The following is a 269,161-nucleotide window of genomic DNA, read 5'->3' as shown; positions in this document are numbered from 1 at the left end:
CCTCTCACTAAATGAGCAGAAAGACCTGCTAAGAGAGGCCTGGAGCAAGGGGGCCCCAGGGAGCTCCACAGCGGGAAGATGAGGAGGGCTGGCAGAGGGAGGGGGACTCGTCAGGAGGGAACTTCACGGAGGAGAGAGAGGCCACTGCCGAGAAAGGGCCCCAAATGCTCATCAAGGCCGGTGCCAAGACATCAGAGCGAACATCCGAACTGCACGTACACCTCAACAAAAAATTCCATCCTCTCACTTTTGCTTATAGAAATACATCATTATTGTAAAATCAATCGCACGTAGCCCAGGGTGGTGGGGCTGAGACTTTTAGGTTTGGTGACCTTTTGAACAATTATGGGAGGGACCCAAAACTCATTCAGGTAATCCCTAGTACAAATCCTTTCACAACCTGAAGCCAAGACTAGGAACCACTGTCAAGAGAAAATGAATCACAGGCACCCAAGAAAAAGTGTCCAAGAAAAACAATAGCCAGGAACCATTTATCCTGACTATTTCTCCGTAAAAGTGTGAGGTCTTCATCTATGAGAATCAGTGCATGTTTCCCTTCAAATTCAACTAGAGCAGCTGCACTTTCATTGGGTACCAGGCGCTGAGCTACTGGCCCTTGGCCTCTTGGCTTCGTGCCCCTGCATTACCAGGTATTAACAGGGCAGCCCCATAAAGAATGTGACACACGGTCCCACCTACACTGGTGGACAGAGATATGAGACGTGAAACAATAACAGTGACTAATATTTTCAAGCCAGGCATGGACACTGCATGACTGTCGGCTCTTACATCATTCACAGTCATGTTCTGAGCTATATTTTGTTATGAGGAAGGCCAACCTCAGCCTTGACTAAGGTCACAGAATGGGTGAGGAAGAAAGGCAAGGATCTAAAAAAGCGTGGTGCCTGCTGGCATCCCTCCATGGTGGGTGGGGGACATGGTGGGTAGGGAGATGGACGCCAGGTCATGGAAGGCAATGGGGAGCCAGCGCAGGCTCCAGGGAGAGGATGGCTGGGTTGGTGGGAGAGTAGCTGGCTGCGCAGAGCAGACCCCTTCAGGGGGAGGGGCTGCTGGCGGGACCTCCACTCATGTGGCTCCTTTCATAGCGGCTCCAGCCTGGGCCACAGAGGGCTGACCTTTCAGGTGGACAATGGACACAGGAAGTCCTTTGCCCTCTAAGTCTCAAATCATTTTCTAATGATAAAAGGTGGTGTACTTCAAACAATGTTTAAAGCTATTATAAATGCACGTTGAAAGTAACGGAAAAGGGGCGGTGTAAAGTGAAAAGTAAAAGGTACCCAACTCCCATTTCTACTCACTGTACTACAAGAGCTTCTTGTGTAGCCTTCCAGAACGTTTCAATGTAAACACATCTGCCCCTTAAGATTCACTTTCAATTGTTCTTCATTCGTTAAATATATATATGTTTCATCATCAACTAAATTCAAAGGGGAAACACCTACAAATGACACCTTAGCTCAGACCACCTGACAGCCCTGGTCCCCACTGCCCTGTCCTCGTCCCCACACGCACACTGTCTGCTCCAGGCATCCTGAGCTGCTCAGGGTCCCACACACACACTGGGCTGCTTCCCATCCCCCCGCCTTCGCAATGCTTGTTTCCCCAGCCTAGAGCTCCCGCTGTGCTTCATTTCCATCCGGCCAGCATTTCCTCCAGGAACTTCCCATTTCTTCTTCACGAGCATCATCTCAGAATCACCTGCCCTGAGACTGACTCGCCCAGAGTCAGGGGCCGCTCTCACCGTGCACGTGTGTCCATCACAGCAGATCCTGGTGTGAAGTGTTGCACACTTGCCAGTTTCCCCTGAACAGGAGCCGTCAGGCTGTGCTTCACCCACCTCTGCATCCTCAGCCTGGTCTCCCACCTCCCACCGAGCTGGGCTCAGTACATACTTGTCCAAGGAACACACAAAGAAAAGCCTCCATAAGGGACTGATGTGTGAGCCACACTCCAGCAATGCATGAAATCCTGTGCCCGGATGCTGTGGTTTCCTGGGGCTGCCATAACCAACTACCACTAACTGGATGGCTTAAAACAACAGAAGTTTATTCTCTCATAGTTCCGGAGGCCAGAAGTCTGAAATCAGCCTTACTAGACCAAAATTAAGGTGTGGGCAGGGCTTAGTTCCCTCTGGAGGTTCTGGGGAGAATCTGTTCTTGCCTCTTCCAGCCTCTTCTGGTGGCTGATGGCTTCCTTAGCTTGTGGCCGCATCAGTCCAATCTCTGCCAGTGGTCACATGGCTTCCTCCTCTTCTGTGTCAAATGTCCCCCTCCCTCCCTCTTGTAGGGACACTTGTGACTGCATAATTCCCCTCCCTCAAGATCTTAACTTAGATCACAACTTCAAAGACCGACCCGTTTTTTTGCCATATAAGGTAGCATTCACAGGCCCCAAGGATTAGGACCCAGATATCCTTTGGGAGAGACCATTTCTCAGCTGCCCGCACCAAATGAGGGTGATTATTTTAAAACCACATCCCCCTGCCCCCCCAGCGAATACTTACGTCAATTGCTGAGAAGTCAAGGCCCTCGCTCTCAAATTCACATCCTAGTGTACCTGTTCCTGATGGAGAAAAAAACAGCATCATTTTACAAAGCATCTGTCTCAGAAAAGGCCTCAGCCTTATTGCACAAGCATCAACACAAGGGTCAGAAGCGCCTTCTGAGGCTGAAAAGATTTATCCTAAGAGGTCTCCATGCTTCCTGCTGGAGGATCAGTGCTTGACTTCAGCTGCTCAATTTCAATAGAGGTCTGAAAATCCCTTATTATAAACCAAGAGGAAAAACCGGATACCTCTGACTTCAGTTTATAAACACCTGGCCAGGTACGGAATGAAGATGAGAGAGAAACAAGGAAAAACATAAACAATTCATTTTTTATTAGCATGGCAGAATCCAGTGGTATTTTTTTTAATTATTATAATTATTATATTTTTATATAGTAAACTTTTAAAATTTACTGTGTTTTAAATAAGACAGAAATACATCTTATTTAAAAACCAAGCTCTCTTGGAGCGGCCTTTCTTTGTAACACGCCAGCTTGTCATGTGATGACAATCTACAAATAATCACAAAAATAAGAAGGCAGCAGAACTCCAGCATGGCTGAAGGATTAAGCACGATGTGGTGTTCTCTGCGAAGCCTGACGTAGCATTCTTAGGGAGAAAAGTATGAACGGGGAATGACAGCTGCTCATGGGGAGACCCTTAGCCAGAGGTCTCAGGGCACAATCGGCTTAGCTTTGACATTCAAATGAGGACCAGAGGCCTCACAGCTCCCTCAGAACCATCCGACATCCCACTCTGCTAATACTAATTATATGCTAGACCAGTGGTTTTCAATGGATTATTTTCATCTGCAGGTGCTTGATTGAAAACAAATGTTAAGTGGAAACCCAAGAAATACAATGGGCTGGAGTGGAGCTGCCTGTGGACCAACTCAGCCCTCTGCTTGTTTTTGTAATTAAGTTTTATTGGCATGCGGCCTCACCCATTCATTAACATATTGTTTACGATGCTTTCCTGCTACAACCATAGAGTTGAGGGGTTGCAACACAGACTACAGGGTCCACAGAGAGTAAAGTATTATCTAGTCCTTTACAGAAGTTTGCAGATACTCTCTCTGGATGAAGCTGTGGCGGAGGGGGGAGGCTCGTGCCCCAGTGCCAAGGGTATGAAGCACGAATACTTACTGAACTCGCTGTGTGCCAGGCACTGAGCACCAAGCTCCTATGGTTTAACTCGTTTGATCAGCACCAGGCCCTGTGCAGGAGGTCCTATTACAGCCCGACTTTCTATATGAGGAAACGGAGGCACTAAATGCTTTAGTGATTTGTGCAAGGTGGCACAGCCAGGATTTGGATCCAGGCATTTGGACCGCTGAGCCCACACCTGACCACTATGGAGGCAGCACTCAGCCAGGCCCAGGCGGGAGTGAGAAGCGGCAAAGTGGAGAGCTGATGGGCTCTGGCGGGATGCCGGTCAGCCCCCAGCATGGGGAGTGCAGGAAGAACCCTCAGGACGGACAGTGACGGACCCCGCACCACTGGTGAGGACACCCCAGCTGCCCTGAGGCCATGTGCCCCTTGGAGGGGAATGTGCCACGGGTGGGGTGGCAGCCCTGAGTCTGAATGTAAAATGGGCCTCTGGTGGGCACTGCAGTTGATACAGCTTCCAATAAGGATGGCAAAGATGGTGAACGAGAAGCCACCTCCATGGTGAAGGCAGGGTCAGCAGACAATAAATGGAGTTCACCTCTCTGCCTTAGGCCTGCACCCCCAGAGGCACACTCTGAGACAAGGATTTTGGTGCAAGTGGGGGTTTTTTGGGACAGTGATCCCAGGAAATGCTGGTAGAGGAGTGGGGAAGTGGGTCGGGAAGGGGAGAAAGCCAGTATGGGGGGCCTTGCTGAGCAGAGGCCACTACAGTCAATAGGGCGCAGTCCCATCAGGAGCCTCGAGGGGGCGCACGGGACACATCTCAGCATGGCGGGTTGCGGGAGTTGCGGTGTTTACCTGCCATTCTTGCCATTCCTGTGCGCACTGGTTTAGGGATGCTCAGTGTGTTGATTCCTGACACATCAGGCCTGACTCCAGTTGGGCAATGCCGGGGTCTGCAGTAGGATGCTGTTGGCACGTGGGGACGGTAGATGCTATGGGGACATGGACCCCCAGCGTAATCAGAGTGTGGTCCCTGCACCAGCAGCCTCGGCAGCCCCAGGGGCGTGTTGGAAATGCAGACCCCAGACCTGCTGGGTCAGAACCTGCATTTTAACAAGACTCCTGGTGATCCAGGGTACTTTCGAGTTTGAGAAGCAGTGAGTTCCATAACTGCGGGTTCCTTTCCTCTTTCTAAGGACTAAAATGTAATCACTGGCCCAGCACTACCTGACCGTTCTCTGACGTTCCCGAGAAGGAGGGAATGAGATGCCTCCTCTTTAATCAGGTACTAGATGCGTCTCAACCCGGCCAGAAGAGCCGCAAAGGGAGACCATGATGCTGGCTGCTTTGTTCGGGGCGTGGCTCTTCCCCCAGCTTTGCGGAGGTATAATTGACACGTTTAAAAATGTATATACTTAAAGTGTTCAAAGAGGATCTACTCTCAGTGAATTCAATACACAATGGGGAAAGGATAGTCTCTTCAATAAATGATGTTGGGAAAACTGGATAACCACATGCAAAAGAATGAAGTTGAACACATTTTACACCATACACAAAAATGAACTTGAAATGGATTAAAGACTTAAATGTAAGACCTGAAACTGAAGAAACTCCTAGAAGAAAATGTAAGGAAAAAGCTCCTAGACACCAGTTTTGGCAATAGTGCTTTGGATATGACTCCAAAAGCACAGCAACAAAAGCAAAAATAAACAAGTGGGACTACATCAAACTAAAAAGCTTCTGCGCAGCAGTCAGCAAAATGAAAAGGCAACCTACAAAACGGGAGGAGATACCTGCAAACAGTATATCTGACAAGGGGTTAATATCCATAATATATAAGGATGTGAATGCTGACCAAGGCCGAGACTAACACAGAGCATTTTTCGAATGTCACTTCTGCCGTAAAACATCCCATAGCCTCAGGCCTGGGAGGCAGAAGCTGCAGCCCACCCCAGCCAGGCCCCACTCACCGCACAGCGCCTGCACTTTGTGCGCTGCCCGCCTCCGCAGGAAGGCTCGGTAGGCCTTGGAGCTCTGGTAGGCCTGCAGCTCTCGGATGTAGCGCTGCTTGTCCTCAACTGCCTCATAAACATACCTCTGGAAGAAAGAGCACAGAGATTCTGAGACTCTCCTAATCTGGGGGAGGGGGGACGCGGCTGGAGGTGTCCTCTTGTCCAACTTGCCTCAGTCTTTCTAGGATGGTCCCAAGAAGCTATTGCTCATCTTCTACTTGCATACCTGCTGGGATGGGAACCTCACTACCTAACAGCAAGTTCATTCCTTACTTGAATGATGCAGACCACAGAAAGTTTCCCTTCCAATCAGTTGGAATCTGCCTCCCTGTGGCTTTTACCATCCTGCTAGGTGTGGTCTGATGACTGCAGAGGAGGGTAGCACTCAGCTCCCCTCCCCTCCTTGAGGGACCTTACACTTCTATTCAATTATCACACAAGCAAACATCAGTGCTTAACTCTGTGCAGGGTCCTGGGTGGGGCTCTAGGGATAGAGACGAATCAGACCCAGCCCCAAGCTACCCCATCTGCTACTGTTTTCCCTCCATCAGTAACACGTGTCTCAACCTTCCTCCCCTGGCCAGATCTTAATAATCCTTCAAGATCTATCACAGAACATTTACCTCCTTGAGCATCTTTCTCTGATGCCCCCAGGTTGACTCAGGGCACTCCCACACTGGTTTAGGTGCCTCCTGGCGACCCCCTGCCCCTGGTACAGACCTCTGTACCCCTCACCATGGATTGTATGCGTCCACTTCGGGGGTCCCGACAGCCTAGACTGTGAGTTCCTTGAAGGCAGGGACTTGGACTCATCTCCAGCCACAGAGGCTGGCACCAGCTGGTGTAACCCAGGGACAACTACTGTGTGTGTGTGTGTATGTGTGTGTGTGTGTGTGTGTGTGTATGTGTGCGTGTGTCTGTGTCGCCAAAGGTCACTCTAAGAATACTCGTCAAGTAATTATTATTCACAGTGATTATTTACTTTATGCACTTGGTAATTTGAAATAAATTATCACGTTAAGTAAAAAACTTTTAAAGCATTGATGTGTTGAACTGGTCCTAATAAAGTATGGAGCTGACAGTCCCTTAGATGGCCTCTTTCCTCAGGCTTCTGGACCCTCTTTCCACCTGGCATGTGGTGCACGGCCTCTGTCTCATTCCTGCAGGGACTTGAGTCTCACTGAGGGGACAACTGACAACGCTGTAAGGCAGGGCTTTTAAAAGATTTGAAGGAGCTCCAGGCATGGCAGCTGGGGTGCAGAGAGAGTAAAGAATTTCTGAAATTATGAAAATAGCTTAGAGACTCCCTAAAACCTTGGATCAGAGGTTCTGCCCCTCGCTGCCCCATAAGAGCTACCCTATGCTTTGCAATCACTATGCTTATTTCAAAGCCAATTGTAATTTTTGCTCAGCCCCTCAGACTGGCATGTTAGCGGTTTAAGCCGTTGTAGCAGGTGGGGACTAAACCTAACCATCCTCACCCAAGTAAACCAAGGTAGTTTTGCTTTGACCTCTTTTACATTTTAGCAGGTATGTGTGGTGGGAACATTTCTTGCCCACTCCCGATGTTTCCTTCTGTAAGGCGGAAGCGTAATCCTTCTGGCCTCTCCTGCACTGCCCTCTCCTCCATGTGGGAGGAGGGGTTTATCTAAGGGTAAATTGGGAGCCAGAACCAGAGATGCTTGGTGGAGCCCCGCCTCTCTCCTCCCCCGAGACCTGCCTCCAGCAGAGAGCCAGGGCCCCAGTCTGCTCTTAGCCAGAGTCGGGGGGCCTGCCCAGACTGGGACAGCCAGGGCTCTTCCAGTTGTCTCACTGGCTACTGGATCTACTTCCTGAGTGGTTGCAAACCTGAGTAGCAAGGAGAGGAATGTTATTAGTTGACACCACGCCCCCAACTTAGGATTTCACGGGGTTGGCCAAAAAGTTCGTTCGTGTTTTTCTGTAAGCTGTTATGGAAAAACCGAAATGAACTTTTTGGCCAACCCAATAGTTAATTTGAAGCAAGGGTTTTCTACAGCAAAAAAGTTGCAAGTGCAGGGGTTTAAAGAAGCTCATCTCAGAGTCTTTGCATTTAACCCAAAGAAATGACACTCCAGAGGCAGTGGGCAGTTCTGGGAAAAGTATGGGCTCTGGGGTCAGACATACTTAGAAGGAGTTTGGGAGGGATTTTGTAGGAAGGGATGCTGAAGCAGGCGTGACTTGATCCGTGTGACTGGAATGTGGGGTGGGGTGGTGGCAGAAGTTGACATTGGACATGAATGCCATGGTAAAGGCATGACTGTATCCCGTACGTTAGTGTTTCTTCCCCTGTGACCCCAGAACGTACTTCCCTAGGAGGCTAACAGGTGCTCTGTGTATAAGGGGTTCCATAGTGGAATTAGTTTGAGAAAGCCTCACAGGAGAGATGACAGAGATTCTCACACCCCTGGAGTGCTCTGCCCGTCTCTCCTTCCACACCTCCTTCCAGCAGAGCACGGACCTCACCTGAAATATTTTTAAGTGAATAAAATTATATTAAAATGCTCCAACAAGAATTCCTGCAGGGGGAAAAAAGATCTGTTTCACTTGATTTACTCCAGAATTTCCTAAACTTATTGGACCATTTAGCCATGTTTCATGGATTCGCCCTTCCTCCTGACACAGTTTGGGAGATGGTGGACGCCAAAGCCACAGAGACCAGTAATTGCTTTCAAGGGGTGGGGTGAGAGGCACCTCCCACCTGCCTTCTGGCAAGTTCCCTCTGGCTCCAGTGTGAAAAGACGGACCAGGAGGGAACAGCCCCTAATCAAGGCCGCAGACAGCTAGGCCCACTCCTCTGCTCATTCCACGCAGAAAAGGACTTACTTGCTTTTTCTCTTGGGGCAGCTGAGCCCACTGAGCGGCCAGCATCTTCGTGATTTCCGTGAAAGGCAGATCTGGGTGCCTGGCCCTCAGGGGGCTCCTCTGCTCATTGAGGAATATCACGTACCTGCACCAGGAATGGAACAAACACAACAGCTCTGAGCTACCGGCTGGAGGGGAGGCCGCAGGGCCTGCTGCAGCCACTTCCACTTTCAGGTTTTCATAAAAATAAACAGTCATGGGTTTGCCCATATTTTTCAATCTAACCAGTGAAATGGAGGTTAATGGAAAAGGGGAAAATATTTGAATGGCTGGCTTATCCAGAGACTGATGGAAGACCTAAGGGGGCCCCCCCCCAATGGGAGGGGCATGAAGACTGAGTGGGAAACTCACTCAACCCACCTGAGCCTCAGTTTTCCCCTCTGTGTAATGGATATAACACTGCTCATGAGGTTGTTGTGCAGCCCAAATGCTCCAGGTACAGGCCCTCTAACCCTCCCGATCAGGTTCGGGTTGAGGGAGAGGGAGAGAGGCTGTGGGCATTGGGGTGAGACAAACCAGTCTTTGGAACAAAAGCCACGTCCACAGGAATTACAGGGAAACTGAGAAAAGACCTTCACCCTTAGAAATGTGCGGACCCTGAGGATAAAAGAGAAAAGCGCACAAGCTTCCAGAGGAGCAAAGTGACCCTCAGAGCAGTGGGAAGTGACTGGCCTGGGGCCTCTCTTCTGCAGCCTCCGATGGCAGGGGACAAGGGACGGACGGTCTCAGTGCACTTGGTTTGGGGGGGGGGGCGTTTTGAGCCTTGATGAAGGTTAACTAGCTCGCCTGAGGCCATGGAGCATGCACACCTGCAAGCCTGAAAGGGAAACCAGACCTGCTGGCCTCACAGCCACCCCCTTTCCTGTCTGTGAGCCAAGCCCAGCTCTCCTTTGGGCATCAGAACCTTATTCTAGCTTAAAGAACTAAACAACCCTCCCTCACTCCCTGGGGTGTGAGGCCCCATAACGATCAAGGGCCCTGAAAAACAGATAAAGGCTGAGATGGGATAAGAGGCCATCCAGGCCTGGCACACAGCAGAGGCCACATGGTGAGCCCAAAATGTTACCTGAACATCCGTCAGGTAATCTCCCCATCTTACCCTGTCCTAGGAGCGCGGGGAACAGGAGGCTCCCTCGGGGGTTTCCTTTTCTTGCCTTTAGGCCAGCCCCCTTTCCTTTTCTGAAAGAGTAATACACAGAGGAGAACCTCAGGATTGTCAACAATGATTTACCATATTCGAATCACAGCCTACAATACGGCAACATACTAAAGTGTCCTCGTCACACTTTACCCACGTGGCCTCTGACCTCCTGGCAGCTCTGCGGCGTAGCAATAATCGTGCCCTGAAGATGAGAGAACCGAGGCTTGGAGGACATCATCACTGCCCTGGTGTCCCCAGAAGGTGGGGGAGCCGGGGACATTCCCTCCCATTGTGTTATGACTGCATGCGGACATTGGGCGCAATCAAGAAAGCAACATGAGGTTTCAGTAACTCGGTTCACAGCGGGTGGGGCCCGGCCTCAGCACTGGGGACAGGGCGTAAACATCTGAGCTTGCCTGGTGCTCAGCCTGGGTTCCCATCTCAGCTCTGCCACTTACCTGTTATGCGGCCTCAGGTAAATTAGTAACATCCCCGTGCCTCCGTTTCCCCACTTGTAAAATGGGGATCATAAAAGTCTGAACCTTGTGGGTTGCAGTGAGGATTAAATGTGGAAATATTCATGTATTTCTTAGAACAGAGCCAGGCACCTAGTAAGTGCTCACTAAACGCAGGCTGCCACAATCGAATGCAGACCCCTCCTGTGGCAGCCAGCTCTCGGCAGGGAGACCCAAGCTGCCCCTCTCTCTTCCGTTCACTGCGTTTCTTGGTTCATCAACAGTGCCTGTGCCCTTGCTGCCACTGAGGCCCTGTGCCATGTTTGGAGGCTAGAGGGCTGAGTAAGACGCAGACCTGGCCCTCAAGCAGCCCAGTCTGATGCAGGAGGTCTGATGCATGTAAATAATGGCAACAATTCATTACAGGGATAACAGTTACAGAACGACAGCCTGGACACCCTTCCATTCACATCTCAGTTTCAAATTTTCCTAAACCAAACACACACACACACACATGCCACTAATGGTGGAGAGTAATCAAAATGTGGCCTTAAAAACCTCTGTTTCAGCTGTTTCAGCTTTCCAGTTTTCAAAACTCCCTCCCAGACATGCCCATTGTTGCCTTTCCAGGGCCAGGAGACACAAAGTCGGTCAGTGGCCCAGCAGGCTGGCTGGGTGAGGATCTGGCGCTGCCACAGCCAGGCCACATGTGCTGGGGACCAAAGGACGGAGGAGGTCAGGGCAGCAGCTGGCATGGGCACTTGAGGAACAGGAGGGTGGAGCTCGGGCCAGGCAGAGGCAAAGAGCCAGGCTAGTAGCCACGTGTGTGAGAGAGAGAGAATGCTGCAGAGCACCTAGCAAGCTGCCGGGCAGGCTGTAGGTGCATGACAGAAATGACACTCAGAAATGACAAGAAATGATACTCTCCCTTCTTCACTTCCTTGCTGATCCCTGGAGTCTGAAAGTGAAGGACAAGCCTTTCAGAACCCTGGAGAGCTCCCGGGTCCTGCGGTCAGCTCTGATTCCGTGTAAGAAAAACTGAAACCATTTCTACAGTCCAGGTCACTGGGAGCTTTCCAACACACATGTTCCTGAATTTGAGTCTCACATTCCCCACCAAAAGCAAATATTTCAATCATCCCACGCCACAGGAAGACACTCAGAAAGAGGAATGACTTGGCCACTTGGCCACTTAGCGGCCTCTGTTAGAGCCGTGCCTTCCGAGGGAGACCCCACAGCTGCCTGGAGGCACGTGGGATGTGGACCGGCTCACCCAGCCCTGCCTCACAGCAGCCACCTCCTGTCTGCCTGCTCAGCTCCTCTGCCGTAGCACACGGGGGAAGTTGTTTGTTTGTTTCTAATTGGAGGAAACACTTTCATTTATTGGTATTTATTGTACTTCTCTATATTTTAGTTTCATAAGTCAAAACTAAAAATAAAAATGCTTATCATTTTACTGCCATCTTTGGTCCTTTGTCTCAGGTTCTTTATTAAAAGAAAATCCTTCCTGAGTGTTTTCTTCGTTTGCCTGGAAACCATAGTTACAGAGACAAAGGCACTTGGGAAGGCTGCAGGGATACTTTTCTCTGAAGCTTTTTGTTCTCGCTGAATTTCTCACACAAGATTTATACCAAATTGACTCTGCCCTAAATAGAGCCACGTACACAGTGAGCTGGTCATTAGCACAAGGTGTTACTACATGGAGAGCATCTCCCACACACTCGAGTACATTAGTTTAAAAGGAAAAGCAGAAGTAGAACATGATTGAGCAAGGAAAGACTGATTACAAAAAAGTGCAGTCAGCAGGAGAGCAGAAAATCAGTGGATTGGCAAAATTCAAGGGGAAAAGATCCATTTCAATTGGATTCTTGACCAGCACAGAACTTTCATGTTCAGACTGTAACAGACAGTGAATTTTGGATATTTGGTTTTATACACAGAATTTTCTTTTACAAAGAAAATGTCCTTTGGGAGTCAGCAGGGTGTAGCAGAAGGTATGAGGGGCTTGAGGGACAGATATGGGCTCATTCCCTGGCTCTGACACACTGTAAGTCTGAGCCCCCCTTACCTCTGCAGCTCCTAACTGTGACACAACAAAAGGCAGCACTGGGGTGGGTTTGTAGAGGGCCAGAACAGTCCCAGCACATAGCAAGGCTCAATGCATGTATGTTCCTTCTCTTTATTGATAAGGTAAAAAAAACTCAAGAACATACCAATGAACAGGATTCTACAAGGCAACTGAGCAGATCTCAAGGAGAAAAATATTTCAGTTTACACAACTAATCACGTCAATCATTTGGGAACCAGATCAAAGCTCAGATGATGATTATAATCATGGTTGGGAAAAGGATCTTGGCCCCAGTGGTTTTACGATCAACTCCCCCAGCAAAGTCCAGGTCCAGTCCAGGTCCTGGTTATTTTCTCACTTAGCCACACTGTGCACTCCACTCCACTCCTCACCAGCTGCTTTTCCTGCACAGAGGATGAATGGGGGTCATCTCCCAGGTGAGAATGGCTCACCTCACCCCAGAACCTTCACCAGAAACCCCACGTTTCCTGGAATAGTTAGGCTCAGGAGCCAAGCTCTTTGAGATCGAATCCTGCTCTGCCATTTACTGTGTGACCCTGGGCAAGTTCCTTGACTTCTCTGTGCCTCACAGGGTTGAGAGGGTTTGAAGAGACAATGCCCAGGAGTGCCAGCCTAGAGCTCGGAGCACAGAACACACTAAACATGCGGGTGTTATCACTCGTGTTACGATGCCAACGCAGCACGTGAGGCCCTCTGTGCCTGCCCTGGACCGCACTTGCCTTTGGCTCCTCTGAGCCCTGCTCCTTCGGGTCCCCCGGTTCAGGCAGCACAATGTGCTGAGTGGGCAGAGACACCAGGTCCCGGCAGCGCGTCTGGATCACGGAGCTCCCAGGTAGTAGGCTGCCTGTCCCATTTGGAGATGGGAGAAGGAACTCTATGGGCACTAAAATAGCAAGAAACGGCCGCATAAGGTCAGAGACATTGAAATCACCACCACCCCTAGAGTCAGTCCATCCAACACAGGCACTCTGCGATATGCCATTTGCGTTTTCAAATGCCCACAAGTGACAGCAAATGCCTAAAACCTGGGTTGGTGGTCATTTCTCCGGGGCACAGATGGTAAGGACAGGGGAGGTGCCACACAGAAACAAGTCACTCCCTGGGAGCAGGACAACCAAGCTGGCCCTCAGGTCCTGCTCTGTTGGACCTGCCTCACGGACCCTCGCCCAGGGGAGCATCACGGTTAGAAGTGTGGGCTCTGGACCCAGACCGTTGGGGTTCAGCCCCCAGGTCCCATGAGTCAGCTTCACGCCAGCGGCAACACACTTCACGTGCCGGGACCGTGGCTTCCTCTTCACAATGTTAGGGCAAACTTCAGACCAACTTCATGGAGTTGTTGAAACGCCTATTCACACCCCAGGTATTTACAGGACGCCTGCTATATGCTGAGCACGGCAGACAACAGCGCATAGAACAGACAGATATCCAGTCCCCCTGGAGTTTACATTCTGAGGGTGGGGGATTAAACTAAAACGTGTAGGGTCCTCAGAGCAGCACACAACCCTCAGTAGGTTCTCAGTAATGTCACTGCTATTTTAGTGGCATTTTAAATTGGTGCATTTACAGAAAACTATCCTTTGAGAATGTCAAGAATGTTATCTGCGGTCAAGTTATCCCCTGATCCCCTGTGAAGTAGGCAGGATGGTAATTATGATCCCATTTTACAGATGGGAGAGAGGTGGGAATGGGACACTACATAGCTCAGATCTATTAGATGTATGCACGACCTACACACACACACACACACACACACACACACACAACCTGTTTGTAGATGGAGAAACTGAGGTGCCTGGAAGCAAAGTGATTCCAGAGAGAAGCCTAGAATCACACAGGTGGGAAAAGTCAGGTGAGATCTTGAACCCAGGTCTCCCAGTTGCCAGCCCAGCGGTCTGTCCTCCTCCTCCAACCTGCACCCCCTATGGTTCCTCGTGCGGAGGGGAAGGTAATAACTTTCAAGTGACCATGCTCAAGAGTGACCCCATCAGTATCCCATTAAGTACTACTTAACAACCACAATGCAGGCCCCCTGCCAAACAGCTCCAGACGCTGACTTGTCTTAGAGTGAGGAAAGACAGGAAGGAATCCACTGACTTCCCCCTCAGCTTCCTGGGAAGGGGAAGTGCGGCAAATAGTGATGACAAAACCCAGCATTCTGGAATTTTCTTTGGCTTGTATCCACATGGCCAAGCCTGGTCCAGGCCTTGTAATCCATCACTAGGACTGTTCTTGTTTTTTTAAATGGTATTTCTGTTTTGTATCATAACTCATGGGTATGGCTCAGAAATGGGGGGGGGGGTACCCGCGGGTGATGGTAAAGGGTAGACAGTGCCCCTCCCTGGTCCTCCAGCACCGAGTCCCCTCCCTGGAGGCTACCGGTTAGGGGGCTCTTCACATGACCTTCCAGAGCTAGTCTGTTCATTTACAAACACTTCTGTCCCCCACACAATGGCAAACTAGTTGCACTGCACTAAATTTACTTCTTTCATTTACTATGTCTTTGAGTTCTTTCTGTACCAGCCCATTTACAGCCGCTGCATTTTCTGGTGAATGGGCCACAGAGCAGTTAGCGGCCCCTAGTAACAGATGCAGGTTACTCCTGGTCTTGCACACATAGCATTTCATGCATGCAGTGGGCTCTCTAGAAATCCGGTTGCTGGGTCAAAGGGCATATGAGTTTGTAATTTAGATGGACCCTGGCTGGCACATACCCCTCCACAGGCTGGACCCACTTCACGCCCACCAGCAGCGTAGGACCTGGCTTCCTCCTGAGGATCCCTGCCTCTGGGTCCACAGGTGAAAATCTCACCACTTCCCTCTCTGCTCATATCACTCTATGGCTCCCCCTGACTTCGGCATGGAGTCCAGGCCCCCTAGTCTGGTATCTGAAGCTCCAGGAGGCTGGGCCCTAATGACTCATCCAGCTGCATTCTCATCCAACTGATATAACTGACTCCAAAAGGTGGTGATGAAAATGTATGATCATCAGACCCTTTATGCATATTATCCCGTTTAATCTTCAGCATGACTCTGATTACCATGGCAATACCCACAGATGGAGAAAGAAGTTCAGAGAGGTCAGTGACCTTCCCAAGTGTCCACAGCAGGGCAGGGCAGATGGGGCCCTCCACACTGGGTTGCCTACTCTTCCCATCTCCCCAGCCATCTCACCAACAAGCAGAAATCCTCTCCCATCTAGTACAGCCCGACTTCTGATGCCCTGATCCCACTGAGCGCAGCCCCAAATCTCCCCTGCCTTGCCTTCACCCTTTTCCAAGGATCCAGGAACAGCAGGAAGGAACCCATTTGGAGGACAGCTCCCAGTCGATTCATTCATTCAGTGGACAGACATTAGGACCAGTGCCAGGCCGCAGGCAGCGGCTGCAGAAACAGCAGTGGCTGACAATGCAGACTGCAGGGAGCTCTAGGTCAATACCAAGTCCTAGTTCCTTGGAGGGCAAAAGCCATGGTGATTACTTTGCCTAATGCTGAGACTGTGGAATAGTCTATGACTTGCTCAGGCTCTTCAACCCAGAGACAAGTGGTGCCTGCCCTGGGGCACTGGCCTCCCCACTTACTGGACAGTGCAGTGGTCACCCCTATGCCTCAGCCAAAACGTCTGGCCTCAGAGCCAGCTCTGCCACCTATTAGGCACATCATCTCTCGTTCCTCAGTTTTCTCAACTGTAAGATGGGACTACTAAGAGGTGGCATGGTTATTACAGCGCCTGGCTCCCAGAGAGCAGGCTATAGCCAAGAACTGGTGGTATTCTAACGTCGTCAGAGTCTGCGTTGGAACGTGAGAATACAGTCTTCAGAGTTCAACTTTAGGCTCGAATGTCACCTGCCCGCAGGTGACAGAAACATATCAGCCAGGAGCAAATTACGGGATTTTCACTAAATTATCATACAAGGTCGGGAAACGGGATTTTCTGCATAAAGGGAAGGTTCTGGACAGAGACCTGAATCTTTCCAGCGTCAGTTTCAACATTTGCACGGTAGACGCTGAAGCTCTGACACCCACCGACCTGGGCTCGAATCCTGGTTACTCCCCTAACGACCCGAGGGGCTCGTTCAAGTCACTGAAAGCCCTCTGTTTCTCACTGTGGAGCACAGTCCCCGCCCCCAGGTCGCCAGGGCGTTACACGGGACAGGTGAGTCCAGATTCTTTGAGCCGAGCGCGCGGCCCGAGCGCCGCACAACGCAACAGCTCTCCTGACCAGAGTCGCCCGCTGACGCGCACGCGTCCGCCCCCAGCAGCGACTGGTGACCGTGGCGGCGGGCCGGGACCGCAGGCCGGTTCCGGAGCCAGGGCCGCCCCTGCTTCAGCACTGGCGGCCGCGGACGGCGCCGGACCCGCTCTCGGGCGGCTCAGGGGCGGGGAGGAGGTCACCGGAGCGCGGACGGGGGCGGCGGGGGAACAGACGGGCACCTGCGCCGAGGGACGCGCGGGGAACGGACCGGCCCGGCGCAGGCCCCAGTCACGTGTCAGGGCCTGGGCACCGCCCCGGGCATTCACACCCGCGCCGCGGGGCTGGGCTGCACCGGGACGCGCCCACCCCGTCCCGGGGACGACCCCCACACACACACACTCCCGGGGAGCGGGGCGCGCGCGACAGAGGGGAGGGGCCGCAAGTCCAGCCACTGACCCGCAGCCTGGCCGCTGTCCCGCTGCATGTCGCCCGCCCGCCGGGGCCACCACCCCGCGCCGGCGGCTCCGGGCTCGGCCCACCCGGTGCGCCAGCCCAGCGCCTGCCGCTCCGCCCCGCGCCCTCGGCTCCGTTTCCGCCCCGCCCCGCACGCCGTGGGCGGGCTCTCTGGAGCCGTCGTTCCCCACGCTGCTGCCCGTCCCAGGCGCGCGGGCTTTGTCCGCCTTGGACCGCGTCTGACCGCTGAGACGTGGGCGGGCGCGTGGGTCGAGAGTCCCAGCCGCGCGGGGGAGCTCCGGGCTCCAGGCTTTCGGAGTAACCGGGGTCTGGGCGGGGCCAGAGCGGGAGGGGCGGAGGACAGGGCAGCCCCGCCCCGCGGCCGAAACCCCGCTTTGGAGCTGCGGGTCCCTCCACCCGCCCCTTCAGTTACGTAAGTGCCCCCATTTAAACGTCTCAGTATTTTCAAGGCACACAAGAATGCATAATACATTAGCACTGTGGCGAAATTAGAAAATCCATAGCAGCCAGCCCCTCTCGCGGAATCCAGCACCTCAAAGCCAACCACCTGTAAACCCATTGGAGGGCCTCCCTTACGTTAAAAAAAATTTCAAAATACACTTTCAAAGATAATTCTAAACATTTAGAGATAGCCACGAGCTCCACCCGCCTTCCAGTGGCAACACTTCTACGTTTGCATATCTCCTTCCGGTTTGTGGCAGGTGACCCGAAGGCAGTCATGGGCTCCACACACTCTCTGTGTGTAATTTAGAGGTTTCCTATAGGAAGGAACGGTCCCTGGAGCCACACGGTCTGAGTCCACCAGCCTACCTCTGCTGGATGACCTTGGGCTGGTTACTTCACCTCTCTGGGCCTCACTCTCTTCATCTGAGCAGTGGGGATAATACTAGTGCCCATTAGATAGGACGGTTGTAGGATCAGTGACTTAATACTCCTAAAGTGCATCAGAGGCAGTCCAGAAATGTGTCAGTTATTGTTTCTGAGGTTTTCTGCATGTATCAAGGGTAATGAGCAATAATTGTGTAAATACATAATTTGGTCTTTTCATACTCCCCACAGCTCCCCACTCCATTCCCTTGTTTTTATTTTTAACCAACCAATGGCTTCAACAAATTAGCCACTAAAGGTCTCTGTTCCTCAGTTTCTTCCTCTATAGAATAAAGATAGTATTAATAGCATCACAGGGATGTTTGAGGATTAAATGAGATGCTGTGAGAGGTGAATGTGTAGAATTGTTGAGTACCACGCCTGGTGCCTGGTGTGTATTTTACGGCTAATGACATAAATAGCTGCTCTTACCGCTGGTGGTGTCCATGCCCACAGGGAAGCCCCAGGGCTGAGTCAACCTGGACTGGGACTCCAGAGAAGGCAAGGAGCCCAGGAATCCTGAGTCCCAGCCCTTTTTTTTTGCCAGTGGAGGAAACTGAGTCCTGGAGAGGGAGAGTGGCTTGCCCAAATGAAGCTCCTTCTACCTCCCCATGCAGCTTCTCAATTCAGTCTAATTAAGTGCAGCAAATACAGGAGGAGATCCCCTCCTTGCAAAACTGAGTAAAAAATATTCTCTTAAAATAAATCCTTGAGATTAGCTAGGAAAATTGTGAAAGAGAAGAATATTCAAGTGAGACTTGTATTTTCATACATCAGCCTGTACATAAAGCCACTGGAATCTAATCAGTAAGGTGTTGATAGAGGAATGGATGAATATGTGAGTGTAACAGAAGATGGAACCAAAATTAAATCCCAGAATATGTGTTAGTTAATTTATGACAAACATAATAGCTTAATTCAGAAAAAAAAGGGAATGAATTATTAATCAATACTGCTAACTGGCTAGCCACCTGAGAAGAAAAAGGCTGGACTCCAATCTAATTTCAAATACAAAAGTAAATTCTAGATGGATTACAGACCTAAACTAATAAAGGAAACAATAAAAATAATACAAGACATTGGGATCCCAATATCATGCTCAGCTAGATACTCAACTGGAACACCCTCTCAGATCAAAGTACAGAGATGGGGGATTGTTTACAACAAACTTAAAATGCCCTGCTGAACCCACGGGGAAATATCCCACACATAAAAAGAATAATCACACCTCCCACATAAAAAAAAGACTAATCAGCCCAAAATAGAGTGGGTATTAACACAGAAATCTGAGCTCCACAGGATACAACCGCCTATAACATGAACTTCAAGTTTTAGGGACTCATGCTGGTTCAGTGGACCAATGAAAAAAACCTGCTCATACCTGCTGCCTCTGGGTGGAAAAACCACAAACGATATAAATAAATAGTCTCTCCTGAGAATTTGTAGCCAGAGGACTACTCCCATGTGTGTCTGAGGTTCAAATTTGCACTGCCCCCAAAGTAAACTCACCCATCAAACTGAATTAAAATAGTTGCAGGTTAGTATCGCCCCCTGGAGCCCAGAATAAGCAGATGCAAATGCTCTCTGGAGAAAAAGCATCTTCAATCCAGGCCCATCACCGTATACCATATATGAGCTCATAATAAAAATTACCACAGGCACGAAGAAATAATGCAATATAAGTGAGATTCTGAAGAGTAACATTAATTTAAATACTGAAGTATTTCTGATAGTAGACACATAATCCACAGACTAAAATTAATCATGTATAAACAAAAAATGTTAAAAGAAATAAAAATGGAATAAAAAGAGTTCAGAGAACAAAGGTCAAACAAAAGAACCAGGAACATTTGAAAAAGAATCAACTAAAACATCTTGAAATAAGAAATATAATCACTGAAATAAAAACCTCAATTGATGGGTCATATAGCAGATCAATTGTCTGAAGAGAAAATTAGTTAACTGAAGGACAGATTTGAGGATATTACCCAAAAGCAACTCAAAGTGACAAGGAAATGACAAATAGGAGAGAGAGCTTTGGAGACACACATGATAGAATATGAAAGTCTAACGTCTGTCTAGTTAGAGTTCCACAAGATGAAAATAGAGAAAGTGGAGAAGAAGCAATACTTAGATGATGACTGAGAATTTTTCACAATAGTTCGAAGTTGCCAAATTTCAGATCTAGGAAAAACAATGTATAGTAAGCAGCATAAATAGAAAGAATCACACGTAAACATATCAGATGAAACAAGAAGACATCAAAGATAAATCAGAGAAGTAAAAGACAGATATTCAACAAAGTTACCATATTTCATCAATTCTAAGTTGCATATTTTCTCACCATTTAACATGCATGACATTGGGACCAATCTTATTGATAAAGTATTACAATTCTAATTGACAGAGTATTTCTTAATGGTAATAAAATATTGGTGGATCATATACTCAGTGATGTCTTAGAGTGAGTGAAATATGGTAGACTGACCACAGACATGTCAACAGCAACAGTGGAAACCCAAAGACAGAGACATGGTAAATTCAAGGTTCTGAAAGAAAATAAAAATGAAAACAGAGCATTTAGATTGCTGTTTCTGTCCCTGGGGAAAACTGGACAAACTATATGAAAAAATTGTTTTCAGATATTGGACAACAGACAGAGCAGAACTCTGATCCCTGAAGGAAAAGAAGCAAATAAGGAAACTCTGTAACCTGGCTTCCTGTCTGGAGGCACTTACTCAAGTGCAGTGCAAGGAAGAGGAATCAAAGCAGAGCACACATTTGCTGAGTTGAGGAGAGAGAGAGAGAAGGGAGGGAAGCCAAGGCAGCTGGGACTTCAGAGGCAGAGAACCAGACATGAGAGGACTATGGGGAGAAAGATCTAGGACTCTACAGAGGGCTTCTCTTGTGTCTATGGATGAATACTAAGCCAAGAATATATCAGATGAAACTTCTTGAGCTAAAAATCGAATAACTACTAGATCTCTCAAAGGGCTGGGAGACATTTGAGGTTTAATCAGTCAGAGTGGAAAGACTTTGTTGAATACCCCAGGGCATTCAGTAGAGACCCCAGAATGGCCATGCCTTAGGAATAGGGCCCATCTAGCGCTAATGTGAAAGCAAGCCTAGGACCCAATCTAACAGACAGTAAAACTAAACTTCAAAAGTATCAGACTGATCTGCAAGTAAATTAACTGTCTGACAGAAGAAAGCCAAACATTCTTTAAAGGAAGAAAACAAAAACTAAACACTCAGCAACATGACATTCACAATGTTCAGCATCCAGTCAAAAATTACTAGACAAATGAAGAACCATGAAGATGTCAACATAACTAGAAAAAAAAAAGTCAATAGAAAAAGATCCAGATATGACAGATGATGGAACTGGCATTCAAGGGCTTACAAGAAGCTATTATTAATATGCTTAAGGATGTAGAGAAAAACGTGAAACCAATTAAGAGATAAAGTAAGATAAAACAGAGAACCAAATGAAACTTCTAGAACTGAAACATGCAATGTCAGAAATAAAAATTCATTGGATAAGTTTCAGAGAAGATTAGACCCTACAGAAAACGAATAGTGAACATGGAAATATAGTAATAGAAGCGATTCAAACTAAAGTACAGAAAAAAAAGCTGAAAAATGAATAATCCTAAGTGACTTGTGGGATATCAAATGGCTATATAATTAGAGTATTGGAAGAAGTATAGCAGGAACTAATATTTAAAGAAATAATGACCAAAAAATCTAAATTTGATGAAAATTATAAACGCAAAAATCCAAAAAGCTCAACAAATCCCAAGCAGCATACACACACACACACACACACACACACACACACCCCAATGCACGTCTGAAATTGCTGAAATACAGTAATAAAAGAGAGAATCTTAAGAGCAGCCAGAGAAAATAGTACATCAAAAGAAGAGCAAAGGTCTAAGACCTACACTACCTGGCTTTTCAAGATTCAGTATGAAGTCTTTTTTTTTTTAGACAAATTACTTTTTTTTTTAAAATTAATTAATTTATTTATGGCTGTGTTGGGTCTTCGTTTCTGTGCGAGGGCTTTCTCTAGTTTCGGCAAGCGGGGGCCACTCTTCATCACGGTGCGCGAGCCTCTCACTATCGCGGCCTCTCTTGTTGCGGAGCACAGGCTCCAGACGCGCAGGCTCAGTAATTGTGGCTCACGGGCCCAGTTGCTCCGCGGCATGTGGGATCTTCCCAGACCAGGGCTCGAACCCATGTGCCCTGCATTGGCAGGCAGATTCTCAACCACTGCGCCACCAGGGAAGCCCCAGTATGAAGTCTTATAACTGTGGTATTGGCATCAAAGATAGACAAATAGGTCAATGGAACAGAATAGACTCCAGAGATAGACCCACACATTATGTGGTCAATTGAGTTTTGACAAAGGTGTAAAGAAAATTATGTAGAGAAAGGACAGTCTTTTCAACAAATGGTGCTAGAACAATTGGATATCTATATAAAAATGAATTTTGATCCATACCTTGAACCATATATGGCAATTATCTCAAAATGGGTCATAGACCTAAATAAAAATAAAAATAATAAAAATTCCAGGAGAAAATTGTTGTGATTTTGGGTTGGACATAGATCTTAGATACAGTACCAAAAGCATAAGACATTGATAAAACAGTGAAAAGGCAAACTATGGACTGGGAGAAATTATATGATTACATAAATAATGTGAATGTGTGTGTGTGTATCAACTCCCACAATAAAACAAACAAACCCATTTAAAATTGTCAAAAGAGGGCTTCCTTGGTGGCGCAGTGGTTGAGAATCTGCCTGCCATTGCGGGGGACACGGGTTCGAGCCCTGGTCTGGGAAGATCCCACATGCCGCGGAGCAACTAGGCCCGTGAGCCACAGCTACTGAGCCTGCGCGTCTGGAGCCTGTGCTCCGCAACAAGAGAGGCCGCTACAGTGAGAGGCCCGCGCACCGCGATGAGGAGTGGCCCCCACTTGCCGCAGCTACAGAGGGCCCTCACACAGAAACGAAGACCCAACACAGCCATAAATGAATGAATAAATAAATAAATGAATAAATAAAAATTAAAAAAAAAAAGAAGAATAACTAGCATCACAGGCCCACATGACAATACCAGAAAAAAAAATTTTTTTTTTAAATAAATAAATAAAATAAAATTGTCAAAAGATTTGAATAGACACTTTACTAAGAAGATATACAGATAGCAAATAGGTACATGAAAAGATGTCAGAGCATTAATCATGTAAATATGAAAATTAGAAGTACAATGACCTACCACTACACACTTACGAGAATGTCTAAAATTAAAAAGACAGACCATACGAGGTTTTGGTGAGGATGTGCAGGAACTGGAGCTCTCATATGCACTGCTGGTGGGAATGTAAAATGGTACGACCACTTTGGAAAAGTTTGTCAGTTCTTAAAAAGTTAAACATACATTTGCTACCTGACCTGAATTTTACACTCTTAGATATATACCCAAAAGAAATGAGGGTATATGTCCACACAAAGACTTATATACAAGTGTTTATAGCAGCTTTATTTGTAATAGCTGAAAACTGGAAGCAATCCAAATGTCCATTAACATGTGAACGGACAAGCAAATGGTGGTATATCCATCCAACAGGATACTTTTAAGCAAGAAAAGGAGTGAACTATTGACCGGTGCAACAACCTGGATGAATCTCAAAGTAACTGTCTAGTGAAACAAGACCAGGAAAGCGCCAGGGATGAGAGGTGGGTGTTGGGGAAGGGGAGAGGCAAGAAGGAGGCCTCACAAAGCAGCTCCAGGAAGCCTTCGAAGGATGAATAGGTTCATTGTCTTGATTTGTGGTGATGGCTACACAGGTGTCTACACGTGTCAAGACTTATCTTCACTTTATATACGTGCAGCTTATTCTGTACTAATTTCCCTTCAATAAAGTTGTTACAAAAAGAAAAATTATAATTGACAGTTTTAAGCAAAAATAATTACACCACACTTTTCAATTTATAAGAAGTATAGAAGTAAAATAATGGACAATAGCACAAAGGAAAGGATGGGAGAAGATTGAAGTATAAGGTTAAAAGTTCACACATTACATGGGAAGTGGTATGTGTTATTTGAACTAGACTGTGATAAAGATGCATATTATAAATCCTAAAATCAGCCAGTAAAAAAATAAAATAGAGGTATGGCTAATAAGTTAATAGAGGATAGAAAATGGAATACTAAAAACACTTAATTTAAAATAAAGAAGCAAAAGGGGAAAGGGGAATAAATAACAAGTGGGAAAAATATAAAGCAAATACCAAGATGGCAGACTTCAGCCCACCTGTATTAAGAATTACATTAAAAATGGATGGATTAACAACTCCATAGAAGAGGCAGATTGTCAACTAAATAAATAAGAAGACCCAGTGATATTCTGTTTATAAGAAACCCTCTTTAAACATGAAGAAAGACGGGCTGAAAGTAAAAGGCTGGAAAACAATAGACCATTCAATATTCTTAAGGATAAGGAATTTCACAAGGCTATATAAGTAACAGAAAAAAACCGGACTTTACAACAAGGAATGTTACCAGAGAAGTTTCATAATGATAGAAGGGTTAGTTCATGAAGAAGACATGACAACCTTAATTATGGATATATGTAATAATAAAGCTTCAAAAAATAAATGAATCAGAAAGTGAAAGAACTGAAAGGAGAAATGGACAAATTCACAATTATAGTTGTAGATTTTTTTGACCCCACTCACTCTCTTGATAATTGACAAAAATCAGTTGATACATAAGAAGATCTGAACAGCCCTATCAACCAACTTGACCTCACTCATGTTCATAGAATCCTCTATCCAATAAAAGCAGATATTGCCTCTCTCCAAGTGCAAATGGAAAATTCACCAAGATAGATCCTGTGCTAGACCATAAAATACGTCTCAATAAATTTAAAAGGGCCAAAACCATACAGAGTATCATCTTCGACAACAGTAGTATTAAAGCAGAATTCAGTAGCAAGAAGATGTATATAAAATCCCCCAAATATTAAGAAATTAAGCAACACAGTTCTAATTAATACACAGGTCAAAAAAGAAATCAAGGGATTGACTGGAAACCAGGGGAAACAGAAAGTATTTAAAACTGGATGATAATACATACTGTGTATATAAAATTAGTGATCTACTTAACAGGGTTAAAAAAATAGAAGCCAGAATTAAAATACTGGACAAAAACTGTGTAACCTGAGAGAGAAGTGACTGAGGTTAAAGTACTTATTGTTTGAGATGATGATTAAGATTTTGATTAATTTAGGCTTCGCAAAGTAAATATGGTAAAACTTCCAGGTTAATCACTGAAAAGATGGAAATAAATGATAACTTTCAAACAGAGGAAAATGGAATAAGAAAAAAGCTCATGTAATCTAAAGAAGAAACAAAGAGAGAAAAGGGAGAAGAAAAAAAAAAAAGCAAGACAAAATCAGATGGGTAGAAATAGCTGCAAAGAGACCTATACTCACGGTCTGCCTAGATGAAGAAGCTGGCTGGGTAAGGATGGAGCGTTATGTTGTAAAAATTCAAAACCCAAGTATACAAGACACACCTAAAGTGTGAGAAGGACACAGGAAGGTTGGAAGTCAAAGGATGAAATAAAATCCATGAAGTAAAAGAAAGCTGCAGTAGCTTTTACTATTGGACAAAATAAACATTAGATTAAATCACCATTAGGATAAAGAGGATTACTACCAAATAATTAATTCGCCAGCAAGAGATCACAATCTAGAATTGCATGCATGGTATATGAAACAAAAATATATGAAAAAAGACAGAGAGAACTGGAAGGAGATATTGACAATTACACTATCTTAGTGGGGCAGTTCAACATACCACTTTTTAAAATTTAATTTATTGTGGTGAAATATACATAACATAAAGTTTACCATTTTAACAGTACAGCTCAGTGATATTAAGAACATTCACATTGACATTGTACAGCCATCACCACCATCCATGTCCAGAACTTTTTCATCACCCCAAACTGAAGCTTTGTCCCCATTAAACAATAACTTCCCATTTTTCATTCTCCCCCAGTCCCTGATAACCACCATTCTACTTTCCGTCTCTGTGAATTTGACTACTGTAGGGACCGCATATAAGTGCAATCACACGGTATTTGTCCTTTCATGACTGGCTTACCTCACTTAGCATAATGTCATCCACGTTGTAGCATATGTCAAAATTTCCTTCTTTTACTGAGAGTCAATACTATTCTGGGGGGGGGGTGTGTGTGTATGTGTGTATATCACACATTATTTAACCATTTATCTGTTGATGGATACTGGGGTTGCTTCCACTATTTGGCTATTGTGATTAATGCTGCTATGAACATGAGTGTACAAATATCTGTTCAAGGTCCTGCTTTCACTTCTTTCGGGTATATACCCAAATGTGAAGTTACTGAATTATGTGGTAGTTCTGTGTTTAATTTTTTGAGGAATCACCATACCATTTCCCACATGGCTGCACCATTTTACATTCCCACCAACAGTGCACAAGGGTTCCAGTTTCTTCACATCTTCTCCAACACCTGTTATTTTCTGTTTTTTTGATAGTAGCCATCCAAATGAGTGTGAAGTGTCAACATACCACTTAATAATTTATAAGCCAAAGAGTTAAAAGCTGATAAGGATAGAGAAGATCTGAACAACACAACTATAGTCAGCTTTATTTAATGAACACATAGAGAATCCTCAACTTATATAAAGAACATTTATCATTTTAAGATACCATTTACAAGGACTTCGCTGGTTATCCAGTGGATAAGACTGCACACTCCCAATGCAGGGGGCCTGGGTTCGATCCCTGGGTGGGGAACTAGATCCCACATGCATGCCGCAAGTAAGAGTCAGCATGCTGCAACTAAGAGCACGCATGCCACAACTAAACATGTCGCAACGAAGATCCCACGCGCCGCAACTAAGACCCAGCGCAGCCAAAATAAATAAATAATTTTTTTAAAAAAGATACCATTTACAATAGCAAAACAAAATGAGAAGTACATTTATTGACAGATATGCAAGACTTTAACAGAGCAAATTACAATTCCATATTGAAAGATGTTTAAGAAGACCCAAATAAATAGTGGGATTCATCAATAGAAGGACTTGATATAAGATGTCATATCTCTCCAAATTGTGTGATAGATTTAATGCAGTTCCGAATAAAATCCCCATAAGGTTCTTCGCAAAATTTGCAAAGCTAATTCCAAAATGTATATGGAAGAGCAAAGGGCTAAGAATAGCTTAAATGCTCCTGAAAAAGATGAACAAGTGAGGGGGGGAAGTGACAGATATTAAGACAGAACAAGTGACAGATATTAAGACTTACTATAAAGTTAAAGTAATTATGACTGTGTGATATTGACACAGAGTTAGACAGATAGACAAATGGGACAAAATAAGCAGACCATGAATACATGGAAACTTGATATATATCACAGGTGGCATTGCAGTTCACTGTGAGGAAGGATGGAGTTTTAAATAAGTGATGATGGGACAATTGGCTCTTCCCATGAGAGAAGAAAATGAAATAGGACCTCTACCTCACAGTGCACACAAAACCCAATTCCAGGGGCATTAATTCTTAAAACTAAAAAGTAAAACTTTAAAACATTTAGAAGGGAATATGGGAGAATATTTTTAGTGCTTCAAGATATGGAAGAACTTCTTAAACAAAATGGAAAAAGCAGAAATCGTAAATGAAAATATTGAAAAAACAACTATATTAAAATTAATATTTTTATTCACCCAAAGGAAACCAAAGTAATAAGAAATGACAAGCCCTTAACTGAAAGAAGGTATGTGCAAAACACAGGCCCAGCAAAACATTAGTATATAGAAAATATAAACAATCCCTGAAAATAATATGAAAAAGACAACCCAATAGAAAAATAGGCAAGATACATGGAAAGGCACGTTCATTGATACAAAATATGAGTAGCCAGAAATACACAAAGAGTTGCTGTCAGAGAAATTCACAGTTCATTGACTCTGAGACACCACTTTACTCTCACCAGGTTGGCAACAACTTAACATCCAGCCAATAGTACATGTTGGCAAAGATGAGGAGGAACTGGATTTCTTGCAGACTGTTGGTTGGAAAATTAATTAGCATGAACATTTTGGAAAACTATTTGGCAGTTATCTTGTTAAGGTGAAGATATTCATGACCTAGCAATTCCGTTCCTATGGTATATACTCTGGAATAGAGGTTCTGTCTGTGAAACCAAGTTTTTTGTACATGCAAGAAAATCTAGGAAACTGCCTGTGCAGTCTAGGTGTCTTGGAGACTTTCTCACCACAAAAAAAAAACTCAGAAACTATGTAAAGAAAGAAAAAGAAAGTGAGAGACGTTTACATATTTGACTGTATAAAAAGTTCGTTGTTGTGTGGCAAAGATGCCACACGTGAAGAACTTGAGAGATGAAGGCTGGATCTGGAAAAAGTGCCTGAACAGTCATGACAGGCAGAGAGGTAACTGCTCTACTGAGCAATCTTAAAAACTGACAAAGGAAAAAACCCCAACTAAAAATGGGCAAAGAGTATGAACAGTTATCAAAAGAGCAAATCTAAAGTTATGTATATATTCAAATTCTGCCAAATTTCCCAATGGACAGAGAAACGCAAACTAGGATAACAAGGACATATCACTTTACATCCATCAGACTGGCAACAATTACAGCACGCTGTAGCATCAGCATTGGTTGATGATGGGAAGTAAACACATTGAGGTAGAAGGGTGAGGTGTCACAGACTCTTGGGAAGTTGACCTCTCAACATCTACTAAAATAAAAGTTCAAACCAGCAATTCCATGCCTGGGAATCCATTTGTAGAATGATATGTGAGGACATGCGTGCAAGAGTATTTACCGTCCACTGTCCTTAGCTGACAAGGACAAAGAGGATGCCTACATCATGGAAGCCATCAGCCTTTCAACCTTTCAAAAGGATGAATCTAGTTCCCTCTAGATGCTAGTAGGGATTTTCGCCAGGTGTTGATGAGCATGAAAAGTAAGAAGCAGATAAATGTGATTAGGATGGATTCATTTTGTAAAACAATGACCCCCCCAAACCCCTGTATGTGTGTGTGTATGTAGGCGTGTATGTGTGTATGTATATAGTATATACTTTCAAGCACCCATAATAAAAATGTGGTGCATAAAAGGAGTCCATTCATGTAAATCATTTGTATGTATCTGCACACGAGGAGATGCATGAAGGCCTGGTCACCCGAGGGCCCATGGGGGTTACCCTGTGCAGCAAGATTCAAGGTGACCTTTGTTTTCCTTTTTATATCTGCCTGTACTGTTTGAATTCTTTACAATGAGCATGTATTATTCATAGAACCAGAAATAGCCCACAGAAAACCGTTTTCATCGGAAGGTGGACGGGAGATGAAAGAAGCCTGTCCTGGCACAGGGACCTTGCTGCTGAGGAGGCTGGCTGCCTCCACGCTGGAGGTGGTAGAGAACTTGGGCGTTCTGCCTGCCCCACCCGCGTCAAGGCTGCTCCACCCTGTTTCTGGAGGACAATCCGCCCCCCCACCCCCCCACCCCCGTGCCATCTCCCTGCCCCAGGGAAGAACGCTGTCCGGTGCAAGAGCCTTGGTCAGCTATCTTAAAGGTCACCACTGTCTTTTAAAAAAGCTTTTTATTTTGAGATAATTGTATCACATGCAGTTGTAAGAAAAAATACCCAGCGACTCATTATACTCGTCACCCAATTACCCGCACTGGTAACACTTTGCAAAACTATAGCACAACATCACAAACCAGACAATCAATGTTGATACCAGCCATCCACCTTATTCAGATTTCCCTGGGTTTATATGAACTTGTGTGTGTGCGTGTGCATGTGCGTGTGCGTGTTTAGTCCTATGCAACTTTATCACATGTGTAGCTCTGTGTGCCACCACCACGGTCAAGATACAGAACAGTTCCAGACGAGGACCCCTCCTGCTAACCCTTTATACTCACAGCCACCTCCCCGACTCCTGGCAACCACTAATCAGTTCCCTATTTCTAGAGTTTTGTCATTTTGATAAAGTTATATAAATGGAATCATACAGCTGTTCTCACTCCCCATCATCCCCATCCTTTGCATTTGAAAGTGAACTGATGGAGAGCATGGCCTTGGGGCCAGAGAGACCTGGCTGTAATTTCCAGATCCTTTTTGTCAGAGTGACTTGGCCTCTTTGAGTTTCCACTGTCTCATCTAGAAAATGGGAATCACAGCACCTGCCCTGCAGGGATGGAAGGAGGTAAGCTTTTCAGCTATGTTTACCAGCAGTGTTACCAAGTACATTTAATAGCCCCAACCCTGTTTTAGGTGTGTCTTGATCGGAATCCATTTAAATAGCCAAAGCAGCCTGTGAAGTAGGTTCTGTTCTTCCCATTACTCAGATGAGGGAACTGAGGTTCAAGGTAACCTAGAGACCAGATGGTGGACCCAGGATTCACATCCCAGACCATCTGGCAGGTGTGTGGTATGGCAGCCCTAGGAAACCAATAGAGATTCATATATATTAACTCATTTAATCCCCACCCAAAGCTCGGAGGTTATTACCATTATAAGCTCCACTTTACAGATGGGGAAACTGAGGAAAGTAAAAGGGCAATAACTTGCCTAAGGTCACCAGCTAGTAAGTGACAGAGTCGGGATCCAATGCAGGCAGCCAGGCTCCTGCAGTGGTGGGCACGAGCCTCAGGTTCACTCTGGCAGAATCCCCTCTCCAACGCTCTCATAAGTTCACGGCCTTCACAGCCAAGGGAGCTACAACTTCTCAGAGCAGCATCTCTGATGAGAGCCTTTGTCCTCATGATGCTGAGCTGAAACCTACCTCCCTGTGATGTCCAGGCCTGGGTCACACACCACAAGTCCCATATGCCAGGGAGGCCGCTTTGGAGGAGAGGGATGGGCTCTTGGCCCCCACGCTACTGCTTCCTGTGTCTGGGCCCTGGGGCCCCCTCATCCCTAGTGAGGAAGTAGTGATGGTACCTGACTTGTAGGCTTGTCCTGAGGGTGTGCAGTGAGCACACAGTGGCAGTAGGCATGGATTCCCTGCAAAGTAAGGAGGGTAAAGCTGCAGGCTCCTCCAAGACTGGGGAGGGCCTGAGCTATGGGTTCAGGTGGTCACATAGTTTTGACAATTTTGCAAATGTGAGATATTTTAGCCACAGTTGGTCAAGCCCACTGCTAGGGCTGCCATAACAAAGTACCATAGACTATATGGCACAGAACTTATTTTCTCACGATTCTGGAGGCTATAAGTCCATGATCAAGGTGTGGGCAAGGTTGGTTTCCTCTGAGGCCTCTCTCCTTGGCTTGCAGATGGCCGTCTCCTCCCTGTGTCCTCACGTGGCCTTCCTGTTGTGTGTGTCTGTGTCTTAATCTCCTCTTCTTACAAGGACACCAGTCATGTCGGATTAGGAAACACCCTAAAGACCTCATTTACCTTAATTAGCTCATTAAAGACCTTGTCTTTAAATACAGCCAGAGTTTGAGGTGCTGGGGGCTAGGTCTACAACATATGAATTTGGGGGACACAGTTCAGCCCATAACACCCACTGTCTCTTTCCCACTGGTTTCCCATCATCATAGTCCTCATGTTGGGAGGTGCTGGGGTGGCTGAAGGCATCTTGGGGATGTAGCTGAAGGGAAGTTGAGTGGAGGATGTCTTGATGTGAGTTTAGTGGGCTATGTATATATGGTCCTCAGCCAATCTGTGTAGGTCAAGTTATTGCTCCCTGAGCAGGTACAATGGCTTCCAGGTGTGCCCTTCCCCACACTGTGCCAATCCAGGGCCACCTGATGCCTGAGTAAATGGGTAGAGGAGGAACGAGGTTTAAAAGGTAATTTTTCCAACGGGGAGACCTGGATTTGCAAACCTTCAGAATCAGAAAGCAACCTCGGAATCACCTAATCCAGGGCCTCTCAGGCCTCAGCAGACATTGGAATCATGGGGGCACTTAGTAAAATACCGATTCCTGGGCCCTGCTATTCCAAGGCCCCACTTCAGTGAGATGCAGAGGAGCCTGGGCATCTGCATTTTTATATGTTTCCGCATGTGCCTGTGAGGGGCACCAAGGTTTTGGAACTGCTGGCAGAGTCATCTTCTGGAAGATCTGTACAATTTCCAGAAGACTTATTTGAATCTGTACAATTGCCTTTTGTCCCCAAAATTAATAAAATCACAATGAGGAAACTGAAAAAAAAAGCAAGTCTTCCAAATCCTACTGTTCATTTATGAAACTATGATAGAGGTCTTCCCAAATTTGACAACAATCCCAACAATGCACATGACTACTAATAACGAGTTATGAAGCTGAAAGAAAGTTTTCTAATTAACGTTTTATAAAAATCCATCATCAAGGACTTCCCTGGTGGTCCAGTGGTTAAGACTCCGTGCTCCCAGTGCAGGGGGCCTGGGTTCAATCCCTGGTCAGGGAACTAGATCCTGCATGCCGCAACTAAAAGATCCCACATGCTGCAACGAAGATCCCATGTGCTGCAACTAAGACCCGGAGCAGCCAAATAAATAAATAAGTAAATAAATATTTTTTTAAAAAATCCATCATTAGAGGAGCACTCTGAATTACTTTCTATTTTCTCTATAGAAAAAAATATTGCGAAATTATTGTCCTATGAAGAGACAATCCAAAAAGATGAAAAAGCCAAAAAAATGTAGAGAAAGATATTATAAAGGTGGATATCAGTTAATTAAAAGTTATTATATTATTTTAATGGATTTTTTAAATGCTTGTGATATCTGACAACTTGAAACGTTTAAACATTTGTTGTGATGTTTAAAATTATTCTAAATACATATTCACTTTAATTTACTTAATTTTGTATTGTAATTTTAAAATTTCTTTTTCTTAAAGAGGACCTCCCAAATTGTGGAAGCTCCAGGTCCTGTGAAACCTGGTCCACCCCTGCTAGTTGCCCGCTCAAAATCCATTCTCCCCTCTTCCTCGCCAACAGAACCCTGATTTTGTTTCAGGCAACAATGAACCCTCCTTACTTTTTTGTTTTTTAAATTTCTATGAAGCCAGGGGTGGCCATGTGACACTGACCTGGTTCAAGAACAGAGGTCTCTGGGAAGACTTTCCAGGAAAGTGGTTAAAGGGAGCCAACTCAGTTGAGTTATGCCTTTTGCCCTTCCCTTTCTTTTTTTTCCTTAAAGATTATTTATTTATTTATTTATTTTTGGCTGCATCAGGTCTTCGTTGCGGCATGCAGGATCTTTTGTTGTGGCGCGCGGGCTCTTCCTTGCAGCGTGCAGACTTCTCTCTAGTTGTGGCATGTGGTTTTTCTCTTCTCTAGTTGTGGCATGTAGGCTCCAGGGCGGGTGGGCTCTGTGGTTGTGGCTCACGGGTTCCAGAGTGCGTGGGCTCTGTAGTTTGTGGCACACAGGCTCTCTTGTTGAGGCACGTGAGCTCAGTAGTTGTGGCACACGGGCTTAGTTGCCTCCTGGCATATGGGATCTTAGTTCCCTGACCAGGGATCGAATCCATGTCCCCTGAATTAGAAGGTGGATTCTTTACCACTGGACCCCCAGGGAAGTCCCTTCCCTTTCTTCTTGACTGGAATAGTGATGAGATGCTGCGGTAAGGGCGACCATCTTGCCACCATGAGGATATAATGAGGAAGAAAATTGTATGCTGAGGATGAAGCAGTGAAAACGGATAAAAGAAGGGATGGCTTACCTTTGGGTTTCTCATTGAGTGAGAAAAAAATAATTTGTTTAGGCCACTGTATAGTTGGCACTTTGATTACTCACAGCCAAATATAATCCCTAACTATTGAAATATGCATGTATCAATGTACCCCAAACTGAGTGGCTTAAACAAGAGAAATTTATTATTTTTCAGTTCTGGGAGCTAGAAATCTGAGATCAAGGTATCAGCATGGCCATGCACCCTCTGAAGGTGCCAGGGAAAGGTCTGTTCCAGGGCTCTCTCCTAGCTTCTGGGGGTTTGCTGGCAATCTTTGGCATTCATTGGCTTACTGATGCATCACTCTGATTTCTGCCTTCATGTTCACATAGCATTCTCCCTGTGTGTGTCTCTGTGTCTAAATCTCCCCTTTTTATAAGGACACCAGTCATATTAGATTAAGGCCCACCTCACTCCAGTACAACCTCATCTTAACTAATTAATATGCAATGACCCTATTTCCAAAAAAGGTCACATTCTGAGATATGGGAGTTAAGACCTCAATGTTTGATTTTTTTTGGAATGCAAGTCAACCCATAACACCAGGGCCATCCCTGATGCCTCTTCTCTCTGGGTGTCTCCTGTCTAAGCCTTGAGCAAGTCTTGCCAATTTGATGCTTGACCCTCTCTGATGCTCCTCTTCCCTTGCCACCAAAGCCACGCTCACCCACCTCTTTGATCCACACTTGCCTTCTTCTTCAGTCCACAGTCCATAGGCAGCCAGTGCATCTGTTAATGAGAGTCTCAGATCTGTTCACAGATATTCCAGTTCTTCCCATCTACTGGGAACACGGGAGGTCTGCACTTCTCACCCTGATTCAAGTCAGGAATGGCCACGTGACTTGCTTTGGCCAATGAGCCATGAGGGGAAGTGATGTGTCTCTTCCAAGTGGGAACTTTAAAAGCCGGTACAATTTGCCACCTTTCATTCAAACTGCCAAAAATATTGTGGGTACAATACACAGTTTCAGATAGAGCCTCCATCAGCTTGGGCTCCTGATTCACTAGAGCGACCAGAGCCCCCTGTTGGCCCAGGTGGGATATGTAGCATGAGCAAGATGGTGAGATTTGGGTTTGTTTGTTACTGGGGCTTCACATAGCTTATCCTGACACGTACATTTTAAAAATGTGAATCTGACAGTGCTCCTACAGACCACCTTCCCTGGTGAGACAGTCTCAGGATAAATTCTAAATTCTTTCCCATAGCCTATGAGAGCTTACATGTTCTGGCCTCTGGCCACCTTCCCATCTTCAGCTTTCCCCACTCTCCCGCTTACCTCTTTGTGGCACAGAGACACCCACTTTTTTTTTTAGATTCTCAAATATGCCACATTTTCCTCCAGTCAAGGGGTTTATACGTGCTGTTCCCTTTATGTGGATGCGCTTTCCTCCCTTCTCTTTGCTAGAATGTAAGCTTCAGGAGGGCAGCTGTTTGCTTTCTGTTTTTTCACTGTGGTATCTCTAGACCTTAATGGCTATCTGGTACATAGGACACATAACGGTACATAGGATATGTACCTGGTACAATAAATATTTATGAAACGAAACTGAATGAATGAATCTTTGCCTAGCTAAATGCTACCCTTCCTTCAAGCCTCAGCTGGACATCACATCGTTCATTTTACTATTGTTCGGTGATGCTGTTTTGCCTAGTAGTGAAGCCTCTGGGCTCAGGAGTAAGACTCCTGGCTCTGCCACTTGCTGGTTGTGTTACCTTCAACATTTTCCTTTAACCTCTGACTTTCAGATTGTTATCTATACACAGGGGGAAACATAGTACCATTGTGGTTGTGTCTTCTGGACCACGGATGGCCCAGGATGGCCGCAGTCTCAGGTTATAAATATCAATACACTCTCTCCAAACTGGGTGTGAGCCCCCTGAGGGCAGAAACGAGCTTCCTGGGGCCCTTAGCTCTAGATGGACCGCCAGAGTCAGCTTCTACCCAGCACTGGGCAGACCGGCTAGGCTGGTGGAGCTCAGCAGCAGGTTCCCCAGCCCCTCCCTGGCACGAGCCGCTGGGCCCACTGCGCACGCTCAGGCCTCCCCTAAACTCCTCTCGCAGCGGCAGAACAGCTCCCGGCCTCTGCCCCTGGCGGGGGCGGGGCAAACGCTGGGCCCGCCCCTCTGACTGGCAGGAGGACGGACCAACCGGAGGGGCGCCCCGGGTGAGGGGCGGGGCCGCGCTGCGAGCCGGGCGCCGGGCTGCCGCGGGAGCTGCAGCCGGGAGTGTGCGGCACGCGCCGACCGGCTGCCCTAAGCACGGTCACCCGCGTCGCTGCATCTCAACCCCCGCCCCGCCGGGCCGCGCGCACACATCAGCCCGTCTTCCTCATTTGCTTCTTACGATTTTTTTTTTTTTTGCATGCATCCTTTTTCTGTTCCGTTTTGTCCTTTTTAAGGCGGGGGCGGCGGCAGCGTAAGCTCTGGGCGGGGAGGGGGGCGGCCGGAGGATGCGGTGCGGGGCTGCGCTCGCTACGCCCGCTGCTGCTGCTGCCCGGCTCGGGCCTGAGCACCGAGCAGGTGGGTACAGGTGCGCCGGGGGGCGGGAGGCGCGCGATGGCCAAAGGGGAGCCGCGGACTCCACGACCGATGGGCTGACCCATTGGCAAGGGACGCAGTGACCAGTGCCGCCCCGCCCCATCTCCCACCTTCCCCGCCCCTCCTCCAGCCTTCGCGCCCCCATTTGATCCCACTGCCACTCTTGCATCTCACCTCCGAGGTCCTGCACCTTTCCGCTCCCATCCCCCAATCCCCTCCAAATCCCCCTGAAGTCTCCCAGCCGGAGGACTCTGCGTCGCCTTCCTACATACACCCTCTCCTTCTCCCGCCCCCAGCCCTCTCTTTCTTATGCCACCCCCATTTCCACTCCTCTCCCCATTCCGTCTCCAAGCTAAGGAGGGGGAGGGGGATCCACCGGGTGCCTCCCGGGAGTGGCGCGGGGGGCGTGGCCGGCCGGTTCTCCCTGGATCCCACCCACTGAGTAGGTCTGGGTCCCACGGATCTCTGCCGAGGTGGTACAGAGGAGATGGAGCCCCGGGCCGCGCCGTGGAGGCAGTCGGCGGGGAGGGCGAGGCCGCCCCACCCCACGCACAGCACACGCTGCCGCGGCCCTTGCCACGCACACCCCCACGCTGCTCCGCCCACGTGGGCACCGGGGAGGAGGCTGGAGAAATGCGAAGAAAGGCTGGTACCCGCCCTCCTGCCTGGCCGGCGCGCCCTGGGCGTACTCTGCCTCCGGAGATGGCGCACAGAGATTGGCTCCCGCGGGGCCGGGCACCTTGCCGGACGCCCTGCGTTCAGGCTAGCGGCCGCTCGGGCCTGCCGCGCCTTCGCCCCCAGCCGCCTGACTCCATCGCTCCATCACTCCACCCTCCTTGCTTCGGGCTCCTGAGCCGGCCTCGTCATCCCTGATAGAGGCTGCTTCCCAGGCTGGAGCCTTTCGCCTAAAGACACCCCCCTCGCCCCCGCACACACATACACCACCACCACCACCTCCCTTCGCCACACACTCTAGTCTACCCTTCTGAAGTCTTGGCCGGCCTGGGCTCTCCGCCAGCGTCTGCCCAGCTCTCTAAGCTCCAGAGATACTGTATCTAACCCTGGTCCTCCTCCGCCCCCCACACCCCTTCCATGCACACTCACAGGCACACTCTCCTTGGCATTTGCTCTTGCTCTTCCCTCTGCGGGAACTCCCCTCCTTTAACTGGACAGCTCCTTCTAGAGCAAGGCAGGGAGAGCCCCGTGCCACGCCTGAGCTTTCCTGTATGGCAGAGCTGGACATACTGCCGCCCTATCAGATGGCCTCCGCCTCCCAGACCAGACTAAGAGGTTCTGGCGGAGGGCGGGGGAGCCTAAGCCCCTCGCAGAGGGATCCACCCAGAGTAAATATCCGGCCTAAGTGGGGGGGCCTTCCCCCAACTCAGGGTGACCTGGTATGGGGCGAGGCTGTGGATGGAGTTGGCTTCTTCTCCAGGGCCTTGGGCAGGTGGCTGGCTCTTCCATGAGCCCGGATGTACGAAGAAGAGGGACAGGTTTGGGGATGGGGTGGGATGGTCAGGACCCCCCCACTTCCCGCCCCAGGATGCTTGCCCAGCAGGGCATTGTCAACTCCCAGAGACCTGCTGGTCTGAGCAAACTTTTCGTTTTGTACAACTCAATGGAGGTTTATGGATGGCTGCACAGTTTTTGTTGTTGAGACGCCTGCATGTGGTCTGTAATGCTGAACATCTCTGCTCAGAGTCTGGGGGCAACTCTTGCCTTGAGTCTTATCACAGCAAGAAGCCCCTCAAAGGGTCAGAGTGTGGGTCCCACAAATGAGCTCATTGACATTTTCGTCCTTCACAAACCATCCATGGCTCCCACTGCCTCCATGACCTCACAAGTTCCTCACATCCCGGCTTCCCTGGCCCACCTCTTCCTCTCCCCACCACAATCTCAGCCACACATGCCAACTCTGTGTCCCCAGATGCATCTTCCCACTTAGGTTTTCCCCACGTGCTGTGTTTTCTCCCAGAAATGATCCCCTCCTTTGTCTGTCTGGAGAACTCCTATTCATATGACAAGGCCCAACTCTCAAGTTACTTCTCTGCGGTGTTCCTTGACTCTGCCAAACAGATTGTGTAGTTCTCTCCCAGAACCTTATATCTGTACGTGGTATAGTATTTGTGTCATTTTTCCTTAAGCAGACCTTGCCCACTAGAGACTAGGGGCACAGTGAAGTCTGAGAGGCAGCCCCTCTTTGGTGGGGCTCCATTTTCCTGGGGAGGCCTTCACACTGGCACTGGTACTGCCAGCGCTGGAAGAGAGACAGGCACAGAGGGAGAGAGCATGACAGCTCCCTTCCCCCGACCTGAAGGCTTCATGAGGAGGAGGCACGATGGAGCCCGCTGTCTTAGCACAGAGCAAGTTGGGGCTGGAGAGGAGCGGCAGAAGGAACAGTTTCTGAGGAAGGCATAAACCAGCAGTGATTGCCGCTGTGTGCTATGGCTATTTGTTTACCTCCCCGAGGACGGTCTCTCCCTCTCTCCAGGCTGTAGAGCCAGACTGCCTGGGTTCCCCTTTGGGCCCTGCCCCTTACTCATCTGTGACTGGGCAAGTGCTTCCCACCTGGGCTTTCTAACTAAAATGGGGTGCCTTCCTCAGAGAGATTGGGGGTGACTGCGGTGTATCCTGGTTCTTCTCTGTCAGCCTCCTTCCCCACTGTGGTTGGGTCAACCTGCAGGGCTTCTGAAGCTGGACTCACCTGTGCTTGTTCCTTATGGCTGTGTGATCTTGGGCAAGAGGATTAGCCTCTCTGAACCTCCATATCCTGTACAAATGAGGGCAGTGGTCTGTCTTTGGCTGAGTTGGTGTGAGATCAGAATTGTGGTCTCTGGGCATTGGAGGCACTTAAATAAGTGGTCATGACAAGGAAAGAGGGTGTCATAAGTGATTTGAAAAAAATAAATCCTTTAGCTTTGTCACAGAGCAATTGGCCTCGTTAGAGGCCCTCTTTGTCCTTCGCAAGCTAACAGCGTCACGCCAATAAGCTAAATATTCAATAAGCAGGAATGAAAGATGAAAGGGGTGGGTGCCATGTTGACTAATCCCAACTGTGCAGACTTGTGTGAGAAGGTGCTGGGAGCTACATGCAGCAATCCTGAACTCAGAGTCCACTGGTCCCAGAACAGTTCCTTCGATGCCTCCTTCATCTAGACTTTCTCCCTGCTCAGTGTTGGGGTGTAGCAGTTACAATAATTTCCACCCAATTCTTAGGAAAACTCGTTAAAAAATTTTTTGTTTTTATTGAAAGATAGTTGATTTACAGTGTTGTGTTAGTTTCAGGTGTACAGCAAAGTGAATCAGTTACATATATATTTCAGATTCTTTTCCATTATAGGTTATTACGTATTATTGACTATAGTTCCCTGTGCTATGCAGTAGGTCCTTGTTGGTTATCTATTTTAAGGAAAACTCTTAATGGAACTAATTATCATGAGCAGTGGCCACCAGCTAGGTGTGGTGGGCTGTGAGGGAACAGGGCTGGGTTAGAGGAGCTGCATTGAGAACCACCTCACACCTACTGGCTGTGTGACTTTGGGCAAGTCACTTAACCTCTCTGCGCCCAGTTCCTTTTCCTGTGATGTTCACATAGGGAAAATAGCTCTCTATTGTTGCTTGAACTCCCACTCCTGCCATGAATTATCTCATTTAAACTGCACAGCACCAGGCAGGGTAAAGATTACGTGAGCCCCTGACAAGCAGGGGCTGCGTCTGGATGTGGAGGTGGAGGTGGAATTAAGCAGTGTGTGTGTGTGTGTGTGTGTGTGGGTGTGGGTGGGTGGGTGGGCGGTGGTTTCTCTCGCTCCAGAGCTTACATGTTGCTCCATGAAGCACGCTGATTCCAGTAATGGAAAGAAAACCTTCCTACAGGGCTAGTGAGAGAAATCAATCAGAGGAGCCTTCTCAGTGCTTTTAATAGAAACATGTTACCTTAAAGCCAGTAGTAGCTATTGGTGTTGCTGTAGCCTGAGGCTCAGAAAAAAACCCCAAGGCTGGCCAGCAGTGGGACCTTGGCTTGTCACTCTAGCCCTGAATGCCTTCTGAAAATGTTTTCTTTGCTTATGCCTTTCCAAAGCCAGATGGACAGCCCAGGGACCATGGACCAGCAGGGAGGGGCAAGGACAAGGAAGGGGGTCCTGGGGGCCTCATGGTGTGAAGGGCAGGGGGCAGGGGCCCCTCCTGTGGGAGGTGGGAAGGGCAAGAGTGTTTGCAGAGAGTAGCCCAGGAGGTAATTAACATGCTGGTTCTGAATCAACCTGAAAGCAGTAGAGAGAGGGCGCAGGGGTGCTCAGAGTGAGGGAGGCGCCAGCTCCGCAGTGGGGACAGCGGCTCTGTTCTCGTCTTTGGTGATAGTGTTTATTTTCAGAACCGCAACAAGGAGTACAGTGCCTCTCATTGGTCTACGGAAGTGAATTGAGATAAATGTTGTTTTTCTTAATTGTAACAATTAACATTGGCTGAGCACTTACCAAGTGCCTGGGTGTCCGCAAGCTACTGCTCATTGGCCCCCCGCTTGATTTTGTAAAGAAAGTTTTACTGGTACACAGCCATGTCCATTTGTGTACCTACTGTCTATGGCTGCTTCTGCCCTGTATTGGCAGAGTCGGGCAGTTGGAGAAGACACCAGTAAAGCCAGAAACATTTACTACCTGGCCCTTTACAGAAGTTTGCCACCCTCTGGTCTGTGCTCTCTCCCTGGTTTGAGTTCATTCAATCCTGAACACAACCCCAGAGGGAGAAGCCCTGCATTTCCCATTCTACAGGTGGGCACAGAGAGGCTGTGAAGCCTACCCAGGGTCACAGAACTGGTAACTGGGGAAGCAGGGATTTTTTCCAGCAGGGGAAGAATTTATGTTTTTTATTAGCCTCTAACAGAATCTTACCATGTTCAGAGAATGTGGTCTGTATGATATCTATTTTTAAAAATTTGTTGATAATTTCTTAATGTCCTAGTATCTGACCAATTCTTAAAATATCTTTGTTTCAAATATATATAATATTTAATATTAACCATTTCTAAGGGTATAGTTCAGTGGCATTAAGTACATTTGCATTGTTGTGCAACAATCATCGCCATCCGTCTCCAGAACTTTTCCGTCATCCCAACCTGGCGGCCCATGTTCTTAACCGTGACTCCATCCTGCCTTGTGGGAGTTTGGTAGAAAAAAGCAAACATCAGCAGCATCATAATTTAACACAGGAGGCGTTGATGGCGGCCTTGGGTTTGAACGCCAGCTCTGCCGTATGCTGACCGTGGATGATCGTCTATGCTGACCGTGGATGATTGTCTGTACCCTTTGAACCCTCCACTGCTCAGTGTCCTCATTTGCGAAATGGGAATAACCCCAATCCCCATCCTTGCCGTCCACGTGGGTGTAAGGATGAAATAAAGAACAGAGGTGAAGGCCCAGCCTTGTGCGGTGGACAGTCGCTGTGATGCCATTCCCTGGAACAGCCGCACCCTTAATCAGTCGTTAGGTCAGTCTGTCCTCTCTGTGTGGCTCGTGGTGTCCCCTTTATCCTTTCCAGGTCTTGGAATCATCCTCAGGACCCGTCATGTGTCCCAAAGTCCCCAACTGGACCTCAGAGGACCCATGTGCTGTGTGGAGGCAGGTTTCCTGCTGTACTTTCTCCCCTGTGACCCAGACTTGGCTGAAGGGCCACTTTAGGGAATGAAAGGAGGTTCTGTTGTGGCCATCCCGGGGCTGCCAAGGGCTGCCCATTGTGGCAGTAATGCCCTTGTGTGTGCCAGGTCAGGGGATGCGCTGGCTCAGCCTGCTGGCCCCCAAGCCTCCATCTCGGCTGCATTTTGATTCAGGAGCCCTGGACTGGCCCCTCGTCCCTTCCTTAGGGCTGATAGGGGTGGGACACACCACTGAGGAGTGTCCTGCTTCCTATGGAGGATGGGAAGACCGTGAGGATCACAGGCGTCGATAGTGGAGGTGAGAGTGATCTGGTGAAGTATCAATAGCTTTCTGCTTCTTTTAACATTGGAAAGTCCGTCTTCTCTCTTTTCCTTTTCTATTCTGGTACTTCTGGAGGCTGATCACTCCTATCTGCTTTCTGAGACATGGGGTTTTATTTTATTTAACAGGATCATGACCTGACCCTTCTGTTGAAACAATTCTTTTTTCCTCCCCTTCCCCTTTTTTTTTAAATTGAGCTGAAATTCACACAATGTAAGATTAACCATTTTAAAGTATACAATTCAGTGGCATTTAGTACATTCACAGTGTTGTACAGCCAACACCTCTGTCTAGCTTTAAAACACTTTCATCATCCCCAAGGAAAACTCCCTCCTCGTGGAACACTCACTCCCCCTCCCCCTCCCTCAGCCCCTGGCAACCACCCATCTGCCTTCTGTCTGTATGATTTCCCTATTCTGGAATTTCGTATACATGGGCTTATATAATATGTGGCCTTTTGTTTCTGGCTTCTTTCATTCAGCATAACATCCTCAAGGTTCATCCAGGTTGTAGCATGTATCCGTACTTCAGTTCTTTTTGAGGCTGAATAATATTCCATTGTAAGGATGGACCACATTTTGTTATCCATTCATTTGTTGATGGACTCTTGGGTGGTTTCTACCTTTTGGCTATTGTGCAGAGTGTTTGAAGCATAGCTTAAAGTGTTAAAGCTTTCTTCTTGGGGCCTTGGCTACCAGGCTTCTGTTGTGGTGCTTCCACTCTCTCCTCCCACTGCTCACTGATTCATCCGTTCAGCCACTCATCAGATGGCTATGAATGTGCCCTCCTTGCCAGGCTCTGTGCTGGGAACCTCCAGCCTTGACTTGCTCTTGACATCCGGAGAATGGTTTGTAGATTTCTCATTTTCCAAGCCAGGGTGTGGGAGCACCCTGAGGCAGGAGGGCCGGCCAGGGGCCAACCCAGTGGCCCAGAGAGGCAGCTGGCACAGCATAGGGAGCCTTTCTGATGGTTCCTGGAATGTACTGGACTCTCCTGCCCAGAGTGTTGTGTCTGCTGCTTGCTGCCTGGCCTGTTCATCTCCTGCCCTCGCCAGAACTGGCTTCTTCTCACCCTTCATGTCTCAGCTTAAATTTCCCCTCTTTGTAGAGGTCTTCCCTGCCCTTCTCAGGTAGATGCCTGCCTTCCCCCTCCACTGTTATTCTCCCCTTTGGCACCCCGTTTCTTCTGAAATCATCATGATCTGAAATGCGTTTTGTTTCCCCATTTGTGATCATTCCTCCTGAGCTAGAATGAAAGCACCGTGAGGGCAGGAACCTCGACTGGCATGTTTTCTATCTCTCAGCACAGGATGTTGGCATGCAGTAGGTGCCCAAGAAATAATTGTTGTTATTGCTTAGAGTCAGATGTGAGTTAATTTCCTGACTCCACCTTGGTAGCTCGGTGATCTGGAGCGTGTTACTTAATCTTTCCAAGCTTCACTTTTTCCTTCTGTTCAGTATGGAGAAAGTTCAGTGTCCCTAGCTCTTGGGGTTGGTGTGAAGGTCAGAAATAACTGTGCAGACGGCCCAGAGCATGTTGGTGTACAGTAGGTATTTGTCAGCTGGCACTGCTGACACTGGTGGTTCCAGAAGTAGTGGTCATAATGATTGTGAATGGGCCTCCTAAGTCATATGCTCACTTGCCCTGGGGAATGGAAAGCACGCACTGGATTTCAAAGACTCTGTAGGAAAAAGAGAATGAGAAAGATCTCAGTAATAACTTTAACATTGATGACTTGTTGAAACAAAACTGTTGTGGATATGTCCGGCTAAATGAAATGTATCATTGAAATTAGTTTCTCTTGTTTCTTTTTACTTTTTTTTAATGTGGCTGCTGGAAAATTTTAAATTGTACCTGGGGTTCACATTGTATTTTGGGGGGCAGTGCTGCTCTAGACACTATGCTCCTCAGGGGCAGGGACCAGGCCCAGAGGATGATGGCTCTGCCTTCTGTGAAGTGTGTGGCCCTGGACCAGTGAGTTACGTTTTTTCCATGCTTCAGTTTCCTCCTCTGTAAACAAGGCGCTCAGTCTGGTAACAAAGAGTGACAGTGCACATTTGAGGGCCTCCTGTGTGCCCCCGGAAGGAACTAGAGCCCCAGGAAGACCAGGCGCGGCAAGGTCCCTGCCCATGGCAGCTTTCATTCTGAGAGAGGGGAGACCCACAAATAAAACACAAATCCCATCACTAAGACTGTGACTGTCACCTGGAGAATATGAGTAAGGAGACTTGGTGAACAATCACAGGGCGATGAGAGCTGGGTCTCTAGCTGGGAGCCCTGAGGGCAGACCCTGTGAGGGGAACAGGCGTGGATCCACGTATAGCCAGGTGCGTGGTAGGCTCTCTGTAACTGGCGGCAACATGATTAGGATGAAGAGCGTTGGGACACTCTTCTGAGTCGCCTCCACTCAGTGGCTCTAGCCTTTTTACTCCCTCTGCATAGAATAACCGCACCAGAATTTTTCTGTCCTCTGAAGAGTTTGCATGTTCATTTCCCATGGCCTCTGAAGGCGGAGATCTCTCCATGCTTCTCAGAGCGGTGGGCAGGGCTGCCCAATGGCCAGAGCTGATTGGTCGAGGGAAGCTGATTCTCAGGGCGTGGCAAGGCCACCTCCCTGTTTTGCGCATCTCCTCTGCCCCGGACCATATCCCCACTGCTTTCTGCCAGACCTGGGAGGGAGTCTGGGTTGAACTCCACTCCCCACCCAGCCAGGAGCCACGAGGGAGACAGAGCACATCACCCCTGGGAGTTCTGGTGTCCAGGGGGGGTCACACCCCTCTCCCCAACCCAGGGTGCCGTGTGTTCCACGTGGAGAGATGCCTGTGAAGGGCTTTGTCCAGGTTTTGCAGGGGTCGGCGAATGTTGCCCTCCTCATCTTCCACCTGCCTGCGAGTTGCTGGCCTTCCGCTGCTGCTCGGGTGGGGACTGAGGAGTGGATCGTGCTGACATGTACGTGGAAGTGGGTTATTGAGGGCAACAGCAAGTCTTCCTCTCCAGCCCCTGTTGGGCCCGTACCACCTCACTGGTGAAGAATGAGTGACTTACCTGAGATTGCCCAGGTAGAAATGACAGTGATGGGGGTCAGACCTCTGGCTACTCCAGTTGCTGATTACTTATGAAAAGAGTGCAGCCAGCTTAGCCTGTGTTCAGGGCCCCATGGCCTGCTCCCAACTCAATTCCCATATTTCCCTTGGTGAATTGTACCCCCCTCCTAAGCACTGTCCCTTCTTCCAGACCCTTGCTTGCCAGCTCCCTCTGCCTGGAATACCTCCCTCACTCACCCCCCACCTGTGAAACCCTGCAGGTTCCATGGCCCAGCTTGGATGGTGGAGCTCTAGGAGAGACCTGTTTGCTTACTCTACAAGTGAAGATGCAGTGCATGAAGTCACCAGGGCTGGATTAAGATAGGAACAGCCTGGAGGCAGAGAGGCGGGCTAAAGAGGCTTCCGGTGCTCTCTGATCTTGCCAGGGTGGCGTGCCCTGCTCCTGCCTCTCTCCTCCCAGGCCTTCAGTAGAGCATGCTTCCAGCCGTACCATCTGCCTGCCATTCCTGGCTGAGCCAGGCCTTTGCACATGCTGTTCCCTCTGGCAGATCTGCCCATTAGCCTTTCCTGCCCCCATTCACTCAGTGAACATCTTCCACGGGTGCTTAAGATCCATCATCAGCCTTATTTCCTCCAGAAAACCTTCCTTGACAATCCTTCCGCGTCGCAGGCCAGCTCAGCTATGTCCCCAGGGCTCCCGTTGCTCCGAGCATCCCTCTGCCACTGCCCTGGATTCTGTATTCCAGCTGCCAGTGACTTGTCCGACTCTCCCACTCGACAGAAGGTTCCGGAAAAGTAGGGATGCCACCTGATTCACGGTGGGATTCCCAGAACCCAGCACAGGGTGAGGGGCTCAGTAGGTGGTCAGTCGCTTTTGGCCTTTATCCTTAATATTTGCTGTTTGTAGTATTATGACTGAATTGTTTTCACTTCTGGGCCAAGAAAGGAAAAATGAACATGTTTCATATCCCTATAATGTCAGTGTTGGGAGGGACCGTAACCGGGTGCCGTAGGTTCTTCTCTCTGTTGTTTGCATCAGGTCCACTCTGCCCTCAATGAGCCCCACTCCTTTCTCTGTAGCAGCCTCCTCTAGTGACATCAATTCTCCAAACCTCCGACCCCTCAGTACTCGTGGTTGAAACACCCCTGGTGGTTCTATCAGCCCAGAGATGACATTTGTGAAGCTTCTGTAGAACTCAGTAAAGCTACCCTTCCCCTGCACACGGGGATTTCACGGCCTTGCAGTGCAGCCTGCTTTTAGTTAAGGGCAAAAAAAAAAAAAGTTAGACAGCTGTTCTTCAGAATCCAAACCATGCTCTTGTGTTCACAGGTCGTATTTCTTGTTAAAGTGGTCTGATCTTTCCATTTCTCCCAAGCTGCACCTCAGAATACGCTTTGGAAGACACATCTTCTTTTTGGAAGTTGGCGGGGCTGCTTTGTGGGCCAGGGCAGCTGGGTGAGTGAGCTCATTAAGCCTGGCGGTAATTGAGTTTCTGCGGCAAGTCTTGGAGCCTTTCAGGATCAGGGCTGGAAGAGGTTCTTTTGCCAACCAGACACCTTATTTTAAACAAGGGCCCGGATGCCCCCAAATTGTGCCTAATCTGTTTAAACTGTTGGGCAAATGCGCACTTTACTTTTAGGATCCATCTCTCCCTGTAAGTGTACCAGATACCCAGGATGAGCCCAGTTTATGAGCGCCTGGGCATTACAGATCCCCTGAGTTTTCTATAGGCATGGCTAAAGGTGAATGCAAGACACTTCATACCAAATACGCAAACAAGTCCTGTTGCTGGATAGGATATCGGAAATTGGGAGTGCTCCAGTCAGAAGATGGGGGAGGGGTGCTGAGTGCCCCAAACCTCAGGTGTTCACAACATAAATTGTGAATTTGAGATTTCACAATTCACAAGCTCCCGGATTGTAGTTTCCCTTCATATTTGTTGATGAACAGAGGGCTTTGTAGGTAAACTAAGAGGTCAAGTGACAAGGACATTGGGGGCGGGTATTAAATCACTCCCTGGAAGGGATGTGGGCTGATCAGTTTGTGGTGTCTCACCTGTTCATTGTAGCTGGTATAGAAAGGCCCTCCGCTCACCAGATCTTTGTTAGCATCTGTGCCAGGTGTCTGTGAAAGCAGTGCCACAGCACTTGAAAATATCCATGCTATGGACTCTGTTGTGAATTCCAACCATCCTTTCCCACCTTGGTCTGAAGCACTGAACTGTTATGACACTTCTTATCATCACGTGTCATGAAGGTGATCCTCAAAACACACTGCGAGTGGCCCCATGCCTCCTCTTTGTGGGAAGGTCAAATTCTAGCCTCAAATTCTCCAACCCAGGAATCTGGTAATCGACATTATTATAGATGATGTTCTATGACTATTGGGTGAATAATTCATTTGCTCCTGTTTACTGGAACCAGAGAGAAAAAGATCATGATTGATTAGAAAAAGAACCATTTAAGAAACCAAAAATTGCTGGAGAGGTGATTTTGTTATCTGAATTAAAAAGAATAAGCTCTTTGAAGTTCTTGCTGTGACATATGCCTGATTCATTTAATGCAAAATAACACAGTAAAGGAGGAATAGAGGAAGTAAACTGACATGAGACATGTAGAAAACAAAAAGTAAAATGGCAGATGTAAACTCAACTATATCAATAATAACATTAAATGTGAATGGATTAAACAACCCAATCAGGGACTTCCCTGGTCGTCCAGTGGTTAAGAACCTGCCTCCCAATGCAGGGGATGCAGGTTCGACCCCTGGACAGGGAAGTGAGATCCCACATGCCGTGGGGCAACTAAGCCTGCATGCCACAACTACTGAGCCTGCACGCCGCAACTACAGAGCCCACGTGCTCTGGAGCCCGTGCACTACAACTAAAGAGAAGCCTGCGTACCGCAACGAAGATCCCGCGTACCGCAACTAAGACACAATGCAGCCCTAAATAAATAAATAAATAAATAAATAAATATTTTTAAAAACCCCAACCCAATCAAAAGGCAGTAGCGTATATTAAAAATGATCTAACTATATGCTGTCTACAGGTGACATACTTCTTTAGGCTCAAAGATACAAATAGATTGAAAGTAAAAGGATGGAAAAAGATACATCATGCAAAGACCAACCATAAGAAAGCTAGAGTGACTATACTGATATCATACCAGATAGATTTAAAATAAAAAATAGAGATAAAGAAGGACATTCTATAATGACATTTAATAACATTTTACAATGATAAAAGGGTCAATCCATTAGGAAGATATAACAATTATAAACACACATGCATCTAACAACAGAACACCAAAATATCAATATTTGAAGCAAAAACTGATCTAAAAGAAGGAAGAAGTAAATAATTCAGCAATAATATTTGGATACTTCAGTACCCTACTTTCAATAATGGATAGAACAATTAGACAGAAGATCAACAAGGAAATAGAAAACTTGAAGGACACTGTAAACCAACCAGACTTAACAGACACCTATGGAATACTCCACCAACATAAGAATATATATATACATATAAATATGTAGAATTGAGGTATAATTGATATAAACCATTATATTAGTTTCAGGTGTATAACATAATAATTTGATATTTGTATACGTTGTGAAATGATCACCAAAATAAGTCTAGTTAACATCCATTGCCACATATAGTTACCAAAAATTTTTTCTTGTGATGAAAACTTTTAAGATCTACTCTCTTAGCAAGTTTCAAATATACAATATGGTATTATTAACTATAGTCACCATGTTGTATATTGCATCCCCATGAACTGTGTATTTTATAACTGGAAGTTTGCGCTTGGTGACCTCCTTAACCCATTTTGCCCACTCTCCTGTCCCCCACCTCTGGCAGCCACCAATCTGTTCTCTGTATCTATGAGTTTGGTTTTTGTTGTTGTTTTTTAAGATTCCACATATAAGTGAGATCATGTGGTATTTTTCTTTCTCTGTCTGATTTATTTCACTTGGCATAATGCCCTCAAGGTCCATCCATGCCTCATGAATAGCAAGATTTCATTCTTTTTTTGTGGCTGAATAATACTCCATTTTATATCTATCTATTTCATATTTTCTTTATCCATTCATCCACTGATGGACACTTAGGTTCTTTTAATTTCTTGGCCATTGTAAATAATGCTGCAATGAACATGGGGGTGTGTTTATCTTTTCAAGTTAGTGTTTTCATTTTCTCTGGGTAAATACCCAGAAGTGGAAATGCTGGATCATGTGGTAGTTCTATTTTTAATTTTTTGAGGACCCTCCATACTATTTTCCATAGTGGCTGCACCAATTTACATTCCCACCCAACAGTGCACAGAGGTTCCCTTTTCTCCATGTCCTCACCAAGAATATATATTCTTCTCAAGGGCACGTGGATCGTTCTCCAGGATAGACCATATGCTCAGCCATAAAACAACCTCGATAAACTTGAAAGGATAGAAATAATACAAAGTATATTTTCTGACCACAATGCAATGAAATGAGAAATCAATAGCAGCAAAGACAGGGCCTGGTCCATAGCTGATGTTCAGTTCCACCCTTGTAAGCCTGATATCTACAGCCCCCGCTTTTCCCTCCCACCTCATCCTGCACCTCATTACTCCTAGCCACCCCTTTGACCCCAGTGAACTACTGACTTCCTTACCCACTGTTTCCAGATTCCATGTGTTTGCGTATGCTGCCCCACTCCCTGGAATGCCTGTTCCTCTGCCTTCCCCATCCTTGCTGTCTTAGGAGGACCTACCTATCTGGGCTTATGGGACCACCTGCCCTAATGAGTCACAATAAGCAGAGTTTGTAACGAGCAGATTAGAGCAGTGGTTCTCCAAGTAGGGTCCCGGACCAGCAGCATCAACGTCACCTGGGAACATTTTAGTAGTGCACATTCTCAGGCCCCACCCTGAGCTGCTGAGTCAGAAATACGGGGTCGGGGTGTAGCCGTCTGGCAATAGTTTATTGTCACATTTATTTTATGACTCTAAACTTACAGTGCTTCATGTCACGTCAGTCCATGAGAACAGTGAGGTTGCTTTGATGAATGTAACTTTCAAAATGAAAAGTTTGGGGTGACAGCAGTATTCTTAATAGCCATGGCACCCTGAGTGTTAATTGGGCTTTGTTGTGGTTGTGAAAATATTCTGTTCTGGGAATCTTTACCTACCACATTTGCAATCGGTAAGGTTTTTGTCAACAACTTGTCTTCTAGTTTCAGGATCCATTTTGCTGGAGATGACAGGAGAGTCTCAACCCCAAGACCTGTATAAAGCTGAGTATTCACCTGGCAATCCAGGTCCATGCAGTGGCGTCTACAGAGGGTTGACATTTGGTGTGCAGCTCATTTGAGCTTGTATGCCGTGTTTGTAGTTTAAAATGATTCTACCTATAAAAAATAGAACCAAACATTTGTTGCTCCAGAACCCTGATCTCTGATACCCCTGAGCATCTTCAGGGAGGACCAGGGCTCCATGGAATGTGCTTTGAAGTCCAGGCCTGGTCACCATCTCCCAGTGCCCCAGAGTTCTGAGGGTTCTGCTCTGTTTTAGGTACTGGCCACCATCCCTTCGCAGACACCTGTGTCTCTGTGTTGTCATCTGCCCATCAGTATCACATTGGTTCTGTCTCAACCTCCAAGTGTCCTCATGTTCCTAAGACTGGGCCCTGGGAAGTAGGAGCCTCCAGGACTGTCACTGACTGAGCTGAGCCGGGCTGGAGAAAGAGCTGCGTTAGGACCAGCACTTGCTTCACCCCAGTTCTCTGTGAACAGACCTGGAGGGTCCGGTGCTCTCCGAGGACAGTCTGAAGGTTCTGCCTACCCACTCCTTCCTCAGGATGGCTCTTGAGTTATTGGGAGTATTTGGGAAGACAAACAGTCATACCAAGGAAGGCTGATATCTTACCACAGAAACCACACCTGGCTGTGTCACCCCTCTGCTCGATGGGCTCCGCCTGTCCTGGGATGAAGCACACACTCCTTGTCACCACATCTGTGACCTCATCTCTCGATGCTCTTGCTTTTACCAATTATCTTAGTCTGCTTTGGCTGCTATAACAAAAAATACCATAGACTGGGCAGATTACACAACAGAAATTTATTTCTCACGGTTCTAGAGCTGGGAAGTATAAGATCCAGGTGGTGGCTGATTCTGTTTCTGGTGAGAGTTGTCTTCCTGGCTTGCAGATGGCTGCCTTCTCACTGTGTGCTCATGAGGTGAACAGAGAGAGGAAGTAAGCTCTCTTGTGTGTCTTCTTATAAGGACGCTAATCCCGTCATGAGGGTGTAATCACCTCCCGAAAGCCTCATCTCCAAATACCATCACATTGGGGATTGGGGTTTCAGCATATGAATTTGGGGGGGGCGGGCACAGACATTCAGTCCATAACACTGTCCCCTACCGTATGGAAGAGTCTGCCTTCCTTGAACTTGCCCTCCGTTCCTCCTGTCTTTGCACATCTGTACCCTCTCTCTAGCACACCCTTTCTGCTGCCTCTAGAGGTGGCTCAGGCTCATATCCTCGGGTACTTCCCTGACTCCCCAGGCCTTGCACATCTTTCTGTCCCAGCTTTGGCCATACTGCGGGGCTGTTGTCTGTCACAGTTTTTCTTCCCGCCTGGCTGGGATTCGTGTCTGAAGTCCCTGTGCACAGCACAGGGCCTGGTATGGGCAGGCACCGGGATGTTGATTGAATGTGCTTCTGCTGCTCTCCCTGCCTAAACGCCATTCAACCTTCCTTAGACCCCTATTCCCTTGTCTGCATGTTCACATTTCACCCCTGCCAGGGCCCACTTCAGATGTCTCTTTTTTCACACTCTACTGGGACCCACAGCCCTGGTCTGCACTTATCACCTGGGTTTGCTGCACTCTGTTTCCTTGCCTGCCTCCCTGACTTGACGGGAACTCCTCACGCATGTGGGGGAACCATTGGGACACCCAGCGCTGGGCCAGCACATTCGAGGGATTCGGCAAATGTCTGCACCTGATGAAGTCATCCTTAACCATCTTCCTTCCCGATGGTGGTAGTAACCTGGTAGTGAATAACCTGGCAGTAAGTTCATCTTGGTCCGAGCACCCGAGCCCTGTAATTAGTGTTCCGATTTGAGCCCCTTGTCTCTCCCTGCTTGCTTCAGCCTTGCCACCCTTTCCCCTGTCCTCCAGTTCTGGAGTCATTCGTTAAGTGTCTGTTGAGGAGTGCCCCAGGCATATCAGACGACATTGAGTGTCAGGTGTAGAAAGGATGTGGAAACCACAAAAGAAGTTGCTCTTGGCTTGAAAGTCACGAGTCACACTGCTTGTTCTCAGTGGTGTGATTATGTGACTCATCTCAGGAAAGGTGGGACAGATACAGCCTAATGGCTGAGGCCTTTTCTGGGACTTCTTAAGGGGCCCTTGCACATCAGTAAAGGGGAGATTACAAAATGGTGGAGGGGGTTTGCGAAGAGTCAGCACGTAGTAGCAGAAAGCAAAGGCTTTGTATTCAGATGGGGACTCGAGCAAGTCCTTTACTTACTTTCAACTGAAATTTTGTCCCTATAAGATGAGGAAAATAACATGTGCCTCTCCAGGACCTCGTGAGCACCAGGATTACGTGTGTAAGGACCTGATGCGTTTTGGCTGCCTAAGGGGTAGCAGCCATCTACCCCCAGGTATGCAGAATGGCTGAGGCTTAGTTAGTCTTATAATAAATGTATTTACTGTAGCATTTTGTGGATGAGGCAGTGCCTGGGCCACCCTAGTGGCTCTATCTTCACATCCTAGCATAATAGCTGGCACCTGGAAGCTACATAGCACAGCAGGTAAGAACATGGACATTGAAGCCAGACCACCTGGTGGGAGCCAGACAACCTCCCACCCCTACTTGCTATCTGGGTCACCTTGGCCAAGGTACTCTTTCCTGCCTGAACACTAAAATGGGGCACTAGTAACACCCATGTCATAGGGCTGTGGAATAATGAAGAATCTGGAAAGTTTGGAACAGTTTCTAGTACAGAGAGCCTGCTCTATAAGCAGGGGCTGTTATTACTGTTAACTTGGTGCATGTTTGTTGAATTGTATTGAATTCTGTCTGATGGAAGAGGAGTATGGGTGCTGCCACGATGCTTTGTTTTTCTTGCAGCACAGTTATTGTTCCCATTGCTCATCCCCTCCTCAAAGTTTCTCTCCTGTTCAGCACCTGGTAAGATTTTACAGTGAAAAGCTACAGAAAAAAGAAGACTTCACATGCACAGAATATTCTAAAGGAAGTTTCATCATGTTTTTGTAACTATTGATAAACAACTATCTTTCCTCTATTTGATGAGAATTTTGTTATGTGGGTCCTGCACACGAGTAGCAATTTTATCAGATTGTGTTTGTGGGTGTGTTTGGTGGGGAATTGAAGTAGGTGGTTTTCTGATGATATTGGAAGTTTTTCATGATTGAGAAAGTTTTACTGTTTTATATGTTTTAGTGTTTTATAAATGTCACTCATTCAGTGACATTTGATTTGCTGTCAATATGCTTTGTTCTTGGAAGGTGATGGCATGATGTGCAGGAAGGAGCCTGGCTGTTCATTCCTAAAAATGTTCTTGGGTGCCTTCTAAGAGCATTCCAGGCATGGTGCTGGGTCCTGAGGTTAGAAAACAAAATTGACAGTTCTTTGGGCACCTGGGAAGTGGCCTTAGAGTCAGACATACCTAGGTTCAGTCCTGGCTTTGCCACTTACAAGCCATGGACCTTGGGCAGGTGACTTCACCTTTTTGAGCCTCAGTTTCCTTATCTGTCAAATGGGGATAATACTGTTACTTGTTTCACAAGGACGTTTTGAGGATGGATTGAGATGGGTAGGCCCAGCACATTGCCTGGTATAGAGTAGGCTCTTATGAGTGGCAGCTCTTGGTTTAGCTGCTGCTTTTAGGGCCCAGAGGAAGGAGTCCTGCCCCAAGAGTCCCATGCAGCCTGACTCGGGGCCACCCTGGGCCACTTCCTTTCTCTTGTTCTCTGGCTGGCAGAATGGGTAGGGTCACCTTTTGCAGAGGAGGTGGCTGTGTGTGTGGGTGAGAGGCCTGCTTTCCTGTGGGTTTGCGGCATTATCCCATTGATGGCACCTGAGGGTTTCTGGAAGGTGGAGGAGGCAGGTGGTGGTAGATGGGGCAGGGTCTCCCAGGAGAGCACAGCCAGCGACCCCCCCCTCCCCCTTGGCCTCTGCCTTCCCGTCCAGCTCTATCCAGTCTGCCTCTCAGCAGTGGTATTTACTGAGTGCCCCCTGGGCAGGTGCTTTCTGCTCCTCTCTGGGCCCCTCAACCACCATGTAAGAAGGTAAGAGGGCACAGGAGGCCCTGGGAGGTTACACAGTCATTGAACAGTCAGAGTTAGTGAGCGGTGGAGCCTCAGGACGAGAGCCTTGCCCTCTCTCCACCCACGCTGGCGCTTTCTGGGTGGGCTCAGCAAAGGTGGCATAAGAGGCTGAGGTTTGGCTGTGGGTCCTTCCAAGAGCGGCTTCATGTGGACTGTCCAACAAGATTTCATTTCATGAAAAAAAGCAAAAACTGTTTGAAAGGCACCTCTAATCTTTTTTTTTTTTTTTTGCCCTCTGAACATATATGCTAGTTTTGTATTTTACTGGGGTCATACTGAACCAACTTTGTAGCCTGCCCTTCTTTTTAAAAGGAGCAATCCACGCTGAAGACTTCCCCACGGCGTGGTTCCTCTGGGGCGGAGACAGGAAGCAGGCTGTGGGCGTGGCTAAGGAGGTGGGCTGGGGACCAGAAGCGGAAGGGGAAGAGTCAGGCCCCACTTTAAAAGTCCGTGGCAGGAAGTGACGCAGGACTGGCCAGAAGTGGAAGGGGCGGGAGTCAGAGTTGGCGGCTTCGGGTTGACGTCAGGGCTTTACTGTACAAACTTGCCTCTGGAGTTGAGGAGGCTTGGCAGGGGGGAGAGGAGAGGAGACCAGGCAGAGGGACGAGGGATGGCCTGCAGCGTGTGAGAGGCCCGGCGGCAGGACGGGGTCAGGTGCTTCCCAAGCCGCAGAGAAGATGGTGGCTCTGACGTAGGTAGTGGCATTGAAGGGGAGCAGAGTCTGTGGCACTGACGTTAAGGGGAACGCAGCTGTTATTGTATGGCTGTTCTCTGGGCCCATCCATGGAAGTCTAGATTCTGCAGGGGTCTTCCTAATTCATGTAATCCTTACAACATTCTCAGGAGGCAGGATTTTCTTTCGTTCAGGTGACATGACTTGATTTAGGTCCTACAGGAAATAAGGGATGGAGCCAGAATTCGACTCTGGGTCTGACAGTGAAGTCCAGGCATTTTTGGGAGGCCCAGGTTTTCAGGGGCAGGAGCCTTGGCAGTCATGGAGGACTTCCTGGAGCAGGTGGTGATGTGGCTTATACACCTTTGCCAGGCTAAGTATGAGGTCAGGGTAAGGAGAGCAGAGGATTGGGTTCAAATGCTGCCTCCCTGTGTACATTTGCATTAGACACACTTTCTCTGGGCTCTATGTCCCATCTGTACAATGGGGAGGGGGGACCAGATGGCCTTTCTCAACATCCCTTCTAAGTCTGGGGCTCACTCCTTCTCTACATCAATGTTTGCTAAATATTTTTCTCTTGGGGAAGCCTGACATCTGACTACCAACACTGTCTCTCTTCCTGAGCTCCCTTCCTGGTTTCAGGATGCCAGGTAGGTGTCCCTGTTCACGACAACAAGGGCTGTGCCCTGCCCGCCATTTTGAAAGACTCCAACTCTTTCTGGCCACCCAGGCTATCAGTGCTGCTAGGAGGTTCACCTGCTGGGTGATGCCGTGAAGCAAGCCCTGGGGCCTGACAGACCTGTGTTCAAATCCCAGTCTTCTTGCATGTTCGGTGGAACCTTAGGCCAGTCCATCTGCCTCTGAGAGCCTCCATTTCCCTATTTGTAAACATGGAGGTATTATCTCCCTTAATCTCCTGACCTCCCTCCCCCATCCGCCGCCTTGGTTTTCACCCTGAGGGCAGTGGGGAGCCAAGGGTGAGGTGAAACAGTGCTGCTTCACATTTCTGCAGAAAAGCAGCCCTGTGGTAGGAATAAGGAGCTTGGTAAACGTTTGAAGAGATTTAAAAATAGATTAAAATGTAAAATACAGCTTAATTCAAGCTTTAGGAAGTCTTCTTTGTCCCGTTCACTTGGACTATAAATCCTATCGGTTTTGCCTCCTGAAATATTCACATCCATGGCTCACCTCAGGCTTCTTCGTCCCCTACCAGGTGAGGACACAGCCTCAGCACTGTGCCTCCAGGGGCCCCCTCTAGGCAGCCCTCCGTGTTGACCCTGAGCAAGTGGTCTGAAATGCATGGGTGTCTGATCTTGTCCTCCCAGGCATAAACCTTAACCAGTGGCTCCCTGCTGTGCTCAAGGTCAAGTACTAGCCCTTTAGGGATTTATTGTGCTTCCTCCTACACGAAAGGCCTGTAGTCACTCCAGGGCAGCACTGTGTCTTGTTCATCTCTGTACCTTTAGTGCCTGGGAAAGTATCTGGCACTTAGTAGATTCTCAGTAAGTGGTAATGGTGCTGCCTGTCTACTGAGCAGGGTACCTCCTCCACTGTTAGGAGTTTCAGTTACAGCCCTGTGGATGCCAGTATTATTATCTCTTATATGGATGAAGAAGCTGAAGTGCAGAGAGGATAATGGGTCTTGATGGGATTCAAAATGATCATTAAATAAATATATGGTTACTCTCTTAAGCTCTTTAAAGGGAGCCATGAGGCGTCTATTACTTCAATTGGAAAAAAAAACCTGAAGTCTTTTCCAGGTGCAGAGAGAGCCCAGGATAGGCAGGCATGCTGCAGATGTGGGTAGGGTCATGGGCTAGGGCAGCGTCCACCTGCCTGGGCAGAGCTCAGGGGGAAATCCTACCTGTGCCAGCCACACTGGGGTGAGTTCCCGGCTGAAATCAGGCCACCAGTTTTATCTCCTGTGCATAGCATATCAGCGATAGTGACAGTGAGATGCTTGTGGAATTCTTCATCACTTAGTGCCTGCCGATTTCTAGTCACTTTTATTTTTCCACTGAGAAAATTTTAAACTATACAAAATTAATGGAAGTATTGCATAAAGAAAAAAAAACCACCAGCATCCGCCTATATTCCCAGCACCCTCTGAACCACTGTTTTAATGTCCTTTCCAGCATTGTCCAGAGGCAGTGTGCATGTAGAGACCTGTATCGATGAAACATTTTGCCTTTCATGTGGGATAAAGGGATCTGGCTTGGAGCTCACTTCTTTGTGCCTTGGTTCTGTCACTCCTGAGCTGTTGAACTAGGGCAGGTTTGTCAACCTCTCTGGGACTCCATGGCCTTAGCAGTCCGTCCCCTAGAGAATGCCATTGCTGGTCAGGGCTGCTGCTTTCTGACGTTGGTTGGGATGGCGGGTGAGGGGAGTCCGAGGGGATCTGTGGTAAGGGGGAGGTGGGGAACAGATGAGGAAGGGCTTTATCCAAGCCAAGGAGTTTGGTTTTCCACCTGAGGCCAGTGGAGAGCCAAGGGCAGTCTACGAATGTATTTTACTATTTCTGACTCTCAGAAAAGTAGTGGTAGATTCCCGGCTCAAGAGGCCCTGGATCAGAACTCCGCGGCGCTCAGGGTGGCCATGGACGTGGGGCAGTTGGGGCTGCATGGAGTGGGGCAGGGGGGGGAGGAAGTGGCCAGATCCCATCCCTACAGATGGGGAAACTGAGGCCCACAGCGGCCGTGTGACTTCTCCAGAGTGACTCAGCAGTTGAGAGGTGGGAGCCCAGGTCCCCTGCTTTTCTGCACCATGGCCCACGGGCCCACGCTGCCAGAGCCCAAGGACAGAAGGACCCCACTGTCCTGCCTGAGAGCATGTGGTTTGTGTTTTCTTAGACACAGAGCTAAGGACCAGGGCTGGCATCAGCTGAGGGGTGATTTGAGACTGATCCTCCTTTATCACTGTGCCCAGAACCCCTTCCAGCTGCCCTGCCCTATTGTCAAAGATTATTCTGTACCTAATGATGTTTATTATTCTTGATTGTTAACGTTTTACTTTTCCACTTGATTGTTTGGGAAAGTTTGTTTGTGGTTTGGAGTACCTCTGACAGAGACACAAATGCATCCTGCAAACAAGTGCTCTTTAATAAGTGCTGGGTGAAGAAAAATAATCATTTTACTACATAGGACATCATTGCAACAGTTGGTGACATTGGAATATGAAATGTATCAATGATAAAATTTCCTGGTTTTGATAATTGTGTTATGATTTCATGATGTCTTTGGCGGTAAGGGATGAAAGCCACAGCATTGAGTGTGAGATGTCATGATGTCTGCAATATACTTTCAAATGATTCATAAAAATAGACATTTATATATAGAAATGTATCTTTATAAAGTAGCTGTGGGAAAATGTGAACAATTGGTGAGTCTAGGTGAAGGTATGAGGAGTTCATTACAGTATTCTTGGGACTTTTCTGTAGTTTCGAAACTTTGCAAATTGAAAAGTTTGTGAAAAATACTCCTAGCGGGAGAGGCATGGTGAGGCTCGGCTGTGTCCGCCTGTCCTGCCTGGTGTCTCTGACCTCTTCTGTGTCTCAGTTGCCTCTAGGTGGAGAGAACTGCTCACCCCACAGTTCGAGTCTGATCAGACCCTTGGGGGCCAGTCTTGAAATAGAGGCACAGCCTTTTGACAAAATTCATTCTTCCCTCTACAGAGAATTCATTAGATTTTCAGAATCTTTGCTTTTGGGTCAACTTTCCCTAAAATTTTCATTTCCCTCCTTCCCTTACATTTTTTAAAAAGTTGTGTTGCCTTCCAAAATTACTAAAGTAGTATTTGTTATTTTAATTATTCAAACAGAGAAGAGAATAAAGAAATGAATAGACTCTATTTTTCTCCATCCAGTGTGGGGTAACCAGTGGTAGGTGGAACCCCCAGAACTTTCTCCTGTGCTCGTGGGAACACATAGAAATGCGCACACACATCTAGTAGGGCTTGGTGTCTTCCTTTCATTTTTTATCCTTTGTTAACCTGGGCTTCCTGCCTCTCCTTGAAGACATGACTTAGGGGCCACCTCCTCCAGAAAGACCCCCAGACTCTGAGCGCTGACCTTACTTCATTGCAGTCATCTGATTAACGGCCGCCTCCCCTGCCAGATCGTGGGTAATGCAAAGGCAACAGCTGTTTCCATTTCATCGTCTGCACTCGAGCCAGGAGCCCAGGAGATGTACAGTCAGTGTTTGTAGAGTGAACAGATGGGCAGGGCGAGGAAGCCACATGAGGAGAGCCTTGCAGGTAAGAGAAGCCTTCTCGTTCAAACATTCCTAGCTCCTGGGAAGAGAGTCCCAGGCCCCTGGGCATCTGGGGTTGGAAAGTCACTTTGGGGAACATGGTCACTGCTGCCCTGAGGCTCCCATGCCCTGGCTGATTCTGTCCTGGCATTAATGCCCTATGTGGGCCAGGCTGGTGGGATGGCCATGAGCGACCAAGGGTGGGACCAGGGCTGGGTCCTCTCTTCCACCCCAAGCCCCGTACAGGCTTGGCCCACTGGGAGTCTCGGGGGCAACAAGAAGAAGCCCAGGCCAGGGCTGGAGCAGCACAGGATTTAGACGTGAGCCTGGCCTGGTCTTGTTATCTTGCCATGATCCCGACTGCTTCCTCATTAGAGGCACTGCTTTCTGCAGCTGGGATTTATTAATCTTATCTGCAGATCGTCCAATTGGTGCCAAAGGACCAGGTCACTGCAAGCTGGAGGATGTTAAAAATTTCAGCCGGATGTAAAGCTGAGGGGCTGGCTTCTCAGCCAGTGTGCTTGGGCAGTGCAGAGAAGAGCACCCCTTGCTCTGGGCAGCTGTCCCAAGCTTGCCTGCCAGTTCAGGCTGGAGGGGCCCTGGCTCATCTGATGGCGGAACTGTAGACATTAGAGCACTGGACCAAGATTTTAGACAATTTAGGTTACCGGAAGAGAGTGTGCTGGGAATTCCGTGGTGGAATGGTGTGGGATGTGTCCTGGGAAGAGTGGTCATGGTCAGTGTCAATTGGGGAGCTTGTTAGAAATGAGAAATTCGGCTTTTCTGTTAGTTTTGATTATTAAATTATTAAATAGTTATTCAATATTAATAGTGCTTGACTGTTAAATGTCTTCATAGCTTTGTAGGAATATACACTTCAGCAGCTTTGAAATTAGCATTTTCCCTGTTTAATGGAGGCATAAGCTGAGTGGGAAAGTGACTTTGGAAAAGTCAGGTCTTGTGGACTCATTCCTGATGACATGCCAGGCGCCGTACTGGGAGTCGACAGTTGGAGAAGAAAGAAGCACAGTCCTAACCTCACCTAGTCTAGGTGGTTTTTGAGGTTTATCCAACAACGTGCAGAGCATGTAAAGATTCCTCTTCTGTCTTCCCACACCCGTCACTATTTTGTATTCATTCCCATGGCATTTGGTTCTGAACAAGTGCTGAAGTGAATTGAGTTGGTCTACATGACAGCAGGTTCTATATCCTTCTCTCTCTCTCTCAGTTTCTTGTCTGCCTGTCCACATAGGCTGACATTCTTTGATGGCTGAGACTGTACTGTGAATACCCAGTGGTGGTGCTGGTGGGGTGGTGGGGAGGGTGGTGATGGTGATGTTGATGGTGACAGTATTGGTGGTGGTGGTGGCAGTGGTGGTACTGACTGATAATGGTGTTGGTGGTAATTGTGGTGATGGTGATGGAGGTGGTGGTGAGGATGGTAATGGTGATGATGGTGCTGGTGGTGGCGATGGTGACGGTATTGGCGGTGGGGAGGGTGGTGATGGTGACAGTATTGGTGGTGGTGGTGGCGGTGGTGGTACTGATAATGGTGTTGGTGGTAATTGCGGTGATGGTGATGGAGGTGGTGGTGGTAAGGATGGTATTGGTGATGATGGTGCTGGTGGTGGCGATGGTGACGGTATTGGCTGTGGGGAGGGTGGTGATGGTGATAGGATGGTGCGGTGGTAGGGGAGGGTGGTGATGCTGATGATATTGGTGATGGTGGTGGTATTGGTGGTGGTGGTGGTGTGAGGGTGGTTGTGGTGATGGGCGTTGGTGGTAGTGGTGCTGGTGGTGTTGAGGGTGATGGTGGTGTTGTGTTGGTGGTGGTGAACAATGGTGATGGTGATGGTGGTGGCGGCAGTGGTGGTGGTTTTGATGGTGGTGGTAGTGAGGATGGTGGTGAACGATGGTGATGGTGATGGTGGTGGCGGCAGTGGTGGTGGTTTTGATGGTGGTGGTGGGGAAGGTGATGGTGGTGGTGAAGCTGATGTGGTAGTAGGGATGGTGGTGGAGGGGCCGATGGCAGGGATGGTGGTGGCTGCGGTGTTGGTGGTGGTGTAGTAAAACTTAAAATTATGGGCCTGTCCGTACTAGGCACTTTTGTAAGCACTTTAGTTGTCTGAATCTATTGCCTGCTCATAACAATCTATGAGGTTGTAACCATCGCTAGGCCCATTTGCCAGGTGAGACGATTGAGGCACAGGGCCACACAGTGCATGCTGAAGTTGGATTCAAACCCTGATAGATTGGCTTCAGAGCCCACACTAAATCAGGGTTACCCAAGTATGATCCTGGGATCTCCAGCATCACATCACCCGGGAGCTCTGTGGAAATGCTGACTCATGGGCCCCAACTCATGGGATCAGCATTACTGGGGAGGGGCCAGCTAAGGGGCATTCAAGGAGCTTGTCATTCTCATGCACGTTAAAGTTTGAGAAGCACTGCATTAAACTGTCACCCAGTCCTGTTCTCAGTGGCTGAGTCAGCTTGTAACCCAGGCTCATGTGACTCTGACCTTGTTACTTAGAGTAGCCTGTGTGCAGCACAGTATCAACTTAAACAGGACCTGGGCCTCACCCCTGGTGAGATGAGAGCTTCTAATCCAAAGTGGGGGGAGGGGCAGGGAGAGGAGAAGAAGGGAGGGTCTTCTCACTCTTTACTGTGTGCTTAAATCACCTGGGCATCTTGTTAAAATGCAGGTTCTGATTCAGTGGGTCTGGTGGGGGGCGGGGAGAGCTGAGACTCTGTCTTTCACAAGATCCAGTGACCCTGACACTGCCAGCCTGTGGACCCACTTTGAGTTGCAAGGCGCCACGCAAGAGATTCTCACACTTGAACTAGCATCAACGGCACCTGGAGGACCAGCTAAACTCACCCCCAAGTTTCAGATTCAGCAGGTCTGAGGTGGGCCTGAAATCTTGCATTTCTAACAAGCTACTTGGTGGAGCCAGTGCTCTGGACCTGGAGGCCACACCTGGAGCAAGCAGGGCCCGAAGCCACCGACTTCAACTTGGGCTGCACGTTGGAATTACCTGAGGACCTTAAAAAACCACTGAGGGCCGAACCCCACTCCAAGATGCTGAGTCACTGGTACTGAGAGGGGCCTGCGCGCTGGGAACTCTCAGCCAATGTTGAGAACCACGGCTCAAGCCTTTTTTTTTTTTTTTTTTAACCCTCGTTTCCTGGGGAGGTGAGAATATAATACCATCTTGCCCCTGGAGAGTTCTGATTCTGTGGCCAGGTGGAGCCAGGCAGGGGCATGAACAATAAATTCTCCAGACTTTTCCGGTGGGCAGTGGGGCTGAGAACAGCTGCCCCGGACCTAGAGCTTGTGCCTGGCCCCTCGAGGCTCCTGTGCTGCCGGCAATAGGTCCTGAGGGCCAGCCTTGCATTCCTAGCCTCTAATTCCTGACCTTGGTGAGGTGAAGCACCTTGAAGTCAGAGACCTACGCAGAGACTCCGCTTCTCCTGCTCCCCGCTGGGCTATGTGACCTCTCGGAACTTACTTAACCTCTCTTGAACTCTGTCTTCATCTATAAAATGGGGGAAATAAATTATTTGCTCCAAAGAGTAGCCTGAGAAATAAAGTTTATAAGCAGCTTGCACAGCACCCGACACCCGGGAGTCCCCCTCAACATCAGTAGCTGCATATATGTAGGTATAACTGTTTATCAAGTACAGTGGCTCTCCAACGTGGGGGGCAGGAGAATCACAGGGGGACTTTAGGAGCTGGGCCTCTGTGACCTTCATTAGCCCTCCAGGGCTTTTGGTGCACAGCAGTTTGAAAACCACCGATGTTATAATAATCTGGTGGCTATTATTAGCTAGTAGCTAAGAAGCACACCCAGATTTCTGGCCTGGGGGCCTGGTGGGGTCTTCTCTGGGCCGAGGAACATGGTAGAAGCACAGATGTGAAGGAGGGAGATGGGGAGCCCAGTTCTGGGCTGCTTAGTATGAGGCATCTGGGCGTCAGCCAGGGGAGGTACAGATGGCAGTTGGGGACATGGGTCTGAAATGCATGAGACAGTCCTATGCTGTATTCCTACCATCTCTAAGGAAAGGCTCTGGTTCTTCAGGACCTAGAGCTTCTTGTATTGCACTGTGACATTAGCAGCCGGTCACACAAGCGAGATCCATTTGCGGGATCTGTGGGGATGCTCTATGCCATGAACTGGCTCTGGGTCTCGCTCACTGTCTGCTTTGTCCCTCAGGCTGTGGCTCTCAGCACTCTGACCACTGCCTCCCATGTGCTTTGTCAACCCCTGGCCTCACTTTCTTTGCCCTTCCTCCCCTGACACCCCCTCTGAGGCTGCCTCTCTGAGGCCATGGCTAATGGTTTAATGTCTCTGGTCAGATCTGGTCACAGCTGTCCTTTGCAGGCTCTGGGCATCGACATGGCTCCTCTCAGCCTTGAGAGTTTTGTTTGGTTCACTTGCCTAATGGCTAAAAGTCAGTTTAAAAATAAATCATATATGCTCAAAAATGCTAATTGTTAGAGAAGTGCAAATCAAAACTACAATGAGGTACCACCTCACACTGGTCAGAATGGCCATCATCAAAAAGTCTACAAATAGGGACTTCCCTGGTGGTCCAGTGGTTAAGACTCCAAGCTTCCAATGCAGGGGGCGTGGATTCAATCCCTGGTCGGGGAATTAAGATCCCATATGCTGTGCGGCATGGCCAAAAAAAAAAAAAAAAATCTACAAATAAATGCTGGAGAAGGTATAGAGAAAAGGAGACCCTCCTACACTGTTGATGGGAATGTAAATTGGTGCTGCCACTGTGGAGAACAGTATGGAGGTTCCTTAAAAAACTGAAAATAGAGTTACCATATGATCCAGCAATCCCACTCCTGGGCATATATCTGGAGAAAACCATAATTCAAAAAAGATACATGCACCCCAATGTTCATTGCAGCACTATTTACAGTAGCCAAGACATGGAAGCAACCTAAATGTCCATCAACAGATGAATGGATAAAGAAGATGTGGTACATATATACAATGGAATACTACTCAGCCATAAAAAAGAATGAAATATTGCCATTTGCAGCAATGTGGAAGGACCTAGAGATTGTCATACTGAGTGAAGTAAGTCAGACAGAGAAAGGCAAATGTCATGGTATCACTTGTATGTGGAATCTAAAAAATGAATTTACTTACAAAACAGAAATAGATTCACAGACATAGAAAACATATTTATGGTTACCAAAGGAGAAAGCGGGGAGGGATAAGTTAGGAGTATGGAATTAATAGATACACACTACTGTATATAAAACAGATAACAGGATTTACTGTATAGCACAGGGAACTATGTTCAATATCTTGTAATAACCTGTAATGGAAAAGAATCTGAAATATATATATATATATATAACTGAATCACTTTTCTGTACACCTGAAACTAACGCAATATTGTAAATCAACTATACTTAAATTAAAAAAAAAAGGAAAACATCATGTATATATGTGTGCACACATACACAGAGTTTCCCAGGGCTGCTGTAACAAAGTACCACAAGCTGGGTAGCTTAAAACAGATATTTATTCTCTAGTGGGTTTAAAGTGCTGTCTCATTGTGGTTTTGATTTTCCTTAATGACTAGTGATGTTGTGCATCTTTTCATCTGCCTATTGGCCATTTGTATATATTTTCTTTGGAAAAATATCTATTTAAATCCTTTGCCTATTTAAAAATGAGGTTGTTTGTCTTTTCATTGTTGAATTATAAGAGTTCTTTATATATTCTGGATATAGGCCCCTTATTGGATATATGACTCTCAGATATTTTCTACTGTGGGTTTTCTTTTCATTTTCTTTGTGCTATCTGTATTAGTTTCCTGGGGCTGCTGTATAACCACAAACTGGGTGGTATTGTCTTAAAACAACAGAAATCTATCCTCTCACAGTTCTGGAGGCCAGAAGTCTGAAATCAAGGTGTCAGAAGGGTCATGTTCTCTCTGAAGGCTCTTCCAGCTTCTGGTGGCCCCAGGCATTCCTTGGCTTGTGGCCACATCACTCCAATCTCTACCACTGTTTTCACACGGCCTTCTTCCCTGCTTGCCTTTCTGGTGGCCTCTTCTCTTCTTATAAAGACACCAGATCCAGAATGATCTCATCTTGAGATCCTTAACTAATTATGTCTGCACATACCCTATTACCAAATAAGGACACATTCTGAGGTTCTGGTGGGCAAGAATTTTTGAAGGACACTATTCAAACCACTAAAGTATCCTTCGAATTTAAAAATTTTGGTCAAGTCCAATTTATCTATTTTTTCTTTGCCATTTGTGCTTTGGGTATCTTATCTAAGAAACCATTGCCTGATCCAAGGTCATGAAGATTTATTCCTATGTTTTCTTCTAAGAGTTTTATAGTTTTAGTTATTGCATTTAGGTTTTTGATCCATTTTGAGTTAATTTTTGTATATGGTGTGAAGTAGGTGTGCAGCTTCGTTCTTTTGCTTGTGGATATCTAATTGCCCAAGCACCATTAGCTGAAAAAACTATTCTTTCTTCATCAACTTGGCTTGGTACTCTTGTTAAAAATCAAATGACCATAATGTAAACATTTATTTTTGAATTCTCAATGCCGTTCCATTTATTTATACGTCTGTCCTTATGCCAGTATCATACTATCTTGATCACTGTGGCTTTGTGGTGAGTTTTGAAATCAGGAAGTCTGTGTCCTCAAACTTTTTGTTTGTTTGTTTTCAAGGTTGTTCATGTTGAAATGTGAACTTCAATATGAATTTTAGGATCAGCTTCTTAAAGAAGTCAGCTGGAATTTTGATAAGAATTGTGTCGAATCAGTAGGTAAATTTGGTCTTAACTATATTAACTCTTCTGATCCATGAACATAGGATGCCTTTCCATTTATTAAGGTCATCTTTAATTTCTTTCAACAATATTTTGTATTTTTCAGTTTTTTACTTCTTTTGCTAAATTTATTCCTGAGCATTTTATTCTTTTACATCTTGTTTATTTTTAAAAGTTGTCCTAAAAGCAAAATTCCTCAATGGAAAAGACTCCTCCAGTTTGAGAAATGATTGTTTCCCTCCTTTGAGTGGTGTTTCTTCTGAGAATTTTCCTTCTAAGCCAAGCCCAAGAATTGAGGCCAGCCCCAGGCATCAGGGGACTGTTCCATAAAGTCCTAGAAGCTCAGGTTGGAAGGAATCTTATGGACCCCCTGGACCAAACTCTGCTTGGGCTCTAAATCCTCTATTGAAGTTCTGAGTTGAACTGAGCAGTTTTTCTTTATTCCTCTGTTTATCCATGCATCCATGCATCCATCCATCCATCCACTCTCCCACCCCTTTAACCCCGCCACCGGGGTATCCCACGTGCACCCCGTGCTGAGGGATAGAGACTAAGATGACTTAGACCAAGTCCCTGCCCTCAAGAAGCTCACAGTCTGTAGGAAGTGAGGAGGCAATCCAGATGACAGCCTCAGTGACTGTGGCAAAGCAGAAAGAGGCAGAGGTTAGGGGTGGTGGGGACAGAGAGAAGTCTGTTTATTTTAATGGGAATGACCCGAGTATATAAAGCTGACAGTGAGGAGCCCTGGAGGGAGGTGACTCTGCAGCAGCTGGGAGAAAAGAGGGAGGTTTGGGAAAAGATGGGGATGATAAGGGGTCCAGGGCCAGAGAAGAAGGGGGTGTTGATTTGGGGGTGCGGGCTTGAGGATGGCCCTGTCTGATTCTCAGTTCAGCTTGCTCTCTCCTTTATAGAAAAATACCGTTTTCTTTTCTCTCCTGAACAGTCTGTGCTGTTCATTCCTAACTCCTTTTGTTTCGGTTATAAATGGAATCATCTTCCAGTTTTATCCATGAATTGGTTATTGCTGGTATATAGGAAAGAAAGCTATTTTTTTGGTCACTTAGCCCTATCCAACTACTTTGGGGAATCCTAAAAGTCCCATTAGTATATTTCAGACTGGACGTTTGACTTTCATCTTCTCAGTGCCATTGTGGCTTCTCTCCAGCCTAATTTCTTCTCCCTCTCTTTTTCTTGGCCTAAACCTAGCCCACCCCCACTCCATTTCCTGGTTCTTTTCTCCCTCCCCGCCCCTGATAGGAGCCTTCCACCTTCTCTTTCTAAGAATCCTCTTTGTTCACACAGCCTCCTTCCCTTGCCCCTAAATGGAAATACTTTCTTGGCTTATCCTACTCGTTAGGGCTGTGATGTCAGCGAGTGTCTCAATGTGGGGTTTTTCCCCTGAGAAACGGGGTCACCCCATTTGTGACCAGCTTTTCACACACACGGGTATGCAGAAATCTTTCCATGGCCTCTGCGGCTTGGACGTATTATGATTTATTTAACGAGTCCCTTATTATTCCCATCTTTATGGATTATTCCCATCCCTTGTCTGATTGTTCCCTTAGGAAAGGTTCTAGAAGTGAAGCAACTGAGTGAAATCAATCCATATTTAAAATTTTGACAGAAATTGCCAAATGGCACTCCAGAAGAGTTGCGTCAATTTGCACCCACCAGGAATGAATGAGAATAGCAGTTTCCCAGAACCTTGCCAACAATGGATATTGCAAATCTTTGCCAGTGTGATAAATGAGAGTTCTCACCCCTATTCTCATTCCTCTGATTACAGTGAGGCTGAGCATCTTGCGGTCTGTGTACTGGCCACGTGCTTTTCTTCTCTGGAGAATTGCTTCTTCATTATTTATACTAATTTTTCTATTGATGTGTTGCTTAAAGCAATTTTGATTTGTAAAGTCTCTTCGCTAAAAGGGATATTAACCTGTGGTCTTTGATATGTTACAAATATTTTTTCCCAACTTTTGGTCTGATGTTTTCGCTCTGTGATGTTTTTCCCCTCCAGAAGTTTAACATTGGTGCCTTCCATGGATGCTTAGACTGTTTGCCTCCTTTAATGCTTGTTTTTAGGAGATTTCTTTGTTTTGTGTTTCTTTGTTTTTTTTTAAACAAATGTATTTTTAAATTGAAGTATAGTTGATTTACAATGTTTCAGGTGTACATCAAAGTGATTCAGTTACATATGTATATGTATATATATATGTGTGTATATATATATATATATATATATATATATATACACACACACACACACACACACATACCTATTCTTTCAGATTCTTTACCATTATAGGTTATTACAAGATACTGAATATAGTTCCCTGTACTGTACAGTAGGACCTAGCTGTTTATCTGTTTTATATTTAGTAGTGTGTATCTGTTAATCCCAAATTCCTAACTTATACGCCCCTTTCCCCTTTGGTAACCATAAGTTTGTTTTCTATGTCTGTGAGTCTGTTCCTGTTTTGTAAATAAGCTCATTTGTATCATTTTGTTAGATTCCACATATAAGTGATATCATATGATAGTTGTCTTTCTCTGTCCAACTTACTTCACTTAGTATGATAATCTCTAGGTCCATCATCTCTAGGTCCATGTTGCTGCAAATGACATTATTTCATTCTTTTTTAAGGCTGAGTAGTATTCCATTGTGTGTGTGTGTGTGTGTGTGTGTGTGTGTGTGTGTGTGTATATATACCACATCTTCTTTATCATGCATCTGTTAATGGATCTTTGTCTTTATTTCAATTTGTAATCCACTTGAAAGTTGTTTTACTTTAAGGATCTAGGTAGGTATCCAGTTTTATTTGTTCCCAAATGGCTAGTCCTCTATCCCAATCTGGTTGTAGTGGACGAGCTGCTCTCTGTCCCCATTTTTGTGTGTTAAATTCCTGTGTCCGTCCTTGGATCTGTTTTTGGACTGTCTCTCCCACCTCACTGATCTGTTGAGCAGCCCACGTTTTACCCCTAAGGAGAGAGACACAAACTCCCAGCTTGAAGTTTTCAAACCAGATTTTTCTTTGCTAACTGAAAAAGGTGGACTTCCTGTCTGAGAATGACAACTATTATCTGAAGGAGCCCAAAAGATCCTCTGCGGGTGATCACCCGTATACCGCAGCCCCTCTGCAATGTTCTTATACCTTCTTTCTCCCTAATCATATCTCACCCGGGGCTCCAACGCTAAACCTTTACTTCCCCTACAGACATTCGCTTGCCACCTCCTCTGCCAGGCCCTGTGCCGGGGCAGCCACACGAGATAGGCAGGGGCTTCAGAAACCACGACCCCTGGTGCCTTTCTTCACCCACCACGAAGCCTTTGTGGACCTGCGTTCATTCGCAGCATCTCTGGCATTCCTACTTGGAAGCAGGCGGGCAGGCAGACACCACCACCCCGCTGCTGTCCCCATGCTGGAAGGCTCTTGGCCTTCACGTGCTTCGTGTTGGAGGCTGTGGGAAGCTGGAACGTGCATGGGGAAAGCTGGGATGTCTGGAGCGCTCGCTCTGTGCTGGCCGTTATCTGTCCGCTGTTCGACAGCATCCCTGTGAGGTGGTCCATTCTTATCATCCTCACTCTGTTGAGGCTTGGAGACAGTGAGAAGAGGGCAGAATAGCCTGGCCAGGGTCCCACACAGGGGAAGGGGCGGAGCCAGCCTACAGCGGGGGCTCTGCCGTGTTGCACTGTTCTCTGTTCCTCTAGCCCTGGAAATGGGGCCCAAATAACTCTTCTGAGGCTGTGGAAGCTTAGTTAGCTCTAGCGCTTTGGGGGAATAAAACGCTCCATAGAAGGAAAGCTGAGCTAACCCAGTGCTGTTACTCTAAATGAAGACATCATGGGAATTGCTCTCCTCACCAGAGGCACTGCGGGAGGGAGGCTCTGTGCCTGGTGCTTTACAGAGAGGCGGATCTAACTGTACAGGGAATGGGGAAACTAGACAGTCAGCCCCAGTTTACACACGAGGAGATGGAGGCTCAGAGAGCTTAGGTGACGCGTCCAAGGCAGCACAGGGAGAGGGTGCTGGGATTCTGGCCCCAGTTCCTGGCTCTTAGCTGCTGTGATGGTTTGTGCCACTGACTCACGAAAAGGTCTGGGCAATGATGGATTTTAATCAAAAAAAAGGCAAGTGTTACGATGGAAAGTAGGTGCTGAAGTTTTCCTGAAAGTTTGAGGATTTCTACTCATTTGTGTCTCCTAAATGTCACAAATTACCTTGTATAGAAATTGCTGCTATTCAGAGAATTTTCAAATGAATCTCATTTGGTTCTCAGAACAACCCTGTGTAGTGGGCCGGATTCCCATCCCCAACCCCTTCTTGCAGATGAGAATAACCTGCCTAGGGTGTCCGACTGTCATCTAGCCATGGGACCTGTTAAAGGAAATGCAGGGCTGTAGAGCACTGGCCAAAGGGTGCCGGTCCTCTGAGTGCTGAGAAGTCACAAGAGGACCAACAGCTGTTGTGGACAGACCACGTGCCAGGCTGAACATCCAGGGGCGATGGGGCTGGGATAAACCCGAGTCTGGGCCAGAAGCACCCTCTGGCACATCCTGCGGCCTCCAAGAATGTAGAGAAACCCTCCAGCCGATGCTCTCAGAAGTTTCCCAGGTGAAGACAGGTGAAAAAGCCTGTCATTTGCATCAGATCTTGGTTTTGCATCTCAGCAGCAAAGGGTTGAATGACCAGGACTACTGGGGGCTGCAGCCAAAAGCTTAGGACAGATGGCATTGGATTAATTTTTGCAAATCATGAGAAAGGGAATGCACGGCAATCTGTTAGCTGTGTTGGCATCTGACTTTAATTTTTTAAAATCAGAATTATGTACTCAGTTCCTGTATTTTAATCTAAGATGACAGCAATTGAGACATGGCATCATTATCTTTGTACCACTAAGGAAAGGGAAGAAACAACGCTGCCAGCTAAACCATGACAGGGTTAGGTTGTAAGACACAGTCTGATTTCAGAAATGTTAAGAAGTGAAAGAACATGCAGCTCAGAATCAATGCAAACGGCAGTGTTCATGTGTTTATGTGTTCATGTGCTGGTGGACCGCGTCCGAGGGCTGGTTCTGTGCTGGGCACAGCAGGGTAACAAGATGTTCACAGGCCCTGCTCCTCAGAGGCACACAGACTGGTCAGTTATTTAGACCTGCCAACAGAGCATTGCAGAATAGTTTGTTGATTGATGTGTTCATTCAGTCACCAAATATTTCTTGAGCACCTGCCGTGTGCCAGGCACTGTTCTAGGCACTGGGGACCCTGTGGCGAACAGAACTACTCGCGGAGCTGACCCTTTCCATGGCATAAATATTCATCCCCAGCAGTGGTTCTCAAACATTACCGTGCAGAAAACTCTACATGCAAAGATTCTGATTACCAGGTCCCACTTCCAGGCATTGTCTTTCATGAGGTCTAGGAGGGACCCAGGAATCCACATTTTCACACACACCCTGGGAGCTCCAGGGGCAGGAGGACTTCAAACCGAAATGTGAGAGAGAGAGTTTACGACTCTATTAGCGTGTTAACGACTTCATAGCATCCCACTGCGTAAATGCTCCACAGTAGTTCAGGACGTTTGCTAATATTTGGATGTTTAGCAAATACTTAGTCGTTTCTTCTTTTCCTGTTGTAAACAACACATCCATGAATATCCCTGCAGCTAAATCCTTGCGCAACTCTCCCGTGGTTTCTTTAGGGTAAATTGGGCAGCGGTACTTGGGCTGACTTTTTAAGGGTGAGGTATGGGTCTGCCGTAGTTCTCCCAGCCTGCCCACCTGGGTTCCTTTGCCACTTGTTAGCTGGGCGCTTTTGAGCAACTTCCTGAACCTTGCCATATTTTCTCATCCCTAAAACGGGACAATAATAGTACCTACGTTTTAGGGCTATTGTAGGGATTCGATGTAGGTGCTTAGAGCGGGACTGATAAATGGTAACCAGGCTGTGTTATGTGCATGTTAGCTGCGGTGCTGGTTGTGATACTGCCTGGCAGGTAGGGGAGGGACCCTTCTTTCTCTGCACGGTGTCTGGGCACAGCAGTGACTCTGGAGGGAAGCTCTGGATACAAGCAGTCAAGCATATACGATTTGATGCTGGAGACTCACTTCGTCATCACGGATCCAGTTTCAGCCTGTCTCCCACATTGTCACCAGAAATTTTCTACCACGCTCGTCTGGAAGTGTTTCTCTGCTCATGTCTCCTCCCTGACTTCCCACACTGCCTGAGGATGAACTGTAAATTCCTTACACACTGGACAAGGAAGGAAGGCCCTTTAGAATTTGGCCCCAACCCCATGGAACACCCCCCCACCACCACCCTGCCCTGTCCCGTGTGCTCTGTGCTGCTCTGTGGAGGGAGAGATTCTATGAGGGGAGACTTCTGTGGGAGGTGATGGTTGAACTTGGCCATCATTCCTGGGCCTTTGAGGAATGAATAGGAGTTTTCCAGGTGGAGAAGGAAGGAAGGGCTGTCCTGGCTGATGAACCGGCACATGCAAAGGTGTAGCTGAATGTTTGGGGTGATGTCAGTAGATCATTGCGGCTGGGTATGGGGTGTTGGGATGGGGCTCATAATCAGTAAATTGAGAAGGAGGCAGCTGGGGGCTGAGTTGGAAGGGGCTCCAGTTGCCGGGCTGCAGAGTCGGGCAGTGGTTCCTGCACGCGATGGACCCGGCATGGCAGGGCTCTTGAAGTCATGCTAAGGTTCCCCGTCTACCTTTTCAATAGGGCCTTTTTCTAGGCTGCAATCCACCTCCCCATTCATTTTCTATTTCTATTTTTTAAAGGGCTGTAAACATTTGACAAACTCCTTGCCTAGTTGCTAAGGGCACAGAAGGCTTCCCTTCAATTATTTAGCTCGTCGCAGTACTGGGACTTGGAAGGCTACCAGTCTCTCTTTGCACTCTTTGTGGTAAATCCCTTCTGCGAATGCGGATGCGACATCTTGGAGGGCTTTTCTTGCAAAAGGTTTTGATGTGAAAGCGACCGAGTTATTAAAATAACTTAGTGGGCTAAAAAAATGCAGGCAGAGGACAGAGAATTAGGAGTAGCTCTCCCAAACGTAGCCTTTGCACTTTCACTGCTTTGCTTCTCTTCTGCATCCACCTGGTTTCCTGCTTGGCTCTGCTTCTGGTCCCCTCTCCCTCTGGGGTGGCCGTTTCTCTGAATGCAGCATTTTTTTTTTTTTTTTTTTTAGATTTTTGTAATATTTATTTTTAGTATTTGACAGTTTTTTTGTTTTTTAACTTTGGGTTTATTTATTTATTTATTTATGGCTGTGTAGGGTCTTCGTTTCTGTGCGAGGGCTTTCTCCAGTTGTGGCAAGTGGGGGCTACTCTTCATCGCGGTGCGCAGGCCTCTCATTATCGCGGCCTCTCTTGTTGCGGAGCACGGGCTTCAGATGCGCAGGCTCAGTAATTGTGGCTCATGGGCCTAGTTGCTCCGCGGCATGTGGGATCTTCCCAGACCAGGGCTCGAACCCGTGTCCCCTGCATTGGCAGGCAGATCTTCAACCACTGCACCACCAGGGAAGCCCATAAGTGATTTTTAATCTCACCTTTATCTGTCTTGTTCACATTTTCCATAATGAACATGTAATACTTATTAATTAATTATATGTACTCATTAATATTAATAACATTAATTAATAATTAAATTATGACTTAACAAGTTAATGCAACTCATGCTGTACTCACGACAACCCAACCCTGTGAGGTAAGTGTTATTACTTTTGTCATTTTCCCAGGTGGAGAAACTGAAGGCCAGAGAGGACAGGTAACCTGCCCAGAGACACACAGCTAATGAGGGGTAGTTAGCTCAGTCTGATGCCAGAGTCAGCCCCTGAGAACCCTCCACTCCACTGCCATTTCTGAGCTTCTGGAATGAGAAATTCCATCAGTGGAGTGTAGGTGAGGTAGGGTCTGTTTGTGCTGAGCATGAACAAAGTATTGGGTTTTGTGCTGTGTGATTTAACATTGTGTGTCCCCCCTTTCATTTCAACTCAGGTTTCTGGGGCACCCCCATTTTAATCTGTGTTCAGTTGCAGATAACAGAAGCCACTCTCTTGGGTTCCTTTAAACAGAGGGGTGTTGCACAGGGAAGCAGGTGCTGACAGCATGCTTGGAAGGTGGAGGAGTGGGGTTTGGGCTGGGCCTCAGGGTACCACCCCAGAGTTGCCCTCTGGGGAGCTGGGGGGTTGGAAGCCACTGTCCCAGGGCTACAGCTGCAAGCAGAGAGGTGGCCAGACCCCAGGAGCACCAGAGCATCCCATGTCCACCAGGCCCACGCCAGCAGATGGGCGCCTGGCACCAGCACCTGGTTGCCCATTTATCCTGGAGTCAAACCTTGTGTTTATGAACGATTGAATGAATTGAATGAAGGATGGAGTGTGAGTCCCACGTGAAACGCTAGCCCCGTTGGAGCTGAGAAGTGTAGATTTCAGCTTGCCAGCCTCCGCAGTTGACGGGGGCACGTTTCTCCCCCTGTGGGGTCATTTCCTCAGGGTATGAGAGAGTATGGCCAGACCTCTGAAGAGAGTTTTGAAGAGCTTCTGCCTCTAATCTTTGAATGAATCACTGATGTCCTGGAGCAAAGGACCTGGAGGGTTCGTACTTGACATGCAGCATGTGCTGTTTCCCGGAGTGTGAGTCAACTTTGCAGGAACTGGAGCAGGTGTGTGGCAGTGATGGCTCCACAGGGCAGAGCCTTGTGCATTTCCTGAATCCCAGCGAAGTCTCAAGAAGTGCAGCCTAAAGCTGCTCTGGGTCCTGTTAGGAGAACAGCAACAACACGCTGTCTCTCAGCAGAGATGGGTGAGCCCGCGGGACAGGCACTGAGAACACATGCAAAGCACCTGTCTGTTCACATGGAGGAGCGTGGAAGAGGCGGGGCTGCACGGGCTGTGTTCTGGGGCATAAGATGGGGAGTGCCACCAGGCAAGGCGACAAACAGCCCCTTACTCTGAAAGTGTGGAGTCAGGTGGGAGGTGGGGGGAGAAGCAGTTATCCCTCCTTTGGGAGAGGAGAAGGGCCACAGAGTGGAGCAGAGGAGGCCGGAGGGGGCAGGCTGTGGAGTCAGGCCCAGTGGGATCGAGGCTCCCATTTCACCTCCTTGAGCCTCAGTTTCCTCAGCTGTAAAATGGGTAGTCAACTGAATTCCATGAGCTTGTTATGGAGTTTCAATACAAAACTGTTTAAATGCTGAGTGGCTACATGGTTTGTCACTGTTGTTTGGTTTCTGCAGGCTGTTCACAGAACAGAGCTTTCTGGGTGCAGAGGACCTGCTGCCATGTGGGTTCTGGTCAGCTGACCAGAGTGGAGGGAGAGCAGACCTGACTTGTTTGTTTTTTCCTGGGCTGGCCATTTCTTAGAAATCTAGATGCTTTACCTTAGCTTGGCTCTTAACTAGTACTAAGTTTCATCAAAAGTAAGAAAAGCAAGCAAGAAAGGGCTAAGAGTAGGGGTGGGGTGGGGACGGCAGGGGCCCTTTCTGGCTGTGTGAGCATGGGCAGTGGCTCAGCCTCTCTGTGCCTCAGTTGTCTAATGTGCAAAGTATGCCAGGTGAGCCTCCCTGTCAGGAACTCGAGAGGGTTAGTGAGATGACTCTGTGCAGACACTTAGCACGTTCTAATAGGTCCCTAATTGGTGCTTCCCTCATTCCTGCTCCTGGAGGGAGATATTATCACTGGGGTGCTGAAATAGGATCTTTCCAAAAGTGCTTAAATATTCTCACGGTTATTTGGGTTTAAACAGACCAAAATATGGATTCATAGATGCCTGCAGGAAACCAGAGCACTTCCATAAGCATTGAAGGAATGGTCCATTCACTGTGGAATTTTCCCCCTCCCACTATTTCTTAATTCCCAGGACACCAGTCTCTATCACGGTGTTAGGTGATGATTTGAAAACGTTTGTAAGAATTTCTGTGAGAGCTAGCAGTTCTACTGGGCAGTGCTTTGTGAAGGAACCCATGGACTGGGCTTTCAAAGGTTTGGGTTCAAGTCCAGGCAGGAGTGGGACTTCAAACATTCAATTATTGCTTGAAATATTTCTTGCGTTCCTTTCTCTCTTTCTTCTCTCTTCTCCTCTCATTATGCATATGTTACAGCTTTTGTAATTATCCCACAGTTCTGGGATATTCTATTCTGTTTATCTCAGAGTTTTTTCTTTTAATTTGCTGTTCACTTTGGAAAGTTTGTATTGATGTATCTTCAAACTCACTGATTCTTCAGCCATGTCCAGTCTACTAATGAGCCCATCAAAGGCATTCTTCATTTCTGTTACAGTGTTTTTGATCTCCAGCATTTTTTGGTCCTTTCTTAGAACTTCCATGTCTGCTGACATTAGCCATCTGTTCTTGCATGTTGTCTACTTCTTCCATTAGTGCCCTTAGCATATTGATCAGAGTTATTTAAGGTTTCAGTCTTATAATTCCAATGTCACTGCTATATCTTAGTCTGGTTCTGATGCTTGTTCTGTCTTTTCAAACTGTTTTTCTGTTTGGTTGTTTTTTGTTTGTCTGTTTGTTTTTGCCTTTTAGTATACCTTGTAACTTGTTGTTGTTGAAAGCTGGCCAGGAAGTATTTGGTAAAAGGAATCTGAACCGGTTCCCACAGAGGTTTCTACTCCTGGGTTTCTGCTGTGGTATGTTGTTCTCTGTATCTGCCTGTCTGCAGTGGTTTGCCTCATGACCTCGGTTCTCTGACGGATATAAGAAAAGTTACTGATTTTCAGTTTGTTCAGCTCTTGTCTTGTATGAATGAGAGTGATGACTCCCAAGTTCCTTACACACCAGACCAGAAACTAGAAGTTTGATTCCATTCTTTCTGTGTTCTCCCTCCCTCCCTCCTTCCTTCCCTTTTTCCTTCCCTCCCTCCCTTGTTTTTTTCTTCCATTTTTCCTCCCTTCCTTCCTCCTGTGTAGGGATCCCCTCCTTTTCACTGGGCAGAACTTTGCCAAAGTGGCCACGGGGCAGGTAACTGCACAGTATTGCCCTATTTGGGTTTCTCTGGTTTTTTTGGCAGGGGAGGGGAGCTGGCATCCATGAGTTCAGGTGTGGCCTCTGTGGGTCCTTGACCATGAGTCCTGGTGTTTCAGAGTCTGCAAGTTCAGAGAGGCCTCCTGTCCCTGAACTTGGCTGTACTTTACTTCTTTGGGACATATCAAGATGGACATGCTAGGACCAGGTGATGGAGGTTGTCCGGAGATCCCTGGGCTCTCCTGCTCCTGTTGAAGGGGTGTCCTCAGTGTCCAGCTGTTGCTTATGTCAGCTCCAGCCATTCATATGGTCTTGACCTCAGAGGTGACAATGCTGATTCTGTGACTGGGGTGACAATGGCAGGGGACGATGGCAGGTGATGCTGCCATCAAAAGGAGGGGGTGTTCTGACCTCCTAATATTTTTCTAGGGATTGAAGAGTGGTGGTCCTTGGAGAAATCTCACTACACCCTTGTTACAGCAGTTTTAAGGTGCAAAGGGCAGGTCTCCTTCTCAGCTGCATATGGAGATACTGAAAAGAGCAAGGGAGCAGGAGTCTGAGAGGAGGGAGCGTTGGGCTGGAGAGGCCGTCAGCATCCCGAGGTGGAGGTGGGGCGGGGCGGGGCTACTTGGTACCGTGGTCTGGTGCCCAGCATGGGGCCTGCATACAGGAAGTGAGTGGTGAGCTTGCGCTGAACAAATGAGGGAATGACGTGTTCATTCGGCTGAGCTCCTCTCTGCAACCAGCTACCCAAGGGCAAGGCCAAAGTCTTTGATGCTCATATCTTGTCATTTTGCTGAGGGCCATATTTGACTATGGGGTACCCATCTGGCACAGCAAGAGGGCCAGCTTGCAAGTGAGCCAGACCCACTATCCCGGGTACTCGCATCTCTGTCCACACAGAAGTCAGTTCTCATGTAGTGATGCTCGGCGTCATGGTTGGGGGATTATTTTTACCAAGGACTCAGGAATCCTGCGTCCCTTGAAGGATCTCTTGTGTCCTTCTGCCTGAACTTTGTAATTGTAAAGACACCCATGGGCTGGGTATGAAAGAAGTGTATGTGATGCTTTTACAGGTCAGCAGACGTCCGGGAGGGGTCCTGATGTCACCAGGTAACTGCTCTGGGCAGGCACTTTGCTTGATACTGGAGAGTCAAGTGAGTAAGATGGTTTCAAAGTAGCTGAGAATCCAGCAGGGCAAGCAGACAAGGAGACGCGGCAATGGGGCGAGATGGCAGGGGCCTCGCAAGGCATCCTCGGTGATGTGCGGACTTTCCCCTGAGGCAGTGGGACCACAGCAGGTTGACATGTTGTTTGATTATTACTGTTGTTGTGTTGATTATTCTCTAGGCAGGGGTGCAATGTGGGCTGACTTCTGCTTCAGGAGGCTTCCTCTTGGTGGCTGTAGGTGGGTGACTGGAGTAGGGGGGCCAGGGAGACTGCTTGGTGGTCCACCAGGCTGCAGGTGGCAGGTGCGGGGAAAGGGAAGGACGCTAGAGGGAATCTGACAGGTGGCACCGTGGGTTTGGGTGTTGCCCGTGAGGGGCAGGCAGCAAAGTCAATGGTGGGAGGAGCGGCCCATGCCTGTGTGTCCGCCTGAGCTGGGGTTTGTCCAGTAGATGAGTCCATTCTTTTCTCTCCACTTGAGGAAGCAAGTTTGCCACCAGCTGGGTTCCCCACTGTGGGGACAAACTCCCAGGCCCCGGGCTTCCCTTCACCCACTCCTCTTTCTCTGTCCCTCTGAGCTCCATCCACCACACCAGCCGCAGTGCCTGGCTCCGGGGTGTAGAGTGCTATGTCCACACGTTTGGAAAAACACACCCACAGGAAACCGGTGCCGGCCGGCCCTGCCCCCATGGAGAGATGTCCCTTGCTGAGTACCTACTGTCTAGGACCTTCTCAATAGTGACAGCTCCACTTCACAGATGGGAAGATCGAGGCCCAGGGACCTCAGATCACAGACCGCAGACCAGAGTGACACTGGGATTTGCATCCATGTCTGCCTGCCTCTTTTCTAACTGAGCGACCGCAGGCAACTTACTTACTGTTTTGGGCCTCGATTCCTCCATCCACAAGATGGGGGTAACAATGGCACCTGCATCATAGTCATTGGGAGGCTTAGCTGGATTTTTCCTGTAGAAGGTTGACCGTGGTGCCTGATGAGGGCATGTGCCTCGCTCTTCTTATGCCTCGTCCCCTGGAGGAGAGGAAGGTGGGGGAGTGTGATGGGCATCTTCAGTCTCTAAGGGGCCTTCTGTGTGGCGGGGGAGTGGGCTTGTTTGGGGCAGCTTCCAGGTGCTGGAAGGCACTAACAGCAGAAGTCCTAAGGAGGCCCTTTTTATTTGTGTGTCTGTGTGTTTTTGGCTTGAAAATAGGAAGTGCTTTCTAAAGTAGGGATGCCCTGGAGAGCAGACGTTCCCATTGTGGTGACGTCTTCCTGTCCCTGGAAGGACTTTCAAGAGAGGCTGGAAGGCCACGTGTGGCGGCTCCTGCAGGGGAATGGCCGGGAGGAGGTGACCTGTGGGGCCTCTGGGTCCCAGGGTCCCTGCCCACTGACCTTGTCTTTGTTTGCGTTATTTTTTCATCACACAGTGAAGAGCCCTGTTTCTGGGCCACTTCATGGCCTTCCAAGTACTGTCATAGCCATTGTCCCAGTTGGCCCTTACCAGTGTGCCGGTGGGGTCATGCTAGTGACCTGGCCGGTGGGAGTCCGAGGCTGGCCACCGAGCTTCCCCTGCCAGGGCCCGCAGTCTCTGCCCTGCTACCCCCAGGGCACAGCCCACACCCCCTTTCTCCTCTGCTTACCCCCTTCCTTCCAGAAGAACCAGCTTTTCAGCAAACCCAGATGTGTAGCTTTTTAGTGTGTGTGTGTGTGTGTGTGTGTGTGCACCTCAATTTCCTCATCTCTTAATCGGGAGAGCAACCTTTGCCCTGCCTGCCCCTGGGGTCACTCTGTGGTTTGGCCGGGGTGAGGTGGGTCATGGCGGGCAGCTGGTAAACCAGACTCGGGTGGGGCTCGCCTGCAGTGACTTGGGCGGCTCTGAACCCCTCTGAGCCCAGTTCCCTCCGTGGAACGATGATCCCGTCAGCCTGTGGGCCTGCTGTGAGCCCACCTGCTCAGAGCCTGCCGATTCTGTGCTTCCCTTTGTTGTTGATAACAGGAATTCTGAAGCACCCAGGCCTTCCCGAGTCATTGGAGGCTCCAAGGAGCCTTCACAAGATGCTCAGGACCCCTTTTTGGGAATTCCGACATGGAGGCTGGAGAGGCAGTTCTGCGCATCTCAGAAATGCTTTCCTTGGACATTCGGGGTTTCCCCATCCTTGTTGGAAATGCTGAACTAGTGTGTGTGTTGTGTATGGGATGTGTGTTGTGTTTGGAGGGTATGTGTGTGGTGAGTTTGTGGTGTTTGGTGTGCATCTGTGTGTGTGGTGTGTATGTGTCTTCGTCAGCTTGGGCTGCTAACCGAACTCCATAGACTGCATGGTTTAAACAACAGGCATTTATTTCTCACAGTTGCAGAGGCTAGAAGTCCAAGATCAAGGTGCCAGGATGCTCAGGTTCTTATGAGAGCCCTCTTCCTGGCTTGTAGGCAGCTGCCTTCTTACTGAATCCTCACAAGGCAGAGACTATAAAGGCACTAATCCCATTCATGAGGACTCCACCCTCACGATCTAACTTTTTCCCAAAGGCACAGCTCCTAATACCATTGCATTGGACATTAGAATTTTGACATACGAATTTTGGAGAGAGACATTCAGTCCTTAGCAGTGCGTATGTGTACTCGCTTCTCTGTGGTGTATATGTGTGGTGTGTGCATTCTGTGTGTGCTTCTGTATGATGTGTGCATTGTGGTGTGCTTCTGTATGACGTGTGCATTGTGGTGTGTGTGTGTTTGTGTGGTGTGTGGTGTATGTAGAACATTAACAGAAGCCACCCCTCCCTGTCACTAGACGGACCCTCAGATGTTTGTTGGGTGCAAAATTTATAACCTGAACTAGAAAAGGAGGTCAGCACAGCGCAGGCCCCGTGGTTGCCAGTCCGCGGCTGGGAGACTTGGCAGCAAGTGGCTTGAGTCCCAGCTCAGTGGGAACAGGTGGCCCTCAGTGTAGGGAGGAGCTTGTCAGGGTCTTGGCTCCGGTGGCCCCTGGGATGAGAGGGTCCTAGGTGAGGGGTTAGCCAGCCCAGGTGGGGGAGCCTAGCTGCTGTGATGAATGACATCATTGGCCCGGCGGTGGGGGCCGCGGGAGCCAAGGGCACCTCAGTGAGCTGGGGCCGGGCCCGTGGGGTCCGTGTGGGGTGGTGCCCACCCCACAGCCTCTGCAGCTCAAGGCAAGCTCTGCCGACTGCCAGGTGGGCTCAGGGGAGTGGTGAGTTCTCCTCTCCCCACTGGGCGCCCCCCTCCCTGTGACCCCAGGCAGGCCTCTGATCGGTCTGGGCCTCAGTTTCCCCATCGGTAAAATGATGCTGTCTCCTGTGGTGGCCCCAGCCCTGCTGGACTCATGGTCCTGGATGGTGGCTGAGAGTCAATCTGGTGGGGCTTGGGCTGCAAGGACACCCTGACCCTGCCTGTGGGGCGGAGAGGGCTGCCGGAGGAGGTGTGGCCGGAGTCGAGTGCTGGGCACAGTTAGGAGGTGGCCCTGTCAGGCAAGGAGAGGCACGGGCTGAGGACCGCAGGGGACGGCAGATGTGGCGCACGGGGACCACCACTGGCTCAGGCCGGGCAGTGGATCAGGGCCCAGCACAGAGGGCTGCTTTCTGTGGCCATGGGCACTGTCCCCTGCAGGTTGTCAGCAGGGAGAGGCGGGGAGGGTCATCCCACTGCCCCTGGAGCCTGTGGGGGCAGACAGTGTGCAGGCCAGGAGACGGGGGAGGCCACAGTCAGGCCGGAGGGATGGCCAGAGCCTTGGGAGGAGGGGACACCTCTGACAACTGGTGGCAACAAGGCTTGGTGGCCGGACACTGATGGTCAGGAGCCCCGAGGTCAAGGTGAGGACCGAGCCGCCACACAGAGAGCTTGGAACAGGGCCCAGGGAGCCGAGCGCTGCCAGATGTGCTGTTCTGTCATCATTTCTAAGACGTGCCAGCTCGGGCTGCTGGGGTCTGTCACGGGACGCAGAGGCCCCGGCCCCGTGGTTGCGGGCAACCTGCTCTGGGGTTAGCCCTGGTGCCAGCCCTGTCGCCCACACCAGCCCTGCGCGGCCCGCTCCACTTCATGGCTCGAAAGTCCTGGGTGAGGAGAGCACAGAGGTTGGTGGCAGCGCTGGGCTGAGCGACTGAGCCCTGCTGCTCCTTCTGGGTCCTCTTTATAGCCCTGAGCCCCGGAGCCTAGAATGTGTGTTAGGAAAACTCGACTCAGTTGACTTTGTTACATCTCATGAACGTTTTTTTTTAACTCCCACTGACTGTCTTGCACCAACACTGTATAAGAAGAGTCTGGACAGCGAGCACCTTATTGATTTGCTGTAATTGGAGAATGAGGTGTCCTAAGAATGTTAATATTTTAGGCCTTGCAGGCTTTTCAAGTATTAAAGGTAATACTGAAGGTAATAAAGGTAATTATTATTTTACTCTCTTATTTTTTGGGGCGGAAGGTATGGTAGAAAAATCTTTGCTTTCTAGAAAAATCTTTGCTCTCTTTTCATTCTCCTGTCTGTGTGTTTGCCTTTTGCAGAACACCGTCTGCCAGTTTCTGGCTTCCCTCTGCTCTGGGCTGGGAGAACAGACAGCTCAGCTTGCTAGCACTGTGTGTAAATCATGAGATAGTAGGCTCTGAGTGAGGGACAGGAGATTTGCCTGTGGTGTGGTGTGAGCTGGCTTATTACTGATGTGAAAGGAAGCAGGGAAAGAAGCAGGGCTCAGTGCTGAGAAGCTGGCTATCTTAAGTCATTAAACAAAGTGCTGAATGTGTCCCATGAGCGTTTTTCCCTTCATGCCCAGTGTATTCCTTTCCGGTGTCTGCCATAAAGAATTTCCACAAGGGCTTCCCTGGTGGCGCAGTGGTTGAGAATCTGCCTGCCAATGCAGGAGACGCGGGTTCAAGCCCTGGTCTGGGAAGATCCCACATGCCGCGGAGCGACTAGGCCCGTGAGCCACAACTACTGAGCCTGTGCGTCTGGAGCCTGTGCTCCGCAACAAGAGAGGCCGCTATAGTGAGAGGCCGGCGCACCGCGATGAAGAGTGGCCCCCACTTGCCGCAACTAGAGAAAGCCCTCGCACAGAAACGAAGACCCAACACAGCCAAAAATAAATGAATAAATAAATAAATAAAAATTAAAAAAAAAAAAAGAAAAGAATTTCCACAAATGGAGTGGCTTAAAACAACAGAAATTTACTTTCTTACAGTTTTGGAGGGCAGAGTCCAAAATCTGGCGGTGTCAGTAGTGTCGGCGGGGAGCTGCTCACTCTGGAGGCTCTGGGAGAAGACGCCCCCGCCCCGACCTCTTCCAGCTGCATCACTCCAGTCCCCCCTCTCTCTTCACATGGCCTTCCCTTCTGCGTGTTCTCTCCTCTGTGTCTCTTTCAAGGGCACATGTCATTGAATTTAAGACTCACCTCATCGTGGATGATCTCATCTTGGGATCTTTAACTTGATTACATCTGCAAAGACCCTTTTTCCAAATAAGGGCATATTCCCAGGTTCCGGGGAATAGGATGTGAACATGTCTTTTGGGGACCACCATTCAGCCCACTGTAGTCCTCATCAGCCAGAAGCTGACCCCTGTTGCTTGGGACCTGCTGCCCAACCAAGCATCCTCGGAGTTGCGTTTAAGTTCTGTCCAGGACCAGCGTCACCGGTGCCTGGTGTGGTTGTAGAGGCCGTCAGAGGGCTTCAGTCTTGGTTTAATGCTCAGTGTCATGGTCATGAAATGCTGAATAGTTTTTGAAACAAGACCCTTGCATTTCCATTTTGCACTGGGCTGCACATTCTGTACCTGGCCTTGACTCTGTCCATGGTCTCCAGGCCCCATGTGGTCTGGCAGTTTACTCCCCTTGTCTCCCTCTGCCAGTGACTTGGGTAATATTTGATAGAGGTCTCAAATACCCTGTTTACTATTTCTTTCCAACGCCAGTCACAATCCAGAGTTACTTTATGTATTCATTTCCGTAGTTGTCTCCCTGGCTAGAAAGTTCTGTGATGGCTGGGACCCTGTCTGGTCCTCTGTCGCATCCCAGGGCTAGCGTAGGGCCAGTGCTGAGTATGGCTTCTGGAATGCACCTTCTCGGCTCTGCTCTCCCCGTGGTGTGGCATTGAGCAGTCACATCTCCTTGCTGAGGCTCTTGGGCTTCTTTGTCAACACTGTGCTGTGCCGTGTTCTGTGGGGTGACAGAGGTGTAGCATCCAGTACACAGTGCTACTAGCTGTCACTCGGGCCTGATTTTAATGGCTTTGGCTTTGACACCGTGTGGGCTGTGAGGGCAGCCCTACCAAATGGAAGGTCTGGGGTCCCCCAGGGAAATGTGAGTGCTGGAGGGGCCGTTAGCTTATCAGGGCATCCCGTTGGCCGCGTGACCAGCTCAGGCCTGGCCAGGCAGGCACAGAGGCCTGGAGGACTGCAGAGCACCATGCTTGGCTGTCACCTCCTCCAGGGGCTGTGCTACTCCCCCAGGCTGGCTTGGGCATCAAAACTGGGCCCAGAGCTAGCAGTTCTGGGCAACCAGTGCTGTGCTAGTCCTTGGGGTGGGGAGGGAACCACTAACCTTTAGGGAGTCTGAAAGCCCAGTTTTCAGAGTGTGGTCCTTAGACCCTGCTCCTGAATCACCTGGGTGTGTGGATGAGACATCCAGGTCCCCTGGCCCCCTCCCCACAGGCCTCAAGCTTTGAGCTCTGTGCTCCCCCAGAATCCTGCCTTTGAATCAAGCACCAGGGTGACTGAGGCTCAGTCACATTTGCAGACCGAGGTCTATAGTTGCTTAGGTGGTGTAGTCTCACCTTGATGAGGCCAGGACTGGACCAGACAGAGCTACTCAATGAGGGGTGGTCACCTGGGAGCCTCACCTGGGAGCTTGGGAGACATGCAAATCAGATTCCTGGGGGTGGGCCCAGGACTCCGTCTTAACAAGCTTGCAAGTGATTCTGATGCAGCCCCTGTTGGAGAAGCCCTAGGTCAGTGTTGTGAATGGTGGGGCATCTTCGGGGTGAGCAGGTGCCCGGATCAGGGAGGGAGGCATCAGCAAACGCTGGCTACCATCATGTTTGAGTGCCCCAGGCAAGGGGGCACCAGCCCCTCTCTCTCTGCTGACCTGGCTTCCTTCCTCCCCCAGGATCCCAAGTGATGGTGGTTTACGCAGAGGAGGAGCTGAGCCCTGTGAGACTGATTAGCACGGCGGAGCTGGGAGCGGCGCCTGCTGGCTGGCGGGAGTGAACACAGGATCTCAGCATCTCAACCTGAGAGGAAGCATGTCTAAGAAAGGCCGGAGCAAGGGCGAGAAGCCTGAGGTGGAGATGGACGCGGTGCAGATGGCCAATGAGGAGCTGCGGGCCAAGTTGACCAGCATTCAGATCGAGTTCCAGCAGGAAAAGAGCAAGGTGGGAGGGACAAGGGCCTCCTGGCTCAAGTGAGGGGTGGGCTGTGAATTCCCGGTGGACAAATTGCCCCTGAGGTAAGTGTGAAGTGTGTGTCCCAGGACTGGGGTGGGGTTGGGCACTCCACCTTTCTGAGCCTCAGCTTGCCTCTCTTTAAAATGGGTGTAACATCAGTGGTGGTACAGAGACCACCTGGATGCGAATCCTGTCCGCTACCCCACCCCCCCCCCACCCTCCCCGACATTTGGCTCTGATCTCGGACAAGTTACTTCACTCTCCATACCGTAATTTCCCTCACCTGCAAGATGGGATCATAACAGTACCACCTGATGGGCCGGTGGGCAGGAGTAAGGATGTAAATACATATATCAGTACGTCAAACAGTGGTCCCCAACCTTTCTGGCACCAGGGACCCGTTTCGTGGAAGACAGTTTTTGCATGGATAGGGTCGGGGGATGGTTCAGGTGGTAACGCGAGCGGTGGGGAGCAACGGGGAGCGACAGGTGAAGCTTCGCTCGCCCGCCGCTCACCTCCTGCTGTGCGGCCCGGTTCCTAACAGGCTTCGGACCGGTACCGGTCCACGGCCTGGGGGTTGGGGACCCCTGACATAAAGGGCTTGATTTGGAGCCTGGCTCTGTGATGGGAGCTGTTTTGCTCTCGTAAGGCAGGTATGAGCTTTGGAGCCAGTCAGTACGATGCCCCGTTGGGTGCCAATCAGAGTGTTGGCGTGATTGGCAGCCAGCCACAGTGGGAGGACCCCAGGCTTTCTAATCATGCAGACCTGGCTTCAGACCTCACCTTGACCCCTGACTGGCTTCACGATCTTAGATGAGTGACATAAAGTCTCTGAACCTCCGTTTTCTCACGTGTAACATGGCATCATGATAACCACCCAGTTTAAGGTTGTCTTAAAGATCTTAGGTAGGTAATGTAAGCAAGAAAAGCCCATCCGGTGCCTGGGCGCTGCCCCAGTCCTCTTTGTTGGTGTGGTTCTGACCTGGGTGGTTTGAGGGCAAAAGCAGGCGGGGTGGAGGTGCTCTGCTAGCAGGGTGGAGCCGCCATTCGTGTGAGAAGAGAAGGAGGATGGTGTTTGGGCTTGCTCGTGGGGGGCCCGACTGAGGGGCTGGCCTTATACCCCAAGCCGTGAAGGTACCCTCCGGCCCTGCCCATAGCACCTGAGGGAGGGGAGGGACTGCTTGGGGGATGGCAGCAGGTGTCTGGTTGAGAGCTGGGACTCTGGCAGCAGCTGCAGGGCTGAGCGGGGTCCAGCTCCTGGGTGGGGAGGGGGCTGGGGCTTGGTCCTTGGCTCTGACCCCAGCTCAAGACAGCTACATGGAGAGCAGAGGCAGAGTCCCCGACCTGGGGCGATGAAGACTGGGCTCCTGGAGCCTGGGGACACACGTGCTGCCTCCCATCCCCAGACGCTCAGAGTTCCGGAGCCAGTGCAGCCAGGGTCTTTCAGCACAGTTGCTGGTGGTGCCGGCCTGTCCACATCCTGTCCCGCTCAGGAAGGATTTGCCTGCCAGGATCCCCTGGGTGGTCAGCTGCACAGCTGGGCCTGGAGGGGCTGACCAGGAAGTAGCAGCAGCAGCTGTGGTTATGGGGAAAGCCGCACAGCCAACGTCATTTGGCCAGGTCTCCGTCCCACCTGCACCACCTAACTCACCTTGAGGCCTTGGGGCAAGCCAGGTAGCTGCCTTATGCCTCAGTCTCCCTATCTGTTAAAGGGGGACATCTGATGTGTCTGCTTCCCTGGGTTGTTTAAGGAATGAATGAGAGAGTCATATCCGGGGCCTGGGCACTGCCTGTCACATGTAGTTACTCAGCGGTTGGCAGATACTTATGCGTCTGCTACACAGGCCACACCAGGTACCTTAGAGGGCCTCCTGACCCTCATAGTGACCTGTGAGGTCAGATGTGGCTTTCCCCACTTTATAGGTGAGCAAACTGAGGGTTGGAGAGGAGAGGTGGCTGGGCTGCCGTAACAAAGTACCACAGACTGGGGTAGGGGTTCAACAACAGAGATTTATTTCCTCATAGTCCTGGAGGCTGGGAGTCTGAGGTGTGGGCAGGGTTGGTTTTTCCTGAGGCCTCTCTCCTTGGCTTGTAGACGGCCACCCTCTCCCTGTGTCCTCACATGCTCTTCTCTGTGTGCATCTGTGTCCTAATCTCTTCTTGTCAGGGCACCAGTTGTATTGAATCAGGACCCACCCCCATGACCTCATTCAACTTAGTAACCTCTTTTAAGACTGTCTCCAAATACAGTCACATTCTGAGGGTCTGGGGGTTAGGACGGCCATTCAGGAATTTGGGGGGACACAGTTCAGCCCATCACAGCAGGTCCGCACAGTCACAGGTGTTGGCACTGGGTTGGAAGCCAGGCCTACAAGAAACCCAGTCTGTGCCTCCCCAGGCACCTCCGGCCTCTACGTGCCCTGGCTGCCCGTTGGCTCAGTCCAGCCACCTCGTGGCCCTGCCGGGGGGCTTATCCAGGCCGCCACTGGGAGAGTTTCTGCTCTGAAGAGAATTCAGCAATGTGCTTACTGGCTGGTATGAGAAACATAAGTATAAACTTTATGACTGCGCTTAACTGCTGTTTCTGTATGCTCTCATGTAACTGTTGCTGGTGTTGCATTTACAGCGTTGTTACTTTAGCAGAGGAGTCCCCACTGAACACCGCAGGGCGAGGGCATGTGGGGAACGTACCTGTGGGTTCATCCACACATTCATCAAGCCCCCAGCCCCCCGCCCCGTGCCTGTGCTCTGGGCCTGGGCTGGGCGTTTGGAAGTGACTCAGAAACCGCCCGCCCTCAGGCAGGCTGGGTGCTCAGATCCTCAGGGAGCTAGCCGGATGACAGTACTTGGCATGTTGCACCAGAGATTTTAGGAAACCATGCAATGGTCAGAGTGGCCTGAGAAAGCTTTGCAGAGGTGGTCTGGAGCTGGCTCTGAAGGGCTTTGCTAGCTGGCACAAAAGGGAGCAGCGTTCACACCATCCCAAGTGTCCGGCATCACCTGGAAGCATCCTCAGCGCCAATCAGGGTGCCAAGGCCACTGGGGCAGAGTCCCTGACTTGTTGAGGCCCATGGCCTGGAGTGGGTGGGGGCAGAGAGGGCAGTGGTCAGCACATGGGCCCAAGCCAGGCCATGGAGGTTCCGGCTGCTGCCCAGCACTCACCAGCTGGCGATTCATTCGTTCTTGCAGTGAGCAGCCCACCCTGGTCTGGATCTACACTGGGCCAGGGACTAGTCCAGCTACAGAAGTGAATCGGGCTTCATCTTGCCCTCCAGGGGCTGCTGGCTGCAGTGGGTAGGCTGGGAGAGTTGGAATTCGGGTGTGATTTGTGTGGTGATGGAGGGAATAATGCAGGGCTCTGGGAGCCCAGCAGAGGCCCTCACCCAGTCGGGGAAGCCTTCCGGGTCTCCTGGAGAATGGAGGGAAGGTGAAGGCACAGGGACCAGGCAGAGGGACCAGCTAGCCTAGGAGCCAGGACCCATCTGGGGAAAGGCCAGTGCCCCAGAACCACCGCCACCCTCATGCCCCAGGGAGTGGATGCTGTCATTCATTATTTATAAAACTGCCAGGCCCATCATCCTTTCGTTCTTTCCTGTGCTCAGTCCGTGACTAGTTATTGAGCACCTACTGTGTGCCATGCTCTGTCCCAGAAGCTGGGTTGCCCTGGAGATCCTCTCCTGGAGCTAGTATCTAATGGGGGAGGTAGGGAACGAAGGCCAGGAGATTAACATGTAATATTTATTCCCTAGTGAAAAGTGCCAAGAAAGTAAAGCAGGAGAAGCAGGTGGAGAGTCGTGGGGTTGCAGCAGGGGTGGCTTTTTTGGGAGGTGGTCAGCAAAGGGGTGCTGCAGGGGATGGGAGGGCAGGTCCTGCAGAGGCCTGGCTGGGCGCATTCCAGGCAGAAGGGCTGGCTTGGGAAAAGGCCGCAGGCGGGAAGGTGCCTGCATGTCTGAGGTGCAGCAGCTGGGGACGTGGCTTGAGCTGGGTAGTCAGGGAGGAGGACCGGAGAGCCATCAGCCGGGGTCAGTCCTGTGGGCCGGGGAGGACTTGGGCTTGTATGCTGGATGCCACAGAGCCCTCGAGGGTTTTTTTGTTTTCTTTCGTATTTTTACATGTATCAATTCAGTCATTTATATCACTATGAACACTTACTTTACACTTTGGCTTATAATCCAATACTACTTTATTTTGTTGCTCAAACTGTTCTAGCTTTGGCCACAGGGATCTCTTTCACTTGACCCCTGTGTTCCTTTGCACCCCATCATCGTGGCATTTATTTATTAATTTATTCTTGGGTGCACCCTTACCTTCCAGTCCTGTAAGGTGCTCCAGGTTCGTCTTGTATATTCCCTGCCCCAGTCCTAGAGCCACTCATTTCTCCAAGGAGCCCTGGTCCCACTTATTAGAGAATGGCATGAGAAACCAAGATCTGGGCACTGGGTGTGCTCACCACTGCTGACATGTCATTGCTTCTAGGCTTAGCTGACAGAGCAAGGAAGTGTGTGTGTGTATACTAACCGTGTATGTATACATATCTAAAATATTTCTAAAATGTAACATCTATATGTATATTAAGTTAAACATGAGTTCTTACTGATGTCCCCAGTCTAATGCACTACCTCCTGGATCCTCTGGCCTCCTCCCCTTGGTCATCTGTCCTCCCTCCAGCAGGGAGGGCCTGACCCCACCACCCATTTACTTAGTTATTCAGCACTCTACTGGTTTCAGAACGGTTAACCTGCACCCCGTGGATTCAGAAGGCAGTAGAGGGAAACCTTCTAACGTGTGTGTTCAGAGGCCTGTGCTGGCCACTGGGAAGGACTAAAGGGCGAGTGTGCGGGGGCAGAGGCAGGGCGACGGGTGAGAAGGTGACTGCCATGCTGCCGCTGGCTTGGACCAGGGTGGTCGCAGGGAACGGGGAAAAGTGGTCGAGGCCTGGAAGTGGAGACCCAGCGCTGACAGATGGGATGAGGAGTGGGGGAAGGAGCCAAGTGGAGGCTGACTTCACTGTGCCCACTGGGGCGCTGGCGGTGCTGGCTCAGGGTTCTCCAGGCCAGCTCCTCCCACCTAGATGCCTGCCCTTTCTTGGTCACTTTGCTCTTGCCACATTTAGAGCCCAGATGCTGAGGCAAGGCTGGTAAGGGCCCCTCTCTCCTGCTGCACCTCTGGACTTGGGGGCGGGGCGCAGCTTGGTGGCATCTGGCGGCGAGTCAAGTGGCACATGACTTTCGTAGACCTGCTCAACTCAGTGGAGTAAGGAGGGCGTGCTCTGTGCCCACCGGGTGCCACCCCCGCCTCACTGTGCCACACCTGGGTCATGGCGCCTGGGCTTGGCCCTCAGCTTTTCTAGGCAGAGCTGGTGGGACCCAGCAGGGCCTTCTCCCGCAGCCCATCCACTGTTAGCGTCCCTGCCCTACACACGGGTGTCACCTGGCCCATCTCAGCTGGCCCCCTCTGCCCCTCCCAGGGACAGGCCCGGCTTCCCCCAGGCTGCCCTGCACACACCTCTGCTCATGCTGGCCACATTCCTCCTTCCTTTACTACCTGGGACCAAACTTCCCTTTATCCGCTCATCCGCTTTCAGCTTTCCTCCTCCGAACAGTCTTTAAGGGGCAGCTGTTGATAGCCTTGTTTCACAGGGAAGGATCAGGAAGCTCTGGGAGGTTTGTATAGTCAGGGTTCTTCAAGAGAGAAAAAGAACCAGTAGGAGAGCGAGATGGAGAGGGATTTGGTTTTTTTCAAGAAGGTGGCTCACATGGTCATGGAGGCTGACAAATCTGAAATCTGCGGGGCAGACAGGCTGGAAGTTCGAGGGAGCATTGATCTCGCAGTAATGAGGCAGAATTCCTTCCTCATTGGGGATCTCAGTCTTTTCTCTGAAGGCCTTCAACTGACTTGGTGAGGCCCACCCACATTATAGAGGGTCATCTGCTTTACTCCAGGTCTACTGATTTAAATGTTAATCACATCCTTAAAAATTCCTTCACAGCAACATCTAGACTGGTGTTTGGCCGAATGACCTGGTACCACAGCCCTGCCCAGTTGACACATAACATTAACCATCTCGAGGTTAAGTAATTTGCAGAGGGAAATGCACTCGTCAGTGCAGATTGGGATTCCGACAAGATCCCATCCCTTCGACTTCAAATCACTGTCAGCATCCCAGAAAGTTAGAACAGTGTTGCCTCCTTAGAAGGAGAATGCCAGAAGCATTTAGTTCCTCCCTGGGGAGATCATGTTAAATATTTAAAGTTCTGGCTTCCTGGCACTCAGTCCCTTAGGAAGAGGCCAATTCTAGCTCTTGGGTGAGATGAGCCCTCTGACAGGTCCGGTCCTTGTTTTATTTCTGTGATTATGCGTGTTTGATGTCAGGAGACATTGATCTTGTATTTTTGCCTGGCCGGGTTTATTTGCTCCTTTCCCCGCTGTTATGAGTAAGGATTTATCAACCTGAGTGACATCATGAAACTCCTCACCTAAAATTAATTTCAGCCTGTTGGTGTTCTATAGACTGTGGTCTGGGGGAAATGTTGCCACCTTGGAAGCAGCTTATCCATGAAAGACACATTTGTTTCTGTTCTTCGGAGATTGCTGTAATTTAGAAAACAAATGGGTTCCTGTGGAATGTGTGTAATTGTGTGATATTTGAAATAAAGAGATCGAATAAAGCCTTTTGGAGTGTTTGAAGAAGACACTCCCTTGGCATATTTTACAAATAATGTTTTGTTTGCTGAATAGACGAATACCTTCTGGTGGGGATAGCAGCCTGGCACCTGCAGAGCACTGGCCCTGGGGCCAGGTGCCTGGGGGTGAAGCCTGGCTCTGCCCCTTGGCAGCCCCTCATCCCAGGCAGGTCACCGGTGCATCTCTGATGCTCGGCTGCCTTGTGGCGAAGCAGTTACCTCCTTCCTGGCGCTGTGAGAGCTTCATGTGGTGGTGGTGGTGGGGGGGGCACAGAAGCCCCCAGCCCGGGCAGGAGAGCCACTCAGCAGTGAGGGCACCTCCACCCCTGCCCCTCTCTACGTCCACCTGCTCGGCCTCCTCTAACTCCAGAGTTCAGGGCATGGGCACTGGAAATGTGTTTCTGGTTTACAATCTGTTCTGCTCTGATGAGACAAATGATTTGTGCGGGGCATATTTTGTGACTGATAAATTGTCCTTCCTCGTAAATCTCCAAATTGGAAGGGATGTCAAAGCCTTACTCTCCTCTCCAGCACCCTCAGATGTTTTTCCACGGCTGGGAAAATCTCGACAAAATAGTAGGGAAGACTCTGGGTGGGACTGATGGAGGTGGCGGGAAGGGGAATTGGAGTGTGGGGACCGGGGGAGGGTCTCAGGGGCCTGTCACACACGAAGGGACACGGGGAGGTGGCGGCGGGCCTGGCCGGCTCCCCCAGCCCTGACCCTGACTGGCTCTCCCCCCGCGGCTGCAGGTGGGCAAGCTGCGCGAGCGGCTGCAGGAGGCCAAGCTGGAGCGCGAGCAGGAGCAGCGGCGACACACGGCCTACATCTCGGAGCTCAGGGCCAAGCTGCACGAGGAGAAGACCAAGGAGCTGCAGGCGCTGCGCGAGGTGCTCATCCGCCAGCACGAGCAGGAGGCGGCGCGCACGGCCAAGATCAAGGAGGGCGAGCTGCAGCGGCTGCAGGCCACGCTGAACGTGCTGCGCGACGGTGCGGCTGACAAGGTCAAGACGGCGCTGCTGGCCGAGGCGCGCGAAGAGGCGCGCAGGGCCTTCGACGGCGAGCGCCTGCGGCTGCAGCAGGAGATCCTGGAGCTCAAGGCGGCACGCAAGCAGGCGGAGGAGGCGCTCAGCAACTGCATGCAGGCCGACAAGACCAAGGCGGCCGACCTGCGCGCTGCCTACCAGGCGCACCAGGACGAGGTGCACCGCATCAAGCGCGAGTGTGAGCGCGACATCCGCAGGCTGGTAAGTGCGCTACCCTCTCCCCTCACTGGCTCGAGTGCGTACCTGACCTTCCGCACACGCAGCCCATCCTCCCTGCACACACGCACCCTGCTCTTACGCACAAGCACCCCGTCTTCCCTGCACACGTGCAAGCCCTCCTTCCGCACACTCGGAGCCCGTCCGTCCATGATGCATGAGCCGTGTTCTCTCCACAAGCAAGTGCCCCAGTCCTCCCTCACGGAGCAGTAAATGCCGAGTTTTGGGGACCCACTGTGCTCCAGGCATGGTTCTAGACCCTGGGGTTCCAGCAGAGCCCCTGCCATCCTGGGCGTGGAATGGAAGCTTTGGCAGGCCTCTCCTGTCTGTGGAAGACACCTAAGGAATTTCAGGACTGGAGGCAGAAGGACCAGGTGTCCTTTTGGAGTCCTGGTCCAGCTGTCCACCCCTAGACTGGTCACCAGTCAGTGACAGAGCATCAGTTCACAGCTTAACAAGCCAGTACCAAGAATGGCAGAAGAGATGCACTGATTTTAAATGTCTAATGTATAGAAAATCTAAGCACATACCGATACTAAGTTCTCAGAAGTATTCCCCAGCCCCTTTTCCCTTTTTGTGTGTAGGGGCGGTGTTATCACATAATAGGAAGAGAAGGCTTTGGAGAAAGTCTCTTCTGGGTGTGAATCCAGACTCCTTCACTTGTTAGCTGTGTGAGCCCAATCAAGTTGCTTACGGTCTCTAAGCCTCTGGTGCCTCACCTACAAAAGGAGGAACAATCACGTATCTGTTACAACATTATGAGAATTAAGTTAACTAAAGCATCTATCAGCAGCTTATAGTTTGTGTAATAGAAGACATGTAAAATATGTTCCTCTGTTACAGGAAATGTATATTTAAGGTAAATAAAATGGGGAAAAAACAAGTATTTGCACAAGAGACAGATTGAGCTTAATTTAAAACGAACCAAGGACTTGGTGTCTGTTTCCATTTCGGTGCCAAACAGAAATATCCCCAGCTCAGGTAGTCTCAGTGTGTGGGAGCCACTTAGGAGAATAGAGTGAAAAGAATAAATGTCCATTTCTCCAGTTCTCCACACATTTGATAAATGTCCCTTGTCAGACAGGCCTCTTGGCAACGTGTTCAGAAAGTGGCCTGCATTTTGTTTCTTTGTCAGCTGGATTGGATTAGAAATGCAAGAAGGCTTCCAGGCTTCCACTTACATATTTAACATGCCTCTTAAGAAACAGTCAAGAAGAAAAGGCAATTATGGTCAACGTGGGGCTATTGGACACATTCTTTAGACCAGTTAGGATTAGGTCTGAGAAGACTCCCCCCAATACACAGGGGCTTAAAATCTGGAAGTTATTTCTCTTTCATATACAAAGTCTGTAAAGTGCTCCACAGAGTAGTGTAGGCCACAGGGCCTCTTACCTTTCCCCTCAGAAGGGGCTCTAGGATGTGGCCATGGTCCTCATGGCCCCTCATGCCATGGAGTGCCAGCCATCACATCTGCATCCCAGGTTGGCAATAGGAGGGCAGATGAAGGAGGGTATGGTCTTCATTTAAGAGCACTTTTCTTTCTGGAGGTTCCATATACGTCCACTTCCATCTCTTTGGCTGGAAGTTACTCGCTCAGCCTCACCCAGCTGCAAGGGGAGCTGGGAAATGCATGGCAGCTCCTAACAAATCCTGGTGTGGCACTCTGTTCATTTCCTAGGGCTGCTGTAACAAACTCCATGGCTTAAAACAACAGGAATTTACTCTCTCACAGTTCTGGAGTCTAGAAGTCTGAAAACAAGGTGTCAGCAGGGCTGTGCCCCTCTGAAGGCTCCAGGGAAGAATCCTTTGTTTGCCTCTTCCAGGCTTGGGTGGTTGCTGGGAATCCTTGGCGTTCCTCGGCTTGCAGCTGCATTACTCCAGCCTCTGCCTCCACATGGCCTTCTCTTCCCCACGTGGCTGTGTCTTGTCATCTTCTTATAAGGACACCAGTTACTGGATCTAGGGTCCACCCCAATCTGTTATGATTTCATCTTAGTTACATCTGTAAAGACCCTATTTCTAATAGGATCACATTCTGATTTTCCTAATAGACATGAAATTTGAGGGGGACACCATTCATCCAACTACAGGTACCAAGGAGGAGACGAGACTGGATCTTGGGGTAGCAGCTTCTTTTTCATTCTTTGATGCTCCAAACTTTGCAAATGAAGTGGAACTAACAGAATTATTCACAAATTGGTGGGTTTGTTGGGAGCTGGCTAAACTGAGGTTTTCACTGAGGCGAGTGTCCTGATGGATGTGACTGCTGAGAAATGATGAGATTCTGTGCCTCTGGGGCTGAGAGAGGGCATAGTGAGGGCTTTGCAGGGGCTGACCTGAGTCTGAATCATGGATCTGCTCCTGACTAGTGTGTGGGCACATTCACCTCTCAGGACCTCAAGCTTATCTGTAAGATGGAGTAAATAATGTCTACTTTGAGGGTCTTTTGAAGACTGAGAGAGAGAGTGTCTCTTAAGTACAAATGTAGTCCCGAGCTCTCACTAGCCTGTAAGTAAAAAGTGATAGCCATCATCCAGACTGTTGTTTTTTCCCTAACTGTATGTCAACTAGAATCTTATGGTTGCAAGTGACAGAAATTCCACCTCAGACTAGCTTAAACCATGAGTCTGTCGGCTCTCATGACTGAAGTAGCAGGACCAGCCTCAGGCATAACTCCAGTGGCACTAATGATGTCACCCCGGACCCAGGTTTCTCAGGCTCTGCTGTGTCCCCTGATGCATCTTTCTCAGGCTCTGAGCTCTCAATGTGCTGGTGAGATGCCACCACTGTGCCAGACCCCACATCCTCACAGGAAACAGCCCAGTTGATTTACAATGTTGTGTTAGTTTCTGCTGTACAGCAAAGTGAAGCTGTTATACATATACATATATCCACTAATTTTTAGATTCTTTTCCCATATAGGTCATTACAGAGTATTGAGCAGGGTTCTCTGTGCTATACAGCAGGTTGTTATTATCTATTTTATATATAGGAGTGTGTATATGTCAATCCCAATCTCCCAGTTTATCCCTCCCCCCCTTTCCCCCTTGGTAACCATAAGTTTGTTTTCTACATCTGTGACTCTATTTCTGTTTTGTAAATAAGATCATTTGTACCATTTTTTTTAGATTCCACATATAAGTGATATCATATATTTGTCTTTCTCTGTCTGACTTACGTCACTCAGTATGACAATCTCTAGATCCATCCATGTCACTGCAAATGGCATTATTTCATTCCTTTTAATGGCTAAATAATATTCCATTGTATATATGTACCACATCTTCTTTATCCATACCTCTGTCAAAGGACATTTAGGTTGCTTCTGTGTCCTAGCTATTGTAAATAGTGCTGCAATGAACACTGGGGTGTGAGAGAAGCTCTTTCTTAGCTCCTAAGGAGAAACAGGAGGGTCCTAGCAACACCCTCTTCAGGTCTGTTGGCTCTGATTGGGTCACGTATCCATCCCTGAACCAGTTACTGTTAGGCGGCGGAGGCATGCAGGTGATGTGAGCCAATCAGGGCCTGCCCTGGGAACTTGGAGTGATTTCAGCCCCACCCCTCTCCTGAACCACATGGTGAGAGTGGGAGTGTGGGAGAAGGGGAAACGGATGCCGGGAGGCAACCCAGGAATGTCCAGCACACTCAGGTGATGGGGTTTGGGGAAGCTTGAGAAGCTCACTGTCAGAGGTTTACACTACCTCAGGTCCTCAGGGCAGGGGGCAAGATCACTAAGAGCCCAGCCTGGGGGCCAGACCAGAGTCGACAAATAGAGTGCCTGTGTAGCTGTGTGAGCTGGCAGGTCTCCTGACCTGTGGAACCTCAGGACTCTGGCTGGGGAAATGTGACAACCTAGAAAATGTTGGCTCCAGAATCTATCCCACATCATCCATCCATTCCTGGATGCCGTCTCCACTAGTGGAGGCTGTTTTCTGGGAACCTTTCCCACATGATGGGGTGTAAACCCTCTGCTCATTTTCTAGGATAAATGGGGAATCGGTGCTCTTCCAGGCTGAGAATTTGGATTTCCAGAGATGTCTTGCTTAAGATGCTGTTCTTTCTTGTGGGAGGAACTAGTGTAATGCAGTGGTGGAGGCAGCGCTTCTGGGCTCCAGTGCAAAGCCAGGAGTGTGCAGCTGGGATGCTGAGGGGGACGGACTGGAGCCCTACCTGTTAACTTGTAACACCTCCCCAACTGGCACCACTGATTCCCCTCGATTTATCTTTTTCTCCTAGCATTAATCATGCTCTGATCTACTCCATGTTGACTTTTTTATTCTGTTTTCAGCTACCCTCCCCTCTGGAATGGAATCTCTGAGGGCGGGGACTCTGATCTGTTTTGCTCATCAGTGTTTCCCAGCACCTGCTGATGGCACTCAATTCAGTATTTGTTGAATTAATGAAAGCATGTTTAAGTGGTTTCAATTAATGAACTCCTTTCACGTGGTTCACATTGCTTCTGGATTGAACTCTGCAGTGGCAGCAGTGTTTTCTGCATCATTAAGTGTTCTTCCCTACAGCGGGGAGGTGCTCCCACCTCCGGCTCTGAAGGGCGGGGAGCTGCGGGTGACCGTCACCAGGGGGAGCAGCGGGCACCTTCTGCAGCTGCTGAAGCAGAAGCTGCGCCGGGCACACCCTTGGCTGGAGTTCCGGGAAACTGTCACGGGGAGGTGGCTGGGGATACAGAGGGAAGGGGAGTATCCTTTTTTCTTCTAAAGAAAGGCCACTCAGAGAGCTTGTCAGAGCTCTGGTACTTTGCTTGAAAACCTCAGTCTGGAGGTCGGGGGTACCATTTGCTGCCTTCTCTAAACTGTATTTTATAAGTGTTTCATGGTCTGCTGTTTAAATCAGATAGCCTTCTGTTAAGCAGGAGCTAAAGTAGATTAATAGTGGCCGCTAACATTGATGGTGTGCTTGTAAGGTGCCAGGCTCTGTGCTAAATTCTTCCCGTGGTTGAAGTCTCCCCCCAGTTGGACGGGCTGTTCTCAGTGTCCCCACGTTACCGAGGCTGAGGCTAAGAGGGGTGGCCCAGCCTGCCCAGAGTCACACAGCAGGTAGGGGCGGGGATTTGAGCCAGCTTCTGTCCGCCCTCAGGGCAGGGCTCCTAACTAGCATTCTCTGCTGTAGCGATCTGTGTCTGAATGCGAGGTGTACGATTCAGAAGTAAGAGTTTCAGGTTACAAGCAGCTTTAATTTGTTACCCTCTGAGAGTGTGATGAGTGAGAAGGGCATTTGTATTAGTTTCCTGGGGCTGCCTTAACAAATGGCCACAAACTCTCAGTGGCTTGAAACAACTGAAGTTTATTCTCTCACTGCTCTGGACTCCAGAAGTCCAAAATCAAGGTGTCAGCAGGGCCGCGCCCCACTGAAGGCTCTCGGGGAAGGCCCTTCCTTGCTCTTCCAGCTTCTGATGGCTCCAAGAGTTCCTGGGCTTGTGGCTGCACCACTCCAATCTCTGCCTCCCTCTTACATGATAAATGGAATATTTATAAATGGAATATTTCCTGCCATACCAATAAACAAAGGATGTCACAGTCATCAATGACTGCAGCCCTTCAACTTGAGCAGGTGAGCCCTGAGGAATCTCAGGGCTGAAAAGAATACCTGCTATCTAGCAGCCATCAGACTGCAGCCACTCCCCCCGCAGCGGTGAGCCCTAAGGAAACTCAGGGTGTGAAAATACAGGATACTGGCCCCAGATAGCGGAGGTGCATATCAAAGGAATGATTTCAGTGAGCCCAGATTCTTGCATCTTCCCATACATAGGAAAGCACTAAATTCCTTAACTTGAGATATCTGGTTTTCTTTAATTAACAGTAATCTTTTGATGTTCGCTACTACTTTGCCTTTGTCGCAAAAACTCCTGTATATCCTGGCTCCTGCCCTCGCCTCCTCCGAGCAGTTTCTCAGAGTTGCCTGAAACGCTGTCTCCTGGGCTTCGGTCCTTATTTTGCCCCAAATAAAACTTAACTCGCAACTCTCACATTGTGCTTTTTTTTTTTAAGTCAACAATGGCCCCCCCTCTATGTTTTTCTTCTTCGGTCTGCGTCTTCTCTTCGTCCTATGAAGACACTTGTCATTGGATTTAGGACCCACCCAGTTAATCCAGGACGATTTCCTCATCTTAAGATCCTTAATTACACCTGCAAAGACCGTTTTCCCAAACAAGGTCCCATTCACAGGTATCTGAAGTTAGGATGTGGACATGTCTTTTTAGGAACCACAATTCAAACCACTGCAGTATTCATTCATTCATTTCCTCAATATTTGCACACCTAATGGAAACAAAAGTCTAGGAAAGACAGGAACTACTATTTATTGAGACCTACTATGCGCATGCAACAATTATAATTAGAGCTAATGTTTATTTTATGCCTACTGCCTGCCAGGCAGTTTTTATGTGTTAATGTATTTCATCCTCAAAACATCCCTATTATTATCCCCATTTCACAGACGGAAAACTGAGGCTTAGGAAGAAATCAAGTAACTAAACCAAGGTGACGGAGCCAATAAGTGGTGGCATCAGGGCTAGAACCCAGGCAGTCTGGGCCCAGTGGCCTTGCTCCTAAGCAGCCTGCCTGTCTCTGCTGTCCCCTTCAGTCCTCACAGCTCCCCTTCCAGGTGGATGTTCCTACATCCCCATTTTACAGGTGAGGAGCCTGAAGCTTAGAGAGGTTGAGTGACTTGCCAGAGGTCGCACAGCTTGCCAGTGGGGGATTAGTCTCCAGTTCATACTTTTGTACTCCATGCACAGTGCTTTTTCCTCTGCGCCAAGTTGTTTTATATCAGTTGGCTTTAACATTTACGTTGGGTAATCAAGGTAGTATCCACGTTACATTGCCTTACATACAGGCCCGCTCGTGGCGGGCACTCACAGGTATGTGTTAAATAAAGCCACATCATATAGACTTTATCCAGATTTCGTTGAAACCATCCTTACTAAAGCATTTGTATTCTTTTCAGAACTTTTTAACGTACCTTATCTCAAATAGAATTTATTCCTAAACCCCATGATGATAGTAATCACTGTAGCTGAAACTCTTATGATTTTTTTCAATTAATGAAACTCTAGTACTTGGGAAATTTTCTCTTTTAACACCTGTATTAGTTTCCTAGGGCTGCTGTTACAAAGTACCATCAACTGGGTGGCTTAAACAACAGAAATTTATTCACTCACAGTTTTGGAAGCTAGAGGTCTGAAATCAAGGTGTCGCAGGACCATGTTTTCTGAAGGCTATAGGGGAGGATCCTTCCTGCTTCTTCCAGCTTCTGGTGGCTCCAGGCGTTCCTTGGCTTGTGACCGCATCACCCCAGTCTCTGCCTCCATTTTCTCCCTATGTGTCTGTGTATCTCTCCTCTTATAAGGACACCAGTCGTTAGGGCCCACCTGACTCCACTGTGACCTCATCTTAACTAATTATATCCGCAAAGACCCTATTTCCAAATTAGGTCACATTCTCAGGTTGTAGGAAGGACATGGATTTGGGGGAGGGGCACCCCAGTATAGCACCCTTATTGGGGCAGTTTCCCAGCTGTTGGCTTTGTGTCCAGAAACAGTCGAAGTGTATGGCCCGTGGCAGAAGCTCCCTCCTCCGTAAGCTTCTTTCTGCTTGGTTTCCTCTAGGGAATGTGGGACGAGGCTGGGCTGGGGGAGCTGGGGCTCATGCTGAGGCTCGAATGTGGAGAGGCTGAGGCGCTTTGGAGGCCCCAGAAGCATCCAGTCGGCTCTCTGACTGTGGGACCCTGAGAGACGTCAGGGCGGAGGGAGGAGGTCGGAGTGTCAGCTGCACACGGGGAGTTAGCATGTTAGGTGAGGATGCAGCTGGCTGAGGAGAGGATACAGACTGGGAAGAGGGCCAAGCCTTGGAAACTACAGATTTCGATGGTGACCAGGGCAAGGCGAGAAGAAGATGGAAACAGTGAAGTCCCACAGAGGGCGGGAGGGTGGGAGCAGTTCACGTAGCTGGAGTGGGCGACAGTGTCAGATGGGGTGAGAAGGAGAGAGGATGGAAAATTGTTCAGTGAGTTTGCGGGCCAGGAGAGTGTTGGAGACGTTAGCAAGAGCTGTTTACTGGAGGGGTGGGGACGTGGCCAGACAGGAGTGGGAGAGAGGAGGACGACCAACTCTGTGAAGAAGCTGAGCTGCTGGAGGGCAAGGGGGTGATGGCTGGAGGGCCCTGGCGGGTCAGGATTTGACTTTATTTCATTAAGGTTAGAGAGACACGAGCACTGATCAGTTTCGAGGGTAAGTGTCTGGTTGACCATATAGGTCGTTGAACCCACAGCTCTGTGCTCCTCTGTGCTGGGGGCGGTGACGGCGGAGCAGGGCCTGGGCTGTGCACTACGGTGTCTCTCTGTCCTGTGTTGCTGAGTTCAGCTGCCCCAGGTCCATGGACCTGCTGAACCTTTCCCTGGGCCTGAGACCAGCAAGAGAGAGCTTTCCCTGGTCACGAGCCCCTACAATTGAATGCTTATTCTTTCTCTTTCCAGATGGATGAGATCAAGGGAAAAGATCGTGTGATTCTGGCCTTGGAGAAGGAACTCGGCGTGCAGACTGGGCAGACCCAGAAGCTGCTTCTTCAGAAAGAGGCTTTGGATGAGCAGTTGGTTCAGGTCAGAGAGGCTGAGCGGTACCACGGTAGTCCAAAGAGAGAGCTCCCACCTGGCATAGGGGACATGGCCGAGCTCATGGGTGTCCAGGTGAGGGGCTCATGCAAGCACTGGGGCCTCAGCTGACCACCTACCTGTCCTTCCTCCTACTGGTCATTCTTCTGGCAAACTTGCCTGCCTGCCTTTCCCCCACCCCTCCCCCCTCCCTCCCATCCATCTGCGCATCCTTCCTTCCCTCCCTTACCCCTTCCTCCCCAAACGTGGAGCTCAGTTGAAAAGGAATGAAAACCTGAGTGCCGAGTATACAGTGAGAGCTCAGAAAGGGACCCAGTCAGGACAGGACATGACTTAAAGGCAGAGCTCTGCCCATGAGGAGAGCTCAGCCAGCAGAGAGGGCACCTGGGGCCACAGCTTGGTACTTAACAGGCACAGAGGAGGCCAAAGCTGCATTCATTCATTCATTCACTCATTCATTCATTCACTAAATACTCAAGTGTCTGTTGAGCGTGCTGTGTGCAGACACCACATGAGGTGCTGGCGTCTCAGTGGTGAGTGAGGTGGGCACAGTGCCTGCCCTCGAGGAGCGTCCTGGAACGTCTATGATTGTGCCTTTGTCAGAGATGCTTGGCGGGCAGGGGCTCGGACGGGAAGGTCCCCAGATACCACGTTCAGATGTCAGGGAGCCTCTGGAGGGTTTGAGGTCTTGTCGCCTTTGAGATGAAGTCTTTCCACACGTTGCTTGACTCGGGGGAGCCCCAACATGGCGCATGGTCCTCCTAGTGAGGAGCTCACCTTTGTCGTCAGAGTTTTCCGCAAGGGTCCACAGAGCGCTTTGACTCAGTTAAGCTTTTTCAAAGTATGTTTGTGTCTTGCTTCTTTTTTAGGATCAGCATATGGACGAGCGAGATGTGCGGCGATTTCAGCTAAAAATTGCTGAACTGAATTCGGTGATAAGGAAGCTGGAAGACAGAAATACCCTCTTGGCAGACGAGAGGAATGAACTGGTAATCAGCCCCCAAGAGACAGATGGTGCCTTGGGATGCAGGAAAGCAGCCCTGGGGCCACAATCCACACCCTAAACAGGAAGTTAATGCACAGGCCATCTGGTTTTCTCTACTTTCCTTCTAATTTCTTCCTGATTAAAAATCTAACACACGCTTGTTGAAGAAACCTGTTAGTGCCCTTGATTCTGTAGGAATTTATCCTGAGCTGACAATCAGAGAAGTTCAGTGAGGGCTATGGAGAGGGTTTTCATGGCAGTGTTGTTTACAGTAGCAACCAAAACCGAAACAAAACCAAACCAAACCCCACCTAAGTATTGATCAAAATAATGATGGAACATTTATGCAATGAATTGCGTGCAGTCATTAAGAATGATGTTATAGGTCACATTTATTTGCCATAGAAATTTGTTCACAATGAATTAAATGATAAAAGCAGTCTACAGAACAAAAATACATTGTCATCATCCTGGATATTGGAAGTTGTTTTAGGTGGTGTGATTATGGATAATTTTTACTTTTTGCTTATTTATTTACTTTCTTTTGCATAAAAGTGCACATATTTCTAATTTTAAAAGTAGTGAATGTGAACCTCTGGTTAAAAAAAATAAATCTCTAGTAAAAATAGCAATTTCTTGAATATGTTTAAATTTGCTGGATAAACAATTAACCTAATTTTTATGTAGTGGTAGTCAGCACGTACAAATGTCTTGACAAACGTCTCGTAATATTTCTCTTTATTCTAAATTTTATTATGAAAGTAAGTGTATCAATATATTTGAAAAACATGGGAGATGAAAAGTGTTAATAAGTGTCACCTCTTCACAATTTTAACAGGATCAAAATAAATTCATTTTCTTCCAGTATTTTTAAAGGCATATTTTTATATGGTTTTCATCAGACTGTGCATCTAATATTATGTCTCCACTTTTTACTTAAATATTCATGAGCTTAAAAAAAAAATCCCTCATGAGAGGCAAAATAGTTTACTAAGTGGATTAGAAAAAAAAATAGCTTGCTTGAAACAATTCAGACCTTCTGAAGTGTTTAAAGTAAGAATCAATAAGCTGGCCAGCACTGGGATCTTAAAATCATGAGGTAACTTCTGTTAACAGTTTGAGGTGATTCTTACATGTTTTTAATGCTTATGCAAATATTTTGACACCCACGAAGAGCCTTTTTTTTGTTGTTTTGTGGTTGCAAACGGGATATTTTCCCTATGTAATATTGTTCTGCAACTTGCTTTTTTCACTTGCTGTATCAATTACAGCGCTCCCCAGCAATGCGTGAAGATCTACCTTTGTCTCTGAAACAGCTGCGTCATACTCTGTTGTGTAGACAAACCATGGTTTGTTCAACCATTCCTCTACTGGTGAAGATTTAGGCTGTTTCAGGTTTCTTTGCTGTTGTGAACAATGCCTCACAGAAGATACATTTCTGTCCTTACCGACTTGACCCTTTATTTCTGCAGGATAGATTTCTAGAGGTACAATGTATGAGTCAAGGTACATGTTATATTTTAATGGCTACCATCAGTGTTTTATCTTAACTTTCACAGCCTGGTAACCAAAAGCAGGGGTCTGCAGTCAGTCCCTTGTGTTTGGTTCTTGGTTCTGGCACTTTCTGTGTGGTACATCACCCCACCTCTTTGTAGCCAGGTTCTTTGTCTGTGAAATGGGGATGGGGATGGGCCCCCTCCTCGGGGGGTGGTGAGGGTTAAATGAGAGGGGATGCCTGGGAGGGCCGAACATCGTTTTGGACACATGTGGCGAGTACTCGATCGATGCAGTGGTTCTTGTGATTTTCGTGATATTGATAAATATTTTAAATTGTTTATAATTTTCATCCATTACAATAACCCTGCGAAGACTATCGCTATGCGTTTAGTTCTCATAACAAGTCTCTGAGGCAGCTACTGCCATTATTCCCACCTTACGGAAGAGGGGACTGAGGCTGACAGCTCGGCCGTGGTCATGCAGCTAGCGTGCGTGTCTCGGAGGACACCGTACTCAGAAGGAGGAAGAGTGGGTGCCTCTAATGGAGTAGCCTCCCCGTCCCAGCTCGCCCTCCGCCTCCCCGGTCATCTCTCGTGCCTCTGTCTCGCTGGACTGGCCTCCACACAGCAGTCAGAGCGATGGCTTGTTCTAGAAGGCCGTCCTGACCACAGAGCGCTCCTGCCTCAAAGCCCTGGGCGCGGCAGGAGCGCGGCTGCAGGTGGAAGCAAATGGCAGAGCTCTCAGCTCCCTACGTCAGACCTCAGCGTGCCCGCCCCTTCTCTGCCCGTCCCCCAAGCTCCGCGCTCCCGCTGCACTCAGTGACGTGCCGTCTTCTTGCCCATTCTGAACCCCTGGATGTGTGGTGCCCCGGCCTGGCATGTCCACCGGCGCCTGTCTCACTGTGTTCTTACCTCTGTCACTGCCTTTGTCCTCTTCTCCCGTCTGTTGGACAGTCACCCCCTCGTGTCATCCCTTTGACCCAGCCCCCAGCACAGGGCCCGGGCCCCAGCGGGGCTCCCCAGATGCTGATGGGATGAGAGAGCCTGGAAGGACGCCCCGTCAGTCACAGGGGCTGTGCTCAGGGGACTCAGGGCGCGGCTCCAGGGCTGGACGGAGCCCTGAGCATTGAGGCTGGCACGCAGCAGGGCCAAGGGATCGTCTGTTGTCTGAGAAGTGTTGCGCTTTCGGCTAGGTCTCTACCTGGGGAGGAATGGTGGCTAGGAGGAGCTAGGTAGCTGGATTGACCTTTATGCATGTGACCCATGACCTCTGGGGGTCATGCCCGGAGGTAAAGGAAGTGTGGACGAGGCTCAGGCCACTTGCCGGCGGGGACGACCTGAGGGAGATCTCTGGGCCTCCGTGTTGGGCTGCACCCCCTCCTCTTGCCCGGCCCGAGGCCCTCTGAGGCTCAGGTGGGAGCCTGCATTTGGAAGCCAGGTGTCTGTGGGCTCTTCGTGGTGTTTGCACCACCCAGGAAATGTGGTCCCAAGCAGTGGCAGCTCCAGGCCAGGGGGGATCTCCACTGGCCTCTGAGGTTGGGTCTTACAGCTGCTGCCCTCTCTGTCTGACCACAGCTGAAACGCTCCCGTGAGACCGAGGTCCAGCTGAAGCCCCTGGTGGAGAAGAACAAGCGAATGAACAAGAAGAATGAGGACTTGCTGCAGAGCATCCAGAGGATGGAGGAGAAGATCAAGAATCTCACGCGGGAAAATGTGGAGATGGTAAGTCATCGTCTCGGAGTCCTTGTCTCCGCCCGGGCTCCTCCAGCTCCTGGCCCTCACCGTACACATTCTGTGGGGCCACCTCCTACCCGCCTCCCCCAGGAAGCCTGCCGAGCAGTCTCAGTCTGCACCCGTCCCTCCTGCCTCTGGTCTCCACAGTTCACAGCACCGTGGGCATCTATGCCTGACGGAGAGCCCGGGGCGGTCAGACAGTGGGTCTGCGCCTCCGCTCTGCGGTCTCCACCCAGGGTCCTTAGGCCCAGCCCTCATTCTCTCAGCTTCCTCATCTGTGAAATGGGAATGAAAATATCAGTGCTGTGGGTTTAAGGAGAGGATGGAATGATGGCATTAAACGTTCTTACAGAAAACCTGGTGCACTGAGGAAGCTCAGTATGTGAACGATTACAATTTTGTTCTAAGTGCTTTGAATTTGGGCCTTTTATTTGCTCCAACAAGAATGATTATGGTCTTTGTGGTCAGGGTGGTGTCTCGCAGTTGATGGTTGAAGGAATACTCTGAGGTTCATTGTCCAAACTAGTGTCAGTCATGCCCATTTTACAGCTGAGAAGACTGAGGCTCCGGGAGACAGAACACCCTTCTCCCATGCCCTGGCAGGTCCAGGTGTGAGTGTGTGTCGTTACCATGTGTTCCATGCTCTCTTTCCCCAGCGACCAAGCTTTCCAGGCTTGGTGCAGACATCCACCTCTCCCCGCCCCAGTGCCCACCCAGCCCTTTCTGTCAGCATCGGGCACAGTCAGCCACACCTTGGGCCTGGCTCCGGTCTGCAGCTGTCCACTCCTCCAGCCTGACGACCAGGGGGCTCTCACCCCTCCCTCCGTTCTTCCATCCCGTATCCCCAAGCCCACACTCCATGCCCTGACGTGCACGGTGGGTTCCTATCAAGTGTTGTGGATGAGTGGCCCTGCAGTGCCCTCTCTTCCCTTGGCTGCAGAAAGAGAAGCTGTCGGCACAGGCGTCCCTGAAGAGGCACACGTCCTTGAATGACCTCAGTTTGACAAGGGACGAGCAGGAAATCGAGTTCCTGCGGCTGCAGGTGCTGGAGCAGCAGCATGTCATCGACGACCTCTCGCTGGTATGTCTGCATGAGCATGAACGACAGCCCTCCGTGGGGCGCCATGAGACCCAGGCCTTGGGCATGGCATCAGGGCTGCAGGGCGATGCTGCTGGCGGGGTGGGACCTCACAGAGCTCCTCCTGGTGATGGGCACCTTGCTGCTTTGTTCTTCCAGAAAGCAGCCTCCGCTTCGTTTATACGACATCACTGGTATCTGGGAGCCGTTTTCATGGCTACTCTTTTTCTCAAATCTTATCCCTAGTTTGCTGCCATTGAGAAGCAGCATCAGTTTTTAAAAAAGCGCCTTCTGGCCTTTACAGAGTGGGCATGATCTGTCCCCAAGAAATCTATTGTTTTTTCTTTTAGCCTAGTTGTTGCAGACTGTGAACTTGAAAACTGGAACCTTATAATCAGAGCAGAATTTGAAGGACTTGTTAAGACTGTGTGTGTGTGTGTGTGTGTGTGTGTGGGATCATTAAGGGGGTTGTAAGTATGTCTTAAATAGGTGGAGTGAGACTTACATCCAGAGAATTCTGCATCTCTTTGTGGAAGGAGCTTAGGAACCAGAAAGGGAGCATCTATAGTGAGCTTTAGTTGCATCTTAGAAGCAAAGTGTGTTCTGCTTGCCCAAGGGGGTATGTGATGCTTCCATTAGTGGATCTTCAAAAAGTAGAAAAGCCAGTGATCAAAATTCTAGAAAAGGCTTTGACTGTAATTGTCCAATTCACTTTGCTTGCCTATCTCTCTATCTCTACTCCTTCCTTCTTTCTTTCCACTCACCCATCCATCCTCCCTCCCATCCCTCCATCCATCTTCCCATCCTCCCCTTCTTTCACCCATCCCTTATTCGCTCCATCCCACCTTCATTCCAACCATCATCTAGTCATTTATCCTTCCACTCATCTTTGCTTCATTACACGAAAGTCTTTATGCCACATGAGATGAAAAAAACACATCCAACAAAACAATGATAGAGTTGAAAGAGGAAGATTAACAGATAAGACTAGAGAAAATGAAGATAGCAGCATCAGTTAAGATCAGGAGGGACACATGGGTGGACCATGTGGGCTGCAGCCAAGCACCAGATTTGTCTCTGGGTTTCCTGGCAGCCGAAGAGAATAGGAACATTTGATTAGGAAGAAGAGAATGTACTGGTTTTATCTGGGGCAGAATGCTGCTACTCCTGCTACTACTCGGTGGGTACCATTTCTACTGACAAGAAACACAGGTACCCACAGTCTCTGAAGGGCAGGTTCCAGCCCATATAGCAAAGGAAGAACCTGAGAATCAGAAATGCGGTGTGTCACCTGACCAGGAGGAGGCCCCATGGGGATTTGGCCCCAGCTCTGTCTGAGGTCAGAGCTGCAAGCTTTTTTATTTTCTGCTGGGATCACTGACAGCTGATGTCTAGTCAACACTGCCTAAACTTTTATAGCTTACAGCCCCAGAGGCAGACAGGCAGGACTGGCAAATCTTGGCATTTTTTCTGGGATGGTCCAAGTCCAGTTAACGGTGTGGCTCTGTAGCTGTCAGTTCTGAGAAGCCGCCATGCCTTGGGTGCTCAGAACCTGGACTGACCCAGGCCTGGTGCAGACAGGTAGGCACAGCAGCATTGTGAGTTATGCCCTCTGAAGTCAGCTGGGTTGGTGGATGTGATGTGAGACCGGCTGAAAATCCCAACAGTTGTGTTTCCTTCTAGGAGAGAGAACGGCTCTTGCGCTCCAGAAGACATCGTGGGAAGGGCCTGAAGCCGCCCAAGGTGAGCGTGCGATGGCGCAGCTGCCCTGCTTTGGCTCCATGCCAGGGTCTGCAGGGCGGATGGTCCAGGCATAAGGGGAGAAGCGAGCAATCCATAGAGGAGCCCTAAAGGCAGACACACTCACATCTCTGCATATTCGATGGTGAAAAACCTGTTACAACTACCTCTCAAAGCAACGTGGGCCTGCTTATTGTAATTTATTCATGGAAAATTTACAGATGAATTCTGTATTTAGGCCTCAGGGGATGCTCACCCAAAATTAAAAACATAAAATACTTAGACCTTTTGAAGGATTTAAAAGATACTTCGTCTTGGTTTATAACATCTATATCCTGTTTTGAAAAACCAGGAGCTTTGGGCTTTTTTGGAATGATACAGAATGCGTTCTTTTTGGAAAATGTGGTTTTGCCCATTTTATGGAGATGGTGTCCAAACGTCCAGTGAGGAGAGCAGAGCTGGGTTTGGAAAACTCAGATGCCCACAGGGACCAAGCTGGAAAGTAAAAGAGCAAATTGGTATTTTAAAAGGACTTAGTTTGCATTAATACCCGTAAACATTTTTCACTTCCATGAAGATGTGGGCCTGTTCTCCTTTTTATGGAACCAGATGCCCCTCATGGTTTTATCTTCTGGTAGAGATATGGTTGTAGAGAAATATTTCCCTCCTGTAAAGAAAACAACAGTGCAGATGTCTTACTGAATGATCACAGATATATGGCTTTGGTGTCAGGGTGACGGTAGGGAGTGGTGGGGACTGTGGAAAACTGGGCCCAGAATATTAGCTGCTATAAGAAAGTGAGCCAGGTGGTATCAGATATTCCACTCATTCAAGAGAAGTGGGACTCCTTATGCATTAGTTTCCTAGGGCTTCTGTAACAAAGTACCACAAACTGGGTAGCTTAGAACAATAGAAATGTGTTATCTCAAGGTTGCGGAGTCTAAAAATCTAAAATCAAGGTGTTAGTAGTGCCATGCTCCCTCTGAAACCTGTAGGGGAATCCTTTCTTGCCTCGTCTTAGCTTCTGGTGATTTACTGGCAATCTTTGGCTTTCCTTGTCTTAAAGCTGCACAACCACAATCTCTACTTTTGTTGTCATGTGCCATTTTCCCTGTATGTCTCTGTATCACGTGGCTATCTTCTTATAAGGACACCAGTCACATAGGGGTCCATGCCACTCCGGTGTGCCCTCATATTATTGCAATGACCTTATTTCCAAGTGAAGTCACATTCTGAAGTACTGGGGGGTTAGGACTTTAACATATCTTTTTGGGGAGACTCAGTTCAACCCGTAACACCTTTATGTAAAATCTAAGGGTTGTAAATATTGGTGCAAATTGTTTATAGTACACTCTGTGGGCCAAATAAAAATATATCTGTGGACCGAATTTGGACACATGGATAAGTGGTTATTTATACCGTCTCATTTAATCTTCATAGCAACCCTGTGAGATTGGTGTTATTTTTTTTTTTCATTTTAAAGTTACAGGAAGTATATAGATATAAAATTTAGAAATGAGTCAAAGAGATAAAGTAATTGACAAGGCTGACCTTCAGACTCTAGTCTCGGGCTCCAAGGCCCAAGCTCGTGCCACCAAGTGAAGTTGAACGAGGTGCAAATCTCTATGCACTGACATTAGAAACTTAGAAAAGGGAAGTGGTTCAGCAGAACTTGGTTATTTTTAAATATATATATTTTATTATGGAAGTAGTATAACCACATTGTCGACTATCTGGGAGACAAGTGGTCCATCACAGCCGTACCTCCCCAGTGCAATCAGTGTTGGCATTTTAGTGCAGTCTCCGCTTCCCCCATCCTCACTCTGCTTCCATTTTTTTTTTTAATAATGTAACTGTAATTGTAGAATTCACTTTTGCACCCTGGGTTTTTACTTACTACTATACTCTAAAGCATTTATCCATGTTATGATGCTGTCATCATAAATATGAACGTTCATGGCTACATAATCCATTGAGTGGATGGGCTATAGATTTGTTTACTGTCCTGTGTCTGCCGGGCATGTTTGCTTCCAGCTCCTCACGGTTGTGAATAATGCTGCAATAAATGTGTCTGTGCTTAGCAGACCACTCTTCACGGGCCAGTTCTGCTGGATTCCCTGAGTGTTGAACATCTCACTGGGTGACCACCCTTTCCGTCTTCCTGGACTTCCTGCTTCTGTAAATGTCGCCACAGCGAACTCCTTTTGTCCAGAAAACTGTGTCCATAGTCTGGATCGTTCCCGTGGGTAGATTCCCAGAAGTCGAAATGTGGGTCAGAGGGTGTGAAGGCTTCAGTCAAGAACATTCGCCCCCAGCCCCCCACCCCTGCCTTATAGAAGGGTTGCATCATTTTGCACAATTGCCAGTAATGTACACCAATGCCATTTTCACCACAGGACATATGTTTAAAAAGCAACAGTCTAAAGGTGTTCAGTTTGTTGCATGAACTGGATGTGCTGTGGCCTCATATACCCCAGAAGGGTTTTCAGGAAACCCACTTTGGAGCCGTAACTATATTTTTCAAACCTTATCAGAATGCCTGGAATAAGAGAAGATTATGTTTCCCCTTTTCCTGTTTCTGAATGTGTCTGTGGGAAGAAACTTTACAAAGGCCTAGAATGGGCTTAGGATTTGCTAGGCTTGCATGTACAGCAGGCAAGGAGGGCAGCATCTGTGTCCTGTTCACCATGTCCTGGTCGCTGCCTGGCACAGAGTGGGTGGCCCTAAATAGTTGTTGACTCAATAAACAAATTGCTTTTACTGGAAAAATACATTTGCCTGACGCTGGGTCTTCTCAGGATGCGGATGTTTGGTCACTGTAATTGCAATAGTTTTATGCCACTGGAAGGCGGAGTTTGGGAACTTCTGTGGGAAATTTCCTGACCTGATTCAGGGTCTTTCCCACTTACTATGACCCACCAGCATCTTTCTTTTTCTCAAGGTTCAGTGTACAGCTGTTTCCCTTATGCGTCTACTCAATCCCAGCTTGTCCGGGGCTGGATGGGATGTATATCTGGGTCCATCGGGGACCCGGTTAGGTTTTTAATTCCGCAGGGCTGCCTCTCAAGCTGGGCAACTTCCCTTCCTTCTCTCCACAGGCCGCAGGGATTCAGTACTTTCTTTTCTCTCCTTAAATGCCTCCATAGCACTCTCTGTCCCTTATGCATCCACGCACTTTACCACTTTGTCCGGGTCCTTGCATGACACAGTGTCACGGTGAACGCATTGAAGTTTCCCGAATTTTCTGGAAGTCGGACAGCCATCCCTGCTCTCTGGCTGTTGCAAGCCTCCCTGGACTCTGCGGTTCCCCCGAAGGGGCTCCTCTAATTCCACACCCACAGCCCAGTTGCTGCAGAAGTGCTGAGGGCAGAGCAGTGATGCCAGCCCTCATCTTCCAGGGGCCATCCTGTCCCCGAGGGCTGCTGACCTGTCTCATGGGGGCTTCTGGGGACAAGACTGGTGTTGGCTGTCCCTGCCCGGGGACCCTGCTAGTTCAGCCCCGGGTGGAGGTTGCAGGAGAAGGGACCCTGAGCGGTTCCTCGGGCCCTGGCCAGGGAGGGGGACTTGCTCTGCGGAAGGTCTGATCAGGGCCTAACTGGAATCAGAGCCCCGCCATGGAGTGGCGGGTGGTAGGGGATCAGCCCGTGTGGCCTGGCAGCGGAGAGCTGTGTCTTAGGAGAGAGCTGGGCGCATGAAGAATGGCTAAAATTAGTACAGTTTGCTCATGCACCTTGAAAGTGGGGCTGGGATCTTGGTTGAGGCTCAGAAACCGTAGCCTGGAACAGCGTGAGGGTCACACCGGCTCCTAGCTGTGTGGCCTTGAACTCTGGGAACCTCGGTTTCCTGGTTCTTACAATGAACATCACATCCATGAGATTAAATGAAGCTTCTGGTTCCATGCCTGTTGTGTCGTCAGGGATCAATAAATTATAATTTATTTTTCTCCCTTCATCTTAAATCAGTAGCTTTCTTTTGGAGGGCCTTTTAGACGCAGGTTCCCAGGCCCTGCCCCTCCCCTCCCCCCACTCTAATTCACGTCACCATCTTTTAGAGAGAGACAGTCTCAGGTAGCAGTGAGGTGACATCTCGATGCCCTGTACACAGCAGCCGTCCCTTGAGGGGAGGTTGGCAAACACCAAAGCACCACCTGAGAACAGGCCCTTCCTTGGGTTCAAGCATCTGTTCTGTGGTCCCCTCTCCCAAATGGACCAGGGGTCTGCTGTCACCAGGACACACTTCACACCTGGGGAGCTTCTGATAGGTCACTCCTGGTCAGTGGCTCCTGCATCCATTCTGATAGGACACCTAGGGCCTATCCAAACTTGACCTTGTGCCTCCAAGGCCAAGCCTGCGGCCTTGTGGAGGGAAGTACCAGGGTGCCAGCAGCTGCTCTGGCACAGAAGCCAGGGTGCCATACCTTAGCCTGGCTGGATGCCAGGCACTTTCCATCATGTGAATACATTTCCCATTTTTAAGTAGCCATAGGAATCTTTTTTCCCCTTTCTGGTTGTTTCCACTTGACTTTGTTCCTGTACAACCCTTCCCCGTGGCTCTGTCATCAGCCTCTGAGTGTCGAGAGGGCTGGATCCCGCCTCGTTCGTCCAGTTATGAGCAGCTCCCAGCACAGCACCCGGCCCACACAGTGGGGCTCGATCACATTGACTCAGTGAGCTATTCTTCCTTTCAGTCCTGCTGGTCTGTGAGGCTCCCCGCGTGGCAACGTGCAGCCGAGGGCTTTTCGCTGGGTGTTTCATTCCCTGGAAGGGACAAGGGCTTGTCCCTTCCAGGCTGGGCAGCACCCCTGTCGCTTGTTCCCTCCTCCATAACCTGGTCAGGCAGGTGGCTGAGCTCTACATCAGGAGTACATGAGGCCGCCAGGAGCTGCTCCAGGTGCCGCCTGCTGGGTTTTTGGGGCCGTTTGGTAAAGGACTCGGGAAAAGATTTGGGTCCTGGAGATAAAACGTGGGGACGATTTTGAAGACGCAGGGCAGCTGAGTAGCTAGCCGCACACGTAGTCTGCACTGTCCCGACCTGGGGCAGCATTGCAGGTTGCTGGGCAATGGAGGGAGGAGAGAAAGCAGAGCTGGGGGCCTGACCTGGCGGCAGAGCCTGCCCAGGGCACCTCATCCCACATAGCAACGCCCATGGGGACATCCAGGCTGTACCCGAAGACTTTGGAATAGACAGGAAGTGATGGTGGTTCTAGGCAATGTATTCTAGCAGGGCAGGAAACCCCAACACTGGGAGTGAGCATGGGGGTGAGACTCAGTCTTCGGAGAGGAGCCAGCTGAAAGGCGGGTCTGCAGCTCCTGGCCTCCTGCCTGGTGTTAGGAGGGGACCCCAGACCCAGTGCTGAGGGGCTTGAGGCAAAGCTCCCTGATTCCAGACCCTCCCCTCTAGGCCTCTGCTTCCTCATCTGTCTCCACCACCTTCCTTTGGGCCCTCGTCTGCTGTCCTGGGGTTATTGCCACAGCTCCCTGGCTGCTCCCCTGCTTCCAGCATCTTCCTCCCCCGAGAGCTGTCAGAACGATCTTTTTATGGCACAAGTCTGACCCTGCCACCTTCTTCTTAGAAACCCTCCACTGGTTCCCCATTTCTTCTGGGACCTGGTCCCGCTTGCCTCCTGCCCAAGGCCTGCGGTGGCTCGTGCCTACAGTGGGCTAGGTGGTGAAGGCCAAGGCGGTGCAGCTCTCAGCCCTTCCCATCCCCCCATCTCTCTCGCCACTGCTCCATCATCCGTGGCGCATCTGCCTTGGGCCCAGCACAGCGTCAGGTGATGGGTGCGGAGGGGTGCCTCCGCTCTTGAGGAGCTTCCAGCAAAAGTGGGTCTACGTAGGTCCAGGAGGCAGCCCCACTAGACGCGTGTCATGGTGTCCACAGAGCCAGGAATCCGCTTGCAAGGCAAAGGTTGTCTTTCGTTTTTCTTGAGGGTTCATGTGTAGAGCAGCTCAGAGAGAAATCGGTCTTCAGGCTTATCGCAGAACTCAACGGTTTGCAGATGACTTGATTTCTAGGATTATCTCCCTCTTCCCCATTAGCCCAGATTTTTTCTGTTGCTAGCGTCAAAAACTCAAAGTCATTTAAACAAAGAAAAATATTTATATAACTGAGAAGTTTAGACTGGTTTCAGGCACGGCTGGATCCAGATGCTCACACGATATTGCCAGGTACCTGTCTATCTCCATCTTTCAAGTGTACTTTCCTCTGGGCTGGCCTCTTTCTCAAGCAGGCTCTCTCCCATGTGGTGGCCCAAACAGCTTTAGCAGCTTCAGGCTGGCATTATACCTGTCTAGCAACCTTTGTGGTCAGAGGATGTCTCTCCTCAGTGGTTCCAGCAAAAGCCCCAGGGCTGGTGCTCCTTAGCTCAGCCTGGTCACAGGCCCATGCCTGAACCAGTCCCAACTCTGCCTGGGTGGCAGCTCATTTGGAAAGATGACTTAAAGACTTAGCACTAAGTTGCCTAGTATGACATGGTTACGCAGCTCATACCATGGCTACTTTGAAAGGAGCAGAGTATCTATCACACATTATTGAAGTTAAAATATATATGAACTTGGCTGTGTATATTTTTTCTTTTGTGAATTAATGTTGCTTTGCTACCTTTTAATGTTGCTTTACTACCTTTCAAATTACAGAATTTTTACTTTTTAATGGTAAAATATGCCCTTTTTAAAACCCTCCACTAGGAGGGTTTTTTTCTTTTGATCTTATGCCTAGAGAAGCTTCTGCAAGAAACACGAGGCCCTTGTAGGTGCCACACGGGTGGGAAACTGAAGACTTCTCTAGTTGCACTTTTTCTGTTGGATGATGGTTTGTTTCGGTTCGTATAAATGATAAAAACAAATACTTACAGAAGAATTGCTGAGAACCCATGAGTTTAACTAGTCCGGGGCGCGTACAGGGTGGACGGGGATCAACAGAGAAATTTCCCAAGCCTCCCCGTTTTGGGCTCTGGTCCTGAAGAAGCCTCTCTCGGCTTCACGGTTGCTAGCGCTGTTCCCAGGGGCCCTTGCGATCATCCAGGGACCTGGGCCCATGGAATGGCCCCGACAGCAGGGCGGCTCAGGGAACCTGGGGTCTGGGAGGAAAGCCCCCGGAGAATAAGCCAGCCTGGAGGCCGTCCTCTGTGACTGACACGCCCAGGCCCGGCCCCTGGAAACCAGCTCCCCTCAGCCCACGGATCTGCCCCAGAGCTGGCATCCCTTTTAATAAAGGTGCATCTTCCGGAGTATCTTCATTCTCAGAACTCTGCGGTAGAGAAGGGAGACAGTGGGCTTGTGTGGTCGAGGGAAGGAGAATGCTCTGGGGAAGAATCGGTGCTTCCTCCTAGGACTTGAGGGAGGCCTGGAAATTGATGGCAATGATGTGGCTTTCGGTTCCCTCGACACACATGGGCTAGCGGGTCCTGCAGCCCCTCCCCGCCATGGAGTATATCCTCTTTGTGCTATACGTCTCCTTTTTCCTCTGTCTCTGTGCCCTGGTGTGCCTGTACTTTTCTGGCTGCCAGGAGATGACCCACAAGCATGAAGGTAAGTGGCCAGCTTTGGGGGATTGGTTGTGGCCATGTGAAAGTAAGTGGCTATGATTGGGGAGCTCCTTCCTATGACCACGATTGTTGGGAATGACACAGATGAGGAGAGAGGAGGCTGAGAGAGGCTGGAGTCAGTTGAGGGGTTGTTTATTTGGGAGGTGCCTCCCCTTTTCCTCTCCATCCCATGTGATCTGCTAAGAATGAGCGTCTATTCAGCATGTAAATGGAGAAGAAATGTTTAGTTTTCTGTCATTTTTTGCCCAAACTGCATTTCAAGCATTTGGATTAGTTAGTAAAATGGTGTCAGCAATGCAAGACTTTGGTGGCAAAGAAAGTAGAAGTCTGGAGGAGTGGGCCCCTTCTATATAGAAAATGCACTTGGAATGGGCAAAGATGGAAATTTTATGCTCCTGAAGTGTCTTTTCTTAAGAAATTCCCAGGGAATCTTTGAACGATGGAGGCTCCGAAAAATCGACGGTTCCTTTCACGCTTGACTTTTTTTAAAAGCCCATTATGAGCCGAGCATTTGAGGAAACAGTATTTGCAGGTGATTTTCCTCTCATTCCTTGGAGACTGGTGTGTTATTTTGTGTATACGAAAATGCAGTGGAAGGCAGGGTTGCTTCGTCTCCCAAGAAGACAGCCACCAGATTTTCACTTGAAACATTAAAATGTCTTTTTCTATCTTGTTTTTTTAATTAATAAATGCATAAATATACATAATACATTCTGGCTTCCCATATAATACAGTCACTTGAAAAAACTAACCCTCGGAGGAAACAAACTAACTTCACCCATATGTTATACAAGGTGGGGCTCGGGGTCATAGTCAGCTCACTGCTGCCCTGGAAATTGTATGTGCTGTGTGTTTGTGGATTCGTCTCCTTTCTGATTATAGGGGTATAATTTGAATGTCCTTTTGTGTTTGATCCCCACCCTCAGAGCTGCTTCCTCCTTGCCTCACTGCAGCATGCTTCCTAGGGTTCTTGGTCTCTGGGGCCACATGATACTTCAGGGGGCTCCACTTGGGTCTGGGCATGTCTGCTTTAAATGCACGGCTGCAGCGTCTGTAGTTAATACGCTGTATTAGGGCTCGGTAATTGAGTACTTAACTCGTAGTCCCGCAAGTTTTCGAAAAGCAGGTTATCCTAGGTAATGGAACATTGAGTCATCGCCTCCCAGAATGGCCCATGACGCCTGCGGTGAGTGACCACCACTCAGCATTGCATCCTGGTCGTGCAGACTGTGAGACTTGACATTTCCTGGGGCTCCATCGGTGTGCCAGGCAGGGCCCTCCCCGCATCACGGCTCACTGCCACTCAGCACCACAGGCCTGTCCCCAGAGGCCTAGCAGTTAGCAGTGTTTACAAGAAATGAGGTCAGCTGAGTGGCTGCCCAGTAAAATAAGGAGCCTGGGGCTCGGGTGAACTGCGTGTGCGCAGAGGAGCTGAGCGCTGTAAATGCATCCGCCATCAGATGTCATAGCCACAGCTCCCTGGAGATGGAACATCTGGAACATCGTTGACACGTGAACTCAGGTGGGGTTTCTCAACCCAGGGGCAGGGGGGATTTGAGTGTAGGATTGTCTCCTCCAACCTCCCCTCAGAAAGGAGCCTAATAGGGCCTCACCTTGCTACCTGGTGGACGCACCTGGGGTGCACAGTCAGGTGGAGGCCCAGCTGATGCTGGCTGCATGAATGAGGGAAGGGAGGTCACGTGCAAACCCGACACTATTTGTGGGTAAACAAGTTTGGCATTGAGTTCATTGCAAATACTCACTGAACAACCGGTATTTCTTGAGTGTGTCAGGTCCTGGGCTACAGTGGGGAACAGAAGAGCCCAAATCCTCGCCCTCATGGAGCAAAATCCCTGTCCTCATAGGGCTTACATTCTAGAGGAGAGAGACAGCTAACAGACACGTAAGCAAAATATGTCTTATGTTAGGTAGTGATGAGCACTATGGAGAAAAATGAAGGAAGGAGAACAGAGGCTGGGGTGGGGATAGGTTAGTCAGGACTTTGATGTGGTGGTCAGGGAGGTCTTGTTTAATGTTACATTTGTGCGAAGACTTGAGGGAAGGGAGGGAGAGAGCCTTGTGCGTTCTGGGGAAGAGCATCTAGGCAGTGCAGAGGCCCTGGAGCAGACATGTGGAAGGTGCAGGGGTGCGCTTGGCAGTGTGGCTGGAGCCCAGTGGTGAAGGGGATGGGGCCAGAGCAGAGTAGGAGGCGGGTCCTGCAGGGCCTGTGGACTGCAGTGTGGATGTTGGCTTTTACTGAGGTGTGGTGCAGAGCCAGTGGGCTCTGAGCAAAGGACCAACACAACCTGACTCTTGTTTCAAAATAGTTCATCTGACCACCAGGTTATGGGACAAGGGCAGGAGCCGGAAGGACAGTAGGAGGCAGTTTTTAAAATTTCAGTGAGAGATGATGGTGGCTTGGGCCAGGAGGGAGGCGCTGGTTCCTGGAGGATTGGATTCTGGGCTGAAGATGGAGCCAGCAGGATTTCTCCCAGAGGCGTGGAACATGGGGGGCGGGGCGGGGGCGGGGGGGGGGGAAACCTAGGTTTTTGGCCTGAGGAACTAAAAGTATGGAGCTGCTGGTGACAAGCACGTTAGACTGTGGGAACAGTTGGTTTGGGGGTGTCCACCAGCCACCCATGGAGCTGTTGAGATTATTTGGGAGTTCACGGGGCAGTACGTGCCCCTCCTGTATTAAATAAACAAAAAGGAGCACAGGGTGAAAGCAGTTTGCAGAAACACGAATGCCAAATGCAAAGCCATTGTGGGTGACAGCGGTGGTCAGGTGCCTCCAGCAAAGCCTCATGACAGACACTAACCGTACAAGATGACACAGGAGCCCCCCTTCTTCTCCCTTCCTGATTCTGAATTATTTCCTAATCACGTTACTGATGGTGGCACCAGCCACATTTTTCTTACATCTGGGCACGTGAGATTGTACACAAGCATTAGCTCCAACGGAGTGGGAGGTGCCCTGCACATGTGGGGAGCGCCCTGACCCCTCCCTCTGTGTGTTACGGGGTTGGGGGGGGGGCCGGATCTGGGAGGAGCCGGTTCAGATGAACGGGTAGGAGCCTGGGCTTGGCTCTGGATTTCGTTATAGTTCTTTCTTCATGGTCAAGAGCATTCATTGATTGTAAAAACAAATAAAAGTCCCTCTCAGGGGCTGTTTTGGGGAAAAAAAGTGCCAGTGTTTCTAGGACGAGGGATGTTGATCTGGTGATTGTGAGTTGACATCTGCGGCCCCAGGGGACAGAAGCTCTTTGTGGTAGGGACCAGGCCTGGTTTTGGTCTAGTTGCAGCCCCCAGGCCCAACCTAGTGTCTGACCCATAGAAGGCGCTCAGTCAGGTGTTTGCTGAATGAATGAATGAATGAGTGAATGAAGCCCCATCTCCTGTGATATCTGGCGTGGGAGAAGTGCTGGGCAGGGTAACCGGGAGGCCAGAACACAGAGCATTTTAAATTGCCTCTGAATCTGAATACTGGGTGTATGTGGGTCTGTTACACTCTTCCTTCTCATTTTGTAAGTGTTCCAAGTTTTCCATGACAAACAGTTAAAACTAAAATTGCCTCACGGGGAACGTCTGGTGAGGACCTGGGGCCCACACTCGTCCAGCCGGAGTCCCAGGGTCCACCCGAGGACACTCTGCCTCACCACCTTTCCCTGTGCCTGGCCTAGAGCACCACATCTCACGTGGCTCCCCCTGCCCTCCCCTCCTCAGTACAGCAAGGATGCTGCTCACTGTTACTGCCCTGGGCACGGTGCTTGGTGGCCTCACTTTGTGCCCACAGGTGAGGTGGGGGGTCCCACGTCTGTCCGATGGAGGAAGTAGCTGGCGCTCAGAAGGGCCAAGTGGCTGACTTGCAAAAGGTCATCAGCTCGTGAGCCTGGAGCCAGGGTTGGGCCAGCATGCTCTGCGGCAGCCCTCCACCCTCTGACCACCTTTGGCACCCCCTTTCTCCCCCGGCAATCACAGACAGACCCTACCACCCACCTCCTGGGATGCCCTGTTGGCCCAGATGCCCATCGTAGCCCCCTCTGCCCCGGGGAACACGGGATGGAGGATCCAGGTGATTCTGAGTCCCCTCCTCATGTCATGCAAATTGCCTTTTACAGAAGCATGTTGTGGAAACATTTTTTGGATTTGACGAGGAGTCTGTGGACTCGGAAACATTGTCAGAGACGTCCTGCAACACAGACAGGACGGACAGGGCTCCGGCCACGCCCGACGAGGACTTGGACGACGTAAGCGGACCTCACCCTGGGGGTGCTTGTAGGGCGCCTCGCGCCTCTGGCCGCTGCAGGCATCGCTCCCTCGCTGTGAGGCGTGAACCCTGCAGGACCTGTGTGATCACAGCCCAGCGTCCAGGAAACGTGGTCCCCACTGTCACAGGTTCCGAGGGTGGTGATGGGGGCGCTGGCAGCACGTGGGGACCCCTTGCTTCCCCAGCACGGCTTTCACACAGGAGATCTGTGGCCACTGCGTTGTTGCTTGCCCTTTGTCATTAAAACCGCCGAGTGGCGGTCTGTTCCTCATCCCCCTGTGCTCACACACGCACATGCGTGCACACACACAGACACACACACCACCCATATATGAAGATGGCATATCATTGTAGGAGAGGATCCAAGCAGCACTGAGAAGGGTAAAGAGCAGAGTGAAAGCCACCTGGAGCCTCTCATCGTGGCTCAGCGCCCTCACGCTTTCCTGACCCTCCGTCTGTGCACAGCCGCGTCCGTGACCGCGGCTCTGGTGAGCTGGAGCCACAAAGGAGGGAAGAACAGCTTCACTCTCCCCCACCTGGTGGCAATCACTCAGGAAACCCCATGAAACGTGACCACGTCAGACACGTGCTTTTTGATTTGCTCTTTTCACCAAGAATGTGTAACAGGCCTCTCTCGGCACCAAACACTGTGTTGCACATCACGCTCTGTCACGAGCACATCCTCACGCATCTGCATGTGCATCCAAGCTAACAGGCCCCGATGAGAGGTGTTACACGGATTCCAGTTTCTCACAACTGCAGCGATGCCCTTTGAGTGGTGGTTTCCTTAGGAGAAACTCCCAGAATGAGGAGGGCTCCTCGTGCTGGGTGGGAGGGGCGCCCTTTACAACGTAGATGCTCACCCGTGCGGTCGGGGCGGGCTCACCCTTGCTCGCCTGCACATGACTCAGTGATTCCCGGGGCTCAGGGAGCTCCTGGGAAGGGCGCTGACGGCAGAGGAGGCGTCTTCTCCCCGGGCCCTTCACTCCAGAGTTCCAGTTAGGTCGTGGCAGTGACCGGGTCATCATGTAACTGTTGGCAGCAGTCGTGAGAGCTGGACATGCGCTTTGCCTGACTTGACCCTGGCACCGCAGTTCACGTCAAGTCACGCACTTCCTCGTGCTTTTCTTTTCCATGATGTTAAGACTACAACCCGAGAAGAGGCTGACCTGAGGTTCTGCCAGCTGACCAGGGAGTACCAGGCCCTGCAGCGAGCCTACGCCCTGCTTCAGGAGCAGGTGGGGGGGACGCTGGACGCCGAGCGAGAGGCCCGGGTAGGTGCGGCGGGCGGGGCGGCGAGCGGCTGGGCAGAGGCCGGGTGGCTCGTGCCCTTTCCGGCATCGGGATTCCGCAGGGGTGCTGAGCGGGGATGGGGGCGCCTAACAGCCTCCGCCGTGGCAACATTCCAGTGTTTAGCAAACCGGATGGGAACTATCTGCCCATCCTCAGTGTGACAGTGGAACTCGCCGAAGAAACGCTGCCGTCTCACGCGTGTCGTGTGCACCGTCCATTGGCAAGAACGGCTTCAGAATTTAAGATTCAGTGATGAAATCAGGCTCACTGTTAAACAGACTTCCCTCCCTCCTGGCTGAGGAGCCCTCAAGAATGTCCGTAAGGAGCCCAGGCAGAGACGGTTGGGGTGTCCCAGCCCACACGGCGCTCTGCTGGACACCCAGGTCGGCCACGCCAGCCTTCCTGCTGGGCTGAGCTCTGCCTTCTAGTAACGTCCACTCACTGGCCATCACCCCACCTTCAGGAGTCACACAGACCAGGGTCTGCTGGCCATTCCTTCTGAAGGCGAGGGGGACTCCCAGGGAGCACACCCGCTGGGGCCAGCGTTTCGCCCCAGCACGTCCCCGTTTCATTCCCACAACAGCCCCGTGAGGTGGGAGGTGGCAAGTGAGGCTGGCAGAAGGAAGCTTCTAGTGCTACAGTAGCATTCTGCCTGTAACCGATAGATTGGAGGAGGTATAATGCCGGAAGTGGTTTGGGCTGAATCGTGGTTTTCATTAGAAATTTCATCTACTTGCAGCATTTAAAAGTCAGGAGATTTCACATAGAAATCCCAATTCCTGGCTTCTCTCGAGAGCTCAGAACACCTGGCAGAACGGGGCTTCCCGTTCCACGTAGTCCCATTTGGCCGCAACCGCTGAGTGGCAGTCCCCTTGAGATGGGACATGTGCCTCCGGTTTGCCACAGTCCCCACCGCTCCCTATTACCCCACACCCAGTTGGCTCCCTTCTTTATAGTACCTGCATGGTCCTTGGGGTATTTTGGAATTCAGCCCTTGTTCTAGGTGGCAAAGGCCCACGAGATGGGCTAAGCAAGCGTGAAAGTGTTGCTGGCATTCGTGATGCAGCCACTGCACTTGGTCAGCTGGGCTGGGACCTGACGTGAGTGAAGAAACTGGCCCCTTCTCCAGTCTGCAGACATTTCTAAACTGAGGGGGTAGCACTGACGGCCTCTCAAGGCCTTGCAGTTCTTATACACGTCATACCTGTAGGTGACAGAGGAACCAGGCGGGCCAGTTTGCACGTGTGCTCCTAAAAAAGGACCTGTGTCTTAGGACTGGATCCTGCAGCCTGGTCCTTTCCATTTTCCTGTCACCATCCAGGGTGACGTGCTCACTTCCTGGTCTTTTTCATTCCAGACTCGGGAACAGCTCCAAGCTGATCTGCTGAGGTGTCAGGCCAAAATCGAAGATCTGGAGAAGTTACTGGTTGAGAAGGGACAGGTGAGCAGAAACGGTCACGTGCTCTGTGGCTGTTTACCTTTCTGTTCCCTTGGTGGTGCCCCTGGGGCCTTGGTGCCAAGGGGACTATTCTGTGGCTCTGCATCGTTCACTGCGGAGACAAGAGAAAAAAACACTAGCAGAGCCCAGGCGAGAATATCCCAGCTCACATGCCTCTTTACCGAGTTTTTAAAAATCAGACACATTATGAGATCCTGACTTGGCTTTTTCTTTGTTTGTTTGTCAAATGCACAAGAATAGGAGACAATTCCAAAAGTAAAGTGGTCACCAAAATCTTTTCTGACTTGAATCTGGAAAAAAAGCTGGCATTGCCTATAAAGATTCAGTTGTGGAAAAGAACTGGTACCTGCAGCTAGCTCTGAGTGATGGCAGGCAGAGGCGGCCTCGGGATTCCATGCTGTGACTGCCACATAAAGATCTGGGCCCTGAGCTTCTCAGATTAGAGTCACCTCCGTTTGCGCTTTCTCTGAATTTGGTTAGGCCTGAATTCTCTGAATTTGAATTCATTGCATATGTTGACAGCAGGACACAGCAGAGAGGCAAAACCTGGGCCCAGAACCATCCCCTGGGGTGGGGAGACCTTGAGGGGGTCCAGCCTCTCAGAGGGTAGCATCTAAAAGCAACACCAACCCGGAGGTCAGTACGGGTGGGCTGTGCTCTCCACGTCAGAAGGCTCTCTGTGGACAGAGATAACCGGGGCTTCTCAGTGGCTTACCACAGGGTTTCTGTCCTGCTTGACGCGCTGCCTGTCCTCCTGTAGGCAGAGGGTCTCCACTCCATGTGGTCACTCAGGGATCCAGCACTGGAGGCAGTGCCATCTTGTACTGGCCTATCCACAGCACATCCTCCTCGACAGGGGCCAGGACAGGCTGTTCAACGCCTCAGCCTAAACAGGCACATTTCCTGCCTCTTGTGAGGGTGCCAAGGAGTGTGTGGGCAGGTGGAGTGTGTGGTGGCACCACTGATCCAACCCCAGGGCAGGAGGTGACCTGAGGAGGTCTGGCACGGGCTACTAGAGGCCCTACGGTGGGACACAGGGAGTGGGGAGGTGGGTGTAAGGGAAGGGGTTGTAAGAGGCTCCAGGAGGGTTAACGGGGGCTCAGGAAGAGCTACAGAGCAGATGGCTTAGAACTGACTCTGGTGTCCAGTCAGTGGGACGAGGGCTTAGGTTGTGACTGAGATTCAAACGGAGGCAGCTGGCTGGTAACCAGAACTCAAGCCTGCACAGAGCAGTTCACCGCAGCAGCATTTATGCAGGACTGACTGGGCACAGGGTAGCAGCCGGCCCTCGGGAGCTGGTCACATAACCATGGTCCAGAATCCTCCGCGGAGGCAGGAGTGCAGTACAGGGCACTCGCTGCAGCAAACCCACCACATTCCAGCCCCACCACTGACCTGTTGCACAGCCTTGGGCAAGTTACGTGGTCTCTTGTGCCTCAGGTTCCTCATCTTTAAAATGGGGCTAATAATAGTACTTAACACATAGGGGAAGGGGGGTAGGGAGACTCAGCAGCAGCCGGGTGGAGTCCAGGTGAGAGATGAAGCTGTTTTCAGACTCCTGTCCTAACCTGCCGTTGACCTCAGCTTCCCTCTTCCAGGCTGAGCTCACAGGTTGTAACTTACCTGACCACAGTCTACGAATAAGTTAACCTCCTACCTGAGGGTGCTAGGCCCTGTTAGTGGGCCCGCTCTGCCCTCAGTTCCTGCTAAATGAAGAGGCCAGTTTGGGACAGAGCACATGACCATTCATTTGGTGAGCACTTACCAGAGCCCTTGCCCTGCGCCAGGCTCTGTGCTTGGTGTGTGGGATAACATATCAGTTAGCTATCGCCACCTAACAAATCACCCCAAAACTTAGTTGTTTACAATAACAAAAATTTTATTTGGCTACAATTTTATGGGTCAGCAGTTTGGGTTGGGCTCAGCTGGTGGTCCTGCTACTGGTCTCACCTGGGGTCATTCTAGAGGCTTCATTGTTGGTAGATCGATTGGGGATAGATGGCCCCAAGTGGCCTCTCTGTCCTGTCTTTGCATTGGTGCCAGCTGCTGGCCAGATTCTTATGGTTTCTCATCCTTAAGGAAGCTACCCTGGCTCCTTTACCTGGTGGTCTGGAGGCAGGAAGAAAAGGCAGGCCCCAAAGCACAAGTACGTGCCACGCCTCTGTCTGCATCACATTCACTAATATCCCAGTCACCAAAGCACACTGCAGGCATGCCCAGCCTCGAGGTTGCAGGAAGAGATGCATCTCTCCACGGAAGGAGCTGCAGAGTCACGTTGCAAAGGGGCACAGAGATGGGAGGGACGTTGCCAACAACCTCCCACAGGAAAAAAGATGAATGGAACTGGCTCTGTCCTCACAGGGACTCAGCCTCGTGGGACCTACACGTGTGTCAACCCAGGGACGGCACAGGGTGATAATGTTGGGTAGAAGGAAGGGAGAAAGGAGGTTCCCTTGTGTACTCCTTCATCCATCCCCTGGCATTTATTGAGCACTGGCTGTGTGCCAAGCACCATGCTAGGCACTCAGGATGCTGGTGTAAAGACAGACTAAGCGCCTTGTGCTCCTGGAACTTGCCTGGACGGGACTTGTCCAGGCAAAGAGACATGGTTAGGGCATCACGGGCAGAGGGTCTAGGATGAGCAGAAATGTGTTACCATAACGACTCCAGGTGTGTTGAGCGTGGGCAGACCCTTGGGGCGCGGCCTGGACGCTGGCCCGCGGGCCGCAGAGAACAAGCCAGGGGAGGGTCTTCTGGGGCTGGCTCAGTCGCTGTGCAGGTGCTTTTCTGTCAGTGATACAGACGAGCTCCCTGTGCTTCAAGGAATGTGAGAGGTGGAGGAGGGATGCGCCACAGACCTGCTGGTTCTCTTTTTCAGGTTTTGAGGGATGATGCGATCGTTCTAACTGCTGTCCTTTTCTCTGACGTTTTCATAGAAAGTTTCCTATGAAGTGACCTTTCCCACTGCCACTTTATTTGTTATTTAACTGTCTGTTTGCTTCAATGAGTATGAACATATTTAGTACTTTTCCTTAGGATTCCAAATGGGTTGAAGAGAAGCAGCTGCTCATCAGAACAAACCAAGACTTGCTGGAAAAGGTATGTGGCACAAACACCCTGACCCCCCGCCGCAGGGGATCATGGAGCCCCCATGGACTTCAGAGGCCTGCTCTGGCCGCGGGAGTCTGACCCACGCCCCTCCTGGGGGCTCCCGGCCTCTGGCCCTGGTTCTGTCCTCTGGGGCGGGGTCCACAGAGCTGGTTTAGAGCACCCTGCAGACATGATGGGGGCCGCCCATCCTTCTGATGCTGGGCTTCCAGGCCACCTCTGCCATTGCCTTGGGTTCCAGACCTCCTCCCCTGCCTGCTCCCCGTGCAGGGGCCTGAGGCACTGGTTGGTGAGCAGGCCCTCGGCGGTCATGGTCCAGTTCATGGACCGGAGGCCGTGGCGCTGGCAGAGCTGAGCCTGGCCTTCCCTCTCTGGTCATGGAACTTTCTGGTCAAGGAACTTGCCAGAGCTCTCTCAAGGAGTCAGCTTGGTGAGTAGATCTATAGCTTTGGGACAAGACCTTAGCTTTATTTTTTTCTTATTTGTGAACAATTAGTGATTTTTTTTTTAAAAGTAAATTTACTGAGTCATGCAACCATCCCCACAATGCCATTTTTCTTTTTAAAAAATTTTTGGCTGTGCTGCACGGCATGCAGGATCTTAGTTCCCCAACCAGGGATCAAACCCGTGCCCCCTGTAATGGAAGTGTGGATTCTTAACCACTGGACCGCCGGGGAAGTCCCGCCACCATGCAATTTTTAGAACATTTTCAGCCTCCCGTAAAGATCCCTCGTGCTCATTTGTAGTCACTCGCCATCTCTCACCCTGCAGTCCCTGGCAACCTACTTTCTGTCCCGATAGATTTGCTTGTTCTGCGCCTCCCGTACTAGTGGAATTGGACCTAGGTTAGGCCGTAGCTTCTAAGCATCCTAGAGTGCCCCAACTGGAGGAGCCCAGCCTTGCCCCCTTGCGTGGGGGGGCCGCGGCCCTGTCCCAGCTCTGCACTGGCCCGCTGTGTGGCCATTCATTGTCCCGTGTCTCTCCACAGCATCTGGGGCATTGGGACAGGACTGGTATTGTCCTGCGAGGCAGCCCCGTGCGTTGGGAGAGATTTTGTATCCTTGGTCCTGCTCGCTATATTCTGGGAGGCACGGAAAGCTCTCACACTGTTTCGAAATGTCTCCCGGGGGTGGGACGGTACCACCCCAGTAGAGACAGGAGGGAGTAAAGGTGACCGTGACCCACCGGGGCCCTCATTTCCATGCATTGTCTTAGTCTCACCGCAGGCAGCCTAGTGGGGGGCAGCTGTTTGCCTCTAAGGTACCGACAGCTGCGTAGCTGGCCCAGGGTCTCCCAGGGGTGTTGGGACCCAGGCCGGCCCCTTCCCAGACTGTGCTGTGGGGAGACCTGCTACCATTCGGGCTCATCATAGGAGCCCTCTGGGGAGTACAGGGTGCCTTCCTGCTGCAACTGGCCGGACTCTGGGTGGGCTGACTGGGGGGCCGGGTCGGAAAGAACTCAGACAAGCTCGGGGATCACTCTTGCTTCCCCTGCAGCTGACCTTGGGGAAGGGACTTAATTGCTCCATGCCTCAGTTTCCCCACCATTCGTGTATTCAGCAAATATCTGGCCCCCATGCTGGGCCAGGCTCGGGGCCGCAGGGGCGCAGCAGGCGCGGCCTCCGTCTGTGCCATCCCCAGCTCCCGGAGCAGAAAAGGCCTGCCTCACCCACTCGCTGAAAGCCTCCCCTTCCCACCCTGCCCCTGGTGACAGCCCCTGTGTCCTCAGGCCAACACCGAGGGGGTCTGTGATCGGGGGACACATTCTCACGGCCCCTGGTGAGAGACAGTGGTTCTCCCACCCGTTAACCCACAGGTGTTTCTGCTCTAGATTTACAGGCTGGAAATGGAAGAGAACCAGCTGAAGAACGAAATGCAAGACGCAAAGGATCAGAACGAGCTGTTAGAATTCAGAGTGCTAGAACTCGAAGTAAGAGACTCTATCTGTTGTAAACTCTCAAACGGAGCAGACATTCTCTTTGAGCCCAAACTGAAATTCATGTAAAGTCCCAGATGTTTTCAAGCATGTGTAAGGGGACGTGTGACACTTGTTTTCTTTTCTTTTTTTTTTAAATCTGTATGTTCAGAATAATTTCACTGCCTTAATATGTTCTGGAGAGAATGCTCACTGAAGTCTTTGGACATGTACCAGAGCTAATATATTTATTGCCTACGGCTTGTTTTTGCACTTAATAAAATAATTTGTTTTTGCAATATTTTGCCTTTTTTATTTGTGTTTCATTTCCATAACTACTTCCTTCTTGCATGCATAGTCACCTGGTATGCATTCTGCAAACCCGGACAGAAGCACTGTTGCAATTAATAACACACCTTTTTAAGTGACCTTGCATGCATGAATCTCACCTTTTGAGAGAGCGGGGTCTGACCTGGCCCGCAGCTGACTCTATAATGTGTTTACTGCTAGTTTGGCCCATTTTCTATTTGCCAAGGTAAACACAAGGTAAGTAAACAGGGTAAAAGGAGGTATTTGCATAGGTGGTTGAGAAAGCTTATAACGTTGTTCCAACTCCTTGATGCAGTGAATACAGACGTTGCAAGCAGTATTGGACTAACACAATTGTTGTTTGTAACTCAAACGGCAACTCAGAACGACTCTTTAGTGTGAAGAGAGACTGAATGTTGTTCACAGGTAGAAATCGTGTCCCAAACCTTCAGTGACTTCCCAAATACACGGAGTTGGATCCAGTGTGAGGGATATTGATGGGATTATTGCTTCCAACTGGAACCTTGCCTCGGGTGTGTTACTGTATTGCCTTGCTACCACTTCATACTCCTTTTTGGTTTGTTTCCATTTAAAACTCATCGACCTGTGAGACATCACCTGAGTTTGTGACTTGTTTTCTCTAAGCATCTGTGGTGACACGGCTCTGCTCTCCCTCCGCTGAAGCCTTTGCATGTCCAGAACCCTCAGTAAAAGCGAGCTCCTTGGCAATGTTGGTGTTTCTCTGATTTTGTTTTCTCCTCCCGGCCTCAGTTAAAATTCTGCTTGCCCTGGAACTTCCCATCTTGTTCTTTGTTGTGCTGACATGGACCGTGGCCTGAATGTCTCAGAACCAAGTGTTGCCGTGCGACTCAGCTCTTGCTTGAATCTGAACTGAGTCCTTCCTTCGTTCATGCGGCAGAAGTAGAAGTTAGGAAAGGTCATGGTTAATACTACTGCCGCTGTTAGAAAACCTTTCACGGCTCTTTGCTCTGTGTCTTTCTCATGAGAATTCCATAAGCATCGGTCACTTTACTAGAACTTTCTTTGAGTGTCTCCACCATCCTTTGGAGGCATTGGAAACCAGTCTTCTGACTTCTGTTCATATAAAACATGAGCTTTCTTTTGTCACCTTTTCTGTGGAGACCCCATTTAAGTAAGCATTACAGGTAGAAAAGGCATCTGTAGCACGGAACCATTGTGAATTGTGGTGTTCTTGTCTAATAAGGGAAATAAGGTTTTCTATCTAAACTGATTCAAACCAGGTTAGGCAGATTGGGGCTTCGTGGAAATTAATTGAATTAATGGCCCCACCCTTCCTCTCTCCTTTAGAGCATCTGCTTAAGACCTGCCATCTGGTGCTCATCTTGGCTACATTTCTTAGTTGAATGGTTAAAGAAGCCCATTGGTTCTGTAGCTAGGTTCTGCAGGCATGGTCCAAAGCAAGCTTACTTACCGTAATTTTGAGAAAATAAAAGCAGTTTGATTTCAAGGTAGCATTTGGGAAAGGTCTTCTCTGCTGGCTGACCTGTCCATTGCTCAGGGTTTAAAGGCAGCTCTGTGTAGAAAACACATTTGAGACCAGAGTACTGTTCTGCTGCTGTACTTATTTCTGTAAGTAATTGGGCTTCTCCTGTCCTTTTAAAAAACTTGTCACTTTACACATGATTAATGTACTGCTTCTGGGAAAATGCTTGCTCTCCTTCCTGAGTAGTTGAGATTTGACTGTTAATCTAAGGCAGAGGTAGAACGATCATCGGAGTGTTAGTGCGGTTCAAAAAAAAATTGTGAACAAAGTCAGCAGATTATATTGAAAAAGATGTGAAGCCAGGGTCTGGGTCCTGGCCCTGCCACTCACTCGTGTGGGACCTCGGTGGGTCTTTACCTCCCCAGTCTCCTCTTTGTCCACAAAACGGAAGCAGTCATGGCTGCCTCGTGGGGTTATGTGAGGATGAAGTGAGATAACGATGATTTCTGTTGAAATTTCACGCGCTTGTTCTTACCGAGTATTTAATGATGATAGTGTGACTTCCTGAGCTTCCATCAGCAGGTTAACTCCTGGCACTCTGCTAACCACTTCTTCCCAGCTGATTAGGTTAAGAAGTAACCCCGTGTCCACAGGAGATCCACTGTGGTGCAGACAGGACACAAAGTCTCCATCAAGATTGTAGCCTGAACGCGTGCTTTCTAGTAACACCTTTGCCGACTGGAATTCGTTGGTTTTTGCTGAGTAACGTGGGAAAATGGCAAGTGGTAAATAATCCAATAAAGTTCTGTTTTTAAACCAAATCTTTTCCCCAGGAGAGAGAGCGGAGGTCGCCAGCATTTAACCTCCAAATCACCACCTTCCCCGAGAACAACAGCAGCGCCCTCCAGCTGTTCTGTCACCAGGAAGGAGTTAAGGTAGCGTGCCTGGGGGGTGCCCCCGCTCTACTACGGCCACAGCCTGCTCAAATGCTAGGCTCAGCTGGAAAGGGGATCGTGTGCCGGTGCCAGGGGTTGAAATGATTTTGACAAGATACCCCCGTCCCTCCACTATATTTTGAAAGTCAGAGTTCATTATTCCAGCGGGTCACCAAATGTTACTCTACTTGTACCCATGTTAAAAGAGCAGAGCCTTGGGATGCAGCCTTGAAGGCAAACCCCAGCTTGGCCACTTCCCAGCTCTGGCCTGGAAACTCTCTGACCCTCAGTCTCTTCATCTAGGAGAGCTGAGTGGCAACACCCACACAGTGAAGTGGGTGTGACAGTTAAATTAGATAGTGAACATGAAGGGCTCCGTGCAGTGCCCAGAGCGTGCTGAGTATTCTAGAGACAGTAGCTGTGGTCGTTCTAGCAGCTCAGTGTTTGCCGTGACCCTGGAGTCCCGCTAGGCCCGCGGGCACAGAGGGGGTCCTTCTGACCCACAGGATTCCATGAACCTTTCTAGAAAGCGGTGTTTGTGCTGGCGTAAAACTCAGCCAATACGCAGCAGTTACCAGCCCTCCCTCCCTCCCTGGAGGAACTGCCAAGAGTAACTCTCCGCCCGGCCTTAGGCTCTTAGAGGCGAGAAAGGGAGAGGTGTCTTATCAAGGACTGAGGGCTGAGGCCCTAGAGATTGGTGTGGATGGTCTTTGTAGCTCACACAAAATGAACGTTGGACATCTTTTCCAGGATGTGAATATTTCTGAACTTATGAAGAAATTAGATATCCTTGGCGATAATGGGGTAACTATGAGCGATCGGTTTCCGGTTTCGTGTTCTTGTTTTGATTCGGGTGTACTCTGTGTGGCTTTTGTTTCGTTTCGTTTTAATTTCTTCCTAATTTAAGAGATCTCCTAAGTACAATGTAAGGCTTTTGTATGGCCACATTCCTGCGTGGGTGGCTGGGTCCACATCCATCAGAAGTGGGGTTCTGAAGTTAGATCATCCTGATAGCCTGTGAGTGATGAGGGGGAAGAAAGCCTAAAAATGAATGTCCAGAAAGAAAGTGGAATCACTCGAGATTTCTGAAATCAGAAAGTGAGACTTCTGCCTTCTTAAAAGATTAGCTTGAGCAAGGCCCTATTTCTAAAAGGCTCAGTGCCGCTACATGAGACATTCCCACCCCGAGGGCCGGTCCTCAGATATGTCACATCTGGTCCCGTCAGTGAGTGGGGCTGACCCTGGGGAGGCCGCTGTCAGAGTTGTGTAGGGCTGACTGTCTGCACGTGATGTGAGATCAGTGTAAAATGCCCTTGCCCATTTTTGTGTTTTAGAATTTGAGAAATGAAGAACAGGTTGCAATAATCCAGGCTGGAACTGTGCTTGCCCTGTGTGAAAAGGTAGAGCCCAGCGGCATTTCTGTCCATACACCTTGTCTGAGCTTCCCGGCACCATACAAGATACTGTACATTGGCGTCTCGCTTTGTTCTGGAAGCATGGTTCTGGTCCGTCTGTGTCTGCATGCGCACGTGCATGCCTTTTTGTTTTCTGATTGAAAATCACTCATGCTTATGGTAGAAAACTTAGAGACCGTGGAAGGAAATCAAAACCCCCTTCAAGGAAACCATCTGCGACAGTTGGTCTATTTCCTTCCAGCTTTTTCCCACGCCCTTTTAAAAGACTTGGTCAGGATCATACTTGAGTTTTTAATCCTGCTTCATAAGCTTCCACTATGAGAATGAACGGCCCTGCATCATTCCACCTATAGCCACACCCTCAGTAATGATTCTTTCGCTGTTAAGATATTGAGGGCATTTCTGCTCTTTTTTCTATTTACCATCATGCAGCGATGAGCGTCTTTACCCATAAGCTTCTATCTACATTTTAAAACACTTCTACAGGATAGATTTTAGAAGTGGAATCACTGGGCTGATGGGTAAGAGAGTTTTTAAGAGCTTTCATGCTGTCAAATGGTTTCCAGAAAAGTGATACCAATTCCCCTCTACCTGAGTGTTACCGCTGCCGGTTTCTTGTTCAACAAGGCATATCACCACTAAGAACTCTGCTGATAGGATAGGCAGAAATTATATGATGTCATTATTTTAATTTTCATTTATTTGAGTGCTAGTGATAATGGATTTTTTGTGTATTATCCATTTTCTTCTTTCTTGTGAATCGTAATTACATTCCATTGCCCTTGTTTGTTACTTATTCATTCATACATTAATTCAATCATGCATTCATCTATTCACTTATTTAATACGTATTTGGTCATAACTATGGTTCTTCTTACTGACTTATCTATATGCTTTACATACTAAATATAATAACTTATTGCTGTATTTATTAAAAATACATCCTGGTTTGCCTTTTCCATTAATTTAGGGTGTTTCAGGCATACCCAACTTGTTAATGTAGTCTGGTCTATAGATCTTTTTCTTTTAAAGCACATGAGCTAAACTTTAAAATGCTATTTTTATAATGATGAAGTCTTAATGATCTTAATCAGGATTCCTTCCAGAATCTTTGGAAGGGCATTTAAAATATAGTTTTCTTCCCTGAGCACCTGTCCATCCTTCCCCGTGTACAGGGCACTAGATGTTGGTAACAGACTTATGGCAAACCCTTGCTGAGGTCACACAGGTGGTAAGTGGCGATGCCCACGTCACTGCTACTGTCACCTGGCTGAGTCTGTGTCCCCAGGTGGGCGGGGGGATGAGGATGACTCAGACCTGGCTGGCTGGTGGCCCCTCAGATACAGGTGATGGTAAGTGTGCATTCAGTAAACATCCCTCCCACCAGGAGAGCCAAATGCGACAGTGTAGCCTCCAGGGGGTCACACAGAGAGCCCAGCAGACATTTTCCGTTTATTCCTCGTTCACTCCAACGTTCACTGAGAATGAGCCTCCGAGCGCCCAGTGCCCAGCACGCCTGGAGGATGTGGCGATGCCAGACCCAGGCCTCCTTCCTTATCCCCCGGAGGCCCCTCCTGGGCTGGCTCTTAGCCCCCGCCCAACCCGCCAACTGCAGGGGCTGCTGCAGGCCAGCGCCTTCATCCCTCTGGGCCGCGAGCCTTGCAGAGTTAGTGTCAGGACTCCAGGGCACGGCACTTTTAAATGGGACCAAGCCTCGCTGCCAAGCACCTGGGGCAAGGCTGGGGACTGAGAGGTGTTTGATCGATGGTTGTGGACGGTGAGCAAAGAGCAGAAACTGCCAGGGACTCGGGGTGGGGCTGGGCCTGGGGAGGGGGCTCTCCCTCTCTCCTACCCCCAGAGCCTCCTGGAGGGCGGCAGACTGTCGGGAGTTCCCAGCCCTCTGCCAGTTACCAAGTTCTCCCGCCCCGGGCCCCTCCCGACACCCTCCTCCCCGCCAGGCTCCAGACCCCCGGGCCCTCCCCGACACCCTCCTCCCCGCCAGGTTCCAGACCCCCGGGCCCTCCCCGACACCCTCCTCCCCGCCAGGCTCCAGACCCCCGGGCCCTCCCCGACACCCTCCTCCCCGCCAGGTTCCAGACCCCCGGGCCCTTCCCGACACCCTCCTCCCCGCCAGGCTCCAGACCCCCGGGCCCTCCCTGACACCCTCCTCCCCGCCAGGCTCCAGACCCCCGGCCTTGGCCCCAGCTCGGGCTTTCAGGGCTCCTCTTCTCCTCAACAATCGTGCGAGGCTAGCAGCACGGGCCCCTGGACACAGAGGACACGGGGCCTGCCTGGCATGCGGCTGCTGTCTGCTTTCACCCTGTCGTCTACCCCGTGCCCACCTGTACCAGCCCCTGCCGGCTGCTGCCTGTCTGCCAGTAACCACACAGCCCCGCCAAGCTGGCTGGCTGGCGCTACGCTCTGCACCCTAAACGCAGAGAGCTGTGCCAGCTGCCCTGGCCTGCCAGCTCCTCCCGAAATCCACAAGGGTGGTGGCAGGAGAGGCGGTGCCCGGCGCTGGCCTTTAGAGGCCCGACTCTGGACCAGGTGAGCGAGGCCCAGTTCCCCATTTGGGACAGTCTGTGGGGACTGGACTTAGACTGGTGTTGCCTCATATTCTTAGGGACACTAGCTCCGCCGCATGTCTGTGATTGAAGGCCCAGTGTTTGGGAGGTGCTGTGTCTCCCCCCATGGAGAGAACTTGGTGCTTAGTGCACCCCCGGAAGAAAAGTGGGCCAACGGGACTCCCCTGGGAGCACCTACAGGACAGTCAGGGTGTCCGACCGTCCGCTTTCCCCAGGACGCATGGGACTTTCAGTGCCGAAACGGGGACACTTCCAGGCAAACGGGGACGAGTTGGTCACCCCGGGGCTGATGGGTGCTGAAGAAAATCTCGCAGTGGGGCTCAGAGGCCCCTGTGACGTCATCAGTCAACCCCCCCTCAACCAAGTTATACCTCATTTAAAAAATTGCCATTCAGCACTGGTATCTGACTGGCAGTACTGAGGTCCACTTCAAGCTTCTACTTAGGGGCACAAGCCTCCTTTCATAGCCTGTAAGCGAAGTGCGACTCAAGCTAGTTTGCATGTCCCTTGGCATTCTTGCTGCCAATGGCATCTTGCCCTGGGCGCTTGCCCTCCTCCCATCACCACCCGGGGAAGCCCTGCTCTGTCTGGAAGGTTCAGAGAAACACATGCCGGCCCATCTCAGCGCCCTCCAGACCCGCCTCTGGTTAGCGGAGTCCAAGATTGGGGACGTCGCCTTGCTGCCTCAACCCAAACACACACCACACATGCTGAGCAGAGAACGTGGGGCGTCAGGGGGACTTACAAGTGATCACGAGTCATGCCTCTTCTCCCTCGAGTTCAAAATCAATCAGAAAGATGGAAGTTTTTAAAAATCCACGCTCTCACTGGTAACAACAGATGAGAAAATGCAGCTTAGGCCACAGGCAAGCCTTCTAATAGTTGGCCCAGCGTCAAGGGCTTGGGACCCTTCTCTGAAGGAAGGGTTGAGTGTTAGAGGGGGGAGGTCTCCCACTCCCCCGCTCTGAGATCAGGGTCCTGCACCTGTGGGCAAAGTGCCGGTTGGGGCGGAGGTGCACCAGCCACACCTCCCGCGAGAGTCCTCTTCCCGCGCCCTGTGGGCTGACTCACTTCTCCCTGAGGGTTTGGGGGCAGGCAGGCACCCTGTCCCCACTCCCCAGGTTCTCACCCCGGAGCGAGGCCCCATAGACATCTGGCCGGACTCCGATAAGAAATCTGTGCCCTCACACGCCCAGGAGGCCCAGGGCCAGCATTTTCTGTTCTCACTTTACTCTCCCAGTGGCTGAAGAGGACCTGTCAAGTTTTTTCTTTATGTGCATAATATGCCTGTCAAATCTTTGTTTTTTAACAATAAGAAAAAACTGGACATTGTGTTCTACAAAACCTAAGAGCAGCTTGTAGTGATTCAAAACTGGATTTTTTTTCCATTTTATTTTATTCATTTTATGACTGCTTGCATTAGGATAGTAAAAAACGAAATATTTTTCATTCCTTGTCAAAAATATGCTTACCTGTTTCTAAGACATTGCACACGGGCTCAGCAACGTCTAAAGCAATGCTGCATTGGGTGCCTGCTTCTGCCGCTAGCTCTGGGGCCACTCTTGGGGGCCATGCTAACATGGACTTTAGCGGGGAGGCTCTGTGGGCAGAGCTTTATCTAGGCTTGTTCCCACTATGCAACCAGCACACACCCCACAGACCTCCAGACCCCTGCATCCTCCTTCCCTAAGCAAACGTCTATTAGGTGCTTGCCTCACGCCAGGCCCTGTGCAGGGCAAGGAAATTTAACAGAACACATCCCATGTCGTGGGAAAAGGGAAACAGCAGTCTGTCAGGTGAGTGCTGTGACAGGGGATCCATGGAGGGCACCAGGCCCCACAGACTCAGGAAGCAGGGCAGGCTTCCTGGAGGAGGCGACAGCTAACTCAGGTCCAGAAGCTGAGTAGGTATAAAGGCCTGGGGCTGAAGCTGGGGATGGCAGAGGTGGTGCTGTTCCAGGCAGAGAGAGCAGCATGTGCAAAGGCCCTGAGGTGAGGGAAGGCGTGGCTGGTCCCCCAGCCATTGTCAGGAGCGATGGGATCTCCTTGGGGAGGCTTTCAGTGGGAGCAGGGAAGGTCCATGAGAGATGCTAAGTGTTTTTGAGAGAACACGCTGGCTGGTGGGCAGAAGGGGATTTGGGGTCCGACGTGAGCCTGGGGGCTGAGAGGGGGCCTGCACTGGGTGGTGGTGGTGGAGTGTGGTGGGTGGGGTTTTGAAATGGGAGGGAGTAGAACCAACGTTTGGGGAGTGAAGGGGGAGGAGGCGTGGCTGCTCCCAGTTTCCCAGTCAAGGTGAGCTGGGGCTCTTCCCATTCGAGGGAAGCCCTTTCTCAGGGAGCTTGAGGCATCGGGGTGTGTGGGGCAGATCTGGGCTGGAGGGGGACATTTCAGAGAGGGAGAGAGCATAGGGAAGGGTGGAACCCCTGGGGGAGTGCTGAGGAGAGGGGACAGCCAAGGGTGGGGACTTTGAGGGCGCCAAGAGTCCAGGACGGGCAGCCGCAGCCAGAGGAGGAGGACAAAGGGTCTGGGCCGTCGGGAAGGGGCGCGTCTACAGGTGGGCGGCAGGCAGGCCCACGGCAGGGAGGTCGTCCGTTGGCTTTAGCAACGAGGAGGTTGAATGTACACATTTACACATGTTGTCAAACTGACACCCCCAGACACCTCTAAAACCTAAAGCATCCCCACAGGGCGTTAGCCAGGTGTGTGGACCTCCCCCTGTCTCTCAGGTGGGCTCCTCGTAAAGAGACACCCACGTGCCTACACCTGAGGAACAGCTGCCTGCCTCCTGCTCACCCCCAGCCCAGACCTGAGAACAGGCAGATGGACCCCCATCACCAGCCCATGGCAGGTGCCCCCGCCCGTGCTCTCAGGCCCTCACACCCTGCATGGCCAGACCCCCTTTCACGCCTGCATCCCGCGGTGCCCCCGGCTGCTCAGACACACCCCAGTGGCTCCAGGGGTGCAGTCCCGCAGGCTGGGTTCAAAATCCCCACTTCTCACCTGTGTGACCTTGGACAAGTGACTTAACTCAGCTGCCATGTCTTCACCTGCAAAATGGGGAGACGCTGCCTTCTCCACGGGGTGGTCATGAGGGGGCCGGATGAGGTCCCAGGCATGAAGCTGCCAGCACAGCACTTGGCAGGGTAGAACCCAGAGAGGCTCGCCCGCCTGGCTGCGGGGATCCCAGGGCACAGACTCGCAGCCTCCCACATGCATCCACCACGCACACCCACAACCTCCCCTACTTGCAGGCTTGCGGGTGCTCACACCCCACACCCACCTGCATGCCCGTACGCACGTGTGTGCACCCATGATCCCTGAGCTAACATCTGTCAAAGTTGAAACATCAAGATGGACTTTGAAATTCCATTTCGAGGACCACCTTGGGACATGATGGGGACCCCTCCAGGCCAGGAGCCTCCTCTTAGAGGACGGCCCCCAATGGGCTCTTGTTCTCACTAGCTGCGCCTTCTGTCCCTGCTGTTTTCCAGTGGCTGAAGCAAATAGAGGGAACGGAGGCGGCCCTGACCCAGAAGATGCTAGACTTGGAGAAAGAGAAGGTAAAAGATGCAACCCCCTAGGAGGGAGGGGGGTTGACAGAGCTCAGATAATCCGCTTCCCAGTAAGGCTTTGCATGTGTTTTGTATTGATTTGCATGCATTTCTAAACTTTGCTTTTGCTCTCATTGCTTTTCTGTGTAAGTATCATCCATTCACTCAGTTATTCACTTGATGCATATTTTTAGAGCCTCTGCTATCCTGGACACTATGCCAGGATTAGGGGTTCAGTAATGAATAGCGGGTTCCCTGCCTTGTCTAGCCTGCAAGCCCTTGGGGATGTGTGCGCGGGAGCTGGCAGCGGCAGTGTAGTGTGGGAACATTAGGAGAGGCACTTTGGTGGTATGGAGGCACCTGGACCAGGGGCTCAGGGGCACCGAGATGGAGCTCCAGGCTTCACTTGCCCCTTCTTGGACATGAGTTTGGGAGAGACACGCTGGACTTTGCTTCCTCATTGCTAATGGGGTTTCCTATCTCCGCCTCGCTGGGCCATAGGGATGAGAGATACTGGACACGTGGCCCATTTTCACGTAGTGCTTGGCACACGCGGTACCTGATAAACAGTGATGCCAGCTCTTCACCAGGTGCCGTGAGTGTACAGTGGGATCCATCTTACCCAGCCTGGGGATGTCAGAGAAGGCTTCCCAGAAGAAATGGTTCTTGAGCCTTCAAAGACCAAATCGAGTTTTCTAGGTAGAAATGAGAGGGGAAGGAGGAAGGAAGAGCCTAAGGCCTGGAAGCAGAGTGTTGGGTGGGAAGAGCCCTGGGCTGAATCACCAGGCCTGGGTGTCTAGTCCCACCTCTGTCACCAGTGAACTGTGGCATCTAGGGCAAGGCACTGGTCCTCTCTGGCCCTCTGTTTCCTCCTCTATAAAATCAAGTGGCTGCAACTGCTGAGCTCTAACCCTGAAACCCTCCAGTCAGTAATATAAAAAAGATTTGGGTTTCGGAGAGATCACGCTTTCAGGGACTGAGTGACCGGAGAGTGGGGAGGGTGCGTGCAGCAGTGAGAGTAATCAGGAGGTGGGTGATGCCATTGGTGTGGGGAGGAAGAGCCATATCTGAGAACCAGCTGCATCCAGGGTCCACCAGGATGTGACAAGAGGAATCGAGAAGGATTCCTGTAGCCCGGGGCGTGGGAACCAGGTCAGGCACCTGAGAGGAAGGAAGCTGGGAGGAGTTGGGACAGGCTTGATCAAGGCTCCTGGGCCAGCGAGGCTCCTGCTGGGGATTCACGCAGGAGCAAGCAGGGCAGACCTGACATCCCTTCTCGCCCAAGCACCTGGCAGGTCCCCAGCTCGGTGGGACCATCACTGTCCAGCAAATGTGAGTAGGTTGGCTCTGAAGAGCTGCCCGGTGATGGGTTCTCACATTGATTTTGACCTTGGGGACCTCCTCTTTTTCAGGACCTGTTCAGCAGGCAGAAGGGCTACCTGGAGGAGGAGCTAGACTACAGGAAGCAAGCCCTCGACCAGGCTTACCTGGTAGGACCAGAAGTGGGTTGGATGTTCTGATTCTTCAGACTCAGCGTTACAGGCTGCTCTTCCTTTGGGGGCTGACGGCACATTTGGGGTCCTTGAAATGCTGCGTGGCGCGATACCAATGCCATCTCCACATTTCGACTGGTTTCAACCCGAATGACCATACAGATAAATTGTTACTTTTTTCAAATCAGTCATGATTTTTCAAAAACATTTAGTTAGCTTGATGGTTTCTTTTGGCATACTTATTCAGTTCTAGTAATCATTTGAGATGAAGGAAAAGAAACTTTCTGCTTATTAGTTTTTCTTATTAATATTTATTTATGCTTAAAGCCCAGAGCAAGTTTTCCCATAAATAGCAAAAAGAGACAGTCACAAAGGAACAAAGGTAAAGCAATGAGTGGAGGGTGGGTGATCATCAGAACAAGAATTACTTGTGAGGTCCTGTGCAACATTGTGCCTGGGTCACAGAACTGGTTCTGGACTTCCCGGTGATGAACATGAGGTGGGACCGTGCTCAGGTTCCTGTGGCTTTGAGGGGGCATTTCCAGGATGTCCCCACAGCAGAGTGCACTTGGAGTTCAGCACCGCCCTTGCAGGAAGAAGCAGTGAGTATATAAAGCCTGGAGCAAGGCTTTGCTCAGATCATTTGTAGCTAACATCATTTTACAAAGTGGGTTTGTACCTAAGAGATGCAGGATCAATAACTAAAAATCCCCGTCTCCATGAAGACAGAGAGTAGGACGCTGGGCTTAGCACAGGTGGGAGATTCTGGACTTGAAGGCTGGTCCACATCACTGTGACCCTCGACCCTTCATGTCCAGGCTCTGAGGCTTGAATCCCCAGGGCAGGGGGCAGCAGATGGAGAAGGTCAGGGCGGTTTGAGCCTCGTCAGGAAGTGGCATTTTCCCATCCAGTTCTTACTTCTGGGCATGCGCTGTTACGGGCAATTTAGAAATGAAAGCATACTCACCCTTTTCTTCCCTCTTTCCCTTTTTTGGGTTTTCCTTGATTCTGCCCATTCTCCGTCCTTTTGCAAGCACCCTTTGCCTCTGCACTATACACCATCTCTGTCCTTCCCTGGCCTTCCCCAGAAGGTTCTGAGGAATACGATTTCAGGAGATAACATAGAAACTTACAGCCAAAAAAGGAGGGGGAGGCTGCAGGAGAGTAAGTTTGGAAAACTCTGAGGACTTCTTGGGTCCTAAAGGATGGGCTGAGACTTCAAGAGGAACAGAGCAAGCCGTGTCCAAGTTCAGTGGCTCTTGGGGCCCTCTTTCAAGGGACATCTTGCAAGACTGCTGTTTCCCAACGCACTTTGGAAAACTTGGTGTCTGCCTTTGGCTCTCTAAGTGCCATGTGCAGAAAGGCCCTGGGGGACCCTGAGTCCAGGTTCTACAGAGGAGGCCCCCGGGCGTGCTGATCCTGCCACTGGGTAGAAACGACATTCTTACCCAAAGAATATTCCAAAGCCTCAAGTGGGATTTCAGGCACATGACGAGATTGGAGTTGTGATCAGCGCTAGGCTGACCTGAACAGTCAGGGAAGAAAAATGCTCCAGAGGGTGGCAGTGCCGCGGCCGCAGGCAGAAGGGAGGACGGCAGGTGCCAGAGTCATACCTGTGTTCCTTTGTCGTTGAGCTGAGTGAGATGGTGCAGGGCCACAGTGGAGCTTCCAGAATTGGGTGGTGGGGTCTTGGCTGGAAGCTGGCCACATGCGGGTCTCCTAGGAACTCAGCTGCTGAAGGGGGAGGGGGCAGCCAGCAGGCACAGGCAAGCTCCCGCTCCACGTGGACCCCTTGGCTGTGTCAGTGGACAGATTCCCACCTTCTAGTTTCCCAGGGGCGACGACTGGGGTCAGGAGAGGGGAATTTGATGCCTGCTGGCTAAGCTCGGTCTGATGGGCCTGGAATTCCCTTGGGGGGGGGGGGGGTTAGCACAGCCATGCTGAAGCTGGGGAGGCTGCAGGAGCAGGTGGCCACAGGCACAGAGGGCTGCCCGTGTTGACCCACTGCTTCAAACCTCCTCCTGCGTCTTCACAGCAATTTCCATTAAAACGGGTGATTGGTCTATAGCATCTTTGGAAGAGAAAGAGCTGTTCCTAGCAAGGGATGTGGGTGGGGATTTAGGATGGCAGACAAGGAGATACTTCTCTCTTTTGTCCCTAGATATTCCCATAAGGTAAATGTATTAAAGTGTCTCGCCGTGAGGCTGAAAAGAAATAACTTCCCTCTCATGATGAAAACTCTGAGCTTTCCCAAGGATCTCCTCCACTGGCTACTAATCTCTCATGTGCTTTGCTAACCAGGGGTGTCTTGCTTTTCAGGGGGAGGAGAGAGCAATGAGGACACTGTCCCCATTTGCTTGGGGTTGAAATTGCTTTTCTAACTAGGCAGCTGAATGCCAAGTGCGTGCAATTTGGGACACATTTTCCACGCTACTCGAGATAAAAGGGGAGATTTGTTCCCAAGCTGGAGGCAGTAAATTGGAAGCCAAAGACAAAAATAAAGCCCAGTCGACTCAAACCTCTCTTTGAATCACACATCTTAAGGGGCGGTTATGACTATTTCTTCTTATTGCCCTAGTCCCCTCCTGTACAGAGTAGGGTGTCTTGATTGAATAGAGTTAAGAAGTGTTCTCAAAACCGTGTGCACAGGGCTGAAAGGGGCTCCCTCGCCCCCATGCCCACCCCCGAGACCGCTGGCCGCTCTGCTCGGCCCCTGCATGCCTCCCCTCCCTGCCCAAGATCCCCCAGCTGGGCCTCGCTCGGCTGCGGTGTCCTAGGGGTTCCCGTCCACCCACCTGTGACCTCCCACTGTCTGTGTGATTTGGGCCGCTCAGAAAATCCAGGAGCTGGAGGCCACGCTGTACGATGCACTGCAGCAGGAGCCCGGGCGGCGGGCCAGCGAGGCTCTGAGTGAGGGCCAGCGGGAGGACCTGCAGGCCGCCGTGGAGAAGCTGCGCAGGCAGATCCTGCGGCAGAGCCGGGAGTTTGACAGCCAGATCCTGCGGGAACGCATGGAGCTGCTGCAGCAGGCCCAGCAGGTAGGGGCAGGGGCCCAGCTGGGTGCCACTGGCCACCACTGGCCACCATCCCCGCTTCTCCACCCCTCCTGTCCCCTGTCGGCACACTGACACCTCTGACGGCACATTCGATGGAGAGCTCGCAGGAAATCAAGTTTCCGTGAAGCAGGGAGGTCTTCCCATGGACGCCCTCATAGCCCACAGGTGAATCCTCGGTGATGGGGAGACGCGGGGCTCCCGGGCCCACTATACCGCCAACTGTTTCTAATCACACACTTAAACAACACAGTCCCCACCCCTGCTAAATGGTAACACAAACCAAAGCAAGGCGTCCCCTCTTCCTCCAGCATTTGTGTTCTGTTTAAACTCAGGTTCTTGTAACCAGGAGGCGCGGGCTGGACGGTTTGCTTTGGGGCTGATCTCGTGATGACGGCTACTTTGAGGACTGGACCTGGAAGCTGTATTAGTTGTTACCTCTGAAAACCTAAATGTATTCCGAAATGTATTTGGGGCCCTGTGCGAACGTCATGTGCTGCCGAGCGCACGGGGACCAGCTTCCCAGGACTCGTGAGGGGGACGAAGATGAGGACGCAGCAGTAGCTCTGGCATTCATTGGGCGCTCACTGTTTTAGATCCTTTACCTCACGGCACACCTGTGGGTGGGATGATTATGTCCATTTTCCTGATGAGAAAACTGAGGCTCAGGAAGGTTAACTCATGTGCCTAAAGGTCACACAGCTCATAAAGAATCCTGTCTGTGAGGAAGGATCTAGATAACCAGTGGGGGTCGATGTCACAGAAGGAGAGAGACAGAGACAGAGAATTGAAAGAAGGAGCAGGTAGAGAGCTGTGTCCGAAGCAGCGGAAGCCCCCATTAGGACTGAGAAGCAAAGATCCCTGGTGGGTTTGAGGAAGGGGTGTGGGGGGCACAGCTGACTGCATTGGGTTGTGGAGTGAAAGAGCCACGATGAAGGGGGAAAGGGTAACTGGAGGTTATGACGGCGAACTCTTCATTCCACACTTGATTTGGGTGAAAGGACTTTGGGCATCCCCCGCGACCCTCTGCCTGGGCTCCCGCACTGCCCCCTCTGTGCCAGTGTGATCTGCTCGCCAGCTCCTGAGTGACCTGGCTCTGATGGGCATAGCTCCTGAGCCGGTATGATGTCTGGCACATGCTAGGAATGCTGGGGACACCAGGAGGAAGAGGATGGAGATGGAGGGGAGAGAAAGGAAAAGCATGGAGGGGGTGTGACAAGGACACTGTCACTGAACCATCTCTGTTATGGTCACAGCGCTAGTGAAAAGTCCCCTGAGGTGGCCGCACCCCAGCGGGACAGATCCCAAGCATCTAGCGTGACTGGGGCTCTTCAGTCAGTGCGCACAAAAAGTGCCGGGGGTGCAGGGAGGTCCCTTCCCAGGGCAAGCTGTGAAGGTCCCGATGGAGGGCCCAGCTGAGTGAGGTTTTGAAAGTAAATAGGAAGAAGCCAGGTGGCCATTGGGGGAGCAGTGTTTCAGACAGCAGCAGAGCAGGGGTGGTCAGCTGGGGTAGCGGTGGTTGAAAAAACAGACCCTGGGACCAGACAGCCTGGCTTTGCACCCTGTTTTCCCACTTATTGGCTGTGTGGCTTTGGACAAGTGACTTAACCTCTCTGGGTCTCACTTTCCTGAGATGTTAATAATGCCTACTCACTGGGATGCTGTAAGGTTTAAGTGAACTATTACATGGAAAGTGCTCTCAGTAAGTGTAGGCAGCGTTATTATTGCCAAGTGTAGACTGTGAGTAGGTGTAGCAGGACCAGGGCCAGACCAGGCTAGGAGCTGGGTGCTGGCTTAGCTAATGCCCAGCACTGGGTGTCGTTTGCAGGACTTGCCAACTGGGTGTGAATGAAGGGGTTGATTTCGTGTTTAGCAAATCCAGCTGAAAGCAGAGCATTTGTGCATTTGAACCAAAAAGTCATTGCCCACCTGAGGACCCAGATCTCACGAAGGTGCTGGTTATAGCCTAAGTCCAGAACATATGATGGATGGGCCAGTGAGCACACCCTAAAGACAAAGGGCAATGCCGCATGTGGCCGTGACTCCCTGAAAAGCACCATGTCCCACATACTAAGAGAAAAAGGGACTCAGGTGATTAAAAAAAAAAAAAAAAGCAGAAAGCAAGCCATGCTGGCTGTGTGGCCGATTGAGGACTAGGCTCCCTTAAAGAAGAAAATCATTTAAAATACAAGTGTTTTGGAGTGTTTGTGTAACATCATCTGGGACCAATCACTCCCTTATATATTTCTCTTGGCCTATGTAGTAAATTGCATGTACCTAAGCATGGGGAAAGTTGACTAAGAGCTTGACCCAGGGCTGCTAGCTGCTTTTCCTTTATCTCTGGAACATTTTCAAATCAGTTGAGAATTCTGCTGAGGGTAAGTGGTAGATACCCTTCCTCCCACTGAAAATGAAGGCTGCCCTCACTCTCATTAATATACACTGATATGCGTCTGTCAGCCAATACCAATGACAGATGATATATCACTCTGAGGCATTAATGAGATAGGACATGCGAAGCAGTTAGTGAGTGCCTGGTGCCTGGGAGGTGTCTAGTAAAAGGAGGACTCTCTTTATATAATTACAAACGTGGATGTTGACACCCGAGGCCGCGTTCTGTCCTGTCCACCCTGGCTACTCAAAGTGTGGTCCGTGGAGCATCTCCTGGGAGCTCTTAGAAATGCAGACTCTCAGGGCCCACCCCAGACCTACTGAATAGGATTCTGTGTCCACAAGATTGCCAGGAGATTTCTGTGCAAGTTAAGTTGTTAAATGCTAGTTAGTCTGAGAGATACGTGGCTGTGAATTAGAGAGGGGTGTAAATGTCTGTATTAGTTTACTAAATACTACAGACTGCATGGCTTAAACAACAGAGGCTGGATATCCAAAATCAAGGCCTGGCTGATTGGGTTGCTGGTGAAGGCTCTCTTCCTGGTTTGCAGACGGCCACCTTCTCTCTGTGACCCCACATGGCAAGGGGGATGCAGGGGGCGGATTGGGGCAAAGATGGGAGGGAGAGAGATTGTCCTTTTCTTATAAGACCACCAATCCTACCAGATTAGGGCCCCACCTATGACCTCATTAGGGCTTCAACATAAGAATTTAGAGGGGTCACAATTCAGTCCATAGCAGGGTTCCCGTTACGTTGTTGGCTTTGTAAGGAAATGAGTTCTCATGCCTTCTTCCCTGACTCAGCTCAGGTGAGCCCCTCCTCCATCACATCATGCCACAGAATCCAGGGGAAAGGTTCCACCTCCTCCCTTCTCTGGGCTCAGCTCCGGAACTGTCAGCAGGGCTACACCCTCCTGGCCTCCTGTTCTTCGTGGGTGGTTTGGAGCAGCTCCAGCTCCAGGCTTTGTCTTAAGGGTCCTGTGTCACCCTGTAGGCAGAAATGCTTGGCCAAACTCTCCCAGTGTGGCACAGATGTAACCGATGATGCCATGATGTTCACGGATTCTTGCTCCCCCCTCTCCCAGCCCAGCATCACATGTGTAATAGCAGCAAGAAGCAGGAGCCCCAGCCAGCATCTCAGTGCCTTCGCAAAAGATGCTCAGAGTTCAGAGTACATCTGTTTTACTGGGCGTTTCCTTTAAAAGAATGGGCTGGATTTGGTTCATCCAGGTGATGCCTGGGTAGAGAGACTTCCCTTACAACAAGCCCCATGACAGCATGATGCTGGGGACAGAGAGACCCTCCTGTCTTGAGCTTTCATTCAACAGCTTATCACTGGGCACCAATCATGTGCTGGGCACACGTCTGGCCGCTGGAGATGGAGCAGTGGGCAAAGTCCCTGCTTTCCTGGAGGGTGTCTTTTCATATCTCACTGAGGGGAAACAAGCAACATGCACGTAGATATCAGAAACGGTGAGACTTGAGGCTAAAATGATGCGAGAGGTGAGCCATTCAGCTATTTGAAGAGAGAACAGCAAGCACAAAGGCCCTGAGGTGGGAACAGGTTTACTATGCTGCAGAAAATGTTTACATTGTTCATCAGCTGTAGTTTTCAAAAGCAGTTCCCACCACATACAGGATTTTTAAAAGAGACCGTCAACCTGAAATAATAGTTGTAATGAGCATTGTTAAAAACCCAGTTTGTAGAGTATCACATGGCTTGTAAAACTCTTGGCTATCTAAGTGTTCGACCCAATTTAATTGATGGGAAACAGAGGCCCAGGGGCCAAAACAACTTGATTAAGGCCAACCCGCCTTTAGGAAGCAGTGGCCATTGCACTAGGGGCCAGTTCTGAGTTCACGTCATACTAATTCCCTGAGGTTTACTATTTGTCTTTGGCAAGTGTTTGTCCTGAATTTGATAGAGTCTCCAGAAATCTGGCATTAAAAAAAAATAATTTTGAATAAGCCACATTTCCAATGGGAGAAGGGCGTTAGGAGCCTGAGAATTTCAAACGTGCATCACAGTGATTTTTTTTCCCTCCAGGAACATAAAAAACAGCATTTTAAAGCTACGAATGGAGAGCTACGATGTGGCGTTAGTAGCACAGGGTCTTGGGTCAGACAGGTCTGGATTCCCCCGGCCCCGCCCAGTGTATCCCGAGACAAGGTACTCAGCTCTGTGAGCCACGGGTGGGTGTCCTCATCTGCAGAATGGGGACACTGCCAGCACACATCTCAAGGGTTGAGGTCAATGGAGAATTTCTGTGAAACCTGCCATGAATTAAGCCCTGGACAGGTGTCAGCTCCTACCCGCTGCCCTGGGCCTTTCCCACCCAGCCTGGCCTCCGCTGCAGGTTCTGTCACTCACAGTAACAAGACCCCTGCTGGAGTCCCCAGCACATGCTGATCAGGCAAGTGTGGTCCAGGCTGTGCTCCAGGACTGGGAGGAGGGAGAGTGAGATGCCCTTGGCCTTGTAGAGCTCACACCTGGTATAGTGAACACAGAGGCAGGCCCTGGGCAGGGGGTGGCCGTGACGGGGGGTGCTGGGAGCCAGGGAGAGCCCTGCTGGTGGGGGGGCCTTGACATGGACACCTGAGGGTGGGAAGGAATGGGCCCTGTCCGAAACCCCCCAAGTCTTCCCTTCATTCTTGGAAGAAGATCCCAGGTGCGTGCGCTCCGGCCCTGTGTCACCCCAGCCCTTGTGCCCAGATCCAGCCTTGCATCTGCTGTCTCCCTGCCGGGGACGCATTCCTCAAATGTCACCCGAGAGCGGCTGCCCCATGGCCTTACTTAAGCAGCTGCTCCCCTGATTTACTTTTCTTCCCGTCACTTCTCACTACCTGGTCTTTGCTGACTGTCTGTCTCCCCACGAGGCTCTGAGGGCAGGGCAGCTGCCGTGTCCCAGTGCCCAGAACAATGCTGAGTGCAAGCACAGCACAGCGGCACAACACAGCACGCACCACACACAACACACAACACACACACACACAACACAGCATACACAACACAGCACACACAATGCACAACACAATACATATAACACACAACTCACAGCACACACAACACAACACAGCATATGCAACACAACACAGCACACACAACGCACAACACAATACATATAACACACAACTCACAGCACACACAACACAGCATATGCAACACAACACGGCACAGCACACACAATGCACAACACAGTACATATAACACACAACACACAGCACACACAGCACAACACAGCATACGCAACACAACACGGCACAGCACACACAATGCACAACACAATACATATAACACACAACTCACACAACACAACACAGCATATGCAACACAACACAGCACAGCACACACAATGCACAACACAATACATATAACACACAACACACAGCACACACAACACAACACAGCATATGCAACACAACACGGCACGACACACACAATGCACAACACAATACATATAACACACAACACACAGCACACACAGCACAACACAGCATACAAAACACGACACAGCACACACAATGCACAACACAGTACATATCGCACACAACTCACAGCACACACAACACACAACTTTCAGAACAGCACAGCACACACAACACGTGACACAGCACACACAGCACAACACACACAACACAACACAGTACAGCACACACAACACAACATAGTACAACACACACACAACACAACACAGCACAGCACTGCCAGGCATTCTGGCAGCACTCAGCTGTATCTGACCCGGCCTGGAGCACCAGCTGCCTGCGTTGATGGGAAGAATGTGTCCCAGTTTGCCCTGGATGGCCCCTGTCCGTTTTGCCTGCATTTGGCCCATGGGATGCAGTGACGTGACGTCATCAGCCTGGCCCCAGCGGGCATTTCAGTTTTCAAGCCCTATTAAGTAAGGGGAAAAGTGGGTGCAGGAAAAAAATCAATCAGCCCATGGTACCTTTCCCAACAGAATGATTCTGCACATTTGCAAAATGTTCTCCTGGAGTGAAGATTGGAGTTGATCCACTCATATAAACTTGCTTTGTCCTCTCCCTCGCCAGGTTTTATTCCCCAGCACCAGCTGGCCTGCACCACAGATATCTGCTGGGACCACAAGCAATTGCAGTACCACCCTCACCCCTCACTGCCCCTCTCCCTCCCAATCCATCCACTGCACCGCAGAAGCCTTCCTAACATGGCATAGCACCACCCCTCCCCAAAGACCCTCCCTGGCTCCCCCGTGCCCAGAAGATGAAGTCCGGGTTGCTTAGCCTCACACCCTGAGCCCCCTGGGCCCTGTGCTCACCTCTACAAATGCATCGGCTGCCTCTCTCACGAGCTTCTCCTGCTCTATGTCACACCATTTTCATTTGCAATTTTTCTAACATCTACATACCAGGCTCTGTTCTAGGTGCTGAGGATACAGCACTTGCTCTCATGAAGCTTATAGTCCAGTGCAGGGAGACAGATCAGTGATGGCACATAGAAGGGGCTCCATAAATGTTGGTTCACTGATGGTCACACCAACCCTCTGAGTGGGAACCATTGATGCAGTTTCACAGGTGAGATGAGTTCTCAGAGAGGGTAAGCAACTTGCCCAAGGTCACACAGCCAGGAAGTGGCAGAGCTGGGATGTGAACCCATGTCATCAGATGACAAAGCTCTTAAGCACTGCCCCTTCCAGCCTCCCATGACTGGATGAGAGACTGACCCTGGTTATTAAAAAAAATTCAGGAAAGACTAGAATGAGAATCAGCTTCTCAGGCTGATTTTTTTAAATAAAAATATTTACTTTTTTTCCACTTAATCTTTTTTAAAAATTTTATATTGGGGCATAGTTGATTTACAATGTTGTATTAGTTTCAGGTGTACAGCAAAGTGATTCAATTATACATATACATATATCCATTTTTTTCAGATTCTTTTCCCATATAGGTTATTACAGAATATTGAGTAGAGTTTCCTGTGCTATACAGTAGGTCCTTGTTGATGATCTATTTTATATATATTAGTGTGTATATGTTAATCTCAAACTCCTAGTTTATCCCTTCCCCCCCATCTTTCCCTTTTGGTAACCATAAGTTTGTTTTCAAAGTCTGTGAGTCTGTTTCTGTTTTGTAAATAAGTGCAAAAAATGGGCAGAAGATCTAAATAGACATTTCTCCAAAGAAGACATACAGATGGTCAAAAAGCACATGAAAAGATGCTTAACATCACTAATTATTAGAGAAATGCAAATCAAAACTACAATGAGGTATCACCTCACACTGATCAGAATGGCCATTATTAAAAAGTCTACAAACAATAAATGCTGGAGAGGGTGTGGAGAAAAGGGAGCCCTCCTGCACTGTTAGTGGGAATGTAAATTGGTACAGCCACTATGGAGAACAGTATGGAGGTTCCTCAAAAAAACTAAAAATAGAGCTACCATATGACCCAGCAATCCCACTCCTGGGCATATATCCGGAGAAAACCATACTTTGAAAAGATACATGCACCCCAGTGTTCATAGCAGCACTGTTTACAATAGCCAAGACATGGAAGCAACTTAAATGTCCATCAACTGATGAATGGATAAAGAAGATGTGGTACATATGTACAATGGAATATTACTCAGCCATAAAAAAGAATGAAATAATGCCATTTGCAGCAACAAGGATGGACCTAGAGATTATCATACTAAGTAAGTCAGAGAAAAATAAATATCATATGATATCACTTATAGTTGGAATCTAAAAAAATGATACAAATGGACTCAGGCTGATTTTTAAAGCCCAGAAGTTGTTCCTGGGAGATTTTTGCAAATCCTTTGAAAGCTGTAAAGCATTGTCCTCCCTCCACGTGGCACTGTGATTTACAAGGCACTTTCCCCCGGGTCCCCATTTCACCCCCAGGGTCACAGGGTCACTGTGCAGGTATTACAGAAGAGGCATTCCACACAGAGAGATTATTGGATTACATGACTCTCCAAAGTCCACCCGCTGGTAAATTTGGGGCCCGGGATCCAAGCAAGGGTCTAGCCGAGTTCTGTGCTCATTCTCAGATGCTCTCTGCCTGCCCGCCTTGCAAGGGGGTCTCTGGAGGGCGGTCACAGTCTCCCTCAGGTGGAAGAGAATTAGAAACATACAGGGTTTCTCATCCTTTATAGAGCACGTACTCTCTACCGACTTTGCTATAAGTACTTTGCACAGATTCACTTGCTAAATCCTCAGATGTGGGCAACACTATTACCCCCAATTTACAGATAAGGAAACCAAGGCCAGAGAGGCTGAACTACTTGCCCAAGGTCACATATCTGAGAGCAGAAGTATTTTTCATCTCTCTTCCGTGCCAATCCATCTTCTGTTTTGCTGCCAGTGTGATCTTTCCAAAATCAAAATCTCATTATTTCCTTACTTGAAATCCTTCACGAGTTCTCCATGACACCCCCAAATCTGCAAGCTCCTCATCGGGACATTCCAGACCCTCTGAGCTCTGCCCCCCTGCACTCCCAGCTGCCTGCACACACACACCATTCCTTTTGCCTGGAGTTCCCTACCCTCTTTGGCGTCTGGAAAACCACAGTGGGCTGGGTTTTGTGTTTCCTCTGGACCTCCCGGCCCACACTTCAACTCCTTACCCCCCTCACCTCTGCTTAAGTGTGATCTTCCCTGAGCACCCATATGAAATAGCACCCCATTCCTTCCCTACCCCTGCTCGACTTTCTCCGTGACATCTGTATTCATCCAGGGCGCCATCTACGTATTTGCGTAATACCATTGTCTGAACCTGATGGGACCACAAACTCCTCGAGGCCCCGGGCATATTGAGCCACATTTGCCGAATGGGTGAATGTGCCCACAGTGGTGGTTCTCAGAGTGGGGTCCCCCGGCCAGCAGCATCCACATCACCTGGGGACCTGTGGGGAATACAGCTTCTCAGGTCCCACCCTGAACCGCTGAGTCAGAAACTCTGGGGCAGGGCTCCTGGGATCCGCAGGGCCTCCAGGTGATGCTGATCTGAGTTTGAGAATCTGGACAGAAGGCTTCTCTGAACTGATGAGGGGTCCACATGCTTAATTCGGGCTGACCTGAGTCTCCGCCCTTCAGCCCGACAGCGTTCTCCAGAGGAGTGAGGTCTCCATGTGCATTCAGGACTGGCAAGGCTGTAGCCAGCTAGGCAGCTGTCCGGGGGTACCAGCCCTTGAGGGGTGTTGAAGTGCTACTGGACACATGACAAACTGGAAAAGGTTGTACTTACCAGACCCCCTGGGTGGGATCCTGTGTGGAACTGGAAGGAACGGATTGATGAACCACCGAGGCTTGGTGTGCATGCCTAGGGGCATTCGGCAGGCGCAGAGCCAGGTCGGTGACCAACTGTCCCTGTTTCCCCGGGACTGATGAGTTTCTCAGGACTCTGGACTTTCAGTGCTAAAACCGGGAATGTCCCAGGCAAATGGGGACAGTTTGTCATCCTAAAACCTAGCGCTACGTGGGCTTCTAAGAATCTGAGTGGATGCTACAGCCATGCCTACCACTGGCACTCATCTCTGCACCAGCTCCCAGGCTCCAGCTAAATAAATCTTGGACAAGTCATTTGGTGCTACTTCAAATCCATGATCTTTATTAACCTATCCAAGGCACCTCTGTGTCTTGGTCTAGTCTTGATGTTTATGTTTTAAAAAGATCCTGTCCTAAGAGTATGCACTTAAGAGTATGCATGGTAATTCCATTACCATGCATTTCAAGAACAGGCAAAATCTACTTTTAGTGACAGAGGTCAGAATAGAGTCACATGGGGGCCTGAGGGAGCCTCCTGGGTGCTGGAGAAGCCCTCAGTCTTGATTCAGGGGGTGGAGAGACAGGCCTGCACACGTATAAAAGTTAGTCGAGCTGCCCACTTAGTATTTGTGTGTGTCACTGCTTATACGCCGCACCACGATAAACAACGAAGAGTAAGGTTTGAACCTGGAAATTTTACTTTTTCTGATACAGAACTTAATGTGTTTCAGAGAATCCGAGAATTGGAGGATAAACTGGAGGTCCAGAAGCGACATCTGAAAGAGCTGGAGGAAAAGGTGAGTGGTGTGAGCTCAGACCACCCCCTGGGCTTCTCTCCATGAGTCGTTCACATGGAATATTCTCTTCTCCTGTCAGTTTCATGAAACCCAAGGAATGGGCTCTGTCTCCAGCCCTCCCTTCTCTGCCCATGTCCCCCAAACTGGCAGTCCAAGAAATAGGTAGCCCCATCAAGTACTTTTCTAGGGAAGAAAAGTACAGTCTGGGATCGACTGTGTGTGAGGGAGGAGGGCGGTGTCTTTTCTTTTTTCCACAAAAGACCTTCCAGTGAAGCCCTCTGACACTACCTCACCTTCTTTTGTGAGCCATAAACCAGCCACAGACATTGGACTCATTCACCTTAAACGACATATATGCCCAAAACCAGTGAGTGTTCTTGGAAGTCTCCTCCCTCCAGCAGGAAGTATGGCTGACACCCAGCCCCATTGTCTCCCTACGGTTATCACCATTTTAAGGGTGAGAACGCTGAGCCTGAGAAAGATTCAGACACTTGTCCATGATCCCACAGCTGGAAAGGGACACCCGGGGTCTCCAGGGAGGTCACACCAGTGCCCCCGCCACACGTCGCTGGTCCAGACGGACAAATGAGTCCACACATGCGGCATCTTTGTCAGGGCACTTACCACTTCCCATCCATCCACTAGCTTTTATTCATCTCTTTATCCAAGACAGTTCTTGCCACAGAATAGGGCATCAGCAAATGTCTGCAGAATGAGTAATAGATGAGTAGAGAGAAAACCCACAACTGCACATTTTATATCGCAGAGGTATGCTCACATGTGGGAACAGGTGAAGGGCTCTGACCCCATCGGGGTGGTCTGCTGGGGACAATGTGCCCCAGGAAGCTTGAAGGGTGATGTGCCGTCACCCCGGGGCAGCAGATGGAGAAAGGGCGTTTCTGGGCTTCAGGTATCTGAGGCTGGTCTTTGGAGAGAGGAAGCCGTCTCATTCCATGGACAGAGTGGGTTCAAAGTCACGAAAGCCACCAGAGAGGAGATTCAGGGCTATCTACAAAGGGGATGACAGCCCGCTCTGTCTAGAGGGAATCAAACACAATGGCCCAAAGAGACAGAAGAGCTCTTCAGATGGCACACCAGCCTTCTCTCCTGGGAGTCAGCTATTACACAGGTTCATTCACCTTCCCGGCATCTTCCCATCTGCACCTGGAGCCCTGGGGCCTCCCAGCCTGCACAACCAGCAGGGGGGCAGCAGAGGGTCATGGCTGGAGGATTTGGGCCAGTTCTCCTGTCGGCGCCCTGGAAATCCCATGGAAATTCGGTCTAAGCAGATTCCTAGAGTGCCCATCTGCTGCATGCCATCCCCCCTCCCCAGCTTCCAAGGTTATTTTGAGGAGCCGAGGGGATCTCAAGGATACTTCAAGGATTTCCCCGCGGGCACTATTGGCCTGGGCTGGTGGAAGAATAACTCCAGCCACCATGGTCAGTGGGCAGGAACTCTGTCCCTGCCACACTCCACAGGCTGGTCTTGGCAAGGACCTCCCCTTCCCCGGGCCTCCGTTTCCTCATGGAGAATATGAAGAGCTAGGTGATTCTAAAAGCCCTTTCTAGTTCTAACTTACAATGATTCTAAATTTTGTTTAAAATTTGGTGGCTGTCTGTTTGGATTTTCATTTTTACAATAACAATTTAGGGGAGCTATTACCTTGATTTGGAAAAAAATAATGAATTATTTTCAAAAGCCCCGGATAATGTTCAGACATGTTTCACCTAATCACCAGCAATTCTTTTTGAAGAAAGCAAGTAATAAATAAACTAAGGGAAAAAACTCTACTCTCAAACTGACCTGTATAATTTTTCATTCCCTTAAAACCATTTTTTTCTGCAATTTTCTTCTTTTTAAAGTAGACTAATCAAATGGCACAAAAGATTTTAAACAGTGGAATCTCTTGGGAGAGTAGGCCCTGTCAGGGATGGTATAGGGGCCAGCCTGCAGGTCAGACTGGATGACCTGTGACCTGGGTGGAATCTTCCTTGATCTTGTACGCATGTCACACCTAGCCTTTGGTGGGACCATCAACTATGACTATTGGAGAGTTCTTCCTCTATATATGCTGTCCTGCCAGGTTCTTCAAGAAAGTCACACCTCTGCACCAAAAAGCCCTGGTCCATGGTGTACATCTCCCCTGTCTAAATTAGCCAGACGTTTGGGGACTGTGTAGGGACAACCCACCCTGGGTGAGACATCCCATAGGATGGGTTTCTCAGGTGAAAAAATCAGCTCCTAAAGCCCACTGACTTCCTATTTCTCTCTACAAACCCAACCCCAGTGGTGTAGTTCTTGTGAAATGCTGTCATTGAGTTCCATACTACATATCTTACATCTTTTTTTCTTTTCTTTTTTTCCCCCTCATTTTCTTTTGGTCTTATTTTATAGTTTTTGTTCCTTTTTTTGTTTTTCTCACTAGCATTCATTCTGTGGCCTTGATGACTTCAGTGAGCCAAGAACTCGGGTTGGTATCCTTTCATTTTCACTGATAAAAATGATTTTTCTAAAAAGGAGATTTCCTCCCAGCTCTGACTGTAACATTCCTTTAGGTGCCATGGAAGGTGGCCTTGTGGTGGATTGGTCCTCGTCAGGCTCACTGGCCCCGGGGCATCCGGGGGTCACTGGCGAGTTCCACCCCTGAGAGGAAGATCAGGGAGCTCTCTGTGAATAAGATTGGACAATGGGGACCTGGTTGTCCCCCTGTTGTATTTTATCTTGAGAAGGCGGTTGTGGCTTTTTCCAAAGGTTCTTTCTATTTTGGCTTCGGTTTTTGGTGCTCTCTATTGCCTGTGGGACAGTAAATTCACCGTAGGGTCCAGATCAGAGTGGGCTTCTGGGATCAGGGGTCTGCAGGAGTAGGAGGCTGATGGGCGAGTCCATGACCTGCATACAAAATGCCCAGGAAGCCTGTGTAAAGAGCCCAAGCTCCTTGCCTCTCCCCAACCCCCTGCCCTGGACCCCAGGCCTGGTTTTGATGCCATCCTGGCAGCTGGTCCTTCTCTGATCATTGGACCCTGCGTGTCTCATCCTGAGTTCCTGCTTTGGCACCCAGGCCTCCCCCATTCTCCCTGTTCTGAGTGCCCACCATGGACTGGGGTCTGCCAGGGCCCCTAGAGTCTAGAATTCTGCTGCTGAATCCAGCCCAGGGGAGGGCCCTGTGAATTCTGAGGATGCCCACAGCCTACTAGCCGCCTGGACCCCCAGGCTGAGCTCTGACACTGTGTCCCTGACTGATGTCCTTGTGGATACCCTGAGCCCAACCCCTGCACACAGGGCTCTTCCTTGGATCCTCTGTGCCCCGGTCCTAGGACAGCGCTTGGCACATGGTTGATGCTCATTCCGTGCTTGTGCAGCAAATAAAGGAATGATCCCAGGTCTGATCAGACTGGGAGTGAGGGTCGCCATAGTGGGTTGGGGGTGGGTGCTGAGAGACAGGGCATCTGAACCCTATTTCCTCGCTCCCTGGATTGTCGGGGAAGGTCCCTCAGTGGGCTTAGGTGGAGAGTTCAGGACAGTGATGGGAACAGGTGAGGGCAGATAAGCCAGGGGCTTCCCCAGCCACTCTCACCCTTGGTTCTTGTGTCATTTCAAATTATTTTTTAATTTTCCAGGATAGAAAAAGAGCTTATGGAATAAACTGAGTCCTATGGCAAACCCAACCCCACTCAAACCAAAATTCAACAGCAAAACAAGCTATTCCAAGCCCAGAGACTGAAACCAGAATTCACAGATACTACACGACAGCTTGAACGGGAGGCATTTAGGATCTATGGCTGGGTCCTGGCTGGGCTGAGCTGTAGGAGCTCTGCAAGGATGATGGGGAATTTGTCAAGCTCAGGGCCACATCCAAGTCCCCACTGTGGCACCTTCAAGAGCCCGAGGGGCAGAGACCTGAATACCAGGAAACTAAGTGCAATTACTAGAAATGGATTGATTGGAGGGCCGCTGCACTGTCTGGGGACAGACTGCATCCTTGTCCCTGCACAGCATGCCTCCCCTAGCTGTGGTATGTGCGCCCGGCTAGACACTGACTGTGTACATATGTCTCCATGAACTGTGCCGTGTGCATCCTGGAGTCTATCAGCCAGAGTGACTTGCAAATGTCCCTGTGATCTGAACCCAAAGTCAAGCCCCAGTCAACAAAACCCTCCAGATCTGTGTGCAGCTGAATTCAGCAGCTGGTGGCCAGAGAGAGAGGGCTGGAGCCTCGCCCACTCTGGACGGTGGACCCTGGGACCTCAGATTTACAAGGGGGAAGCCACAGGCTCCATCACTCTTGAGGGTGAAAGTCCCAGAGCTTGACTGCACCTGGGCCATTGTAGATCAAGGATTGAGAGGCGGACAGCATCCCCGCCTAGACCACACTCGGGCTGTCTCACATCTGGGTGGTAATTTGCAAGGGGCTGGCAAGGAAGAAATGCTGGGTTGTGGAGTGATCCCTGGAGCACCCGCGGGAAATGAGGCTCCTTCTGCAGTCGTCTGAGACCAGGTCCACTTTCTTACAACCTCGGAGGAGGAGACAGCCATTCCTGATCCCAGGAGACCTGCCTCTGCACCAAGCCTCCCAGGAGAACGGATTGGGTGGGGCAGCCGAGGAGGCCAGGACACCAGCTGGTAGAAGTCAAGCCCAGGAGCAAATCCTGGAGAAGAGAAGTTACTTTTGGATGTTGTTGCTGTTGTTATTCTAGGGTGAGCAGGTGGGTGGGGGAGCATCTCCAGGAAAAGGCACCTGCTCATATGACTGATCCCTCCCAAACTTTTGGAAGGAAGACGTTGGGAATCAAAATAGATCAAGTGAAATGGAAGGTAGTGAATGTGAAGGAAAGGACAGCTGCATCTTGTTGGAAGGAGCAGCTGAAGGCAAGGATGGGTTGATCCCAAGGACGGAAAGATTCATTGCTCTGTGTTTGTTGGGCTGCAAGAGCAATCCTATAAGTTTTAGTGAGAATAACCTTTGGAGAAAACTAAAATGACTGAAATTCAGGCTACCAAAGGAATCAAGGAGGGCAGGGAATCCAACAGAGGAGCTGTAAGTTCTCAGAAGGATAAACCCAAGGGTGGAGAAGGACGTGGAGCTCAGCACAGAAGGGGCACCCAACCAGATGGAGAGGGATATTCAAACCAAACCAAAGGATTAGGGGGCTCTAAGAAAATGCACACCCAAGACAGCTGAGAAGTGATCATTCTCTTTTGAAATCTAAACCCAAAGCACCACCACCGCAGCCCCCATGACTTTCCCACATCTGATAACCAAAAGCAAATGAACTGATGTCTTTGCTTGAAAAACGCAGGCATCTGAGAACTCCAGGCAGCAATGGGAATGTGGAACCATGCAGCAAATGAAAATGAAAAGCACGTCTGCTTTCTCTGGGGCCAAAAAAACACAGAGAAGTCTTGCTTTGCTGACTTAGTAGCAGAAGTCCAGGAGGTGTGCAAGGGTCTCTGGGAAGCTAGTCCCACAGCACAGAGTGCCCATCCCTCCCTGCTGCGGGAGTGTGGGCCTCATGCCCTCCTGCCCCACGCTTCTGTCTTCTCAGCTCTCCCACTCAGACAACAGGATGCCAATGGCAGTGGCTTTGAAGTCAGACCCATCCAGGTCCACTCCTAGACCAGCCACTCCCCTGCAGTGGACACTGGCAAAGTACTTGCCACTCAGAGTCTTAATTTCTTCATCTGTGGAATGGGGGGTGATAGTTCCCACATAGCACCTCACAAGAGGTCTTCTTTGGGCACAACTAGACAGTTAGACCCAAAGACTCTCGGATACTGGCAGGAGATGCAGCAGGCAGTATCTGATGCACCCTTGTGGAAGTCGTCCTCCAAGGAGACCATACGGCCCACAGGGGACCAGGGGCCAGTCTCTTTGGCCCCCAGGAGACAGTTCAGGTGCGAGGGAGTGAGGCTCATACAGGCAGGTGCAGGGAGCCAACAACGAGTCGGCATTTCTTGTGACAGTCCCAGGCGTCGCTTCCAAGGTTCCTGCCAGGGACAGGCCCAGTCACAAGAGCCACAGGGGGCCTCAGAGTTCTGGCGGCCCACCAGGTGCGTACTCATGTACTCATACGTCATCCTCTGCCCTCCGCGCCCAGATGAGACACACAGCTCAGGGCTGCTGTTGTGCTTGTTGCCTAGTAATGCAACTGACCTTCTGCCCAGATGTGGTTTCCAGGTGGTAGAGCTACAGACTCCACGGAACCCAAGTCAGTTTCTCACACAGAAAGGAGAAGGGTTGGGTCCACCCTTTACCACCAGCCTCCTCACAGATCTACTTGGGGGGTGAAGGGAGAGCCCAGGTCAAGTTCCTGACACAGGGACGCCATGCTATGCCACTTCAATGTGCTGTTTCCCACTCCCCTCACATCTCACCCCTCCCCTCCCCTCACACCTCATACTTCATTCCTCCCCTCCCCTCACTGCCCCCCCCATATCCCTCAGTCCTCTACAGGCAGTGGAAACCAGTGAGGGGCAGGGTAGAAAAGTCCAGGGGGCAGACCGTGCCCCGCCGCCGCCGTCTGGCAGCGGTGTGGGCCCGGAGACCAGCCCTGCGGGTGACCAGCCATCCGGTTTGCCCAGGTCAGGACTTCCAGTTCTAAAATGGGGAAGTCCCGGGCACACTGGGCATTTTCCCCCCCGCTGCACGTACTGAGTTGGAGTCGGGTGAAATGCAACAGGCGGGCGTGTGCGGGAGCTGAAGCTTCTAGAGTCCACTCACCCTAGAGGTCCCAGGTGCACTGACTCGGTGCCCAGGGCCCTGCGGGCGGAGGGTGGGGCGGGGCTGGAGGGGGCGGGGCTGGGGAGCGGGGGCGGGGTGGCGCCGCAGGTGCACTGCGCACGCGCAGGTCCTGGTCGGGGGCCCTGGTTACCTGCAGAGCTGGACTCCACGATTTAGCGCCCGCTCAGCACCTTTCTCGGCGAATTCATCATTCTCTCTCCTTCCATTGGCCAGCCCTGCTTCCCTCTTTCTGGATTCTCGCGTTCCGCAGTTGAGCCTCCGGGTCCGGGGCTCCTGCTCTCCCCTCAGCTTCCAGAACCAGCTTGTCAAGAGCTGACGAGCGGGAAACCCACCCGCCGCTTCCGGTACAGAAAAGCACGTTTGTTTCTCTTTTCTCACATTTAACCAGGACCTGATAGAGGCCTGCCAAATTGGGGATCCCAACCAGCCGATTTGGGGTGCCCCCCAGGTTGTCTGAGAAGCCTTGGGGACTCCTGCAGACCCCGCACTGTGACCCTGATTCCAGCTGAGGGGCAGAGCTGCCGGACTCCAGAAGCCTGGCCTCCTCCCACCTCCCTCCCAACCCTCCTCCCGCCCCCTCCCCACCATCTCTCTGGGGCTGCCATTTCATCTGAAGTGGGGACCCCTTTGTCCTGCCCTCAGCCAAGCTCTGTGTCCTTCCTGTGGTCGCCCTCAGCCTTGGGGAACCTCACCCAGGCTGCGAATGATGCAGGGCCACGTCCTTACAGCGGTTCCATGGCCATCTGTCCCCTTCCCTCAGGTCTCCAGCCCTGAGAAGCCCGCAGGGGTGATAATCCACGGGCAATCCACGTTCCTGTCCTTCTCCCTCAGACACAGATGGTTCTTTCCAAATGAAGCCCACGGTCTTAGTTACTTATCCAAAAAAAGTCTGAAGACACTTCCCCAGGCAGAGGCACTGGGGCTCAAATGCCCTTGACCTGTCCCGGATGCACCTTTCCTCTGGGCTGCTCCCCTAAGAAAGGTCTAGAATACCTGCTTCCTCCTCCTTGCAGGCCTGACACATTACTTTTTAGGTGGTCACTTGGCCCCAGTCAGCTGTCAATTAACCCTTCTGCTCGAGGATGCTCCTGGCAGCTAAGGTCCCTGCGGGCTCGCTGTGCCAGGCACAGGACCAGGCACTTGAGAGCTAAGTGACTCGTGCAACAGCAGGGAGGGGACTGCTGTTCATCTCATTTTGCAGGGAGCTGGGTTAAGTGCCTAAGATCTTGGCGCATAAGAGGCAGAGCTGGACACAGCCCAGGCAGGTGATCTGAACTACATGTTGCTTCTGCCTGTCACGCACAGCCTGCATGCTGCATTCACTGTGTGCCTGGCGCTGTGCACTGCTTACCCTACAGCCACTCATTTATGCCTCAACAGCTCTTGATGTGGGTACTATTTTCACTACCCACGCCCACCTTTTATGAGTAGTTAGGTGATTTGTCCAAGATTCCATCCAAGAAACACCGGAGATCTGAGTTGCCCCACTGCGCCCCCTCTTGGCCGTTACTCCGCCCTGCTGCCTCTGACCGCTCCGTGTCCATTGCAAGCCCCCTGCGCCACCCTACATAGCCACTTTTGAGGAAGTAGATTTTAATTTTTTTTCCTTTGTATTATGGCTTATTACAGGATATTGAATATAGTTCCCTGTACTCTATAATAGGACCTTGTTGGGTTTAAAAAAATTTTTTTTCCATTATGGTTGGGAAATACACTTTAAAACACAATTTTCTCCCAACCCAGACAACCTCTCCACTAAGGTAGACAAGAAAGAAAACAATTTTATTATCGAATGAGCATCAAACCAGAATGTGATGTGCATCACAGACCATCCGCTAAGAGATTTGCAAAGACAGAAAAGAATCTCACTTCTTGTTAGCCAAGGAGATACAGCCCAATTCGTACAGGTCCTCAGGATAAACAATAATTTGTTGTCACGTAAGAGAACTTGGCAACACTACTTATTACATATAGGTCACCCTAAATCCACCTGGCCATTGGAGTGACCCTCTGTGTTTGTTCATTTGTTTTGTACAAAGAAAAGTGGAATTTCTCCTATCTCTATGACAGGAGGTGGTTTTGCAACTTGGAGCCGGGAGACCAGGCAGTTAGGCTCCGACCCTCCCACAGGAACTGGGAGACAGGGTTCTATTTTCCTTGGATGTTTGCATGCCAAAGAGATGGCTCCCAGGATCTTCAGAAACACGTTCCTGGGTCAGAAAAGCAGCAGAAGGCCTATATAGCTTTTAAAAGAAGAGGTGAAGAAAGAACGACAAGTTTTCTAAAGTAGGTGCTCTCAGAAAAGGGTGGGGGAAGTCCCTTCCACCATTTTTAACAGGGAGGATTATGTCTCGTAGTTTAAATTTCTATTTATTCCTGCACCACTCTGCATCAGGCCTATTTACTGCACCCTTCCCTGGCCAGCTCCTTCCGTTCTCGCCTCCTGCACCCCCCGCAGTACGCCATCCTCAAAGATCTGACCAGGACCCACCTTAGCTCTAAACACTCCAGGGACCCCCCCCACTTCCCACACAGAGATGCCATGTCCTGGAGTCCAAGGCCCACAGGGATATGGCTCCAAGTCACCTTCTGTCCTGGGTCCTCACTTCCCCCTTCAGTGTGTCCACTGGGCCAGCCAAACCCGACCACTCCCACTCCCTTCACCTGTCCTGACTCTGTCCTGGGGCTTTGGTCCTGAGACTCCCTCCGCCTGGAGGAACCTTCTGCCCACCTCTGCCAGCTGTGATGGGTCATTCCTTGGCCATCTATACAGCCTCAACCTCCTCCACAGCAGGATGTGTTTCCTCCTTTTCAGGGTCTGGGTTCATCCCTCACCCCTTGAGTTTTGGAGTCAGACTTGGATTTGAATCCTGACTCTGCCACTGCCCATCTGTGGGGCCTGGCCAACTCCCCCAGCTTCCAGAGCCTCTGTTTCAGCATCTGTAAAATGGTTATGAAAATGCCCACCTCCTGGGGTTTCCAGGAGAATCGGACTAGGTAAGGTGAGATGACCCAGTGCAGTGCTAATTTCCCTTTCCCTTCCCCTAGTAAACTCCAAGCCTGTGATAAATGTTTGCTGGACTCAGAAAGGAGGTTTAGAACTTCATTTATTACCTGGTGAAAACTTGAGCCTCGCTGCTGAGAATTTATAACACTCTGATGGTCCTGCCTAGAAATCTTATTTTACCTCTTTGTACACATTATTAAATTTTTAATTCCAAGTGACTTTTCTGCTTTGGGTGAGTGCAGGCATGCTGGCTTGTAAAACGAGAGGCTTTCATTCATATTGTATGACATTTCTGCAGGTGAAACCCAAGTCCCCCACTCATAAATAATCCACCTGTTCTTGCCCTCCTCAAAGGATATTTTCCTGCACAATCTGAAGGCACTGCAGCCACCTTGAAATCTCCAGAAAGTCCATGTTGCAGATTCACTTAATTGTATTAAGTCTTGGCCCATGAACTATGTCTGGGATGGAGCCGACAGCTAAAGGACGGACTGAAAAAAGTTTCAGCTACGTTGTCAGAGCCCCCAGCAGCGATGGGTTTGATATAATGAACGTCGATGTGAAGATCGACACGTCCTGGATCTTCCAGGATGCAGAGGAGACTGGTGAGGAGCCGGGATGTCTTCCAGAAGAAGCAGCCAGAAGCCCAGACATGAACACGGGAACACTCAGGAAGCACCTGGAATCCTCAGAACAGAAGCTGTTGGCAGCTGTGGACAAGTACATGATGTCAGAGTCTGGGCTGAGGAGCAGGTAAATATACCATTTGGACCTCTTCTTTGTGTATGTACGAATCCTGGGGCATCCTAATTGTGTCAGGATGGAGTGTTGAATCATTTCTATGACTGAGGATGCAGGCAAAACAATCAGTGTTCCATAACCCGTCACAGCAGTCCCTGGCTCCTCTGTCTTTCCCTTCCTCTGCTCCGTATCGTAGGGGCTGAGCCTATCTCCCAGGCTCCCTTGCTCACTGGCTTCCATCTGGGTCCAGCCAATGGGAGACGCTGAAGGGAGGAGGACGGGAGAAGCCAGGGGATTCTCCCCTTCTCTTCTGCTCTGGGTGACGTCTCTGACTATGGCTGCCATTCAGTCATGCTTTTGGCTTCCTCTGTGGTCCTGCTCCTGGGCCCCAGTGTCACCACCTCCTCCCTGTCTATCCCTCCAGCCCCAGGGGCAGAAGTGGCTCCCAGCAGTTGCTAACCTCTGGGTTGCCTGTCATCTCTGTCTGGCCTTTCATCTCTTCCATCATCTTTGTAGCAGATTCCCTATGTTTGTTTGATTCTCGCTGCTGAACCTCCTGGCGTAGGCTCTATTTTCCTGATGGAACCGACATGGTCCAGAGGTGGGGCGTTTGAATCCAGGTCTTTCTCCAAAGCCCATGCTCTGTTTTGATACCTAGGCCAGTAGAATGAGGAGAAACCCAGCATGGAAATGCAGTACAGTTATGGCTGGGGTCTGACAGGTTTACCAATATGCCAACAGCCAAGTGTCTTAAATTTGTCTGACTTCACCATTTTTTGTGTGTTTTCCTTCATTTTAGTAAGGGCAAGTCAGTAAATGTGTATTTACATGATCTTTACTTTTTCTCCTCTTTGTAAAACTTTTCACGTGAAAAAATTCACATATGAGAAAAATTATTTTGTCACCTTCAGTATCAGTCTGTGTGATTGTCCATTCACTCATTCATCCATTTATTCATTCATTCCCTCATTCATTCACTCATTCTACAATGTGCACTTGGCCCTTGGGAATCACGTACTGTTTGTTGTATGAGTCTGCTGGGGCTGCCATAACAAAGCACCACAGACTGGGGGGCTTAAACAACAGACATTTATTTTCTCATAGTCCTGGTGGATGGAAGTAAAAGACCAAAGTGTGGACAAGGTTGTTTCCTTCTGAGACCTCTCTCCTTGGCTTGGTGATATCTGCCTTCTCTCTGTGTCTTCCTGTGGTCTTCCTTCTGTGCATGTCTGTGTCCTAATCTCCTCTTCTTATAAGGACACCAGTCATAGTGGATCAGGGCCCACCCTAATGACCTCATTTTAACTAAATTACCTCTTTAAAAACCCTATCTCCAAATACAGTCACATTCTGAGGTACTAGGGTTAGCTAACTTCAACATATGAATTTGGGAGGACATATTCAGCCCAAAACATGAGTTCTAGGGGTTGAGAGCTGGAAAGGCAGGGCCCCAGCCCTGGAGAGATAGAAGTATAACTCACGCAAGGTTGTACATGGCAGTGAAAACCAGAAGGTCACCAGGCCTGGGAAAGATGGGTGGGAAACCCCTGCCAGAGGGGACCTCTCTATGTGAGGGAGAAACAGGCAGCGTGGAGGCACCATGAGTGATGGAGAGGAGGGGCCTCTGTGGCTGGGGCCTGGGGTGAGGACATCCTGGAGGCGGTGTCCTGGACCCGCCTGTGGGGAAATGTGGGCTGTGTCCTCAGTTCTCTGAAGGTGGGAAGCACCATCCGGTAGAAGCAGGGCTTCGGGAGGGGAGGCCGGATCTGTGGCAGGGGTTGGGAGAAAAAAGAGTTAAGGCTTACCAAGATCCTGTGGTGCAGGGCACAGTGCTGACCTCCCCCCACAATGCCTCCATCACTGCTCCCTTGACCCCTGTGACACATAGAGTGATATGATCCCCTTTTCCAGATGAGGAAACTGAGGCTCAATGGGTGAAATACATTACTCAGTGTCACTGAGAGCTGAAGCCAGGGTCTGAATGCACAACTGTGAATATAGATTTCAGGCTAATTTCACCATGGGTTTGCTCTAAGTAGGGGATAGTAAAAGATTGATAGTGTACATTGGACTTCACTTCAGTTAAAGAGTTAATATTTTAAAGTATTTATTGCAAAACTAATGCAACCACGTTGTTAGAAATTTGAGAACGAGAACCCCACTCCCACCTCCATAACACTATCATTGCTGCAAATTCATTTACAATCTAAATGCAACGAAATTAATAATAGCTGAACACTTGTTGAGTGTTTACTCTGGGCTAGGCACTATTTACATGCTTGACACGTATTAACAGACTTAATCCTTAAAAATAAATTACTAAAAATGAAGTAATAGCAATATCCTCAATTTCTAGATGGGGAAATTAAGGTGTTGGCTTAAGTAACTTCTCCGTGGTCACACACCCGGCTACATGGGGGCGCTGGGACCACCCAGGCAGCCTGCCCGATTTATCCTGGTGGATATTCCCTGATGGAGTCTCCCAGTTCTGTAGCACTCTTTGCAGCTCTACACTGTAATATATATTTTTAAATTTGTCATTAATCAGTGAAAAATGGTACTTCATTGTCTAGTTCCTATTTGTGTGTGTATATGTTTCCTATGGCTGCTAAAACAAATTACTGCAAACGTGCTGCCTTCAAACAACACACATTCATTGCCTTTCAGTTCTGGAGGCAGAAGTCCTAAAGCAGTCTCACTGGGCTACAGTCACGGTGTCCGTAGGCCTGTGCTCTCTCCAGAAGCTGTAGGGGAAACCTGTGTCTGCCTTTTCCAGCATCTATAGCTGCATTCCTTGGCTTCTGGCCCCTCCCCATCTTCAAGCCAGCAGGGTAGCATCTTGCTTCAGTGGTCACATGGCCTCCCCTTCTGCCTCCCTCTCATGAGGACAGTTGTAATTGCGGTTAAGCCCACCCAGATAATCCAGGATAATCTCTCCGTCTCAAGCTCCTTAAGTTAATCACATCTACAGTCTCTTTTGCATCTTAAGGTAACATTCATAAGTTTCTGGGAGCAGGGCGTGGATATATTTGGGGGCTGTTATTCAGCCTGCCACCGTGAAAGTAGTCATTTTCTGCCTAGTTTAAGTATAGGGATAATACCAGAATTCAATATTGTCCCAGATTTAACATTTCAGATTGGTCTCAAAAACTAAAAAGTTAAACTTTTCTTTTCCCATTCAGATATCACCACGTTTTATAGTCAATCAGAAGGCACTCCACCCAAGCCTCTGACTGATTAATGAGCGGCCACTCCTCGGGTTCATTTTGGAAGGAACTTAATTTTAATCTACACAAGAGGGCACCCTCCCTTCTGTCACTCTAGAGACCCTCCCCCAGGGCCTCAAAACTAGAGCAGGAGAGGGGACTCTTGGCCCTATCATTAATAATAGTGACTCACTTTATTTAATCTTCACAACAACCCTCTGAGCAAGGTGCAATTACCTGTTTTACAGATGAAGATACTGAGGGTCATAGTGGTGAATGAGCCCAGTTAAGGCCTCATGGCAGGTAAGTGGCAGAGCCAGGAGGCAAAGCTAAGTCCTCACCCAGGGAAGTAGAGTCTGTCCTGGATGAGCAGGTCACCTGGTGTGGAGCTGGGTAAAGGAGTGAGGTTGTGCAGAGCTTGTCCGTGTAGGCTGAGAATGCACTTTCCACGTGCTTCATGGTCTTCTATTATAGAAGTGAGATTGGCACATTGAGGGGACTTGGATACTAGGTACCAGCAGGAGACAGACAAGTGAGTCTATGTGGCTCCTCCACTCCTCATGGGACCAGTAGGCAGATGTTCCTTCCGGCTTCCCTCCATTCACATGTGCTCCTCCTTTCTATGTAGCTGAGGTCAGGGCTCACTTCCAGCCTGGGTATTACTTTGCATATGACACAACTTCAGCACTTCCTGAAGTGCTGAAGACTTCAGGTGGCTTAGCCATCCCTAACTGTTAGGTCATTTCCAACCTCTCACTTTTGTAATCCAGAGATTAATTTTTTAAATCGCAGAAACCTTTTTTCTGCATTTCAGTCATTTCCTTAGAAGAGATTTGCAATAATTTAGCTTAAATGCGAGGCAACAGAGCACAGGGTTAAAGCATGAGTTTGGGAGCCATGCAGCCTGGACTCTATAATACTCTGTGACCTTGGGCAAGTTGCCCGGCCTCTCTGATCCTGTTTCCTCATGTGCGAAGTAGGGGGAAGGGAATCCACCTGTAAGGATTAATTGAGACAATGCAGATGTATGGTTCAGATGTTTGGTTCAGTCCTTCTTCATTGGTATGACCTGAACTGGGGATTACTGGTTTAGGGATGAGAACACTGTTAAGATTCCCAGTGCCTTATTATTCAGAAGAGGTCTCTGAAGTATTTTAGATCATCTTCAAAAAGATAGGTATGAATGTTTTACAAAATGTCATTTTGTCAGAATATCAAATTGGCCAAATAACAGAAGAAAAAAAGATGATCCTGGTGTCTGTGAAAACCTTAGGCCACGCTTACTGCATCCTGAGTAAGCGCCTTGCTGCTTCAATGCGCAGAATTCAGGAGCTGGAGCTGTCGGAGAGGAAACTCCTCCAGAAGGTGGACCAGTTGAGCGCCCTCGTATTCCAGGAGAGAAGTGCCTCTCTCCGGGCCCAGGAGCAGCTGGAGGTGCTGCAGGGGGAGCTCGCCAGCCAGGTACCGAGTCCCTCCTCCTCCTTTCCAGTACTTATTTCTTGTTCCAGCAGAGTCACCCCATAGGTTTGGACGTGGTAGCAGCTGGCCTTGAACATAGACAGTGGGGCGGAGAGCCTAGCCAGGAGGGGTAAGAGAGGTCCCAATTCTAACAGTGCAAGCAGGGGCCGCTGGACCTGGGCAAGGTCACGTGGCCTCCCTGGGCCTCGGCTGCCCCATCTGTAAAACGGGGCTCCCATCCTGTCCTGCCTGCCTCATAGGGCTCTGGCTGGGATCCACTGGGTGGCATGCAGGGGTTGTGCACTTGCTGAGAGCTCTGGCCAGAGGTTCCTTTCTGCGGACTTGGTGCCTGACATCAAGGGAGCCGGCTCTGCCCTAAGGACAAGGAGAGGACTGATGCGGGGTCTCTGCCCTCAGGAGCCGGCTTGCGGGCAGGGACACAGATGGGAAACAAGTAACTCCAAAGCTGGATGCTGGGAGCCATGGGGAATGTGGTGTGTGGTGGGGAGACAGAGTTGGTGAGGCCAGAGGGCTGCAGGGAGGACAGATCACCAGGGCCCCGGTATGACCCAAATTCTGGAGGCAAGGGGGAGCAGGACTTAGGGGGACCTTAGCAGGAGAGGCTCATAGTCAGAGCTTTTGGGAATATCACTCTAACTGCATGGGAGAGAGAGGCGGCAGGGGCAGGGGGCAAGTTAGAGCGTGATTGGAGAGGGAGTGGGTGGTTAAGAGGATAGGCTCTGGAGGCAGATGCCTGGAGCCAAACCCTGGCTCTGCTACTCATGAGCTGTGTGATCTAGGCCAAGTGACTTAACCTCTCTGAACCTCAGTTTCCTCATCTGTGAAATGGGAATGATACAGAACCAACCCCGTTCAATTGTTGTGTGGGTAAAGGAAGGTAATACGTGTAAAACACTCACAACGGTAAGCATTTGGATAGCCCTAGCTGCCTTCGTAATTACTAGTCTTTACTGAAATATTCCAGGGGAGAGATGATGAAGGCTGGAGGGCAGAGACTTGGCAGGCAGAGACCCAGAGATCCCGAGAGGCATCTGGTTTCAGTAAATTGCTACTCACAGGGCAGCACAGTGACTGTTAAATTGCAGGTTGACACCCGTCAGTGGGTTGTGAAATCAATTCCGTAACTCACAACCAGCATTTTAAAAATGGAATTGACTAGGAATTATGAAAGGGCACCACGTGTACGAAGGGGAGTGCTGTTTCCTGAAACTTCTGTTTCAGTTGTCAACACGTGCATATGTATAACGGGGCATGTTCTTAAATGTATTTTTTACCGTGGGAAGTAGTCCAGAAAGTTTGAAAAACACCAGATTGATTAGCTTTCAACTGAAATAGAAGTGATGCATGGAAAGATAAGAAGTTCAATTAATTGAAATTAGTCTTTGAGATGCCAGGGAGACATGCAAGTGCCACTTTTCCCCTTTGCATTGAACTTCAGGTGCAGAAAGTTGAGTTCATCCTCCTTGGTTCACAGCACATCATCGTCAGTGTCCGAGAGTTTTTAACCCGAGGTATAGTAGTGTTATGTGGGATCCCACCATCAAGAATGTAATCTCTCTGTGGAAAATCCTGTAATTAATATTTTTTGTCATGCCTTATATACATATAGGGTTTCCCAGGTGAAAAGACACAGTCCTGCAATCACCAGAGGTTCCTAGTATGATGGGGAGACAGAGGATGAGGGTGACAAGCAAGGGAAATGCCATTAGCGAGCTCGGGGGCACTGCAGGACCCGCAGTTATGTGGCCCACACACATTTCTTTATTGCATTCTCCTGTAATCTGGATGCTCCTGGGAATGTCCTGTCACAAAACCCCATTTCCAGATGAAGGGCAAAATTTCAGAGAGGTGAGGGGTCTGGCTTGGGTCCCCTCGGAGACCACTTGGCCGAGCTTCAACCCAGCCCAGACACTAACCCTCAATCTCTCCCCAGAACTATCTGCATTTCAGAGCATATTTTGCAGGAGTGCATGAACTCTGCCCTTTGTACCTGATATTTGCCAAATGGCAATTTGCCCCATTGTTGTCAATATTTGCAGTAATCCTTTGCATACAAAGACACCTCACTTCTGTGGTGACCCGTGGTCATTCCCAAAGGTGATAAAGGTAGACCCATCCAGGTGATGGGGCACTGTGCACCCAGCATCACCGATTACAGGATTCATACCATCGGGAAGACCCCCAGCAATTTTCCTCGCAGGGAGTCTAACTCCAATTTTATCTGCCCCAGTTCCCCCCAAAACACACTGTCAAACAAAGCCTGCCGGGCTGTTCCCAAGTTTCCTCTTTCCCATTTGCTCTTGCTTGTTTGTTTTGTCTTCTGCAAGCTCTCGTGGCTGTGACTGGGCATCGGCAGCAGGCACTAGCAGTTGAAAGAGAGCTTAACATGAAGGCAGTTCTACCCACTTGCATAAATTAATTCTGAAAATTAGGCAAGGACGCCCATTTTTGCAGTGCATGGGTCACCCCAGTCCAGCCTACAGCTCATGGGTGGGGGGGGGGGAAGGCAAGGTTTAAGAACAGGGAGATGTGTTCCTTGGACAGGCAGCGGGCCAAGCGGAAAAAGGAAAGGTCTTGAGTCAAGTACGTGGCGGTTCAGTGACTTTTAGTCATGTGACATTGTGCAGGTCACTTCTGAGTAGCTCCACGGGGCGTATTCACAGGAAGGAACAGCTGCTTTGACACTGGTGGTCTTGTCTCACCAGCCAGAAGTCATGGTCAGCTGATCCTTACTGGGCCAGGCATTAACCCTGTAGGCACTGGGAAATGGAGAGGTCTGGGAAGTTCTGCAAGTGGGGAAGTGGGGACACTCAGGGGGGTCCAGGTGGCAGCTCTTTACAAACTGGTGTGGGGGAATTACATGTTGGAACCACTGGCCCTCCCAGTGTGCACCAGCCCATCCCCATCCTGCCCGTTGCACAGTTTCCTTCCAAGAACTCGGGGAGCTCACGGGTGTGCAGGGCCCACACTAGGGGGAGGTGAGTAAGGCACTCGTCTCCTGGGCAAACTTTAAAGGGGCGCCAAAAAACAGTCATCGAGATAAATAATATTTTGCAGCAATGTCTTAACGCAAAAATTAATGCAAAAAGAAAAAGCGCGCTGAACAACAAAATATCGAAGTTTCAAATAAAGACAGGCTCAATGCGAGCTACGGTGCGTCCCCGGCCGCCTTCCTGACGCCCTCCTCCACCGCCAACCCGTAGGTTCAGGAGAAAGAGCGCGCGGCCCGGCGGCAGCGGTGGCGGCTGCGGCGGCTGCGGGAGCGGCTGCGGCGCAAGGACGAGGCGCTGGGGCGGCAGGCGGCGGCCCTGGAGCGCGGCCGGCGGATCCAGCGGCGTCAGCTGCGCCTGGCGCGCGAGCAGGAGCGCATCCTGCGGGCGCAGGTGCAGCGGCTGGAGCGGGACGTGCGGCGCCTCTGCCACGCCGCGGGCCTCCTGCTGGCCGAGCTGGACGCCCCGAACCCGGGTGGCCCCCGACCCCCGGGCCCGGCCAGTCTCCGGGGCGCTCCCGAGAAGGCCGCGGAGCCGCGCGCGCTGCGGGCCAGGGCCGAGCGCGGCGAGCGCGAGCGGAACCAGGCGGCGCGCCGGCTGCGGGAGCAGCGCGCCACCGAGCGGCTGCTCCGCGGGCAGCTGGAGGAGCTGCGCTGCTGCATCTATGGGCTGAAGCTGTCGGAGATCGGCCTGCAGGGCCAGGTGGAGGAGCTCGCCCAGCAAAACAGGTGCCTGCGAGAGGAGCTGGGAGCCCAGGCCCCCCGAGAGAGAGCGCTCAGCACGGCCCCTGCTGGTCACTGTAGCCTGGTAAGTGGCCGCAACCCAGGGCACGAGTGATTTTCTGCTTTTCTCTAACTTTCTGCTGCTTGGTCAAGTCACGGACTCTGTCATTCCCCAGTTTTCCTCTTCAACCACCCCTCCAACCCACCAGCCCCGTTCATCCATCCTTCATTCCATCCACCCATCTACCCACCTGGTGGCACCCATCCACCCCTACAACTTCACTCACCCGTTCACCAACCCAGCCACCTCACCACCATCCGTCCACCTGCTCAACCACCATCCACCTGTCCGTGCCCTCATCCACCGTCTTGTTTACCCACCCACCCACTCCTCTATCCACACTCCATCATCCCTTTCACCCGACCATCTGCTTGTCCATCTCTCCTTGCAGCCACTCTCCAGGCAGCCAACCAGCTACCCTTCATCCCTCATCGTCTGTTTCCTCCTGTCCGTCCATCTATCTGACATTTGATGGGTCCCTGCCTGTGCCAGGCCCCGTGCTGGGCGAGCTCCTCCACGTGCAGTATGACATTAACTGTCATGGTCTCGTGACTTCCACCCCGATCCACTCCTCCCTGGGAAAGCGATCACCCTTTCCCACCTCCCTCACAGCTCCAAAGGTGACCACGGTCCCAGCGTGCCGGTGCTGTACGTGCATCTTCATTTCTCCTTCTTTAGACTGTGAGCCCCTTGAGGGCAGGTCCAGGTCAGATGGCTTCTGTAGCGGCCGCCCCAGCAGCAGCACACAGGAGGCCCTCAGGACTGTGCAGCAGAGAACATGCAGGGTTCGGCCCCTTTCTGGTTCTCCTATTTGCTAGCTGTGTGACCCCGAGCAAGTTTCTTAAGCTCTGGAGCCGAGAGCAGGCTGGACACTGGTGTTATCACCTAACTGATAGATGAGCAAAAACTTACCGTTTAATATACTCCTGCCATGTGCTTGGCACCCTACGGTGTTTTCAAAGGCATCATTTAATGCTCATAAAACTGTAAAGCAGGTACTATTAATGTCCCCACTCCACAGAGAGGAGGCTGAGGCTCAGAGAGGCAGTGCACTGACCTGTTGTCACACAGCTCAGAAGAGGCAGAACTAGAATTTGATCCAAATTGGATATGAGTCCAGAGTGCTTTGTTTCTCTTGCACCAGGCTGCCTCCCTGTAAAGGGAAAGTTAACTCAGCTCCCTCCAAGAGATCAAGATTCCACTGGGTTAATTTGCATTTAAGGAAAAATAAGGGAGCCACCTTAGCCCAAAGAAGATTACTCATTAAAAAAAACAAATCAAATTTATCTTCGGACCTGGACAACCTATTTCAAATTAACTGGAACTTTAGTTTTCTCAAGATAATGAAGTGTATCCTGCCTAGATCATTTTAATAATGAGTTTATCTGTGGTTATATTTTATCTTTTTAGTACTTCATCCTACTCATGTTACTTCCGCGTGTCCTGTTCGTTCTTCCTCCATTATGTTCATCAGGTAAAAGGAATACAGTGTACCTTTAATATTGGCACCTTGTTGTAATTTCAGAAAATAAATCGTGTAGAGATGGAAATTGTCATTTAGAATCCTTTCTGTAATTTTCCTAAACGTAAGATTTTAATTTAGGCTGTTGGCTTACATCCTTATTCTCCCAATCTTTCTGTCTTCCCGTGCACTGCTAACTCTTTCTTTTATCTAAGGAAAAGGGTGAATACCTAAATATTTTAGAGATGCCTCCTAATGTTTTGTACATTTTGTGTTCTCTCATTTAATCCTTAGTACAGCCTTGCAAGCCAGGTGCTATTATCCCACTGACTAGATGGAGAAACTGAGACCCAGGAGGTCAAGTAACTTGACCACAGGCATGCAGCTCCAAAGTATTAGGGCCAGCAAGGGGACACGGGCCAGATCAAGGCTGTGACTCCAAGATGCTGTCCTTACCTTAAGATGCTGGGGCCAGCGTTGGTTCTTGCGGAGTTTGGGGCAGTGTCAGTGGCTGCGTTTGGCAGCTTGTGTGCCATCAGTTATAAGCCCCTTGTTGACATGCATCTGTGACCTTCTCAGTGTTTCATGCCTTATCATTTAAAAGACCCAATGCCCAAGGAGAACTGCATGCTCTCAAGACTTTGCTGGAGGCTGCTGTGCACAGTCAAAAGTCTCTCAAAAACTCCTTAAATTTCCCATAAAGTGTGGTCCGCATCCAGTTCTGCCTCTATAGCATCCGGAGAAGCCAGCCTGTTATCAGATGAGCAGCGGAGGAAGCAGGGGCCCGTGGAATAGAAAATGCTGATCCTTAAACATGGGAGCCGTACACACTGGGGTGAGACGCTCATGCTCTAAAATGGCAGGTGGGACCCGGAGTGGCCAGAGGCAGTGGGTTCTGCTGGGTGAAGGGGTAGCAGCACTTGCTGTCTTCTGAGTGTGTCAGAGTGAAGAGCCCATGGGAGCGTGAATGCAAGAGCCCTTTAAAGATGGAACACATGTCGGTTACCATTTCAGCATAGAGTGTCATGGGACGGTCACTGCTCCTGGCTTTTAGCAATCTAAAATGGCAGCCTGTGAGCATCCGGGCTGGGAGAGTGATATTAGCAAGGGCTTGCTTTGGCCGTCGGTGTCCATTTCATCGTGGTTTGTGCATTTCCTGTGTGGCTTGCTCTCACTTCTGGAAAGTGGCTCCCATCCCCTTGCTGATGATCTCTCCAAGGGGGCTCGGCACCAGGGTGACCAGCTTCTTGCTCCAGCTAGACGTTAGCAGTTCTCCCAGATGGAGACAAGCAGGGCTGAGTTCCCCCAACTGGTGGGCCTGGAGCCTGGCCCTGCCTTCTAGGAGCCCTGGGAGCCTTGCCAGTCGTTTATTTCTATGCCTCAATTTCCTTATTGAGCAAATAGAAACGTAGGTGCTATGAGAGTTTCCTGGGGCTACCCTAGCAAAGAACCACAAACTGTGTGGTTTCAACAATAGTCCTGGAGGCTGGAAGCCCGAGATCGAGGTGTGGGCAGGGTCGTTCCTTCCGAGGCCTGTGAATGAAGATCTGTTCCGGGCCTCTCTCCTTAGCTTGTGGGCGGCCGTCTTCTCCCTGTGTCTCATTGTCTTCCTTCTATGCATCTCTGTGTCCAAATGTCCCCCTTTTATAAGGACACCAGTCATATTGGATTAGGGCCCACCCGAATGACCCCATCTTAACTTAATCAATTGTGTCTCTATTTCCAAATCAGGTCATGTTCTGAGGTCCTGGGGGTTAAGAGTCAACTTAGGAAGTTTGGGGGGGACACAGTTTAACTCATAACAAGTACCCTCCTGGATGCACCATTATGAGGCCCCATGAAACGGTAGAACTGTCGGTTCTAGTTCCTTGATGTGCTTCTTCGCCGGCTCCATGGGGGTACAAAACGATTCCTATATTTATGAGGGAGTCTTTGCACTAGACGCCATCTCTGGTGCTCTACATCTGTTGTCCACTCATTTTGTCCCTCAACGACCTTCAAGGGAGGCACTATTTTTTACCCCCATTTTACAGATGAGGAAGTGGAGTCCCAGGGTCCCACAGATATTAAGTGGTGGGGCAGGATTTGCACCCTGGCAGGCTGACCCTGAGATGACCCTGTGAGTGCCATGCTCTGCTCCTTCGATAACTAGTGGTCAGTGGGTCCCAAATCAGCATTTAACGGGTGCCGTACAACGAGGTGTACTCGGGCTTGGGCTTGGTACCAGGGCTGGGAAGTAAGACAAGACCCCTGCCTGCACGGGATGACAAGACTGCCTGGAGAAAGAGGGTGCAGACAGAGGAAGGGGGAAGGGGCCTGACAATCTGTGGGTCACTGTTGGGGATCTTGGTGTTTGGAATGGGGAATGGACCCAGGGCCACAGGGTATGTCAGAGTCTTCCAAACTGTCCTACTCTCAGAGGGCAGTGACAGCCCCGACTCTGAGCACCTTGGAGTCGAAAAGGGCCACCTTGAAAGGAAGAAATCCTCCAGAGAGCGCGCTGGAGATATGGGAAATGCCAGCCAGTCACCAGCTCATGGGGCAGCATGGCTTGCAATTTTAAAGTTAAAATGCTAGAATCTATTGATAACAACACTGTAAAGCTAGATGGTGTCCCTCAGGTCTTGGTCTGGCCCGTGGCCATGGCTGTGCATGTATGAAGTTGTACTCAGTGTTCTGAGAGCATTGCATGCATGCATGCATGATTTCCCAAGGCTGACAGTGCATTTCCAAAGGGGCAGGACTCAGAATGGTTAAGAGCCACGTGGCAGATCTTCAGCACCTTTCTCTGGATAACGGTGTAACCCCCAAACGATCTCTTTTCATAAGCCCCCAGCAGCTCCATCGCCTTGGGATCCAGCTCCACTTCCTAACCACAGCATTCAAGGCCCCAGATGCTCTAGCCGCTGACTCCAGGCTCACTGCCTACCCCTTCCTCCCACCCTGCCTGGCCACCCTGAGGTCCTGCAGGTCCCTAAATATGCCACGCTCCTCCAGCCTGCTTACTTTCCCTGTGTCTAGAGACTTCTACTGTCTGCTCCCCACGGCCCCTTGGTAAACCCCTGCTTCTTTTTCTCCATTTGGTGAGAATGTCTCTTCCTCCAAGAAGACTTTCCTGATTTTATGTCAGCTCCTTCCCTCGTTGGTGCCCCCATCATGACATGACCCACCTCTGGTGACCTTAATTCTCACTGTGCTGGGCCTGGCTGCCCACCCACCCCCCCATAGCTGTGCCTTCATCGTCATCACCAACTGGGTCCGATTCAGCAATAAATCCCAGCCCCTGCCCACAGGCTGTGGAATACTTGGTGAGCAAGTGACTCAGTGAATAAATGGCCAAAAGAAGATATTTGCTCCATTGCCCATGGGAAATGGAAACTTCCAGCCGAAGGGACCAGCCTAAGATGGCAATGCTGGGAAGTGAGGTATAGAAATTGGGAAACGAGAGGGAGGTCTAGCCCCAGGGATGTGTGTATCATATTGAAAATCATTACAAATTATTAGGGTGCCTCCAACCCAAACCAGCCCCTTGGTTACATCTGATGTGTGTCATGGTGTGATTTATGGTGAGGGTAATCGTTATGAGAAGATATTTTATTTGATTCCTATTTATAAAGCACTTCCCCAAACAGGATTTCCTTGATACTGGGAGGTAGCCAGGCAGGGATCAGTGATTTTGTCCCCAACCCCACAGAAGAGGCACATGCCTTGCCCAGGATCACACAGTTTATAGTTTCTAGAACAAGTTGCTTGGAGCCCAGGTCCCCAAAGGAACGGCCATTGCGAGGACAAACGCCCAACTCGGGGAGGAGTTTGGGGAGGGGGTCTCTGATCAGAATCCCAGGTGAAAGAAAATTTAAGAGGACTCTGGTTTGCAAGAGAAGCAAAGCTATCTGCAAATGTGTCCAAATGCTTTTTAGCAAGCGTGCACTGGGCATCCTGTATGTTCCAGGCACCGTGCCGGCCACTGGGGCTGGGGAGGCGATCCTGCTCTTCAAAAGTTTGTAGGGGAGATAGACACAGGAGCAGAAAGGGCAATTTGGGTGATGACCGCTGCAGCAGGGGACACCCTGGGGCAGTGGCCCGGCCTGGAGGGTAACAAGGAGGCTCATATAAAGAGATTAAAAGTCACTCTCTTATAATGTCAGTGTCAGGCTGTCATCCCAGAGCTGAGACCCCGCTCCTTGTGACAGTGGCCTCAGGAATGCGGGCTGCTCAGGCCAGCTTCTCGGCCCCAGTGATGTGAGTAGAGCGACCCCTGGTGGCGGGTATTAGAATCTCTTCATTGTTTCCTGAGTCCAGGCAGCCCGTTCCTGCTCAAAGCTTGCACCTGAGCAGAAGTGCCCGTTGCACATTTGTCACTCACTCCTGCAGCAAGCAAGGGCTTTAAAACAGTTTCGATAATGTCAAAAAACAAAACATAGGCAAAAGCCACGAACATACAAATAACATAAAAAGGAAATACAGATGGCCCGTGGTCTTACAAAAAAGGTCCATTACTTAAAAAAAAAAAAAAATACGAATGAGCAAAACCTCAAGATTCCACTGTATTCTGAATATTTGTCATATATTAAAAGTACCTCAATACTGTTTATAGTTGGTAAATATTGGAAACAACCTAAATGTCTGATCAGAGGGACCTGATTTGGTAAGTGAAGGCATTCCTTACATCAGAGATTATTCGGCAGCCCTAAAACACCACATTACAGAAGAAGTTGTGGAGAAATGATCCTTCGATACCATCACATGAAAAATGCACAAAGCAAAAGTCAACATTTTGTAGAAACAGGCTTTTGGAAGAATTTAAATGTCTATGCATAGAAACAAAGCCCAGAGGGATATATTTTCACACATTTGTCATATTTGTGTTTGGATATCACTGTATTCCTCATTTTCTTCTTTCAAAATAATTACACGTTAAAACTAAAGCCAAGTAAAGTAACAGGCAAATGCTCCTGTGAGTGTTGAAAAGCAGGGAGGGCTGGCAACACTGAGCAGAGGGGGGCAGGAAGGGGGAGAGAAGGCCCGGATCAAGTTCGGAGACCTGAGTTCAGGTCCCGTTCTCCCACTGTGTGTGCTATGTGACCTTGGACAAGTCACTATCCCTCTCTGAGTATTGATTTCATCACTTGTGACATGAAGCGGGTATAGCATCACCTCGGAAGTCCTCCCCTGGATGTTTGCTCCTCGAGGCAGGGGTCTGTGTGTGTTACCCATGGCTGTGTCCCAGCCCCAGGACAAAGCCTGCCACATAGTAGGTGCTCAGAAAGTATTTGTTGAACTGAATGGAAGTCAACTTGGGTACTGGAGCAAAATCCAAATAGCAATGAACAGCAGAACGATGGTGGCCTTCGACACTGCCCTCCGCCTCCCCTTCATCTGTTCCCTCCTCCTTCCTTCTGCTTCTCTCTCTTGCTTGCTCTCATGTCTTTGAATTTCTGTCTCCCTTTTTGCATCCTATTTCCTCTCTTTTTTTTCTTTCTCATTTGCCTTCTCTCCTTCCTTTCTCTTGTGCCTTCTCTCTCTCTCCATTTTTCTCATCTCCACCTCCTTCCAATAGCGATTTTAAGTTCTTGACAAAAGTGTTTAATTCTGATCAAGTGGGACGCCAATGGAGAAAACCATGAGGTACCGCAAGGTCTGTGGGCAGAAGGCACCTGTGGCAGGTTGGCCGGGCCCATCTGGATGCAGAGCAGGGCTGTGCCCAGACCCCTCTGGTTTTCATTGGTCTTGGCTGGGGCCCTGTTCTGGTACTTGTTAAAAGCTTCTGGGTGATCCTAAGGTGTGGCCAGGGTCTGGTCTCCCCTGGTCTCTGAGGAGAACTGGACAAGACACAGACTGTCACACAGTAACTGGAAGGTCACAAACTTGGGGCATGAGGAGGAGATGCTGCGGTGAGGGAGGGGCTTCATTTGGGGGAGGCTCAGGGAAGCCTCATTAAGGATCCAGCCTTTAAGTTAAGCCCAGAAGGGAGCAGCTGGGCCAGGCAGAAGGGTGGGGAGGAGAGGTGTAGGCAGCAGGCACTAGGGGTGCAAGGCCCCGAGGCAGGAGGGAGAAGGGTCCATCCAAAGAGCAGAGATGGGTGTGGTGAGGCCGGGCAGGCAGGGGTTTTATCTTTCAGGGCCGTGGGAAGCATGGAAGGGTTGGAAACGGGAGGGCAACCTGACCCAGTTTCCATTTCAGTGCAATTGCTTGGCTGCCGAAGGGTGTGGAAAGGAGGGGCAGAGAGCCAGGGGCAGGGAGGGCTTTGCAAGGAGGCAGCCTGCCACCAGTACCCTTCCCAGGAGGATGCGCCAGGCAGGCAGGAAGAACCGCGTGCTCAGAGGCCAGCAGGAACCAGGGTGGGGGGACAAGGAGGCACTGAGAGAGGAAGCCAGGACCAGGAGGGTCAGGGGCTGTGGTGACAGCCCTGGACGGCCTCCCGTGCCTAACTGCAGCACAGGAGCTGATCCCGTGGACTGAGTGGGGGAGGTGAGGGGGGACTTGCAGGTCAGAGGGTCCCTGGCAGCTGCAGGAAGGATGGGAGGGGAAGCAGGAGGCCCAGTTAGTGGCCAACGCAGGGGTCTGCTGAGAGCAGGTGAGGACCTGGGGATGGGGACGGGGCATGACCTGTCCATTTCCGTTTCTCCCTCCCCTAGAAGAGCACCTGACCCACAGTAGGAGCTTAATAAACGTTTGCTGAATAAATGCACGGCGAGTCTGAAATGTCTGCCTTTCTGCAGGTTCTGCTATCCATCCAACTGTCAAACCTTTATTAAGCACCTAGTGTGTGCCAGGCTGGAGTGACAGTGCAGACCTAATGAAGGCCAGTTTCCTTCCTGAACGACCTCAGGTCTAGTGCGGGAGCAGGTGGGAAGCAAACAGCACCCCTTAGAACCGGGCTAGGCGTACCCGGGGCAGTGGGAACCTGCAGGAGACTTGTGCCCTGGCCCCTCGTGGTGGCGGCTGGAGCTGCAGTCAAGGTGCTGCCTCTAACGTGCTCTGCGGGGCGGGGGTGGGCGTTGGGCTAGGGAAGCTCCTTGCTGCACCCCAGCTTGCCTTTTGGGGTGCGATCCAGAGGAGGAGGGCGCCGCCCAGAGATGCGTGGCTGGGGCGTTTGGGGCCTGTGGACAGTTGAGGGACAGGACTGCCCGGAGGCCAGGGCAGCCTCCCACCTCGGGTGGATACAGAGGGAACTTCCGCACCGGAAGGAGAGGGGACTGGAGCCTTTGGTGCCACCTTGGGGGGCCCAGAAAAATCTTGGCTGAATGGACAGGCTCCTCATTGTCTGCTAAATGGAGGCTGGGTGCTCACAGGAGGCAGTTTGGTTGGCAGGACCGAGAACGCAAGACCAGGGCCCTGTGGCCAGGGCATTGCCCTCTGCTGTCCTCACCTGGGGAGGGGATCCAACTCCCTCCTTGGAAGGGACTTGGCTGGGACAGGCTTGGAGGGTCCCTTGCAACCAGGGGCACTCACAGCTGTCTTGTCTTCTTGTGTTTTTTTCCTCAAGGACGCCCTGGGCTGTGTTCAGGATGAATCGCTGCACCTGCCCTGGGAGGAGGCTCCGGATGCCTGTGGAAACCGAGGCCCCGACGGGGCCCCTTGTCCAAGGGGCTCGGCAGGTGCGTGGGGGGGCCCTGCATGGATATCCACTGACGGGCCAGCTCTCTTAGGACATCCTGATGACACAGCAGGGTGGCGGTCCCTACTCTACAGACAGGAAGCTGAGGCTCAGAGAGGTAGTGTTGCTTGCTTGATGCCACACAGCTGGGAAAGGTAGGAGCAGAGTCCACAATGCCCACGGCAAGGTCTGTGACTTAGGCTCAACCCGACATTTAGGCTCACTCCCTCAGCCCTCAGAAGGGTGCCAACCAGCGACGCACGTGCCAGCCTCAGGCAGCAGGGGTCCCTTCGGGGGGATTTGTCTTCGCAGAAGACCGTGTCGTGACCAGGAGCTGTTCTATTCCCCGCCCCCGCCCCAGTGACAGCTCAGGTGTGAGACGAGTGTGAAGTCTGGGAGTTGCTGGGACCCCCTTATCCCTAAGTTGTCCCTAACGGGAACCAATATCTCTGCTAATAGTCTCGGGTGCAGCTTCCAGGGTCCCTGCTGCAAAAGCCACTGCACGCAGGGAGCCCCAAAGCCACGGTGTCCAACTGGCCGTCTGTGGTTTATGTACAGTTTTCCAAGGTGAAATTCAACTTAAGGATGAGGGGGTCAGTTATACCCAGCAGGGCTGTTGACCAGCAAAGCTGACCTTTCCCCTCCATCCCATTTCTGGGGAACAGAGCTGACAAGTCAAACGAGGTCAGGTTTGTCCTTGGGGAAGGGGGCAGGGCGTGCCTGGCAAAGCCTGGGTATCAACACCTCTGTCTCCGTGCTGACTGTGAGGGGCTGGGGGCCAGGGATTCTGACCCTGTGTGACCGTGAGGGTGCGGGGCCGGGGAGATGTCGTGGGCTTCGTGGTCAGAAGAGGTGGCTTCCAGACCCGATTCTGTGGCTCATCAGTGGATGTCGTTCCCCATCTCTGAGCCTGGGTTTCTCACCTGACAGGCAGTGGTGGCCAGTAGGCCACTTTTGGAGGCTCAAAGGCCCTGAGTCATGAGAAGTGCTGTCTCATCCTAACAGCAGATGGCACTGCTGGTGGCAATCATGGGAAAACTCCTAGGAGGGTCTTCTTAACTCTCGGGTCCTGTCATTTCCCAGGCCAGCCCTCCGAGGGGCCCCGCGCCTGGGACTGCATTGGGGCTGGACAAGGCACCGCTGTCTTGATCCCAGGCCCGGAGACCACGGATAAGCTCCCAGGAGACCTCGCAGGATCTGACCGTGGACAGGTGAGGCCAGAGGCTTTCTGCGTGCCTGGGGTGCCAGCTGGGTCTGATCAGCCCTACTGTGTGTGCTGCACGGTGTGGCCACCATGCAGAAGGTGGGAGAAGGAGGTAAAGAAGCTTGGGGTTTGGAAGAACATTCTGTATATAATTGAGAGGGAGATTTGAGCCTTGGTTGGGGAGTGGGCAGGAAGGCTGTGTGCCCCAGCTGTGTGCCCAGACCCAGCTGCCACGTAGCAAACTTCATCTCATTGAAGCCTCCCTGCCAGCGATGGGGCAGGAGCCATGATCTCCCGTTCTACAGAGGAAGAAGTCGTGATTTCCCAAGGCCTCACAGCCCTCTAGGGGACTGGGGTCCTCACGTCTCCACAGCCCACACTCTGCACCACACTCTGCCCTGCGGGTCAAGAGCCTGGTTCCAGCCAGCCCTGATGCGGTTCTGAAGAGAGGGGGCTTTCCTTGCTCCCCTACTTTCATTCATTCACCTCCTGCTCTGAGCCACTGCGTGGTGTGCTGTGTCACACCCAAGGTGGGAAAAGAGCCGAGAGCAGTCCCTGGGGTGGGGAGAGCTTCATAGAAAAGCTGGGGAAGTAGTTAGACAGACAGGAAACCAGGGATGGACAGCGAAAGGGCAGGCCAGGTACGAAGACCCGCCAGGTAAAGGCGGTGAGGCTGGGAGCGCTGCGAGGTGGGAGTGCGGTCGTGGTCGCGTGTGAGCCGAGGGCTCCTACTGAGCCTGGATGAAGCCAAGTTTCATCTCCTGGGCCTCAGCCCAGCCTGGGTTTGTTCTCTGAGTCGGGCCAGTCCTCCTCTCTGGTTCAGCTCATTGAATAAGTAAATATAAAAAGATATTCAAAAACTATCTATGAAACACCTCCTGTGTGCCCGGGACTATTCTAGGCAGATAGTCTACACCGTGCTGTGCACTAGAGCCTTCCGCAGTGCTGGCAATATTCTGCACCTGTGCGGTCCAGTGTAGTAGCCATGAACCACGCGTGGCTTCTGAGCCCTTGAAACGTGGCTGGTGTCACTGCAGAACTGAGTGTTAACTTTCACTGAATTGCTTTAAATTGGAAGAGCCCCATGTGGCCTGTGCGGCTACCGTATTGGACAGTGCAGGGCTGTGGGAGGAGTTAAACAATACACACACACATATCCTACATGATGTGAGCGAGGGTAGGGCGCCACAGAGGGAGGGAAAGGGGATGAATGGACAGACAGTGGTGCAAGAGGTCAGCAAGGCCTTTTTGAGGAAGTAACGTTTGAGCTGAGATGTTAATGAAGCCAGAGGGTGAGCCGTGGCGGGGGGCAGAGGCCCTGGAGTGCTAACAGACCTGGGGTGTTAGGAAGACCTGTATGGCTGGGTGAGGAGATGAGGTCAGAGCGGTGGGGAGAGGCTCTGTGGGGCAAGGGGCCGCTTCACCCCTTCTCTTCTCTTCCCTCCCCTAGTTTACTCCGGCTGAGCCCGGCTTGGGTGAACAGACGCTCCTTCTCATCCGTGGCTGTCCCCCGGGGCAGGACATGGACGGCTCAGTCCTCCCGGCGGAGCTGGCCTGGGTTTCAGAGCAGACGCTAGCAGCCACCCCGGCCCAGGTGTCCTTCCTCCCAGCGCGGACATCCACACGCCCTCCCTGGGGGCAGGCTGGGGACTCAGCTCCCCTGCCACTGCCGCGGCTGCTCCTGGAAGATTCCCCGGAAGAACTGCAAGCCCAGCAGGTGCTGGAGGCCAGGCCCCCGCCTGCTCCCTCCGCTGCAGGGCGCCCCAGCCGGGATCATCACCAGGCAAGGAGCCACGATGCCTCCATCTGCCCGGAGTCCCCATGCACTTCAAACCACCGATTTCCCAGCAGAGGGCCCAAGGATCTAAAAGACTCTCGCAAGGAGGGAGGAGGAGCCCCAGGGTGGAGACCGGAGATGCGGGGGGTGAGGAGGGCTGGGGGCAGGAAGGAGGACGACCTCGGTGACAGGACTCAGTCAAGTCAGGAAAGCCGTGAGAACCTGAGCCTGGAGGCTGGTGTCAGGGCCCCAGAGGGTGGACGGAACGAGAACGGGGCTTCTGAACCCCCGGCTGCAGCCTCCTGCCCTGGGCCCAGGTGGGACCTTCCACTGCCCCTTCTTCAGGGGGAGGCCTCAGTGTCAGCGGAGGGTCCTGAATCCCTGAGCAGGAGGGGGCGGGGGGAAGGGCATGTCTGGAGCCTCCCAGAAGGAGGAGAAGAGGGAGAAGGAGGAGAAGGGGGAGGAGGAGGGCTTTCATCATCAGAGGAGGAAGAGGCCGCCACAGCTGCCTTCTCCAGGGCCCACGGCACCAACGGGCCGCCTCCGGCAGGTGCTCAGCCCCTTGCAGAGCAGGACAGAGCCATCAGGAGAGTTCCGGGCAAGGAGGAAGACGACGTGTGGTCTGGAAATACTCTGCTTCTCCCAGAGGAAAGCCCTGAGGACAAAGGACAGGAAGAGGAAGAGGAGGAGGGATTGTCGCATCTCCAAGGGTCCAGCCCGGGCCACAGGGATGTCCAGGAGGAGCCTGGCTCTGAGGACTGTGAGGCCAAGGAAATGCTTTTCCTACCGCAGGAGGGAGGTTTGCCACCCTCTCCTGGATTGGCTTTATGGCCCGAGGGGGCCCGAGCTACCAGTCACCCCCGGGCTCCGAGCAAAGGCCGTGAGGGATCTGCGTTAAAAATAGAGGAATTTGAAAAGGAGATGGAGGCTTGTTTCCAGCAACTCTCCATCCTGAAGCCTGGGAGTGGGGGGCATGGCCGGAAAACTTCCTCGTTGGCAGGAGAGAACTGGAGCTTTGCTCGGAGATGGCACAGCTGCCAGGAGGACGCGTATCCTCAGCAGACTTTGGCAAACCAGGATTTGGATATTGGTTATGCCGAGGAAGCAAACCCCAAGGAGCCTGATGAAGATGTTAAGCCGGGAGAGACTGAGGCCCTAGGAACTGGCGAAGTTCTTCCAGGGCCGGTGCTGGATTTGGTCAACCTGAGCCCCGGCCCTCCAGAGGGGCCCTCCGAGAGGGGTCGGAACCAGCTCTCGCAGCAGCCGAGAGCCCTCGAGAGAGCAAGGAGGAGGTTTCGTCAGCTCATTTCTGGATTGAAGAAGGAGAGAAGCAGAGTTTTACGTGAGAACGCCAAGCTTCAGGGAGATCAGGAGCGATGCCGCAGAAAACTGCGTGTCCTGGAAAAAGAGAGGGAGAGGAATGTGAAAAAAATATCCGCGCTCAAACAGGATAATGGCGTGCTGTTAGGAGACATCTCTCACGTAAAGAGGGAGCTGGACCAGTACGTGCAGGTCATTTCTGACCTTGAAGACTGTAACAGGAAAAGTTACTGCAAAATTTCTGAGCTCGAAGAGGAAAACGAGAGATTGAAAGGGCACCTTGGGCAGCTCCGGAAAGCCATGTCTGCGAGCATCCGAAAATCCAAAGGCGTGATGGAGTGCATCACCCTGGAAAACAGGGAGCTCAGTGCACTGATTTCGGAGCTTGGGGTCAATTATAAAGAGCTGATAAAGGATATAGTGCTGGGAATAGAAGACATGATCCAGTCCCTCAGAGGGGAGAACGAACACCTTCTACAAAGGATCCGAGTCCTGGAGGGGGAAGTCGTGTCGGGGAGCAGCACAGATGAGGGACCTTTGGTGAGAGCAGAGGAGTACCTCCAGGGAAAAAACACGATGGTGGTGGACCAGGGGAATGCTGTAGAAAGGGGGGTGCAGGTGACTCAGCTTTCAGGGCAACTGACTGCAAGGGGCCCTGGGCCACCCTCGGAGCAGGAAATGGGTCTGACTGGAGGGTGGACAGGACCTTGTTTAGGCCTGGAGAATTCCAGGTGCGGTGCTGATTCTCCTGCTACATCACTGGTCTGGGGAAATGCCGCAGGATCCAGTGCCCTGCAACGAAACACTGATGGGGCAGGAGTGAAAGAAGTGCATTTGGAGAAAGACGACAAAGGACCACGGTGTTCTGCCGACCAAGGGCGAGTTCTGAAGTCCCCACACAGTGGCCCCCAGGTAGGTTGACTCTGTATGGCTGTTTAATCATCTTGCTGACTTATCGCACTGACCACACCCTTTACTACCGTGTCCTCCAGCAGCCCTAGGAGGGGGGAACAGTCACCACCCCCATTTCCCAGATGAGAAAACGTGGGCACAGAGAAGTTAAGTGACTTGCCCAGAGTCACACAGCTAGGAGGGGTTGAGCCCAGACTCTACCTGGGCAGTCAGGCTCCAGAGTCTTTATTCTTACCCTGGACAAGATAATGCAAGTCTGCCCCTCTGCTCAGGCTGTTCAAATTGGTATCTGGTGGGACATGGAGTGGGTGTTTACACTTTAAGATTAGAGCTTTTACTTTCAGACCAAGGAGTTTTTCAAGCAGCTCAAGTTATAATTCTGCACATTGAGTCTTTTTTTTTTTTTTTTGGTATTTATGTATTTATATTGAGATATAATTGATATCTAACACTGTGTAAGTTTAAGATGTGCAATGTGTTGAGTTGATACATTTCTATATTGCAATCTGATTACCACCATAGCTTTAGCCAACACCTCTATCACACTGAATACTGGGTCTTGAAAGTAGAGAGCTGTGGGCTTTAGAACTCAGTCAAACAGGTTCAAACCCAGCTCTGTGCTGACTACATCCGTGACTTCTCTGAGTTGTTTTCCTCATCTGTGGACAATGCTCGACTTTCAGGACTGCTAGGATGAAATTTATTTTTCCAGTGGTCTTGAATGTGTCTGTAGGATATTTAGTGTTGAGTCCTTTGTATATATTCATATCCGATCTCTCTGCCTCTCTGTCTCTGTCTCTCTGTCTCTGTCTCTCTCTCTTTCTCTCCAATTTTATCAGTCATTTCACAGGATCATTTTTTGGTTTTATTGATGTTCTTTATTGTATGTCTGTATTTTATTTCATTGGTTTCTTCTAATATCTTCATTGTTTCCTTTCTTCTACTTTCTTTTGGTTTAATTGGCTGTTCTTTTTCTGGCTTCTTGTGTTGAAAGTTTGGATCATTGATTTTCAACTGTTCTTCTTTTGTGATTTATGCATTTAAATCTATGCATTTCTCTCTAAGCACTGTTTCTAGTACAACCCACACATTTTGATAAGTTGTACTTTTTATGTCTGTTCAGTTCAAAGTTTAGCTTCTAATTTCTATTGTAATTTCTTCCTTGACCCACGGGTTACTTAGAAGTGTGTTGTTGAATTTCCAAGCATCTGTAGAGTTTTTTAGTTATATTTTTGCTATTGATGTCTAGTTTTATTTCATTGTTGTCAGAAAACATACACTATATTATTTTCATCTTGAGATTTTTTTCATTGACCATGTTATGGTCTATTTTGGTAAATATTCTATGTGCCCTTGCAAAGAATGAATATTCTGCAGTTGTTGGGTATTAATTAGCCCAAGCCGATTAATTATGCTAATCAAATCTTCAATATCATTACTGATGTATGGTCTATTCGTTTTGTCATCTACCGAGATGGCTTTTGAAATCTCCAACTCTGAGTGTGCATTTGTTTATTTCTTCTTTTTGTTATGTTAGTTTTAATTCATATGTTTTGAAATTATTTATTAGATACGCATAGATTTAGGATTATGATGTATTCATGGTGAATTGACTCTTATCATGATGAAATGTCTCTCATTATCTCTCACATTTCTTGCCCTAAAGTTGACTTTGTCTGATATTAAAGTACCACATCAGTTTCTTTTCATTAGTATTTTCATGGTATATAACTTTTTTACACCATCTATCTTTTTGCTTTCGAGCTATCAGTATCTTTAAAGTATGTTTCTTAGAAACAACATATGGCTGTTTTTGGTTTTTTTTAAACTTAGTTCAGTTTGACATCTTCTGCTTTTTAGTTGGAGTGTTTGGTCCATTTACATTTCATATACATAATTGTGTAATTGGCTTTATGTTTACCTTCTTGCTGTTTCTTCTATTTGTCTGTTCTGTTCTCTTTTCTTTTATTCCTTCTTTCTGCCTTTGTTTTTTGGTATTAGTAAACTATTTTCTATTATTCCATTTTCTTCTCTATTAGCTTATTTTGATATACATTTTAGTGTCATTCTTTTAGTGGTTACCCTAGAAATTTCAAAATGTATGTATTAATTATTAAAATTTACTTTAAATGAGTACTTTTACCATGTCTCAAATAATTCAAAAATCTTTTAATAGCTTACTCCTTTTATTCCTTTTCATCCTTTTCATTGTTTATTTTGGTCAACTATGTTACTTCTATGTATATATACCTTACAAAGTGCTATTACTGTTGTTGTTTTAAACACTCAATAATCTTTTATGTTTATTCATATCTTTCTACATTCTTGTGCTGTTCACTCTGTCTTCTACTTCTGTGGATCTGTTTTACATCTACCTGAAGAACTTTGTTATTTCTCCCTGATGATGAATTCCCTCAAATTTCTTTTTATGAAAACAATTTTTCAACTCCACTTTTAAAAGATATTTTTCCCTCTGGGTTCAGAATTTTAGATAGGAAGACATGTATCCCTCTTTTGACACTTTAAAGATGTCGTTTCATTGTCTTCTGGCTCCCACAGTTTCTGTTCAGAAATGGAATAATTTGTCTTTTTTTCCCCTGAAAGAAATGTGTCATTTTACCTCAGACTATTTTAAAGATTTGCTTTTCATCTTTGGGTTTTGGCAGTTAGACTATGATGTGCTTACATGAAGTGTTATTTATGTTTATCCTGCTTGGTTTTTCTGAGCCTCTTGAAACTGTGGAGTCATATCTTTAATCAGATTTGGAAAATTCTTGGCCATTAGTTCTTCAAATATTTTGTTCTTTTCTATTTTTCTCTCCTCTCCTAAAAACCTAGACTTTTTCTTCCACTTTATCCCACATCTTTTGGAACTGTTCTATTTTTTTCTCTTTGTGTATCAGTTTGAATATTCTATTGACCTGTCTTTTAGTTCACTAAAAGTTCTGCTGTTCAGTTCTGCTGTGTCCTGTCTTCTAATAAACTCATCCATTAGTTCTTAACTTCATTTACTGTATTTTGCAGTAGCATATCCATTTTATCCTTTTTAAAGAGATTCTGATTCCCTGTTGAAATACTCCACATTTTCATTCATTTTTGTCTGTCTTTTCCTATGTTGTTAAAAAATATAATCATAGTTATTTTGAAAGTCTTGCCTGCTAACCCCAATATCTAGATTATCTCTGAGTCTGTTTCTATTGGCTATTTTATTTCTTGGTTAAGGCCCACTTTTCTGCTTCTTCATGTGACTAGTAATTTTTTTTTAAATGTTGGACATTATGTGGAACATGTAGAGATTCCTGCTTATTAGCTTCCTCTAAAGCATGTTGAGTAGGTTTTGTTCTGGTAGGTCGCTGAATGATCAGCAGACCAATATTCCTGTGCAGGTCTTCTTCAGTTTTCCCCTCAGTACCAGGGCTTGATTTTACTCCTCAAGTGTGGTCCTTGCTTCTAGGGCATGGCCTTTCAGTGGTATCAACTGAGTTCCCAGAGCATTCACCAAAGACTCTCCACTTTGGCTAAACCAGAACTTTGCTATCTTTGTAGCAGTGTGTGACCTCCAGAATCTCTTTAGCAATTGATCTCCCAGCTGTTGTTCTCTGCTAGGCCTCAGAGTCTTACACTATGTTGCACCACGTATGATTCAGCCAAGGACCCAAGGGTATTTCTAGGACAGTGTCTGGATTTCTTCTGTGCGGCTCACCTCTCTCTGTTGCTTTGTCCCACACACCCCAGCTGTCATAGCAGCCCTGAACCCCAGTCTCTGATTCCACTTAGCAGGACCACCATGTTCAGCGTGGGATCTGTTTCCCTGAACCATGGTTTGGAAAATGTTCCAGGGACAATGTAGAGCTCACCTTGTTGTGCATCCTTTTTCTCATGGATTGTAGCCCTGCATTGGCTGCCATTTAATGCCTGCAAAGAGTTGTTTTTATGTAGTTCCCTCATATCTTGTCAAATCCCAGCTAGTAAGACCTGGTGGGAACTAAAACCCTGAGGAGGTGAATTTCAAACTGAGAGTCTCAAGGTTTGAAAGGAGCAGCGAATGAAGAACATTTCAGGCAGAGGGAGAAGCAAGTGGCCAGCCCCTGAGGCAGGAATGAGCCTAGCTTGCTGAAAAGCAGAAAGTAGCCAGCGTGGCTGGATCGCAGTGGGCATGGGTAGGGCGTGGTATGAGATGAGGATGGAAAAGTTGTCATGAGAAAGATCACGGAAGGCCTTGTAGGCTCTGGTTTTGATCACTTCCAAATGCGCTGGGAAACTATTGGAGGGTTTTCAGCAGGACAACATGATTAAATTTCTGTCGTAAAAAGATGCAATCTTTGATGCTGTAAAGACACAGGGAGGACACAGGGAGAACAGTCAAGAGGATTTTTGCCAAGAGATGATGCTAGACTAGAGGAATTTGGAATTAAAAAAAAAAAAATAGAGGATTCCAGGTAAAAACTAGAGTTAGAATCAATGGGATTTGTTGATGGACAGGAGGCAGAGGGCGAAGAAAGCTTCCTGTTTCCCTCGTCCCAAGTTACAAACCTGATCATGTTTTTATTTGCTTAAAATAAAAACCTTAAACCCTCTGGGTCTTCCTGTCACACTTGGTATGAAGTCCAGATTCCTTTTGGTGAGTTATAAACTGGCCCCTGGGGAGCTTCGGCTGTTGCTGGATTCATTCCCTGGTCTCTGCGCTCCTAGTTCCTCAACCCGCCCCTCCCACACCCCAGCTTTCTCCTGAGAACTGCTGCTCACCATCCAGGTCTCATTTTAGGGCATCTCCTCCCAATCCCCCAGGATGGATTCAGTGCAGAGGCAACTCATGCACATCTCTCCCCAACTCCGCTTTCAGTGGTGCCATTTTGGTAGCTTGCAGTTGGCCATGATGGTATTTAAACCACGGAAATCAGCAAATGCTACACATCCGTGTGCCCCTCCCTCCCTGGAGAGTGGTTGTTATGCATTCACCACACACCGCTGGGTGGCGATGGATGCCTTTGATTTAGTGCTTCCCTTAGGCTCCGGCGGCCTCCTGGCTTCCCCTCACCACTCTGTGCTAGTGGCTTATTTCTGCGTCAACCTCCCCCGCCAGACAGAGCTCCCCGAGGGCCGTGTTCCCCAGGGCTCCCAGGATCCAAGTGCAGCCTGTGGCTAGAGCACGTGCCTCTGAGGTCTCTTAGGGAGCAAGTGAGTCATGGGCTGTTCACAAGGGTCACTGAGTGGGGCGGTCCCACGTGGCAGGCGGGGCCGGCCTCCACCCCACACTTTTATTCTCTTTAGAATAATGTCCTGTGGATGCTCTCTTAGGACCCTGGGGATGAAGCCCAAATCACCGCAGAGGAGAAAGGCAGCAAAGGCACCAAACTTCCCAGAAAGGCCAAGTTGTTTTGCAAGTCTTGGAGCTGGATCTCACGGAACCATTCGGAGCACCCATCTGTTTTTGACAGGGCCCAGCCTGTGAATTTCAGGCCCACAATCTGTGAATTTCTATTAACTAAAACAAAAACAAAAACAAAAACACATTCTGCTATTGTATTCCTTGCTTACAAGGGAGAGGCCTGATCGGCCACTGAGTCACCTTGACTCTGCTCTCTCTGTCTCCCTTCCATCTTCTCTCTCCTCCCCCTCCTGCCAGCTCACACCCAGGTGAGGAACACGTGGAAGAGATAATCTCTGTGGGCTTTCAATTCCCGAGGTGGCTGCTTTCAATGAAAGCTAGACTGCCAGGGCCGGGAGCAAAGGCATTTGAGACATCTCTGAGCTTCTGGGACCCCGGACACATTGCAATTGGAACTTTTACTATTAGCAGGGCTGCTCCTTCCCAAGGCCACCTTAGTAGCATGAATCAAGAGCGTAATGATGCTCAGGGCCTTGACATAGAAATTCCCCTCTGATGATGTCAGGGGAAGAACCAGAGGTGTGTCAGATAAGGCTTTCTATCACAGCCCCAATTATAGCATCAGTATATTAGAATAATCTGAGCGTTCAACATGCCACAGAATACTGTGTAGATACTAACAACAGGGTTTTCAACATTATTTAATGATATGGAAAAATGACCATGACGTGGTATTAAGGGAGAAAAACAGGATACAAAAGATATATATGGCATATAAATGTATATAGAAAAAAATATGTGGGGATGTGTGTGTGTGTGTATATATATGTATGTATATATATTATATCCACGTATATATACATATGTATGCATGTTTATGTATATGTATGTATACGTTATTAAAAAATAAAAATTTAGAGTCCAGAGCCACTGGGGGCAGTAGCGTCACTGCCATTTGACCACACTTCCCAGGGTGATAAATCAGCCTCTTCTTTCTCACTTTCTGCCCTCCCAGAAATTCCCTATTTGATGTTCATATGAAACCCACTCGTGTTTGACCCAACAAGGGTGAGAGGCTATTTTGTACTGATTTAAGAAGAGTGTTTTGGGAAAATGCAGTATATTCTGTTTCATAGAAATATATGAAGCTTTAGTGTAATAAGCATCTCGTAATTGGATTTGAACACTAAATTTCATTCATCATACTGTGTTTCAGTATAATGGTGACTGATGTCTATTAAAACAGACTCTGGAATACCATGCCATTTCACATACTTTTCAATTGTGAAAAAATTTTTTTTTGAAAATAACACTCTAGAATGCTATTCTGTGATTCCCTAGACCCTCTCCAACTCTCCCACTCAAGGGTAAGGGCACCTGGGTAAGGGCATAGCAGAAAGACTGAAAAAATAAGTTAATATATGGATAATAATGATGTTTATGCTGGCTAATAGTTTTTGGAGTGATCTCTGTTACTTTATTTTGTGGAATTTATTGACTATGAGAAACATGTAAGCAGGAGAACAAATGAAGAAGGAAAACGGGTACTGTCTGTTGACTAAGGCAAATTACTTGGAAGATAACCTAAGAATTGCAGTCAAATCTGTGATTCCACAGCTCCAGGACCCTGAAGCTGAGGCTTCCAAGGAGGACCTCAGGCTGTGTGTCAGACAACTTCATCACCAAGTGCTGACCCTGCAGTGCCAGCTCCGAGACCAAGGGTCTGCACACCAGGAGCTGCAGGCTTCTCGAGATGAGGCTGCCCGTCTCCGGTGTGAGCTCAAGGACAAGGTAGGCTGGGCCCACGCTTCCCTTTCCCGCCTGAAAACCAATGTTCCCTCACTTGGGAAAGTTTTCAGAGTAGAAAAAAGAAGTAGGTAAGATCTCACTGGCCCTTTCCCGCAGTTTGTAAGTATGTATTAGATTTTGAAAGTGCAGAGCAGTATAGGGAAGAAAAACCAGCCTGGAATCCCTCCATCCAGGTAACCTTTGTTAGATCTAAAAATAATAATACATGTGTATGGCTTTTTAAACAGTCAAACAGGTTTTTAAATGTTACATAAATAAAAGTCCTTTCTCTGTAAGGAGGGAAGTGGGTGTGAATATAAAAGAGCAACAAGAGAGGTCCTTGTGGAGTTGGAACAGTTCAGTATCTTGTCTGTGGTGGTGGAGACACAAGCCTACATAGGTGATAAAATTGTACAGAACTTGGTACACACACACACACACACACACACAAACGTACACACACACAAACGTACACAGGAGAGATCCGAATAAGAATGGTGGATTGGGATTAGCAGATGCAAACCATTATGTATAGGATGGATAAACAACAAGGTCCTACTGTATAGCCCAGGGAACTATATTCAATATCCTGTGATAAACCATAATGGAAAAGAATACGAAAAAGAATATATATATATATATATATATATCTGCATCACTTTGCTGTATAGCAGAAATTAACACAACATTGTAAATCAACTATACTTCAATAAAATAAATCTTTAAAAAAAGAATGGTGGATTGTATCCACATCAATACCTAGTTGTAATATACTATAGTTTTGCACAACGTTCCCATTAGAGGAAACCAGGCAAAGTATACAAGCGATCTCTCTGTATTATTTTTTTAAACTGTATGTAAATCTAAAATTATCTCAACCTTTAAAAAATGCAGAAAAATATAGTCCTTTCTCCCCCTCAACCCCAATTCCTTCTAACTTCCATTTTTTTCAACCTTATCTACCCACATTCAGTACGTGTGTGTACATATATGAAATCATACCATACAGAAACATTCTGCATCTTGCTATTATCATTTAATAAAACATTTTGGTGATATTTCCATATCAACACATGCAAACTGAACTTCATTATTTTAAACTCTTGCATATTATTTTTCAAGAGACCAAACCATAACTTCCTTAACCAATTCTTTGTTTGTGGAAATCTAAATTGTTTCTGCTACTTTGCTTTACAAATGAACATTTTATACATTTTATACATCTGTCTTGGGATATGTTTCTGCTACATCCTAGTGAAAGAGTTACTGGGTCAGAGGCTATGTACATAATTAACTTTGATCGATAATGGCAAATAACCCTCCAAAATGTTGCATCATGTATACTCCCACCAGAAATAAATGAGTGTATTTGTTTGGCCACAACTTGTTACCCTGAATCATATCACACTTTACATTTTTTTTGGCAAACCGATGGGTGAAAATACACTATCAACATTTTGGAGTGATTTCCGACTCCTTCTTATGCATTCTTTGTATAATCGAATACACTATACATGGAGTTTTATGTCCTCTGTCCATGTTGCTTCATAGCCTTTTTGTCCCTTATTTTTTGGACTGTGCAGTAATCTATGGGGTGGATGTGATTTCTGTTCCCCTACTATTGGATCTATAGTTATTTCCATTAATTTATATATCATTGTTTATATACAATAGTTCAGAGAACTGGGATTACTGGTTTAAGGAGAAGAAATAGTGTTCATTCTAAATACATATTGCCAATTTGCTTTCCAAAGTATTGGCACCTACCTCCAAAGCCAAGGCGATTAATGAGGGTATATTTGTCACTGTGCCCTCAACCAGCATAGGAGGTATGATGACTTTTTTGTCCTGTCTGTCACTGATCTGTGAAAAATAGAGCTCCAGTTACACACGTTAGACCTTTCTACCCAATATATGTTTAAGTCTATTTTTTATTCTTTCCATTCTTTTTGTCTTTCTCTGCTTCAGTTTGGATATTTCTTTCTAATCCGTCTTCCAGTTACGTAATACTCTTTTTTTTTTTTTAAAGCTCATTCTTTTTTTTTTAAAATTATTTATTTATTTATTTATTTTTTGGCTGTGTTGGTTCTTTGTTTCTGTGCGAGGGCTTTCTCTAGTTGTGGCGAGTGAGGGCCACTCTTCATCGCGGTGCGCGGGCCTCTCACTTTCGCGGCCTCTCTTGTTGCGGAGCACAGGCTCCAGTCGCACAGGCTCAGTAGTTGTGGCTCATGGGCCCAGTTGCTCCGCGGCATGTGAGATCTTCCCAGACCAGAGCTCGAACCCATGTCCCCTGCATTGGCAGGCAGATTCTCAACCACTGCGCCACCAGGGAAGCCCACGTAATACTCTTTAGGTGAGTCGAAATTTGCTCTTAAACTCATTATTTTAGTTCTTCATTTCAGGTATTGTATTTTGCAGTCTTAGAATTTCCATTTGACTAATTTTTTATAGCTTCCAGTTCTCTGATGAAATTCTTGTAATATAATTATTAAACGTTTTAATCAGTTATTTTCAGGTCTGTCTCTGATAGCTCCATTTTACATTCCCACTAGCAATGGATGAAGGTCCCAACTTCTCCACATTCTCACCAACATTTGCTACTGTGTGTCTTTTTGTTGCTAACCATCCTAGTGGGTGTGAGTGGTTATCTCGCTGTGGTTTTGACTTGCATTTCCTTAATGGCTAATAGTGTTGAGCATCTTTTCATGTGTTTATTTGCAATTCATATACCTTTTTTGGAGAAATGTCTATTCAGATCCTTTGTCCACTTTGTAGTTGGGTCGTTTCTTTTGTTGTTGTTGAGTTGTAAGAGTTTGCTATATATTCTAGATACAGTCCCTTATTAGCTATAGGATGTGCAAATTTTTCTCCCATTCTGTTGTCTTTTCACTTTCTTCTCGTCTGTTCTTTAATTGCAAATGCCCCAGTACACAGCTCACAGAAATATATTCATGCTATTTCTTACACTGAAGTAGAGAGAAGATTTCATCCAAGCCTGCAAATATTATCGTGTGCCTTTCGAATAGAGGACAGTCTGCTTGGAGCTGGCATTTTACTCTTCAAATATATTCAGAAATGTGTGCCAAAATAGATATATAGAAATGTTCATTAAAGCCTTGTTTGTAAAGCAAAAAAAACCAGAAACAATATACGTTTTCATAAACAAAGAATTGGTTAAATAAATTTTGTTTCAACCTCATGATCAAATAGTATGCAAGATTTTAAAAGAATGTGATCGGTTTGTATGTAATAACATGGAATTAACACCACGATTTTATATTAAATGACAAAAGCAAGCTGTAAAACATTTTGTATAGTATAGTTTCATGTGTGTATATATACACATATGAATTCTGATTATGGGTATGTAGGGTTGAAAATAGTATTAGAGGTCAGAAAAGGTCAAGGGAAGAGGAAGACGTACTTTTATTTATCTAGTTTTCTTGTACTGACTACAGAGGGAATCAGAGAGTGAGTGAGAAGAATTCACAGAACACCTGTCTTATTGTAGCTTATTACTGTGTGCCTTTTGAATAGAAGACAGTCCGCTTGGAGCTGGCCTTTTACTTTTTAAATATATTCAGAAACGTGTGCCAAAATAGATGCATAGAAATGTTCATTTTGTGAAACAGGAATTTAGGCAGGACTCGGCTGGGCAATTCTGCTCTGCAAAGCATCAGTGGGGATCACTTGGTGGTATTCAGCTGGATGCTGGGCTAGGCTGGATGGTCCAAGGCGGCTTCACACACGTGCCTGCCACAGAGAGTAATAATGATTTATATTCATCGAATGTTGACCAGATACCAGGCCTTGTCTAAGTACTTTACAGGAATCGATTCACAGAGTCCTTATCCAGTCTTCACCCTTAGGTGGGCACTAACATTAACCCCACTTTACAGATGAGAAAGCTGAGGCAGAGAAAGACTTGAGTTGCACAGGGTCACAGTTCTAGTGAGTGGCTGGACCAGGGTTAGGGTGTCTGGCTAGGAAACCTATAGGTTTAACACCACACCAAAGAACTCTGGCACCTCTGCATGCGGAATGGGGAAGGCTTCCTTCCTGAAGTAAGAGGCAACAGAACTGGCCCTGGCAACTGCAGTCTGGCAGAGCTCATTCTCCAGTGCTCAGAGCATCCGTCCTCCTCTGATCTGGCCGAGGAGCTGATGGGAAAGGTCCCTGTTCGCACCGAGAACTCCTGTGGGGAAAGAGGGGGATAAGAGCCAACCTCTCTGAGCATGGCTCGCCTGTGGACGCACCGGGCTGTGTAATCCACGGCTCAACGTTATCAAAAATCTCGGTTCTCTTTCAGGTTGATGCACTTCAGAAAAAGCACCATGAAGCAAATTTGGCTGTGACTCCTTTGAAGGTAATACATGTGTGAAATCAATATGAAATGTCCCTTTCAAAAGAAAAAAGAGCTTAGTATTTTTCCCGTTAGGAGGCAGTCCATCTCTATTGTATAAAAACACTGGAAAGAAGAAGGAAAGAGACAAATGGCACCCCAAGTCCCTATTTGAATCTAACATTTGCACGCATTTTCTTCCAGTATATTTTACATGTGTCTGAGATCCTACTCTACCTGTATGTCTGTGTCCGGCTTTTTCCACTTGGGAGTTTAACCCATATAGGAGCTGTCCTTGTCTTTACCAGCCTTTGAAGCTGCTGTTCATGCTGCAGTCTAAAGCAGGAGACACCGCAGTTCATAAAGCTGCCAGACCCTTTCGGGTATTCAAATCCCTCTGTCCATTCTCCTTCCCTCTCTCCCTCCCTCCCTCTCTCTTTTGCCTTATTGCACATAAACACCATGATGCACATTTTTTATTAGAAAAGTTTTCCCCACATATCTAGACATTTCTTGAGGACAGATTCCCAGAAATGGCATTACTGGCTCACAGGGTTTAACATGCTAATTGAAAGTGTAGTTTGGTTGAGGTGGCACATTTAATCTCAAATATGGCACCTGGATTTGGGCGGTGGACCTGGAGGGGCTGCTTTTTCTTTCTACTCTACTAGGAGGGGCTCTGGCTGGGAGTTAGAAGGACATGGTTGAGCCCCGGGACCCCACTGACTTGCCAAAGCCCACTCACTCTGAAATAACAGTAATTCCTGCTCGGCTGCTCTCACAGCTTCTTCTGACCCTCCATGGATGGTGTCCATGGAGAAGTGGAGAGCAAAGTGTAAAGCTCTTGAAAATGGGAGGTTTTCTTGCTCCTTCGTTATTTTCATCATTTGCTATGTACCATTTACTTAAATGAGGACCGTAATCCCTTGTACACGACAAAGTGCTTTACAAACTCAAGATGGAAAGAGAAACAGCACCAGCACCACGTCATTCACACGAGGCAAGGCCTGAGCAGAAGAGGTCGGGCTGGACGGGAGGAGCCATAGCGATCTGGGTTCAAGATCCAGCCCCTCCTCAGGGGCGTCATTCACCGCTGGAGGCTCAGTTTTCTCATCTGCTGATGGGAATCGTGATTCCTAACCTGGCGTGGGAGGTTTTGTAAGGATTCTAATGACGATGGCCACTCTCTGTTGAATGCTTGCCATGTGCCAGGTACTCCAGACATATTTTCTCAATAGCACAGTTTCTCAACATGTCAGGAACATGAAGGCTATGCTATGGATAGGGAAACTGAGGCTCAGAGAGATGCAGTGCCTTGCCCATAGTCACACAGAGCTACTCAGCGGCAGAACCAAGATTTAACCCAGTTCTGTCTGATGCCAAAGGCTGCAACCTTCCCCTTGGCCTCGCTGTCTCTCCAAGAGCCCAGTGGAGTCATTGTCACCGTCAACAATGGCCTCTTTCTTGGGAGAGCTGCACATAGTAGGTGTTCAGCTGATGCTGGCTGAATGAAGAGGCCCCGATGTTTCAGGGATGTGATTCAGGGGGCCTGGGGCACCCCAGCGTCCAGGTCAGGCCACCCTCCTGTGCTGCCTGCCTGCCGTACTGGGCACCCGGACATCACTGCCTAGAAACTGATGTGCAAAAGTCCCTGACCCTCTGGGATGGGCTTGGAAGGGAGTTCTGGCAGGAAGGGGTCATCACCTCCTCCGATGGAGCAGGAGATGGTGAGAGTCTATCAACCCCTCTGGACATGCACAAATGTGGGAGGTCATTTCATGGTGGGAGGGTCACGAACTCGCATCACTCATGTAACAAATCTCTCCCATGGGCCACGCTGTGCCCAGCCACGGCGTAGGGACGGTGCCGGGGACCCAGGGGAATGTCAGCCTTGACCTTGAGGATCCCCCAGGCTATGTGGGAGACAGACCCACAAATACAAAGATTAACTGCTGGGACAGAAGGAAGCCGGGAGCCTGGGCACAGAGAGACCCAAGTCCTGAGCATGAGGGAAGCCTGCCCGGGGAGACGATGCCCAGGCTGGCCTCTGCATGGATCTGTGCAAGGCTTTTCTGGGCTTGGGGCATGAGCTACAAAGGAGTGATGGGGAAGTTCTGGGGTGCCGGGGTTGGGGAGTGGACCCGTGTGTCCGGAACAAGAGGAGTGAGAAGGAGGGTGGTTGTGATCGGGCTGGAGAGGCACAGGGACAGGTCTGACCTTTCGTGCATGGGGGCCTGCCTGGGCTGGCCCCGTGTGCGTGCTTTGCCTGCACCATCTCCTTTGGTCCTGGTGCCCTGATGATGCCCAGGGTACAGATGAGCAAGTCGAGGGATAGAGAGGGGCTTGTCTCATAGCTAGCTGAAGTCCACGCTGCCTACCCGTCCAGAAGGCGTCCAGACAGCAGTGAGGAGCCCCTGGGGTGCTGGGCAGCAGCGCGGCCCCTTGTTTTCAAAGCTGGCTCTGGCTTCTGGGTGGAGGGAGGGATTGCAGGGAGGAGGCTGAGCTAAGGCAGGGCTGCGGGATGCAGAGCAGGGAGCCGATGCCCTGCCCCCCAGCTCAGTCACCCAGCCTCCCTGGGAGTCCTGCATGCGTGGACCCACCTGACTGTGTCTTCCCTCCCACCCTTTCAGGCTAAGCTGGCTTCCCTGGTCCAGAAGTGTCGGGAGAGGAACCACCTGATCACACACCTGCTCCAGGAGCTGCACAGACACGGGGTGGAGAACCACCAGCTCTCCGAGACGGCAAGCAATGTGGTGAATGACGGGGCGCTGGCTGAGTACGCGGCCACCTTCCTGGCTCCTGGGGTCCCACAGGTAGATTCCCACGGACAGCCCTGCCCTCTTCCTGTTGGGGCTGTGAGCTCAGCAGCCTACCCTCCACCTGCCTGACCTGCCCTGTCTCAATTCAGCATCAAACAAGCACTGTGGCGTTTATTTCACTAGATGGGTCTTTCACGTGTGCCTCAAGACCTTAGTACTGCTTCCTCTGGCAGATTTTTTTGTCTGTCCTGTAGCCCCCACCATCCATCCTTCAGGGCACAGTTCAGGTGTGACCTTGCCCAGGAGTCTGCTCTAAATTCCGCGGACCACAGGATTAGCCACACGCCCCTCCGTCCTTCATTGCACGTGGATATGACTGACGTGGGACATTCGAGGGATTTGCCCCCTACTGTTAGGGGAGTTTTGTCAGCGTTTCTCTGTTGAAACCAGAGCTGCTTCGTATCCATTTCTGTCTCCCTAGCGCCTGGCACAGAAAAGCTACTCAGGGAATATTTGTTGAATGAATGAAGTAATGAAGTAAATGAATGAGGATCTCCTCTCCTAACGGTCTACAGAAGAGGGAGGAAACAGAGGCTCAGAGAGGTTGGAAGTCTCTCTTGAGGTCACACAGCTACCAGGTAGTGCAGATGGTGATGGATACCAGTTCTGACCCAGGTCTAGTAAAGATGCTCCCGGGTCTCCGCCTGGCTCTCAACAGTGGTACCTGGGTGTCTGTGTGCATGCAGCACCCCCGGGTGCTCAGCTGAGTCTGCCCATGCACACGCGCGCGCACACGCGCACACGCAAGCACGCACACATACCCAGGCACACAGCCCCATTCCTGGGGACCAGCCAGCTGTGCCCCCACCAGACTAGCTCAGCTCCTGATGATGCGAGGGTGAAATGCAGCTGCTGCCGTGCACACAGCCAGCCCTGTTTTCCAGGGTCCCTCCTGGGCTCTGCCCTCAAGGGGGCCTGCTTTTGGCAGTGTAGCCCCAGGCCTGCGTCACCTTCCTCGGCCTTCCCAACCCAGCCTCTGCAGGCCGACCCTCTCTGTCCCTTCCTTCCCCCACAGCCTTCAGGGTTTTAGGTGTCCTCTCGTCCAAATTGCCACACAGTGGACATGGACACCAGGAGGCCAAGGGGCCTGCTCATGGCCATGGCGACTTGGTTCAGAGCCAGAATTTGAATCCAGAGCCCCAGACTCCCGGTCCAGTGCTCATCCCTTTGCCCGAGGGTTTCAAGCCTCTTCAGAGGCAGAATAAGGATGGAGAGAGAGGTCAGCATCTTGTCAAGGGACCGGGCACAGTCCCTGTGTGCAGAGTTCCAGGGAAGATATTGGGTGCGGCAGGTGTCACCTGGGAGGGAGGCTGGCTGTGCGCTGAGAAGGCATCATTACACTGAGGGCCCCACCCTCCAAGGGCTGCTCTCGGTCTGGCAGCCTCTGAAATTAAACCCGATTTGTTCACTGGGATTGAACAGGCTGACTTACATTGACCAAATTCACAGAGACTGAGGTATAAACCTGAACACTAACTTAATAGTTTCCCATGAGAGGCTGAACTGCGTGCAGGATGAAATATTGGATGGATGAAAAAATAATCAGCATATTCTCTCCCTATAGTGGAGTTATCTGGAAAGTCAAGTTCATTCATTCATTTTTTTCATTTGTAAGTCAATATATGTTTATAGTCAGAAGGTCATTCAATGAGAACAGAGAGTGTTAATGGTGTCATCAGCCTGATGCGTTAGTTTCCTGAAAGGATGTGCTCCACATGACTCCCCTGGGGCCAGGGTGTCTCCCCACCCAGACCTTTTGAAAGGCTATGGCCAATCATAAGCTTCTACTTCCTCCTTTTAAGGTGACTTTGAATCGGCCGTGACCCATTTTGCATTATTTTGCAGTTCAGCTCGCCAAGAACACCCCCATTTTCATGATCTGGGAGGCGGCTCACTGTTCCCTCCACAAACCACAAAAGCCTGGCTCTGCCATTTCATTCCACAAATATTTATTGAGCACCTATTGCCACAAGTCAGGCATAGTGCTTGGGGTTGGGGAGAAATGGTGAACCAAACAGGCCAAAACGTGCATGCAGTCAAAGAGAGAAATAATCATAAATTATAGCGAGCGTCAAGAAGGAAGGGCTTAGACAGAGACTGTGTGTGTGTCTTTGGAAAAGACCTTAATTGCTCTGAGCCTCAGTTTGCTCATCTGTAAAGTGGGAATATTACGACCTACTTGGCAGAATGGACATGAAGACAGTTGGAGATCATGAAGCACCTTGTGCAGGGATGTCCCACGAGTTAGGAACCTGGTCCTCGGGTGAGCAGTTGCCAAGGGGGCGGGTTCTGGCACCCAGGAGCCCTGGCTTCAAATCTTAGCTCTGCTGCTGTCTAGCTCTGTGGCCTTAGGAGGGGACACTGACATGTATCACTTACCCTGGGGACTTTATGTAACTGACTCAGGTAGTCCTTCCGTGGGGGAGGTGCTATTATTATCCCCCTTTCCAGATGGGAAAACTGAGGCTCAAAGAGGTTACAAGTCGTGCCCAAAGACACACGTCTATAAGCAGCTTTCTAGCTCAGCTTTTTGTGTGTTAAATCATTTGCCTGAGCAGAGCTGGGATTTGAACCTGGCTGTGGGATTCTGTGCACTGCAGCTGCGACCCCTGTGCGAAGGGGGGTGTGTTGGGTGTCTTGCAGGGCTGTGGGGCATGTGGGCAGCAGCACGGGCTCTGGCACATACAGACTAGGCCTTCAGTGAGTCTGTCCCTCTTGTCGCTGGAAGGCCAATCCTCAGTGTGCAGATATAAGGCAGTGGGGAAAAAAAACCCTGTGATATGTTTAAGAAGCAAAGAGGGCTCCAGGCTGGCTGGAGTGAGGGATCCCAAGTGGAGGAGTTCCGAGAGGTTGGATGGGAGGTCACGGACACCTGACTGCCCGCAGGGGTGTTTGCATTTGGTTCTGCAGTGAATGGAGAGCTGCTGAAGGGGTGGAACAGGATCGATGTGCTTCGGGAAGAGGAACCCTGCAGGCCTGTGGGCTGGATGTCCACAGGTTGGCCTTGCATCCGCCCTGGTGTCCTTCCTCTAGCTCTGCTGGTTCTCTCCAGCTCGGGCATTGGTCCTGAAGCAGGAGGATTCCACGAGGCTAGCTTGGCCAGCTCTCCTACTGTCTTCCATCTGGGAACATGGGGTCTTGCCACCTCCCTGGCTTTAGCTGAGATGGGAGCACGGGAAGGGCGGGTTCCTTCCATTCTTGGACTCCTAAATGGAGACGGGGGGTTCTCAGTTCCACCCCATCCCCCAAACTGGCTTGACTGGGCAGGGCTCAGGGCACCTTCTCAGGGCCTCTTAAGTTCCTCCCCCCTCCCCAGTCCCAGGACACCTATTTTTTCTGGATCTCACCAGGACCTAGGCTATTGACATTCCCAAGCCAAGAATGAGACACCTTCTTTGTTGCTTGTACTCAGGTGTCATCCCCTTCTTGGAGGCAGATGCCCGGGTGCCAAGGGGAAGTAGTTCAGGGGTGCCCTCCTGCCCATGCTTGCAGGGTCCAGCCTGGGGTCAACTCAACAAATGGAAGGTCCATCAGAGACCTAGATGGGTTGGCCCTGCCTGACTCCCTGCGGTTCCTGGGACGTGAGGATTATTGCCCTCTCTTCACACACAGAGTTTCACCCGGCAGATAAAGACACCCCAGATCCTGAAGAATTGCCACTCTGTGACAGTCCTCTGTGCCAAGCCACTCCGGTGCTTCACCTCCCAAAGCCGCCTGCTCTCGTAGGCCTTGGTAGCAAGGGGCGGGGGTTGCTGACCTCTTGTAGGGCTCTGTGAGGGTTGAACAAGATCCCACCTGAAATTCCCCTCACAGTGCTGTCACATAAAGACACTCACAGAGGATGTAGGGTCCCTTCAAGCAGAACCAAAGTACTGCTCCACTGGGGGAGGTCAGGGGATTGACGTACTAACACCTGAGGGTCATGGAGACCCCAGCCTCGGAGAGACACAAGCCACCTGGCAAGGAGGCTGCTAATTCCACTTCCTCCTGCCCTGCTTTTTCCTCTTTCTTCCATGTCCTGGAAACATCTTGCTCTCCTCTGGGCATTGGTCAACAAGATCTATATATGGGCCTTTGGAAATGGAATCTCATCTTGAAAGAAGCAGTGAGACTGAGAGTCCTAAACTCCCTTAGTTCATTAAATCAACAACCCCGAGCCTGGGCCCCCAAGGATCCAGGCAATTATTTTCTCTTGATGTTCTACCTTTTATGAAGTTGAGAATATTCCCCCAAAAGTTTACCTGGGGAGAGGGGTCGGGGAGTGGAGTGTGTAGGGGGAGGCTTTATCCGTCTGCTACTGTATGTGGAGCATTTAGTAGACGTTCATTTTTTTTTAAATTAATTATGTATTTATTTATTATTTATGGCTGTGTTGGGTCTTCGTTTCTGTGCGAGGGCTTTCTCTAGTTGTGGCAAGCGGGGGCCACTCTTCATCGCGGTGCGCGGGCCTCTCACTATCGTGGCCTCTCTTCTTGTGGAGCACAGGCTCCAGATGTGCAGGCTCAGTAATTGTGGCTCACGGGCCTAGTTGCTCCGCGGCATGTGATTCTCCCAGACCAGGGCTCGAACCCGTGTCCGCTGCATTGGCAGGCAGATTCTCAACCACTGCGCCACCAAGGAAGCCCTAGACGTTCATTCTTATTTCACTCTGACAAAACCCTGCAAGGACCATATTAGTGGCTCCACTCTGCAGATGGAGAGAACAAGGCTCAGAGAGTTCAGCTGACTTGGCCAAGACCATGGAGCCCGTAAACAGCAGAGCCAGGATTCAACCTGCGGCTGCCTGGCTCCAAGCCTCTCCAGGCCTATGGGATAAACGAGGAGCAGGAAGCAGGGGAAAGATCTATAGATCTCTGATCAGGTACTGAATATGCAGTGCCTCCAGAAGTAGTTTAGTGCCTGTGAGACTACTCTGTGGATACAAAAGTCAATGAAACCTCAGTTTCACTTTGAAGAAGTCTGTGTCTAGTAAGACTAGCTCCAAACCCAGGTGTGAACAAAAGCATTCACTTGAAACATAGCAATGAGCAGAGAGAAGGAGACTTATTCGGGAATATAATCCCTGGAGAAGGAAGCACACAAAATAGGCCTTGAAGGATTAAAAAAGAAGAGTTTTACTAGCTGGAAGGATGGAGTGAAGGCCCTCTAGGCTGAGAGACCTGCATGAGCAAAGGCACTGGGGTGTGAAGGGTCATGGTACTCGAAGACACATGGTTTTAGGGGATATAAGTGAAGTGCTCTCAGAGCAGAGTTACCATTGCCGCTTCACCTCTTCCTGTGTGCATGTGGGGTCCAGGAGGACAACTAGTCCACCAGAGGGTGGTGCAGGGACTCAGGTCCAGCCCAACCTGATTTCCTGGGTGACTGAGTCAGGAGTCCCCGGTGCAGCTCAGCAATCAGCTCACAAGGTGTCGAAGGGACTTCCACACAGAGAGAGTATTTCTCCTGGAGACTCTGCCGTCCAGCTGCCCTCATTTCCCCCCTTTTAACAGCTTTTAAAATGCGGTCATCAGGGCTTCCCTGGTGGCGCAGTGGTTGGGAGTCCGCCTGCCGATGCAGGGGACACGGGTTCGGGCCCTGGTCCGGGAAGATCGCACATGCCGTGGAGCAACTAGGCCCGGGCGCTGCAACTTCTGAGCCTGCGCTCTAGAGCCCGCGAGCCACAACTACTGAACCCGAGTGCCACAGCTACTGAAGCCCACGTGCCTAGAGCCCATGCTCGGCGACAAGAGAAGCCACTGCAATGAGAAGCCCGCACACCACGACGAAGACCCAACACAGCCTAAAATAAAAATAAATAAATTTATTTAAAAAAAAATGCAGTCATCAGTTTCCCTTTGGAGATTCAATTTGAGTAAAGGAAGTGGAAGCTTTTCCTCACACCTGTATCCCTGGGAGCAAGTCCTGGACCCCTCTGAGGATCGTAGGCAGAGGAGGAGGGGAGGTCCTGCCTGTATGTTCGCACACACAGGGAGGAGTGGATCTGGCCAGAGAATGCACTTTCTGCAGCGGTGAGGGGGCTGATTTTTCCAGTCGTAGTTGTCTGTAGAAGGCTTTTCCAGCTGTGTCATGAAGAATAACTGCTGAGATGTCTTTTCTTCCAGACAAGCCATCACCTGGACGTCGAGTCTGAGAAGACAGCAGTTGTAAGAGGTCAGTGTGATTTTCAGTTAGGAATAGTCTGCATGCTCAGACACAGTCCACACCGGCAGGACAATCTGACAGGTGGGCCAGGGTGGGGAAAAGCCCACGGTCAAGTGCAGATGACTAAAGGAAACCAGACCACACTATCTTGCACTCTCTTCCCTACTGACTCTGCCTTTTCATTTCACTACTTAAGGAGAACGCATTAGAAAACTACTGCCACTGCCAAAGTGGCCAAATTCTGCAACCCTGTAGTTTCAGTCCTGGAAATTTATCCTAAGTAAATAATTCTATATGTGGAAAAGCTCAATGGACAGGCATATTCATGCCAGGGTATTGATAACAGTGAAAAACTGTGGGGAAAAACTCCAGTATTGTTAATTAACCCATATTCACTGAGTATGAAGTACTAGTCACTAAAATGATGCTGATAAGTACCAATGTGATAGCATGGGAATTAGGATATCCTACTAAATTAAAAAAGGATAGAAAATGGAATGTATCGGATGACTACAATGATACAACTGTACGTGAACATCTGTGAATGATTGGCAACTTAGGCTAGAATATAAACTGAAATACCAACAGTGGTTACTTAGATGGTAACATGGGTGGGGTTTTGTTGTTCTATTATTCTTATTGTTAAAAAGAAAATTAAGATGCTATCTGGCCAGAGAGAACTTCCCTGGGCCTTGTTTTATGAGTGCAGTGTAGTAGCAGCACTGGGGGAGGGGTGTTCCTAAGGGTTTGTTTAGGGTTACTTTGTTTTCAGGTGCTCAGTATAAAACTGAAGAAAGTATGGATAGAGTTACCTTTAGGCGACTGAGCTGCTCTTGATAACTGCTCGCTTAGCGATTCGTATTACTAGATTCTGTTCTTACAGCTGTGTGATCTTGGATGAGTTAATTAACCTCTCTGAGCCCCAGACTCTTATCTTTAAAAGGAGGATAACATGATCTTTTTCAGAATGTTAGTGCCTGACACACTGCAGGGCGCCAACAAGCAAGAAGAGGTACCTGGCTTCAGTTTTTAGCTGGTCAGGATGGGCCTGCCCTTCTGTACCTTTGTCTTCTATCCCTGCAGCCTGAGTTGGCATCTGTTTTCACAGTTGGAGGTGCATAAATTCTAGCTGGTCCTGCTTCTGCCACTAGTTTATGCAAGTGTCGTCCCTTCTCTGGGCTCAGGTTCCTCACCTTTAAAAGAAGGAAATGTACTAGATTAATTTAGTTACTTATTCATTCAGCATATCTAGAAGGCTGCCATGTGCCAGATCCCTGATAGGTGTTGCAGGGCTTACAAAAATGAGTCAGCTTCAGAGGTGGTGGTCCTTGTGCTGCAGGAGCTTACAGCCTGGTAGTGGACAGTGAAGCAGGCAGGCAATTTTCTAGGATATCCCAAGACCATGGCAGTACCATCAGAGGGCTGTGAATGTGGCACTCAGAGTTCAAATGCACCCAAGAGGGCCTCTGTTGTGGGGTGAAGGGATCTGGGAATGAAAGACAATGAAAAGGCTCAGAGACTTGTTGATTTTTTTTTTAAGGTTATTTTATGACATATAGGGTTTTTTAAAATTTATTCATTTATTTATTCATTTTTGGCTGCGTTGGGTCTTCGTTGCTGCATGCGGGCTTTCTCTAGTTGCGGTGAGCGGGGGCTACTCTTTGTTGCGGTGCTCAGGCTTCTCGTTGTGGTGGCTTCTCTTTGTTGCAGAGCACGGACTCTAGGCACGCAGGCTTCAGTAGTTGTGCCACGCAGGCTCAGTAGTTGTGGCTTGCAGGCTCTAGAGCACAGGCTCAGTAGTTGTGGTGCATGGGCTTAGTTGCTCCGGGGCATGTGGGATCTTCCCGGACCAGGGCTTGAACCCGTGTCCCCTGCACTGGCAGGCGGATTCTCTAATCACTGCGCCACCAGGGAAGTCCGACTTGTTGATTTTTAGAATAGACTTCTGAACTGAGGCTTGACTGAGAACATTCTCTTCTAGCTCAGAAATACCTCCTGAATCCCGAAATGGACAGTGTCCTCCAAAGACCTTTGCATTCAGAGTCCTGGCCTATTCCAGAGGCTGAGTGGCCAGCACAGACAGTTCAACTGGATTCTTTGAAGGTGAGAGGACATCAGTCACTTAATTTCTCAAATAAACGTTTTTATTGAAAGTATAACTCACATACAGAAAAGGGTACAACTTGGAAATGTACAGCTCAATGAATTGTCATGGAGCGGTATGTGCCCATAAAGCCATCACCAGGTCCAGAACTAGAAAGTGACCACAAAGCACCCCTCTGTTTTCCCCTTCTAGTCTATTTTTATTATCTGTTTTGAAATTTTGTGTATTGGGTCATATCACGTGTTCTGTGTCTTGTTATTTTTCACTGAGTGCTAGACATCATGTGTGACAATGTGAAGATGTAATTTGACAGTGTCTTCATCCAGACAGGACTTCCTTTGTTCCGCACATCAGAACTGATTCAGAGATAATTTTAGTACTTATGAGATCTGTTTTATTTCTTGCTCACTCTTACTCTTAGGGCATAACCTTTCATGGTTCCAAGCAAACACCTGTAATGTTTATCAGTGTCCTTCCCCAGCCGCTTCCCACTCCATGAGGCTGTCAAAATCTCTGCTTAGCTTTCTACCTCTCAGCCACCACAATCACACACAGGCTTCACCTTCACTTGGAGGGAAATACAGCCTTCAATGTGGGCCAACTACTCTTGGCTTCTGTCCTTTCTTGAATTTTAGTCCCACATATCCTCACAGTCTTTGTAGCTCTCAGATGGTTTCAAATAGATCTTTTGCTATATTTTGTCCAGCTTTCCTAGATGCTCTTACTGGAGGTTTGGTCCAAAATGTCCTAATCAGTCAGAGCCAGAGAAGCACTCTTTTTTCCCAGAGAAAACCTATTTTACTTATGATATTTGGAGTCTGACAGGCCTGAGTTCAAATCTCAGCTGTAATTCAGTGTGATGTTGGGTGGATTACTTACTTTGTCTGTGCTTAAATCTCCTCATCTGTAAAATGGGGATAATGCTGCCTACTGCTGATATGAGGATAAAATCAGATAAGCAGAGTTGAATATGTCTCAGGAAAATAAGAGATGCTCCAAAAAAAAGAAAAAAAAAGCAGCCATTACTTAGGAGGAAACTGATCTTATTCTTGGCATTTTATTTCAACTTATTATTATTGTTTTTCTTCTTCCTTTTATTCCTATGGCTTCTCTCTTGCCTTCATGCTTATATTAATTTTTTTAATCTAACAAATGGAGCTAATATTTACCTCTCGGGGCCTTTGGGACAATTCAATGAAGTCATGCACATAACATAATTACTGTACTGCCTGGCACAGGAGGTGTTCAATAAATTGTTATTGATTGACCTTAAACTTTTTTTTTCTAACTGGTGACTTTCATTTCAAATTACTTATCTGCAGGCTTATTATCTAGTAATGAGAACTTCTTTCCAGCTTTGATCTTTTTCTAGGAAAATTACATCTGACTTTTGATCTTTGACCTACCTTATTACAAGCAGGTAGAAGGCATGTTAGGCAAAGGGAATGACACCTGCAAAGACAGAGGGGTGAATGCTCCTGAAGCATTGGGGGATTGGTAAGCAATTAAATGAGGCTGCAGCATAAAGGAAAGAGGAGTCTAGGAGATCATAATGATGATGTTGATAAGAAAAACAATGAGAAAGAAAACCCCTGCTTCCATTTCTTGAATGCTTACTATGTGCAATCCATCAGCTTTTCCAGTACTCACTATGGGCCCACAAAATAGATCTTGACATTCACTCCACTTCACCTGTGAGAAAAGGTGAGGCACAGAGAGGGTAAATAACCAGCCCCAGGTCACACAGCTAAAGAGCTGAGGTTCCAACACAGGCAGTCTGGCTCTAGAGCTGATGTTCTGGTCATTATGTGTCCAGATCGTGCTGGGCCTTCACTGGGGGGATGAGAGTTGTCTCTCCTGCCCCCCTTGAGGTTACAATCTGGAGTTCAATGTGAGAAAAAAACCCTCCAATGTCTGCACTCAGTGATACTGGCCAGAACCTGATAGCAAAGCTTTTGAGGAAATAGTTGGAGCATAAATTGAATGAATGGATGAACCCAAGTGCATCTTAATACTCTTATGGTTCCAAGTTTCTCAAGTGTTCCTCAACCTTCTTCAGAGTTCTCACCACACTGTAGAATGCTGCTGGATAAAAACTCCTCCTTTATTGGACATAATTTCAAGGCCACAGGATACTTTTGTTTCTTTATAGCGAGATGACAGAATAGTCAATGTAAATGTCTTTGTTCGAGTGCTTTACGCAGTACCTGGTCCACAGGAGGCCTTGTTGGGTGGATTTGGATGAAGAGTGAGGTGGTGGGAGGCGGCTGTTGGGCTCTTTCTCTAGAAGGTCATGCAGGCACCTCGTCCTTATCCCCAGCATTGCATTTTGCCCACAGCCTTGGTTCTGTTCAGTTGTAACAGGCATTGAGGAGCGGAGCTCTCTGCCCTAGGAAAAACAGATTGCAGGCCGTCTCTCTGGGCCGGCTTTTGGTAAGAGCTTCCCATGGTGAAAATGAACTCTAAACGACACCAGGGCATTAGTGACCTAGAAGGAAAATGAGGTCATTTTTGAAAGGCAGTAACTAAATTTGTCACATGTCACAATTATTTTATGGTTGAGCTTAGAGGGAAAAAAACCCAAAAACAGGGGAGTAGGAGGTTGGCATCCAGTGGACATTGCTTTCCTTTTAATGGAAAGGTCATCATGTCTTGTCACCGTGAGCAACTAAATTTACAGAGGACATGACTCTATGGAGATACTGTCAGTGATCGTCTTGTCAGGCCTTTAAATGACCTGGGGTTCGAGCCTTCCCCACCCCAATCTCCACTGCCTCGTCTATAACTCAGTGCCGATGGCGTGTGCCTCACTGACATGTAATAGCAGCTGCCTGGCACAGAAAGTGCTCAATAAATGTTCGGTATTGTTGCCATCTCTTCCTTGGATAAAATGTGGGGCCAAAGGGGCTTTTATGGACGTGTAGAAGCAGAGACCATTTCATTGTGCTCTTGCCTCCAGCTTCCCTGGCCCTCGGGGCCAACGCCCGACCCTGGAATGTGCCAGGCTTCCATTGCTGTGGAACCAGGGCTCCCTGTGCAACGTCTGCAAGAAAAAGGTGGAATGTCCTGTCCTGGCCTCCAAGCTGAGCACCTCCTGCCATCCCCCGAGCTCCTGAGCCCCGCAAGGATCCTGGCTTTGCACCAAGAGCTTCGACAAAGCATCTGCAGCACTTCCCAGGTCAATAAATCACCGTTGGAGTTATAAATGGAATAGGACCACTCACTCTCTGGGGCCATTTCCTAGACTCCGTAAATATTTGATGCAGAACTTTCAGAGAGCGTTTTAAGAAATTGGTGCACTCAAAACCCTCATTCAGTGGCAAGTGGCTTTGCCTGTGGCTTGGGGATCTGTGTTGATTGTCAGAGCTCAAGAGAAATACTGGACTTGTGAATTCTTAGGAGTCCAGCTTTGCAAATATCCAGGCAGCAAAGGCAATATTTTCTGTTCCAAAACCTACCGAGTGACCGGCCCAATGGCTCTCCACTGGGTATGATCCCCCCATCCCGCAGGGCAAAATCTGACAACGTCTGGAGAAATTTTTGTTGTCACAGCTGGGAAGCTGCCACTGGCATCTAGTGGGTAGAGGCCAGGGATGCTGCTAAACGCCTACAGTGCACAGGACAGCCTTCTAGAACAAAGAATTGTCCAGCCCAAATGTCAGCAGTGCCGGGGTTGGGAGGCCCTGGCCTGATCTAATAGCTCCTAACATTGTCAGCTGCAGAGAACTGTTTTGTTATTTTCCTGCCTGGGGCCCTTCCCCATGTTTTAAAAGATTTTTGTCTCCCAAAGGAGACATTTAAGTAATTATCTCTTTCACATTTTAAAACATTAGAACCAATCAGAACCTTCTGATAAGTCCATTCATTCAACAGACATTTGTGGACATCTAATATACACCAGGCAATATGATATGAGGGAGAAAGAGGTGAGTCCACGTTGGCCCCTGCCCCAGGGGCTCACAGGGCAACAGAGGCACACGTGTAAACAACTCACCGTGCAGTCACGGTTAAGTGTGCCGTGAGATGTGAGACAAAGGGCTTTGAAGCCAGTTCTGCCTGGCTTTGGGGAATGGGAGGTCATTCCAGAAGGAATGGCTGAGCAGAGCCCATAGACCCAACGAGGTAAGGTGTTCAGTACATGGGTGAGGTGGGGAAGGAGGGAACAGCATGGGCAAAGGCTCTGAGGATGAAACTGGACTTTGGTGTGCCACCAGAGGGGGAATGTGCAGAGTAGCCCTTTGCCAAGCCGGGTGCAAAGAGTCACTGCCTCATCCCTATCCAGCATCAATTACTTCCTCCGGGAACAGGACCCTGCCCTGACCCAGGTGTGGGACCCAGAGGCAGAAGAAGAGTCAAGGGGGCTTGGGCCACAGGTGCCCAGACCCTGTCCCTGGGCTTACCGATCGGAGACATCATATCTCTCCTTAGCAGGGGCTGGTGAGGGGCTTGTCACATAAGGACAAGGAAGGACCAGGACAAGAAACCGAGGGCTCCCGGGGCAGTAGGCAAAGCATATTGATTTTATTTTCATGTATTTTAGCTTTTTATGTGGAAATGAAAAGTGCAAAGAGTTCCCACACGCCCTCACCCAGCTTCCCCTGACGTTAGCACCTTATGTACCTAACCATAGCCCAAGGATAGAACTGAATGGATTTATTTTGAGGAGAACTGGGGGGCCATCAAGGCGTAAGAAAAGCACATCCATGAGCGAGCATCAGCTCATCAAGCTGCTACCGTCTTCATTAGCCCCCGGGACTGTCGTGGGTCATCACGTCCATCCGCAGTTCCTTGGATTGGGTTACCAATGGATCCACCCATTCATTCGTTCATTAAGCATTTAATTTAGCTGCCATGTGAGCTCCGGAACCTCGGGTAGGTGCTGGGAAACAAGAATACAGAAGATGCCCATCTCCATCCTCCAGAACCTCCTGTAAGCCCTGTGGCCCCATCACACCCCAAGGAGTCCCCAGATTGGAAACCACTGCTGTCATCACTTTCACGGTTTGAATCAGCACAGCTACCCCATAACTGCCAACTGTGCGGCGTCCTGCAGAGCTGGTTTGCGCTCACCTCTTCTGCCCTCTCCTCCCTTTTTTCTGGGACGATGCCATGAGCTTTGATCACTGGGAGTACGCTGAAGACAGGCTATGAACCGGCTGATGTCGGGGTGAGCAGCCAGCTAAGCCACAGGGCCGAGCCTGCTGGATGCAGTCAAGGCCATTTCTGGTCCCCAGATACTCCCACCAGGTTCAGACATCGGTGTTCTGTCACCTGAGTGCTCCCTCCCGCCTCTGCTCACATGCTGGGCTTCAGCAGAAAGGCCACCGGGGAAAATGCATTAAAGAAGCCACGGCAGTCTTTGCAGCGTAGCCCGATGATTCCATAATAAATCATGTTCTGAAGCCAGGAGCCGCTTATTATTAACCTGAGCCGTGAATCCGCCTGGGGCTGGCACTTTGGATTTCCTCAAGCTGGGTCACTGCTTTGTGCTGTGATTCCTCCTGGTGACACGTTTGCGATGGTGAATGGTAGACTGCGGCATTTGCCTTGCCTCGACCGTAGACTCCCGTCCTTGGAAGGGGCCCCGTGTTCCCCTGCTGCCCCCTTGGTGGGCCTGATGGGGCCAGGGCCCAGCCTGGTCAGATGCTCCCAGGCGAGGGACAGGACCTGCTTGGGCGACCGAGTGGTGACAGGCAGGAACCCAGCCCACAGGAGCTGGCTCGGGCTGCCCCTCCCACCACGAGTGACCCAAGGCCTCTGGAGACCAGCCAGATGGACCAGCCCAGCTGCCTCTGCAGAAAACAATTTGTCACACGGGGCTGTCAGCAAGCAGCAGTGGACGCCTTCTTGGGGGTGCCTGGCCGAGCTACGCAGAGCAGGAGCCCTGAACACAGTGAGGTAAATGCACACCCCGCCCCCGCTGCTGCGAACCACCTGGGCTTTTAGGCAAATCGGATGACAGGGTTGGCTTGGCCCCTGGCCAAGCAGTTCAAGTGCTCAGTGCAGCCTCTCCCTGCACCTGATTCACTGCCATTCACTGCCATGCCCTTCCGGAAGGCATTTTGCTCCTACAGCAAAGCGGTCTGTTCAGCAAATATTTCCCTGAGAACCTGCCGGGGCAGATGAGGCACTGGGGGGCTGGGTCTCAGGGGTCTCACTCCAGGTCCCCATCCTCCAGGCTCCTGCGGGGATGGATGTGCAGATAGCCGGAGACCGAGTGGCATAAGCAGGGTGCAGCAGGGAGAATGCAGGGTCCAGGGGCACAAAGCAGTGGCTGACCAGCGAGGGAGGGGTCAGGGAGGGGTCAGTGGTGACTGAGGTGGGCCCCGCAGATGAGCAGGGCTCAGCCAGGGAGAGAGTCCTTGCGGGCGGGGGCAAACACACAGGCAAAGGCTTGGGGTGGTGTCGGGGGTAGGAAACCAGAGGTGGATGGATATACATGTGCTTCTATAATCCCCCGGTGGAAGGCGCTGCTTTTTTTTGCAATCCCACTGTGACTTTCCTGTTTGATTTTACATGTGTCTTTAGTATAGGGAAGACATTTTCATGCTTCAAAATTCAGAAGGCACAGAAATCTATATGGTGCAAGTCTCCTTCCCACCCCTGTTCCCGGTTCCCCTCCCCAGAGGCAAACATGACCCCAGTTTCTTATGACTTCTTCCAGAGATACCCTGTATATTCTAAGCAGTCACACACCTGCACACACACACACCCGTTTTACCTCGATGCCTGTGCTCTGGTTTTTTCAGTTCATTTATCTCGGTGATCATTCCCCATCAGAACATAAATTTTGTTCATTCAGTTTTTAAACACTTGCACTGTTTTCCATTGTGTGGATTTTACTAGCTCCCTTTCAATGGACATTCGCATTGTTTCTGATCTTTTGCTGTTAAAACTGGTGCTGTCATGAAGATGCTTGTACATCCATCCCTTCACTCACGTGTGAGTTCATCTGAGGGCAGATTCCTAGAAGAGGAATTTCTGGGTCAGAGCAGAGAAGCCTTTGTCACTTTGAGAGCCCTGTCCACACCCACTCCCTGCCCCACTTTGAGACGGTACAGTTTTCGCTCCCCCTCATGAGGCTTGGGGGTCCCCGCCATCATGCACCCTAGGATGTGCTGATTCAATTCAGCATTTACTTTTTGAGCCTCAACCATCGACCAGCGTGGTTTGAGGCGGTGAACTAGACAGATGGGGCCCTGCCCTCAGGAGGAGGGGATACATCAGACTGGGGAGACGGCTCAGTGAACAGGACCCCAGCGAGGGACCGTCCGTGTTTCCCTCCTGCAGGCACTGGCCGCCCGGACAGGAGGCTGATGCGTGGGCATGAGTGACCTCAGTGCAGGGAAGCTGGGGTCTGGCCGCCAGGGACGGACAGCTGATAAGGCCCTGAGGAATTTGGAGGCCAAGGGGGAGCAGAGAAGGTGGCGTCTGGGCTGAGCCATGATGGGCGATATTGTCCTGAGAGCAGAAGTGGTGGCCTGGGTGGAGGCCAGTCAGGAAGGGATCTAGGGCTTCTGAGCTACGCTTATGCCAGACACTGTGCTCAGTGGTGGACACTCCAGCCCGGGCTTCCCCCAGACATAGAAGCCCGGCTAGGGCAGAGGAAGCAGGAGGAGGGCTGGCAGGGGCCAGGGCAGAGGAGGCATGGGCAGACAGTCCCATGTGGCAGTTGGTACCCAGGCCGGCTCTCCCGAGCAGGTGGATGGGGTGTGGGCCCTGAACACAGAGTCCTGCCTTCACATGCCAGCCCCACCATGCTCCACCTGCGGGCCTTGAGCCAAGGCCCCTGAAGGCTTGGTTTCCTCCTGAGAAAATGGAAATAACAGCATCATAACCTCGTCTTACCTCACTGGCATCTTACAGGAGATGCCCCGTGACCAGCGCCTCGCCCATGGCCCTCCTAGCCCAGGTGCGCATCCCTCCTTCTTTCCCTCTGATGCTGGGAGGCAGGTGGCCCAGGAGCTGAGCACACATGCCCTGCCCGGGTTTGGGCTCTGGCTCCTCTCCTCACCTCTCCTCTCTGTGCCTCAGTTTTCTAATCTGTACAATGGGGGTGCCTACAGCATAGGGTGGTTTGTGAGGAGTGAGTGAGTAAAAGCACTAAAAAGAGGCCCTGGGATGTGGTGAGAGCTATGGGAATGCTGCCACTGTTTCCTCTTGATGCATGTGATGTTAAAAAGCAGAATGAGAAGATGAAGAATCGGTGAAGTCCAGGGCGTAAGGAGAGGGCGCGAATCACTGGTGGTACAGATGAGACAGAGCTTAGGACTGAAAAGCCTCCCTGAGGAGGCAGGTGTAAAGAGATTGGGGGAAGTGATGGTGCTGTGTCGGGTCTGTGGGTGATGATGCAGCCAAGCTCATCCAGGGCTGTAAGGAGCCGGCCGAGAGCTTTTCAACACTTAACAGTCACAGGAGCTCAATCCCTGTGCGGCTTTGCGCTGACCCTCCCCACCCGGCTCAAACCGCTGCAGTTCCCTCCAGGGTCTTTGGTCCTCTTCCTTGGTCTGCCTCTTCCCGGAAAGCCTTCCCACGGATTCAAGGGTGTCTTTGTCCAGGGCTTCAGGAGGTGGTCTGGGCTGGTGTCTCCCATTTCCTAAAAGCCCCTGTTCAACATCCATGAGGATGCTCATTTCCACTGCTTGAGCCAGGCCTTCTCACTTCATTTGACCCTTGTTAAAATGAACAAACCTAACATAGGCGGTAGAGTATGAGCTGTGCAGCTGCTCTAACATCCAGCTCTGCCACCATCAGCTGTGTGACCTTGAGCAAGCTGCTTACCCTCTCTGTGCCTCAGTTTCCTCCCCTGGAAAAACGATGCAAATAACAGACCCACCTCCCAAAGTGTATCTCAGAAGGATTAAGTAGAGGCTAAATGCCTGCCTCTTGGCCATTTGCGGTGTTGATGTTATCTTCAAGTACAACTTGCCACCATGCCTTCAAGTAGAAAGCCAGCATCCCCTGCCATCCAGAAAAAGCGTTTTCAAAAACACAGAAATTACTGTTAGGCATGGAAAATAATTTCCTGAGCTACTTCCTCCTCCCTCTGAGTCCAAGTCTACAGGATGCAGCCCAGCCCCAGGCACTGGCCTTCAGCCCCTCAGGGATCTGACCGACAAACCCCTCCAGCTTCATCCCCCCCACCCCTGCTCTAGCCACAGGGTGACCAAGCATGGCCACAGGGCCCGGCCTCTTCTGTCCCCTCTGCCTGGCCTGTCGACCTTGAGAGCAGTTACAGGGTGCAACAAAACAGGCTCTGGCCTCAGATTCTGCCTGCCATTTCCTTTCTGTATGACACCGGACCCCCTCTGGGCCTCGGTGTTCTCATCTGTAAAATGGGGACACTTGACCTCATGTCTTAGGAAGACAATTCAGTGAGGCATAAAGCACGGAGCCTGGCTCACTGTGCAAGCTATTATCATTGTTGTTGTTGCTGTTACATTCACCACCTGCTAAAGTCAGGGCTCAGCATGTCTTCCCATTTCCGGAGTTGTATAAAATATAGTGCCCCCACTGGCCAAATAACAGCCATCGTTGCCCCAGGCATTGGGCATGCATGGCTTTATCACAGTGTGCCTCTGAAATTCCTCACTGACTAGCCTGTGAGGGATGGGGGTTTATCCCCGTTTTGCAGCTGAGAAAACTGAGGCTCACAGATGCCCAGACTGACAGAGCCAGGATTTGAGGCCCAGTCTGTCTGGCTCTGACTCTGAAATCAATTTTTCCTCCGTTGGAGCCAAATCCCAATACCTGACACACGGGTCCTCACACCTGTACCCATGTAATCCACCCCCCAGGCATGCTATATATGTCCCTACCTACTTCCAAGAAGGAGTTAAAGAGACTTAAAATAAAAGACATGGATACAATAAAAAGAATCTGTATTACAGAGAGTGAAAACTTAGGGTCAGATAATAACTGATGGTAGGAGAGAATAATTATACCCTGCACTAAGGCTATGGGCAGCTATGACAGTTGAATGGAAAAATGAGGTCTGAGCTTCCTGGTAGTCAAGGCAAAAAGGGGAATAACATGGGTTTGACGGCATTGAATTGCCAATAAAAGGAAGCAGCTCTGGAGAACTTTTCCTCCAGCTCTGAGCTCTGAGGGGAATCATCCTGAGGGTTTCTATACAGTGAATGGGCGATAAATGGTGACTTGTGTCCCTGGTAGCACAGCTCCCCAACCTTGGGAGCGGGAAGGAATATGTGATAGAAGCTGCTTCCTGCCTCTGCCTGTGCCAGGGGTCCACACCTGCCTTCATGGGGTTCTCACAGCCCCTTGGGCTCAGCATCATCACTTGTCCTTTACAGACGAGAACGCATAGAGAGGCCTCGACTCCCACGTAAGTTTTCTTGGTTTGTGAGGGACGGAAATCTCAGAACCAGCGCAGGCCTGCCGTGCTCCTAAGCTCTTTCCCCTCTGCTGCACTGCCCAGCTCAGGGAGGCCCTGCCTCTTGGATTATTGCCCAGAGCTAATCCCCCCCCATTACTCCTCCCAAGCCCTTCCCCTTCCCCTTCCTGCTCTCCCCTCCCACACCCCTCCCCCATCCCTCTGCCTGCCTCCCCAACACACATCAATTCTCCCCTTTGCTATAAATCTCAGCCAAATGCTCCCCCAAGCCCTCCAGGGCTCAGCTCCAAGACTAGCAGCTCTGTCTGCTGGCAGCTGAGAGCAATTTAGCGACGGGAAGCAGGTGTGAGGCTGGAGGGGGGGCGGGGCTGGGTCTCACTGCCTCCAGCTGCTGTTGCTTCCGCCATCCCCATCCCCATCCCTAGGACTGGGACACCCTGGTGTTTGCCTCACACCTGACCAGACCCCAGAGTCAATATCCTCCACCACACACACAGGGGGAAGACTGCAGACAGAAGCTGATGGGTTAAGTCCCAGTAGCCTCAATAGACAACTCCCTATTGTTACTGACGGTTTATTCACCAGACACAGGTCAACGCTGAGGGCCTGCTGTGCCCTGGTGCTGTCCTGGGTGCGATCAGCAGAGCAGGTTCCGAGCACACCTGCTGAGGGTGTGCGTGGGCCAGTCGGGTCCATGGTCAGGCAGCAGGAGCCAAACAGCCAGCCTCCTCACTCTTCCAGGGCTGCTGGTCTGCTTGTTCATTTTGTGTACTGAACAAAGTATATGGTCCAGAGGCAAAAGGGGGTTAAATCCCCCAGCTCTGTCCTTGCCAGGAGACCGTGCCTGGCTGGAGGAAGTGGTGCCTTTTACAAGTTCACACAGAGACCTGTGGGCTGCAGCCACCTGGCGTGGGCATCTTTTTGTGATTCCGCACAAACGCTCCAGACTAGCCTCAGCACCTTATTTTTGCCGACTCAGGCCCAGAGGTGCCAAGTCAGCAGGCTGAGGTCAGCAGGTCTTAGAGGATTCAGGGAGCCCCCAAGGCCTTCCCAGTGCGGCCCTCCTGTTTGCCAAGGGCTGGAGGGCCGTGTCCTGCCCCCGTGCATCTGTGAACCTGACTCAGGAGCCCAAGCTCTCCCTGAGCCTGGCCTGGGAGCAACCCTCAACAGGAAGGTAGTTTCTGCTCACTGGCGTGATTAGGGTACTGCTCCCCACCAAGGCCACGGCTTTCTTCCATTTCCCCCAAGTAGTCTGAGCCCTGCATCCTGGTCTTGTCCTGGGAACGTCCTGCTTCTGCACCCAGCCCCAGCCTGGGGGGAGAGAAGGAACACCTGATAAGGAAGTCACAGGACTACTGCTTAATAGCTGTGTGTCCCTAGGGGAGTCACTTAACCTCTCTGTGTTAATCAGCTGTAGCATCAATATCACCACATAACAAACAAGCCCAAACTCAGCGACCTCAAGCGTCCACTCTCACACTGTCAGGTCTGAGGTGCACTGAGGTTTGGCTAACCATGCTGGGCTCAGCAGGGAGGCTCTGCTCTAGGCTGAGGGTTGGCTTCAGGCCTGTGCCACCCGTCACCATGTTCTCCTTGGAATTCTTGGAATTCATTGTCTTCTAGTGGCACACAGGAGGGTGGACAGAGCATCAGTGCCTCTTAATGCCTCGGCCCAGAACCGTATTCCACGGGCCACAGTAAGTTGTGTGAACAGGTAGAACATCAACAGGATGGGGAAACAGACTCCCCCACCCACTCCCCGGCATTACAAGGCCACAGGGCAAGAGGAGGAAGGACCGATCAGAACAGTCCCACCTACTACACCCTCACGGTGGGACTTGGACATGCCCCACGTGGGAGGGTGGTCAAGATGGGAGGTGACCTCACATGCAAAGTGTGCCCTTCACAGGAGGCATGTGGCAGCTTTCTGCTCCCTCTGCTGCGCTCCTTTGCCTGTCCTCAAGTATCTTTATATGGGGATAAAATATGTCCAAGTAAAACCAAAATTCATGACAGAAAATTCACACGCCCTCCGGTGGTTAAGAATCCGCCTGCCAATGCAGGGGACCCAGGTTTGAGCCCTGGTCCGGGAAGATCCCACATGCTGTGGAGCAACTAAGCCCGTGCGCCACAACTACTGAGCCACGTGCCACAACTACTGAAGCCCTCGTGCCTAGAGCCCGTGCTCCGCAACAAGAGAAGCCACTGCAATGAGAAGCCCGCACACCGCAACAAAGAGTAGCCCCCGCTCGCCGCAACTACAGAAAGCCCGCGCACAGCAGCGAAGACCCAATGCAGCCAAAAATAAAATAAATTAATTAAAAAAAAATTTAAAAAGAAAATTCACGTGCTCTCAGTGGAGTAAGGGGCCAAGGGCCCGGCAGCGCATAGCACAGTCATCCTTAACGGTCAGAGCGCCCAGCTGAAGGGCCCGCTCATTTTCCGGCTCCTCTGACATCTCCCTCCTCCCCACTCTGCCTCCAGGAAACACCTGGCTTTCCTTCTGACTTCTCCAAACACATCTAAACCAAGACATCCAGAAAAGAATGATCAAATCAAGTCCATCCTCAAAGGGACCAGGCAGTACTTTTTCCTTCAGCACCTGATTACGCAGGAAGTTTGGAATATTTTCCCCAAAGTTCCCTTAAGGAAGGGAAGTGGAGTGAGAACAGATGGCTTCCTGAAGTCCCAGGCCTGGGACCTGCTTCCCACCAGCAGCCAGGGGCTGGGAGGTGGTCGCCTGGCTGAGCAGCCCCGGGGGCAGGGACCCCAGGGCCCAGCTGCTTTCTGTACAGATTTCAGTCCCCCTGTATTTAGTCCTGCTCTGCCTTTCCACACTCAGAGGTGTCCCGGGCCCGTTGCCAGCCTTTTCAGTATTCTGAGGTGTGATTTTGCTGGCTTCCTGCAGGAATTCAGTAGAGCAAAGAAAGCTGCAAAGTGAGCTTAACTTCTATGCCCTCTTTCTTCTCTTCCTCCTCCTCCTTCTCTTGCCCTGTGTGTGTGTGTGTGTGTGTGTGTCCATCCCCAGGTCAGCAAATCCTGTCAGCTCTACCCTTAGAATATATCCAAGATCTGACCACTTCTTATGGCCCCCCAACACTTTTTTTTTTCCAGCCGCATCCCCAGTGCCTAGAACTGTGCCTGGTTTCCACTAGAGGCTCAATAAATGTTTGTTGAATGAATGCATAAGTTAGTTGCTCAGTTTTCTTTTAATGGTGCTCCAAGCACCTATTTTACTGTATCTGGTTGTCTCTAGTACAGATCCTGCTGGATGAGAAAATATTACTATCCTTTTCATTTTTGCTTTGGGGGATAGGAAGGAAGTGATTCAGCAGAAGGGGGAGCTGAATTCTAACCCAGCTCCCCTCCCCACTGCATTCCTCCTGCACCGAGACTTTTGCCATCAGCTGCTGGAGTAAAGGGCCCAGGCATTGCTAGGGGTCTGGAATGGAAGGAAGGTGGGTCAGAGACTGGAGACGTCACAGGCAGGGATTGAGAAGGAGGTGGAGGTGGGAGGGTGGGAGGGAAGGGAAATTTCAGACTCACTCCTCATCTTTGGAATTTTTCCCTTGGAAGGACTGGTATTTATTATGCACTGTCTGTCTTACTCCATTTAATACAGATGCTTTATCTGTGCCATTATTACTAGGGCCATGAATTTTTCTTTTACTTTTTATTGGAGTATGGTTGCTTTACAATGTTGCGTTAGCCTCCACTGCAACAAAATGAATCCTCCATACACATACAGATATCCCCTCCCTTTTGGACTTCCCTCCAATTTAGGTCACCACTGTGCATTAGGTAGAGTTCCCTGTGCTATACAGTATGCTCAGTTGTCTATTTTATACATAGTATCAATAGTGTATATGTGTCAATCCCAGTCTCCCAATTCCTCCCACCCCACCCCTTTCCCCCTTGGTATCCGTACATTTGTTCTCTACGTATGTGTCTCTATTTCTGCTTTGCAAATACGATCTTCTGTACCAGTTTTCTAGATTCCACATACATGTGTCATTATATGATATTTGCTTTTCTCTTTCTGAGTTACTTCACTCTGTATGACACTTGCTAGGTCCATCCAAATCTCTACAGATGACCCAATTTCATTCCTTTTTATGGCTGAGTAATATTCCACTGTATATATGTACCACATCTTCTTTATCCATTCCTCTGTTGATGGACATTTAAGTGGCTTCCATGTCCTGGCTATTGTAAATATTAGGACCATAAATGTCACCTTATAGATAAGGTGACGTCTTTTCTCAGCTTTATATTTGTATTTCTTGTATCATGAAGAGTTTCTGCAAGTGTTGGTTTGCAGGGTAGTGGACAGCAACTTGGAATGACACAGACTGGAATACCAGCACTGGATCTGTCACTAGCTAGCGATGGGAACTACAGAGACATATTCTCTTTGAGCCTCAGTTTCTCATTCCACAGTTTCCCTTGCTTCATAACCATAACCCTCCTCCCTCCATCAGAACAATCATTCCAATGCATTCAGTACAGGTGGCTTTACCGTACTGTTATTAGGAAAGTCATCTTGTTTAACTATTTCATACTATGTGATGAATGACTGATAGTTTCTAGGGACACTTGTATTTTGTGAAGAAGATACTCATTAGCTCAGGGGAAATTTCAGTTGGCAGATCTGGGGGCAGAGGGATAAAATGAACTGATGCCTTAGAGTGCCCTTGCTTTATAGATGAGGGTATCAAGGCTCAGAGAAGGGGAGAGTGGCTCCCTTTGTCACACAGGAAGTCAGGGATAGAGCTGAGCATGGGGCCTGGGACTCCTGATTCCCACACTGTCTGGTACTCTTTCTATGCATTGAATGCAGGGGAAAGTTTTCCATGGGGTATGGGCCTGTGTCATACAAACTGTATGTCTGCATTGATACAACATGGAAAGAACATATCATAATTCCTCCTCCAACAATGGTCCCTTAGCATGTGCAGTCTTATTTTTTTTTTTGTCAGCCATGTTAATTTGAGTCTTATTCAACCCAAACAATGAGTCACTCCTCTTGGGAATTATGAGAAAATGAGTGATCAGGGGTTTTCAAAAAGAGGGAGTCTGAGGGACCAGCAGCAGGAATAAGGGGATGGAATAAATGATATCCTTCATTACATGGAAGCTTCTGGAGGCCAGAGACAGCCCCCCTTCCTGCCCCTGAGAGGAAGGATGGGCTGGATGAGTATAAGAAAGGCTGACGGCTTGATCTGACAGGAAGTTTTCAGGGGCAGAGCCTGAACTGTAAGCACTGAGTACTGGGAGGATAGGGGGAGAGAAAAAATCAGGGTAGTTGATATAAAAGCAACTCAGATTTTTTTCCACTTCAAGCTTCCAAGTCCCCCTGTGACCCTGAGACCAGGATGGGTCCTAACATGCAGGGGAGGGTGTTTCAATTAAAAATGGATTTGGCTGCATCTAATGAAGTCCCAAATAATAATGGCTTAAATGAAATAGAAGTTTCTTTACGTACCTCAGGGCTGAGCATCCAGGGGTCTCATGGGGGATCCATGGGCATCATGCTCCTTCTTTATTCTGTAACATCTCAGCTCAGAACTTCCATTCTCAAAGTCACCTCATGATCCAAGATGGCTGCAGAAGTGTCAGCCGTCAAGTCCAAGTTCCAGGAAACAGAAAATGTTATTGTTGGTAGTGGAGTGGTGGGAGAACTTACTCCGGAAGGAACCCTTTAGGCATTTTCCACTGATATTTTCCAAAGTCTAGAACCTAGTCATATAGCCATACTTAGCTGCCAAGGAAACTGGGAATATAGTCTGTTAGTTGGACACATGGCAACCCCAACCAAAATTAGTGTACCGTTATAAAAAGCAAGTGGAAAATGATCATGAGATTGGCCTCTTCGGTCTCGGCCTCAACTAGCATCAACTCTTCGGTTATAAAACCAGGACGGCATCGAGCATTTGGATTCAAAATCAAATACACCAGGCATGGCCTCACCATTCATGCTGTTAGCAACAAAACAGAGCAAATTCGTTGGCATCTTGCTGAAAATTTAAGGAAGAAAGCACCTGAAAAGTTTCTGTTGAACAAGGGGATAAAATGCTCTCTATCCTTCCCCCCGATGTTTCATCAGTGTTTTCTGTATATCATATATTTCCTCACCATTCTCTTTATTCTCTGAGAACTCCGTATATGGACCTTCATAGGTCCACTCACAACCTTTTTTCTCCTATGAAGCCTCAAATTCTTCCACCACCAATCTTCTCACCTGCGCCACTTTTAGGAGCCTGACCCTTTTAGGTGAAGAGGGGCCCCTGCGTCTGCTCTCATCCAAGGTGTAGACTGCTCTCGTTTAAACCCTAAGGCTTTTACCACGTTGTTCAATAGGATTAATTTCATTTCTTACTAATTCATCCCCCACCTTTCTTCTGAGCTGGCTTAATCATCAGCCTCCTTTAACATCACATTTCTCACTGGGGGGTTGCGAGTGGCCTCCCCACACTGTTGTACTGTAGGGTCAAACGTTTTGTCCATGTCATAGGCCCAAAGACCCAGAATTCTAGAGGGGCTCTCTAGTTCTAGTCAAAAGACAGCCAGTTTCCTCAAAAAGTTGAAAATAGAACCATCATATGATCCAGCCATCCCACCTCTGGGTATACGTCTAAAAGAACTGAGATCACCATCTCAAAGAGAGATCTGCACTCCCATATTCACTGCAGCATTATTCGCAGTAGCCAAGATGTGGAAGCAGCCCAGGTGTCTATCAACGGATGAATGGAAAAGGAAGAGCCGTCTATCCCTACAATGGGATATGATTCAGCCTCAAAAGGAAGGACATTCTGACACATGCTATAATGTGGATGAATCTTGAGGACATTGTGTTAAGCGAAATAAGCCAGTCACAAAAGCACAGATACTGTGTGATTTATGTACCACTTATATGGGGTACGTAGAGGAGACAAATTCATAGAGACAGGGAGTAGAATGGTGGTTGGCGGAGACAGGGGATGGTTGTTCATTGGGTGTACGGTTTCAGTTTTGCAAGTTGAAGAAGTTTTAGAGAGCTGTTGTACAACAGTATACAAGTCTATAAATGGTTAAGATGGTAAATTTTATGTTATGTGTTTTTTTATCACACACACACACAGAATCATTCACCCAGGAGTTGTGGGTTCAGGAAGATAAAAGTGCAAGAAAGGCAGGTGTTGCTTTTAAGATGGAGAGAAGAAAAGGGAAATATGTAGTGACCAGTGAGCATCTATTCTCCTCTGAGTCTTGGGCTGAAAGCTTCACCTCACTCATGCTCATATTGACCTGGCGGGGCAGTTGTTACCTCCTTAATTTTATAGATGATTCATGCATTCACTCATTGGAGCAATACTTATTGATCATCTCTTATGTGCCAGGCATGCTCCTTGATGTAGGAGCTGCAGCTATGAACAAGTCAGAGGGGAGAGAAAGGCTATACCCAGACTCATACGTGGTGTAATTTCAAGTCATGGTTGATGAAGAGGAAGAAGAGGGGGAGAAGGGGGTAGGAAATGAGGAGGGCGCTCTTATACATACAGCGCCGTCCTCCCAGGCTGCTCAGAGCAGGTGATGCTTTGAATAGAAAACGTCTTGAAGAAGGAATGCAGGAAAGTGGTGAAGTAGCTTGCCCAAGAGGACCCAGCTAGTAAAAGACAGGACTGAGATTTAACCTCATTTTGGAAAACATTTTACTGTGAACGAATTCAAACAGTTACAAAAGTAGACAGAATAATAATAGGAACCCCCACGTAGATGTCACTCAGCTTCAAAAATTACCAATTCGAGAACAATCTTGTTTCATCTGTACAACACCCTTCCCCCCACACATATTATTTTGAAGTAAAACTAGACAACTCATCGCTTAATTCGTACATATTTTTTGAAACCATCATACCATCACCATACCTCAAGCAATTCCTTAATTTCATCAAATATCCAGTCAGTGTTCCAGTTTCTCATTATCTTATAAATTTAGGGTTAACTTTTTTTGCAGTCTGTTTGAATCAGGATCTAAATAAGGTCTTCACACTGTGATTGACTGGTGTGTCTTTCTTGGTGGCCAGATATACATATCATAAAATTTACCTTTTTAACCAATATGTATGTTCACATTGTTATGCAGCCGTCACCACCATCATCTCCAGAACTTCTTCATCTTCCCGAACTGAAACTCTGTCCCCGTTAAACACCCCGCCCAGCCCCTGGCGACCACCATTCTACTTTCTGTCTCCAAGTACCTCATTTAAACGGAATTGTACAACGTTTGTGCTACTGTGACTGGCTTATTTCACTCAGCGTACTGTCCTCAAGGTTCATGTCTGGAGGTTGGATAGTGCTGCTTCCTCATCTCACAAACCAGGTCCTGGCAGGAGAGAGGAGACACCCCCAAAAAGGGTGACTGAAGAGGGTGCACTTACTATTGGGGGGGCAGGGTGAGGAGGGAACGGAGGATGGCCAGAAGGGAAGCAGGTGCCCGCCCCGGGCTGCAGGGCCAGGAGAGGGCACTGCTACCCCCGAGGCTGCCGAGAGCTGGGCTGTGGTAGAGACACCCAGCCACTGCAGACCTGCTCCCAATGGGGTGGAAAACAAATTCTGGAACCTTCTCTCCTGCCTCCCTCCAGACTCCTCCTCGTGCCTCTCATTGGCCGAACCAAACTGGAAGCCAGAGATCAAACGAGAGGTCAGCCTTAGGGTCAACTTCCTGGGGTTGTCCTTAGGGGTCGGCCTCTTGGGGCCCAGAAAACGGAAAGAGCTGGTGGCCCGGAGGACAGCAGGGTGTATGAAAACAGAGAGGAAGCTCAGATGGCCACTGTCAATCAGAGCCTAGCTCAGGGCCCAGCACATAGCGGACACTCAAGAAAAATTCAAGTCTCCCTCAAATGATGAATAGAAGCCGCTGAGATGGAGAGAAAGAGGCTTCTTAAGGAGTCAGGAGGCCAGGCAAGTCTGAGCTGTGTCTCCTTGGGCGGCAGCTCCGAAGTCTTGCTCACTGGGGCCCCCCAGTGGATCCCTGATGCACAGACGCTCGGAGCTCATGATCATGAAGCACGGCCGGGAACACAATGTAGGTCTTTCCCTCCCCTGGAGCTCCAGCAGGCTAATCAGTGCTGGGGAAGATGACATGGAGGAAAATGAATTGAGTCCCTGAGGTCTGGCCTTAGCGGGACCTGGAAGCAGCAGCCGCTTCGCCCCTGGGAAATCTGTGCGCCAGGCTGAGTCAGGAGCAGCCCCTCAAGGAGGATTGATTAAGATGTCATGCTGTTGCCGGACTGTCTAATCAGAATGCTGCTTACTAAGGGAGACCCTCCGCTCTCTGCCTTGGCTCCCCTAATGCAGTGGGAGCTGGGGCTCTGAGGACTCAGCCAGATCCTCTGCTTCGCCGGAAGGGCTTTAGAATTCTCATCCCAGAGCACCTCCCTGTGCAGATCAAGTGCTGGAGCCACATGTCTTTTATCAAGATTTATTCTATAAATCCGAGGACAGGCCATGGGGCTAGATGTGCCTGGTGCTGCTACCGACCTGGGTTCTTGGACTCTTTAATCAGTAGAAATAGCCAGACGAGAAATTCAGGCAAGGCTTTACTGGGGCTCGTGCCGTAGCAGGAGGGACGAAAACAAGTAACAGGTTCCCTTGCTCACTCCCTGAAGGGGGACGAGCTGGTTCCTTAAATGGGGTGAGGCTGGGGCTGGATTGGTGGGTCCGGCCTGAGGGGTGGCTTAGGGGGTCTGCCCCCTGCCTCCACCTGCGTGGTGCTGTGTGCAGGGATCACGCGCGGGACCCTGCTTTCGCTCCCGGCACCTTGGAAGTGGCCGTTGGGTTTTGGCCTTTTGGTGCCTTGTTCGTAATTTGCCCCAACTGTCCACGTGTGCGGTTATTTTTAGTCCCTTATAGTTTCTTTGTATTCTGTTGCTGGAAGAGATGTTTGTCCAGGTGCAAGCGCTGCAGCAAAGGGGCCCACGCCCCAGCCTCTCTCAGTGTGAATTCCAGCCACACCTCTTAGCAACTACGGGGCCTTGGACAGGTGTTCTCTAGGGGCTGTACTTCAGTGTCCCTCCCTGTAAGATAGATTTTTATAAGGCATGAGTGAATTAGGGCAGGGTGCCTGGCCTATATTCAGTGCTTAGAAAGTGTTAGCCCTCCCCTTTCTTACCTCCCAGTCCCCAGAAGTCTTCCCAGACCCTGGACCCCGTGCCCCTGGGCTTCCCAGACTCCCATTTCCCACTGCACCCAGCAGCCCTGTCCCAGCTGCCTTGCTCTTTGCTGTCTTGTCACTTGCCTGTCTCCCCGCCAAGCTCTGTGCTCCCCAAAGACAGACCCGCCTTCTCATCTCTCTCCTCCAGCCCAGCACAGCCTGGGAGGGCGGAGGCTGCAGAAGGTTCTCCAGGATGTGAGCTCTGCTCGCGGGTCTGAGCGGAGGCTGTGCGGAGCTGCTCCGGGTCATGCTTTCTGTCTTGCTGCTCTGTCTTCCCCTCCATCCCTTCGTTCAGTCACTCCTTCATTCCGCAGAGGTTCACCTAGCAACTCCGAGGTGCCGGGGAGCAGAGAAGAGGAGAAAGAACTCCTGGGGGAGAGAGAGACGGCCCTGCAAGCAGGCTGTCCCCCTGCAGCGGGCCGTGGGGGGCAGCAGGGGGGTCCGACCCCACTGGGGGTCAGGGAGGAGCTCCCCAGGGAGAGCCCAGGACAGGCTGAGAACCCAGTCTCAGAGCTGAAGGGAACTCGGAGGCTGTGCCCTGTGACCGTCCAGGAGGCAGGGGAGGGACCTGAGAACCAGTGACGTGCGGTGACCAGAGTGTGGGTCTTGTGCCTTCCTGTCCAGGGCTGTGTCCCATCGGCCAAGACACAGTCTGTCAGAGATGCTGGCAGGAGAGATATGGAGTCCAAAGAGCTGCTTGCAGAGGCGTCTGGAAGAGACAGCTGTTCTCACCCTCCCCGGGGCTGCCGGGTGGGTGGGGGGTCTTTGACCCACTGTCTAACCGTGTCCTCCTGAGAATCCGCTTTCATATTTAGACTGCTATAGGGTCTACATAACATCTAAATATCTAAATATCTTCACTTTCAAAAAGAACTCACGGGGAGCCTGATTCCTCCACCTCCAGTTTTGTTTCTCAAGATGGCTTTGGCTATTCGAGGTCTTTTGTGTTTCCATACAAATTGTAAAATTTTTTGTTCTAGTTCTGTGAAAAATGCCATTGGGAATTTGATAGGGATTGCATTGAATCTGTAGATTGCTTTGGGTAGTGTAGTCATTTTCACAATGTTGATTCTTCCAATCCAAGAACATGGTATATCTCGCCATCTGTTTGTGTTGCCTTGATTTCTTGCATTGGTATCTTACAGTTTTCCACGTACGGGTCTTTTGCCTCCTTAGGTAGGTTTATTCCTAGGTATTTTATTCTTTTTGTTGCAATGGTAAATGGGATTGTTTCCTTAATTTCTCTTTCTGATCTTTCGCTGTTAGTGTATAGGAATGCAAGAGATTTCTATGCATTAATTTTGTATCCTGCAACTTTACTAAATTCATTGATTAGCTCCAGTAGTTTTCTGGTGGCATCTTTAGGATTTTCTATGTAGAGTATCATGTCATCAGCAAACAGTGACAGTTTTACTTCTTTTCCAATTTGTATTCCTTTTATTTCTTTTTCATCTCTGATTGCCGTGGCTAGGACTTCCAAAACTATGTTGAATAATAGTGGTGAGAGCGGACATCCTTGTCTTATTCCTGATCTTAGAGGAAATGCTTTCAGTTTTTCACCATTGAGAATGATGTTTGTTGTGGGTTTGTTGTATATGGCCTTTATTATGTTGAAGTATATTCCCTCAATGCCTACCTTCTGGAGAGTATTTTATCATAAATCATTGTTGAATTTTGTCGAAAGCTTGTTCTGCATCTAAAAATTGGTACAGACGATCTTATTTATAAAGCAGAAATAGAGACACAGATGTAGAGAACAAACGTATGAATACTAAGGGGGAAGGGGGTGGGATGAATTGGGAGATTGGGATTGACATATACACACTATTGATACTATGTATAAAATAGATAACTAATGAGGACCTTCTGTATAGTAGAGGGAACTCTACTCAATGCTCTTTGGTGACCTAAATGAGAAGGAAATCCAAAAAAGAGGTGATATATGTATACATATAGCTGATTCACTTTGCTGTACGGTATAAACTAACACAATATTGTAAAGCAACTATACTCCAATAAAAATTAAAAAAAAAAAACTCACAGTCTGAGAAATAAACTTCTGGTAGTGTAATATTATATAGGGAAGTGAACTTGAATGAAACGTAATTTCCTGAGTTGCCAGGGATTATTGTCAGGTTCTCAGTTTCCTGTCTGTTTTCCATCCACTGTGTGATCAGTGTTGTCTCAGTCCGTCCAGGTGGCTAAAATAAAATCCCACAAACTGGGGTCTTACAAACAGAATAAATTTATTTCTCACAGTTCTGGAAGTCTGAGATCAGGGTGCCAGCATGGTTGGGTTCTGGAAGGCAGGGCATCTTCTTCTGGGCTACAGACAGCTGACTCTTTGTTGTGTCCTCATGTGGCAGAAGGGAGCTCTGTGGCGTCCTTGTACGAGGGCACTAATCCCATTCATGAGGGCTCCACCCTCATGACCTAAGCACTTCTCAAAGGTCCCACCTCCTAATACCGTCACATTGAGCATTAGGATTTCAACCTATGAAATTTGGGGGGACACAAATGTTCAGACCATAGCAAGTGGCTTAGAGGCTGCGTGGCTTCCTCTAGGTATTTCCCACCTCTTGTTTCTGGATGGGACTTTAAAGTTTTCAAAGTATTTCCTTGTGTGTGCTCTTGTTTGAGTCTCCCGACAAACATACCAGGGATAAAGAAGAGGATAGCATTTTACAGATCAGGAAACTGAAGTTTTACGCATCTGCTCAAGGTCACAGAGCTGGGGTGAAGGGCAGAGGGTGGCTTTACTCCTACCTCCCTGCTCCCCATGGAATGGAAAGAACACCGCATATACCTCCATATTACCCCAGATTCCACCTGCTGGTGCCTGGACATCAACCCAGAGGTGCCCCCACAGTAAAATCAAAAAATTAAGTTCAGGGATCCAAAATATGAACTGGGAAGACTTGGGGGCTTATCTTCGGAGTGAATGTAAAGAAACAAAATCATTAAGCTATTGTTTGGTTCTGTTGCGTTCATAACAGTTTTAGGGACCACTTTAGGAAGAAGCATGCTATGGGTGCTTTGTGGGACACTAGAAATAGCTGTTGCTACTGAGAGGAAAGAGGCTAAACATGTATTGAGTATCTATTCTGTGTCAGGCTAGAAGCTTTCCAGATAGTGCCTGAAAACCCAGGATAATATAATATCCTTAAAAATATGCCCAGTGCCTAACCAAGCCTGGCATAGCAGCTACTAAGAAACATTTTAAATAACGATTTTTTCCCTGCTTCTAAAAATTGATATATGTTTATTTCAGTAAGTTTGGAAAATACAAAAAATAAAGAAACAAAAACACATGGAATCCCACCATTAAGAGAAGTTCACTTTCAACATTTTGACGTTCGTCCTTATGCAGCCAGACTTTTTTCAACTTGAGATCATATTGTGTATGGTATTTACTAGTATCTCCCATTCAACCTTGCACTGTCATCATATTATTTTATTGGGGCAGGAGAGCGTGTTGGTTAAGATTGTGGATTCTGGAGCTAGCCTCTCAGGCCACTTACTAGCTGTGGGTAAATTGACTTAATCCCTCTGTTCCTCCATTGCCTCAAATGAAAAGCAGTAAGCATAGCACCTATCTTATATATCTGTAGGAGGAACTGAACCAAATATGTAATGTGCTTAGAACAGGGATTGGCATACAAGTCCTCACTAAATATTGGATAGTATTATTATTTTGGGTAAAATTATTTAAGCCCCACACACTACTAAATTTATGCTGGGCATTTTCCAAGGCCTTTTTACACATGTTGCTACATTTAATTTGTGTAATGAAGCCAAGAAATCGGTATTGTCTCCCATTTTGCAGATGTTGAAACTGAGACTTGGAGCAGACAAGTCACTCTCCAAGTCGTACAGTGATTGGCACAGGCGAGATTCCAACTGCTTTGGGTCCAATCGGACCCTCAAGCCCCTGGTCTGTTCTCGGACCGCCCCGTGCCCGATCTTAGCTCTGAGCAAACCAGATTGGTGCAATAGATGCTATTATTGATTTGTCTGGCATTGATTGTTGCTGCTTCCTGGGGTGGGGTGTGCAGAAAGGGAGACCTTTTCAGTCCATATGTAACCCACCCTCCATCCCCTATTATTTCAAACCAGCAGCCACTTCTTCTGCAGTTTTCTTAAGCAGCTGGACTGGGATTCCCCCCTGAGCGCCAGCCCCTTACCCAGTGCCTGGCAGATGCCCAGCGCTCCATAAATGTGCACACAATTGAGCTGAAAGCAAGTCTTAAAAAGAAACATTGGTGAACAGGAGGTTCTTGGGATTGAAACCAAAACATAAGAAGGACAAAGAAGGGAAATGGGGTCTTTAGTTTGGAGAAGACTTGGAGGACATCCATCCTCAAGGAGCTGTGGGTGGAAGAAGGTCTCACGGTGAATTGGGGAAAGCCTAGGTCTGGGGTCAGGCCACCCTGGGTCCCAAGCCCTAGGTGACCTTGAGTGAGTGTTCTTATTCCCCTCAGCCTCATCTGTAAGAGGGGGATGGCGCTGTCTACCGCATGATGCTGCTGTGAGGACCCCACGAGAGAATGTGCTCAGAGTGGTTGTATGCGCTAGGCACGTGTTTAGACTTGAAGAGCAGAGGTCTGGTCTACTGTGTTCTAGAAACTGGTATCCTTAATTTCTAGAAGAGTATTGGGCACTCAGCAGGTGTGGTGCATGTTATTGCGTAAATGAATACTCAGTAAACAAATGTGAGTTCTTACTTCCATGTCATTCTATACAGGCCCCAGAGGGAAGTTACGAGGAGGTGGGGAGGGAATGGGGGGTTGCCCGGGGTGGGGGGGAGAATTTCAGGATGAGAGAGAAGTGGTGTGGGCAGTGGCAAAGGATGTAGGAATTGGGGCCAGCTTACCAGAGTTCCAATTCCTACTCCACTACCTGCTTGCTCTGCAGCCTTATGCAAATTGCCTCATCTCTTGGGGCCACAGTCTCCTCATTAGCAATGAGAGTCCTTAACTCATAGCGTTGTTGTAAGAATATAAGAGCTTTAAACCTGTAAAACACTTAGAGCCTGGCACAGAGGAAGCACCCAGTTAACAAAAATCATCATCGTCATCAGAACACTTTATATAATTGGCAGAAGGAAGGCTCATTAGTCAGATATCGGTGAGTAATAAGCCACTCCCAAAGCTTACTGATTAAAACCATTACTGTTTCATTTATTCACCTATACTGGTGAGGAGTTTGGATTGGCTAGACAGGTAGTTTTTTTGCTTATCTCACCTGGGTCATTCATGTGGCCGTGCTCATCAGACAGTTTGACTGCGGTTGGGTAGTCTAAGATGGCCTCAAATCTGGTGGTTGGCTCCAGCCAGCAGTCAGCTGTTCTGTTCAGGTAGGATGCTCATCTCTGCTCCACGAGGCTTCTCACCCTCCAGGAGGCTAGCTCAAGCTTCTGCACCTGGTGGTCTCAAGGCAGCGTTCCGAAAGAGGGAGAGCAGGTGCCTTAAGAGCTTCAGAGGCCCAGACTCAGAAAACCCACAACGGTCACTTCTGCCCCTCTCTATTGCTCCAACCATGTGACAAGGCAGGGGAATCACATTACAAATGCATATGCACACAGAGGAGGGAGAGATTCTTTTGACCAGCTTTGCAAACAGTCCTCCACAGAAGCAGCTAACATTTTTGAGGCCAGGCGCATTGGCTTCCATGCCATTATCCACACAGCAAAATTAGCTTCGAGGACTTCACTACACTAGGAATATTCAAGCCACGTCTGCAGATCCCTTAAAATGACTGAGATGGTGGGATCCAGGCTGCAGACTAGGAGCTGGGAGGAGGGCACTAGGGCTTTTTCTGTCAGTGAGAAATGCAGGATTTGAAGAAAATGCAGAATAGCCAGCTGTGTTACAGATGAGAGGTAAGATTTCTTTTGAGGGGTCAGATGGCAAAGTCATGTTGATTTTGTTGATGAGAAACATGTTAATATCAGCAGAGGTGTGTAGTTCTCCCTAGCATTAAGGAAGAGAGAGGTGCATGGTTTCTGAGGGGCCTGAATTGACAGGGGGAATAGAATGACCTAGCCACAATCTGTCTTGCAGGACCTCTTGGTGAGGTCACTTTCTGATATCCTGGCCACATAGTTCAGGGTACTTTGGACACAACACTTCTTCCACAAGCTCATTGCTCCTGCCTCTGGACTTCTGAAGCCAGCAAGTTCGGGGTTAAAAAATGAGAGGCAGTCCTGGGTAGGATGGAGTTGTTAGCAGACAACCACTCCTGCCAAGAACAATGAGAAAGTCTGTTTTATATAAAATATAAAAGTTATCCATTTAAATCCTCAGGGAGCAGCTGAAACAGTGAGAACTAGAGGGAACCAGGTTCTGGAGAGGGGAGAACCGTGGAGGGCCAGCTGCTGCTTTTTCTCCGGGGTCTTTTGCGACCTGGGGGCAAGGCCATGAGCCCAGGCCTGGTACAGTGGATGCTGCTGCTAGGTACAGAGAGATGCCCACTCATGGGGCCAGACAGACAGAATTAGAGATGGGGGTAGGGGAGTCAAATACCCAGTTCATCTTCTCCTCCAGACATCTGCCAGATTCTAAAGCTGTGCAGGGTGGGGAGTAGATAAACCAATAAGAAAGCCTTTGAACAATAGAGCAGAGTTTTCCATAGTCTGGAGGCTCAGAAGAAAAGGATCCCCATTCAGGCTTTGCCAGGGAAAGGACCCATTGAGCATGCTGCTGGGCTGCTGTAGGTATTTGAGCTCGTGGCTCCCTTGCAGCCATAGGGGAGCTTCCAGCAGGGGGATGACTTTGTGTGTTTCGGAAGACCGTTTTGGACCCAGTGTGGAGAAGGGATTGGAGGGGAGAGAACAGTGGAGACAGGACGGTGTGAGGATGCTGCCTGGTTTTGGACAGTGACTGAGGGGCTGCGTGATGACTGATTTGGTCTATTTCTTTCATGAATCAATAAAGCAGATAAACATGAGCGGACAGAGGAAGGCATGCTACTTGATGAATGGGCCATCTGTCTCAACAGCAAACTTGGGAAGATTAAGGTGAAGCCAAGCTGAAAGAGGCGTCATTTGTCTTAAATGATAAGAAAGAGAAGAAAACTGACATTATATTGTGAAAGGGATTTGACAGGTTTTTACAGTGAGAAAGAAGAATTTGTCTTGATCCGTGTGATATTTAGCAGTATTGAAACTGGGGATAATCTAAATTAAGTTTAAAAAATAAAGCAGTTATCTGAGACTTGGGGATGAATCAGCTCAACTATCTCATTTGTGGAAACTGAGGCCCAGGGAGAAAATGGCTTGTTTAGGGGACCCAGTAAATGGATTACAAAACCCCCCTAATATCTTTTTTACTTGTGGGGACTTGCTCTATTTCCAAGATTATGATTACTTCTTGCAAATGTTCCACGTGTGTTTGAAAATAAAATGTATTTAGTTATTATTAGTTTCAGACTCCTATTTATATCATTGTATCAAGCTTGTTAACTGTGTTCTTCAAATGTGATTTGTCCTGACTGGTGTTCTTGTATGCTTGATCTGTCAAGGTCTGAGGAAGATGTGTTTAAACATCCAACTATTGTGTAGATTTAGCAATTTCTCTTTCTAATTTTCTTAATTTTTGCTTTGTGTATTTTGAGGCTATATTATTCAATGCATTTAAGTCTAATATTTTTCTATCATGCTATCGGTCTTTGTTTTACAATTAGGTAGTGACCCTCTTTATCCTTAATAACATTTTGTGTTTTCAGGTCTATTTTGTTTAATGTTAAATAGCTATACTGAGTTTCTTTTGGTGGTTAGTATTTGCTTGGTACAATTTTTCCTATTCTTTTAAAAGTCAATCTTTCTCTGTCCATATATTTTAGGTGTGTCTCTGGTAACAGCATGTAGCTTTATTTTAGAAATCCAATGGATGATCCCTGATCTCTAATGGAGAGTTTAGTCCATTTATAATTATTATAATAACTGATATATACATTTGATTTCCATCATCTTGTTTTGTGCCTATAATTTACCCTTTCTTTGCTATGATTCTTATTTTTCTTCTTTCTTTCTTTCTCTTTCTTTTTCTCCTTTCTGTAAAACTGATTGTTTTCTTTATTTCACATTTTACCCCAGGTATACATTATATTTCTACTCTTTTAGTGACTACTCTTTAATGTTTCAATGTGCATCCTTGGATTAATATCTCTATCTTCCACCTGTACACAGGATCTTAGAAGACTTTAATTATGATATATCTTTTTGCATCTTTCATATTGTCCAATAATATATTTCCACTCTGTTTTTATACATCTCAAATTAGTCATTATTAGTTTATATAGTCATTACTTGTTTAGATTTACCAATTTCTTTGCCTACCATTCCTTCTTGTATTTTATGTTTTCCTTTTGGGTTCAGTTTAGTTCTCCCAGGAGCCTATTGATTGCTAGCATTTTATCAGCAAGGCATTTTAGCAGTTAACCTTCTCAGTTTTTGCCTGAAAATGTCTTTATTTTGTTTTCACTATTGAGTGATCATTTAGCTGGATATAGAATTCTAGATCCTCAGTTATTTCTTCTTGGTAATATGATGATGTTATTCCATTGCCTTCTGGCTTCTGTCAAAACACCTGCTATTAGTGTAACTGCTGTATATTTTTAGGTAATCTGTCACTTTCTCTCTCTGGTTGCTTTTGGGATCTTCTCTTTCTCTTGGGATTATAAAGTTCTGCTATAAGACGTATTTATTTTTATCTATCCCACTTGGAACTTATAATTCTTGAATCTGAGAATTTATATTTTTCAGTATTTCTGTAAAATTCTGTCATTATATATTTGACTGTTACCCTCCTTCCTTTTTGCTTTCTTTCCTTCTGGAACTCATATTAGTATTGTTGGACTACCTTATTTTTCCTCAGCTCATAACCTCTCTTTCATGTTTTCTAACTCTATCTCTCTAAGTAACATTCTAGTTAATTTCCTCAGATGAATCTTCAAGTTGCTGTATTTTTCTGCAGCAGGAAGTCTCTGTATTCAGACTATTGGGGTTCAAATTTAGACCCTGTGATCTTTCTGTATGTCAGTGTTATCATCTTTAAAGTGGAAGTTACAATAACACCTAACTACCTAAAATTATTTTGAGGTTAAATGAGTCAATATATTAAAAAAACACTCTTAGAGCAGTACCTGACCCATAGTAAGTGCTATATAAAAGTTAGACATTATTTTTAGGATCTACTTTATGGTCTCTATCCAATAGTTCTACTATTTGATGTTCTTGGGGAACTTAACTCTGCTGATTATGTCTTAGGTCTCCATTCATGAAAAAATAGAGTGTTCTTGGGTGTTCTGTAATCTTGGTCTGTGGGGCTTTACTGGTGTGAGTCCTATGTGTCTCAGCTTCAGCCATAACAGTATTATAGGCTCAACGATATCAGGGGCATTACTGGCCCAGGAATTTCTGGAATATCACTGGCCTGTGGGTGTTAGGAATATTAGGAGAATAACAACCAGAGTTTCACTGGCTCAGAAAACCTTTTTCTGTTCATTTACTGACTGGAGTTTTATGGGCCATTTGGATGCTATGAGTTCAACCCCACATTCCCATGAGATACAGGCCTGTGGTCACATGTTCTCAAGGGAGATGTTTTTTCCTCAACTAGAGCTCTGGCTGAGAAAGACAAGCATTCCTGTGATCTTTTGTGCTAAAGGTAGAATTTCTCCATCTGATCGATTCTTTTGCTGAGGGACCATTCCTTCAAGAGTCCTAGCTTATGAGGTGGTCTCAGTTCCAGGGTCATGACTGTCTCTCCATAGTGTTAAATCCCATTCTCCTAATTTACAGAGAACAGCACAGCCTTCCCAGGACAGCATCTTTCATGTAGATTTCCTGGCTTGTGAGTTCAACCCTTCATGTAGAAGATGCTTTAAGTGCTTTATCCAGCAGGAAGTTATCCCATTTGCCATACTGGGGGAGACCAAAGTCTTCCTTGGTCTTCTTCACAACTTCACAACCTCACACCTTGCACGGAGCCCAGATCAAGCTTGGACTCAAGAAATATTTGTCGAGTGGACAGACTGGATGACTGGACACCTAAGAGCCCAGGCCTTGGCCCAGTTCAGAGCCTTGGCCACCACTTGGAACCGCATCTCCATCCGCTCAAGAGTCTGGTCCTAAGCACAGGAGAGCACGCCTGGAAGGAGGACAAGAGGAACTTAATTGGAGGGTATGATATTCTTCCTGAGGTCAGGTAACAAATGTTTCTTGTTCAGCCTGATGCTCTCCCTGCCCCGAGCACAGCAGTAACTGAGGTAGCCACTGCCTTACAGGGCAGTGAATGCATGCATGTCTCGCTGGGCACTCAGAGGTCAGAGTGCACATGATCACCTGGGGGTCTTGTCAACAAGCAGTCAAGGCAGTAGGTATGGGTCTGATTCTGCGTTTCCAGCAAGTTCCAGTGATCACAAATTGATCCTGTGGAAACATGAGAGCAAGAATCCAGTCAAGGCTGGCAATGCGGAGAAGACGTGAGCTCAGGCCTCAGGGTTAAACAAACAGGTCGAATCCGAATCCCGTGTGGCTCTTTCCCCCCATCCCAGATTGTTTCTCACCTCTGTGAGCCTTGGCTCCCTCTTCTGCTAAACGCTTTCCTTATACAGCTGCTGGGTGGAAAAAAATAACAACCTTTAATAACAGCAATCATGAGTCTAGCGCTTCTCTGTGCCAAGCACTGCCTTCAGCATTCATGTGTATTAACTCAGTCATCACAGCAACCGTATACACACACAATTACTAACCCTGTGTTGCAGCTGGGAAAATGAGGCACAGCACTATCACCCAGGGGCACAACTCTGATCACCCAGCCAGAAAGTGGAGGGCTAGATTTGAACCTAGGTGGTCTAGGTCCAAATGCAGGCTATTAAGCCAACACTGCGCTGCCTCCCAGGCTATGAGAAGATGCTTTGCATGGTCTTTGGCCCATAAACATGGTTATACAACAGTGGCCATTAGCATTATTATTATAAATGTATTATTGTTATTACTACTACTATTATTGTTATTGTCATTATTTACAAGTAAATCCTGTTCCCAGGCCCTAGGATCTCATGGCCCGGAACCCCCAGATCCACATATGTAAGGAACGCTTGCTTCTCCCAGCCTGGCTGCAGAAGTGACATATGAGATGAGGATGAGGATAGAATTGGGGAGGTTGGGTGGCAGAGATGTGGCAGGTGATCTGAAGCTAAGGCATGGGCAAGGCATGTGCCAGTGATCGGTGTGGCTGGGAAGAGCATTCGCAGAGGAGCAGCAGGACACAGAGCAGAGGCTGATTGGACCAGATCGCAGAGGACACTGGAGGCCAGACAAGGCAGAGAGGAATTCTCCTGTAGGAAATGAAGAGCTGAGAAAGTCCTTGTGTAGGAGAGTGGCAAATGATTTTTTTTTTTTAAGTTCAATTCTGTGTTGAGTTTTCCCATAAAAGGAAACTTGCTGAAATTTTTGAATTGATGATATTTGGACAGAAAGATAATAAAGACGGTGGTGGAGTGGAAAGGATCAATGCGTTTGAATGATGCCTGATTTTTAAGAATAGCAGCTGACACTTCCTGTGTGCTCACTAGGTGCCAGGCCTTCATTACTATTTAGTCTTTTAATCTTCACAGCCACCCTGTGGAGTCCTGCGCTTTATTTAATTTAAAAAAATTTTTTTAATTGAAGTACAGTTGATTTACAATGTTGTGTTAATTACTGCTATACAGCAAAGCGATTCAGTCCTACATATATATACATTCTTTTTTTAATATTCTTTTCCATTATGGTTTAGCATAGGATATTGAATATAGTTCTCTGTGCTATACAGTAGGCCTTGTTGTTTATCCATTCCATATATAAAAGCTTACATCTGCTAACCCAAACTCCCACTCCATCTCTCTCTTATCCCCCTCCCCCTTAGCAACCACCAGTCTGTTCTCTATGTCCCTGAGTCTGTTTCTGTTTCATAGATAGGTTCTCTTGTGTCATATTTTAGATTCCACATATAAGTGATATCATATGATATTTGTCTTTCTGACTCACTTCACTTAGTATGATAATCTTTAGATCCATCCATGTTGCTGCAAGTGGCATTATTTCATGCTTTTTTATGGCTGAGTAATATTCCATGTATATATGTACCACATCTTCTTTATCCATTCAGCTGTTGATGGACATTTAGGTTGTTTCCACGTCTTGCCTGTTGCGAAGAGTGCTGCTATGAACATAGGGGTGCACGTATCTTTTGAATTATAGTTTTGTCTGGATATATGCCCAGGAGTGGGATTGCTGGATCATATGGTAATTCTGTTTTTAGTTTTCTGAGGAACTTCCATACTGTTTTCCAGAGTGGCTGCACCAACTTACATTCCCATCAACAGTGTAGGAGGGTTCCCGTTTCTCCACACCCTCTCCAGCATTTGTCATTTGTAGACTTTTGCTTGATTATCCCTTCTTACAGTTGAGGAAACTGAGGCATGGAGCGGTTAAGTGGTGGCTCAGGTGGTGAGGGGTTGATTCTGGAGTCCACTTTCAACCCGTATACCACCTCACCTCTCCAGTTTTAAAAGAAAGAGGGGGAGGCGGGCCTGGCTCCCTGTCCTCGCTGCTCCCCCTTTCTCTCCCCTCTCCTTCTCCTCTGACCTCCTCCTCCCACCCCTCCCCACTGCAGCCACGTCACCAGGATCCAGTGTTTTGGCTTTTCTCTGTCCTGAAGGGGCCTGACCTCCAAGCCTCCCAGGGCTGCCTGAGCACCAGCCTCAAGATTGGGTCCTCCGTGTGGGTCCAGCCCAGAGAGGACCTTGCTGCTGCCCCGGCCTGTTTCCCACAAGCGCCTAAGCACTGCAGGGAGAAGCCACTGTAGGACAGGACGAAACCAGCCCCTGCCTCAGACAGCCCTCTACCCGCTTCTTTCCTGCAGCAGACATTTAGCGAGTCTGGGCTGGCCGAGTGCTGGTGTTGGGGACACAGCGTTGAGCGAGACAGCGCCAGCCCTCAGGGACTCTGGTCACATGCGCAAGTAATTGGAGTGTAGCCTGATGTGATGGATGCTCGTCGGGAGAGTAGAGGTCAGGGAGGTTCCCGCCCGCGACAGATGGAGGATAGCGGGGTGGGAATGGGAGGAGGCAGGCAGGAACTGCCATTCAAAGAGACTGGAGAAGTAGAAAAAGCCCCAGTCACAAAGTTCTGGGAATGGTAGCCTCGGGAATTTGGATCTCCTCCCAGAATCAGTAGGGAGCCATCCGGAGTTTTTCAGTGGGGCAGTAACAGCATATATTTGTATTCTGCCAAGTGAATTTTAAAAAACACTTTTAAAAAGCGTTTTCACGTGCCTCACTGCATGTGATCCTTCCTCCACCCTCTGTGAGAGAGGAGGGCAGGTCCGACAATCTCCATTTTACAGATGAGAAAACTGAGCAGCAGAAAGACTAAAGGTCTCAAGAACGTGCTGGGCTGCTTACGATCAATGCAGCAAACCCAAGCTCTTCTCGCCCCAGTGCTCCTGATGCCTGGTGTGTGGGGTAGCTCTTCTAAAAGGAAACCTATCTACAAAAGCTGTAGGGCAGAGGTCAAGATGGTAACATTTAACAATAATGATAATGATATGTGTGCCATTTATTGAGTGCCCTGCTTTATGCCAGGGGGAGCTGGGCTGCGTGTCATCATTAATGCATCATCTATACCAATCTATGAACTAGTGATATTCTCATCTTGCAGCAAAGGAAACTGAGGTTCCAAAGAGTTACTCTCTATCTGGTGGCAGATCTGGGAGTTAAACGCCGCTCTTCGATGGTTGGATTCTCTAAAGGAGCCCAGCTTCACTGCTCATGCGGGGGCTGCATAAATGGACCAAGGACGGAAGGTGCTAGAGTGAAAACGATACCCTCTCTGCTCTACGGGGCGTTCAGCCAAGTCCTGTGGGCGTGGTCCACGTGCCTGTGTAGACAGGTGGCCGCTGGGCTAATTCCTGGCAAGTTACTAAGTTACACCTGCCGTCCTGACCGGGAGGATGGGCTGAAATCCAAATATTGTGCAGAAATGAGACCCCATAAAGAGGCAGGTGTTAGAAAGAGCTCAGTGTTTGGGAGTCATGTGGCAACTCTCTCTAAATTCACTGAGTGAACATACAGTCACATGGCTTCTGATCTAGCTTTCTGTATGGCTTTGCACAATTGGACTTCCCAGCCTCAGTCTCCCTTCCTCTAGGTGCTCTGTAAATTTTCTTGAATAAATAAATAGAGGGAGGAAATGACATCGAAGACAAGGACAACACAGGGTGGTGAATTCTGTGTTAAAGCCCAAAGGAAGAGGCCTGGTCCGGCCAGGGGATGAGTGGGTGGATGGGGGGAGCGGGCATGCGTAATCAGAGAAGACTTCCCGGAGGAGGTGGATACGAGGAATCCTCCTGCAGATAGAGTGGAGCAGGGTCATCTTAGGAGCAGGGGAGGCCTTCTGTGTTAGGATGGAGAGAATAAGGGCAAAGCCAGAGCATGGTGTTTGGAGAGTGGACTCAGGGTCAAAATGGGCAGGTTTTTAGTTCTGCTTGGCCTCTTAAGAGCTGCATAACCACAGGGTAAATAGCTCTTTGTTCCTAAGTCTTTTTTCTCCTCCATGAAGTGAGAATCCTGGTCAATCATGCTATCTCTCCATTGGGAGATTAACAGTGGAAAATCTTCACCAACGTGAGGGCGTGTTCCTCTACGCAGGAGACCAAATGTGCCTCCTCCTGGAAACCCTCTTAGAGCCGCTTCTGTTTTTCTCCTTCCTTTGCCCTGGCTACAAACCACCGAGGTCATGGGAACACACCAGCCAAGTGCCTGGATGGTGAGGCACCGGGGGTTCATTGTGGGGTGTTACCAGCTCCGTCCCAGACTCTGGGAATGTCTTTTCAGCTGGGCCTGACAGAGACGGATTCCAGTGACCTGTGAAATCCCGGGCACCGCGCTTTCATCCTAGTCTCCTTGGAACAGACCCAGGAGAACAGATCTCACTTCATTGCGAGGATGCCAGTCGGGCTGAACTGTTTGCTCACTAAGCACGAGGCATTGATGCCATCCTGCCCAGGGCAGTCCCCCATCCCCCTTTCCTTCCTTTGTCCCCTCCCCACCTCTCTCCTCCCACCTATGCGTTTCAACATCTTTTGGAGCATCTCCCAGGCCTGGACCCAGCACCATGAATGGCAGATTTGAATCTAAACATGGTCCCTGCCCTCAGGGGACTCACGTGCTCCCAGGGGAGATGGAAACTGGAGCTGATTGCACCCCACCTGGAAGGGTGACCCAGGCTCTGGCGGAGCGATCTGACTTCCTCAGGTGGGCTGGGCTTGGGGGGCCCTTGCTCCGTGCACCCCATTACAAAGCTGCCACACCTGTCCACACAGTGTGACAATGGGGACGGGCCACTCAGATACGTATGCGCTGATTGAAGTGATTAAAATTGTCTATTATTTCACAGTTTGTGAAACCTCAATGTTTTGACTCTCGGGTAGCCCTATGAGGTGGTCAACTGAGAAAAAGAAAAAGCTCAGAGGAATTTGCAGATGGATTGAGCAAACAACTTGAAGCCAGAGTCAGTCTGAGATGATAGAAAGGAGAGCTCGGGATGGGACCAGGGTGTCAAGGGTTGGCCCTGTAGAGCTTTTGAGACTCTTGGCACATAGTAAACACCCAATAATGTTGGCTCTTATCACTAGTTGATATTTTCAAAGAAATGGAAGGCACGCAGAGACCATCCAATCTAAGGTCCTCACTGAAGGGGGATGAATCTGGGGCCAGGGAGAGGCAGCGCCTTGACCAAGGACCCACAGCATGTCAGTGCTAGAGTGTCACAGCATTCAGAGCCCAGGTTCCCAGATTTTCAGTCCTGCACCCATCCCCCAATACAGGCAGCCTCTGCCAGGACCTCACGATATCCATACAACACCTGGTTGTCATCACGCCTGGAGGTGTCATCTGAGTCTATGAACACAGGAGCAGAAGTTAAAGGTCATACACATTCATGAGGCTATAAACCTATCATGTGAAAACCACCTGAAACTTCACTTCTTTGGTTAGCGCCCAATAAACTTCGTTGGCTGTGGGGCGGCTGATAGTTAAAGCTGCTTATTGTCACAACAGTTCTTAATGATCTAGTGTCTTCAACACTTAATTACACTTTATTAGATGATAGCAGAATTAGGTAGTTGGATCATGCTCTTGAACTTTTAACTCTCTCCCAATTTTACAGTGGTCTCTACTTGATGGAAACTCTGGGTTTGGCTCAGAGAGAGCTCCGGGCAGCTTCTGGCTTGCTGCCACTGTATTTATTCAAGACGTGCTTAAGGGACAGAGGATTCATTTCCCTGAGTTTCTCACTTTTATTTTTTCTGTTTATAAGAAGTAAATTGTAAATTTCCCATCTCCTTTGCTTCCATCCTTTGGCTTTCAATGCAAGTCACTGTTATTAAAATACAATTCACATCAGAGTCAGTTCTCTTGGACTTCTCAAAGGTATATATTTCATATTGGCATTCAAGTCAAGAAAATGTAATGTTATTCCTAAAGGAGAACGCACTTGCTTTTGCAAAACACAATGTAAATTCTAGCTACCTTGGTGTTGGGTTTGGGATAAAGGAATATTTACCCAACTTCCAGTCTTTAAAATAAGGCAGATATTGGCTTGAAAAAAATGTCTGCTGGCAGATGAGCCAGCAGCCTGAAAAATATTCACACCCTTTGACTGGGTAAAACCCTTTTAGGGGATTCTCTACTTGGTTGATCATTGACACACAGATATAATATGCACAATTTATCACAGAATGATTTCTAACAGCCAGTTATTAGAAACAACCTCAATGTCCAACTGCAGGAAATGGTTAAGTAAATGGCAGTATATCCCATCAATGAAATATTGGCCATTTAGCCTTCATGCGACACATATCAATACTTATTAAGTGCCTACTGTGTACCAAGGACAGGGTTAGGAGGTGGGTATACAAAGATAAAACGGCAGATTTGCAGCTGTTTACAACGGCTGCTACAAACATTATGCTTTGAGGAAATCTTATAATGCTAAGTCAGAATGCTTGTGAAATTTTATAATCTTGATTCTGTTGAAAACACACACAAATGTGTTTTCTGAGAAGCTGACTAATTTTTTGTGTTTATTTCCCCAAATACCTTTGTTTTTTATCTATTTTCCCAAAAAGCACTAAGATGCACATAAAAATTATATAGTGGGGAAGAAGAAATTTTTAAAAAACATTTTGACATATTAATTTGGAGGTGTCACTCTTAGGAATTGTATGTCAGAAGTCACTGCCCCTTTGGAAATGACAGGAGGTGTCCTCCATGGTAAGAATAGCTCATGGCCCCTGGGAGATGTTTTATCACTGGGAGGTGTGGGGTGTTTGTGCCTCCAGTTAATGCTATGCCCACCCCTCTTCCTCCAGAAGCTCATGGAGAATCTCGCCTTCTCCATTTTTGTCCTGTCCCCGCGGACCTGCCGGCTGCTTCCCTACAGCTCCCAGTCAGAACAAACAAAGGTACTTTATCATCGGCTCCCCGCACTCCCTGGTGACCGAGAACTGCTGCTGTCTCAGGTAGCTGTCCGTGTGTGTGTGTGTGTGTGTGTGTGTGTGTGTGTGTCCATGAAAGGGAGAGAGAGAGCCAGCCCACCTGCCAAAGAGCTTTGTTTATTGTTTACTGCTTTAGCCTTTGACCTTGCAAGATTAAATACTCTGCGGTTCTTATTCCTTCACTCAATGAATATGAAATGAATTAAGACACATTGTTCAGGGAAATTTTGTGAAAGATTTTTATTTCTACTTTTGACTTAATAAGCTCTATCTCAATTAAATTATCAAGTGTATTATGAACATTTAATGTTTATAGAAGGCTATAAACTTTATGTTCCTTAATATTGCAAGTTCCGTGTATTAATTTCGCTCCATATTTGCAGACCTCTCCACCGAGCTGGAACTGGGACACAGAGATGACAGTCAGGTCTCTGGTCCTGGCAGAGCTCAGGGTCCATTCAGGGACACATGGCTGAAATCAAACAATAGCGACGCTGTGTGATCAGTGCTGAGAGCCAGAGGAGGTGCCTGACCCTGGATCGGCAGTGTAGTTGAGGAAGGCTTCCTGGAGGAGGCCACGTCTAAGCTGAAACACGAAGACTGGAAAAGTTACCAGGCAGAGGGCAGGCGTAGAAAGCAGGAAAGTTCTAGGCAGAGGAAACAAAGTGGACAAGGGCCAGAAGCTAGAACAATGGCGAGGCGTTGAGTGTGGCTGCAGGGGGGCGTGGTGAGTGATGGGCTGGAGAAGGCGACAGGGTCTGGAGGACTCTGGCCCTTGAGGCACGGGGGGCCCAACGGTGGCCCTAGACACGTGCAGCCAACTCATCTGTTGCCACGAGACCTGCTTTTGAGGCCCTGTTACCAAGTCACCTCTGAATGACCTGTCCTTTGGCTCCAAGTCACAGCTGGCTGCAGGGGAGACTGCACACCAGTCCTCTCCCCACCCCTGACCCTCCTGGGTGGCTTCACAGCGCTCATGGCCATTGACCATGTGCATCGGCTCCTGGGCTGCCTTCCCCTCCACAGCTGAGATCCGAGAGGGCGGCGCCACGATGCATTTCACCTGAAATGTGGGCACACAGAAAGCGCCCGTAAAATACTTACTGAGTGAATGAGTGGGTAAATGAATGAACCTGAATGGGCGATGGAGGCACTGTGGTTCTTCTTAAGGCCCGTGAGCAGGCATCCTGGCAGGGTGGGAAACAGGGAATGAATGGTCATGGGGTGTGTGTGTGACATTTTCTACATATAAATTGGTTTATTTCTTTTTAAAAATTTATTTACTTTCTTTATTTTTTTTGGCTGTGTCGGGTCTTAGTGGAGGCCTGAGGGATCTTTTATTGTGGCTCGCCGGCTTCTCTCTAGTTGTGGCGTGCAGGTTTTCTCTCTCAAGTTGTGGCGCGCAGGCTCCAGGGCACGTGGGCTCTGTAGTTTGTGGCACGCAGGCTCTCTCACTGAGGTGCGCGAGCTCAGTAGTTGCGGGTCTCAGGTTTAGCTGCCCTGAGGCATGTGGGATCTTAGTTCCCCGCCCAGGGATCGAACCCTCATCCCCTGCGTTGGAAGGTGGATTCTTTACCACTGGACCACCAGGGAAGTCCCTAAACTGGTTTATTTCAATCAGCTTATTTAGGTCTTCCTCTGGATCAGAAATGTGGTCTCCAGGTCAGAGGGTACAGGTGATCTGCTGGGTCATCCATTTTTTTTTAATGGAGGTAAATAACGTAAAATTCATCTTTCTAATCATTTTAAAGTTTACAGTTCAGTGGCTTTTAGTGCATTCCCAATATTGAACAGCCAACACCGCTATCTGATTTCAGAACATTTTCATCATCCAAAAAACAAACTCCATACCCAGTAAGCAGACAATCCCCATTCCCTCCCCTCCCAGCTCCTGGCAACCACTCATCTTACTGTCTCTGTGGATTTGCCTCTTCTGGACAATTCATATAAATGGAATCGTAGCATATTTGGCCTTTTGTGTCCGGCTTCTTTCACTCAGCATGTGGTTTCAAGGTTCATCCACACTGTAGCATCAGCACTTCATTCCTCTTTATGGCTGAATAATAATCCACTATGTGGATATGCCACTCTTTGCTTATCCGTTCATCAGTTGATGGGCATTTGGGAGGTTCCCATTTTTTGACTCTTATGAATATTTAAGTTACCAAATTAATACAGGCTCCTTATAAAAATGTAAACCTGACAGAAATACATACATACGGTAAAGGGAAAGTTTCCTTGAGGCCCACCTCACCACAACCACACCATCACCTTTCCATCTTCCCTGTCTCCTCTTCAAGTTTTTCTCTGTATTGCTGAGAACTTTCCCTGAGGCTGCCGCTCTTCCCAGCTCCCTCAGGCCCCAGCTTCCTTTGCCTCACTAGCTCCAGCTCACTTTCAACTCTTATTAGGTATTGCCACCTCTGGAAGTCATCCCTGGTTCCTGAGGAGGAGTCCGGAGTTGGCCTCAGTTTCCCCAGCGCCGTCCTCATCCTAAACCCAGGTAGAGTGTCTGTCTCTCTTCAGCCTCCCCGACAAGACCATGGCTTTCCAGGGCCGAGAGCACACCTGCTTGTCTCTGAGAGTGCAGAGCCCATGCTCAGAAAGTGCTTTGCTGGAGCTAAATGTCTGTGGGATATGCAGGTCAGAGGCAGGTTGACATAGAAACCCAATTTGGGGATGCCTAGGAGAGGGACCCGTCTCTAACGCAGCCTCCCTTCTGTCAATGTTTCCAGTGACACACTGGTTGCCTACAGGGTCGCTCGGCCCTTCCAGAACCTCCGTTGTTACAGCCCACCCCATGGTGTGACCATTGGCCTGCCTGGCCCTGTGGCCTTGGGTCAAGTTTGTTTATATTCTAGTTCTCAGGCCGCAGAAGGAATGGTGACCACTTCCTACACAAGCTCCTGTGCTCCCCAGACCCTCTCTGCCTGGAATAGTTCTCCACAAAGAATATGGGACCCTGGGTCTTGGAGGTCACCAACACCCCTCCCCAATGTACTTCATTTTCTTGCAGTTCCAAAGGAAGGGGGCTCCCTCTCTGCCACTTCTGCCCCCGCCCCGTGCCTCCTCTTAGAAGCCCCGCCATCAGCTGTTCCTGTCAAGCATCCCCAAACCCCTGGTTTCTTTGCCTCAGGCTAAACACAAACCAAACAGACAAGTCCCTGCTTGCCTCCGCGTCCAGGCTCCCGCCCCGTGTCCTCTCTGCCGCTGCCCCGTCTGTGTTTGCAGCTCCTGCTGCCTCCTGGCTCGCCCGGCCCCCCACTCACTCCGCCCGGCTGCTCCCCACGCTGCTCCCTGCCCCACTCATCAGACACCACTTCCCCCAGGTCTCCATCTGGGCAGCTCCGAGACCACCTGCTGGTCTCTGTGTACTTGATCTCTCAGCCCACTCTGCTCAGAATTCTCTCCCTGTGCCCGGACCCCGCCCTCTCCTGCTCTCCTTCCCGCCTGTGGAATCCCCAACCTCTTCACCGACTTTCTCTTCCTGCCTCCCGATGCTCTTTTCCCCGGGGAATGCTCCTCGGCCTGGCGTCTGGCTCCAGCCCAGACCTCCCTCCGGACCTTACAACCTTCCTGTTCCTTCATCAGCCTCCTTCCTAATCCTGCTCAGATGACCCACAGCGACTGAAACTCAAGCAGGTCTAAAGGGGGGGCGTGTTATCCTCATCTGTAACTCTGTCCCTCTGAGGGTGTTTAAACTGGCAAGCGGACGCCCCCGTCCCTGCCTCCCACCTCACGTTTACACAGAACCTCTGGTTCCAGATTGCTGGCTGGACGCAGCCTCCGCCTTTCCTCCCTGAGGGAGGAGACCCGGCCAGTCAGTCGGCTGTTGTTTGGGGGCCAGGGCCTGCCTTCGTGCTGGTGGACACCCCTTTTGGCCCTGCAGTGGGCTCTTGCTCGCCCTTCCCACATTCTCCTCTTACTGGCCCTGGGTCCTGTGACCCTCGGAGGCCGTTTCTTCCTCTATCCCAAAGGGGTGACAATTAATCTCCACCATTGGGCTGCCAAGGAGCTGCGCAGCCCCTGGCTCGTCCTCATAGCCCCCCTGAAACTCCAGACCCTACCAAACCCACGAGTGCCCACCTGTGTGCCCCCAGCCTCTGCAGCGCAGTTTCTCCGCCTTGGGCTTCTCATCCAGGAGCTCCTGCTTTCCATTTATACTTAGCTGGAAAGTCATGGCCTCCTGGAACTTTCTTCTTACCCCTGCCACGTGCACACTCCATCCTCTCACCCCAGCTGTCCCCAGGGCCCCCACCAAAGACCACCAAGAACTCACCAGCCACTGACCAAGTTGGGTTCATTGCTTGGTGAGATGAAAGGACACACACCACTGGGAATGTGGGGCTTCCAGTTGGAACATGCTAGAAAGGCCTGATTGCAAGATGTGGGCTTCTAGGAGGTGGTTTGGGGGAGGTTTCAAGGAAGAAGGGCTTTGTTCTGGATGGGATGCTGTCAGAAAGCAGGGCTCATCCTGCAACTGGGCGTCTCGTTAAATCTCATCTCAAAGCAGGGAAGCCTTGACTGAGCAAAGGTGCAGATGCACCGGTGGAGCAACAGCCCTCACTCATATTAGCCAGTGTGGAGGCAGAATAATGTTCCCCAAACACGTCCCAGCACCTGTGAACGTATTATGGTCCACGGCAAGGGGAACGAACGGGGCAAATCAGCTGACCTTCGGATACAGAGACCACCCTGGGTTATCCGGGCGGGCCCAGTGTCATCACGAGGTCCTTAAATGTAGACAAGGAAGGCAGGAGAATACGTGTCAGAGTGAGACAGAATGAGAAGGACTCAACCCACCATGGCGGGCTTTGAAGATGGAGGAAGGGGCTACAAGCCAAGGAATGTGGCAGCTTTTAGGAGATGGAAAAGGCAAGGGAACGGGTTCTCCCCTGGAGCCTCCAGTATGGAACACATCCCTGCAGACACCTTTAATTTTAGCCAGTGAGGCCCATTTCAGGCTTCTGACCTTCAGAAGAGTAGGAGAACACAGTAGTGTTGTTTCAAGGCACTATGTTTGCGGTAATTTGTTGGAGCATCCGTAGGAAATGAAGGCAGCCAGCATAAGGGGCGTTTGGTCATTTCTGTGCTTTGCACCTACCCTGTTTAGCCTGTTCTTAAAGAAGATAGCAGAAAATTCTTGTTTTGGGTCTCACTTCATCTCAGGCCCAGAAAGGCCTGGTCTGATATTGATGTTCTGCAAGGTGGAATTCACCTCCACCAAGGTGGAGGACACCTGGGCTGTGAGTGTTGCCAGCTGCCGGCACCAGCCACTGACAGCCCCTGGCCAGCTCCAGCTCCCGGGGATGCCCTTCTCTTCCTCACTGCCTTGTAAATATTTATATGCCTGTTTACTTGCTTTGGTGCTCCCCTTTCTGTGGAGAGACCAACCCCCCCGCCCCAGCACAGAACTGTTATATCCTGGATGTTTAGCTTTTTGCCCCCTTTACCTGGACATCTCTGGCGACAGGGAGCTCACTATTGCCCCAGGCTGCCTAGTCCATTTTGAATTCTTAGAAAAATCTTCATTCTTCAGAGCTGAAGTCATCCTTTTTAGGGTCCATGAGAATAAGCATATTAAAACAAAATTCAAATACTGTCAAGTCTAAAGGTACATTTCATTTATGCTTCTTGGGAGGAAGTCTCCCGATGTCCGGTTCATTTCTATTTTCCATACGTTGTCGCCGTGCTGCGTACTGAGCCCTAAACTGGTAGCACAAAGCATTAAACCTGGAGCTACTTAATGTCTGTGAAGCATCAGGTAATAGCCCCCATCACCTTCCCTGAAATACACAATCCGCAGTGCATCTGGCCCAGTAAAAGAAGCACCACGGATAACAATAGTAGCTACCCTATGGGATTGTCAGGAGTATTAAATTAGTGTTGAGTATTAAATTAATACTCAATGAGTATTAAATTGAGTATTAATTTAAAAAAACATATGAAGTGCCAGGCTCAGTGCTTGGCCCAGAGTTAGCACTCAGCAAATGCCCACCACCACCATCATCATCATCATCATCATCCTCGTCATGTTTGTTGTCATTATTTCTAGACTTGGAATCAGACAGAACCAGGTTTGAATCCCAACTCGCTTGCTGTGCACACTTGGGGACAATGCTTGACTTCTCTGAATATCAGTTTCTCATGTGTAAAACAGGAATTATAATTGCCTGGCATTGTTGCTGAGATAATTAAATAAGCTACATGTGTAAAAGAAAAGATAATAACAGCATGTGAAAGGCAAGCAGCGCATGAGGACACATGGAAAACATCGCTTCCCTTCTCTCCTGTGACACGGAAAATCACGAACACCCTCGGTAAAGTTGATCATTGCCCAGCCTTTCAGAGTTGCATGAGATCCCAGGGAGATGATGTGTGGAGAGTGGTTTGGAAATGCTAAAGTGCTGTAAACATGTTGATAATGATTAGGACTAATTAAAATTTTGGACAGCCAGGAGAGATGCATGGTGTGAGATGAAGCTCTATCCTCCTGCCTTCAGGGGGTCTTTTAGAGACTCAGTGAGAAAACATAACCAATTAAGAGATTGTGAGGGGCGTGTTACTTGGGGCGTGGAGACTGATGACCAACAAACTCCCTGGGTCCCTCCACACCTTCAGCTCCTGTGGGTCCATCCCTCCCTCCATTCAATAAACACATGATATGTCCACCCTGTGCCCGGAACTGCCGTGGGTGCTGGTGCTGGCGGACAGCCCTGCTCCTGCCCTCAAGCGCCAACGGTCCACGCATGAGCCAGGAAAGTGATGTATAAGTCAGAACTCTCCCCCTGTGACCTCTTCTATGGAGTTACCCGTCATGTGCAGTGCCAGTCCTTTTGTGGGTTCATCCCCCTCACCCCGGTCCCCAGACTATAAGTTCCTTGAGGCCAGGGACTCTGTCTTGTCCCCTGCGTTTCCCCAACACCCAGCACAGGACCGGGCACCTGGAAGATGTGGATGGATGAGTGTTGAGTTGAACTAACTTAATAAAAGCCAGTCTCTGAGCAGTCGGGGACCAGACGTGCATTACTCCGACCCACAAGGTTATTCATTTGTCTTCCGACAGTGCTGATGTCTGAGCTGGGCAGTCACCCTGAGATCTTTCTATTTGCATTTTCTCTGGGTTCCTGTCACTTCCCCCCTTTGCAGAAACCAGTGTGCTGGGGATCAAGCGCTGGGCTATTGCTGCTCCAGTTACCGGTTCCTACAGGGACGTCCAAGTGGGATCAGAGAGCTGCTCCGTTGCCTTTTGTGTCTGATGGAGGAGCTGAGCTCTTCTCCGCCTTCCACCACCAGCAGCCTCAGACCAGCTCCCCTGTCCCCATTTTCTCACCTCTCTGTACCAGCCAACAGACTGCTCTTTCTTTGAAAGAGCAGCACTTTTTATATCACTCCAGTGTGCAAAAATAGTTCTTGAATCTGTCTCACTGTTATCTGCAGGGAAAAGTCCAAACTCCTAAACTCGGCATTGGTAGCCTTTGCCACCCTCTCCAGTTCTCCCTCCTCCTCCTCTTATCTCCAGCCCCACCTGCCAACACACCCAACCCTATGGCTCCTCGAGAGACACATGCTGCCTTTCCCCACCCCATGGCTTTCTCACAGCTTACTCCATACCTAAACCCTCCTGCCCTTGGATGCTGCCTCAAAAGCAACTTCTTCCTCGAAGGCTTCGGCAGTTTCCATCAGCTGGAAGCAACCTCTAACCCACATTCCTCACTTTATCTGCGCCATCTTACGGCATTCATCCCTCTCCCTGTGTGTGCACGTGAAGACATGTGCGTTTATATACATTACACAGACACACATGTATGTATATTTCCCAGATGGCATGTATCCCAGGGCTCAGGCTCCTGTGTCCATGGGAGTCATATTATATTTCCCCAGCCCATGCTCAACTGGGATGAGCCCTTGGCTTCTCTCTGAGCCCCTAAAGAATCCCCTTACCCAGGCAGTACTGAGCAATGCAGAACTGCCTGAAGAGTAAGTACAGGAGATTACTTACCTCCATCACCTACTCTACAGTGAGAAATCTCATAGCCCCACTGGGACGTTTGTCATCTCCTTGGATCCTCTCAAGATGAAAAAGACCAGAAATGGATGGATGGGGTCCTTTTGACCCCCACCCCAGCAGCTAGCCCAGGGCTAGAGGTATCAGCCAGATCAGCAGGCCACATCCCACAGTTACCCTGACTTGTGGTCCAAGGGTCACTGGTGGTCATGGGGCACAAACCGAGATTTCCTAGTGGTTCAGCCTCTCTGCCCAAAGGGACCAATTTTTAGTCACCTGCAGAACTAACATCACATCTTTCTTGCTGATCAGAAGAAAGTTGTTTACTTTTGCTCTACTATCATAGTACTTGCAATTAAAACTCAAATTCACTATTTATTCTCCTGCCCTCATCACACGAGCTGAAACAATAGTCACAACTGTTATGGACTGAGTGTTTGTATCCGTGCAAATTCATATGTTGAAGCCCTAACCCCCAATGTGATGGTATTTGGAGGTGGGGCCTCTGGGAGATGTTTAGGTCATGAGGGTGGGGCCCTCATGAACAGGATTAGCGCCCTGATAAAAGAAGCCTCAGAGAGCTCCCTCACCTCTTCTGCCTTGTGAGGACACAGAGAGAAGTTGGAAGTCTGCAAGCTGGAAGAGGGCTCTAAGCAGAACACGATCATGCTGGCATCCTGATCTTGGGCCTCCAGCCTCCAGAACTGCAAGCAGTACATTTCTGTGGTTTATAAGCCACCCAGCCTATGCTACTTTTTATAGCAGCCTGAATGGATTAAGACAGCAACTAACACATAAGTGCTTATAATGCTCCAGGCTGTTTTAGAAGCATTTTGCACACATCAACTCACTCCATCATCACAACCAAGGCTGTGAAGTAGATATTATTATCATGCCTCTTTATAGACATGGAAACAGAGAAGTTAACTGATTTGCCCATGATCACAGTGCAGTGAGTGCAGAGGCGGGATGTGAACTGGTAAGGCTGGCTCCATGGCCAAGCTTCTAACAGCTCTGCAACACATGATGATGACTAGGGCGTAAGCATTCCTTCTCTACCCACCTCCATTCCAGCAGTGATTTCGTCTGCTGTGGTCCTTCTGGAGTCCCCTGGGCACCAAGCAGTGTCCCCCTCTTGCTCACAGCAGCAAACCCTGCAAAGGGGCTTCTGCTCAGCACTGTGTTCACTGACCCTGGTTTCAGGAAAGATACAAAGGAGGCTCTTGGAGACAGAGCAGCCATCTTCACTGTCCATGCTTCTGTGGCCTGTCCCCAGGGAATGTTCCAGGGAACATCCTGAACCCAGCATCCTGGCAGGGGCTCAGTAGGGCTGCTGGAGGCACTGAGGCAGATGAGCCCCCCCCCAAGAAGGGACGTGCCCCCCACCCCTACCCCATCTGCACCTGCCTCAGTCCACAACTTATGAGGAGTGAGCAGGGCAGACTTGATGTGTCATCCCCAGTTAGCCCAGCCAGACTTTCAGAACCTGCCTGAGCTGCGATATCCACCAAAACTGCACACCAGATCTGCTAACTGGAAGAGCTGGGGCTTCCTCTGAGCTGAAAACAGGCCCCAGAGTCGGTGGCAGCACCTCCAGCTCCGGAAAAGGCACAGCCAAGGGACCCTGAACGAGAAAGAGGAGCCCTGAGATCTGCCATCAGTCCCGCCCTGCAGCTCACTGGCAACGTCCTCACCTGAGAAACACAGACTATTATCTGTCCCGACAGAGGCTGTATTAACAAGTTCTCTTTGAAAACCACCAGGCCAGGACTTCCCTGGTGGCGCAGTGGTTAAGAATCCACCTGTCAATGCAGGGGACACGGGTTTGAGCCCTGGTCCGGGAAGATCCCGTATGCCGTGGAGCAACTAAGCCTGTGCACCACAACTGCTGAGCCCGCGCACCAGAACTATTGAAGCCTGAGTGCCTAGGACCCGTGCTCTGCAACAAGAGAAGCCCCCGCGATAAGAAGCCCACGCACCGCAACGAAGAGTAGCCCCCGCTCGCCGCAACTAGAGAAAAGCCCGCGCACAGCAATGAAGACCCAATGCAGCCAAAAATAAAAATAAATGTAAAACTTTAAAAAAAGAAAACCACCAGGCCCCGTGGGCCCTTGAGTTAGCCCTCGGCATCTCCAGGCCCCAGTCTCTCCATCTGCCTGGAGAGGAATGTGGTCTGGATCAGGATTCCAGCCATGGCTACACATTAGAAACACCCAGAGGAGTTTTAAATGACTGTGATGCCTGGTCCCCAGGCCCAGAGACTCCCTCCACTTGGTTTGGGAGGGGTCCAGGGATTGCCACTTCTGAAAGCTTCCAGCTGGTTTTGACATGAAGTCCGGGCCCAGGTGACCCCCGGGGTGGCCCACTTGGCCAGGCAGGAGCTTCTAGGGCTGCTTGCAAAAGAGACTAACTAAATTCAGAAGGGCCTCAGAAGCGGTCAGTTCCCCTAAAATGCCTTTGAGAGGTGGCTGCAGGGAAAGTCGATTTACCAGCAAGCAGCTAAGCTGTGATTTGCTCTCGCGTTCCCCTGAAGCTTCCTTCTGAGATCACGTGCTGTGTCCAGCCCAGGCCCAGCCCTGACTCCCCTCCTCTGTGCGGCGCCAGCCTCTGGGGGCCCAGCACCGAGCAGGAGACAAGTTCATTACCGATGACCTCGACTGCTGGTAAAGACTTAACTGTGCAAAGAGATTGGGTTGGTGTTTTTCTTTCCAAAGGTGGTGATGTGAGTGGTTAGGAATGTGGCTCAGGACCCAAACTGCCCAGATTTGACCTCCAGAACACCGCTTTCTAGGCGGATCGCCTTGGGCAAGGCGTTCAGCACCCGTGACTCCCTTTCCTCATCTGTGACATGGGAGAGGAGGGCAGTGCTCCATCCTGGGGTGGTTGTGAGGATGAGCTGAGTCCAGCTCTCAGCGCAGCACACCCTAAATGCTGCGTGATGATGACCATTATGACTATTAGATCATTTCTTAAAGGAGAGAGGAACACTGGTGTTCATTGTCAGTGAAGAGTGCAAAATTCTTTTTATTTTATTTTGTTTCGGCTTTTTTGTTTCTCTGAAAAGAAAGATGACTAACCATTAAAGCCCAAATGTGAATAAAGAATAGACAATTCCTTTGAAGGTCTTTTAACCCAGGATAACATGTTATCTGTCCAGGATAAGTGACATTTATCTCTTTATTAAACATTTTATTTAGCAAATATTTATTAAATACCTCTGATGTGCCAGGTGCTGGGCTTGGTGTGGGAGCTTCAGCCAGGAGTGAGACAGACACACCATCCTAGCCGCACACAGCTTAGAGCAGACTGAAATGGTACATAAATGATTCATTTCTTACACGAGAAATGAATCAGTTTCAATTCTTGTAATTGCTAGGAAGAGGGCCATGAGGGCCATGACAGGGGACTCTGGGTGGGGAAACTTCCAGAGGAAGTACCAGCTAAGCTAAGATCTGGAGGATGAGTAGAGGCCCTCTGGGTATTGTGGGGAAGAGCATCACAGCATAGGGAACAGCATGTGTAAGTCCTGAGGCAGGAAAGAACCTGGAGACTCAAGGGATGGCGTGAAGGCCAGTGTCCCTGGAGGGCACTGAGTACGGGAATCAGTGTTGGGAGATGTGGTCAGGGAGGCTGGCCGTTCAGGAGGCTGGAAGTGGGGGTGGCACTTTGCATTTTCTTCTAAGTGCTGCTGGAGAGTTTTAAAGCAGGGGTGTGACCTGCCCTGGCATTGGCTCACTGTGTCTGCTTGTTTGGAAAGTTGATCGCAGGGTCACAAGTGAATGCGAGAAAGACCAGTGAGGCAGCCCCAGGGTGCTGAGCACCATGATGAGCTGAAAAGTCCAAATGACAAAATCATCACATGCAGACAGAATTGGGGCTCGGTGTGATGGTTAGGGAAGGAGGGAAGAGAAAGAAACCACCAGCGATTGGACACATGCTATGTGTCAGGGTCACCTGCATTGCTTCATGTGAATTTTCACACAAGACATGAAAAAGATTCTAACCCAGAGTCGACCACCCTTTCTGCTCCGTGATACCCGATGATTGACACCCTTGCTATTGTGGAGGGGTTCGTGCCAGGGAACCCCTCCTCCTCTTTTGCTTCTTGCTGTTGAATTTTGGGGGTCTCCTGTCTCTGGGGGCTTCTTCTTGGAGCTTCCTGAAGACAGAAGTGACAGCGTGGTTTCTTTGTCTAATGTTGCCCTTTCACACCATGCCTCACCCTCGGCCCTGGCATCATTTTTCTTAGTCATCATTTGCGTCCATCCGGTCCCTGGATCTCTGATGAATGACTGCGGCATCTCATTGCACTCTGAGCTGATTGCATCGCCTGGCCCTGGGCCTCTGCTTGGCTCACGATGATTTACAGGCATCCGAGGCTGGACATCTCCGGGTGACCTGTGCAAACCGAGACCTGAGGCGACCACTGAAGCACTGGAGAGCTCGACAAGGAAATGTCCTCTGGGGTTAGGCGTGTGCCTCAAGACTCAAGGTAGAAACAGAGGAACTGAAACCCACAAACTTCCCTGCATCTGGCCCATTGTTGTTATTCCTATTTTTTTTTTTTTTAAGATCACTGAGATTTTTCAGTTATACTTTTCTGCATGTTTTAATTTTATTTTAGGTACATGCTAAAAATGTCCAGCTTTTGCAACCCAGGCTGGCTGAGCAGGGCTGTGTGAATGAGTCACCGTCTCAGAGACTCTCAGGCTGGCTTTCCCTTTGGGCTGAACCTTTCTGGGGACAGCAAGGTGCTGTGTGGGAATCTGGGCTTTGTGGAGCAAGGCAGCTCTGGATTTGAATGCCAGTTTTGCCACTTTTCAGCTGGGTGACTTTGGACAAGTTACTTGACATCTCTGAGTCTTAGTTCTGTCTTCTTTAACATGGGGACGAGGAGACAGTAACGTTAGGATTACAGAATTTCATCCAAAATAACGTTGGGGGCATCTGGTAGGGTAGGCACCATGTAGGTGGTCTGGAAATCTTGGGTCCACTTTTTAAAAAATTTTATTGAAGTATAGTTTATTTACAATGTTGTGTTCATTTCTGCTGTACAGCGAAGTGATTCAGTTATACATATATGTATATTCTTTTTCATATTCTTTTTCACTATGGTTTATCACAGGATATTGAACATAGTTCCCTGTGCTATACAGTAAGACCTTGTTGTCTGGGTTCACTATTGTTTGGCCAAATCTTTACTTAGGTCAGGCTAGTTCTGTACTGAACCAAGGACCCTTCTAACGTCTAAGAAAAGGCAGCTCTGGAATTACACCCTCCTCTGTCTGTGTAGCAGACATGTTTGGGCCCTGATATGACATCTCCAAGCCTGTCTCTTCTCTCAGCTGCAGTGACTCATTCCAGGGCGCTCAGACCACGTTGTGCCCACCTCAAGCACGGGCTCCCATCCTCTAAGCAGAAAAGGTACTTCTGTGTGCTTCTTAGAGGTCTCAGGCTCTGCTTTTGGGGACACCCAAACCAAGACGGTTTTTATGAACATGCCGAATAATGGCTTTTGCCCTTGGGTAACTTATGCTGCCCTAGGGTGACCAGTTCTGTGTACTGGGGACGGTGGGCAGGGGCTGTGGTGTGAGGGACACCAACCTATCACCCGAGGTCCAGCTGAGCACAGAGCCTGCCCCACACCAGCCCTGCAGGGGGTAGAACCTATGTGGCTTTGCTCCACCCCCTCATTGTTGATTGGCCCACAGCTAGACACCTGACCCAAGCAGACCAATCAGAATTCTAGGATTTTTCACTCTGAAACTGAGAACCATTCTCTCTGGGTACGGGTTCCATAGTAACTTCAGGAGTTGTCAGTGTGGCAGTTCCCTGTCACCGTGAAGGAAGCCAGTGCAGAGTAAGAAAGAAAAAAGTCACAGCCAAGGAGAAACAGAAAGGTGGTGAGAGCTTCCTGGCGGCGCCTGTGTTGCTGGTGACAGCTGTGTGTGGAAACCACCCCGTCCCTGCGGATGGGAGGGATCCTTACCATAAGGTCCCATTTTTGCCTCAGCCACTTCAACTTCATTTCTGTCACAGGCAGTCAAATCACGTATGCAGATACACAACCTGGTATTTCTCAGTAAAATTTACAATTTGGGGTACAGTGTATTCCCAACAGGTGAGTAAGTGTGGCCCAAAAGGGATCCTAAGGAAGAAGAGAGAGGAGAATAACATGGATTGACCTTCTAGAATGTTCCAGGCACTGAAGTCACCACTTTGTGTACATTTCCTAATGTGAGGGAAGAGTGAGTCTGGTAGGAGAAATGTAGCTGCAAGCAATAGAACCCCTTATTCACTCTTCAAGGAGTCAGAGCTGCATGGCCTCAAGGCTGATCTGGCATCTCAGTGATACCAGCAACCACTCAGCTGCTTTCCCTCCTTCAGATCCACTGTCTGCCGCTTGTTGGTGTTTCTTCCTGCTGATAATTGCCTCATGGTCACAGCAGGGCTGCTCCAGCTTCAGGCTTCACATCTGTGTCCTAAGAGGAAAGGGGAAGGCAAACCTTTCCCAGATGCCTCCAGCAGACTTTGTTTTGTACCTCACTGGCCAAATCTGCCCATAAATATGTCCCATGGCCATTCCTACCTGAGAGCCAATTTCCACCTTTCCAACCTCTAGGCTGGGAGGTGACAAAAGAAAAAGGGTTTGAGAAAAGCTGTGGATTGGCCAACAACTTGTGTCTTTCCCTAGTAGTATGAGCACCAATAATATGCTGTGTCTAGGAATGGTCGGAACTGGATGTGAGTGGCCCTTAGAGGGTGGGGGAAAAGGATGCTGACAGGCAAGATGGAGGAGGACCTGACATGCCCATGGGAGCCACTGAAGGTGCTTAAGCCAGGTGGAGGAGTGTCAGGACCAGAGTTACATTCTAGAAAGATCACCCTGGCTATTACCTGGAGGGCGGCTTGGAGGGGAATTGGACTGAAAGCAAGTTAGAGGTGTTCCCAGTGCCCATCCTGTGAATTGAACATAGTATTAACAGGCATAGAATTTAGAGTAACTCCTTCCTGAGCTACTTATTGGATCAAGGAAGTGACTGGACAGAAAAATGAGACTAAACTAAAACTCTTGTGAAATATAGAAGAATTTATCCTAGTGGAGAAAGAGACTATGATCTGGTGCCTACATCTGATTTTTCAGATGATGAAAGTGGCTTTTCTTTGCATTTCTTTGTGTGTAAGCAAATTCCAGGCCACATTAAGTTACTGACTCTGCCACATAAAACGAACTCAAGGTTGCATCCATGGGAGAGTGAGTACAAATCACATTAACACTATAGAATAGGATATTAGGCTAAGTATTTCCAACAAGCGAAAAATGGGAAATACTGTTGTACATGTTCCCTCATATAGATCTGCTGGCCACATTAGAAAGGCTATAGTGTACTTATATATACTACTAAAAAATTCAAATTGTGAAGATTAATATCAAGTGATGTACGCTTATTACAAAAAAATGTATAAAACGGAGAAAAATTGTTAAGAAGAAAACATCAAAAACCATAAAAACGAAATCACTGTTGCTATTTTGGCCCATGTCCTTTCTATCCTTATGGGTAAGTTTCCCTACAATATTCATAATCATAATCAATGTACAATTTTATATGCTGCTATTTTATCTAATCTCATCTTGTAGGCTTTTTCCCCATGCTAACATAGTTTTTGTAAACTTCACTTCTCACGGTTACATAACACAAAACTTTCTTGACCCCTGTTATTGATCATTTGAGTGGCTTCCTTTTTTCTTCATAATAAATAATGTGATGCTTATGACTGTGTATAAAATTTTGTCTTCATAGAAAACTATTTCTTGGATATTGATTCTCAGAAATGGAATTACTATCTCAAAGGGAACAAACATTTTTAAAGCCATTGATACCTATTGCTGATTCAGAAATTCAAACTCGTGATAAAATTTCAGTTAAAGACAGACAATGCAGTGAGGAAACCTGCCTCTGTATTCTCTCCCTTGGCAGTGGGTTTGGTCATTATGTCTGTGGACAATTTATTGCCTTATTTCTAAAGAGAATCAATACGCCCAGAAGCCCTAGTATAATGAAATTCAGCGGGGCCTCAGCTCATGAAGGAATCCATCAATTAGACCAGAATGCTAAGAACAGTGAAAGTGAAAATAGTTCCAGTGAATCTTGATATTGAAACACAGATTAGGGCATTTTGGGGGGAAAAAAGCATTTTATCTTTATCTATATTTTTTGTATCCCGTACAATTAGGAAGCTCATGGAAAATGAATAGAGGTTGTTTCATAGTATATGCTCTTTCCACATTACACACTAGCATGCTGACCCCCACTACCCTTACTCCAAATTTATTTCAAGAAGAATCATTGCATATCTGCCATTTTCCAGGAATTGTGCAGTCTGCTGGGGGTATACTCATCCTCTAGGATGTAGTCTGCACCTCAGTTGTTTGCCCAGGCTCAGATGCTAGCTCTGCCATTTGGTAAGGCCTCTGCTTGGTGCCTTTGTCATACTAGCCCTGTGGTGGGTATTATTGCCCTCATTTACAGATGGGGAGACTTAGAGAGAGATTAAGTATCGTGCCCAAGGTCACAGAGGTAGTAAGTTATAAAGCTGGTGCACTTTGTCATCATGGCCCTCTATGAAAAAACAGGAATGATTCTTTGAAAGTAATTTGGAAAAGCTGTTTAAGATGCTTTTTACACTGATCCTGGCTTATTTTCTTTGTAAAATCTATTTACTGCAGTTATAAAAGCATCCCATTCATTCCAGTTCTCTCCTATCACTTTTGCAGAATTGGTATCTCTCTCTCATTCATTCATTCATGCATTCTTTATGCATCCACTCTCCCCAAATACACACACACACAGTGGTGTGCTGGCGCTGGCTCCTCCTGGCTGGCCAGAGCTGCTTGTGAACATTGTCTACCAACTCCTCAGTGACATTATGATTTATAATAAGAAATGTATATTTGATCTCCATCCACTGTTCCTGGCACATAGCTCCTAAAACCCTTGAAATTTCCTAACTGTTAAGATAAAGATGGCCGTGTTATGTTAATGAGATGATTTGGGGGAAGCCCCCAGGTAACCTGAAGGTGGGGGCTGGTTGCCAGGGGAACCAACCACGTGATTAGAGGGTTGGAACTTTCAGTCCCACCCCAGAGATCTGGGGAGGAGAGAGGGGCTGGAGATTCAGTTCTATCACCAAGGGCCAATGATTTAATCAATCATGCCTATAAAATAAGCCTGTTAAAAAACACAATTGGACTGAGTAAAGTTAAAGATCCAATTGGCTTTATTCAAGGATTCATGAATCAGGCAGCATCCCATCTAGCAAGTAGAAATGAGCTCCAAGGAGCTATACAAAGTAGAAGGCTTTTACAGACAGAGGGGGCAAGGACAAGGAAAAAGTGGATTGTCTCATCCTTTTGGGGAGGGATGAAGGGGTCTATCAGGGGGATTACCTCACTACTGCTGATCAGGAAATTCCAGACTGACTGGTTAAGACTACATTACTGGGAGAGGCTGAGACTGCAGTCAGGCTAGGTATGTAGTCTTAGTTTGCTGACATGGGGCTTAGCACAAGTGACTCCATTTGGGGCCTGTTGTTTCTTTATAACAAGGCTTTATAAAAAAAGATGGGTTCACAGAGCTTCCAGGTTGGTGAACCAGAACTCATCCATGTGCCTGGAGGATTGTGCACACCAAACTCCATGGGGACAGAAGTTCCTACACTGGGGACCCTTCTGAACCCAGCCCTATGTACCTCTTCATCTGTATCCTTTACAATACCCTTTATAATAAACGGGTAAACATAAGTAAATGTTTCTCTGAGTTCTGTGAACCCCTCTGGCAAGTTTATCAAACATAAGGAGGGGGTCATAGGAACTTCCAATTTATAGCCAGTTGGTCAGAAGCAAAGGTAACAACATAGATTTGCAATTGGCATCTGAAGTGGGAGTAGTATTGTGGGACTAAGCCCTTAACATGTGGGATCTGATGCTATGTTAAGGGTTAAGGGACATGGTACTGCTTTCAAGTTCAATAAGGAGGCACCAAAAAAGAAAAATTAAAAATGTGAGCAGCTTGAGGGAAGGGACTTTATTTCATTTTTCCTCTGACACCACAATAGGTTCTTGCCCAGTGCCAGGCACCTAGAAGTTTCGGGATCAAAGCTGGCATTAGTTAGGGGACTGGGAAGCTAGTCCAAGCTCACCCTTATCGATCAAGCTGCGTGATTACTGTGGGGTCGCTTTCTCTCTGGAGGTCTGTTTCCTCAAGTAATTATACAAGGCTTATTTTAGATGACTTCTTGAGAATAACTAGTATTCTAATTAAAACACCAGGATTCACACCAAACCTGTTTATAGCATAATGTGTATCACAAACAGACATCATTTAAAATACAAAAATAAGTGGCCAGATGGAGCAGATTGAGAAGGTTCTTAAATGTTGAAGACTTTTGTTTGAAAAAAAAATCATGAATTTTGCATTTGATTCCCTTTACCTGCAAGAAAATGCTGAATGTTCCCTGAGGAAATATGTTGGAACCGGTTTGCATTCAATGAGAATCACATTAAGTTGATCCACATTTAATCTGTTCCTAATCAGCATCTGCTCTGTTCAGCCACAGTTTCTCATCTGCTTGGGCCATTTCACATGCCTTTCTCTCTGGGCCCTGGCGTCTGATAGGTCTTGTTTAAAATCCCAGCCCCACCACTTACCTGCTATAGGATCTTGGGGAAATTTCTCTCTAAGCCTCTCGATGTCCTCCTCTGTAAATGGGGAAAATGATAAACATGGATCATGGGGAGTTGTGAGGATTCAGTGTGGTGATATCTGTCAAGGGCTCAGGGCAGTAGCTGACACATTGTAGGTGTGGTCCAGGATTGCTCTCCTTGTAACTCTTGGATTATCATGTTCTGCCCCTGCTGGTCCTCCTACCTGGAGCACTGGCTCCCCAGGGAAGATGCCCCCACAAAACCCTCCTCACCTCCATTTCCCCAGACTCCCTCCTTCTTGGTCCTGATTGTCTTGTGGAGGCTGCAGGTCCTTCTGTCTTGTCCTGCAAGCTCCTGAGAGCACAAACTTTGCATTTGTGGAAATCAAGCGCATTCAACCCACTGTCTAGCATGTCCAGGGAGCTGAGCACCTGCTTAATTGACCAAGCTGGACTTGACATTCAGATGAGAGACACTTGAAAAAGGGAAACGATTTCTGGCCCAGGAACTCCTCCTGATGAAGTGTTGGTGGAATGGAAGCTCCTATTCCCCAAATACCCAGAGGAGAATAGAGTTGAAGGGAGAACCCACTGAACGTGCCCATCAGTGCCAGGAGCACTTGCCATCAAGCACCTACTCATTCATTCCAACCCTAGGCACCTAACACTGCTCGTGCGACCAAGACAAGCACACCCGGTGTGCAAAGAGCTTGTGTGGCTGCTGCGTGAAGTGGAAGGGTTTGCCTTTCCACAGATGAGATAAGACAGGTGGGCGGGGCTAGACATTACAGTGTCTTGGAAGTCTTGCTAAGGAGCTTGGTTTTATCCTAAAAGCAGAGAAAGACAGGAAGTGGAAGCAAGGGAGTGATGTGACGAGCTTTCTAGTAATTCTGGCTGCTGTTTAGAGAGTGGATTGGGGTGGGGCCAGCCTGGCAGCAGGGAGCCTGCTTAGGAAGCCGTTTCAGTGATTCAGATAAGAGATGGTGGTGGTCTGGGCTGGGGGAGAGGAGGAGAGGGAACAGAGAATACCAGTTCTGTACTTTCCAAGTGTCTTTAATCTGTGAAGTAGGTCAGTTCAGCACTGCTTTGATTTACAGATCAGAGCAAGAGAAAGGGCAGTGACACAGTGGTCCCTGAGTATGACTTCCTCATCTCACCTATACATCCCCCTAAAAAAGGCTGCATGACCTTGGGTGTTAAGTGAATGGTGTCAAGGACAGTCACGTCTGTGTTGGCCCCTCTTGTCAGAGTGCATTCTCTCATTGAGGAGCTCTTGTCTTCACAAAGGTCTGGAACTAAGTAGGGCATGAACTAGTGTCCCCATTTTTGCCCTCATTTTCTTATACCCAAGGGCTTCCCCTCTCCCCATCATGTGGTTGTCTCCCTGCCTGGGATCTCCGCCATTATCTGCTCAGACATTTGCTTCCCCCAACGGACTAGGAGGTGAAGCTGCAGCCTAGTCCTCTCCAACTACCCTGAGCATGTAAATGCCTGCTGTTGTTTTATAGAATCATCGATTCTAGGATTGGAAGGGAACTTAGGGTCTGCTGGTTAAGTGTTCCTCCAAGCGCAGTAGTCCCCTCTGATATCCACACATCTGCAGTGCACTGAGCACACTCTTCCCCCAAGAGGCAGTCCTGGCATCTCAGGTGGATCACCTTCGTGACTCCTTTCTCTGACTCTCCACAGCCACTGATATTTCTGTGAAGCCAGCATTTCATTCTGTCTGACCTTACAGTTTACCTGTCTGTTTTACTCACTCAACTGTGAGGCCTTTGAGGACTAAGATGCATGTGTTTTATTCATCTCAACACTCCCCATAGCCTTGTACACAGTGTCTGGCATAGAGTAGGTACTTGATAACAAGTAAATGACTGAATGAATGGACAAATGAGTAAATGAATGAGTGAGTGAGTGGTTAGCTCTCAGTGTTAGAAAGTTCTTCTTTACCCTCAGCTGAAACATGCTTCCTGCTAACCACCACTTTCTGAGCTGAAGTTCACGCCACACAGGATCACACTTTCCTCTTCCCCATCGTGGCTTCTCACCTGGTGGAACCACAGCAACCTGCTTATGTTCTTCAAACATACCAACCTGTTCCTGCTAAGCTTTTTCCCACTTTAAGCATTTTATACATCTGCCCCTTCTGCCTAGGACCCTTGACTCTCATTTCTTCAATGGCTTTCTTGTCATTTGGGTCTTAGCTCAAATATCACCTCCTCAAAAAGACCATTTCTAACCACTCAATCTAGAGTAACTCCCTTTGCCCCTTCACCTCTTTATCTCTCTGTGCTGAATTTGGGGTGATTTCCTCAGATTCATCTTTTCAGTTCACTAAATCTCTCTTCATCTATGTCTGTCTAACCTGCTGATTGAGGTCTCGTATCAGTTACACTACTTTTCATTCATAGAATGTATATGTGAATATTGTAAGCATTCGTATTTTAAAATCCTTTTTAGAATCTCTGT

At 49.2% G+C, this 269,161-nt stretch overlaps 2 protein-coding genes across 3 annotated transcripts; both read left to right on the top strand.

Moving 5' to 3' along the window:
• The first annotated feature begins 85,568 nt into the window (after positions 1–85,568).
• On the top strand, positions 85,569–156,584 carry JAKMIP1 (janus kinase and microtubule interacting protein 1). 2 transcript variants are annotated; one of them, XM_068542289.1, is made up of 20 exons: positions 85,569–85,697; positions 93,143–93,637; positions 102,143–102,352; positions 103,147–103,266; positions 106,334–106,480; positions 107,433–107,573; positions 109,254–109,313; positions 120,975–121,103; positions 122,269–122,397; positions 123,774–123,857; positions 126,912–126,974; positions 128,814–128,912; positions 131,505–131,606; positions 132,357–132,410; positions 132,941–133,006; positions 139,097–139,165; positions 140,569–140,646; positions 143,484–143,687; positions 154,073–154,138; positions 156,534–156,584. In XM_068542289.1, the coding sequence occupies exons 1-20, from the start codon at positions 85,569–85,571 to the stop codon at positions 156,582–156,584; spliced, it is 2,496 nt and encodes an 831-aa protein (XP_068398390.1). The 2 variants fall into 2 exon arrangements, with proteins under 2 accessions (XP_068398390.1, XP_068398391.1); XM_068542290.1 differs by lacking the exons at positions 93,143–93,637; positions 131,505–131,606; positions 132,357–132,410; ... (4 more) ...; positions 154,073–154,138; positions 156,534–156,584 and having other exon boundaries at positions 128,814–128,987.
• Positions 156,585–164,351: 7,767 nt separating this feature from the next.
• Positions 164,352–213,090, top strand: C4H4orf50 (chromosome 4 C4orf50 homolog). The gene is made up of 13 exons (XM_068541999.1): positions 164,352–164,638; positions 169,155–169,293; positions 172,515–173,108; positions 182,036–182,147; positions 182,659–182,682; positions 183,230–183,357; positions 184,801–187,359; positions 194,306–194,479; positions 198,786–198,842; positions 201,449–201,631; positions 207,742–207,790; positions 209,763–209,884; positions 212,845–213,090. The coding sequence occupies exons 1-13, from the start codon at positions 164,352–164,354 to the stop codon at positions 213,088–213,090; spliced, it is 4,674 nt and encodes a 1,557-aa protein (XP_068398100.1).
• The last annotated feature ends 56,071 nt before the right edge of the window (positions 213,091–269,161 follow it).

This window comes from Eschrichtius robustus, chromosome 4, assembly GCF_028021215.1.
Source record: "Eschrichtius robustus isolate mEscRob2 chromosome 4, mEscRob2.pri, whole genome shotgun sequence".
Classification (NCBI taxonomy): Eukaryota; Metazoa; Chordata; class Mammalia; order Artiodactyla; family Eschrichtiidae; genus Eschrichtius; species Eschrichtius robustus.
This window is presented reverse-complemented; position numbering and strand designations above follow the sequence as displayed.

Bases quoted from the DNA above. Each gene is read 5' to 3' on its own strand.
- JAKMIP1 (XM_068542289.1), top strand. From the start codon at position 85,569: ATGTCTAAGAAAGGCCGGAGCAAGGGCGAGAAGCCTGAGGTGGAGATG. The intron at 93,638-102,142 runs GTAAGTGCGCTA...TTCTCTTTCCAG, and splicing joins AGCGCGACATCCGCAGGCTG to ATGGATGAGATCAAGGGAAA. The intron at 131,607-132,356 runs GTAGCGTGCCTG...CATCTTTTCCAG, and splicing joins GTCACCAGGAAGGAGTTAAG to GATGTGAATATTTCTGAACT.
- C4H4orf50 (XM_068541999.1), top strand. From the start codon at position 164,352: ATGGAGCCGACAGCTAAAGGACGGACTGAAAAAAGTTTCAGCTACGTT. The intron at 169,294-172,514 runs GTACCGAGTCCC...GCCAACCCGTAG, and splicing joins AGGGGGAGCTCGCCAGCCAG to GTTCAGGAGAAAGAGCGCGC. The intron at 182,683-183,229 runs GCCGTCTGTGGT...GTCATTTCCCAG, and splicing joins AAAGCCACGGTGTCCAACTG to GCCAGCCCTCCGAGGGGCCC.